This window comes from Balaenoptera musculus, chromosome 16 (assembly GCF_009873245.2).
Source record: "Balaenoptera musculus isolate JJ_BM4_2016_0621 chromosome 16, mBalMus1.pri.v3, whole genome shotgun sequence".
In the NCBI taxonomy this organism is placed as follows: domain Eukaryota; kingdom Metazoa; phylum Chordata; class Mammalia; order Artiodactyla; family Balaenopteridae; genus Balaenoptera; species Balaenoptera musculus.
Genome location: NC_045800.1, coordinates 62,179,071 through 62,456,855, shown reverse-complemented (window position 1 = coordinate 62,456,855; position 277,785 = coordinate 62,179,071). Strand labels below are relative to the sequence as shown.

At 45.8% G+C, this 277,785-nt stretch overlaps 5 protein-coding genes and 1 non-coding gene across 18 annotated transcripts; 2 read left to right on the top strand and 4 right to left on the bottom strand.

Annotated features, from left to right (window-relative positions):
* Positions 1-40,442: 40,442 nt before the first annotated feature.
* On the bottom strand, positions 40,443-66,200 carry SPOCK2 (SPARC (osteonectin), cwcv and kazal like domains proteoglycan 2). The gene is made up of 12 exons (XM_036828850.1): positions 65,932-66,200; positions 65,292-65,787; positions 52,956-52,964; positions 52,533-52,578; positions 52,160-52,274; positions 50,542-50,656; positions 48,795-48,909; positions 48,256-48,375; positions 47,540-47,758; positions 45,988-46,050; positions 44,364-44,501; positions 40,443-44,268 (listed from the first exon to the last, which is right to left on the bottom strand). Exons 2-12 carry the CDS (start codon positions 65,478-65,480, stop codon positions 44,126-44,128), a joined length of 1,272 nt encoding a protein of 423 aa, XP_036684745.1. The 5' UTR covers positions 65,481-65,787; positions 65,932-66,200; the 3' UTR covers positions 40,443-44,125.
* A 7,043-nt stretch (positions 66,201-73,243) lies between these two features.
* Positions 73,244-255,183, bottom strand: ASCC1 (activating signal cointegrator 1 complex subunit 1). Of its 5 annotated transcripts, XM_036828958.1 has the most exons (19): positions 255,093-255,183; positions 253,303-253,488; positions 241,517-241,686; positions 238,442-238,631; positions 237,496-237,760; positions 216,386-216,508; positions 195,767-195,870; positions 193,794-193,968; positions 187,198-187,363; positions 173,039-173,173; positions 171,768-171,867; positions 167,785-167,882; positions 162,982-163,160; positions 129,785-129,921; positions 123,160-123,279; positions 111,750-111,874; positions 100,205-100,290; positions 75,105-75,264; positions 73,964-74,023 (listed from the first exon to the last, which is right to left on the bottom strand). In XM_036828958.1, the coding sequence occupies exons 9-18, from the start codon at positions 187,325-187,327 to the stop codon at positions 75,148-75,150; spliced, it is 1,227 nt and encodes a 408-aa protein (XP_036684853.1). In that variant the 5' UTR covers positions 187,328-187,363; positions 193,794-193,968; positions 195,767-195,870; positions 216,386-216,508; positions 237,496-237,760; positions 238,442-238,631; positions 241,517-241,686; positions 253,303-253,488; positions 255,093-255,183; the 3' UTR covers positions 73,964-74,023; positions 75,105-75,147. The 5 variants fall into 5 exon arrangements, with proteins under 5 accessions (XP_036684856.1, XP_036684855.1, XP_036684853.1 ...); XM_036828957.1 differs by lacking the exons at positions 187,198-187,363; positions 193,794-193,968; positions 195,767-195,870; ... (4 more) ...; positions 253,303-253,488; positions 255,093-255,183 and adding exons at positions 174,495-174,743; positions 175,359-175,450 and having other exon boundaries at positions 173,039-173,183; XM_036828961.1 differs by lacking the exons at positions 187,198-187,363; positions 193,794-193,968; positions 195,767-195,870; ... (4 more) ...; positions 253,303-253,488; positions 255,093-255,183 and adding an exon at positions 174,812-174,914 and having other exon boundaries at positions 73,244-74,023.
* TRNAR-UCU lies at positions 120,762-120,833 on the bottom strand. The gene has a single exon. It is a non-coding gene; the product is annotated as a tRNA-Arg (tRNA).
* On the top strand, positions 174,624-185,033 carry ANAPC16 (anaphase promoting complex subunit 16). Of its 3 annotated transcripts, XM_036828973.1 has the most exons (5): positions 174,624-174,743; positions 177,882-178,050; positions 183,097-183,171; positions 183,900-184,055; positions 184,453-185,033. In XM_036828973.1, the coding sequence occupies exons 2-4, from the start codon at positions 177,909-177,911 to the stop codon at positions 184,013-184,015; spliced, it is 333 nt and encodes a 110-aa protein (XP_036684868.1). In that variant the 5' UTR covers positions 174,624-174,743; positions 177,882-177,908; the 3' UTR covers positions 184,016-184,055; positions 184,453-185,033. The 3 variants fall into 3 exon arrangements, with proteins under 3 accessions (XP_036684868.1, XP_036684866.1, XP_036684869.1); XM_036828971.1 differs by having other exon boundaries at positions 183,900-185,033; XM_036828974.1 differs by having other exon boundaries at positions 174,660-174,743; positions 177,887-178,050; positions 183,900-185,033.
* DDIT4 (DNA damage inducible transcript 4) lies at positions 210,164-212,333 on the top strand. The gene is made up of 3 exons (XM_036828970.1): positions 210,164-210,317; positions 210,442-210,697; positions 210,971-212,333. The coding sequence occupies exons 2-3, from the start codon at positions 210,502-210,504 to the stop codon at positions 211,462-211,464; spliced, it is 690 nt and encodes a 229-aa protein (XP_036684865.1). The 5' UTR covers positions 210,164-210,317; positions 210,442-210,501; the 3' UTR covers positions 211,465-212,333.
* Positions 255,184-255,291: 108 nt separating the features above from the next.
* DNAJB12 (DnaJ heat shock protein family (Hsp40) member B12) lies at positions 255,292-274,799 on the bottom strand. Of its 7 annotated transcripts, none has more exons than XM_036828964.1 (10): positions 274,585-274,799; positions 266,763-266,943; positions 265,403-265,548; positions 263,209-263,394; positions 263,013-263,092; positions 260,650-260,759; positions 259,004-259,176; positions 258,329-258,426; positions 257,107-257,152; positions 255,292-256,076 (listed from the first exon to the last, which is right to left on the bottom strand). In XM_036828964.1, exons 1-9 carry the CDS (start codon positions 274,715-274,717, stop codon positions 257,123-257,125), a joined length of 1,137 nt encoding a protein of 378 aa, XP_036684859.1. In that variant the 5' UTR covers positions 274,718-274,799; the 3' UTR covers positions 255,292-256,076; positions 257,107-257,122. The 7 variants fall into 7 exon arrangements, with proteins under 7 accessions (XP_036684859.1, XP_036684860.1, XP_036684863.1 ...); XM_036828965.1 differs by having other exon boundaries at positions 255,292-256,039; XM_036828968.1 differs by lacking the exon at positions 257,107-257,152 and having other exon boundaries at positions 258,276-258,426.
* Between the last annotated feature and the right edge of the window lie 2,986 nt (positions 274,800-277,785).

Sequence of the window (277,785 nt, the reverse complement as noted above, 5' to 3'; positions counted from 1 at the left end):
TAAATTTCCACGCTTTTGTTTCCTAACAGCCACCTGGAGGGAACGGGCATTTCCTCAGGGAAAAGGGCGAGGGTTCCTTTTGGAACACAGGAAGACAAAGCTGGTGGAGCTTTGTGGGTTTGGGGACAGACGGGAAGTAGGAACAGCAGCAGCCATGAGGAGGCAGAGAAGAGCTGAGCACTGGGGACAACGGCCCCTGGAGTAAGGGGGTGACAGAGTGAAGCACGATGTGAGGAAATGAGACCTCTTCCCCAAAACTCAAACCTGTATCTCTGTCATTCCACCCAGGCCAGGCCTTGGAAGCTCAAACCATTTCCCTCCCAAACCCTAAAATAGAGGAGTCAGCACGATGACATCCCGACCTGGGTGGAACCTCGGCCACCCCGTCCCCAGCCAGGTGCCATTGCTGTGTCCAATCTGCTGGGGACTGGATATATTTAGTTTAATTTCTAGGCTGTGTTTCCTACCACAAATGGCCACCTGGAGAACCAAATTGCCCTAATCATAGAGCAGAGACTAGCGACCTCCCCACCCATCTGCCCCCTCAGCCACCAGCCTAGGCTGAGCCTCTTTCCACTCCCAGACCTCTTAGGGTTCCTGCATCTTCCTGCACTACACCCCAACTTATCCACCCTGGAAAGGAGCCGAACACCCCATGGGGTCTCGGAGGGGCAGTCAGCTGGCTCCATCCCTGCAGGCAGTTTGATCACCAGCAGAGAGAGGCCTTGGACTTGTGCCACTTGCTCACGGAGCCCTGCCAGGCCCCGCACTGCCAGGTCCTAGAGCCTGTAGCAGTGCCCCAAGTGTTTTTGGAGGAACTGTTGTCACCTAACCTCTCTTAAGAAGTCATAGTGCACATTAGCGCATTAAAGGCTCTTAGAAGCCCTGCTTTCCTCTGTCTGACCCAGCTTACCAGGATTCACTCATAACAAGTCTTATGGGTGGAATTCTTTTACCATGAAAATTTTTTTTTCTTTTTTTTGCCGAACAAGATTTTCAAGACTTTGGCATTCTATAGAACAATGTGTACCTACCAGATACCTGCAAGTGCAAGACTAAAAGCCATGGTAAGTAGACAATAAGGTGGTAGGTGAAGTGGCTGGGGAGAAAAAGCCCAGGGTTTCAGGGCCCCATCCCACTTTCACATCATTCTCACTGAGCTGCAGGCCAGGAGCAAGAGTCAGCCTGTGGGGGGAGTAGCAGCCTCAGGGTCACTCTGGGTCAGAGTTCACAGCTCCAAGGCATCCATGCTGCTGTCATAAAACCTCCCAGTCGCTTGAAACCCTTCGTGTCCTCAAATCAACCCACACCTGCAGGGCCTCTGTGGCATTACCCAAAAGATGTGTTGACCCCCACAGAGAGTGGAGACCCTGGAGAACCAGGCCAGGCATAAACACCACAGGACACTATTGATCTGAGAAACTAGAGCTTGGGGTCATTCTTAAAGGAGCCATTTCTGAAACAGCCGGACAAAGGTTACCAACAGTAAACAGGTTCCCTGGAGATGTAATCCCCTAGTAGCTAGTAAACCCCTTGCTAAATGCTGCTGTGCAGTTTATTAGAAGAGCAAGCAAGTAGTAAAGACTCAGCAGGAGAGGCTTGCTCAAGAAAATCAGAATAAGAGAAAGAAAGAAGGAAAGAAGGAAGCAAGGGAGGCGGGTACAGAGAGTGACAGCTAGGAGGGGACATTCTCATGAGATGCAGGGGAAGAATAAAGCCAAGTTGCTGGAAAGAGCACCCATGAGAATAGCCAAAGCCATGACGCCCAAGCATTTAAGGGATGTCAGGGTCAGGCCAGGCCCGGGTACACACATAGCCCTGCACAGCACTGGCCATGGACCAAATCTACCCTGTGGATGTGTGGTCCATGAATGGTCTGCTTCTGTTTTTAACAACTGGCCACCACTTTAAAATTAAGGGATTTTTATATAAAAACCAGATTTCTGCTTCCTCTTGAAAACTGGGTCACTTGGCTTGAATTACACCACAAGCTGATGCTGAGACAAAGGTTTGAGAGCAAATGGTTTACGTGGGAGCTGCAGACAGCCTGGCAGGGGAGGAGGGGAGGAGACAGCCAGCCAAGGGTGCAGGGTTGAGCCAGCTGCCACCTTGGACAACTGGAGCTGAGCGCCTCCAGGAAGCGCATAAAGCTTGAACCTTGGAATGATCTGAGTCGAGGGGTGAGGTGAGGGAGCCGAGAGCATTCTTACATCAAAGACCTGTCAGTCCCCACCTCCTAGAGCAATGGAAATAAAAACAAAAATAAACAAATGGGACCTAATGAAACTGAAAAGCTTTTGCACAGCAAAGGAAACCATAAACAAGACGAAAAGACAACCCTCAGAATGGGAGAAAATATTTGCAAACGAATCCACGGACAAAGGATTAATCTCCAAAATATATAAACAGCTCATGCAGCTCAATATTAAAGAAACAAACAACCCAATCCAAAAATGGGCAGAAGACCTAAATAGACATTTCTCCAAAGAAGACGTACAGATGGCCAAGAGGCACATGAAAAGCTGCTCAATATCACTAATTAATAGAGAAATGCAAATCAAAACTACAATGAGGTATCACCTCACACTGGTTAGAATGGGCATCATCAGAAAATCTACAAACAACAAATGCTGGAGAGGATGTGGAGGGAAGGGAATCCTCTTGCACTGTTGGTGGGAATGTAAATTGATACAGCCACTGTGGAGAACAGTGTGGAAGTTCCTTAAAAAACTAAAAATAGAATTACCATATGACCCAGCAATCCCACTATGGGGCATATACCCAGAAAAAAAACATAATTCGAAAAGACACATGCACCCCAATGTTCACTGCAGCACTACTTACGATAGCCAGGTCATGGAAGCAACCTAAATGCCCATCGACAGACAAATGGATAAAGAAGATGTGGTACATATATACAATGGAATATTACTCTGCCATAAAAAGGAACAAAATTGGGTCATTTGTAGAGACGTGGCTGGACCTAGAGACTGTCATACAGAGTGAAGTAAGTCAGAAAGAGAAAAACAAATATTGTATATTAACACATATATGTGGAATCTAGAAAAATGATACAGATGAACCGGTTTGCCAGCAGAAATAGAGACACAGATGTAGAGAACAAATGTATGGACACCAAGGGGGAAAGCGGGGGGCGGGGTGGTGGTGGTGGGATGAATTGGGAGATTGGGATTGACATATATACACTTATATGTATAAAATAGATAACTAATAAGAAACTGCTGTATAAAAAGTAAATAAATAAAATTAAATTTTAAAAAGTTGTTCATATTTATACTTAAAAAAAGAATTAAACATTATATTGGTACAAAATCTCAGAGTTGTTAAATTATCAGGATCTAGAAAATGCCAGGTATATATTAAAATTTACCTATGCCAGTAAAAAAAAAAAAAAAAAAAAAAAAAAAGACCTGTCAGTCTTTGGCTGAAGGTTGTTCCTGGGAAGTATTAATTCCCCAGTACTTGCCCTGCTGGCAGAACAACATTCAGAATTCTGGAAAAAGCTGTCAGGCCCAGAGAGGAAGGAAGATACAAGTGGTTGAAAGTCTCCAGAGCACAGTGCAAGTTTCCAATGAAAGGTGTGAGGGAGAGGAGGGGCCTGACAGCACCTGCTCCCTGGGGTGGTAGGTCACCTGGGGCTCTCATCCCAGCAGGAACAGCGGGCCTCAGCTGGGAGAAGGGCGGGGCCCAGTCTCCCTCTGGTCTCTCCAATACTAGGCAGCACTGATCACGGCATCTGCATTGATGTTTTACTTTCAATTCCAACAGAGACATCCTCTCTGTCAATCCAAAGTGAGAAAGCAACAGGTTCAGAGGGCCACAGCTGTGACTCCATTCATTAGGACAGCACCCCAGGCCCTGGAGTGTTTGAGTTTTCAAACCACAGCTTAAAGTCCTGGTGGAATGCTGGGGTCTGGGCTGGCTTTCCCGACAATGCTCACCAGGGGACCCTTAATGCTCCGAACTCAGGAATAACATGGTTAGTGTGGAAACCATGGGCTCTGCCTAGGTCTGCCTGGTCAGAACACCATGGAACTCAACCTTCCCTTCACCATCTCTTACCACACCCACCTGGATTTCTCCTGCCCACCCCTACCCCAAAACAGCTGCTGCCCACCTGTGCGAGAGGACAGAATAAGCAGTGAGGAGGAGCACAGGTGCTTTTCCCACCTGGAGGGTGGACAGAGCCAGCCGGCATCCAGTCCATACCAGAGCTACCCTCCCTTGAAAGTTTTCAACTTCTTTCTGCTCTGAGGCACATAGTAGACGATGCTCACCTGTGGGGCCCAACACATCCCTTGGGTGTGCTGTTGTGAAGATCAGCATGGCAATCTCCAGTGCCTGAGTTCAAATGCCACCCCGTTCTTGCCCACCTAGGAAAGTTCAACAGGGTGACCAAGGAGAGTGTGTAAAAAGGCCTGGAGGATGAAGAGAATTGAAGAGTTTGGGGACCGAGAAACAGTTTGCTCTGGCTGAGGTGATGATGAGACAGGAGGCTGGAGAGGAAAGCTAGGACCTGAGCGTGCAGGAGCCTCTAAGCCATGATAAGAAGAGATTGGACTTGATCCCAAGAGCTATAGGGAACCATTGAAAGGTAGAATGAAGCAGCGTGGCCTGGCCTGATCAATTATGTCCCATTTTACAGATGAGAAAAGAGAGGCACAGAGAGCTGACATGACCGGTAGTGTCAGGATATGAATCCACATCCCTCCTGCTTGAAGACCCTTCTGTCCCATCTTTTGCCTCAAGTCTCCCACTTTGATCTGTTGAGACCCCAAAGGCCACGAAAAGGCTGTGGAGGACCAGAACGAAAGGCTTTCCTTTGAGATCATACAGAACAAGTCTGAACCCTCCCCTATGTGCCAGCTTTTCAAAGTCAGCCTGAGTCTGCTCTTCTCTGGCAAGGTGTCCTAGCTGTGTGACCTTGGGCCAGTGAATTGCCGTCTCTGAGCCTTGGGTTGCTCATGTATAAAATGGGGATAATATCAATGTGAAGGACAGGGATGCATGTAGTGTGTCTGGTTCATGGTAAGCCCTAAATAAACAGTGGCTGCTGTTACTTGAAGATGGAGGCCCTTCACCCTATTCACCCTCTTCTGGATGCCTCTCAGTTAATCAACGAATCAACAAGTATTTTGAAGGCTATAGGGAAGCTTAAATAGAGCATACAGTGGAACCTGGGGCCAAATAGAATAGGTCCCTCAGCATCTGCCCCAGGCAGTCAAGCTGTCCCCTGCAGGACAAATCCTGAAAACCAGTGCTGAGATTCCAGGGACAGACCTTGAGATGGCCCACAGAGCAAAGGGCAACTCCCAGAGTCTGGGTGAGTGAGTAGGACTAATCTCTTTCCTTTTGGAAGCTTTCATTAATTCCACTTCTGTGTTTCAGCAGTCTCTTTCCTCTGACTTGATTTCTTTAAGCAGTTTCCTTTCCAGGAAAAAAAAAATGCCCTCTGCCTTCTGTCTGTATGAGTGGAGAGACTGACTCTTGAGAACCAAGAAGATCTGGGTTTAAATCAATTCAGTCAAAACATTGTCCAATGGGCAGCACTTCTCCCCCCTTCCCTGGCCCTGGAGGGGTCTGGCTGGCCCAGATGGAGGTGTGTTCACACTTGGTCTGGAGCCTACCGCTTCCTGAAGCAGGCAGGTCTCACCTGGCTGGGAGCAGAGCAACAGCTGAGAAGACATGTGTCAAGACATCACCTTGGAGGGACTTCCCTGGTGGCACAGTGGAGAAGACTCTGTGCTCCCAGTGCAGGGGGCCCGGGTTCGATCCCTGGTCGGGGAGGGGAATTGGATCCCACTTGCGTGCAGCGACTAGGAGTTCACGTGCCACAACTAAAGAGCCCGTGTGCCACAGCTGGGGAGCTGGCAAGCTGCAACTAAGAAGCCCACGTGCTGCAACTAAGGAGCGGTGAGCCACAACAAAGGAGCCCGAGAGCAGTGGCTGCAGGGCCCGCCTGCTGCAGCTGAGACCCAGCACAACCAAATAAATAAATACATTTTTTTTTTTTTTTTTAAAAAGACTTCCCTTGGAAGTAGGAATCCAAGGACCCCATTACAGGGATATGCTCCCGACAGCTTACTTCTAGATGTCGTGCCCTTCAAGTTCTCTTTCACGGGTGGTTAAGCCTCAGTGAAAGGCTTCACATTGTCTCCCACTATGCCTGACACAGCACAAGTGGTGGTTGAATAAATGAATGAATGAATGAATGGTAAGGAAGTTTAAAAGGCACTTGGAATAAACAATTTTTTTTCAATTGTAGTAAAATACACATGATATAAAATTTACTGTTAGTGACATTTAGGACATCCATAATAAGCAACAATCACCACTATCTAGTTCTAGAACATTTTCATCATGCTAAAAGGAAACCCTCATATGCCCTGCAACCACAAATCTGCTTTCTGTCTCTATGGATGTGTCTGTTCTGGACATTTCATATAAATGGAATCATACAATATGTGACCTCTTGTGTCTGGCTTCTTTCACTTAGCATAATGTTTTCAGAATTCATCCATGCTGTAGGATGTATTCGAATTTCATTGCTTTTTAAGACTGAATAATAGTCCATTGTATGGATATACCACATTTTGCTTATCAATTCATTAGTTGATGGACACTTGGGTTGTTTCCATCTTTTGGCAGCACTTTCATTTAATGAACATTTCTTGAGCTCCTACTATGACCCTGGCACCATCCTGGGGACTTGCTCATTATCTATTATTGAACCCTCAGTACTGCTCTCAACTGGGTGGAAATTATTTCTCCATTTCAAATATAAAGGAACTGAGGCTCGACAAGGTTTAAGGAACTCGCTGAGATAGAAAGTAGCAGAAACAGTTCAGCCCATCAAACACTGGCTGGCAGAGCCACTAAGCTCGTGCACCACAACTACTGAGCCTGCGCTCTATAGAGTCCACGAGCCACAACTATTGAGCCCACGCACCGCAACTACTGAAGCCTGTATGCTCTAGGGCCCGCGTGCTGCAACTACTGAGCCCACGTGCTGCAACTACTGAAGCCTGCACACCTAGAGCCAGTGCTCAGCAACAAGAAAAGCCACTGCAATGAGAAGTCCGTGCACTGCAACGAAGAGTAGCCCCGCTGGCCAAAAGCCCTGTGCAGCAACAAAGACCCAAGGCAGCCAAAAACAAACAAACAAACAAACAAAAAAACCCGCCAGGTGTGTGCCGCAGCATGCAGCCCCCCTGCCAGGCTGCAGGGCACAGAAGTGAAGAGTACAGCCCCTGTCTGCGCAATAAAAGACATCCCATGTCAGACTTGCCAGGCAGACTCAGTATCACTTACTTCTATACTTTCCATTTCATTGGAAAATCAGCAACAATTCCAGTATGGCTTAATTTGTAATCATCTGTACCAATAATTTCCCACTCAGGGAAAAATAAAACCCACCATCAGACCCCGTGTCTGTGTCAATCCCTCCCTGTATATGACTGATGGGACTGTCCAATTTGAAGTGGTTTGGGCCTCACTGGTTCAAGTGTAAGTCACCAGCTCCTTTCTGCCCTTTACAATGAGACAGCGCTCAGTCCATTTCTGTAGCAACAGCTCCCTGAGCTTTATCAGTCTCCTCAAGAGGCCCAGGACCTCCACTCACTCAAAATACGTCTCTCAAAACCCTCCAGATACTCACAATTGATCAATAATCATAATGATGATGATTTATTGAGCATGTACTATGTGCTAGGTACATGCCCAGTACCTTCCATGCATTATCTCCTTGGATGATCCTCCCAACCCTGTGAAATGGGTGATTGATTTGATAATTTTACTGATTATCCCCCATTTTATTGATGAGGAAACTAAGCCTTGGAGAGGTAGACCCTGGGTGGACCAGGTCGCAAACCCAGGTCTTTCTGCTCCAGAACTTGACCTCAGAACAGCTGTGCCACACCACTGTGGGGACATCTGAGTGCTCAGAGCCTGTGATACCCTCATCCCTCTCCTTGGTGACAGGATAAATAAAAGGCAGGTAACTGTCAGCCCAGTTGTCAATCCTGCAGATGTTGTCTGCCTCTGTGAACAGTGCTCATGGGATCCCGGCCAAGAAAGAGGCAGCGGGACCAGAGACTCTCTTTAGAACTTGGCTTTCAATGCCAGCAGGGCAGAGCTAAGGCAGGGAAACATCACACGTGGAGCTGCCCTCCAGATACAAGGCCACAGTAAACATAGGCATAAAACTCAAATTCAGCAGACAGCCAAGAAATGCAAACCAAAACAAAAATGACCTCTTAAATTGGCAACAAATTTTTTTTGGCCTCACCGTGCAGCATGCGGGATCTTAGTTCCCCGAGCAGGGATCGAACCTGTGCCCCCTGCAGTGGAAGCGCAAAGTCCTAACCACTGGACTGCCAGGGAATTCCCAGCAACAGTTTTTTAAAATAGTAAAACCCAGTGCTGGTGAAGGCATAGATAAACATCCATTCATCTGCTGGGAGGAAAGTTTGATAATATGCATCAAACACCTTAACATTTTTCATAACCTTTCATCCAGCAAATCTAGTACAGAAATTTATTCTAAGGAATTAACTGTGGCTGAATGCTAAGATTTAATGCTTTAAAACATTAAATGTTGTTTATAATAGTGAAAAACCAAAAAAAAAAAAACCCTTAAGTGTTGAATAATAAGGAATTGGTCAAACAAATTATGGTTACACATATGATGGGAAACTCTGCAGCTATTAAAATAATCATGCAGAAGACCTTTTATGACAGTTAAAGATGTTCAGGATATATTAGATAATAAAAGAGGGCTATAAAACTCCATTTATATAAAATATTCTTTATAATGTGAATATATTTGCACAGAGAAATGATTGGAAAGACATTAACCAAGCTCTTGACGGTAAATTACTTATCTAAATTTTAAACAACTTTTTAAACCAACATGTATTCCTTGCATTCATCACATAGTGTTTAAGAGTCTAACCTCTGGAGTCAGGCTGCCTGAGTTCAAATCTCAACTCCATCCCTGATTCATGGAGACTTCTCTTGAAACCTTTCAGTTTTCAAGTACAAATGGGGGTAATAACAACGCCAAAGCGCCTGCTCAGGGGGTGTTGGGAGGCTCTAAATGAGAAGAAACGTGTGATGTTCCCAGTACAATGCCTCACGGTAATTTATCATCACCATTGCTATGATTACTATGACTAATTATGGTTATGATTACTAATACAACTTGTGCAATTAGAAGGGAGAAAAGCCTGAGCATTTGCCTCAGAAAGCCATGCCTGCCCAGCTGCCCCCCCACAGGGCTGGCGCTCGCTGTCGACTTCCTGCAAGGCTTTCAGCTCACACTTGCCAGGACTCCCGTGTTCCGTCCGCCTCACCCCTGTCCACAAAGAGGAAGAAACAGCCTAGCAAACACTGGTCTGCTGGCCCCAGAGTGAGACGTGGAAGTTTACAAAAATGTATAAGCAAATGTTTGGTTTGGGAGGAGAGAAGGAGCACAGGCTGCACCGAGAAAGGAGACTTTTCAGGAGGCCCTGGAGGAGACTGCCCTTTACCACTGGGCCTCCTTCTTTCCCCTGTTTGTTTCTTCACTTCATCCTGACCGGCTCATTTTCTCTGAGGCACCTGGCCCCAATATGGGGCTGATTTGAATAAACCCAAGACATCTCCCTTTGCCCAGGAAACTTGGAAGAAGCCAAGGAGAAACCCCACAGTGTTGCCAGCAGAAGCCCTGAGAGGCAGAGACAGACAGGAAAGAGGAGGGTGGTTAAAAACTAAGTGAAGACCAGGGTGCGCCTGGGGCACAAGGTGTGTACACGAGGCTGATGTGTCCAGAGATCGAGAGGGATGAGCCAGAGAGAGATGGGCCCCTCGAGCCAACAGCACCTTCCGGCAAGTGTCCACCTGCCCTTGGTTTCCCTCCTCTCCTGTGGCCCCTTACTAGGCAGGAGCTGGCTCACAGGGGTCACAGATTTCGCCAGATGTGGGAGAACCAGATCGAGGGACATGTTGTGGTTGCTCCCCTACACAGACACACACAGACACACACACACACGCGCCCACACCTCCTTCCAGGCTGGGAAAGCAGAGGGTATGGAGTTCCAGCCAGACCCCATCCTCCAGTTGCTTTAACCCAGACACATACTTCATTCCGTTCTGCTTGAAAATACCAGTACACCCGTAAAAATTCTAAATTCTAGTGACCCCAAGATGAAGCAGAGTAACTGTTGCTGGGTGAAGCATCAGGAACGGCCGACAAGAACATTAGATTGAATATGAAAGAAAGAAGTGAATGAAGAAAAAAAAAAAAAAAGCTGTGATTCCTAGAAATTCCCACTCCACCCACTTCCCACAACTATTCTGTTACTCCAAAATGAGAAATTAATTCCTCCAGGATTAGGGTTGTGAAGAATGTGCCAAAACCCAAGAAAAAGGCTTTATGTTTGCAGGGTGTGAACTGGGCTTAGCTGGAACTCACCAAGATGCAGCTAAGGGAGTCTGGGCTCCACTTCTTTACATTTCAGTAGAGTCTCAAAATACAGTTTGTCAAGGATGCCCTGAGCAGGTTTGGGGCCGGCCTCCTCTGTTACTGGTGTTGGTAATAGAGCAGAGTGGGCAGCAGTATTAATTGTGAAGATAATTTTTGTCTTGTTCTCGCTTATGTACGTAGAAGATGTTCAAAGAATGGGAAGGTCACTGTCCCCTTTTCCCTTATAGGGAGTAGAGCCCAGCTGCTCTCAACCTGAACTCTGAACCTCAGCAGGGAGAAGATAAGCCACCATTGAAGAGGCCGTGAAACTCAACCCTCACCCATCCACTTATTTTAAAAACACAGAACTTCCTGAACTAACCCAGTAGTTTTCAACTCTGGATATGCATTAAAACCACCAGCTGGTGCTCAGACTTTCCTGTGCATCAGCATCTCCTGGAGGACTTGTTACAACACAGATTTCTGGGCCTCACCGCAGAGTCTCTGATTCAGTTGGTCAGGGATGGCACCTGAGAACTTGCCTTTTAACCAGTGCCCTGGTGCTGCCGGTGCTGCCAGTCTCCGGTCCACACTTTGAGAGCCACTGCTTCTCCCTGTCCTCCGAGACTGACTCAGTTGGTTTGGAGTGGGGTCTGGACATCCGCTATCTAAAGGGGCTGAAACCGAGCCAGGACCCTGTAGGGCTCCTGGGCACAAAAGCCTTTCTGTGTCCCCCCATTTCTTGATTACAGGACATAGGCTTCATTCAGCCTCCATGACCTTCCCTGAGTTCCAACAGGCAGGTGCAAACAGTCGCTAATTAAGGAAGGGAGGCGGATTTGGAGACAAGGGAGGAAAAGTCAAGAAAAAATAGTGCAGCCTTGGGGCAGGGTCCTGGTTCCTCCTCAAGGGACATACATAACAATATCTTTGAGCTGTTTTGCAGAAACTGAAACCCCCATCAAGTGGGAGAAGTTAACTGTATGCTGCCCAAGAGCACGGAGACCCCGAACTGTTGGAACCAGAAGGTTGATGATGCTTCCCACTTACCTCACCATCAACCAATCAGAAGAATGTCCACGAGCTGATCACGCCCTCCTCTTTGAACCATTGCTATAAAACTCCTCACTACCCCCTCCAGGTTGGGACACACAGTTTTGAGAGCATTAGTCCTCTGTGGCCCCCTTTGCCTGGCAAAGCAATAAAGCTATTCTTTTCTACTTCACCCCAAATTCTGTCTCTGAGATTTAATTTAGTGTCAAGGTACAGAGGCTGGATACGGCATCAGGGCCCAGGGGATCCTGGGAGAACCACTGCTGACCCCACAAGGGCCAATTAAGGTGAGATCAACTACAAGAGCACATTGTAAAAATCAGTACAAATAGCCAGTTAACAGTTAAGTACTTACTAGAATCCAGCTGTTCTCAATCATGGCCTTATCTAACTTCTATTCCTTTTTTACATCAAAGACAAATCTTGACATCTCTCTCTGACTTGCATGTCTGCAACTTCGCAGAGGCCATTTCTGCACGTCCCTGCTCTGCTTCTGGTTCTGGCTGAGCTTTGGGGCATCAGCACTTTGTCACAGCTCTCAGTTTTCAGGTTTGTTGGTGTCTTAACATTCTCCCTCTTACCTTTGTTCAAGAGAAACGTTCCCTCTCCTTGCACATGGCACAGAGAGCCCCTATGGCATGGCTTCCTTATGACCCAGCTCAAGGAAAGTTGACTTACCTTGATCCATGGAAAAGCCAAGGTCCACTGAGCTCAAGGCCTTGACCGTCTCTGGGAAGGGCAGTCTGCCTAGCAGCACACAGCTGATGAGCTGATCCTTGGTCTGCATGGGCATAAATCCCCCTCCCAGGCCTGGCAGCAAGGGAGGGTTGGGCCTCCAGCCCCCGCTGTGGGAAGATTTACAAAACAAAGAGCAGATGCTTTGAGTAATCACTTCATCATAGAATGAGGCCCAATGCACTTACATCAGGAAGGGAAGGGTCAGTGGATGCTGGCCAAGTCCTGCTCAGAGGAGCCTCAGAGAGACAGGCAGGTAAGCACATTGACCAGGCAGCCATATGAGGAGCAGAGAGAGGAGAATGAACACACTTCACTTCCCCTGGGCCATGCACTTACAAGTAGTACCTTATTTAATCCCTGCAACAACTCCACAGTAGATGCTGTCATTGCTTCTCTTTTGAAGATGAGGAAACAGAGGCTCAGTGAGGTCACATATCCTGCCCCCAGTCACACAGGTGGTATGATAGCTAACATTTATTGAGTCCTTACTATATGCCAGGCACTGCTTCAGTTGCTTTACACATATTGACCCATTTAATCCTCACAACAATCCTAGAGGTAGTGTATTAGTCTGCATAGGCTAGGTTTTGCTGTGGTAACAAACAGCCCCCAAGGTCTCAGGGCCTAACATAACAAAGGTTTATTTCTTATCTACACGAAGTCGGCTGTGGGTCCATGAACCTCTCCGGGGCATCTTTCATTCATGCAGTGACCCAGCAAGTCAGGTAGCTTTGATCTTGTCACTCAGCCTACTGAACAGGAGGCCTTGGTGCTGAGGCAGAGGAAAAGACAACTCTAGGGTCTTGGGCTGGCTCTTCTGTTCTTTTCCCCAGAAGTGACTCATGTCACTTCAGCCCACAGACCATTGGCCAGTGCTAATCACGTGGCACCTACCCAATTGCAATGTGGGTGGGGAATATAGGGGAACAAATAGAATGTTTGGTGACTATCACTATCTCTGCCACAGTAGGTACTATTATTTTTTTTACCTTTGTTTTTTTTGGCCACGCCCCACAGCATGTGGGATCTTAGTTCCCCAAGCAGGGATTGAACCCATGCTCCCTGCATGGGAAGCGTGGAGTCTTAACCACTGGACCAAACCACTAGGGAAGTCTCTTTATCATTTTTTTAATTGAATGAAATTGAATGAAAGATTCTTTAAATTCTGTAGTGCTTTACAATTTTCAAAAGTTTCATGCACATGATTTCATATAATCCCATAATAACGCTTTTATTTTCCCTTACCCCTCCCAGTAGGTAATATTATTATCCTCACTTTACAAACAAGAAAACTGAGACCGAGAGGTGAGGTGAAATGCTGTATTAGTTTGCTAGGGCTGCCATAGCAAAGCACCACAGACTGGGTGGCTTAAACAACAGAAATTTATTGTCTCAGAGTTCTGGAGGCTAGAAGTCTGAGATCAAGGTGTCAGCAGGGTTGATTCCTTCTGTGGGGCGTGAGGGAGAATCTGTTCCATGCCTCTATCCTAGTTCCTGGTAGTTTGCTGGCATCTTTGGTGTTTCTTGGCTTGTAGAAGCATCACCCTAATCTCTGCCTTCATCTTCACCTGGTGTTCTCCTTGTGTAGGTCTGCCTCCAAGTTTTCTCTGTATAAGGACATCAGTCATATTGGATTAGGGGCCCAACCTACTCCAATATGAACTGATTTTGACTCATTTCATCTGCAACAATCCTATTTCCAAATAAGGTCACATTCCGAGGCACTGAGAGTTAGGAGTTCAACATATGAATTTTGGAGGACACAATTCAACCCATAATTCTTGCTCAAGGTCACACAGAGCCAATAAGGTGAATAACTTGTACCCCAGTCTGTCTGACTAATTTTAACTCTCCATCCAAGGTGATAATTACTTCCTCTGAAATGGGAGGTCTATAAAACATTTGGAGCCATGTTGATGATGAGAATTAATCATGTTATTCTTGTCAGTCTCCGAAAGCAGGGATCATACCTTATAAAACCACTCTTACACTTGCCCTTAAGAAACATGAAACCCATTTAAACAAGGATTCTTTTAAATAAAATCTTCAAAGAGGATGTTGGAAACCTCCAAGAAATTAAAATCTCTCTCCCTACCTACTGTCTCCACTCAAATGGGATGCAGTGTTCTCCTTAGAACACACAGCTGTGGGGCTCTCTTCTCTCATGGTCCCACCCATAGGCCTGGTCTAGAAGGAAGACATCTCTGCCTTTTCCATCTTAACCAACCAGAATGGTGACCTGGTCCCAACGTCCACCTGGGAGGTGTGATAGTTGACCTACTGCCCCTTTTAGGGTCTGATATTAAACAAGCTGGACATAGGAAAGGGTGTGTGTGCTTGTATGCTGATTCACATACCTTCCTACCCTCTACCCCAGGTTCCTACCCCTTACTCCTCCCAGCCCCACTGGACCCAGATCCCATCTTTATTTTCTTAAGTCTTCATCTCTGCCCATTGCCTCCCCCAAGGAGTCTCCTGTTGGATTGGTGTAGAATTTTGCTTAGCCCAGATAGGAAGAAAACAACCCAAAGGTTTTAGAGTCTGGGTGTCAATGGTCATGCATGTCATTTCATAACACCTTCCACCTGCGACAGCACAGCACACCTGGTGGAGACGCCCAGTGCGCAAGGCCACGCCCAGCAATGGGCTGAGCATCTCATCCAAACTCGCAGAGGCCCTGAGATACCTCTGTGGAAGATGAAGGAGGCTGGCACTAGTTAGAGTGGTCAGGACAGATTTTAATCAGTGATAACCACTGCAGTAGGGAGAAGAGTCCAGTGTGAACTATACTCAACTGGGACTTGCGCAGAGGTGACTGGGCATTTTCAAGGGAGAATGAGAGAATGCGGGGGGTGGTGAGCAGGGGCTCAGGAGAGTCAGGGAAGTGAAGAATTACAAACAAACAGGAAGGAGGTGTTGGTCCACGTGAAATCCCTCGGGGTTGGCTTACTGGCCTTATGGAGGTTAGGCTCCGCCCCTCCCGCGGAGTGTGGGAGGTGGGCCCCCTCTTCAGGTGACGGCTGGAACGGTCAGTTCTTTTGGCAGCCTCGAGTTTTCCCACTCAGGCACTTTAAGAGGGGCCAGCATCATCCTAGGGATGTGGCCCTGGGCTGTTAGAAACTATGTTAGCGTCTGTTCAGGTCTTTATAGGCTAAAGTGGAGGCCTAGTCCAGAAGGAAGCTCCAAGGAGCCTGGCTGGGGTTGGGTCAAGGAGAGAATCCCTGTCACTTCCACCATTCTCTGCGCTTCTTCTACGAAAGCGGTTCAGCATTCCACTCAAGGCCACATACCTGGTGAATGGTGAAGCTATACCTGTCCTCCCGAGTTCCTCGCCACGTCTCTCTGGCTTCTGGCTTACCGTGTCTCTCCCTGGCTCTGTCCACTCACATCACCCCCACCCCACCCCCACTCACTGCTCAGGGCTCCGCCAGGAGGATAACGTGTCTGTGAGGGTCAGGCTGCCAGGAAGGAGGCGAGTGAGTGGCCTGAGCAAGTTATCCACCCTCAGGCTGGGGTCCTCACCCTTCCAATGGAGGATTATAGTGCATCCTCAAAGGGGGATGGGCTAGAGAAATGGAAACAAAAACAAAAATAAACAAATGGGACCTAATGAAACTTAAAAGCTTTTGCACAGCAAAGGAAACCATAAACAAGACAAAAAGACAACCCTCAGAATGGGAGAAAATATTTGCAAATGAAGCAACTGACAAAGGATTCATCTCCAAAATTTACAAGCAGCACACGCAGCTCAATATCAAAAAAACAAACAACCCAATCCAAAAATGGGCAGAAGACCTAAATAGACATTTCTCCAAAGAAGATATACAGGTTGCCAACAAACACATGAAAGGATGCTCAACATCACTAATCATTAGAGAAATGCAAATCAAAACTACAATGAGATATCATCTCACACCAGTCAGAATGGCCATCATCAAAAAATCTAGAAACAATAAATGCTGGAGAGGGTGTGGAGGAAAGGGAACCGTCTTGCACTGTTGGTGGGAATGTAAATTGATACAGCCACTATGGAGAACAGTATGGAGGTTCCTTAAAAAACTAAAAATAGAACTACCATATGACTCAGCAATCCCACTACTGGGCATATACCCTGAGAAAACCATAATTCAAAAAGAGTCATGTACCAAAATGTTTATTGCAGCTCTATTTACAATAGCCAGGACATGGAAGCAACCTAAGTGTCCATCCACGGATGAATGGATAAAGAAGATGTGGCACATATATACAATGGAGTATTACTCAGCCATAAAAAGAAACGAAATTGAGTTATTTGTAGTGAGGTAGATGGACCTAGAGTCTGTCATACAGAGTGAAGTAAGTCAGAAAGAGAAAAACAAATACAGTATGCTAACACATATATATGGAATCTAAAAAAAAAAAAAATGGTCATGAAGAACCTAGGGGCAAGATGGGAAAAAAGATGCAGACCTACTAGAGAATGGACTTGAGGACACGGGGAGGGGGAAGGGTAAGCTGAGACAAAGTGAGAGAGTGGCATGGACTTATATACACTACCAAACGTAAAATAGATAGCTAGTGGGAAGCAGCCACATAGCACAGGGAGATCAGCTCGGTGCTCTGTGACCACCTAGAGGGGTGGGATAGGGAGGGTGGGAGGGAGGGAGACGCAAGAGGGAAGAGATATGGGGACATATGTGTATGTATAATTGATTCACTTTGTTATAAAGCAGAAACTAACACACCATTGTAAAGCAATTACACTCCAATAAAGATCTTTTAAAAAAATAATAATAATAATAAATAAATTTTTTTTAAAAGGGGGTTGGGGAGGCCAGAGACCCCGTTCAGAAGCTAATGATAACAGTGGACAGTTATTCAACACTTATGAATACTTATGAAGGCCAGGCACTTCACCTGATTTTTTTTACCAAAAGGCCAGTAAAAATGCTTAGAGTCCTCTGCCACCAAGATGTGTGGGCCACTTAGATTGAGTCAAGTCAGTCATCTTGGCCAGAGGATGAAGGGGGCAGACAGGAAGACTCCTTCTCAGCTCTCAGACCCTGCTGGTCTCCTTGGGTCTCTGCCCCATGAAGAGAGGTCAGTGTGAAGCTGTGGGCTTGGGGTCCAGTGTCTGGGCGACCTGTGGTTAAGAAGGTAGCTCTGGGGACTTTCCTGGTGGCACAGTGGTTAAGAATCCGCCTGCCAATGCAGGGGACACAGATTCGAGCCCTGGTCTGGGAAGATCCCACGTGCCATGGGGCAACTAAGCCCATGCACCACGACTACTGAGCCTGCGCTCCAGAGCCCACGAGCCGCAACTACTGAGCCCGTGCACCTAGAGCCCCTGCTCTGCAACAAGAGAAGCCACCACGATGAGAAGTCTGCTCACCGCAACGAAGAGTACGCCCCGCTCGCCGCAACTAGAGAAAGCCCGCGCTCAGCAACGAAGACCCAATGCAGCCAAAAATAAATAAGTAAATAAATAAATTTATCTAAAAAAAAAAAAAAAGAAGAAGAAGAAGAAGGTAGCTCTGACGTCCCCTTAGCTGGACTCTAGTCCAGGCTCACCGTTCATTAGCTGGGCACCCTGGCCTTGTTAGTCTCATTTTCCTCATCTGTAATAACTCTTAGAGTTAAATGAATGTTGTGAGGTTTAATGAGATAAGACAAAGAGCTTAGGAGAGAACTTGGCATGTAGAAAGCCTCAAAAATGTTAGCTGACACTTATGGCAGGGATGAACTTCAAAATCACATCTCCTCTGGGAGATGGGGAGGGTGGACAGTGGTGACTAAATGCCACCCCCAACCCGGTCCTGTAGAGCCCCAGGCCAGGGCCTCAGGGCAGGTGCACCTCCAAGCCCCAGGGAGCCCAGTGTGGAACCTCCTTCCGGGCCGCCCTGCCAGCCTCCTCCAGCCCCTGGACACCCTGCCCTGCTCTGAGGCAGGAGGCCGCTCACACACACGCCTGCCCAGGGCAGCCTCCACCGTGTGACTCGGCTCAGAGGGAGGCTGGGGGTGTGGGTGGGGGGCAAGGCTGGGAACCTTGAAGACAAAGAAAGAGCCCTTTGCTGTGGTTACTGAAAAGAAAAGAAATTCTCCTGTTCAAACCCAGCCCCTGCAGACAGCCCCAGCCTCGGACTCTGGGCCCGTCCAGGTCCCTCCTGGGCTCTTGGGACCCCTGTCCTGAGGGACGAGCCTCCCCTGAGCTCCTCGTCTCCCCTCAGGGCACCTCCCATCCCAGCACTGGTTCCCTAGTTGTTAGCTGCAGAATCCTGCCTCCCACGGTGATATCTCACATGCGCCTGATTAAAAACAAGATAAACCCCAAACTAAAAGCACAGCTGTTATGCTTGAAGCCCTGTCTTCCGACCCAGTTTTTAATAATAATAATAATAATAGCTATCATTGTGCTTTGCTGGGAGGACATTCGACTAAACTCAATGCTCACAATAACCTCAGGGGTAGGTATTATTGTTATCCCCATTAAACATATGGGAAAACTGAGTCACGGAGTTAAGCCACTTGCTCAAGGTGATATAGCTCAGAGCGAGGACTGTATAAAGGCCCCCAGCAGCCCCCTCCTGACTGCGGAGGCTCTCTCTGCCTTCTCCATCCTCAGGGACACATGTGGCCATCCTAGTGCCCATCCCTCGCCGAGGAGTCTCTGCTCTCAGGGGTGGGCACAGAGAACCCTATGGCCTAAGCACCCGCCTCTGGCCACCTTCCCGTGTTTACCCTGAGGCTGCCATCCCGACAAAACTTCCTTGTCCTGTCCCAGGAGGTGGCAGGTTTTTAAGGACATGGGTTTAGTACTGGGCTCTTTATCATCAGGACTGGGTTTCCTCTCTCGGAGGTGGAGAAGTTGCAGTCACGAAATGTGTGGAGAGTGATGTTAAGCTCGCCACCTCTACCTCTGCTCCCTGCCTGGGAAACACGGTTCTACCTGACAGTGTGCCATGTACATACACAGCACACTCACACACACACATACCTGCAAACACACGCACACACACGTGCGCACGTACATAGCCTTCCAGGAAGCAGGGGAAAGCAACAGGCTCTTTCTTGAGTCTTTGAATGGCCTCATGGGATTCCTGCACATCTGAAGTCATTTACAAATTGTGGTGTGTGTGTACACTTGTGCGTATGAAATGCAGGCTTATGCAAGACATAATTTGCAGGTCCCAGTGCAGAATGAAAATGTGGGACCCATTGTTCAAAAAGTATTAGGAATTTCATGATGGCAACAGCAAAACATTAAACCAAGCACAGGCCCCTTCTGAGCACAGGCTGCGTGTGACCATACAGGCTGCACACCCAGGAAGGGGGACCCACTCACAAGAGTGGGTTGTATGTTTATACTGCAGGCACTTTTCTAATTAGAAGCCTCAGGGCTTTCGTTAGAATCTCAAAGGGGTCCATGACCCTCTAAAGGTTAAGAACCATTTGGTAGCAGAAGGCTGGTGTTAGAGTCGTGGGTTTGGGTCCCAGGCACCTGGTTTACTAGCTGTGGGACCTGGACCACGTTCCTTAACTTCTCTGAGCTATTTTCTCATCTGTAAAATAAGAGTTATAATAAAGCCTGCCTCACAGGGTTAGTGTGACAATAGTAAAACTGAGCAGGACCCTGTGGGGCTCCTGGGCAAGGAAGCCTTCGGTGTTCCCCATTCCTTGTTTGTAGGGAGCAGATTCCAGCCTCCACGACCTTCCCTGAGTTCCAAAGGGCAGATTCTTGAACAGTTGCTAATCAGGGAAGGCAGGGGATGCAAAAACAGGGGAGGGGCGGCCAAAAAACAATAGCACAGCCTTGGGGCAGGGCCCTGGTTCCCCCTCAAGGGATACACACAACAGTTATCTTCTGAGCTCTTTACAGAACTAAAACCCCCAACAATTGGAAGGTGAATTAGCGTTCTTTATTCCAGGAAAGACCAGGTTAAAGGAACCAGAGAAGCTCATCAAAAGATTACCTGAGACCAGGTTAGAAGAGGGCAAGCCCTGCATACCCCCAATCCTTATCAGCAACCCCACCCTTGAACAATTGCTATAAAACTCCTCACCAATTCCTCCCGGGTTGGCACACATAGTCTTTGAGGGGCACAAGCCCACTGTGTCCCCCTTTGCCTGGCAAAACAATAAAGCTATTCTTTTCTGTTTCACCCAAAACTCTGTCTCCGAGATTCGAGATTCTATTCAGCACCGATGCACAGAGGCCGAGCTTTCAGCATCAATAGAGGCCATGAGATAAAGAGCTTAGCACAGAGCCTGTCACATTAGCTCCCAGGAAGTAGTCGTTAATGAACTGAGTTCACTCTGTTTTGCTTGTTACATTTGACGTTACATCCTTTTGCCAGCTTGATCTCAGCAACCTGTGCCTTCCATGGATGTCCTCAGCAGGCCCAGCACAGATCCTGGCAGGGGCTCTTGGGGACACGAGCTGGTGTTTCTGAAGACTGGCTTGGTGTCTTGGCTGGTCTCTCCCTCAGACCTTGCCCTGCTGGCTGACCTGACTGATTTGGTCTGCGATGCCTAGGCCACAAGGATATGTGACAGGTAGCAGCAACCTAAGGGGCCCTAGGGCTGGTGGATGATTTCTAGGTTGAGCTTGAGAGGACTGGGCCCCTCAAGAGGACCTCATAGCTTTTAAGTCCAGTGTCACACTTGACAGAGCCTCTCTCCAAACTGGGGCACCCAGGAGAGGGTTCTTAGGAAACCTGGGGCCCAGGGGCCCTTGGCGGCCCGTATTTCCCCTCTGGTACCCACATGGTGGCCCCTCGGGGGCCTCTGTGCTGCTTCAGCAATTATCTCCACTGGGCCTGCCAGCATCGCAGGGAGAAGAGCCACTGTGGCCCAGTCACCCCTTCCTTCCTTTCCCCCAGCCTGGTGCCACAGCCCACACCCCACCCCGACCCGTTTCAGGGTGGAGACTCCTAGCGGAGAGGAAAAGGGAGAATCAGGGCTGAGACCACCACACCACCCCCAGCGTGATCAGAGGGAAGTCTGCAGCCCCTCAGGGTCTCCATGGCCATATTTGTAACATGCAGGGGGAGCACCTTCATGTCTGCCCTGGCGAAGCCCTCACCCATACACCCAGGAAGGTGTTTCAATATGTACAATGTGTATCTTTGTACTGATGAAGAGTGGAAGCAACCAAATGGCCATCCAGAGGGGAGTGGTAAATAAATGGCAGTTGAGAACGAAAACGTTGCCTGCCATATCAGTAAACAAAGGATGTTGCAGTCATCAAGCCATTACAATACAGCCGCCCTGAGAGACCTCAGGATGGAGACAAAGGGGCTGCCCACTGCCAAGCCCATCTAGCAGTCAGCTGCTGCAGCCACCCCCAACGGTGCACCTGAGGAAACTCAGGAGGAGAAAACACAGGCTACCGGCCCCAGATAGCTGAGGTGCATATCAAAGGAATGATTTCAGTGAGCCCACGATCTTGCATCTTCCTATACATAGAAAAGTACTAAACTCCTTAACTTGAGATATCTGGTTTTCTTTTATTAACAGTAATCTTTTGATGTTCCGACTACCTGGTCTTTTGCTGCGAAAACTCCTGGCTCCCCGCCTTGCCTCTTCGGAACAGTTTTCTCACAGTTATCTGAGATGCTGGCTCATGGGCTTGAAGTCCTCAGAAAATCCGCCAAATAAAACATAACTCTCTGCTTTTAGGTTGTGTGTTTTTTTTTTTTTTCAGTCGACACAGTCATATTAGCAACGTTATCCAGCAGTTCTTAAAAGCTAAGTGGGATGACGCAGAAAGGTGTCCAGGATGTATTTTTAAGAGAAAAATGAAAATTGCAAGATAATATATACAGTGTAAATCATTTCTATAAATATAAACTATACATTCTCTAAACATATCTCTGCACAGGGAAAGGTCTGGAAAGATGTATTTCAAGTTGATCATAGAGGCTGCCTCTGAGAGGGGAGGCGCTGAAGGGGTGGTCAAAAAGGACCTAAAGTCCACCCTTCTGGAGCCCTTGCCACAGGTCCTGCAAGCGTGTCCCAGACCCTGCCGGGATGGAATTCCTAACCCCAGGGCCAAGGCCATGCTTCACTGCTGGCATCTTGGGTGGAAATTCTGATTGGCTCATGAATAACCAGCCTCCCATCCACTGATAGCAAAATTGTTCCAAACATCACGTATTAACTCCCCACCAAGGGCCAGGCATCCCACCCTCCCACAACAGGGTGGGTATTAGAGTCAGGCAGGGACTGCCAAGAAGGGTGGCAGGTCTGAGATTTTTCCTCTGCTTGTAAGCCAGCAGTCAGCCTGACAGTGCCATGACTGCTGGCAGAAGACTTCTGGGACAGAGACAACGGACTTATTAGGTAAAACAGGTGACACAAACTCCATGTTTGACTTGGTTCCCTTTGCTCCCTTGTCTCACGGGCCAAGTGGGAGACAGGCGTGAGGAAACACTGTGCCCATAGGGGGTTTGTGTCACGGCTGAGGAATCCTGAGATTAGGAAACCCCCAATCTTATAAAGCGGCTTCTAGCAAACCTGTCCAATCTTTGCCTTGGAGGGAGACATTGTTTTTATTCTCCTGGAAAGCAAACAAATCTGCCCTCTACCCAAGGGAGACACTATATCTGCCCTCTACCCAAGGGAGACACTATATCTGCCAAGGCTGTTTGCTAGACAAACACCCTTGAAAAGATAGTCCCGAGCAAAAGGTGTCACGGGACTCCAGAAATTCCAGAGGCCCTCTGGAGAACTGTCTCCAGAACTAACACCGGCAGCCTGAGATGAGGCACTGAGATGTTGAGTTCCTTCCCCAGGGTCACACAGCTAGGACACAGCAGAGCTGGGGTTACACCAGGTACTCTGACTCCAGCGCCCTTGCTTTTTCCTCCTTGCCTTCAAAATGGGCTGCTGGGCCAGCCTGGTAACCAAAGAAACACAGACAACACTGCTTCAGAGGGAAAATCCACTCTGAGTTCCCAACAACGACCTACAGAAGAACTGCAGGAACAGAGACTGTCTGTGGCTTGGGACCAAGCACTGCCCACACGTTCCTGACCTGACTCCCCCGGGGGGATGAGAAAAGAAAATTCCTCTCCAGCTGCCCCTGGGTGACGTTAGAGAAGGGCTGGAAATAAGGAATGAGCTTCTGGAGACCGGATAAATGCTCTTTTCTTTTGCAGAAGGAAAATAATCTCATGCCATTCCATATTGATTTAAACATGAAATTTATTTATGGAGTAGAAAGAGTTGGTGTTGGCTTTCAGCGCCCAACCAGGAAATGGTCTGGGCTTGTTTTTGTCTCCTCCAGCACCCTGTCCCCTGGTGACCTAATCTGATTTTTCAGACTTGAAGGCTGGATCCTGTTCCCTGGTTCTCAGGCCTCCCCTGACCCACCTTCTCGTCTCTGGAGCCATTCCTCGCTGCCTGGAGGAGGCGCAGAGAGAGGCCAAGTCTGTCGTCGAGGTTCCTCTATTGCTTACTGCCCTCATCTGTAAAATGGGGACACACGTCTGCCTCACATCTCCCTCATCAATAAAAAGCAATTAATAGTAATAATAAGAGTAATAATAATAGCTTCTAATTTGGTGAGTTGCTAATACATGCATCTGTGAGGTATTAGGATTCTTCTTTACAGATAGGGAGACTGGGATCAGGGATGCTGGCAAAATTGGCCACTGTCACATAGTCACCCTTAAAGAAATGTCTGCCTCCTGTCACTCTGCCCCTCCCAAATTCCTCCTTGCCACCGAGGAAGACACATCTCCAACATCTGCTCCTCTGAGCCCTGTCTGAAGTTGCACAAGGTTTGTATACTCAGAGGCTTGGGCAGGGCTGAGGCTGGGATCTTGTCCTACAGACAGCAAGTCCCCTTCCCCAGGAGCTGCTCTATATGAGGCGCTTTAACGTTGTTTAACCTCATGGCAGCCCTGAGAGAAAGAGCTTTATCTCCATTTGCAGGTGGGCAAACTGAGGTCCTGAGAGTATTACATGGCCAGACCTTATGGCTGGTGGGGAGCAGGGCAAAGGCCCCACTCTGTAGGCCTGGCTTCTTATCCCCACACCGCAAAGCCTCTGAACCAGCAGGTTGTGATATGGCCTCAGTTTCCCCTTCTGCAGCATAGGGACAAGACCCGGCTTCTCACCCTCTGAGATCCTGAGGGGTTTCTATGTTGCCTTCAGATGAACTCTGCGCTGTTAGTTTGGAAAGACACAGAGAGGATCCGTGACGTGCCGAAAGTCACCCAGGGAGCCGCAGCAGGGCCAGCCACGGTCAGAGTCCTCTGCCTCAAAGCCAATGCTCAGTCACCCACACCTCACGGGCCAGGCCTCTGCAGGGAGGTGACGGTGGTAGTGGGCCGAGGCCCTGTCTCAGGGAGGGAGCTGAGGGAACGGTCCCGGGTAAGTCCCAAACCAGCTCCCAGGGCAGACGGGAAATTACAGGGTAAGGGAAATTACAGGGTAAGGTGGCTGGTGGCGAGGCCGGGGTGGGGCTGGAGGATGGAAGAAGAGGGACGAGCAGTCCTGATGCCCACACTTTCCTCCCCGGGGGCGGCTGGCAGCTGTGGGGACAGACACCTGCAGCCAGGTATATCTGGGGGCACCCACCTCAGGAAAATTCCACCAGCTGAGGCTGGCAGGCATGGGGTGGGGATGACCCAGGGGATGCCCCTCACCCCCTTCCCGGCAGGGTGATGAGCTATTGTCCTGCAAACTAAAAAATTTCGCTTGCCACCCGGTTCCATAAGAATTAGGTCATTAGTCACTGCAGCTGCTGAGCTTCAACACACCTAGGCTTTCAGGACAGAGATGAGGATGAGGCACTCTGTGCTCTGGGAGAACTGAGAGAACAGGCCTTCAGACAGGTAGGCATTTTCAGGAGAAATTTTTTATGAACCCGGATTCTTGCAACTTCCCATACTGTACTTAGAAAAGCACTAAAAGCACTAACTCAGGCATCTGCCCCTCGTGACCAGCAGCAACTTCTACCGAGATATGTGCTTGGCTGCAAGTACCCCCTTCATCAAAATCACATCTATGCTGACCTCCCGCTCTACCTTTTCAGAGCAGGGCTCTGAAAGAGGCTGTCTCCTGGCCTACAGTCCTCAGAAAGTTCCCCAATAAAACTGAAACTCGCAGCTCTCACGTTGTGCATATTTAGTTCTGCCTGGGACTCTTCCTGCCCCTCACCCGTCAGGTCTCAGTTTAAACTCTCCTTCTGCCTCCCTGCCCTGCGTGAGTGGGGCAGCCCCCTCCTCACCCCCACCTGCTGGGTGTTGGTGCCCTGTGACTGTTGGTTCTCTGCTTTATTTCACATTCATCGTCCTGGACCACCACCTGTGAGCCCCTCAGAGTCTCGGCCTTGCCTGGTTCTGCTTCACCACTGCCGCCCAGTGCCCAGCTCGGGCTGACGTGCAGCATGTGCTTGGTCCCTATGAACAGGGCCCAGGATGCGCCTGCCCATTTAATCGCATAACAGGAGGGTGAGGGACTTGTCCTACGGTTCCAAGAAGCAGCAGAGAAGCAAAGCAGAGGACCTCTAAGGGGAATTGGGGCCCAGGATTTAAGACAGCCCATCTGGGGCTAGACACCTCTCCCCAGAGCCCTCAGAGCCGGGTGAACTGACCCCACCCCAGCAGTCCCCACCCTCGCTTAGTCACAGAGTGTGGAGGATGGTCCCTTGAGGGGAAAAAATTCGGGTGACAAATAGCTCTTTCCACCTGGCCCCATGGTGGGAAGGTGGCTCACCCTGTCACCACCCCCAGCCCAGTGTTGGGGGAACTCTCAGAATTCTGCATGGAAACTTGGGGGTTCCTGCAAGCACGGGGGGCTGCCATCTGGTGACCCAGAAGTATAGGCGGGGTTCTCAGGAGAGTTTGCCCTGTGTCCCCAAGAGTTTGGGATACTGGAAAGCAGAGAAGTGGGTTTGTGAAGGCAGGAGCCCAGGCCGCTGCCCGGGCAGGTGCTGAAGGATGTGTAGATGAGAGGCAGGGCCTGGTCCGACATGAAAATGCGTGGCCCTTGTTCAAAGCTTACTAAGCAAGACTAACATCAACAGTGGTAAGTCATGTTGACCACACACTTTGATATGACGTGACGAGAAGGGCACTTTACTGCTATGGGATCCCCCCACTCTCTGCAGGACCGCCTCCCCAGAGGCAACTATGGAGCAGGAATTGAGAAGAGGAAAGCCAGTGGCCAATACAAATTTGAAAAGACGCTCAGCCTCATGAGAGTTCAGGAAAATGCAAATTAAAGCCACTCTGAAATCCTATTTTTCACCTGCGAATAGTCAAGAATTTCAAACATCAAACAGCAACAGCCAGGGACACTGAGGGTGCCTGGGACAGGCAGCTGCGCTGTGAACACGCTGCATCACCCTTTCGGAAAATAATCTGACATTTTCTTCTGAAACACAAAATACACTCACTTTAGCCCAGCAGCCCCTCAAACTGACAAGTTTCCTAGAGGAACAGAAGGACCCACCAAAAGGATTTATAAAAAGGAGTGGTTTTCTGATATAGTTTGAAATATTGGGGGAAAAAAAACCCTAAGTATGTGAAGAGCCATTTCTCTACAAGAGAAATTATTGAATGAACATGGTAGATTCTTGCTGCTGCATATTATGCGTCTGTTGAAAAAAAAAAATAAAAGGATTAGGCACAGCTCCATTGTCTGAAGGGCTGTGCACATCCTGCTAAATTTAGAAAGCATGTTGCAGAGTTGGGACACCATGGAGACTGTAGGCGAGACGATCCAGCGTGTAAAACTGTCCCACACATTACAGGACGTTCAGCACCCCTCGTCCCTTCATGGTTGCACCAACTCTGCCCTCTCATTGTCAAAAAAAAGAACAGCAGAAACGCCTTAACATATTTCCAAATATTCCATGCTAAAAACCAGTGATGGTGAGGCCTGGGGTGGGGTTTTTGTTTTTGTTTTTAACGAACATTAGCAAGACCCTAGCTGTATAGAAGTTTCCTCATGCTTGGCTGTTGCAGGAATGGGGAAGGGGGAGGGAGAAGATCCCTATGCCTGGTTCCATTTTTGTATGGATTCACCAGGCAACACAGGTCACTCATGTAATTACCAAAGTTACCAAGGAGAAACACCTTTTAAAAGAAAAATAATGAAAGAGTAACAAGAGCAAAAGTAAAATGGAAGGAAGAGAGGGAGGGAGGCTGCTCTAGAGACCAAAGCCCGCCCCCACCCCCGCCCAGCACTACATACACTACACACAGTCCCTGCCCCTGCCAGTGCAGCATCATTGGGGTGTGGACGGGGAACATTGCCGTCATCCCAGTTCTACAAGGATCAAGCCATTAGCCACTGCAGCTACCGCACTGGCGGCACACCCTGAGGGGAATTCAGGATGGAGAAAACCAGGAAACATTCTGTGCTTTGGATACTGGCCCTAGATGGTTAAGATGCATATCTAGGCAACCAATTCAATGAACCCAGATTCTTGCATCGTGCATAGTAGAGAGCATAGTAGAGAGCTAAAATAATTAACTGGAGATGTCTGTTCTTTGTGAACTTTTGATGTTCGACCACGGTTTTTTCCTGGCTCCTCCCTTATCTCTTCAGAGCAGTTCCTCAGAGCTATCGGAGAGGCTGTCTCTCACGCTATAGTCCTCAGTAAGACCCCTGAATAAAACTGAATTTGTAACTTTCAGGTTGTGCATTTTTTCTCCAGTAGACAGGGGTGAGCCGGTGGCAGCACCTGCCGGCCACCTCCCTGGCCACATAGCACTGGCAACCTCCCTCCGGTCCGGCAGCCGTCCTCCGCTCGCCACAGAGGCCCCTTTCTCTGCTGGCTGTTTTCGCTGGGCCCTGCCCACCTCCATGGGCAGCCTCTGGCCACCGCTGGTGGCACCAGGACAGGCCCTTGCCCGCTGCTGAAGGCTTGCTTTATGGACATAAAGATTCCAGGGCACCCAGGCCCTCGGAAGGCAGCTGTTTCCACCTTCCTGCCACATTCCCGCCCCACTCCCCCAACCCCAGCTCCAGGAGGGAACACGCCGCTCCTGTTCTTCTTCATCCCACGACCTAAATCATTGCTCCCTGGGTAGGCAGCGAGGCCAGGTCCCCCACAGCCCACATCACAGGCGTTCTTGACAACCTGCTAGCTGGAAACCACGCCCAGCACCTCCCCTCCACTTGGCCCTCTCCCCTCCAGGAGGCCTGGGTGAGGCTGAGCCAGGAGCCCCTGACTGCACCCCAAGGCCACGGCAGGGGGCAGTTCCAACTCGTGTATTTCTCATTTTTAAAACACCGTATGTATTTAAACACGCCCTGTTTTGTTCCAAAAATATAAAACAGCCACAAGGATACACAAGATGCAACCAGCATAAACTAAGACCAGAAGATGCTCATAATAATCTTGCGACAGAGATTTTTGGTATAGTTTAAAACATGGCAACTTTAGAAGCCACTTAACGTCCAACCATAGGAGACTAGTTAAAGAAATTACAATATAGCCACACGATAGAATATTATGCAGTCATAAAAATTGAATTTATAGCTAGATAACCTAACTTATTTATAAATAGTTTATTTATTTATAGAACCTAATGCTAAATTTGTATGTCTATATGCCTCATGATCTTCTTGAAATGACTGTGGCTCCCAGGAAATTAAGAGCCACTATCCTATAGAGGGGCATGTAATGCCATGACTAGATATTTATGTTGTATATAAAATGTACGTGTTACAAAGTCCCCCGCTATCTAGCCTGAGGGTGCAGGACAACTTTGATGTGGGGCTGAGGGGTCTACCAGTACAAATGGTCTATCCATCTGGGGATAGACCCAAAGGGGAATGGCTTGCAGCCCCTCTACTGGCCCCATTCAGGAAAGGAGTCAACTCATTCCCTCACAGAGGGGTAGGGTGAGATGGGGTCAGAAACTCTCTCTGTTCACCTCTTAGGAGGACAGTCAGCGACACATCCCAAAGAGTCAGCCACTAATGGTGGACTTTCTGGCACAAGCAGCAGAATGTTTGCAGGTGACTGAAATCAGAACACACAGAAAGCTATTCACTCCACGCAAGGCTAGGAGGCTCTTACTACCTATCCCCAGGAGAAAATCCCCAGAACACATTTTAGATTGCTCTGTTTACCTATTGCTGAGCAACAAATCACCCTAAAACTTAGTGGCCCAAAGCAACAACAACCGTTTTATTATCTCTCATGGTTACTGTGGGCCAGGAAATCAAGGATGGGCTCAATTGGGTAGTTCTGGCTCAGGATCTCGTGAGGTTGTAGTCAGATGGAAGCTGGTGTTGGAACAGCATGGGACTGGGCTGGCTGGGGGATGACCAAGCATCTCTCTCTCTCTCCATGTAGTCTCAGGGCCTCTCCATGTGACTGCTTCACGTGTGATAGCTGGGCTTCCTAACAGCACGGTGGTTATCACACAGAGCCATCGCCAATATCCCAGGCGGGCAGGACAACCTGAGGCAGATGGAAGCCCTATGACCTTTGACCCCTGTATATTTGACCTCAACACCCTTAGTCTATCTATCTTTTATCTACACAAAACTCAGCCATTTCATGCCTCAGTTGACCCACAAACACTTTGAGCTATGACGGCACAGGGGTACTGTCAGCCAAGGAATGGACTTGGGCAGTGGCCATCTTTTTCTGAGTTTTAGACAATTATTTGAATATACTTTTGAGTTTTACCCATAATATTTGATTTTTAAAAAATAGGTAGAAAACAGAAAAGTGAACTTGTTGATGGAAATGATGAAAAAGATATGGGCTTCCACCCCAGGCCAGTTAAGGCTGAGATGGAGTCAAGAGGGGCTCCACTGGCCTGAGTTGGATGGTGATCAATCTTGAGCGAATTGGCCATGAGTTCTCTTGTGAAGAAAAAGAACAAAAGCAAAGGAACAAAATAGAAGAATGTATACTACTAAAGTATTTTGGATGAAATGACACAGTGTCTGGGATTTGCTTTGACATGCTCCAAGAAACAAACAAAAAGTACAAGGGGGGGCAAGATTGGTCATGAGTTGCTAATTGTTGAAGCATGGAGGTTCATTATTCCATTCCTTCCATTTTTGTGAATGTTTATCATTTCCGTAATAAAAAGTAAATATAAATTTATATTACATATTAAAAATACAACATTAAGCATCACATCTAAAAGCCAAACTGTGATTAGGTGTAATTAAATTCCTGAAAATGTCCTCTCCCAACTATTGTACACTAATGATTTTTGTTTTATTTTTGGCCACAGCATGCGGGATCTTAGTTCCCAGACTAAGGATTGAACCCGTGCCCTCTGCAGTAGAAGCACAGTCTTAACCCCTGGACCGCCAGGGAAGTCCTGATTTTTCACAAGGATTATCAGGGTCATATTTATATAGAAGTCAGTAACCATCTGTACTGACGTACTTAATTCCATTGCGCAAACAATGTAGAATTTTCCTTGCAAGAGAAGGGTATTACATATGTGCAACCACAACAAAAATAATCTCAATCCCTGAATTCAGAGCTCTTGAAGCAATGAGGGAGTGTTAATTAACAGAGATAGCAGGTGTTGGCAGCGGGAGCAGAAATATTCTGTATGGTTTGAATTTCCTTTTGCTGTGTGTATGTGTCAATTTTTCAAGCTTAATTGATTTATTTAGAATAAGAAAAAGCTGTTGAATAGGTACTATTGGCTGTTCCTTTCTTTTTCATATGGTATTATCTTTACTACTTTTGAACTCGGTTTGTCTGCCAGGGGAGTAGTTATCACTAGCAAACAAGAGATAACAGGCATCGGGCTTCCCTGGTGGTGCAGTGGTTTAGAGTCCGCCTGCCAATGCAGGGGACATGGGTTCGAGCCCTGGTCTGGGAAGACCTCACATGCCGCGGAGCAACTAAGCCCGTGCGCCACAACTACTGAAGCCCGTGTGCCACAACTACTGAAGCCCGTGTGCCACAACTACTGAAGCCCGCGCACCTAAAGCCCGTGTTCTGCAACAAGAGAAGCCACCACAATGAGAAGCCTGTGCACCACAACAAAGAGTAGCCCCCACTCTCAGCAACTAGAGGAAAACCCGCGTGCAGCAGCGAAGACCCAACGCAGCCAAAAATTAAATAAATGGATAAAATAAATTTTTAAAAAAAGAGATAACAGGCATCAAAGATAAAGAGAGAATGATGCAAAAGTTTTAAATGGAATAAACTCTGGTCATCAGCTTAATCCCACTTCTCTACTTTGCCCCCACTCACCACCTCTGACTTGAAAAAAACCAGTGGTTCCATTTCAGCCCTAGGACGTCTCCCCGGCCTGCCCAATGCCATGACCAGCTCGCCATCTGGTGGCTTCTGGCAGAAGTGCATAGGCCGTGCTCTTTTCTGAGCTCACAAGCAAAATTGTAGTTTCTACTGGGGGTCATAAACTGATGCTCCACAGGGCAAACCTGACATACAGATGTACTGTCTATAAATGTACAGATGTATGGATCGCAATGCTTTTACATGTTTTTAATATGTTGCCAACATTTAAAAATCCAGATGTGGGACTTCCCTGGTGGTCCAGTGGTAAAGAATCCACCTTACAATGCAGGGGACGCAGGTTAGATCCCTGGTCAGGGAACTAAGATCCCACGTGCCACAGGGCAACTAAGCCCGTGCGCCACAACTACTGAGCTCGGACGCCTCAACTAGAGAGGCTGTGTGCTGCAAACTACAGAGCCCACATGCCCTGGAGCCTGCGCCTCACAACTAGAGAGAGAAAACCCGCACGCCACAGCTAGAGAGAAGCCCAAAGGCCACAATGAAACATCCCGCATGCCTCAGCGAAGATCCCGCGTGCTGCAACTAAGACGTGATGCAGCCAAAAATACATAAATAATAAATCTTAAAAAAAAAAAAAACCCAGATGTTTTACATACAAAGTCTGATCTCTGGCTTCTTTTGAAAACCGGATCTGAGGATGCCTGGGGCTGAGGCCTGTGCTCTCCAGTTATCTGTCTGGCCTCTACTGTGGCCACTTTGGTTTCTGTTAGTTTGTCCTACACAGAATCCCTGTAGTGTGTTGAACAGTGTCTTCCAAATATACATGTCCACCTGGAACCTCAGAATGTGATCTTATTTGAAAAATAGGGTCTTTGTGGATCCAGTGAGTTAAGGATCTTGAGATCATCCTAAATCCAATGACTGATGTCTTTATAAGAAGAGGAGAGGGGGAATTCCCTGGTAGTCCAGTGGTTAGGACTCCGCACTTTCACTGCTGAGGATGCAGGTTCAATCCCTGGTCTGGGAACTAAGATCCCACAAGCCACACGGCGCCACCAAAACGAACAACAAAAAAACAGGAGAGGACACAGAGACCATCATGTGAAAACAGAGACATTGGAATGATGTATCTACAAGCCCAGGAGCGCCAAGGATCGCTGGCAAACACCAGAAGCTAGGAGAGAGGCATGGAACGGATTCTCCCTCACAGCCCCCAGAAGTAACAACCCCACTGACGCATTAAGTTTGGAGTTTTGGCCTCCAGAACTGTGGGAGAATAAATTTCTGTCGCTTAAAACTACCGTTGGTGGTAATTTGTTACAGCAGCCCTGGGAGCCTGCTGACAGTTCCCAAGAGGTCCTCACCTATTTATAACATCTCCCAAACAGGCCTCTGCTCTAAAGCCTGCGGGAACGGGGAACTTACTACCTCCCACCTGTGTGATGGACTAATTGTTGGAAAGTCTTTCTGCTAAACCAATACATAATACAAACAACATAAAATCAGGTTAGAGTCTGTAAAGAGTGAGGCCTAAGAAGAAAGAAATCCCTGCTGGTTATGGGCTCAGGGGTTTCATGGAGGAGGCAGCACTTGAACTGGGCCTTAAAGGATGGATATGATCGAAACAAGCAGAAACAGGTGTGGTGGCGGCCATGTTCCAGATGACAGAGCAGTGGATGGCCCAGAGGTAGGAAAGAGTGGGCCATGTACAGATCCATAGATTCATTCATTCATTCATTCATTCCCTTCTAGGAATATTTATTCTCTGAGCAGTGAGTAGTGAGCTTAGTTGGAAGGGAGGTGTGTGGCTGGGTGGCGTCAGTAGGTTGGAATTAATAGTGAAGCGTCTAAATCTTTAAAAGTCCTGGTCTACCAAGAGAGCTAAGTAAAATATGTGACATTTATCCACACCCCTGGGTTATTTTCTTCAGGCGAAACTACTCTACTCGCCGCTTGTATAGAGGACTGCTGGTTTGTATCTTTCCAGGAAGTTTCCCTGTGTCCCTTCCCCTGGTCACAGCCCATGTTCTGGCCAAAAGGGTGGTTACGTGATCCAGGCTGGCCACCCACAGCACCCCACCCACCTGGCAGCAGCGATGGGTCCAGTCGGAGTCTTTCCCTGCCACTGATGTGCAGACTCTGGGAGCAAGCAGCTCTCTCTCTCTGCTGGAGCAGCAAGTTCTATGCCCTGCGGAGAACGCCCATCAGGAGTCAGACAGAATGAGGCCAACAGGTGAAAAGAAACAGTAAAGTGTTGATGAAAGATGGGCAGCACCGGGGAGAGCCCTGGGGGCACTCACCTCACAGTCGCTCTCCTGGAGGCCCTGGTTCCTAGACTTTTTCCTTCACTTCCAAGAGCTGCCCCAGTATCCTCCCGCTTCATGAGTGCCGGTAAATTCCTTCTCTGCCTAGGCCGGTATGAGTTGAGTTTCTGTTGCTTGCACTGAAGGGTTCTGGCCGATATGGTCCTGTTTCCACACTCTCCCACCCCCACTGGCCAAGCAGCCAACGAGAGCAAAGGAGGGTGGTTCCCATCCAGGCCAGCAGCGCCCCCTCCAGTCGAGAGAGGTCACCCCATGCACTTTCTGGTGAGCATGTGAGCACTTGGTGCTGTTAGGGTGACATTGAAAAAGCACAGGGTTGTGACTCCAAGTAAAATCCAAGTAAAATGCAAATAACATAATGAATGAAAGCCTCTCTGTCTGTGATGTCTCTACCCCAAAAGACACCAATTTCCATCCTTAGAGAGTCATTCCTTTGGGCTAGGGCTCCTTTTGAAATATAAGCTGGGAGAGTAGTTCAGGAGGCAGTAAGTAGGCCAATTTGCCAAAAAATTTATACACCTGAATGCACCAAATTCACTAAATTTAAAAAATTATAAAAACTTGTTTATTTTAACTAAATATAAAAACTGGTTTCTTTTAACTAAATCTAATTTTCAGCACTTCATATAAAACGTTGACATTTTGGTTTCCCACATAAAATTACCGGGACACTTTAGCTTGGCAGCAATTTGCAGAAAGTTTCTACAGGAAAGGGTAAAATTGTTTATGCACCTGAAGAGAAGTGAATCTCTAATGATGATAAACAGCACCAGGAGTGACAATATTTTAAAGGTGGATGTCAGGCTGAACTGGGACAAGATAATTCATCTAGTCACTCATTTATTTAACATATACATCCTGGTTACCTGTCCTGTGCCAGGCTCAGGACTCAAGGATACACATGTGACAAGACATGACCCATGCCCTCAAGGAACTCCAGCAGGGGAAAACCCAGGGAATCAAGGAGATGCAGCCCAGTGGTCTTAGGACAGAATATAGGCCTACACAAGGCCAATGAGGAACAGAAGCAGCTTGGTCCTCTCTGCCTGAGGAGGTGAGAAGGAGACATGATATTTGAGTTGGGTTTTGAAGGATGTGTAGGAGTTCACCAGGAGGAGGAGAATGGAGAAAATTTTCAGGCAGGAAGTACAGACTAAACTAAGGTTCTGAGGCACAGGAGGTGGAGAGGAAGATGAAGATGAGGAGGAACAAAAGGAGTGTGGTATCCAAATCACCAGGCTTCTACAAAGCCAGTCAAAAGGAATTTGACTTTCACTCTGTGGGTAATAGGGAGCCACTGAAGGTATTATGTAGAGGAAGCAAATCACCCTGTCTCCATGGCAGTTGTGACCAAGATGGACCAACAGTGCTAGAAAGGAGGGGGCTATAAGACCAAGGTAGAGGCTGCTGCAGTTGCCCAAGCAATAGACGAACAGGGCTAAGTTAGAATTTATTCATTCAACAGATATTTATTGATCACCACCTGTCTAGAGACAGGCGCTAGCTCTGGTGATCACTGCTGGGGATTCAGCAGTGGGTAGAAGCTGGGCGATAGAAGGGGAGGCAGAGGAAGAGCATTCCAGCTGGAGGAAACAGAATGTGGGGGCCCTAACGTGGGAAAGATTTGGGTTCTTTTCAGGCAGGGAAGGAAGAACAGTGTGGCTAGAGCCTCATGACTGGGAGGCTGGGAGAGGCTAAAACTGAGGCTGCAGTGGAGCTGGGGCCAGGGCGTTGCTCATCCACATTTATCTCTGCCCTTCAAGGTCCAGTGTAAATGCCACCTCCACCAGGAAGCCTCCCCTGATCACTGATTCATCTCTCCCTCTCTCAGCTCCCTGCTACTTTTACCAGGATGACCACTGGAGTGGTTTCTGGCCTAGAGTGGATATTCCATAAATGTTTTATGAATAAATGACTGAAAGAGGGAAAAAAGAGTGGTATGAGGCAGATAGTGAGAGGTGGTGGGTGGTCACAGAAAAGCGGGAAAGCTGGTGGCCTGGGGGGAGAAGTGTCAGCCTGGGTGATAGTCCGGATGGTGTTTTTCGGACTTCAGGTCATGACAATTTAGTGAGCACAACAGTAAGCATGTTTTAAAAAACTAAACAGAGTTAAAATATTAGAATGCAGAGTGTGTGGGAAGGGTTGGTATTGCTTCATGAAGCCTTGCTCTGGTTACACACACACATCCCAGCGTAAAATCTACCTCTTTCTGTGGTCAGGGCAAAAGAGTTCGAGACCATCAGAATTCAGATATAGATTTGGCTCTTGTATCAGAGACTAAAAATAACAATGATTTAGACAAAATAAACACCTACGTTTTTCTCCACTGGCTGGAACAGTGACTCCGGGGTGAGTGGGGCCCAGGCTCCTTCCCCTGGTTACTTCACCTCAAGATGGAGCTGCTGTATCTGTGTTCCTGGAAGTGGGAAGGGACAGAAGGAGTTGGGGGGGCGGGGGGCATGGCTGCTTCTCCTGAAGGCCACCACCAGGAAGTGGCATCTGTCACTTCTACTCTCATCCAACTTTCCAGCAGGGAGTCATCTGACCATGTGGAGCTGCAAGGGAGGCTGGGAGGTGTGGCCTTTGGGCAGCCAGATGCCCAACTAGAAATTGGGGGCTCTGTTGCTATACAAGGGGAGAGTGGACGTAGGGTCATCCTGCAGCCTCTGACCCTGCCTGTGTTTGAGGAACAGCTAGGGATCCCATGGGCTTTGGGATCTGTTGCCTGGGCATAGGCCCTGCAGGCTACATGCCAGGCCCTCCTCCCCTGGGGGCCGGGGAGGCCTCCTCCCATCCTACTCCACACCCCGTGTCATCTCTCTGGATACCAGTGGCCCCCAGAGCCCCCCACGCTCTTTGGATTCTGTGAGGAGTGAAGAAGATGGCCCACGTGGCTGTTCCCACGGCACCGGGCCTGGTGCAGAGGAAGCCCTCTGTGAAGGAAGCCGTCTGCATCCACGTTTCCTTCCACCTCACTTAGCATGTTTCTGCTCTCCTCCTAACTTAGCCCGGCTAACTGTCACAGCCCCCAGGAGCCCCCGATACCCAACAGTCTACGGATGCCCTTCATCACTCACTCAGCCTTGTGCCCTTTGCCTCCTGTGCCTCAGCCTCAGCATCTATAAAGGGGGACTAGTGAGAGGACTTGGCACAGACAGTTGTGTGACGGTGTCCTCATCCATAAGATGATGAGGGCTGTTGTAAGGCTTAGGTGAAATCATGCACGAGAAGGCTCTGGACGGGCTGGGCCTGAGATCACCGTCTGCCCCGGCCACGGGCTGGGGAACTGTGTCAGCCACGGGACCTCCTCGGCCTCCTCACTGTCAGGTGGCAGTGTGCACAGGCTGAAGGGGACAGTGCTTGCCTTTCCCTTCCTGTTCCCCCAACTGTAGGAAACACCCTGCTCCAAAGGGTGGCCCCAGCCTTACCCACCTCCAAATGTCACGAACAGAAGAACTCAGTCCTTTGAGCCTTCAGAAAGATGGCTGCCATGGCTCACAGCCCTTCTCCAGCGTTCTTTTTAAAGCATAGTTAATTTTGCTTTGCAAATGTGTGAGCCCTTGGGGTTAATTAGAGGAAGTGTGGAATGTGAGAGGGAGAGCAAGAAAATTTTGAGCCTGTCAGGATTCCTGCCTTTTCACGCTGGCACAGAATCACAAAACTGGGCAGTCTAGCCCAACCCCTTCATCTCACAGCTGGGGAAACTAAGGCTCGTGGAGAGGTGCTGACCCAAGTTTGGAGCCAGGACCAGGTGAATCCCAGGTGTCCTCACTTCTTCCGTGCTCTTCCCCGGCACTCAAGCTCCCATCCATGTTCGCCCATGACTTGTTTCCGAAGACGCGGGATCTCTGCGTTATTTACTGTCTCACTGTGGGAATCACAGAGCAGTGGCAGCGGAACGTGGAGGCTGACACTGGAGTCGGCCAGGCTGTGGTGACATCGCGGCCACAGGAGTGAACCAATGTCATTCCCCTGGAGGCTTAGTTGTTTCCTGTATAAATGGGGGTGGGTGGGTAACAATACTAGTCTCTTGGGTTTGTTGGGAAGATTAAACAACATACTGTAAAAAGCACGTAGGACGCTGATGGGAATATAGAAACATTTGTGTTTTCCTCCTTTCCCTCACCTTTGTTGCTCAAAACTAATTTAAAAATAATTTTTTTTAAGTTAGTGGGGTTTTTGTTGCTGTTGTTTTGTGTTTGTTGTCTTATTTGTTCTTGGGCAAACCCACCCCCTCTCCGAACCCCCCCCCCCACAAAAGGTGTGAGACCAGCCAAAGGCACGGGGCCCACACGGCAGGCGTGGGGAGGCTGGTTCTGTATGGGTTTACGTGTGTTTTTGTTTGTAGATTTGTTCTCAGGTCCTGGCTGTTCACCTAAGAGCAGTCAATATACAGTCCTTGTCTCCAGGAGGCTAAATCCTGAGGAAAAACGAGGCACCAGAACAAGGTGGCTCCCACAGTACAGGGAAAGGGTGGGAGGACCAAGGCTGAGGGATCCCATCCAGGAGGAGCAGTGGCAGCGGGCATCCCAGGCAGCTCACTTACTGCCGTCAGCACTTGGGCCTGTCCTGGGCGATGCTCTTTGTCGATGGCCCTGGAAACCCAGGTGCCCAGGATATGGTGACAATGGGTGAATTGTTCCAGAAGCCTGGGCCCTGACTGGCCTCTAACTCCCCATGGCCAGAACAAATGCTGATCGTGAAGTGCAAACGCCAGTATTTCCCTGCACGCTGAGGATACTCACGCGGACGCTTCCCAAGGGGTGGGTGCAGGCGCCCTCAGCAGGCTGCGGGCTCCTCGGTGATCCAGTACCCAGGCCTGGCTTGGTGACTGATAAGATGTTAGATGAAACAATAAAATGGGAGCCCTCCTGTCGGGACCTCCTGGCTCCTGCCCTTGAACTGGCCTGCAGGCCTCACACTGTCCCCACCCAGAGATGAGGGCCCAGTCCTGGCTCCTCACAAGCTTATTCCTGCCCTGGCCTCTTGCACATCCTGCCCTCACCTAAGGGACACACCCTGCTTCTATCTGCTTAACCTGGGTGCACACATCTGGCTGCACATCAGCAGCACCTAGTGATGGCCCCAACCCAGAACAATGAAATCAGAATCTCTGCGGGTGGGGACTGGGGGCCTGGACTCCCCCAGATGATTCTGATGTGTGGCCAGGGTTGAGCCACTAGATGATTCTTACCCATGTAGGGGGCCTAGCTGACGTCCCATTCCTCCAGGAAGCCTTCCTGACTTACCCCTGTGCAGGTGATCATCCTCCTCTGAGGACCTGTGGGCCATGCAAGGAGCAGTCACTGGGCACTGATGGCAGCCTGCTTTGTGTGGGATGGTAATTAGGAAACAGAATTCAGGCTTTGCCCCACACTAGCTGCATATCCTTGGTCAAGTTACCAAACCTGAGACTCAGTTTCCTCATCTGCAAAATGGGCATTAATAATAGTGCCTACCTCATGGGCTGGCATAAGATGCTTCCACTGACCAATCCAACCTCAAGGACCCCACACCTCCCCCATGGCTCCTCTATTTCCAAAACCACAGGTTCCCACAAGCCCAGAGAGTGCACCAGTTTCTAGGGATCTCGATCTGCAGCTCCAACCTACTTTCTCCTGCATCCTGCGTGCTGGGAGAAGCTCCTGGGCGAGTCACATCCATCCTCACACTTCCTTCCAGGAAGACTCCTGAGCCTCCAAGTCTGACCTTGCAGGTGACAGTGAGAAACATCAAAAGGCAGAAAACCAGCCCGCACAGCCTCCCACCACCCAGGAGGTAGCTACCCTTCCTTAGTATCCATTCTAGCCAGACAGGCAGAGTCTGCCCTGGCTCTGGGCTGGCATGGGAGGCATAACTAGACATTTATGCAGGGTTTTCAATGTTGAGAAAGCACTTCTACGTGATCCTTGTGAGATGACTTCTTCTCCTCATCTGCAGATGACTTGACCAAGGTCACGGTTAGCAAATTCTAGGGCTAGAGTTGAGAGTATCAAGAAATTGGAAACAATAGAAATATCCAAAAATAGGGAAACGGTTAAATTCATTAGAGTACATCCATATTGTGGAATACTCTGCAACTATTAAAGTTATGTCGGGGTGGGGGAGAGGGATAAATTAGGAGTTTGGGATTAAAATATATACAATACTATATATAAAATAGATAAGTAACAAGGACCTACTGTATAGCACAGGCAACAATACTCAATATCTTGTAATAACCTATAATGGAAGAGAATCTATATATATAACTGAATCACTTTGCTGTACACCTGAAACTAACACAACATTGTAAATCAACTATATTTCAATAAATTTTTTTTAAGTCATGTCTTCAAATAATTTTAATGACATAGAGAAAGGTTCATAATAGGCTGAATAAAAAAAGCAGGACACAGAGTTTGATCTCTGTTTTGTGATACAGATGTATTTATTGGCCTATCTACAAATATACATTGCATATACATTTGCAATAATACCAAAAATGTTTCTAAGTTGCTTCTGGTCCTCCCCTCAGTAAATCAGGCCCCTCCTCGCAGCCCCACCCTCTCCGAGGTCTAACATATGAAGGTGAATAAGGGAAGCGTGCTGACCACAAGCCTGAACCCTGGGACCTTGTTTTGTGAAAAATGACACCAAGGGGGAGAATAATCAGAGTAGTGCCAGTAGGTGGTGTTTATAAAGTTTTTATTTTCCGTTTTCTTAAAAATAACATTTGATTTCCTTTATGCATGTGTGGAGTGTACTTGTTTCCTTAGGCTGAGTTAATAGGCAGATAAAGACAACACGAGGCGGGGTCCCCAAGTGGAGGCGGGGGGCAGGGGTGAATGTGAGGGGAGGCGGGGCACAGGGGAGAGGAAGAGGGTGGGGTGACCCACGGGACGCTTGAGTGCCCATCAATGCACAGACACAGTCTAACACTTTGTTTTTCGATTTTTTTTTTAAGACATCTAAAATTACTGAGAGATACGATTTCAGCACTTAAATATACAGACGGAAATCCAAGCACTTGAACACAATTCTTAACTCTAAGCTCAGTTATTGCACATAACACAGTTTAAGTAGGCTTCAGGCTATAAAGCAATTTGCTCTGCTTGGGACTTCCTCGGATGTCTCCAGTCTCCTTTGGCACCCCCGCTGTCTCTTCCCTTTGACCCCTGCCAGCCCACAGCCTCACGATGATGCCGGGGGTCGGTTGATTAGCCATTCATTCTCCCCAGGGGCTGCGGGGGAGGCTTTGGTGAAATGGAGGGTTCCCATGTTGATCCCAATGGACCCCCACCCACGCAGGTGAAGCTGAAAGCAGATGGAGCTCATGAGAGGTGAGTGGGTGGCCTGCCCACTAAAACCAGGCAGGCTGGCGTGAGGACAGAAGTGTGACCACTGGCCACATGTGGTCACAGCCCCAGGGGGACAACGGGGGGGCAGTCACACCCCCTCACACTCTCATCAGCTTCACCTCCCTCCTCCTCCTTCCTGAGCTCCCACACCTCCTTCCCCATCGCCCTGAACCCTCTCTGAGTGGTCTCTCAAGGCACATTTGTTCGCTCCAACTCCAACCTGCCCCATCTTAGACATGCCCGTCTCTCCCAGCACCAGTGGGTAAGGAGGCCAGGGGTGGCCAAGGGCAGCTCCAGGGCCAGGCAAGAAACTTCTCTGAAAATTTGGTTGAGCTCTTTCCAATACAGCCCGAATCCCGCTGCCTGCCTAAGCCAGGGGAGTGGGGACAGGACAGAGAGAGGACACCGAGAAGAGGGACAAGGGAGGGGCCAGGTGGCAGACAGCTTGGTCAAGGGCACACATCCAAGGAGCTGAGGAAGGACCGCCCTGCAACCTTGCTCACAAGGAAACCTGCACCTTGTCTGACAAGAAGTGACTTGGAGGTCTTCAGCCCACTGGGCACAAGCTGCTTGGGCTAACTTTGCAGGGGGCGGGTGTCTCGGTCCCAGAGAGTGGGGTGAAAAGCAGTGTAGGGGTTTCAGAGACAGGGCAATGCTGGACCTCTGAGTCCCACCAGGGTCTAGTTCAGCGCCTTTTGCTTTCTCTCTACAACATATTTACAAGGTCATAAAAACGTGCACAACCAGAAGACCCAGAGAGGGCATGCGCCCTCAGGAGGGGAGGGCAACAGTAAGAGGAGAGGGGCACCCCTCCCTCTCTGCCCCCTCCCCACCCCAGAACGCCCCAGCATCCTCAACAGCCACGCCCAGGAGACGGTTCCAGAAGTCTGAGCCAGGGCAGAGGGGAGAGACAGACAGACTCCAGTCCTGGCGAGAGCAAGAAGTTTCAAGTAGCTCTGAGAGGAGCTGTGCTCAGACGGCAGAGGGCTGACGTGAACCGGAGTTTCCCTGAACTGAGCGGGGACCAGAGGAAGGACTGCGCGGACAGGAAGGGGAGAGGGCGAGACAGGCGAGGGGGACCGGGAACAGCGCGACACCTTAACACTCAGAACTGTGCTGTGGAATGAGAAGCGGTTCACGGCGCTAACTGGAGTTTCGTTATTTCCCCCTAGGGAGGGCTTGTAAGATGTGGATTCCGGGGTGGAAGGAAAGAATCCGGGCAGCCAGGCTGGGAGGCTTGCCCAGGGAACCTTACCACGTGGACCCCACACCCTGCCACCACCCAGCACACAGGGCGCTCCTCCTCATATGCCAGGCCCCCAGGGGTGGTCCCTAGGCTCGCGCGCACGTGCACAAACACACACACACACACACACACACACACTGCACTCACCACACACCAAAGGGCATCAGAGGCCCAAATCCAGGCAAGAAATTCTTCACCAAAGGTGTTAAAAAATTTGCTTCAATAGGGAGAGAACGGGATAGAGTAAGGAAAAAAAAAAAAACATGGGGCACTTTCTCATCCATGCTGGCTCCCACACGGTAAGGAGATTTGGGGGAACAGTGAGGCATGGCCTCAGATTCTGGTTGCCCTGGACCTGTCCCCTCTGACTTTTTACAACCCTGAACACCTCAGAGCTTGAAAGGCCCTCCACTAGAGCAGCCCTAGGGGACCCTCAGAGGGGATGGAGGGCAAGCCCGGGGGCTGAGAGGAGTGGGGCTGGAAATGGCCCAGGGGTGCCTCTCTCTTGAGAAGGAGAGATGGGGAAACATCCTGGTCTCTGAGGGCAGAAGTTTGCAGCTTTCCACTGCTCCTCCTTCACAGGGTCTCAGGGACAATGCTTTCTGTTGGTCTGGATGGGAGGGGAGCATTTATTAAGGGGTCAGGGAGGACGTGGGTGCATACACACACCCCTGGGCAAGACCCAGGCTCTTCACCTGCGGCCTGATCCTCAGGTTCCTGGAGTGGGGGACCCCAGCAATGGAGACAGGGGAAGGTGTGGTCCTCCCTCAGGGCTAGGGGGAGCTCACCTGCATAACCACCACCCACTGCCCCTACAGAACAGCCCAGACCAGGCCCCCACCTGAGAGCCACAGAAAGGGGCCTGAGCTGTCCCAGGGCCTGGCATTCAGGGGTGCCCCGTCTCCACTCCTAAGAGCTCTACCTGGATCTGCAAAGGCATACTCTCCCTGTCAAGCTGGCCCCTTCTCTTCCTCACATGGTCCACCCCTCCCCTCCCCAGCAGCTTGCCAAGGCCTTTTCCTCCCTCACCTCTCAGCTTCTGCCCCCAGCTCTTTCTCTGCTACCTCTGGTCACACTGGCTTGGGTTAGGAGGAGAGTCCAGCAAAGGGAAAGCGCTCACTGAGGCGGGTGTCCCAGCCCCTCTCATCTGAGTCTGGTGGATGCGTCACAGCCAGACTGGCCAGCAGACAGCTCCCTGCCCTCCCTCCCCTCTGCCCCCAGGGATGGTCCCTAGGCCTCATCCCACAGGCCAGGGCTTGACTCCAGAAGGGAAAGAGAGAAGGGCAGGGGCAGGAGGAGGGAGGACTGATTGAGGTGAGGGTAGCAAATCAGGACAAGGAATCCCAGGGTGTCAGGGTGGGCCTGGATGGGGCTGGGGGACTGGCAAGGGGGTATCTCATTTAATCAGTTTTGACCTTGCAGTGTGTGTATGTGTGTATTTTAAAACTAAAATGGGAAGAAAACAACTACAAGGAGGCCGAAGGGGCCTTTGGGTGACTCACTCTGCCAGTAGCAGTGTGGACCAAGGACACGTTGTTCAGTGCATGCCACACACACACACACACACACACATTCACACATCCCGGCCATACATGCCACACACGTGCCATGCACACTCACACTTCTGGTCCTCCCCGTTGGAGCCAGGGTAGCTTCAGACTGTATTTTCTGGATCTGTTCGCAATCTGCCTGCTCCTGTCCAGGTCTCTGCTGGCCTGTCTCCCCGGCCGTCAGCACCCTGGCCTGCCCCAGCTCCCCGCGGGCCATCTACCAGATGTAGCCGCCATCATCCGCCTCGCCCGCCTCGCCCTCCTCCTCCGCCTCCTCGCCTGCTTCCTCTGTCTCCTTCTCCTCCTCGTCCTCCCAGCCGACACCGCTCCCAAAGTCCCCTGAGAAGCCCACGATGTCGTCTGTGAGGGGAACAAGCCAAGGGGCACGTTAGCATCCTGCTAGCAGGAAACCTTGCCACACCGAGCTGGGCCTCCGGCTGCCGTCCGGCCCTTACCGCAGTCAGGGCTCCCGTGCATGCGGGTGCCAGTCAGCTCCAGGCCCAGCTGGTCCACACACCAGCAGTCGCCGCCGCTCTGGTCGCACTGCATCTTCCGGTAGTAGCCATCCTCGTCACAGCTCGGGATGAAGACTCCTGAGTGGGGCACGCCCCGCAGGGTCAGAGCAGGGGCCTCGGGGTGAGGACTCTTCCCAGATGAGGCCCTGGGACCTTGGGCTCACAGGGGCCCAGACCCCACCAGATCCCCGCCAGCCCAGGTACTGACCACCCAACAAGCTCAGACGTCCAGGGTTGGATGCCAGCATTTATTCCAGCTTGACTGGCCAGGAACAAGAAAACCTGCCTTTCTAAACCACCTGCTCAGCCCCTGCAATGGCTCCCATCTGCCTTCACAGTTCCCAAGTCCTGCAGGATGGCCAGTCTGACCTCGTTGTGCCAGACGCCCTCGATCCTACAGCTGCCCCTCTGCCTGGCTGTCTCCTGCTGGCAACGCCAGCCTCTCCTCCCAGCCCTCTGATTCTGACCTGCCCTCAGGCTGCTCCTCTGTTCACTAAACAGACACCGGCTGACATCCCCACTCCGGGGACCCGGTGATAGACTCTGCCCACTTAGTAGGGGTGAGATACATAGAAATGTTGACACCAGGCACCCCAGGACATGTGCCCTAAGGCCCAGCACACATGCTCGGGGAATGCAGACCAGAGAGGATTGCTTCCAGGAGGAAGATCCTGGCTTCCTGGCAGAAGTGGTACTAGTGCCTGCCCCCAAAGGCCACTGGGTTCTCAGTCAATACGGCTTTGCAGGGAGGTTCCAGTGTTTGGTTTCATATGAGTTGGTCTCACTGCCCAGTTAAAGGCCAAGCTGCACCAGGAGCTATAAGGCCCCATGGGATCTGCCCCTCGGACCTCTGTCCCCTCAACCACCACGCTCAGCCACACGGGTCCTTTCTGTGTCCCAAGAACGTTTTCCTGCCCTCAGCTCTGCTCCTGGCTACCTCGTTCTCATCCCTCAGGTCTCCTCTTGAACACCAGCTCCCCAGAGAGGCCATCGCTGACCCCAGGCCGACTTCTGTCCACTGAGCTCTCCCTCAGCACCATACATACAGGAGCCACAACCGGTCGCTCTGTCTTTCTGGTGTGTCACCTTGTGGGTTGTGTTTCCCCAAGTAGCCTGTGTGCTTTATGAGGCCAGGGACCACTACTGTCTTGCCCATCAGTTCTGACCTAGGCTGGGTTTGCTGTTGTCTCTCCAGGGCTGGCACTCAAATGTTTGCTGAGAACACGAGCATCTGCTATGGCGGGGTCTCCCTCGAGCTTTGCACACACCCTGGCTGAAGTAAATTGAACAGAGGGTTCTAGGAACCTTCTGTATCCCTACCTCCAGCCCCGGCAGGAATGGACACAAAATTAGTGCTTAAAACACACTTACTGAGGGGCTGGTTGGGAGACCTTTCCCCACCTCGAGGATAAAGACAGGAGGGGGTTTCCCTCTCCTGTCTTCCTAAGCCAGGGCCTCCTCTGAACTCAGCGTCTTCCATGATACCCAGGGGCTAGAGCCTCTGGGCCTCAGAGGGACCCCGGGGCACCCGACTCCTCCTCTGAGCCCAGCCCAGCCCCCTCACCTGGCTTCTTCTTGGCAGCCTCCTGGATCTGGATACGCTCCAGCTCTGCCAGGCAGGGGGGCTCTGCAGGGAGAGAATCAGCCTCTGATGGGGGCTGTCCCACGGTGCTGATGGGACTCACTGAGCCCCCTCAAGGCTTAGAAACCCAGTCAGAGGGCTCTGCAAGATGAAAATACCCAGGCTCTGACACAGGGCTGCCCCACAGTGGGATGCACTGATCCATCTAAGGACTCCAAAACTGGCACAGGGGCTCTGCCAGGTAAGAACACCCAGGCTCCAACTGGGAGAGGCTGTTCCATGGCTGTGGGATGCGCTGAGGCCCCCCCAAGAAGCCCAGGGCTCTCTGAGGGTATTGGCGACTCATGGGGTGAGTAAACAGGATTCAGAAGAGGAGGTGAATGCACAGATTCCCCAGGGTGAGAGGGCCCGGGGGCAACATAAGACTGGAGGGAACATTAGATGGAAGGCTGAAAATAACTGGCAGCCAAATCTAACTTGTCTGTGACCTTGAGAAGTCCCCTAGCCCTTCCCAGCGGGGGCGTGGCTGGCTGTAAAATGAGATCAGCTCCCAGCCTCCTGCCCAAGAAGGCTACTGCACAGAATGGACAGCACGAGCTCCAAAGGCCTGGGAAGTAAAAGTGCTGGAGCTGTGCAGAGAGCACAGGAAGGCTGGGCAGTTACGGGCAGTAAAACTGGTCAAAATACCCCACACTGGCAGAGGGATTTGTGATTTACATGGTGCTCTGCACCCAGATTTTCTCACTTCATCTTCACAACAGTCTCTGAGGTATTGTTATCTCCCCATTCGGACGAAGAAACTGAACTCGGAAAGATTCAGTTGCCTGCCCAGTGTCCCAAACCAGCTTATGGCGGAACCCTAGAGGAAGCCCCAGCCTCGGGCCACAGCTGCTGTATACTCCCATCACACGACCACAGTGGGGACCAGGCCAAACACCAGAGGCAGAGCACGGGCTACCCCACCTCTGGCTGGTCAGCTGACCCCTCGGAACCTCAGTTTAACCATCGATGATGGTTATCACTTGGCCTAGACGATCTCTAAGCACATGTCCCGCTCTGGCTCAGGAGATATAAAGCTGACAAATGACGTTATATCTCTAAGGCTAATGATCACACGTATAATCACATATTTGGGGCAAGTACTGTGAGATGGGCCTAAAGGTGGAATCACTGAGAAGCCAACTTAGCTTCAGCTTCTGGAACCCTCAGCCCCTTTCAAGCCCTCCAAGAGGCCCTAGAAATTTTACATTTGTAGTTTTTAATACTCTTCCTTAAAGCAGGCCTCCGAAAGTGCATAAGCTTCAGGACCCACAAAATCCACCTTGGAGGCTGCCAAGGAAGGGAGTTCAAGTGCTGGCTTCCCTGGGCTCCAAGAGATGAGGTGCTGAGAGAGTGCAGGAAGTGGGGGAGCAGGAAAAGTTCTGGGCATGGGGAGGTAGCCAAGAGCGAGCCACCCCGACTCCCAAAGACAGCCTGGAGCAAGGCACAGAGCCCGCACAGCAGGGCCGGGGGCCCGGGGAGGGGCCACACTCACTCTCCCTCCAGAAGCAGAAGCACCACTCGGCGGTAGAAACACGGCCATCCTTGTAGGTGTCGCAGGAGTTGAAGAAGGGGCGGATGCAGACCTCGTACTTGTCCAGGTTGACGGCAGCCAGCTCTGTCTGGTCCAGGAAGAGGTCGGCACTGGTGTCCAGCTTGGAGAACATCCAGCCGATGGAGTCCTTGCAGCTGGCCCCCAGGCTCTTGTCCAGCCCTGGGGAGAAGGCCATGGTTCAGACCTGCTCAAGGTAAATTGCTCCATCCATCTGTCCATCCATCCCTCCACCTCTCTGTCAGCCCCAGCCCTCTGTTCAGGGTCAGGACAGCTCAGGATCCAACCATGGCGTTGAGAAATTCAAGAATGGCTGAAGGCCCATCCCTCTGCCTCTGCATAGGACTGCACCCAAACCAGTCAAAACCCTGTTTTGAAAGCCCTTCAGGAAAAATAATTCCTTACCTTCCCTTGGCTACCCATTTCAGGGTTTAGCTTCCTCCCACCCATTTTAAGAAGTTCTTCCTGTTAGCCATCCCAAATCCCTCCTGTCTGATCAAGCCTCCCTCCCCTTGTTCTGAGGTTTAGGTTCTTTTAGGGGTTCAGGGTCTGGCAGGAGGGAGCAGAAGTGGGTGTTCCCCAGTGCAGCCAGGTGGCCCAGCGTGTCCCCGTCTCCCCATCTCCCACCTCCTCCCCTGCAGAGCCACCAGTTCCTGTACCCCTGGCCGGGCGGGCCCCACTGCCGGCTGAGCCGTTCTGCTTGGAGTTCTCATGAAGGAGCTGGAACCAGTCCCGCAGCCGATCGCCCAAGTCAGCCAGGTCCTGGCCCGTGCAGGTCTCTGCAGTCGGCAGAACAGGGAGAAGGGGGTGGAGGGTGAAGGTGGGGTGAAGCAGCAAGCATGGTCTCAGCTGGGGGTGCTGCCCTACAGGCCTGGCGGCTGGGCAGTGGGATGCCAGAGGGAAGGGGAGTTAGAAATCAGAGGCTCTCTCTCCTCCTCTCCCACCTTCCTCCTCCGCCTCACTCCCTAGCACTAAAAACACACAGCGCAGTCTCCCTGTGATGAGGCCGGAGCCCTCCTGCTCCGTGTAAAGCAGACCTCCAGACCCACAGGTCCCTCAGGCCTGTCCCTGTCTTTGCTACTTCTCCCTGCCCACTGCAAACCTCTCTTGCCATCCCAGGGCCCTGAAGGAGGCGCCCCGGGGCCCTGGCAGTGAGCCGCCCCCAGCCCTAGCCTGGCTGTGGCCCAGCACTCATTACCTGGTCTGCCGTCTGTGGAGGAGGTGGCGGCCTGCTCTGTGGGGCAGGGGCAGGGACCCTCGCATCTCACCGCCAGCTGCTTGCTGCTCAGGCATGCCTGCTGCTCCAGCTTACACTGCACGGAGAGAAAGGTCGGGCTGGGTGACGGGCGCACTGCTAGGGGCACCCTCCAGCCAACCACGGCAGCCACATCGGCCTTCCCCCTTGGAGATGGGAGGGACAGACCCACGGACAGCCTGGAGCGGCCCTCCTAATCCCCCTGGAGGCCGCAGGTGTACAGTGGTCAGGGGCAGCAGGCCCAGGAAGGGGGGAATCAAAGGCTCCCAGGAGCCCCACTCCGCACCAGCCTGCCTCTCTGCACATTTGTCCTTCCCAGGAAACCCCCATCCCCTCACCCCCACTCACCCACCCCTCCTTGCCCTCTTGGCCTCTCCTCTTCCTCCCTACAGTCCCTTCGCCCCTAGGTAACCGGCTGTGGGCCCCTCCCTCATGGCCTTCCCACAGTCACCTCCATGGGCTCTCTTGATAACAAACAGCTACTGGTTATTGAACACCTGCTAATTCCCTGGCCTTTACAGTTTCGAGAGGGGTTCATCCATTCCTCGCCCTTCAAGTGTTTTCCCCTGGTCGTGTCTGGTTTCTCCCCATGGGATGACCGCTCATGAGAAGCGGGTCCTCGTAGCATTTTACAACGTGATCTCACCTGGCCCCCGACAGCGCTGTGAGGGAGGAATTGTGTTTCTCGTGCTCAGCAGAGAACACGGAAGCTCAGAGAAGCCCAGTGACTCAGCCAAGGCCACGGGGCTGGGCTGGAAGCCAGACCTCCCGATGACCTCCACCTCCCCACAGGGCAGCGCTGGGAGCCTCAGACCACAGCCTCCTGCCCAAACCCCGCTTTGCCCTCAGGTGGTGTGACTCAGCGCTCTCCTTCTCTCTCTACCAGCTCCGCCTACGTCCTCTGTACCCCTCCTCCATGCAGCTTCTGCCCCTTTGCTTATTCTCTCTCTCTGCCTTATTCTCCCCGGGTGACCTCATCCCCTCCCCAACTTCAATCATCACCCACAACGGGTGACTCTTAAGTCCGCATCTCACCCCAAAAGGGTTCCTAAGCCCCAGAACCCAACTCCAGCTAACAGTCCATGCCCTCCAAACATCAAGCAACTCCTCACAGCTAGCAGAAGCATTCACAGTTAGCACCCGCATTTCTACAGTACTTTAAAGTTTATAAAATGCTTTCACAAGTCCTGTCTCATTTAACCCTCACAAAAATCCCAACAAGCTGGAATTCATTCACCCAACCACCGTTCCCTCCCACACTGTCATCTCACGGAGGTTACTTCCTCCTGCCCCAGAATGCCTGGTGCTTGCTGGTGAACCATCCTGTCCACGTGGATATCCACCCATGGGAAGATTTCAACCCCCAGCACCTGGATGACGGAGCTCCTTCCTTCCATTGCCCTCCATAGTTTCATGAGGCCCTTCCCTCACTTACTCTGACTTGCAGTTACCGGCCTCCTCCAGGCCCCAGCCCCCACCTGCACCTGCCCAGGTCAGGGGCAGGGTCTGGCTCAGACTCCTGGGCTTGGTGCCCCTGCTGTGGTCGGCCACGCTGAATGTGCTGACAAGTGCATCCGGCCCCACAGCAGCACTGGGAGCCCCACAGAAGGCCCAGCTGAGCTGTCCTCTCTGCTCCCTGAGGACTCCAGTGCACCCCACCCCCACCCCACCTGGGGCCAGGGCTCCTCACCACTGAGCTGTAAGTGTGGCCATCAGAGCCGCAGACGGAGGCGAGGTGGGCCATGTGACAGGGCTTACACGTGGTGTCTTTGTTTCCATGGAGTTTCAGGGCAGGCTGCTTGATCCTACAGGAGGAGCGGAATGGGAGGGCACAGGGATGGAAGCAAAAATGAGAGACGGACAGGGCAAGGGAGGGTTCAGGAGACTGGTTCCAAAAAGAAGTTGCTCTTGGTGATCTATAGTAGATGCAGCTGCCTCCCTGCCCCTGCCCACCCTCCCATCACCCCCAGCCAGACCCTCTTCTAGCTCATAAAGGTGGAACCAACAGGGCAGGGTATAGACCCCCAGCTTCCCCTTTCCAGCAGGGCCCTCAGGTTGCAACTCCAGGTCCAAGTGCAAGATGTAAAAGGGACTCACACTTGTGTAAGGGGTAAGACCAAATCAAAGGTTGCAAACTGATGGCCCATGGGTCACATCTGGCCTGTAGGATCATTTTGTTTGACCACCAAGGGTTTTTGTTTTTAATTGGGTTATTCATGAACATTTGCAAAATGGAAGAGTTCACATAAAAAAACCTGGATTTCTGGCCTAGTTAAAATGGAAGATATGGGAGTCCTGGTCTTGCATTTCCACAAGGCCTGGGCTCACCAGAGTGGTCTGTCACCAAGCTCTCTTCATGCATTTACATTACCTGCCAGGTCCCTACAGGCATCTAAGATTGCAACTCCAAGTTTCTGGTCTCTGATTCTATGATTAAGGAGAAAGGGGAGGGAAATGGAGCCTTCTCCAGGGGGTCTTGGAGTCAGGCAGGGTCTTCTCCTTGGGCTGGAGCTAAGGCCTCAAATGCCCCTCACTCCTTCCCTCCTCTGCAAGCCTCAGAAGCTACAACCTTAAATATTTCATGAAGTTGTTCCATGTCAGCGCTGGAAGGAACCTCAAACTATCTGGGCCAACCCATTTGTCTTACGGATATGGACACGGAGGCCCAGAGAGGAAATGTGCTTTTCCCTGGGTCCCACAGTTTGGTGTCTGATCTCATACAGTGCGGTGGTTTTGAAATATGTCCAGAGATTCTTGGACACTCCTCCCTTCAAAACATGGAACCTAATTCCCCTCCCCTAGAGTGTGGCAGTACTTAAGACTCGCTCCTAACAAATAGAGGTGGCAGAAGTAACAATGTGTGACTTCTAAGACTAGGTCATAAATGTGGCTTCCTCCTTGCTCTCTCTCCCTTGAATGACTTGCCTTACAGGAAGCCAGCTGCCATGCTGTGAGGACACTCAAGCATCCCTATGGAGAGGTCCCCTTGACTAGGGCCAACAGCCAAGTGAGTGAGCTTGGAAGTGGATCCTCCAGCCTGAGTGCTGCCTTCAGATGATGCAGCCTCAGCCAGCATCTTGACTGTAACCTCCTGACAGTCCCTAAGCCAGAACCATCCAATAGAACCACATCTGATTCCTGACCCTCAGAAACTGTGTGAGATAACACACATTTGTTGTTTTAAGCCACTAAGCTTTGGAGTAGTTTGTCCCAAAGCAAAAGATAACTGATCCTCTCCTATGTATTAGTTAACCCCTTGCTCTTTAAGCAAACCCCCTCCAGGCCTCCCACCTCCCCAAGGCCCTCACCTGTGCTCCAGCTTCTTGCGGCTGATGCACATTGCCCGCTGGTAGCCCTGGGCAATGCACACTTTGTGACGGCTGCACTTCACCTTCTGGCAGGGGTCCTTGGTGGTATCCAGGGCTGCAGGTACACAGAGTTAGGACACAGGTCACCTGGGACTCACTGTTAGAGAGCCCAGGAGCCCCCAGCCCCACTTCTGAGCTGGGAAGCCCCTCTCTCTATCAGCCCTTGATAACCAGAGCTCCTCGGCTTGGAAGTTCCATCCCCATTTGGTCTGGCTCCCCAAGGAGCGTCCAAAGCCATGATCAGGACTTGCCCTCTGGTCTCAAGTCCTCACGGGTGTCAGTCACCTTCCCCAACGTGGGAGGGGCATGTTACCTTCATCTCCTTGCTGATTGTCCTCCCAGCTCTTGATGTAGTCGTCCTAGGGAAGGACAGAGGGGGTGAGGGAGAAGGGAAGGGCTAAGATTTACATCCTAGAGCCGAAGTTCAACTTCAGGGCCAACAGAGGAGAAGGCTGGGCCACTGCTTCCGCATGCCAACTGCCACCATCCTCGTGGTTTCCCAGATGACCCCTGTCCACCCAGGCCCTGACAGCTGCCTCCCCCAGACCTCTATCCCCCTAAACCCATGTCCAGAATCTCTTCCGGCCTCTCCCCTAAGTTCCTTATTCCACACCCCCCATCCCACACTGGATGACGCAGGGGAGGAGAAATTGGGGTAAGTGTGCAAGGGAGAAGAGAAGAGAGTGGGGTGTGTAGCTGCAGATACATATGCAGTGGAGCCCCAGGCAGTACTCACCTCCACCTCCTGGGGATCGGGAAGCAGCAGCAGGCCACGGGAACCGGAGCAGGAGGAGAGAGGGAGAGATGAGGATTTTAGGGTGAGGCCTACCCTCAGACCATGTGGTCAGGGCTCCCCAGGCCTCATCACGTGACTGTGGATGCTGGGCAATGGTCTTTGATTGCTACCGTCCTCTGACCTCTATGGCCTCTAACTGGAGGATAGTACTTCTATGTCTTTACAAAAGAGAGCTTAAGGCCTGGGTCCACTCAAGGCTGGCCTTAGGAGCAGTAGAGGTGAGGCCCATGGCTTTAAGGGTGAGGCCCCATCCCTCTACTTCAGGCCCTGAAGCTGGTCCCAAAGGAACCAGCCCTGACATCAGGACAGATGTCTGAGGGGCCCATACTGCCTGGGAAGTGATTCTCATGCCTATGCCCTGGCTGTTCCAGAAACACCCTCGCTCCTTCTACCAGGGTCCCTCCCTCCCTAGGCAGTCCCCTCCCCTGACACCTGTTTTTCAGTCAAGGTCTGACTTGCATGCAGAACTCAGATGGTGCACTGAGAGAAAGGGGGACCATGGCCCCTCCCAACAGCTTCCTCAGTTACCATCATCCAGCTGCAAATCCTCAGACTCAGAAGATCCTGAAAAGGCCCTCTGAGGTCATCTGTCCCAGCCCCTTCTATGTGCAGGGGAGGCCGGGAAGTCCAGAGACAAGAAATGACCTGACCCAGGTCCCACCATCTCAGAACCCAGGTCACCCAACGCCCAGCACAGACCTCTCTTCTGGATACCGCACACTGTCGGGCACCCAGGGCACACGGGAGCTCTCTCCTCACCCTCCTCCGGCCACAAGTCTCTCCCCTGGGCCTGTGGACCCCACAGTGGCCAGAGGCAGAGCAGCTCCCACCCAGCCTAGCTCACTGGCATAAAACCCCAGCTCCTTCTGGTTTCCCCACTTTCCCCTGTGGGGCGGAGGCAGCAGCTGAAAACCAGTAAATAGCTCCCAAGGTGCTCCCGGTAGCAGCTCTGCCAGGCAGGCAGGAGAGGGCTTCTCAGGACTGGAGGCTGGCAGTGCCAAGGAGCCAGCTGCCGGCCTCCTCTGCATGGGGTTCCGGGTGCTGGAGGACAGGGGGCAGGAGAAGCCACGTGCAGCTGCCTCCTCGTCCTGAGTCCCACCCAAGGATCAAAACTATGCAAGGATGAGGGCAGAGGCCACACTCTGGGGTAGGGGTGGGAAGGGACCAGACTCCTGTCAGGCCTGGGGAAGAGGGTATGGGGGTCCTGCACCAGAGGGCACCCACAGGGCCTTGAAAGCCCAAGGGCTCTGAGGCCTCTGATGTGTCCCCTGGAAGTTGACAAGCATCAGGAACAGGCAGGGGCAAGAGCCCTTATCAACACAGCCTCCTGGGCAAAGGCCAGAAAGGGGCCATGCCGATCAAGCGGTTGGCATCAGACCCAGGTAGAGCACGCTGGGGTCAGGTGCAAACCTGAGTGTGTGCTTCTGCACACGCACACGTGTGTGCATTCATTTGGGTCTTCACACGTGCACACTCATGGGCATGTGTCCCAAAGCACCTGTGTGTGCAGGCATGCATGTCCTCGTCTGTGAGCATCTGTACCCATGCACACACCTGAAGCAACAGTGTGTGCTGGGTGTTTGTAGGAGAGGACACTTCAAGACAGTTCACCCAATGCCAGTTGATTTTTATCTAGAAACTAAATAACAAACCACATATGTGTCCAAGCAGCCAAGTGTCCTGCAGTCCTTGGACCCAGGAGCAGCAGGAGGAAAGCCACAGGAGGGGCTTCTGGAGAACCTGGCCTGGGCGGCCCCCTGGACACTGACAGACCAGCCCAGGCTCCTGGCTCAGGCACCCAGCCAATTCCACAGGACGTGGCTGGAACCCTCTTGAGCCCCTGGGCAAGCTTCTAAGAAGACCGCCAGGCAGCCGACTGGGAACTGCGGCATAATTTCCCTTTATGCCAGGGCCAAAGGAAGCTAGCCCAGACCCAGCCCTTCTTCTCCAGGAACTCATCAGGGTGGAGGGGTCCCTCCCCTGGTGTCCACTCACCACAGATGGGAAATGAGGCTGAGCATGGCCAAGTAGTTGAGGCCAGGGTTACAAGTTGGGGCAAAAGTAGGGACTGGCCTTCATGGAGTTGGGGTCTTCCCATCTGCTCCATCATCCTCTGGAAGGGGAGTGGGCATGAGGTTGTGTGCACACCAACAAGGTCTGTGTGCCCCAGAGCCGACCCACACCTGAACTGGAGCAGGGAGGGGTGTTAGCCGAGGGCCGCGATGCCTGCTCATTCCCTCCCTCACTCTGGACCTAACCTGATGCCTTAACCTCCAACCAGGCTGTGAGCAGAAGCCTTTGGGGACTCAGAACAAAGAAGGTTCTCAAAGGTCAATACCAAGAATTTCTGATTAGAAATCCAGGGGGGAGTGGGCTGGGGGAAGAGAGAGTTCTAAGAAAGGGCTCTTTCACCATCCAGCTGCTTTGTGAGAGCCCTGGTGGGGAGCCATCTCCACCTACCCCAACCCAAGTGAGGCTAAGACTTCCCCTGATTCAGGATACAGGGATTGAGCCCCTTTTGTATACAAGGGTTGCCCTGGGTTCTAGCTAAGCTCCTTGTCTCCGCTGTGGTGGATGAGGTTGGGGGAGGCCTAAGTGGCTCTGGATCCCAGGACCCTCACTTCCAGGAGAATGGGAGCACCCAGCCAAAGAGGGGGATGAGGAGGAGAGAGGGCCCTGGACTCACACAGCAGCCCACGCTCCCTTACCAGCGTACCTTGGGTAAGCACCTTGGCCTGTAGGAGCTCAGCACCTATCGCCTGGACCACTCAGAGATTAAAGGAGATGGTATCTGAAGGGTGCCTGGTGTCCACAAAATACTCAACAAATAAAAGCTGTTATAGCAGAAGAGACCAGAGACTTCAGGTGGAAAAAATGGTGGAGGGACAGGAAATGGTCAGGGAGAGGCCACATGAGGGGCCCCTGCTAATAGAGAAGAGAGCAGCCACCACTGGGAGAGCAAGAGAGCAGTGGGGTGTGAGGAGAGTTGCCCCCAAGGGGTCTCAGTGAGAGAAGCAAGTCCTGTCCACTCCACCTCCTGCTCTCTCTCCAGCCTGCCTTCCCCTCACCATGCCCACTGGTCCCACCCTAGCAACCCCGGCCTCACTTACTGCAGCATCTCCTCTGGGCTCTCCCTGACCCCGCCCACCTTCCACACCACTGCAGCCACAGGAATCTGTCTAGAAGATAAGTCTGATCATGTTTCTCCCGCCTTAAAACCCTTCGCTAAATATACAGCTTGCTCTCATTTTGAAAAAAAATGTTTAAAGATGATTAGGTAAAAAGGATTCATATCAAAATGTTAACAGTGGTTTCCTCTGGGGGAGAGGAATAGAGAATTTGGGCATCTTTCTGCCCTTTTCCAAGTTTCTAAAATTTCTACAATGAACATGTATTACTTTTGTAATGAAGGGGGAAAAAAACCACAATAAATATTATATTTAAAAACCCTCCCAGGGTTCCCTGTCACCTACAGAAGAAAGTCCATCTTCTCTGAGTCTCTTCCTGTCCCCATGTCCTTCCAGTGGATGTTTCACTCTGGCCAGGCCTCGGCACAGCCTTCTTCCCCCTCTGGAATGTATGTTTGCATCCAGCCCCTGAACTTCTATTTATCTTTCAAAACCTGGCTTTCACACTTCATCTTCCCTAACCTCGCCCCGTATCTAGTTTTCCTTCAGGTGGACTGCACCTAGTAGAAGTTTATTACTGCTCTGGTTACACCAAGCAACGCCACTGCTTCTGCCCTATTTAGGTGGCCAGTTCCTTGAGGGCAGAGACCATGTAAAGTTCACCTTCCTATGCCCAGCACCTAGCAATAGTAAAAATACCCTAATAATAGCTAACGTCTTCTGAGCAATTACTGTGTGACAGGCATTGCGCTACGCGCTTTGCACTCATTGGCTCATTTTACTCTTCATGAGAATTTAAGAGAAAATCACTATTATCATCCTATTTCTCAGGTGATAAAATTGAGGTTTGGAGAGGTTAAGTGACTTATACAGGATCACACATCAAGAGCACAGCAGGAGAGTATTGGTACCCCCAGAACTGGGATTCCAGAATCTGTGCCCCTATAACCAGGACTCTGTATTGCTCCATAAATTTTCACAGATAAAGAAAGTCCCAGGCCAGGACTGGACCCAGGAGGCCCAATCCCAGCCCATGGGTGGTTTCTCCCACCACACCAGCTCTGCTCCAACCCCTAGGCAGGGAGTCTTGTAGCAGAGTAGAGAGACTGGCAGTGGTGGGGGAAGACACCTGGGGGCCCCCCTTCTCCAGGCATTTCCAGAACCCTCTTCACACGCCCCTGGTTTGGCTGGTTTGGAGCTAACCCATCTCCTGCTTTGATCTCAGCAGCTCAGCCCGGTTGCCATGGAGACAGGGCCCACTGTGCCAAGCTGGGGGAGAAACGGCAGTGAGTGCGCAAGCCTAGTCGGGCTTCGGGGGCACATGCTGGGTGTTTCCAAGCGCTGTTTACTTCCTGTCATTTTAATTAGCACCCAAATCACCCGCTCACTTCACAGCTTGAATTAACCCAATCTCCCCCAGCCTCTCCATCTGGTGGGGAGGATGGGACACAGCAGTGAATCAAGCAAAAGAAGAGCAGCGCCCCAGGGCTAAAAACCACCTGGGCAAATCTCCACGTGCCTCTTTGCAGCACAGTGTGATGGAGAGACAGACACCCCCCCACCCTTGCCCTGGCGTGGAATCAGGGCACTGGGTACTGGCCTGGCCTGGCCTGGCCTCTGACTGCCAACAAGACTGTGGCCTAGAGAGCCTTGCCCTCGCTGGAGCCCCTTCCCTCGCCTATAAAGTAAGGGTGACTCCCTTGCCTTCCTCCCTGAGCTGCGGAGGGACCCAGTGCGATAACGGTTGTGAGAGCACTCTGTAAACTGTGAAGCTCTATACTTGCAAAACTCACGAAACAGGAGCACTGAAGCTGGGTTCTTCGGCACATACGGTGGGAGTCTGGGGGACAAGGTGGACAAGAGGCATTTCTGGGTCTCACAGTCACAAGGAGCCTCAAACGCAGACTTCTGACGTTTCCAATTGAGGCGCTACAGCCAGAGGCACACCGACAGGACCGAAAGATGTGCATCATGAGACTTTAAAGAAACCACAACTTCTGTAACCCTATTATGGCATTTCTTCATTTTTTAATAGATCGAGAACCTCTAAAAATGGAAGTGGGCCAGGCCTCTCTCAACCTCTGAAAGGCCCCGTAGCCGGCATTATTTTGGCCTCATTCCTCAGGCGAGGGAACCTCTGATGGAACCCAGTCCACTGAGAAGGCCCAGGAGTGGGGAAGTTGTAGTTGGGGGCCCCTCCTACCTCACCCTGCAAAGAGCCGGGGAGCACAGAGGGAGGGACCCAGAAAGGAACAAGCAGGGGTGAAGTGGGGCCCGCCTGGCTCCTTCTCAGCTGAGGCCTGACACCCCTGTCACAGGCCCAGGCAGAAGGCATCTTGAGGAGGCGGCACCCTCCACATGGAGGAGGCTGGGAGGGGGGCAGTCATTAAATATTTGCCCCTCTCTCAGAGGGAGCAGCAGAGGCTGTTGTGCCTGGACAAACAGACGGAGTCAGGCATCTGGCAGACTCCCCGCCTCCCACCTCCTCTCTGCTCGGAGGAATTTCCTTGGAGGACAAAAATGTGCTTATCACTGCCCGCATGCCAGGAGCTCCACCTGGCCTCAGGTATGCCCGCGCTGATCCCCCATCCCCACATTCCGCGGGGCCTGAGCTTTCCACTGCTCTAGGGGCATCTCGGACCCAGTCCTTGGGTTTCTGGTTCAGGCAGTGGCCCCAGGGGTCCATAGAGGGCAGAGAACAAGAGAGAGGTATAGGGGAGTGTGGGCCTGGAGTTCTGTTCTGAGCTGCCTCAGGACCTCTGTTTCCTTTCTGGAACATGAGTGGGGGGCAGGATTTAAATCCCAGGGATCTCTGAGGAGGGCCAGACACTGGAGCTGAGAAAACACAGACATGGGGTTGTGAAAGAGCACATGGGCTTGGGTGTGCTCGGTTCCTTTATCTGTAAAACGTGGAGGCTCAGCGCTCAGTGCTTAATGCTGCTGAGGCCCCACAGTTCTGCTCCCCCACTCTCCTAAACTGAGAACTTTGAGAAGAGGGGAAAAGGAGCCTGAACAAGTTCAGACTCTTCCACGTCCTCTAACCTGTGCAAGGGAGCAAGGGATCAGGGAAGGAGCCAGCAGCTTGCGTCCAAGCAGGAGTAAGACACTGGCCCGGCCTGGCTTGTCCTTCCTGCTGTGTGCAGCCTTGACCTCTTCTCAGATGTCAGGGAAGAGAGCCACAGGGGCAGGATGCCCTGCCTCAGGGAACCTGGTCTCCACCTGAGGAAGCCCTGTGCTCACTCACCCACAGGTCTGATGGGTGGGTCACCTGCTCGGTGGGCCCACTGAGGTGGGGGGAAATTTTGAGCCCCCTCCTTCCCAGGAGAAAGGGGAAGGCTGGCTGCAGCCAGGTCCAGGCCCACAGACACAGGGGAGAACAGGGAGGCCTGCGGGATAATGTTCCTTCACGGCAGCATTTACTCCCTTATCCTACAAATGAGTCATTGGAGTCAGGGTGCCGAGGTTCTAGTTGTGACTATCTCAACCCTTCAGGGTCCAGAAAGAGGAAGAGATCACCCCCAATAGTCAGCATGGCTCAGCCCAGAGCCCCAGCTCTCCCTTTGCCCTCTACCACCTGAATCCACAGTGCTGCTCCCTGGGGAAAAGAGGGAGGGGCCGAGGACAGGTTAGTTGAGACCCTTCCTGGCTCTCCTATTCCACGGTGCATATACTCATACTGAGCACCTACTGTGTGCACAAAAACCCCATGCAATGCCCTGAGGACGGGGTGGTAAGGTCACAAAGCAGTCTATCCCCAGACCCCACCCTCAGGGACCTGCCTTGGGAGGAGTGTGATAAACACCAGCAGGAGGACTCTTCAGATACAAGCCCACAGCGTAAGTGATGATGCAAAGCAGCACCAACATGTGCCAAATGTGTTTATGACCAATAAGTGCTGCAGCAACCCCAAGGAAGGGGCTACACGTACAACTGAACACTGGCTGAGCCCTCAGGGGGTCAGAGGCTGCGACATTTCAGGAATCACATCACCCTACAGCTTGCAGCTGGGCCTGGGTCTGCCCGCCAAGGTTAGACACATTTTTCCTGTCTATAGCCCTAAGAAGACCCACATTACACTTACAAGGGAACCTACACAGTGGCGGTATGGCCATCCTCAGCCTGGTGTTTGCCCCAGGATGCCATTAGGCCTCATTTCTCAGGTTTCTTGGTCTCTGGTTAATACATACTCAACCCTGACCTGGCCACAGATACCTCCTCAGGAGCAAAAAGAAAATCCTTTTCCTAAACCCAAAGTCCTGCTGCTCAGCTTGTGGCAAGGGGGTGGTGGGGGGTTAGGGGGGGTGGGGGATGTGTGCAGGTGGAGGGCCGTGGATGCGCTCTAGCGCCATCTTCCGGAGTCACAGAATGACAAGGGCTGCCCATTAAACCAAGGGGAAAATCAAGGGCCAGAAACTGGAAGTGGTTCCCCCAGGGAGGAAGACAAGCTAAGTACCCTCCCAGGGCCCTTGGGGCTCAGGGTAGGATAGAGCTCTTCCACTCCTCCAGACAGCCCTCTGACCTTCTGGAGAATGGAGGGGGTGGTGTTGGCTGGCCATCCTCTGCAGACTGCCTGGAAGTTGAGAGGAGACTGAGATGGCCTCTCTAGGCAAAGAATGCTCTTCTCTCCCTCTCTTCCCAAGGCCTGGAGCCCCGCTGGGTGTTCAAGAGTCTCTCACTGCACTACACTGCTCTGGGCGACGCCAGCCCCTCCAGTGTGGGACAGGATTTGAAACCAAAGTGGAGGTGGAGGAGGAGGAGGCCAGGGCAGGACCCAGCCTCCCATCCCCAAATCCCAATGATGGAATCCATCCTGACCCAGTTTGGGGTTCTTCTCACACACCCACACTTATCCACGAACACCTGTGCAGCTCATTCCCACACTTGCACTGGTTCAGTAGTATGGGATGGGGAGAGGGGAGGGGTGGTAACAAGGGAGCCCCTTTGTGGCTGAAACTTGCTACTGGCCTACTTGGTGTTCATAAAAACATGAGAATCCTAAGTAGCCAGCAGGCGATGTTTCCCTGGGCCAGACCCCAGGTTCATGGTGAACACAGGCCTAGACGAGGTGCTCAGATCTGCAGTGAATGAGTGAATTAGTAAACATACATCGGTGTCATTCTCATGAGGCATGGTGTGGGCTAGCCCCAGAAACACTGATCCATCTGCTGGTTTTTCTATGGGGTTGGAGTTTCTTTCTATATTGCCTGAAATGGATGCCCCCCCAGCCCTCTGACAAGATGTCTTCATGTTTACGTGTCCGTTTCAGTCTCCTAGACTGAAACCGAAGTTCAGAGAGGTTATGTGACGTACCTGGCATAATGTCGCCAGGCAGTGGCAGAGTCAGAACCTGAACCCAGGCCTCATGCCTCTCCTGGGTAGAGAGCTGCTCTGGAGGGTCGCTAGGCCAGGCTGGTGGCAGGCTGCCAAAGACACTGAGAGCCTTGGCCCCCCCCTTCCTAGGAGGTGCTCCTCCTGCCCAGGCATCCTTGAGCCCATAGGGCACAAGCCAGGGTAGACTCTTCTTTTCCATCTCCACTAAGGGTTAGGCTTAGAGTTCTCTAAAAAGCAAAGTTGAGTTAGAGGACCTGGGTTCAAATCCCAGCTCTGCTGCTTACTAGCTATTTGACCGTGGATAAGTTACTCAGCTTCTCTGTGCCTCTGTGTCCTATGTAGGGTGGACTATAAGGTAACGGTAACTATCTCACAGGTTGTTGGAGGGCACAAGAGGCCACAGGGATGAAGCGCTGACTGCAGGGACTGGCAGATGTAAGCACTCCCTGCAACCAGTGATTCAAAACGTGCTAACTGCGTGCCTCCCGGGTGCCCAGCACTGTGCTGGACACTCATAAATATCATTAAAATGTAATGGAAGTGGAGTACAAAGCAGAGAAGAGCCAAGAAGAAAAAGAACGGTCAGTGCTGTCCAGCCAGCTCTTGGAAGCTGCCAGGAAGAATGCAGGAAGAATGCTGCGTAATGGGCCTGTCTCCTCTCAAGTGTCCATCTCTATCTTCCAGGCTCTGGATGCTCTGTTCCAAAGACTGCGGTAAAATCCACCCACTTCTGCAGGGAGTGAATTCGGAGATAGTAGCACTAGGGAGTAGGGCTCCGAAAAGCCCAGGCCTGCACAGAGCAGGGCACAGCTAGATCCCCATCTCCTCTGACTTGAAATTCCCTCCTCCCGGCAGCAGGGCAGAGATCTATCCTGACACATGTGAGAGCCCCGCGCCCACTGGAGGGGAGGATTACTCTGCCAGTAAATCCTTCACTACACCCGACCCCCCTAATAATCCTAGCGCTCAGAGGAAGAATGCTAAGCTGAACTCCCCACTAACCAGCTCAGACCAATTCCACACTGGAGCAACGGCCCACGCTTTCCTTCTCTTCTTCGTTCTCCTGACCACTTAGACATGATTCCCTCAATCTCCCCCCTCAATTCAGTCCAACCATTAAATGGAGACATTTCCCTCACCCATACTATCGACTCCTTGATCCTATTCCCCAAGAATATTCCACTCCCCCTGCTTGCTTGCCTCCCTTCCACTGAGGCAGAGTGGGGGCCCTGCACCATTTTGTGACTGATTATCAACAAGGTTCTGACTCCATCTGGCAATGCCTCAGAGGTTCAAAAGAAACTCCTACCTCTCTTTTGAGAAGCGAAGGAGCATATTTTCAAGAAAGCTTGCCTGATGAAATGTACATAAAGCTGATGTTACTGTGTCCAACTAGAGGGCCTTCAGTCCTTAGGGTGGGAAGTGGGGCCTCTGCTAACAGGGGAGGAATGAGAACTGTATGCAGTCCTGGCAGAGCCCCTGTGCACGGTCTGTGCACTGCACAACTCCAGGGGGCACCATTCACACTATGGCACCCCTAGAGTTATGCAATGCAGTGGCTCTGAGCTAGCAGCCTCCTGCATTTCTGCAGAAGCTGCCAAAGGATCCCTATAGCCAGGTCCTCCTGCCCAGCCTTCCTTGTCTTCCTTCTCTCCCTGACCCCGTTCTCCTATAGCCAGGGCTACCTTAAATGGGGTTTTAGAGGAAATCTACCCTATAAATGCCTGAGGCCACGCAAACCAACACATGCTTTGAAGTTTTCCATGAATCCTATGGGGGCAGGTCCTGCAGAATTTCATTCTGGTGGCTTTCTTCTGATGAGCATGGGAGGAAGGGGGAAGTGATTGGCATCAGTACAGGGAGACAGGTGGGCAGCCCTGTGCCAGGGGGTCATGCAGTCAGTCATCTATCCTCACCCACAGAGTTGGCTATTGGAAGTCAGTGGAGGAAGGGAGGTGGGTAGGAACCTTTTATTTTTAAACCTGTACTGTTCTGATTAAGCATTTCTTTTCCCTCTGACCTTCACTAGGCCCATTTTGGAAGATCAAACTGCCAACGAGTCAGAAGGAGGCCTGGACAAGTGACACATGGATTCAGGATGGGCCAGCCTGCTGCCACCCTCTCGCTGCTGTGGCCGGGCTGCTTCCCAGGCAGCGGCAGGAGACTGCAGCTAATCTGTGCTGGGCCTGCAGGGGACGTGGAAAAGGTCTTGCTGGAGCTCCAGGCTCCTGTCACCGGACCAGCCGTGGAGTGGGGCAAACCGCCCACTCGGGCCCAGGCCACTCAGCCCTGAGGACCAGGCAGCATGCGAGTCCTAATGAATTTGGGACCTACCCGTTTGACTTTGGAGATAAACAGTCACTTGTTTCAGGGTAACAAAAAGATGCATATTTCTGCCAGTTTCCATCATTTGGCTGGATATCATATGAAGCATGTGTGTTTAAAACACATTGCTAAGGAACTTCTGGATGCACACAATTTAAGATGAGAAAGGTCACGGAGTGGCCTGTGTTATACTAGGTGGGTCTGATGAGAGAATCTGGGGAATGAGGAGCAAGAATTGGGGTCGCAGGAGAGATTTTCTGGGGACAGGGTGTTGGAAAGCACCAGATCGCGGGGTAGGTACCATCGTTCCTCTCCTCCGGAGCATCCGGGCCCATCCTGCGCCTCACACCCCCGCCCCGACCCTTCTCTGGGTCCCAGCCACGCCCTCTGCCCTCCCCTCCTCACTCCTACTTCCCCTTCTGCGAACACGGCAGCCTTCAGTTTCCCCTCTGATCTACAGGTGCCCGTAAACAAAGTGCTGCAGCGACGCCCGCTCCTCCGCAGCCGCCTCCCCACCCCCTACCCCGCAAAGTCCGGCACAAGGTTAAGCCTGGGTTCCATCGGGCGTCCCCGAAGGGCTCCCATACCCAGCTACTGGGCTCTCCCCTCTGCTTTTCAAGTCCACTGGGCTAGGGAGTCTTCCCTCCAGGTTGGAGCTCCCCAACTTCTGGGCCGCGCTCCCCCATGAAAGATTGGTCCTGGAAAACCAGACTCCATATGTGCTCGCGTCCCTCAGCATGGGGACCCCAGACCTGGCTCTGGGGGCCACCCAGAGGTGGCCTCCGGTATTTTCACTGCCTTCACCAGCCCCCCCCCCATCACGGACACGCCTTTCACCATCTCGCCTTAGGAGGACTGCTAAGAGCGCCCCCCGACCCCAACTCAAAGCGCCAACCAAGGGCCCTGTCCCCTTCTGTCTCTCCCTTCCCCAAAGCCCAAGATGAGAATAGAAGGCAAGCGCAAGACGATGCTACCGTCCCCGCCGGCCCCACCCAGACCAGCCCCTTCTGCAGTGGCCCGTATGTGGAACCTGCAGCATCCACCCAGCTGGGGGACACCTGGGGATGGCTCACCAAAAAAAAGAGAGGAGCAGGTCGGAGGCCCAGGCAAAGCCAGGGTCCCCGCCCCTCCCTCCCTACTCCCCTCCGCCCCCTTCCCCCCGCCCCACTGCAACCCGCACCCCTCTCCGCTCCCAGCCTGAAGGGGAGACCTCGTCGCTTACGCACGCCCCCAGAGCAACTCCTCGCGCTGGGCGGGTGTGGGACTGGGGGTCCCAAACCCGCCAGCTCCCGGACTGGGGAGTACATGAGGAGGGGTCTCAGGAGCCCGGTGGGTGCTCGTTGTTTACTCTTGGTGCAATTAACTGGCTGGGCTGCGGGAGCCTGTGGCTGCGATGTGCAGCCGCCACTCCCGGCCCCAGGGTCTCTGCTCCAAAGCTCCCTCCCCAAACCCCCATCCCCAGCCCGCGGCCCTCTCGGCCCCGCAGACTCACGTCTCGGAAGCGGTTCCAGTGCTTGATCTTGCCGCTGTACTGCGAGATGGACGACAGCCATTGCTCGTCCTCCATGAAATTGCCGGGGGTCTCGCCCTCCTGGAGCCTTCTGGCGTCGCCTTCGGCCAGGGCAGCTACTGTGACGAGCAGCAGCGGCAGCGCCAGCCGCCCGCAGCCCGGAGCGCGCATCGCGGTCTGAATTCGACCTGGGGTGGGGGAGTGGGGGTCTTGACTTCTGCGGTATTTTAATGTCCTTCTTCCCACCCCGCAGTTGGGGGAGCAAACGCCGTCGTCTTCCTCAGCCCTCCTCCTGCGGTCTGACTCCGGTGACAGACGGATAGTGGGTCGCAGCTGAAATGTGACCTGGTTAGGAGATGCACTTGTCTGAAAAAAGCCCAGCGCCGGACGTGGAGAGGAAGAGAGAATCAGAGAGGCTGCGCCAGCAGGGGCCGTGTCTGTAACTGTAGCATCAGCATCACGTTTGACATCATCATACCTGGTTTAAAAAAAAAAAAAAAAAAAAAAAAAAGGAGGGGGTAGATTTCAAAGGGAAGCGCTAGATCAGAGCGCCAAACGCCAGCCAGCCGCCGCCGCCGCAGAGCCCAGCCCAGCCCAGCCCAGCACTTAGGGAGTTGCAAACCTTGGAATCCAGATCTGGAAATGTCCCTGCTGTCTCTCCAAGGCTGGAGAGCAAGAAGGGTGCCGGGTCTCCTCAGGGAAGATGGGAGTGAGGAAAAGACGAAACTCTCTGGTTACATAGCCAGGCTCAGGTGTCTAAAAGGGAATTTGTCCACAGACACTCTTTCTCTCCCCTTGCCTCCCACCCAGAGGGGCCTGCGCCATAGCCCTGACAGCTGGCTTCCTGCGAGTTATGGCTCTACAGTAATGGGTGGCTTCGTTAAGACAAAAGCCATATAACAACTGGCTGCCTGAGAACTATTGCTGCCCAGCCCCACATGCTCTTTTCAAGGCAAGGCCTGAGCACTGAATAGCTGGTAAAACAGAGGCAGATGTCCTCCTCCCTAAGCAACTGTTTAAGGGCTGTCACCCTTTTTGTTAGCTCTTCTTAGGGCAACCCTAAAAGGCAAATGTCTGGCCATTTCATCTGCCTTGAGGTAAATTTGAAAAAGGCACATTTGCTATGGTTTTGACTTCAGTTGATTTTAATAAGCCACTGGGGAAAGGGGTGTGGGGAGGCTGGGTTTGTTTGAGGTGTTTAAGTTTTTGTTAAAATTGTGATCCTTATCATTGCCTTTAGAAATGTGTTGACATACACATTTCTGGGCACAGTCCCAGGATCAGAGCAGAAATGGGGTGAGGTTTACATCACAAATAAGTTGAAGAGGAAACAGATAATCTGACAGGACAAAACATATTAAACTTTTGGGACCCAAGCCCTAGATTGTGTTTTTATTTAAAAAAACAAACAAACAAAAAACTTGGCTGCTGTGATGTTAAAAAAAATTAAAAATCAAAGGCAATGAATAACATGATCTTAATCAGTAGGAAAGAAACACAGGTTGAAAGGTTCATAGTCACCCTGAGTCTGGCTTGCCTGGGAATTCTGAATGCATCAATGGCTTGGGTTGGGGTCCCTTGGGAAAACAGAAAACAACAGCTCCCTTTCCATGTTTTCTTTTTCTTTGCAGTCAGATTTAGAGGCGGTGCTGCAATGAGGCCCTGGCCATTGATGTCTTCATCTCACAGTAAATAAAGCTGGCTTGCCTTGCCCAGTTGTACACAGCCACAGTGTATAATGGAAGAGCAATCTATTGTCATATAGACTGGGGATGGAATCCCTCTTACTAGCTGGGTTCTTGGGCAAAATACCTAATCTATCTTCTATCTATAAATTAATGATGATACCACCCATCTCAGAAGATTGCTGTGAAACCCATGCAAAATTACATACTAAGTGCCTGGGCATAGTGAACATTTTTGTAATGTTAGGTCTTCTTCCCTCAGGTTGGGAAGAGGTGGCTATGATGTCCCATAGTTCTGAATACGTACTAACATTTGCCAACTTTTTCCATTTCAATCCTCGTCTTTTAGCAAACCTAATTACATGTCTCCAAGACACTGAGGAGGTAGATCCTAGATGTCATAGCTCTCCCATTCTAATACTATCTTATGAAGTCCCTGGTCTTCTGAAATGACTACAGTTGCCCAATAAAGAGTTTGGAAAGGCACTAACAAGATGCCCATCTATAAGACAATAGCTCTTTCCAGACCCCTGAAGGTCAAAATGTTTCCCATACTCCTCCAATGGGACCCGCCTTCTGTAGCACCTTCAAGCTGGGTCAATATTAGCCCTGGGCTTAAAGCAAATCAATAACAGTCCAGGACTGTTAGTTAATCCAATAGCAAAGCTATTTAGGAGGGAAAATCCAAATTTCCAGATGAGGGAGAAAAGAGCTGTAGAAAATGGACAATAACTACTGTTTATAAAGAAGAAAAGGTTTTCCTAAATTTTGAGGGACTTACTGGCAGGTCAGCCTTTTCAAATGAAAGGGGCCCCAAAGCTCCTGGGTGTATCTGATAAATGGTACATGTTTCATGCTTTTCTTCTGTTTGTATTTAATATTTAGCAATACAAAATGGAGGAAGGAACCTCAGTTTCCAAATAAGAAACTTAAATTTAACCACATCTTAAAACCATTTAATCTCATTTCTAGATGACCTCACAGACATAAAAAGACAAACACACAAAGATGTTCAATCCAGAATTATTTATAATAGCCAAACCTGGAAACCAAATCAAGGTCCATTAGTTAGGGATCAACTAGTTAAATTATAATACATACAACAGGCTATGGTACAGACATTAAAAATAATGTAGATCTGTATCTACTGACAACTAATGTGATCCACTACATATTACTGGGTAAGAAAAGCTCATTATAGAAAACCATGTATCACTTGATCCCATTTGGTAGGAAGTGACAGTATAGTGCAGCAGTTCTCAAACTTTCTGGTCTCAGGAGTCCTGTACACTGAAAGATTACTGAGGATCCCAAAGAACTTTTGTATTTGTTTATGTGAGATATATAGACATTGATATACTGTACTTGAAAATAAAACTAAGCCTGCCTCTCAATTTTTCTGTGAACCTAAAACTGCTCTAAAAAATCTTTTTAAAAAAACTTAATTAAAGGAAGATACATGCTTAAATGGAAATTTCTCTCCCAAATAATGAAGGGAGGCTTGTTGCAGAAGATGATCCTGAGGTCAGGATTTGATAGATCATTGATAACACGCAAATATCCCTTTAGCCAATAAATTTTAGAATTTGTCTTGGGAGAAAAAGGTTTTACAAGAACTGTCAACAGTTTGTAAAAAGTACAGTGATTTCAATCTTTGCCTCAAAAGAGTTTGCAAACAAGCAGTGAAATGGTCAAGAGAGTGAAATGATGAACCACCTACAAACTTGAAAACAACTTTGTTGGAATCAGTAAATCTGAATTGAAACCCAGGGTTTCTTTAATATCTTGGTAGACTCTAATATCTATTGTAATTCTCATTCTCAAGGGTTTGCAAGTTTGCCTACTTTTTTTTTTTTGCTTTGTTAGCATCAAGTGATTAGGTCTTTGGAAGAGGAGGCCTTCCTGCTTGATCAGAAGCCCAGGGCTCAGTTGGCCAGCAGACCCCAGCCAGCTAGCTAGCTATGGTAAAATGTCTTGCCTACACAAGAAAATCCATCTTTCTGAGCCTGCGTTACTGACAAGTAAGAATAGTCTATTTTTAAACTAAAGCTGCATTTTACGCAGACAACTTACTAACTTGGGCACAATTAATTAAATATACAGTTAATTTTTATAACTATTCTGGCTCTAACATTTGTTTCAGCAATGTCCTGTGAAATTGATGAGAGCTTCAAGGAATTTTGTTTTTATTTGGACATGGGGAAGAACTGACAGTGGTGTGGAATTTATTGGGAGTGTAAATGTGGTTATCTAAATAAGGGATTATTGTTGTAAAGTCTATCAATAAAAATTTAGTGATTAAAAAAAACTTAATTAAAAAAAAGTGTATTTAAAAATAACAATACCTAACCCATATTAACAAAATAACATATTTTATGAAAAAAAATTATATTCCCCACCCCTCCACACATCAAATTAATAAGAGTAGTAGTATTGTTACTGTTTTACACTTTGGCAAATCTCTTTAATGTCTGGCTCAGAAGAAAGGTAGATTACCTTCTGCATTATAGCAAGTGTGTTAGTTTGTTAGGGCTGCCATAACAAAATACCACAGACTGGGTGGCTTAAACAACAGCATTTATTTTCTCAATAAATTCTGGAGGCTAGAAGTCCAAGATTAAAGTGTTGGCAGACTTGGGAATTCCCTGGTGGTTCAGTGGTTAAGACTCCCTGCTTTCACTGCCGAGGGCCTGGGTTCAATCCCTGGTTGGGGAACTAAGATCCCACAAGCAGCAAAGCAAGGCCAAAAAAAAAGAAAACAAAGGTGTTGGTAGACTTGGTTTCTCCTGTCTCCTCCTGGCTTGCAGATGGCTGCCTTCTTGCTGTCATACATGGTCTTTCCTCTGTGCATGCACATATCTGATGTTTTTCTTTCTTTCTTTTTTGGTTGTCAAATGATCCTTTATTGAAATATTTTCCTTTGCTGTCCTTAACTAGCTGGGCATTCCACTGCACCACTGTTGATGTCATCCACGATGTCGTGAGGGTGGCAGCCATCAACACTGCAGTCCACAGACTGGGCAGTCCCTGGGACCTCTTTAATGGTTCCAGATAGTTCTTGAGCTAAAAATAAGTGCCACATCTGTTGGGCAATGTTGACAATCTCATCAAAAATTGTATGTCCACTGTGCTTAATGTTCTGCTTCTTTCTGTCTCTTGGCCATTCCTTGAAGGCTTTGATGATCAGGGCAGAGGCAGAAGGAACTTCCTCAGTCTGGCCCTGTCTGTTCTGAATTGGTCAGTTTCACTGTCATTCTCGGACCCTTCCAATCACCAGTTACTAGGCAATATCATCAACCAATCTTTTTTGGAGACAGACCCAGGGAGCTGATCTCAGTAGTCAGGGGTCCAATGTTTCTTTGTGTGTCCAAATTTCCTCTACTTATAAGGACATCAGTCAGACTGGCTTAGGGCCCACCCTAACAGCCTCAGCCTTATTTTAACTTAATCACCTCTTTAAAGGCCTTATCTCCAAACAGTCACGTTCTCAGGTACTAGGGGGTGAGGGCTTCAACACATGAATTCTCAGGGACACAATTCAGCCCATAATAGTAGCTATAATGGGAAGTAGCTAGTAAAGCACAGCAGAAGTACTGAGAGCAAACTGAGTTTACCTCTAAAAACATGATTCTATAACCTAAACCTACCAACTTACAAAATTCTAGAAAACACAAAAATATACAAACATATATTCTATTAACCATCAGTGTGATGATGTACCATATCACATAGCCTCTGGAAAACTCCACTGTACACTCAGGAGAGAATCAGAGTGAAAAAGGCTAAATTATGCCTTAAATTTTTTATGAAAATAGTAGGACCTTCCCACCTCTCCAAGGATCTCAGGGACTCTGAGGGGTACAAAGACCACATTTTAAGACCACAGATACAAGCTTTATGACCTCAGGCAAATTCTTACCTTGTTAAACTTCAGTTTCTAAAATGAGGTTAATGATAAAACCAACTAAGTGGGCTTGTAAAGATTTAATGATAAATACACATTATTCACAATAAATGACAAATGTGGCATTCTGCTAATATTAGCTGTTATCATTTGTGAAAAATTAGTTAGCAAATGATACATGTGCTTAAATGCATAGGAAGTAGTAACCTCTGGATGAGGAAAATTTATTTTTTAAACAAATATTTAAATTGAAGCATAACACTGGAAAAAGCATAAGACAAAGTAGATAGCTTGATGATTTTTCACACAGTAATCTTAATTTACCTTTGTTTAAGAGATTATTTTATTAATAACAACAAAAAAGTTACTGATAAACAACCACAACAGCAGTCCCTTTTCTCACCTATAGCATCCTTGGGTTTTGCTATCCGTCTCCCTGTAAGCATCAAGACAGAATCTGAGAGGTGTTCCTTAACTCAATACCCCTCTGGTACCATCAGGTTCTCTTTGGCACCAGGAAAAGCACACAGTGCAAGAGCAAACCTGAACCAAGCTTTGTGTCATTATGAAGCTGGATTCTCATCAGTGTCCAATTTAGTAAACTCTGAAGTTCACTTAAAAAATAACCCATTATAGGACTTCCCTGGTGGTCCAGTGGTTAAGAATCCGCCAATGCAGGGGACACGGGTTTCAAACCCTGGTCCGGAAGATCCCCACATGACATGGGGCAACTAAGCACGTGCACCACAACTACTGAGCCTGCGCTCTAGAGCCCACGAGCTGCAACTACTGAGCCCATGCCCCACAACTACTGAAGCCTGCACACTGCAACTACTGAGCCAACGCACTGCAACTACTGAAGCCCACACGCTCTGGGGCGCGTGTGCCACAACCACTGAGTCGCGTGCTGCAACTACTGAAGCCCGCGTGCCTAGAGCCCATGCTCCGCAACAAGAGAAGCCACCGCAATGAGAAGCCCGTGCACCGCAACAAAGAGTAGCTCCCGCTCGCCGCAACTAGAGAAAAGCCTACGTGCAGCAATGAAGACCCGCACAGCCAAAAATAAGTAAATAACCATTATAAGAAACATTTATCATGTTTCTACCAAGGGTATGGAGTTCATTTGGGGGTAACTCATTGTGCCCCTTCAAAAAAACACCAATATTATTCTCCATAACAAAGTTCCTTATATAATAACACAGATCTTGTGTAATAATCATGGTGAGAGATTTTTTTCCCCTTCTCCTCTTAGAGGAGTTGAAGGTGAATTCAGTGCCTCAAAAGCCAACTGGAGGGATGTTAGGTGCAATTTAACTCTATTTCAGTGCAGAATGAACTGCAAAGTGGTAATACTAAGGGAGACAGGATTATAAGCACAGAAGTAAATCCTCCATCCTTGACCCCATTACAGTTTGGTGAAAGGGGACCTGGAATCTTGAAAAATTCTTTTAGCTCCATCAAAAATTATTTGCTAACACTGTTGCTCTTTTCGAAAAGTTCTACATCAAAACTACCTGCTACTCCCCCTTCTACAACAGTAATTTAAAGTGTACTTTCTTTAGAGCTACATTGTCTCAAAAATTTGTCTATTGGCTTCTAAAAGAAAACTTAAAACATAAAATTTTTTTTTCTAATTCTACCAATACCTACAAACTTACAAAACAAACAAAAATACATAAGCACACACTCTATTAACCATCAGAGTGATGATGTCACCATACCACATAGCTGCTGGAAAACTCCACTTTACAAGCATGAGAGAATGAGAGTGAAAAAGACAAATAACTTGTGAAAAATTACTTAACAGTATGATAAGTCCTTAAACGCATAGTTACCTCTAAATACTAAATAACAGAATTTCTAATTCTGTTAAGAATTTAGCATTTGATATATAAAGTTACATTCTCCAAAGATAAAAATTTTTTTCCTAAAAACATAAGTCATACCTCTGATACTCAAAAGAAGACATCTTTACTTCCTGGTCAAGGTTGCCCAACGGCAGCTGTCAGAAAGAAATCAGTAAGACAGAAGCAGGACCAAGAAGAGATGCGGGCACTGAATTTCAGTCGACTCTGCTATTCAGTACTACCTCTGGGAGCACTCATTCCCATATGCCACTTAACAATCAGAGGTGAGTGAGGTAAAAGCTCAACTTAAATAAAAAAATGAATATTACCAGTAGAAAGCTTTCTGGGGAAAAAGCAACCCTGCAGGCACCAATACGTAATTCCTGGATGAAAAATATGCTATGCTACTGAATAAGTGATGGCAGCAATGTATCCCAACACACACTGACTAAGGGGGCCAAACTGAAACTATATAATAATACTAAAAGAAAAACACAGTTACTTTAGAAATTCATTTATTCACAAACGATCTGTGCAGTCACATTGATAACAAATCTCTGAGTGTTATATACAGCCCTTACCATGTCGTGGCCTTATTAACACACGGGATTCAGAATCATACTTCTCAAATAGAAAGTAAGAATCAAGATTAAGACTAAGGAATGAAGGAAAGAGAGAGGCCATGGAGGGAGAAAGGCTGTGAGGGGGTAGAGATGAGAGGAAACAGTGAGGCTGGAGCTCCCCAGCAGAGAGTGTGGCAGGACTCATGGGTGGGGCAAACCTGTGCTGGGAGCTCCCTCCCTTTGCTGGTCTGCAGCAAGGAAGGAATGAGTGCCTCCTGTGGCTGACACTCTCCCAGGGAACTCTGCATAGTCCTGCTGATATCACCATTGTTTTGATTGCTGCTGCCCTGAGAAGTAAACAGAAAAGAGGTACAATACTGCAGCTCCATCAGTGGCATGGGAAGGCGAGGGTTAGGGTAGGGTGAAGGAACAGGAATCTAAGAAATATAAAAGGTACCAACTTCAGAAGAAAAAGGACAGATCAAAGTAAAAGGTAAAAACTTTACCAGTTATTTTGCTAAAGTTTAAATTCTAAGTAGTTAAGGAATTGAAAGCAGGGTCTCAGATATTTGTACACCCATGTTCATAGGGCATTATTCACAATAGCCAAGAGGTGGAAGGAACCCAAGTGTCCATCGACGGAAGACTGGATGAACAAAATGTGGTTCAGTCGTCCCTCCACATCCATGGGTTCCACATCCGTGGAGTCAACCAACTGCAGACCAAAAATATTCAGAAAAAAAATTACAGAAAGTTACAGAAAGGAAAACTTGAATTTATTGTGTGCCAGCAAATATTTACATGGCATTTACATTGTATTTGGTATTATAAATAACTTAGAGATGATTTAAAGTATACAGGAGGGTATGCATAGGTTATATGCAAATATTATGCCATTTTATATAAGGGACTTGAGAATCCACAGATACCAAGGGAGGTACTGAAACCAAGGGAAACCGAGGGATGAGTGTATATACATCGATGGAATATTACTCAGCCTTAAAAAGGAAGGAAGTCCTGACACATGCTACAAAATGAATGAACCTTGAGGACATTATGCTAAGTAGAATAAGCCAGTCACAAAAGACAAATACTGTATGATTCCACTTATATGAGGTATCTCAAGTATTCAAATCCATAGAAAGAGAAAGTGGAATGGTGGTTGCCAGGGGCCTGGGGGGTGGGGGGGAAGAAGAGTTGCTTAAATGGGTACAGAGTTTCAGATTTGCAAGATGAAGAAGTTCTAGAGATATTTCACAACAATATGAATATACCTAACACTACCAAACTGTATATTTGAAAATGGCTTAAGATGGTAAATATTAGGTTATGTGTTTTTTACCACAATAAAAAACAAATTCCAGGTATTGATTAAAAGAGTACAAGGGGAAGGAAAAAATACAAACCTTCTAGAATCTGTAGATATTATCTAGGTGGAGAGATTAATAAGATCACACATCTGTAATTCTCTTTTAAAGTATTAATATAAGAGTTTAATGGTTGAGGCAAAATCAGTAGGTATATAAGAAATAATGCAAATCTGAGCTCCACTGGGCTTCAGAGGTACATTTTCAGAGAAGAGCTTTGGAAAGAGAGGTAGACCCTGTGAAAGATGAACAAGCTAAGGGTTACAGGCGTATGTTCTCCCTGTGCTCACAACCATCTCGCTGACAGTGGGATGACTGTGGACCACCATTAGACACCATGGTATCCTTGGGAAACCACCCAGGAAAGTTATCACCCAAATTTCCACATCCCTCCTTGGCAATTAAAATGATGATACTTTCCCTCAGCACCTTTGTGAGGATGTTTAATTTCCAGTGTTTCCCAAGATCCACCTCAGGAGAAGTCAATTTGTCCACAGGAGGCATAGTTTCCAAAGCTGTCTACTGTGAACCTCTGAGAGATGTGAATTGAACTGAGCTTTAGGGTACCAAAGCAGAAGTTCTCAAATAGCTGAAAAGGAAGAATAAAAACTCAGAGTGAATATCCAAAGAAAATCATAGATGAAAACATTGAACATCAGATTCTCTTGTAAAAACACCACAACAATCCCGACAAACCTCCTGTGCTTTCTTTTCAGTATTTATTCTGAAAAATGATCCTGGAGAGGAGGGATAGGAGCGGGAGTGAGAAAAGAACAACAGCTCTTCGTTGATTAATTGAAAAGCCTCCTCGGACAAAATGCACTAGAGAAAGAGCTCTGAGAAGTCAACTCCAAAATGTATCTATTGAGCAGATATGACCAGGAACTCGTAACAAACATCCTAGGGCCATACCTTGATCCATAGGGCCTAACAAAGCTGCTTCTATGACTTTCAGTTACTGACCATGCAGGATGTTAGTTTTGTTACAGCCAGGATAAAATTTGATATAATATATTCCCCCACCTCGTCAACAACATTTATTAGAAACACTGACTAAAATAAACAGAAGATAAGGTTCCTGCCCTACAAATAATTCTGATAACCCAGCGAGGAGTACAGAACACTTTCGCACACAAAACAGCCAGAGGAACACTTCTATTGAATGATATAACAAGTACAAATGATAATATTTATCAAAAACCTTTCATTAGACTTTGGATTCAAGCCAGCATCCTAAAGTAAATGCTCTTTACTAAAATTCTTTATTTAAAAAGCTTTCAACTTTGTCAGAGGGAGGGATGAGCCACACTCTGAGAAAGACCTGCTCTTGTAATTAGTACAGTTACAAGGCAGAATGCAAAATGACATCAGAATTCATTCGAGGAAAATTAAGCCACACTGCTTAGATAAGGAGTGTCAAAGAGTAAAGGTCTGACCTTCTTCTGTTAGGATGCAAGAGTTGCTCTTTCTTAAAATGTCAGCACGATCCTGAGAAAGCCTTTCAGTACGTGAACCAACAATGCTTGAGTAGAACCTAAAGCTGAGACCTTTGCACATTAGCAAGTGACTGTCTTGTCTCTTCACTTATTTTTATAGTATCTCTATAGCCATGGACTTCAGCCACTGTCACCTTTCCTCTTCCTGCAATTAATGGCCTAGCAAAATGCCCGGGGTTCATTTAAAGTCTAACTTTATAAAGCCCAGTAAATACTGATTCTTCAACATGACATCAACTTGACCCCAAAGATCTATTTAGAGGTTGTGTGCTTCATTGTCTTGTCTTTCAGAAAGGTGATCAGCTCTTGCCTGCATTGATTTACACAATTAACTTCTCTTCCTGGCTTCAGCAGCCTGTTCAAACCATATCCACCCTTTTGTGCAAAGAAATACAGCCCGAAATGTTTATCGGCTAATCCCTTTGCTGAACGTTAATTTGAAGTGAAAGCCACGCCAACAAGACTGACAGATTTACAGCTTTACAAACTGAAGCCTTCTAGGTACAAAGAAGACATAACCAAAGGGGCAATAAAAGACAAGGCAAAACAAAACTAAAAGGGAACTCATAATACTTTCAACAAGTTCGTTTTTAGGGATTAGCAGTCCATGGTTCTTCTCTTTGTACCTATGCTTCCAAGTGATGGAGACACCACAGCTAGGAGCTGGAAAGTACTTACCTCTGATTTCACTTTGCCTTTTAAATACTTATAACCTCCAGACGGCATGATTTGCCAGGGAGATTTCTCATGCTTTAAGTTTGAAGCAAAGAGTAAATACGGTGATAATGAAGTTAGCTGGGATGTGATTTCAATGCAGTAATCACACAAATTAAGAGAAGACTGAACACAAATTCTCATGCTCCTCTAAGGCAAGAGCAGCAGGTGGAAAGACTGAAGTCAGTCTAAACTTACGACAGGCACGTGGGAGCTCGGTGGCTGTGGACAGACGACACCACCCATGGTACAAGATCATAATGGGTAAAGACTCAATAAGACGAACAAGTCGAAGTACCTTCCTTGTAAACTGTAAAGCACTACTGAAAAGTAAATATTTCCTATGATGTTTACAACATCTCTCCGCTCTTCTTAACCTGTCCTTATTCTACCTTCACAGGCTGCCATCTTCTTCCACACCTTTTGATAACATCATAATCAAATGGATTTCTTATCCAAAGTCCCTAGTGCAAGGCCAAGCTTCATTTTAGCCTTTCTTGTCCCCATGTTCTTGTTCTCTCTCTATGTTTATGACGATTTAGTAACAATTTTTCATAGTTATTTTATTGTTTAGTCATTGTTTTATCTTTAGTCTTAAGCTTCTCTTTTAGTTCTGCCAATTATTTCTGGTGACTCGTTAAAATATAAGCTCTACAGAAGAAAGATCTTTTATGTTCTTCAAAGCTGAATCCCACTATATGCTGTGACTGTATCTATGCATATGATCAATAAGCATCTGTTGGATAAAATGACAACAAAATCGAATGTTGGAGATGTCTGTGTACTTCACGTAGGAAAAGAGAAAACTATAACATGGCCTTGTTTAGATGGATATAAAAATCTCATTTATAGATCACCACCTAGGAATCCTTGAACAAGACTTACCCAATGGTATTACCTCTAATGCAACCTCAACTGTAACTACTTGTGAAGAAAGAATTTATAGTTATTAGTAATGGAAATTTCACATATTCCTTTAAATTTCCATGTGTTTCTTATTTGTCAAAGCCTAGTCTTAGCTCAAATTTCTGATCTAGAATGTCACAGAGCACCTGATATTGTGCATTTTCATGTAAAGAGGCATATGATGTGGTGTTGTCCCCCAGGCAACTGCCATCTGGTTAGGGAGATGGGGTATGTGTCAGAAGAGATGCATGTTGATGACATGGGTGTGTTCACCTTGTGAAAAGTTACTGTATTATGTATTCAATTAAAGTTTACCTAAAACAGTATAGGTGGCAAAGGTTAAGTGTGGGAGGAGAGGTATAGGCAATTAATAAATGCAGCGGGAGGTAAGAAAACAATGGATGTAGAGGGCTGGGGCATCTAGAAAAGCCATCTGGAAGAGTCAGAAACTGAGCTGGGCCTTGTAGCAAGTCTAAGACTTAGTGAAGAGGAGGAGGGAGGGCAGAATGAAGGCAGAAATGGGTATGGACGGTCAAGTAGACCAGGTTAGATGTAATGGAGGGTTCCTAAAAAGAAGCAGTGAGAAGACTAAGGCTAGAGACATAAGGAAGGAAAATCAGATTAAGGGGGGCCCTGAGGGTCAGGTTCAGAAGTTAGACTTCATTCTAGACGGTGGGGAACCTGAAGGCTTCTGAGTAAGCTGGTGGCCCAAGATGAACACCAAAGGAAATTAATCTGGGTGTGGCATATTGATTGTGCTGACTGGAGAAAGGAACAAGAGAAGAAAGAAAAGGAGACCAGGGTAGCAGTTAAACTGTGAGATACTGAGTGCCAACTGACTAAAAATAGTAGTAGTGGGCCTGGAAAGACTGGAGCAGATGTGAAATACTATGAAGGAAACACAGAACAGACTGTGATTTGCTGGATGAGAGGAAGGAGATACAAAAAGAAGATGAGAAAAGTCATGGATGACAGGGTAAAGGGATATGTGAGGGTACCACTGATAGCGACAGAACATTTGAGTGGGAGCTATTTTATGGGGAAAAACAAAAAAAATTCAGATCTGTTTACACACTCATTCTGTGTCTTTAGCTGTGTGTCTCAAGCCCTTCTCCAACCAAGGGTTTGCCTGGTATGCTCTGAGAATATATATTAAAGACATGAAATCGTAGCACAGTTAAGTGGAAGCACATCACCATAAAAACTTTACAACTGTCTATTTTTTTAATTGAGTAGTAGTTCTCTATGTATTAGGGAAATGAACTCTTTGTGTGATGAACTGCAAATATATTTTCCCTCAATTTGTCATTTGTCTTTTCACTTTACTTATGGTGATTTTTACCATGTCAATTTAAATTTTTATAAACTCAAATATATCATAACAGATTTTTAAAACAAAGTTACCTAATGCCAATATTGTTATATATTAAAAAATCAAGGTGAACAACAAATATATACGTTGACAACAACACTAATGAAGTAAATATCATAAGAGCTAAAGTTTACTGAGCAAGCATGCATGCCAGGCATTATACTTCGGGCTCTGTGTGATGATCTGACTGCCTCCTCACAACCCCAAGAAGCAGATACTATTATTAACCCCCATTTTAGGGTTGAACCTGAAATTTAAAAGGCTAAAGTAACTTGCCCAAGAATACACAGCAAGTAAACAGTGGAAAATTGAAATTCATAAAGCTGGAAAAGAAAAAAAAAAAAGGAAATTAAGATTCAAACCCAGAACTTATATACAAAACAGAAACAGACCCACAGACATAGAAAACAAATTTATGGTTACCAAAGGGGAAAGGAGGGGGGAGGGATAAATTAGGAGTTTGGAATTAACATATATACACTATTATACACAAAATAGATAGCCAACAAGGACCTACTGTATAGCACAGGGAACTACACTCGATATTGTGTGATAACCTACATGAGAAAAGAATCTGAAAAAAAAAAGATATATATGTATGTGTAACTGAATCACTTTGCTGTACACCGGAAACTAACACAAGACTGTACATCAACTATACTTCAATTAAAAACAGAAAAAAAGATTCAAACCCAGGTAGCCTAACTCTAAGTCTGAACTCTTTAACCTCTGTACTCTACAGCCTCTCCTTGTGGGTGACGCCCCTTAAAACCTGGCCCTGTTAAACCACAGAGATCAAGCTTGACTCACAAAACTCCCAAAGACTGAAATGAACATATTTTTTCCTTGTTATTCCTACTTTCATTGCCACCTCTTATCCTGGACCTCATTTAAGAATCAGATGGCTCTAGTTCAGCTAGAAGAATTTTAATTGAATTCTGGATGAAAATAAGCACAAATCAACTAAATGGCTCCATTTAATTAGGTACCTGAATGGAGAAGAGGAAAAAGCTTAAACTACAAGTTTAAAAAAAGAAAAAAGAAACGTGGTTGCTCTTTATAGGCTAAAGTAGTTCAAGAAGAGCAAAGTGGTCTATTGTTTAGAAAATAAAAGACCTAACAGGAAATATTTAAATTAAAAAAGAATCAGGGTAAAGTATTTAAATCATATTGAGTTTTTTCCCCTCACTGTTGTTTTATAACAATTCCTTGGGGATTTTGAAACCTAAACCTTTTTCTTTCTGAAAACATTTCTCTCTGACGCACACACAGAGCCCTGTTGTGTTGGAAGCCAGCATTTTTTAAAGCCTGTCGTAAAGGAACAAAACAATGAACAGCTGCACAAAACTACAAATATTTGATAAGGAAATAAACATAGAATTTAAGACTGCCAATATTTGTGATATCACTTGTAAGTAATAAGTACTGATTTGGACAATTTAAGAAAATTTAAAACCCAAGTAAGTGTAAGTATGACATCTGAAAACTGTTAAGCATACAGCTGCTATCCTTTATTGACTACTCACAGTTATCTTCAGAAAATTAAACAAAGTTTTCCTATTACCAAGTAAAGAGACAAATGTGGACCACCAAGATGAAAGGTTTTTGGTCAAAACCAAAGCTTCCCTGACAGAATCTCAAGACAAAGATCTAACCATCCTGCTGTCCCTTGCTCACATGATCTGTGAAGCCTACCATTTTTAGTTTGTACATGTTTGTTTCTTAGGGAGAACACAGAAGAAATTACTGATTTCTGGTAGTGTAGTGGTATACACTGAAAGAAAACAAATAGCAAGATTTAAGGGCTAACTGTGGTCATCTTCCCTTGCATTCATTTCAGACCTTCTACTCCTTCCTCTCAGGCTCTATGACACAACCAACAAAGACCAGAAATAATTCCACATGTGACTAGGCTGCAAAGATGAGCCTCAAAATCTCAGCGAGAGGTGGGGAGGAGAGTAAAGAGGAACCTCCTAATATCTGTGACCTCAAGTTACAAAACTGAATGAATGGCCAATCCTCAACAGCATAATGACAGACATGTTGGGGATCCCTGTCCATTGGGCTTCCCAAATGAGGCTTGCTCTCTTTCTTCAATCTTAGACAAAGTAGCGGTCACTCTCTTCAAAGATCTCTCCTTTAAGAAAATCTATTTCTTGTGCTGGGTGGCCTCAGTGAACTATTTGCTATCTGATTTGACTTCAAAAAGAGGAAATTCAGTTTTGAAGTCTAAAATGGAGATTCAAAATATGTAAGTCCTGGCAAAAGAAATAAAAGCAAAAATGAACGAATGGGATCTAATTAAATTTAAGAGCTTCTGCACAGCAAAGGAAACCAGTGACAAAATGAAAAGACAACCTAATGAATGGGAGAAAATATTTGCAAATGATATGGCTGACAAGGGGTTAACAGCCAAAATATACAAACAGCTCATACAATTCAATAACAAAAAAACAACCCAATTAAAAAATGGGCAGAAGACCTGAATAGATATTTTTCCAAAGACATACAGATGGCTAAAAGGCACATGAAAAGATGTTCAACAACGTTAATTATCAGGCAAATGCAAATCAAAACAACAATGAGATAACACCTCACACTTGTCAGAATGGCTATCATCAAAAAGTCTACAAATAACAAATGTTGGTGAGGATGTGGAGAAAAGGGAACCCCCCTACAAGGGACGCCCCCTACAAGGGAACCCCCCTGGTAAACTGGTACAGCCACTATGGAAAACAGTATGGAGGTTCCCTATAAAACTAAAATAGAGTTACCATATGATCCAGCCATTCCACTCCTGGGTATATATCCCCCCAAAATTTAAAAACACTAATTCAGAAAGATACACATACCTTAATGTTCATAGCAGCACTATTACATCATAGCCAAGATATGGAAGCAAACTCAGTATCCATCAGCAGATGAATGAATAAAGAAGATGTGGTATATACATATATTTGTGTGTGTGTGTGTGTGTGTGGTATATACAGGAGTATTACTGTGCCATAAAAAAAGAATGAAATTCTGTCATTTGCAACAATGTGGATGGACCTAGAGAGTATTATGCTTAGTTAAATAAGTCAGACAGAAAAAGACAAATACTACATGTTATTACTTATATGTAAAATCTAAAAAATAAGAAATGAATGTATATAGCAAAACAGAAACAGACTCACAGATATAGAAAACTAGTGGACACCAGTGAGGAGAGGGAAGGGGGGAGGGGCAAGATAGGGGTATGAGATTAAGAGACACAAAATACTATGTATGAAATAGATAAGCAACAAGGATATACTGTACAACATAGGGAATTACAGCCATTACTTTGAAATAACTTTTTTTTTTTTTTTTTGGCCGTACCATGTGGCATGCGGGATCTTAGTTCCCCCACCAGGGATCAAACCCACATCCCCTGCAGTGTAAGCACCGAGTCTCAACCACTGGACCACCAGGGAAGTCCTAAAATAACTTTAAATGGAGCATAATCTATAAAAATACTGAATCACTGCTGTACACCTGAAACTAATATATTATAAATCAACTATAGTTTTTTTTTAAATTTATTTATTTTTGGCTGCGCTGGGTCTTTATTGCCGTGCGCAGGCTTTCTCTAGTTGCAGTGAGCAGGGGCTACTCTTCATTGCGGTGCACGGGCTTCTCATTGCGGTGGCTTCTCTTCTTGCAGAGCACGGGCTCTAGGCGCGTGGGCTTCAGTAGTTGTGGCTCACGGGCTATAGAGCGCAGGCTCAGTAGCTGTGGCGCACGCGCTTAGTTGCTCTGTAGCATGTTGGATCTTCCCGGACCATAGAGCGCAGGCTCAGTAGCTGTGGCGCATGCGCTTAGTTGCTCCGTAGCATGTTGGATCTTCCCGGACCAGGGATCGAACCCATGTACCCTGCATCGGTAGGCAGATTCTTAACCACTGCACCACCAGGGAAGTCCTTATACAATTTTTTAAAAATGTTAAGTCCTATGAAATTTATAGTCATTCCTGGTATGTGCAAGTTAAACTAACCCTTAGTACATAATCTGGTACAAATGAAAATAAGTACTGGTGTTCAATTAATGCAAGGATTTAGAAGGATGCAACGGGTCCTGTTTCTCCCCCAAGAAGGGATGATTTCTATTGTTTTCATGTATGGCAATTAGACTTCTGAAACCTAAAGTAAACAGGAATGGCAAACGCATGCTACTCTGAAGTTTTCCCAGTGTTTTTCTTCTATAATCTGTTTTACCAACTTCTATTTCTCACAATTACCTCCTGTTTACAGATAAAAGTATCAGTAATAACACTATTTTGTACTTAATAATAATGCTCCCCCACCTACCTCCCTACCAGGGATGGTATGCGGATGAATAGAAGACAGTCTGACAAGCACTTTGAGCTCTTTGGAAGGCACTCCCACAGGAAGCCTTGCTGAGGCTAAATAACACCTTTCATCTAAGGATCTAAAAAGTATCTCACAAAGCCCAGCTCATTAACCCTTCAAAAAATCACTGTGACATAAACCAGAGCTCAGCATTATTATCCCCATTTAAAAGATAAGAAACAGAGACAGGCTAGGACCACTAACACTGTGATATAAATTTAAGAGTTCCTGGGACCAGGCCTAGAACACAGGCCAGTAGAAGGCCATGTCCACATGGCAGTGTGCATTTGTCTCACAATCTGTAACAAATCTGTACCAAAGAATGCCAAGTGGGGAAGAAGTCCCATCCTTGGGCTATGCATATGCAATCAGACAGCAAAGGAAGCGTCCACTTGGTTTTGTGGCCAAGAAAGACAAGTAATGTGAAAAAACTATAATCACAGTCCTTGGAAGATTCTAATTGAAAAACAACAGAACAAATAATGGTATATTTCAGAAGCATTCTTCACGAAATTGTACCTCCAGGTACAAGAATGATAAGACTTTAGGTAGTAAACAGAAAGATATGGACAACAGACTAAAAATATAATAGATTTGAAAACTATCACAGCTCTTCATATGTCATATTGCCAATGTCACTTAGAATTAGGATCACAAGTAAGTTTTTTCTTTTCCCACAGGTAAGTTTTGTTTGTTAAAATTCCCCAAACCTAAAAAAATGATTCTGAGTTTCTGCCAAGGCACCAGGCAATTCAAATTCTCAAGCCTTGCCGTACCTTGCATTTTTCTTCTGGCTACGTGCAAGATTACTCTTGAAGAGAGTAAATACGAGAGATGTGAAGAGATAAGAAGGAAAATGGTGATCCAACACATCAGGCCAAAAACACCTTCCATCTACTTGAAAAATATTCATACAGGCTGCACTCACATTGATTCTTTCTAAATCATCACAAAAGAACACAATGGAGCCTATTCACACTAAGGTAAGCCATGTCCCTCTACACATACACAAACATACCCAACTTCACCTGGAAACCAAAGGTAGAAACTTCTTTTCTATTGAAGAGAGAGATCAAAACAGTTCTTAGGGCAAACTAGACTTCAATGCTTTCTTATCAATAACCACATAGCTACTCTCTCCCTCAATTTCTCCATCTTTAAACAGGGACAATACCTTACAAGGATATTCTGCAGTTACAGGAAGATAAATTATCAGATGGAATTTTGAGCTCTATTATTGTCACTCACCAACTATAACGTCCAATGCATCATTACAGGACAAAAAGCAGCTTCCTTAAAAGAAAAAAAGAAAAGGTCTAGAAGGAACTCTGATAGCTTACAGTCTCTGCAGTCATCAACTGGTTTCACGGGGCTATAATATTTTTAAAGAATGGAATAGAAACATCTACTTCAGAATAAAAGACAATGTGATTGTTAGGTGGTTACTATCCTACAGTCATCTCCAAATACAGCCCTAACTCCGCCTGAGACACCACATCTAATCTGAAACCTCAAACTGCAGTGATCAGTGGTGAGAGCCAATAATGATAGCTAATAATAGCCAATAAAAATAGGACATAATGTGCTTCCAAAAGGCCAGAGGCACCTCAGATCGATCGAGGGAGCAAGTCAAGGCCAGTCTGTGGGAGGAGTAATTCTTATCATCAATTACCTCTAAAAGGAAAGCAGCAAGAAGAATGTAACCAGTGGATCAGCTACGATTTTTCAACCTATCAGCACATCACTCCTGCTTTGGGCATCTCCATTAAAACAGTACCAAAAAGCTTGCATGTCACCAGAGCCCAAGTCTCATCTCCACTGACAGCAGTGACATAGGAACGTTATCAAGCTGCTCACACAGAATGGGAACGTGAACTTCCCTCTTTGATTCTGCTCTCCCAAACCACCTGCCTCTCTCAGCTGCAGAGAGCACGAGGAATGTTATAGGCCTGACCTGAAGAGGCGCCAGGCAGAAGCCAAACAGCCAGGGAATGAAGGCTTTAAAACCTCCTTCAAATAATTACGCAGGGTTGCACTTTTGGATGTTTGGCCTGAGCCTCACTGCTGACGTGAGGATTATCAAGTTTAAGACTCTGCTGGTAAGGCCAAATGACCTATTAGAGAGTGAATTAAAACTGCTATATACAAACAGGATGCCAGGCAGTTCTGCTGAGCACCTCAATACTCAAAATGCCAAAGGACTTTCCCTCCCTGCAGAGTCTTTTCAGTTTTAAAAAGAAGCAATAAAAAAATGTGGGTGGAGGTAGGAGGCAGGAGAGAAGAGGCTGTGCTGACACGGCTGAAGAACCCAGACCTCATCTCAGCACACAGCAGCACGCTCTGCTGGTTTCCACAGCAGCAGGTAGAATTAGCATCAGAGATGGGCCGCTGGGAGTTGAGTTTGCTGCAAAATTTCTTCCAGAGAAAGCCCTGCCTTCAGGCATGGATATTACTGCTTCACCAGGGAAAAACTGCCCCAGGTGGCTGCTGGCTAGCAGGGTCTCTTCAATGCCCTAAGCCTGTGACCACCAGCCCTAAGGGCAGATGCCCTTTCAGAACTAATCTAGGTAACGTTTCTGCAGATAAATTCTTTGCCTTAGAAGGAGGCTGCATAATGCTCATTCAAATCTGTTACCACTCTTACTTTCAGTTTGGTCATCTTCCCTCAGGGATTACTCATAATTGTCCCTCAAACAATAGCAACAGGAGGTAAGTGTTTGATCTTTGTATTATATATGAGAAAGGAAGTGCACGTCAGCAGAAAGCAGCAGAGATGATTTCTGCTCAGCCTGGGGGTCTCTAGGCAAATGGCTTTAGGGAGGCGGGGCACCAAGAGGCTGACTAGTGTGGCAAGTGACAAATTCAGAAAAAGAACAGTGAGAAAAGAGGAAAGGTCATCAGGTACAGCCACCTCCACTCCAACTTTTCCAACAGGAGAACAGCAACAAGAAAAGTTAAAGAGCAAATCAGATGTCCCTCGGCAACATCAGGCACCAGCAAGAGCACATATACGTATAAATAAGAGCTGTCCAAAAAATAGCTGTTTGAAATGCTTCCTTGGAAGGTGAGAGAGAGGTTGCCACATGTTATCTTAGATTTTCAACTAAGTCATCTTATTAGACAACAAGACGTGAAATATTTATTTTGTCCTCTGTCAGGACCATAGGAAACCTGCCTTCAGTAGCACCACTGGAACATTATCTATTATGACACACACTTACTTGTCTGTAATCCAGTCCAGATGGCCTCCTCCCCCTCTGCAAAGGTGTGGGCTAAAGGTCAGACAAAAGGCCTTGGAAGAGGGGTAGGGTTATCATCCCCACACACACCTCAGGAGCTGCAAGACCTCTCCAATTTAACAAACTGGTATCAATGTTTTAACCTACAACTGAGAGCGCAAACTTTGAACTGGAATTCTGGTTGACTTACATCTTGTTTTTCTACTTTTATTTTGTAATAATAATGTTCATCTACGAGCATTAGTTCTAAAACTGTTTCACCATTGAGATATGGGAAAGAAGACATGATTTCTTAAGAAATCGTCACAGCTTCATCGTGAACTTCACTCTCACTTCCCTTCTCTTTCCACAATGTCCTCTAACATTTGGAATAACACTTAGACATTGCTGGCACCAAGCCACCTAATCTAATATGGTTTCATTTGGTCTGGTCTCTAAACAATAGGCTGTCTCAAGGAAGACAGTGCCCTGTCACCATCTCTAGGTGCAGATTTATATTTGGTTACTGGTGTGTTTACACTGTAGCTAAAAAACCACAATGGAATGTATACATACAATGGAATATTATTCAGTCTCAAAAAGAAACTAAATCCTGATACATGCTACAATGTGTATGAAACTTGGAAACATTATGTAACTGAAATAAGCCAGAATCAAGGTAAATACTGTATAATTCCACTTACATGTGGTACCTATAGAGCCAAATTCATAGAGACAGAAAGTAGAATTATGGTTGCCAAGGGCGGAGGGGAGGGGAGAATGAAGAGTTATTGTTTAATGGGTACACAGTTTCAATTTGGGATGGTGAAAAAGTTCTGGAGATGGATGGTGGTGATGGTTATACAACAATGTGAACCTGCTTATTAATGACACTGAATTATACACTTGAAGTGGTTAAAATGGTAAATCTTATGTTACGTATATTTTACCACAACTTAAAAAAATAAAATAGACCCAAGTGAACCATAACCCAACTCCCTTCACTTGTGAACTACACCCAAAATGATATACTAGACCCCTACAAATGAATATATAAAAGAAATAAATATTCCCCACAATAACAACAGGCACCTTGTCAAAAGAGTTCATAGGAATGGGATCAGAGGGACCAAACAATCGAATATTTATCCCCATCCCCCCCCAATGCACCAAGCACGTAGCTTAGTGTTTTATCTTTAGCAGGTATTCAATAAAATATTTTTCATCCTGATAAAAACCAGAAAAGATTTTAAGAAAAGTAATTTTAATCTCATAATTCTTTTTCATTCTTATTGTCTTTGCCTATTTCTTGTCTTTGTGCAGGTTAGACTTTCCAAACCCATCATTCCCTGCCTGAGCCAAGACAAGGCATGAAGTATCCCAGTACCACTGCAAAGATGAATAACCAATAAACATAAATTCAAAAGAAGAGTGAAGGGAGAAAAAAAAACCATCTTGTATGAACAGACAGCAGCAGACCAGGGAGGGTGCATCTTTCTAGAACAGATGTTGGCTCTGTCAAAAATCAGCCAACTGCTCATTTTCCAGTTTCATTTTAACAATGGTTGTGCCTCACTGACAGTCATATCTTTAGCTGCTCTCATCAGTGTTTTAAGATTTCACTTTCCAGGCAAAGTGACACATAAAACAAATTCAGAGGATAAGTTTTGGTGAAATACTGCTTGGATGTGAATCTTCCCCCTGCCCCCAACCCAATAATCTAAAACAAGATAGTACCAAGCCAAACTGAAGCATTTCAAACTGTACTTTTCCTTATATATCTGATGCTCTAAGAAACTGCTCAATCACCTGTCAGAAGTCTTTCAGACTTTTAACATATAATACATTATTTCTATTACTAGCAAAATATGAAAAGCCCCTAATGACTTCCTGCATCTCCCATTTGCTCAAGTTTTGTTTTGTAATCATCAAGAATGGAGGCAGACTGCGAAAGTGGAAAAGGGGGAAAAGGTAGTGGACTGCCTTCTGTTTTCATAGAAAACCTTATAATACTTGTTATTTCTTTAAACCATGCATATGTATAACTTTTGTTTTTAAAAGAATATAAGTTTCCTGATGGCAGGGACCATGAGAGTCTTGTTCTATTAAAATCCCCAGTGCTCCACCTGGAGTAGCTGTTGAAAAAGTATTTGTTATTCAAGTAACTGAAGTCACGGTTCTTGAAGCTCTAAATGGCTCCTCGTAAGGCACAGCATTAAGATCACAATGCTTGTGATGCCTCCAGGGACTGCAGGCAGGGTCTGGCCCCTGCAAAACTCCTCTCCCTGACTCTTCCTCTAGTGCCTCTTTCAGGTGCTCACATGCACATTGTTCCTTCCTGCCTCAGGAAATTTGCACATGCTGTTCCTTCTACCTAAAAAAGCTCTTCACCACCATCACCTAGTTCTCTCCCATAAATTGGTTAGACTTCAGCTCAAATGTCACTTCCTCCAGGAGATCCTCCCTGTTTCCTGTCCCCCTCTCTTCACCAGCCTGATGGGGCAATGGTAGGCCTATCCCAGCATCCCCAAGGACCTTGTAGGTTATGTTAAGGTATTTACTCTTCTATCTAGAAGAGAATAGGGAGCCACCAAAGTGTTGCCAGCCAGGAAAGATAAGATCCAATATGCTGGTAGGTCTGGGGTTCAGAGAATTATGAACAGCAGCAAGCAGCTTACCTGGGACACAGACGACCCTTGCTCAACAAACAGTGGTCTCATCCTACCTCCCCAGGGTACCTCCAGTAATTCCCTATGGTAGTGTTTTCCAGAATGGGGCATGACTATCACTGGGGGCTCTAGGGATAATTTTAGTGGCATATAACTAAATATTTTTCAAAGAGTAACATATTTATTTCAATGGGGATTCAAAAATAAAACTTGCATTCTAAACCCATGGGAAAAAAAAAAAAAAAAGAATGGAGGCAGAGCCATATTTTATCACTAACAGAGCAAAGCAAGAGTGGCCGTATTTTGGCAAGATGTCTTGTCACAGGTTCCTTTCTAAATGCCACATTTTTCTGCTACTCATGCTAATTTTATTTATTTATTTATTTTAAAATTTATTTATTTTTATTTATCTTTGGCTGCATTGGGTCTTCGCTGCTGCGCGCTGGCTTTCTCTAGTTGCGGCAAGCGGGGGCTACTCTTCGTTGCGGTGCACGGGCTTCTCATTGCTGCGGCTTCTCTTGTAGCAGAGCACGGGCTCCAGGCACGTGGGCTCAGTAGTTGTGGCTCGCAGGCTCTAGAGCACAGGCTCAGTAGTTGTGGCGCACGGACTTAGCTCCTCCACGGCATGTGGGATCTTCCAGGACCAGGGCTTGAACCCGTGTCCCCTGCATTGGCAGGCGTATTCTTAACCACTGTGCCACCAGGGAAGCCCTATTCATGCTAATTTTAAAATTAACACAGGTTTACTTACAAGTTCACTGGTCTTTAGTTTTCATTCAATACTTTTTATTAATACCTTCTGTAATAAGGCATAAATGAAAATGCAAAAGAAATCACTGTTCATGTTTAATTAGTGCACACCACAGAGAAACACAAAATTATTTTTGGATGTATTTTGAAATAAAAGGAATTTAAATGTAAATTCAAGCTCATTATTATTCCTATCAGCTGAACCTTGCTGATGTGAAGTAATAAAGTTGCAATCAAATTTAACTGAAAAATGAACTTCACTTATTAATGGAGGATTGTGAGTATGAGTTACAGGTATATTTGACTTGGGGCTCTCTTTTCTTGAATTTAGTAAACTAATTTTTAAAAAGAAACATTTGCTAGAAAAGAGTTAAGTAAATGAAAATTCAATAGGACTGACTGCCGTTAACTAAATATTTATGACATAAATAATATATCTTGAAGGTCTATTAAATACAAGCATCATATCTAATCATAAAGCAGAAAGGGCACTGGGTGAAATAAAAAAAAATTGAACTAAACAGTAACCTTTAAGACAGTGGTCAGCAAACTTTTTCCATAAAGGGTCAGGTGGTCATACATTGTTCATCACAACTACTTAACTTTGGCACTGTGGCGCAAAAGCAATCAGTGCATAAACAAATGAGGACAGCTGTGTTCCAATAAAATTTTATTTAGAGACCCTGATATTTGAATTTCATATAATTTTTACATGTTATAAATTATTCTTCTTTTACTTTTTTTCAACCATTAAAAAAATATAAACACCATTCATAGTTTGAGGTCCATACAACAAAACAGGGGATAGGCCAAATTTGGTCCTTAGACCACAGCTTGCAGGACCCTGCTCTGAGAGTTACAATTTCAAGTAAGGGGCAAAAAATATCCCCTTTGTCAAACAAAATCTTTTTCTTTTCTTCTGCCAAAGGAAGATTCTATAGAAATTTATAGATTTCTGATTTCTACGGAAAACAGTTTTAGCCAATCCAGAAAAAGCTTCCCAAATGCTTGCCAGGCACAAGAGACATTGCTAAGCGCTGAGAGGCACGTGAATGGTGTCTGCACAAAGTAAGGAGAGGAGGGAAGGCATTAAGAGGTGGAAGCATGCCATAGACTGGGATGGTCCTTACCATTATGGAGGAGGTAACACCTGTATTGGACTTTGAAGAATGAGTAGGATTTGGATAGAACAAGATTGCAGTAAAAGAAAAACAGAAAGATAAGGACAAAACTTTAGGAAGTAGTCATACAAGGCAGTGAATTAAAAAAAAAAAAAAAAAAGAAGAACCAGAAAAAGGAAAAAAACCAGGAGAGCCAACTGCCACCGAAGCCAAGAGAAGACAACATTTGAAAGAGAAAAGGGCTTACAACTCTCAATGTGGTTACTGGGAAAAAATTAAAGTAGGTTAAGGCTCTGGACAAAAGGGGGCTACTGGTGCCTTTTTACATTGCGGTTTCAGTGTAATGACAGAGCTGACAGATAGGTTTCATGGAATTAAATGGAAGTTTGAAAAGGATGTTGGTGGGAAGAATGGCTTTAAAGAGAAATGGACTCTATTTTCTTAAATAAAACAAAACAAAAAACATTCTAGTGAAAGATGCAGCTACCTTATTAGTAGCTTGCTCAATATGAAACATCCTAATCAGGAAGTTGTTCCTTACATTAAATTCTTATACCCCTTGAAATCAAATGGGCCAAATTTTGTAATAAGATCAGGAATTAACAGAAGTTACATCTATCCTAAATGCTGGAACAGAACATAGGCAAGACTTCAACAAACTTTTCTGGAAGATGGTTATTAAAAAAAAAAAACCCCACAACCATAACAAATGGTTAGTGTCCTATTCCCCTCCCAAGAGCATGTCTGTCTTTCCATCTTCTTTTTTTTTTTTTTTTTTTTTTTATAATTTTTTACATTGATGTAGTTTCAGTCTTTCAGAAAAGTTACAAAAATAGTAAAGAGAATTCCTGGATACCTTTTATCCTTCTTTCTTTTTTCTTCATAACCTACTTTAAGAAAAGCATTCTTTCACTGATTTCCTGGTTTTTGTTCTTTGTAATGTGGATACTGCCAACAAACTCTGGACATTCATTTTAAAAAGTGCTGGGGCCTAAGTAGTTTAGTTAATGTTGTCCATGATTCAGTCACAAGTTGTAGGAAAGAAAAGTGCAATATAGGCTCACTCAACAAAACTGTTTGGAATTCATTTGGCTTCTTTAATCTGTTGGTTGATGTCTTTCATCAGCTCTGGCCCATTCTCTCTCTCCTCTCCTTCTGGGACTCCAATTAAATGTATATTAGATCTTCTCACTCTATCCTATATGTCTCTTTTTCTCTCATCTGTAATTTTTACCTTTCCCCTCCGCCCATGCAACATGTTGGATAATTTCTTCTGACAATTTCCACTTCACTACTTCCCTCTGCAGCTCTATCTAATTTGCTAATTTGCTGCTAAATCCATCCACTGAGCTTTTAAGTTCAGTTATTGCCTTTTTACAGTTCTAGCATTTCTACTTGGTTCTTTTCAAAACTGCTACATCACTTTTTCTTTGCAATAGTTCCCAATTACCTGATAAAAAAGTTGTTTTTAGCCTAAGTCTGATAATTCTAGTATTTCATGTCTTTATGAGTTCTGGATGTCTGTTTGCTTATGGTGAGTGGTTTCCTCATATGCCTAGTTATTTTTGTGTATTGGCTGTTTGGGGGGCAAAAGTTCCTTAGAAGAATATTTTTAGGCAGAGGGTAATAGAACTTTTTCCAGAAAGGATTTTTCTTTACTATTGCCAAGTACCTGGGAACACTACCAGTCCAGAGGCTCTTTCATCCAAGTTCAAGACTCCAAGGTCTGTTTTCTGCTTTCAGAACCCTAACAGTTAATTTTTGCACTGCCTGAGGATCCTCTTTGTCAGACTTTTCCCTATTTTCTATCTCTCCACTTTGCCAGAGATTTCCTTAGCTTTATCTTCCAATCCTTAATTAATATATACATATGTGAGTATATATGTTATTTCTATGAACTCTCTTCTTACAGAAGCCTTTTCCACAACATCTTGCTTTTATTTTCCAAGTAAATTCTCCAGAAAGTTGTACATTTGCTCCTCTAACAAGCTGCCTATTTTACATGATTGTCAAGAATGATGTGATTGCTTCCAATGCTGTGGATAAAAGCTCTTACAAAATATTAGTATGCCCAAGTGAAGTTAATAAATGTCAACAGTGTATAAGCATAAATAGCTTAAAGAGAAAGTGACACTTGCTTAGTGATTTTACTTAAATTAAAATTTCGGGAATTCCCTGGCAGTCCAGTGGTTGGGACTTGGCACTTTCACTGCCGGGGCCCAGGTTCGATCCCCTGATCAGGGAACTAAGATCCTGCAAGCCGTGCAGTGCGGCCAAAAAAAAAAAAAATTTCAAGTCATAGAAATATCAGGTAGTAAAAATGACACCATAGCTACGGTGGTAATGAGACATAGCAACTTTTTTCTACATTCAATTTGCTGTTATTCATACTGATATAATAGTGCAATGGAACATTTAGTGATAGATTTTCAAGGAAAGGCTTTCTGCGAAAGGTGAGTTTTGAAAAAAAAAAATTCTAAAGAAGAGCCATGTGACTAAGAAGTAATTTTCAAGAACAGTATGTAATGTGGCTTAATACTGAATTGGATAATAAAAAACACAATATTTTCTTCCTTAGAAATAACATACTTTCTAAATGCTAGTCTTCCTCTGTAGTCGTTAATATCTTTTTAAACAAAATTACTACCAAGTTCTCAATCTAATCTCTCTTCCCTTGAAAAAATAAAAATGAATTCATCTTTTCAATATTCTTCTAATACTCTGAAACAAGTAATCATTGAAAACAAGCCTCTTCACTAAGAGTATTTAAGAACTTAATTGTGCCTTTGTTACCTTAGGACAAATAGACCACAGAGTTGGCCAGGGAAGGACATGTGAGGCACATTCTGCTTTTTGACCTTGGTAGTAGTTACAGTGTTCACTTTATGATTATTTGCTTAAAAGTACATATACGTTTTATGAACTTTTACCAAAGAGAATAAATAGTATGTATTTTTAAACAGCTTCCTTTATAGAAACTTCTCTAAGTAAAGAAAACTAAATAAAGCTCTCATTTAAATGCATTCATTCTAACTGTCCTTTTAAAGAACTTTAAGAGGCAGCGATGGAGCAAAAGCAAAAATGAATGAAATACTTGAGTTACTCTCATTTACATCTTTCAAGAAAAGTCTCAATGTACCTAGCTAGATTTAAAACATATTTTCAGACAAAGTACTATTAAATATTAATATAGTCAAATACTGCCAATTCCCTCTTTCTCTAAATTTAAGTATTCTTATATATAAAAAGAAAAAAAAATTCATCTCTTTTTTTACTTGGTTTATATGTTCCAGGATTTTTTTTTTTTAAGCATCTTTATTGGAGTATAATTGCTTTACAATGTTGTGTTAATTTCTACTGTATAACAAAGTGAATCAGCTATACATATACATATATCCCCATATTCCCTCCCTCTTGCGTCTCCCTCCCACCCTCCTTATCCCACCCCTCTAGGTGGTCACAAAGCACAGAGCTGATCTCCTGGTGCTATGCAACTGCTTTCCACTAGCTATCTATTTTACATTTGGTAGTGTATATATGTCCATGCCACTCTCTCACTTCGTCCCAGCTTACCCTTCCCCCTCCCCGTGTCCTCAAGTCCATTCTCTATGTCTGCGTCTTTATTCCTGTCCTGCCCCTAGGTTCTTCAGAACCTTTTTTTTTTTTAGATTCCATATATATGTGTTAGCATATGGTATTTGTTTTTCTCTTTCTGACTTACTTCAATCTGTATGACAGACTCTAGCTCCATCCACCTCACTACAAATAACTCAATTTCATTTCTTTTTTATGGCTGAGTAATATTCCATTGTATATATGTGCCACATCTTCTTTACCCATTCATCTGTTGATGGACACTTAGGTTGCTTCCATGTCCTGGCTATTGTAAATAGAGCCACAATGAACACTGTAGTACATGACTCTTATTGAATTATGGTTTTCTCAGGGTATATGCCCAGTAATGGGATTGCTGGGTCGTATGGTAGTTCTATTTTTAGTTTTTTAAGGAAATTCCATACTGTTCTCCATAGTGGCTGTATCAATTTACATTCCCACCAACAGTGCAAGAGGGTTCTCTTTTCTCCACACCCTCTCCAGCATTTATTGTTTGTAGATTTTTTGATGATGGCCATTCTGACTGGTATGAGGTGATACCTCATCGTAGTTTTGATTTGCATTTCTCTAATGATTAGTGATGTTGAGCATCCTTTCATGTGTTTGTTGGCAATCTGTATATCTTCTTTGGAGAAATGTCTATTTAGGTCTTCTGCCCATCTTTGGATTGGATTGTTTTTTTGATATTGAGCTGCATGAGCTGCTTATAAATTTTGGAGATTAATCCTTTGTCAGTTACTTCATTTGCAAATATTTTCTCCCATTCTGAGGGTTGTCTTTTTGTCTTATTTATGGTTTCCTTTGCTGTACAAAAGTTTTTAAGTTTCATTATGTCCCATTTGTTTATTTTTGTTTTTATTTCCATTTCTCTAGGAATTGGGTCAAAAAGGATCTTGCTGTGATTTATGTCAGAGGGTTCTTCCTATGTTTTCCTCTAAGAGTTTTATAGTGTCTGGCTTTACATTTAGGTCTTTAATCCATTTTGAGTTTATTTTTGTGTATGGTGTTAGGAAGTGTTCTAATTTCATTCTTTTACATGAAGCTGTCCAGTCTTCCCAGCATCACTTCGTTCCAGGATTTTTAAGTATCTAAAGAAATGGTACTTTCACAATGCCCTTTGATTTTGGACCTATAGTACTGTCTATTCCTTCCCAAATATATTATTGTACCTTTATTTGTAACAAATCATCTCTGGTGAGTACAACCTAGGGCTCTAATGTCTCCTCTTCACTTTGCAGTTAGAAGCTATGCTTTTAAACAGTTACTACTGTACCCCTATTCAATCTGCTGAGAGCACAGTCTTGGAATACTGATTCGATTGCATAAGGCCATTTCATAAGTCCCCCAAACAGACTGCCATTAAGACCACTTCTCTCTCCAGAAACTGGCAGTTAATGACCATTCTACTTTTAGCTAGCGAGGGAGCAGTTATTTCCTGCATTACGTCTTTAGATCAGCATGATTTCTCCATTTACAAGTTTATCACTGCATTATAGACAAACTACATCTTTGCTCCTATCTCTTAGATGAGAAATGGAAACCCTCTGACAGGACACTATCCTATTAATTTGGCCTAGGTCTTCTTCACTTGTATATCCTCCTTTCAGAGCTATCTGTCAGTCTTCCATAAAAAAATGCTATTACTAAATATATTCCTTTTCTGGTTTGAAAAACACATGGAATGATTCTTTAGTTGTCAGTTCTTCTTTCAAAGTCTTTCTTAGGGTAAGAAAATTCTTATTTTAACTAGGAATAACCAGACACTAGTCTGTAACAGCTGCAACAACTCTCAAAAGAGCTATACAAAAGAAAAATGTGGCTTCTACCTCCAAGAGTTGGAGTTTTTTTTTTTCTTATTAAGGCATCCAAAACACATAATACTACACCAAGCCAAAAGGACCAATTCTCTTCATGGAGTAGAATAGCAATTGGCTGTTACTCATTAAATTCTTACAGCAATGAGCAATGACTTGCATTCTCGTTTTGTTTCTCTTTGAATAGCAGATGAAGTTGATTTTTTTCCAAGGCTGCTTCCCATCACCAGCATTCCTGATCCTTGACCTATGTAGCTGTTAATATGCTGTACACATATGCTTGGGATCCTTAACAACCAATGCAGTTAGCCTTTCTGTTTATTCCAAGTCAGTTCCTATCTTGTTAATGAAAGTGATTTTTTTCCCTTTCTAAACATAATAATTATATCTGGTACAAAAACTATGTATAATCCATCAGTTTTTTAAATCTTTTTTTTTTTTTTGCAAGAGATTTAGGGTCCATGGGTTCTAATCTTCTAGTTGAGAAAGACTTGTCTTGTAATTCCAAAAAGTGGGCTGCTATAGCTACTTCATAAATACAGTTATTACCGCTTGTGTGTTTGGGGGCTAGTTGTTGGATGCCACATTTTATCTTTATTCTCAAAGAAAAGTTAATTCCTTTGATTAAATGTAAGTGAAAGATTATATTTTCTGGAACTAATGATTAAAAAGTAATATACTGGGGGGACTTCCCTGGTGGCACAGTGGTTAAGAATCCGCCTGCCAATGCAGGGGACACGGGTTTGAGCCCTGGTCCGGGAAGATCCCACATGCTGCGGAGCAACTAAGCCCATGCGCCACGACTACTGAGGCTGTGCTCTAGAGCCCACGTGTCACAACTACTGAAGCCCGCACACCTAGAGCCTGTGCTCTACAACAAGAGAAGCCACAGCAATGAGAAGCCCGTGCACCACAATGAAACCCAATGCAGCCAAAAATAAATAAATAAGTTTATATAAAAAAAAGTAATATATTGGAAATTCTATTAAAAGATACTTTGTTACAACTACCTGTGTTCAAAGGTACTTCCCCTCCACCTCATAATTTGCCCCCATCATTTTATACTGTAATTACCTATTAACCGGCTGTATCTCTCAAAGACTGGAAGCTCCTGGAAGGTAAGGACTGTATCATAATGACTTTTATCTACAGGGCACATAGTCTGACAGATGGTATACAGTCAGTAAGTATTTCTGTTGGTGTTCGTATTATAGTCAACTCAAAAGTCTAATTCTTAATTAGCCAGTTTTAGACTAACTGGCACACCCATTGCCCCCAACATTTATGTCTAGTCAGATATTTTCACAATTCAGATAGGCCCAGTTTCAAATATCTACTGATCTCTACCTAAACACTGAGCATCTTTATGGAAGACAGGAGGAACACTGCTAACTTGTGAGCTTTGAATCTTTTTGTTCTAATTCAGACTCTGCTACTATCTAGCGTTAACCTTTAGCAAAACACTTTAACCATATTGGATCTCACACCCTTAGAGAGTAAAATGAGGAACTGGATTAAATAGTTTCCAAGTACCTAGCTGGGCCCAGCTCTAAAACTCCGATTAGGCATTAACAGTAAAGGTACAACTACTATAGCAAGTTTTTGTCAACACTAGAGGGAGCTACAGCTGTGTCATCACTGGGGTGGGTTAGGAAGATTTCCAAGCCCAGCATCTTTAAATGGAAAACTGACTTTCCAGAATGAGAGAAATTAAATATTAAATGAGAGGTCCATACTGTTCATACGGCAACTTCTCAGGCTCCCTGCTGTTACCTCCCTCTTATAGATGTCAAAGCACCTCACACTCCACTTGCATCAACATACCTTTTGGGCTTTAATTCTAATTTCAAAGGAACCAAGTTGGCTTGAGTCATTCCAACAGATTTCTTTCCCCATTCGTCTAGTTTTTTTCTTAATCAAATTAACAATAACAAAAAAGCAAAGTAATTAATGCTATTATTTAAAAAGCCCCAGGAAATGAGCTAGAGGAGGAGAAAGATTCATACAATGAAGCTGTAGCCTGGGAAAATAAGTAAACTGCAACTGAATTCATTAGCAGCTTGCCACTCAAACAGAAGCTACAATAGCTACTTTGAAGACAAGAAACTTACTCAAAGAGAGAAAAGGTATCAAGTAAAAGAAGGAATCAACAATGCGCTGCAAAGCCCCTTCCCCACAAGGCAGGAATGCCTGCCTAAGTGAATGCTGTCATTGCCCTGTTGGGCTCTGCAGTGAGAAGCTTGCAGCTGCTGAAGAGTGAAGTCATTAATTATACGCAATGAGGTCAGATTAGGCATTTGGCAAGAAAACTGTCAAGTGATAAGATAAGGGAATGGAGGAAGGAAGGAAAAAGAAAAAACATTTTTAAAGCTAGAGCTTATTCTGAAGTTATTATATACATACTCTCCCTCCCAGCTCCAAAAAACACCCATGGCCTTGAAAATGTATGACCTACATCATTATAGAACAAGTAAAATGAAGAATCAAAAACCTCTCTTGGGCTTCCCTGGTGGCGCAGTGGTTGAGAATCTGCCTGCCAATGCAGGGGACACGGGTTTGAGCCCTAGTCTGGGAAGATCCCACATGCCGCGGAGCAACTGGGCCTGTGAGCCACAGCTACTGAGCCTGCGCGTCTGCAGCCTGTGCTCTGCAACGAAGAGAGGCCGCGATAGTGAGAGGCCCGCGCACTGCAATGAAGAGTGGCCCCCGCTTGCCACAACTAGAGAAAGCCCTCGCACAGAAACGAAGACCCAACACAGCCAAAAAATAAATAAATAAATGTAGTCATTTAAAAAAAAAAAAATCTAGAAAAAAATTAAAAAACCTCTCCTTTGGTATCAACTTACGTTTCTCTTTGCGCAGAGGCACAATGGTATGTTAACCTGATAGAGAGGGTATAAACTGTGGATGCTACAGAATGTGGTCTGTGGGAGAAAGATAAATGCAATCCTAAAGAACCCTTTTTATTTAAATTTCATAGGTTAATTTAACGCTCAGAAGCAAATACTCAACAGTCAGAAATGGACCACCAAGTCTTTAGCACATGGGCTGTTCCTGAGTAAAAACAGATTATACAGGAACTTTGGAGAGCGACTTTGTGGGTGAAGAGAAAAATCTACTAGAACAAGACAAACTATTCTTTTTCACTTAAAAAAATGCACACTCAGCCCTCCAGAGGTAAAATACAGAGCAAGACTCACAAGGTTAAAATCAACTTATTCCTATGGATCCAAATAGTCACTATACTTGTTTCTTAAATCATCAGTTTCAAGTACTCTAAGAGATACCAACAGCCTTTTAACAAGTCAAAAAAGATTTCTCTTTTAGGACAATGAAAAAAAATTTTAACAGTCCTTTCAATCAATAATCCTCATGGGAAATATGAGAAAAATATACTTTACTGTTAAAAGGAGAACCACTTATTGTCCTCCCTTATTTTAGGACACATGCTAAAGGTTTCCAATTCACTCTGCTTCATACTGACCTTCAAAATGTTTCGGCCGTCAAATGATTCTCTTTCCTTGAAGATATATTTGCCATCCGTTGTGTAGAGGTTGTACCTGCCTTCAGCTGTAAATATTCCAAAGACAATGTTAGAAGAGAAGCTTGGGTTATGCATCTGTTTTCTCTTGGACTTCTACAGGGACAACTAGCAAGATCTTCATGTACTACCTGGAAAGTGACATAATATGGAGGGAAATACATCAGGCTATGAGTCAAGAGACCCAGCATCTAGTCTCAGCTCTGTCATCAACTGATATATATTTATTCATTGAACACTGTCCAAGTACTCACTGTACATAAACTACATAACTAACCATATTCTTAGGCAGTTTATGTCTCCTCTATGGACCTCAGTTCCTCATTTACAAAGTTAGAGGTTAAGACTAGGTGATTTCCAAAGGTTCCTTGTAGTCTAAAACCCCAAGATTTTGTATAAGCTACATGTATTTTTAAATACATAAAAATATACAGTTCACACATTAACTAGTCAAAAATGCCGGCAACTATGCTTTGGATTGATTTAAGGACTCACCCCGAATGAGAAAAACCTCTTCAGTTACAATCAAAGGTATCCTGACATTCTACACAGAAATCTGCAAATCTATGACCTTAGCCTCATCAAAGCTGTGTTCTAACTCCTTGCATTAATTTAGCTTGCTTATCCGAAAAGATGTCCTTCAAAAGCAGCAGAAAAAGGATATCAAAGGAAAGGGATAACTGGCAAGAAAAAGCAAAACAATGTATTCTATAGCCTTTTCAAGAGAAAAACACAAGACAGAGAAGAATCCAGGGTATATAAAATTCAAAGCATCTTCAAGAATTATTTAACTATCAGAATATTTTCTGAAATATTAACCCTTTCCTGCCCATCAACAGACACTCAAAAATATTTGTATTTCTACTTTTGAGTATATTCTTTTATTGTATATAAGTATGGAGATTACCACGTCAGAATTGATAAAACACATCCAAAGTGCTAACTCCATGAACATAATATATTTTAGGTAGCCCACTGGAATTACACCTGGGTAACTACAGGACTATTTTTCTAATAAGAACTATTCTCTTAATCCAAGATCCCAATCCCATGCAAATTTCACAACTTAAAAATAGGTTCCTTGTTAAAAGGAGATGTGAAACTTTAAAGTAAATTCATACTAAGTAAATGTCAATAAAAAAGCAGTAATGAAATCTGAAGATTAAAATGTTTAATGACAGGTGCAAAATCTATAAGTAGCACTAGCCATAAGGGGAATGTAAATCAAAGTCACAATGAGATACCACTTCACACCCAAAATGATGGCAATAATAAAAAAGACAGATAATAACAAGTGCAGATAAAGATGTAGAGAAATTGAGACCCTCATATACTGTTGTCCCTCCTTATTCATGGTTTCGCTTTCCATGGTTTCAGTTACCCATGGTCAACCGAGGTCCGAAAATATTAAATGGAAAATTCCAGAAATAAACAATTCCTAAGTTTTGAATTGTGCACCATTCTGAGTAGCGTGATCTGTCCCACCCAGAAAGTGTCATCCCTTTGTCCAGCGTATCCCACCCTCTGTTATCAGATTGACTGTCAATGTATTGCAGTGCTTGTATTCAAGTCACCCTTATTTTACTTAATATTGGCCCCAAAGGGCAAGAATAGTGATGCGAGCAATTCGGATATGCCAAAGAAAAGCCATAAAGCGCTTCCTTTAAGTGAAATGGTGAAAGTTCTTGACTTAATAAGGAAAGAAAAAAATCATATGCTGAGGTTTGCTAATATCTACATTAAGAATCTTCTATCTGTGAAATTAGGAAGAAGGAAAAAGAGATTCGTACTAGTTTTGCTGTCACACCTCAGAAACTGCAAAAGTTACGGTCACAGTGCATGGTAAGTGCTTAGTGAAAATGGAAAAGGCACTAAATTTGTACAATAAAAAATTCTGAGAGAGACAGACAGCACTCACATACTTTTTATTACAGTATATCGTTTAATTCTTCTATTTTATTATTAGTTGTTAATCTCTTACTGCACCTAATTTGTAAATTAAACTATATCATAGCTATGTATGCATAGGAAAAATACAGAATGTGGTATGTAGTTTCAGGCATCCACTGGGGATCTTGGAACGTATCTCCCGCGGATAAGGGGGAACTACTGTACTGCTTGTGGGAATGTAAAATGGTGCAGCCACTTTGGAAAACAGTCTGGCAGTTCCTCAAAAAATTAAACATAGTGATATCATAATGCAGCAATTTCACACTTAAGTATATACCTAATAGAAATGAAAACATATGCCCACACAAAAACACATACATAAATGTTCACAGCAGCATTATTCATAATAGCCAAAAAGTGGAAACAACAGAAATGTCCATCAACTGATGAATGGATAAATAAAATGTGTATGTCCATACAATGGATTATTATTTGGTAATAAAAAGGAATCACATTTGATACATGCTATAACATGGATGAACCTTATAAACATTATGCTAAGTGAAAGAAGTCAGTCACAGAAGATCACACATTGCATGATTCTATTTATATGAAATATGCAAAAAAGGCAAATTCATTGGACAGAAAGTAGACTGGTGGTGCCTAGGACTGAAGAGTAAGGGGAAAATGGGGAGTCACTGCCAATAACTATGGAGTTACTTTTTGGGGTGATGAAAATGTTCTAAAATTTATTGTGGTAATGGTTACATTACTCACTATACTAAACATTATTGAATTATATACTTTAAATAGGTGAATTATACAGCATATGAATTATATCTCACTAAAGCCGTTATATTTAAAATATATGTCAATAGGAAAGGATAACTAGACTGTGAACACAGAACATTTTCTTACATGAAGCTCTGGTGCCAACTGAATATACATCTGGATCCACACAATTTAAAGATACAGATTCCTATATAATTCACCTCTTTTATGTTAAGATGTTAGTTAATAATGGGCTATGGTATAGTTGTAAGAGCTCTGAACTAAGTTTTAAGGACTAGGACAGATGCAGAATGTATTATTGATAGTATTAGATGTCTAATAAAATACTGCACTGTCCAAAAACAGTAGCCACTAGCCACATGTGATTATTTAAATTTCTTTTTTTTTTTTTTGGCCATGCCATGCGGCATACAGTATCTTAGTTCCCTGACAGGGATCGAACCTGTGCCCCCAGCATTGGGAGCTCGAAGTCTTAACCACTGGACCTCCAGGGAAGTCCCTATTTAAATTTAAATTAATTAAAATTAAAAGTTCACTTTCTCAGTCTCACTAGCCAGCCATCTTCAAGTACTCAATAACCACATGTGGATAGTGGCTACCATACTGGATTTCACAGATATGGAATATTTCTATCATCACAGAAAGTCCTATTGGATGGTGCTAGATACAATGTAACTTCTGAACCAATGAATTAGAGCAGCGATCCCCAACCTCTTTGGCACCAGGGACTGGTTTCATGGAAGACAATTTTTCCACAGACCAGGGTTGGGGGAATGGTTCAGGCAGTAATGAGACCAATGGGGAGCGGTAGATGAAGCTTCCCCTGCTTGCCCGCCACTCACCTCCTGCTGTGTGCCCTGGGGGTTGGGGACCCCTGAATTAGAGTGTACCTTATTTTTTTTTCCATTAATTAATTAATTAATTTACTTGGCTGTGCCGGGTCTTAGTTGCAGCACACGGGATCTTAGTTGCGGCATGCATGAAGGATCTAGTTCCCTGACCAGGGATCGAACCCGGGCCCCTTGCATTGGGAGCACAGAGTCTTAACCGCTGGACCACCAGGGAAGTTCCTAGAGCGTACTTTAGAGTTCTGAACCTCTGTCTTTATGTGATGATGTTAAAATGTACACCACCTCAGGGGATCTAACTGTTTTCCAAGATTAAAACTAACTGTCCAGACTGAGCTCTGACCGCCACAGCAACAGTCAGCTCTACCCACCACCAGAGCCTCCCATCAAGCCTCTTAGATAGCCTCAACCACCAGAGGGCAGACAACAGAAGCAAGAAAAACTATAATCCTGCAGCCTGTGGACCAAAAACCACACTTACAGAAAGATAGAGAAGATGAAAAGGCAGAGGGCTATGTACCAGATGAAGGAACAAGAAAAAACCCCAGAAAAACAACTAAATGAAGTGGAGATAGGCAACCTTCCAGAAAAAGAATTCAGAATAATGATAGTGAAGATGATCCAGGAGCCTCGGAATAAGAATGGAGGCAAAGATTGAGAAGATGCAAGAAATGATTAACAAAGACCTAGAAGAATTAAAGAACAAACAAACAGAGATGACCAATACAATAACTGAAATGAAAAACTACACTAGAAGGAATCAATTGCAGAATAACTGAGGCAGAAGAACGGATAAGTGACCTGGAAGACAGAATGGTGGAATTCACTGCTGTGGAACAGACTAAAGAAAAAAGAATGAAAAGAAATGAAGACAGCCTAAGAGACCTCTGGGACAACATTAAACGCAACAACATTCGCATTATAGGGGTCCCAGAAGGAGAAGAGAGAGAGAGAGAAGAGGACCAGAGAAACATTTGAAGAGATTATAGTCGAAAACTTCCCTAACATGGGAAAGGAAATAGCCACCCAAGTCCAGGAAGCGCAGGAGAGTCCCATACAGAATAAACCAAGGAGAAACACGCCGAGACACATAGTAATCAAAGTGGCAAAAATTTAAAGACAAAGAAAAATTATTGAAAGCAGCAAGGGAAAAATGACAAATAACATACAAGGGAACTCCCATAAGGTTAACAGCTGATTTCTCAGCAGAAACTCTGCAAGCCAGAAGGGAGTGGCATGAATGATATACTTAAAGTGATGAAAGGGAAGAACCTACAACCAAGATTACTCTACCCGGCCAAAGATCTCATTTAGATTTGATGGAGAAATCAAAAGCTTTGCAGACAAGCAAAAGTTAGAGAATTCAGCACCACCAAACCAGCTCTACAACAAATGCTAAGAACTTCTCTAAGTGGGAAAACACAAGAGAAGAAAGGACCTACAAAAACAAACCAAAACAATTAAGAAAATGGTCATTGGAACACACAATATCGATAATTACCTTAACGTGAATGGATTAATGCCCCAACCAAAGACACATAGACTGGCTGAATGGATACAAAAACAAGACCCATATATATGCTGTCTACAAGAGACCCACTTTAGACCTAGGGACACATACAGACTGAAAGTGAGGGGATGGAAAAAGATCTTCCATGCAAATGGAAATCAAATACAGGCTGGAGTAGCTATACTCATATCAGATACATAGACTTTAAAATAAAGAATGTTACAAGAGACAAGGAAGGACAACTACATAATGATCCAGGGATCAATCCAAGAAGAAGATATAACAATTATAAATATATATGCACCCAACATAGGAGCACCCTCAATACATAAGGCAACTGCTAACAGCTATAAAGAGGAAATCGGACGTAACACAATAATAGTGGGGGACTTTAACACCTCACTTAACACCAATGGACAGATCATCCAAAATGAAAATAATAAGTAAACAGAAAGCTTTAAATGACACAATAGACCAGATAGATTTAATTGATATATATAGGACATTCCATCCAAAAACAGCAGATTACACGTTCTTCTCAAGTGCGCACGGAAACATTCTCCAGGATAGATCACATCTTGGGTCACAAATCAAGCCTCAGTAAATTTAAGAAATTGAATCATATCAAGCATCTTTTCTGACCACACGCTATGAGATTAGAAATGAATTACAGGGAAAAAAAACGTAAAAAGGACAAACACATGGAGGCTAACACAATACGCTATACTAAATAACCAAGAGATCACTGAAGAAATCAAAGAGGAAATCAAAAAATACCTAGAGACAATGACAATGAAAAAACGACGACCCAAACCTATGGGATGCAGCAAAAGCGGTTCTAAGAGGGAAGTTTTATAGCTATACAAGCCTACCTCAAGAAACAAGAAAAATCTCAAGTAACAATCTAACCTTACACCTAAAGAAACTAGAGAAAGAAGAACAAACAAAACCCAAAGTTAGCAGAAGGAAGAAATCATCAAGATCAGAGCAGAAATAAATGAAATAGAAACAAAGAAAACAATAGCAAAGATCAATAAAACTAAAGTTGTTCTTTGAGAAGATAAACAAAATTGATAAGCCATTAGCCAGACTCATCAGAAAAAGAGGGAGAGGACTCAAATCAATAAAATCAGAAATAAAAAGGAGAAGTTACAACAGACACCGCAGAAATACAAAGCATCCTAAGAGAATACTACAAGCAACTTTATGCCAATAAAATGGACAACCTGGAAGAAATGGACAAATTCTTAGAAAGGTATAACCTTCCCAGACTGAATCAGGAAGAAACAGAAAATATGAACAGACCAATCACAAAGTAATGAAATTGAAACTGTGATTAAAAATCTTCCAACAACAAAAGTCCAGGACCAGATGGCTTCACAGGTGAATTCTATCAAACATTAGAGAGACCTAACACCCATCCTTCTCAAACTCTTCCAAAAATTGCAGAGGAAGGAACACTCCCAAACTCATTCTATGAGGCCACCATCACCCTGATACCAAAACCAGACAAAGACACTACAAAAAAAGAAAATTAAAAGACCAATATCACTGATGACTATAGATGCAAAAATCCTCACAAAATACTAGCAAACAGAATCCAGCAACACATTAAAAGGATCATACACCACGATCAAGTGGGATTTATCCCAGGGATCAAGGATTCTTCAATATACGCAAATCAATCAATGTGATACACCATATTAACAAATTGAAGAATAAAAACCATATGATCATCTCAATAGATGCAGAAAAAGCTTTTGACAAAATTCAACACCCATTTCTGATAAAAACTCTCCAGAAAGTGGGCATAGAGGGAACCTACCTCAACATAATAAAGGCCATATATGACAAACCCATAGCAAACATCATTCTCAATGGTGAAAAACTGAAAGCATTTCCTCTAAGATCAGGAACGAGACAAGGATGTCCACTCTCACACTATTATTCAACATAGTTCTGGAAGTCCTAGCCACGGCAATCAGAGAAGAAAAAGAAATAAAAGGAATACAAATTGGAAAAGAAGAAGTAAAACTGTCACTGTTTGCGGATGACATGATACTATACATAGAGAATCCTAAAACTGCCAACAGAAAACTGCTAGAGCTAATTAATGAATATGGTAAAGTTGCAGGATACAAAATTAATGCACAGAAATCTCTTGCATTCCTATACACTAATGATGAAAAATCTGAAAGAGAAATTATGGAAACACTCCCATTTACCATTGCAACAAAAAGAATAAAATACCTAGGAATAAACCTACCTAGGGAGACAAAAGACCTGTATGCAGAAAACTATAAGACACTGATGAAGAAATTAAGATGATACCAACAGATGGAGAGATATACCATGTTCCTGGATTGGAAGAATCAACATTGTGAAAATGAGTATACTACCCAAAGCAATCTACAGATTCAATGCAATCCCTATCAAATTACCAATGGCATTTTTAAGGAGCTAGAACAAATCATCTTAAAATTTGTATGGAGACACAAAAGACCCCGAATAGCCAAAGCAGTCTTGAGGCAAAAAAAATGGAGGCTGGAGGAATCAGACTCCCTGACTTCAGACTATACTACAAAGCTACAGTAATCAAGACAATATGGTACTGGCACAAAAACAGAAACATAGATCAATGGAACAAGATAGAAAGCCCAGAGATTAACCCACGCACCTATGGTCAACTAATCTATGACAAAGGAGGCAAAGATATACAATGGAGAAAAGACAGTCTCTTCAATAAGTGGTGCTGGGAAAACTGGACAGCTACATGTAAAAGAATGAAATTAGAATACTCCCTAACACCATACACAAAAATAAACTCAAAATGGATTAGAGACCTAAATATAAGACTGGACACTATAAAACTCTTAGAGGAAAACATAGGAAGAACACTCTTTGACATAAATCACAGCAAGATCTTTTTTGATCCACCTCCTAGAGTAATGGAAATAAAAACAAAAATAAACAAGTGGGACCTAATGAAACTTCAAGCTTTTGCACAGCAAAGGAAACCATAAACAAGACGAAAAGACAACCCTCAGAATGGGAGAAAATATTTGCAAATGAATCAACGGACAAAGGATTAATCTCCAAAATATATAAACAGCTCATTCAGCTCAATATCAAAGAAACAAACACCCCAATCCAAAATGGGCAGAAGACCTAAATAGACATTTCTCCAAAGAAGACATACAGACAGCCACGAAGCACATGAAAAGATGCTCAACATCACTAATTATTAGAGAAATGCAAATCAAAACTACAATGAGGTATCACCTCACTCCTGTTAGAATGGGGCATCATCAGAAAATCTACAAACAACAAATGCTGGAGAGGGTGTGGAGAAAAGGGAAACCTCTTGCACTGTTTGGTGGGAATGTAAATTGATACAGCCACTATGGAGAACAATATGGAGGGTTCCTTAAAAAACTAAAAATAGAATTACCATATGACCCAGCAATCCCACTACTGGGCATATACCCAGAGAAAACCGTAATTCAAAAAGACACATGCACCCGAATGTTCATTGCAGCACTATTTACAATAGCCAGGGTCATGGAAGCAACCTAAATGCCCATCAACAGACGAATGGATAAAGAAGTTGTGGTACATATATACAATGGAATATTACTCAGCCATAAAAAGGAACGAAATTGAGTCATTTGTTGAGACATGGATGGATCTAGAGACTGTCATACAGAGTGAAGTAAGTCAGAAAGAGAAAAACAAATATCGTATATTAATGCATGTATGCGGAACCTAGAAAAATGGTACAGATGAGCCAGTTTGCAGGGCAGAAGTTGAGACACAGATGTAGAGAATGGACATATGGACACCAAGGGGGGAAAACTTGCGGTGAGGTGGGGATGGTGGTGTGCTGAATTGGGCGATTGGGATTGACATGTATACACTGATGTGTATAAACTGATGCCTAATAAGAACCTGCAGTATAAAAAAACAAACAAAACAACTAATACTAAACTTTCATTGGGTTATTTGTATGGAAATATGTTAATATAAATGTTTCAGACATTACATGAAATTCTAAAAATCTTATATTTGTATTTGTAATGGAAATATGTATGGAAATATGTTAATATAAATGTTTCAGACATTACATGAATTTCTAAAAATCTTATATTTGTATTTGTATGGAAATATGTATGGAAATATGTTAATATAAATGTGTCAGACATTACATGAAATTTCTAAAAATCTTATATGTTCTGGTATAATGTTATAAGTAATAATCCTAGTTATTACTTTAAAATGTATATCTCAGAAATAACTAATTTTCTTGTCAACTGCATTATTATAAAAAAAAAAACAAAAAAAAACTAACTGTCCAGGGCTCCCCTGGTGGCAGTGGTTAAGAATCCGCCTGCCAACGCAGGGGACACGGGTTCGAGTCCTGGTCCGGGAAGACCCCACATGCCGTGGAGCAACTAAGCCCGTGTGCCACAACTACTGAGCCCGCGTGGCACGACTACTGAAGCCCGTGTGCCTAGAGCCTGAGCTCCGCAACAAGAGAAGCCACAGCAACAAGGAGCCCGTGCACCGCAACGAAGAGTAGCCCCCGCTCGGCACAACTAGAGAAAGCCTGCATGCAGCAAAGAAGACCCAATGCAGCCAAAAATAAATAAACTAGAAAAACTGTCCAGAACAAAATAAATACCACAAACTCCTTTAAATGTTCCCATTAGATAACTTACATTATAATTTATATCAAATATTCCAGAAAAAAAATTTTTTCTGGAATTCCAAATGTTCTTCTGCAATACCACTATCCAAATGAAAGAAATATATTCCATCAGAACAAGAATAAGTATAGCGCTTCGGATTCTATTAACTACCCAGAGTCCATAGGCTTTGACTGAAGTCATTTGAACGTTTTTTGATCTCAGTGCTCTGAAAGGTAAAACACTGATTTATTTAGAAAAGCCTTAAAGAAAATACAATGTAGCATCATAGAACAGTTAACACTAGAACCAAAAATTGGATTAGCTACATATCTCTTAGTCCAACAATGGCGCTAACCAAACCAAACAACTTACAGTTGAGATCTCTGGTATGTATCTGAAGAAATTAAAAGATGTACTTTGGGGCTTCCCTGGTGGCGCAGTGGTTGAGAGTCTGCCTGCCGGTGCAGGGGACACAGGTTCGGGCCCTGGTCTGGGAGGATCCCACATGCCGCGAAGCAACTGGGCCCGTGAGCCACAACTGCTGAGCCTGCGCGTCTGGAGCCTGTGCTCCGCAACAAGAGAGGCCGCGACAGTGAGAGGCCCACGCACCGCGATGTAGAGTGGCCCCCGCTCATCGCAACTAGAGAAAGCCCTCGCACAGAAATGAAGACCCAACACAGCCAAAAATAAATAAAATAAATCAATAAATTTATAATAAATAAATAAATAAATAAATAAAATAAAATAAAATAAAAGATGCACTTTGGTAAAAAGGGACACAAAAACTGTCCTAAACTATAAATCTATAAATAGTTCATGGGTTCTGATGGAGTCCTGATGGAGTCCTCTTCCAACGTAGACTTTCTAAAACCAAGGTCAGGGTCCTAACAAATGTAATAAAACCTGAATATGGAGTTTTGGTGCTGGTATATTTTAAACAACAGGGCTTTGAAGAAGAAGCTGCACATAACTTGAATTTGTAGCTCCTGATCAGATAGATGCTGATATGTGTGCTAGACAGCTTTCACTTGGTGGGTGAGGATGGGAAGAAAAATAATCCTTATTAAAATGTAGATTATTATGCCAAATAAAGGGTTAAAACAGGCATTTTTATATGAAGGTTTAGATTCATGAGGGAAAAAAACATTACTATAACACAAGGTTTTTCTACCTTCGTGCTACTGACATTTGGGGCTGAATAATTCTTTGTTATGAGGGGTTGTCCTGTGAATTGTAGAGGGTTAAGCAGCACCCCTGACCTCTACCCATTAGATGCCAGTAGCAACTCACTCCCAGCCCCCTAATTGTGACAACCAAAAATGTCTCCAGACAATCCAAATGTCCTCTGGGGGCAAAACTGCCTCTAGTTGAGAATCACTGCTCTAACATTTACCTTTACTAGTTAATCTTCTTTCTTGTTTTATAAAAAAAAAAAAAAAAAAAAGCTGCCATGTATTTCATGGGACATACCTACACTAAAACAATTATTCATTTTTCACCTGAAATTTACTTGGGCATCCTGTATTTTTATTTGCTATATCCGGCAACCCTACGTGCGACAGAAATAAAAGATTTGGAATGTTACAGTCCCATGCTAGATATGTCCCTGCCCCCTTCCACTGCGCTCATCAAAACAAGCTAATGGATCTAAAACAGAAGATGTAGCAGAGATTCTTTGATAGCCCATTCTCTTCAAACCCCAGGGACATCATTAGGCCTTGTTGATCACAAACTGTGCTGTGGTTCTATGAAGCACTTACCATTGGGGTCTTTCCTGAATAGAGTATTCATGACTGTAGCATGGAGTTTCACACTATTCCACTCTTTCACTATTAGTCCAGATGCCTGAAAACGTTCCAGTACTCGATCAACCAATTCCTGCAGCCTGGAGAAATTGAAGAAAGAAGTACAGAAATCTTAGTAAACTCCTGAACCCTGATTACTAATTCACATTTATGAAGCATCTACTCTCAGCAATCACCGTACAAGGCCCTCAAAACAAGAGGAAGTAAATAAGGCTGCAGTCCCCACCATCATGAAGCACACAGCTTTGTGTGGACAAGACACCTGGAAACAACTGCACATCATGATGAGTGTAAGGCAGTGACTATACTTGGAGGGGCCAGGTTTTCACAGGAGGTTTAAGCATGGCCTTGAAGGAAGATGGAAGTTTATGATCTTGGAAATCTTGCACAAGAAGCCAGACTCAGCAGAGAGCTGTCTAAAAGAAAGTGCTTTATTGGTTCATCCAGTCACAGAACCAAAAGCTACTGTGGTTGATGTGTTTCTGCCAGGATCAAATGAGGTCTGGCATGACTCTAAGACATTTGCTCATTGGGAAGGAGCATGCACTGTGAAAATCCCAGCAGCCCTGGCCACTACATCAGTGTTCAATGAGGTAGAAGTGCAGTACCAATGAAGACAACTATAGGAAAATCCACGGGCCACATAACTGATGCCTCCAAATGGCCTCCAGCTGGCTCTAAGCACTAAGGGTTCTACAGTGGGTGAGTACTATCCTGATGATGGCTGTTCATTCCAATACCTCCACCAGAAACAATTCTTGCACAGGAAGTTTTCACTCTGTTCAGGTGTTTTGATCAACAGCTTAAAGAACGCTCTTTAACATTTCTTGTAAGGCTGGTCTAGTGGCAATGAACTCCTTCAGTTTTTGTTTGTCTGAAAAACTCTTTATCTCCCCTTCAATTCTGAAGAACTTTGCCAGTTGCGCCACTGAGAGGGGGTCATTATCCCATCGAGGATGTGGTGGAGCAGATCTTGGCCCTAGGCCTCAGGAAGCAGCCATCTTCCGTGACCACTCACTCATCTGATGGTGAAGTTCAGCCTGTGGCTTTTACATAGTGTGACCAAACGTCCAACCTGAGCCTGAAGTTCTCACTGAACATGGGTGCTGATGTGGAGGTCTGCAGCAAATGACAGAGCAGTGCACCTGGTGAGTGCAGGGAGCAGCCTGTTCCTTTCAACCTTGCCCTTGGCTTTTTCTGAGATTTGTGCTGCATGCTAATTGACTTCCCCAGCTCAAAATCTTTCATTCCTCGCCAGTGTACTAATGAACAATAGATTTCACATTTTTTAGATTTTACATTTTAGATGTACATACTAGTAATACTCTTTGTGCCACATACCACTTCTTTTCCCAGATGCAAGTGGCCCTGAGATATCTGTAGAGTTGGTGAATCTTCCACTGCTTCTTGGGCCATGGCTTGTGGTAAAACACTGTAGCCCAGTGAGCAGCTTCTCCTTGAGCAGGGCTGGATGGGTCTGTTTTATGTGAGATGTGCGCCAAGCCCACCTTGCATGGCCCATTTGTGGGAGTTTTCCTGAGGCCACAGGGCAGTCTCTCTGGTTGCAGCAGCTGAGTTGCTCAATGCCTGTCTCCACACAGATAGAGCAGCCTCTGGTACCCCTACCCCCCAGTTATCTTTCACCCATTTAGACATGGGCAAAACAACCCTTTTCCGCTTGCACTCATACGCTGCAGCAAGAGGGAGTTATCTTCCCCTAGAGATTGAGTGAGAAGCACAAAGGATTCTTTTCCCTTTCATGTTTTTCAGGCTCCAAAGTTCCAAATTAATCTTGTTATAATTCTAACTTCTCTATCTTAATTGTTTTTATTTTGTCTACTAACCAAAGAATATTTAAACATGAGTAAGCTATAATTCTTTTATTTTTTTATTTTTTGGCCACATGGCATGCGGGATCTTCGTTCCCTGACCAGGAATCGATCCCGTGCCCCCTGTAGTGGAAGCATGGAGTCTTAACCACTGGACCGCCAGGGAAGTACCAAGTAAGCTATAATTAATAATAATAAAATAAATACCCATACCCTCACCATTGACCTCCAGAAATAGAACACAGGGCTGGGACTATAATGGTCAGACCATGGGAAGCCACGGAAATCTTTTAAAAGGGAATGATGTGGTCAGCTACCCATTTGTGAAGCTGACTCTGTGGCACAGAGGGAGATGCTTTAGAAGGGGAAGAGACGAGCGGTACCGAGGTCACCTAGGTGGTACTGACAGTACTAATAGTAGAAATAATAACAAACACGATGTGTCACGCACTATTCTAAGCACCTTATATCTGTTAAATCATTTAATCCTCACAATAAATTATTATCCCTACCTTACCAATGAGGAAACTGAGGCACAGAGAAGTTATAAAACTTGACTAAAGTCACACAACTAATAAGTGATAGATCCAAAATGAGAACCCATGCAGTCTGGTTTCAGAGGACAAATTTTAAGGACCATGCTATAAAGTAGAAAGGGATGAAGATCTAAACTATGACAGGGGCAGTGAGAATCGAGACAAGGGAATGGATTCAAAAGAGCTTGTGAGAGAGAAGTTGGGGCCCTCAGATACGACAGTGTTATAGCAGAGGAAGCAGCTGAGAGCTACTCCCACGAGTTCACCTTAAATGAGCAGATGGGTCACTGACCAAGGTGGGGAGTGGTGGAGAGGGTTAATAGTGTGTATACTTTTTCATGTGTGGCACCGGATTTCAAATGGGACATGTCCAGGAGAGAGATGGAAACAACAAGCCTGAAGCTCAAGAGAAAAATCTGGGCAAAAGACACAGATCTGGGAGTTATCAGTGCAAAAAAGTAGTTAAAAGCATGGGATAGATGCAGTCACAGGGTGAGGGGGAATCAGAGCAAGTAAGAAGAGAGCTAAGGACAGAGCCTTTATGGGACACTCCTATGTAAGGGGCAGAGAAGGAACCAGTAGGGACAATCGATAAGGATGAGGAACAAGAAAAGGAAAACTTCAGGAAGGCTGAAAAGAGAATTACAAGGGGTGCAAAAAGAGGAATAATCAGTATAGTACAATGCTATAAAAAGTAAAATACGAAAAGGAGCAAAAAATGCTTACTTATTTCTTACAATGAGAACATTATTAGGGACCTTTGCCAGAGCAGTTTCGCTGGCACACTGGCGATGGAAGCCTCATTGCAGAGGACCAAGGGAGAGGCCAGACAGACGGGGAGGGGATACATGCACATAAACTCAAGAAACTTGCAAGGAAGGGAAGAAACTAATTGCCTCGGTAATTAGATACAGAATTGAGGGCAGGTTGTTTGTGTTTATTTTCAATGAGGAGAAAGAGTTGAAAACGCTTACTGACAACAAGAAACTATCCAACAGAGAAGGAAGATGAAACCTTAGGAAACAGAGGGGATCAACAGAACAAGATCTCAAAGGAGACAGGAAGGGCTGGTGTGGGAATGGGAATCATACAAAGGATGAGCAGAACACGTCCCCGCTCTTGAGCAGCTTACATTCTGGTGGAAGGAGACAGATAGTAAACAAATATACATATACGACATCAGGTGGTGCTAAGCACCATGAAGAAAACAAAATGGAAGAGAGGGAGGAGAAAGGGATTGAGGGTAAGTGTACTATTTTAGACATGGTGATCAGGTAAGGCTTCCCCGATAAAGTGACACTTGAGCAGAGACCTAAGGGAACAGCATTCCAGAGAAAGGGAACAGCAAATACAGTCATCTGAAGCAGCATACTTGTGGCATGGCGGAGGAACAGTAAGAAGCCAGTGTATGGAATGAAACTGTGGGGAGAGGTGATGAGGTGGGAGAGGAGGGAGCACCAGGTCACAGGGGCTTACATAAGGCTCTTAGGCCCCTGTAATAACTCTGTCTTCTACTGAGTGAGGTGGCGAGCTTCTGGAGGGTTTTCAGCAGAACAATGACATGATCCAACTGACATTTTAAAAGGAAACCTCTGGCTGCCCTGTGGATGACACACAGTGGTGGAGGCAAGAATGGAAGCAGGAAGGCAGCTGAGAGGCTGTGGCAACACCCCAGCTGGTGGGCGTAGCAGCAGTGGGGGTGGTGAGGAGGGCGGTGGCTTTTATAATATACTGCAGTCAAGAGTTGAAGGTGATTCTAGGGCTTCCCTGGTGGCGCAGTGGTTGAGAGTCTGCCTGCCAATGCAGGGGACACGGGTTCGAGCCCTGGTCTGGGAGGATCCCACATGCCGCGGAGCAACTGGGCCCGTGAGCCACAACTACTGAGCCTGCGCGTCTGGAGCCTGTGCTCCGCAACAAGAGAGGCCGCGATAGTGAGAGGCCCGCGCACTGCGATGAGGAGTGGCCCCCGCTCGCCGCAACTGGAGAGAGCCCTCGCACAGAAACGAGGACCCAACACAGCCAAAAATAAAAATAATAAATAAATAATAAATAAATAATTTAAAAAAAAAAAAAAAAAAAAAAAAAAGTTGAAGGTGATTCTAAAAGAAATTTTGTCCTGAACAACTGAAAGAGTGACTATCAGAGATTACACCGCACTCCAGGGTCATGAGAAATTCTGTGGAGAGGGAAGGGCAGCGATGAAGTGGAGGCAGGCTGAAGCCAGACTGTGAAGGCTCCTGTGTGCCAGGCAGGGCTGTAGTCTTATTTGGTAGACCTAGGAAAGCAAGACGGGGTTGTAAGAAGCAAGATATGCAGGGGAAAACTAAAGGCCTGAAAGCCAGTTAAGAGAGATGCTGTGCTTCCCTGCATAGTTATCTTAATTTTTTTCTGATTACAAAAATAATACATGTTTGTTATAGAAAAAATGGAAAATGCAGAAAACAACAAAAAGGAAAACAACCTTACCATCCACAGATAAGCACTTAATTTTCGGTTAAATAATTTTTAAGTCTTTTGCTACAGATAGATAAACACCAATTTTAAAAAGACAGAACATTTTTCTATAACCTGCTTATTTCACTTAATATACCCTGAATATTTTCCCATGATATAAAATATTTTTCTCAAGTATTTAAACCAGCAATGAGAAGGGCTAACCAATAAGACATTAGTAAGGATGGAGAAAGAGGACTGATTCAAGAAAACGATTTTGTTCCTACATTCCTAAGGGGAAAATAAAATACATTCACAATGCACGTAACTCTGATTTTGCAGTTTAACTTACTTAATTGTGCATGTGGATCTCCAAGCCAAGACCTACATTATTGGGTCTAAAGTTTCTGATTAACTAACACCATCTCATAAAGTTTAAAATATTTTAAAATATTACAACATAACTTAGGTCTAAACATAACCAAGCACTGCAAAATGCACCTCAATTTCAAATCACAACAGAATGATGCCTCACTGTTCCCTCTCTCCTGTTAAAGAAAAAGAAGTGCGGACTTCCCTGGTGGAGCAGTGGTTAAGAATCCGCCTGCCAATGCAGGGGACACGGGTTCGAGCCCTGGTCCGGGAAGATCCCACATGCTGCGGAGCAACTAAGCCCGTGAGCCACAACTACTGAGCCTGCGCTCTAGAGCCCATGAGCCACAACTACTGAAGCCCATGAACCTAGAGCCCATGCTCCGCAACAAGAGAAGCCATGGCAATGAGAAGCCCGCACACCACAACAAAGAGTGGCCCCTGCTCGCCGCAACTAGAGAAAGCCCGCGCACAGCAATGAAGACCCAACGCAATAAATAAATAAATTAATTAATTAATTAATTAAAAATAAAAGTAAGAAAAATAAGTGGACAGGGAGCTCAGCTGTAGAGAAACAGGGAGCATGTAATACTAGAAGAAGGAAATTAAATTGACTAAATGAAAGAGTCCAGTTTCCAGCTTTGTCTTTCTGGCAAATTAAGATTACTGCCTCAGAACTTTGAAGAGATTAAAGTCCTTTAAAATGTTCTAGTCTAACCTGCTCACTTTACACAAGAGGAAACGAAGCACAGACAGGTTGAGTTGCTCAGTCAGGGCAGAGGGACGGGAATCTAAGTCTCCTGGCAGCCAGCTCTGCTCTGCTATCAATTTATTGTGCACTTCCACGAAGCCAGCTCTTTATGTTATTCACTGCCTTACCCTGGCACCCAAGTTAATACCTAATTGACATATCATCAGTGCTCAATGAATAGCTGTTGCAGGTATGTATGCATGAATTCATAAATGACAAATCTTTGGAGTTCTATTAAGACAACTTAAGGGTGCTTATAAACAATCACTAAATTTCAGGCTGCTGTCATGGATACTACATTTGACAATATGTCAGTACATTTCTAACATTATAGTCTTTCAATTCTTACTTCACTGATCCTTTCCTGGTTGACTAAGAATGAGTCACAAAGCTTCTCTATACCTTTGCATCCTCATAAGTGAATTAAAAATAATATAGGGTTGCTATGAGAAAAATAATAAATTACTCTTACGCAGCTTTATCATTTAGATAGTGCTTTGTGTTTGAAAACAGAAGCCAATTATCAGTGCCTTGAATCTGAGCTCTTAGTTTAAAGGCCTATAAGTGCTACAAAGCTCAAGCATTCCAGAGCCATCTTTATGGATGTGGAGTTGTACTGCAGAATGATCACTGACTCCCTAGAAAGTGCAAATTCCAGGCTTTCGTTTGGGCTTTTTTTCCCCCAATTTAATTCAGCTCTATCCAATTAACATTTCTTGAGTTCTTACTGTATACAGGCACCACGGTAGTCACTAAAAGAATTAAAAACTAAGCAAACATAGCTCTTGTCATTAAGGAGCTTACAATCTATTAAAATAACTATAAAGAGGACTTTGGTAATGACACAAGCAATACAAGGTGCTTTGGTAATTTAAATGTGGAAGACGTCACAGCTGGGTTGAGACTAGAATAGGTTACCAGGAGGATGGGCTCAGGACAGGAAGCTAACTGTACTCAATTCATCTTTGTAAATCAGCTGAAAAAATAAATGACTTAAGTAAACAAACATTCACTGAACATCGACTATGAGTCATGAATTATAAAAGCTACTGGATATATAATGCTGAATGAGACACTCCCTGCCCCCAAGAATCTTAAAGTCTACTTGAGAAAAAAGAAGGAAAGATAGCAAGAAGGGAATGACAGCATTTGGACAAAAAGAGATGAGGAGTAACATGAAAGAAATTTTAGTCACAAGAAACAACATTAACAAAGACACAAAGGATCATCAACAAGCAGTGAAGCTGGCTAGGGCTTGGGGCAAGTCCAAGATAAGTGGAAGATCAAGTTAAAATATTAAGTTGGTTTCATCCTGGAAGATACTGACTGCTAGACTGAGGAATATGAACTAATTCAAAGGATGATGTGAAATGATGGGAGATTTTTAAGCAAGGGGAAGTCCTACTGTATATAAGCTATGGCTTAGAAAGGCTGATGTAGATCATAGGATCTATAGACACTGACATAAAAGTAATGTCTAGGTTATGTTTTATGAAAAGAACAAGCTATAGAACAACATGAATAATGTGATCCAGTTTGTGTAAAACAGTATGCATGGACAGCGACTCTCCGCAGTGTCTGCTCTGCTTACAACCTATTGGGGAGGAACACAGGGGGAGTCCGAGCAGGGGAAAGGGAGCCATTTAAGTTTCACTTTACCCATCTGGAAGGCTTTAATTTTATGAGAGAAAACAATATAAAAAGAAGAAGCTCAGCTATGAAAGGAAGATGGCAAACTGGAAGATGCTACAGGGATGCTGAGCTGCACGTTGTAGAATCTAACTACATCTCTCTCATCTTCCTTTCACCCAACTTCTCAAAAGAGTGGTCTGTCTCCAATTATTCTTAATCTCCTTTTTTTGCCCCACTATGAGCATAGGCTTTACAGTCAAACACAGCTAGGTCAAACCATAATTCTACCACTTACATGCACGTACTGATTACTACTGACCTTGGTATGACAAAGTATACCAAGTGTCCCTGAACAACTGTAACACTTGCCTGCTTTATGAACATTGTTTATATTTTTAAAAAATCTTACAGATAAGCTAAAAGAAAAAAATTACTTATTATCCAAAAATAACCACTGATAAGATGCTTATATATTCAGACTAACTGGTTTATTTCTCTCTTACTCTCTCTTCCCACTTTTGAGGGGAAAAAAGTAATGTATATTTACAAATTGTTCTGTAATCTGTTTTTATCACATAATACTCTATAGTGAATAAGACAAACCCCCTGCCTCCAAGAATCTTAGAGTCTATTTGAGAAAAAGAAGGATAACAAGAAGGAAAGACAGCATCCGGACACAAAAAGTTTTTATTTCACTTTTGTTCTTTAAAGATTTTTTTTTTTTCTGGGTAAACAATTCCAGCTTGACAGTTATTTTCTCTAGAAAACAGTCCGCTGTCTTTGGCTTCTGTTGTTGATATTGACAAGGTCCACTGTCCGGATAACTGTCAATCCTTTGTAGGTGACTTCTTTTATATTCTTTGTCTTCAGTGTTCTGCACTTCCATCCTGATTTATCCTGATACGGATTTCTCTTTATTTATTCTGCTTGTATTTATTCTTTTTTCTCTTGTCTTTGCTACTGCCTCAGTCCAAGCCCCTCTAATCTCTTCACATGGACATCTCATGTGACCCTACCTCTCCTTCATTAGGTCTCATCCATACGTGGAATTTGCTAGGCTTTTTCCTGCCACATGGCTTTTGCTCTGCATTTTCTTTTGCCTAGAATTTCCCACCACCCCTTTGCCTGAAAAATCCCACTCCTCCAGACCTCAATTCAGTTATCAATTCCTCAAAGAGGCTTTCCTTACCCTGCCCTCCCACAGTCTAAACTGCCATATTTTCTGTCTTTAAAAGAGCACCATTTTCCCCCTGCTTCACCTTTATCACACTTTGCAATGATATATATACGTGTTGTTAACATCTGTTTTCTCCATTAGTCTGTAAATTACATGGGGGTAATAACTGTGTCTGGCTTTACTGACCATTCTTGCTTTTTTTCCTTTGGCCATGCAGAGAGGTATGTGGGATCTTAGTTCCCCAACCAGGGATCGAACCTGAGCCCCTGCAGTAGAAGCGCAGAGTCTTAACCACTGGACCACCAGGGAAGTCCCTTTACTGACCATTCTATATTCACAGCTAGCACAGTGTCTGGCACACAGTGGGCATTTAATAAAGTTTTGTTGAATAAACAAATGACCAATGAAAATCAACATTCCTTTTACATGGCATATAACACTGCCTCTAGATCTGTACTTAGTATTTATTCCCTCTTCCTAACATGCTACTCCCTCAGCCTGCAAACTCCTTATTCAGTAAAGAAACCTCCTTTCTGAAGCCCTCCTTTACAAAATTTGCCCACACATGGGCAGAGTTTTGCTGCTCATTTATGTACCACTAGAATCTCAATCACAGCCCTCAACCTAGTGTATTCTAGTTACCAACATCTGCCTCCTCCATAAGATAGAAGCCCTAGGGTCTACTGCATCTCACATCCTGGGCATCTGAAAAGTGCCTGAGGGAAAAGGGCACTGGAAATGCCCTGCAGGGTGGAATAATTGATGGTGTCAGGTCTTTGAGGAGATAAGAAGGAATGGGGTCCCAGAATAAGTAAAGGGATTAGCCTCATCAGAGAAAACTTATGCAATTCTTCAGAAAGAGAGTGAAATTGAGTGGGGTGGGTGTGATGAAAACAGGTGGACTGTGAGGGAAAAAGGAAGGAAGCTGACTTGGCTTCATGTTCTCAGTATAATGTGAGGAAGCTATTCTTCTAAAGGGGCAAGGGTGGAGGCCTGTGACAGTAAGAAACAGAACAGAATAGCCACTGTGTTCAATGCTTAAGTCTTAGCAACAGCTGACTACTAAGTAATTTGAATGCAAATTCCCTACACAGTCAGGTTTTACAAAATCCAAGGATCTATCAGTAAGTGTAGCTACACTGTCCCAGCTCTGTTTCCAGAGGAAAAATTTGATCTAAGTGGTTCCATTCTTTTAAAGGTCAGGCACTTCACGGTCAAGCATTTTAAGGGAATCTTTCATCTAAAATATATGAAATCATACAAAGAAAGTTGACTGTGTTTTTATTATAACATGGCCTCTCCTCCATGCCTCTGCATTGAGCAGTGTCTCTTCACATAAAGAAACACAAATGACTGAATGTGCCTTAAAAATAGGGCCATGTCTTACTCATTTCTGTATCAATTTACATGGTCTTTCAAAATACCTTGCACAAAGGAGGCGTTCAAATAGTTTTAATATTGAATTAAATAAGAGGTGTACAAGTCCCTTAGACACTGCGATTTGGGGAGGGGACTTACAAAAACTTGTTTTTTTGTTGTCTGTTTTTTTAGGCTGCACCAAATGGCTTGCAGGATCTTAGTTCCTCGACCAGGGATTGAACATGGGCCCATGGCAGTGAAAGCGTGGAGTCCTAACCACTGGACCACCAGGGAATTCCCAGTAATGATATTAAGACACTTTTTTTCTCCAGTTTTATTGAGATGTAATTGACATACATCACACACACAAAAACTGATTCTATACCATTTCTTTCCTCCCTTACACTCAAAATTCACTTCCATTGGAATTGAGATAGAAGATAACTGAGATCATCAATTCAAATTGAGATAAGAGAAACCTTCCAAGAGATCCTCTAGGAAAGCAAATCAATTTGGGGGCCTGCCTAGAGACACAGATTTTTCCCTAGAGGGTTTTTTTGTTCAGTGTGAGTCCTTTTCTACCCTGCCCTAAAGAAAAAGACCACACAAAAACAAACTTCCAGTTCAAGTTGGGCTCCTCTGCTCACCAAAGGCCTTGCACAGACTAATAAATGGTACTAATATTGTAAAGGGCTCTGGATGCCTAGGCTAGCCTCAGAAATAGCCTGCGTTGCAGACTGAGAATTCCCAGTAGGGATCGAGGTGTGGTAATAAAAAAAATTAAAAATAGCAAACATTTTTAATGTATGTTCTGATGATGTTAGTATGTGCCAAGCACTGATCTAAGCATTTTATGTATATTAATTTAACCCTAATAATCCTATGACGTTTGTATAGTTATCATCCCTATTTTGCCTTGGTATTCACTAGATCTGCATTATGTCACTTTTGAAACTACCATCCTAATATGCCATCCTTCCTGCCTCCTATTATCCTGGAAAACATGAAGGAAGCACTGAGTTCCATAAAAACTAGATCGCTACTATCAATATCTACCATCCAAGTAATTCAATAATTATCAAACTAAAAGTCTGATACTTTTTCCTACAACAAATTCCTCTTGCAAGATATTAACTTACTATTTCAGAAAAAGAAAGAATTTACACACTCCTTACAATAATAAGACCTCAAAGAAAAGGAATCAAAACTACCTGAACTCCCAGGGATTCTTCTAGGCACCTCTCAATTAAAACAAAGAAGTATTCCAGAAGCATACCTGTTGGAGCCATCTTTCATACGGACTTTGGCGTAAAGAACATCCACCATGCCAGGATCATCATTCATGTATTCTATCCCTGCCACCTCTACTTCCAGGGGTTTGCCCCCGGAAATGTCACTGCAAAGGAAAAAACATTAGATTTTTTATAACTGTTTAAGTTAAGAGGGCTATTACATTTTGAAATATGGTTAATATACATAGTCAAATATTACAAAAATGAAGTTGTTGTGGTTTTAACTAACATGATTTAACCGTCCCTTCTAATTTCAAAACTGATACATGTTTAATGAACACAAACTAGAACCACAAGTATTTCCAAAGTCACACTATATCTATCCCAATACCAGTTTATTAGCATGTCTAAGAAATGTCTCAGAAAAGGCCTAGTGATGACAGTTCTGATCGACGAAGACATTTACTGTGTTGCCCATCTCTCCGGTTTTACCTTATTATTTCTACAAATTGCAGACAGTACTTCACTCATATAACAACAGTGAAGGTGTAAACTGGTATCACATCTTTAAGAGCAATATGGCAATATTTATAAAAAGCCTTCAAGAATAGAAAAACTTTGCCCAAGCAATTCTATTTCTAGGAGCCAAACCCAAGGAAATAATTATAAATTCAGGTACATATCCAACCACAGCCAATAAAGGAAAGTTCTTTCAGAAGAATTCCAACTGATAAATGTAGAGGTAATGACGGAATTAGAATATCACCATTTTGCAACTCCTGATGAAATATTTAATCAATTCCATTATTCGTGCAAAAGATGGGGATAAAAAATTTAATATATATACATATTTATATGCTTGTACATACATAAAATCTCTGAAAGGATATAGTACAAAGAAACTGCTAAAATCTGTTGCCTTTAGAGAGGAGATCAGGGTGCTTAGTGGGATAACAGTAGGAAGGAAACTCTTCACTGCATATCCTTTGTACTTTAAAATTTTTGAACCATGTAAAGTATTATTCGTTAAAAAGTTAAAATAAAAAATATATGCAAAAGAAGCCAAACACAGAAAGTGTATATACTGCACATATATGCAAAAGAAGCCAAACGCAAAAGTATATATACTGAATGATTCTATTTATATGACATTAGAGAACAAGCACATTTAATCTGTGGTAACAGAAATCAGAACAGCAGTTACTTTTAGGAGAAGTGAATTTACTGGAAAAGAGCATGAAGGAACTTCCTAGGGTGATGGCAATGTTCTACATTTTGATTTGGGTGAAGTTACATGGGTGTACACATTTATTAAAATTCATCAACTACACTTAACATCTGTGCATTTTACTGTAAGTAAATTATACCTCAAAGAAAAAAAATACATATATGCAAACAAAAAAGCGTGGGAGTACATGCCCCAAAGTGTTAATAGTAATTATCTTCAGGTAATATTACAAGTTACATCTTGTTTATCTGCAATTTTTTTTTTTTTTGGACGCACTGCTCGCCTTGCGGGATCTTAGTTCCCCAACAAGGGACCGAAACCGTGCCCTTGGCAGTGAAAGCATGGAGTCCTAATGATTGGACAGCCAGGGAATTCCTGTTTATCTGCAAATTTTGGCTTTTCTAAAGCTAACATGTATTTCTTTTATGTTAAGTAAGACCCACCATCCTGCTTTCTTCCCAGGCCCCTTAAACAGACTTATGCTTCAACTAGTAAAGGCCTTGCTGTGCCAACCTGAAACCCAGCTAAAAATCAGCTCACCAAACAGCCTTCTCCAAGCCCCATAAGGCCAGGGACCCTATCCATCTTTTCTACTCCTATATCCCCAGCACCTGGGACAGTGCCTTATATAAAATGGGTACTCCATAAATCTCTGATAAACATTGATTGGATGTACCACTATAAAGGGAGAAGATGTCCTGAACAATTTTGAGAACGTGGACACACGCCTATATTGTCATTGAATAAAATGTGGTACTGGCTCAAAGACAAGAGACTGTTAGGATTAATCAAAAAATAATTCCAAATAAGGCAAAACAAAAAAGTTTTCTTGATATTTAATTGAGGCCCAGGGAGATCCTTTTATAGCCTAGGAATCCTAATGGTAAAGATTCCCTTAAAACACCAAGGCCATTATTATTGCACAAGACCAGAATTTTTTAAGAAACTAAATAACTCAACTATTTTAGACAGGTACTTGAATGAGAAAAATTATGACCTCGATCATAAGTATCCCTATAACCACCTCCAATAAGTGGGATATTCCAAAACACAAATCAAGCTCTGAATTATTATCTGATTGAAGTCTTTAGCTTCAATCAACAATACAAACTTCCCTGGTGGTGCAGTGGTTAAGAATCCGCCTGCCAATGCAGGCGACACAGGTTCGAGCCCTGGTCCGGGAAGATCCCACATGCCGCGGACCAACTAAGCCCATGTGCCACAACTACTCAGCCCATGTGCCACAACTACTGAAGCCCGTGCGCCTAGAGCCTGTGCTCTGCAACAAGAGAGGCCACCGCAATGAGAAGCCTGCGCACTGCAACCAAAAACACCCCCGCTTGCCGTAACTAAAGAAAGCCCGCGCACAGCAACGAAGACCCAATGCAGAAATAAATAAATAAATAGATAGATAGATAGCCAGCCAATACAGTGTATCTCCATTTCTAGTTATAGCCAAAGAATTCAATATGAAAGACTGCCATTAAATCCTATCAAAGGGCAGTCAACAAAACTTTTGGGAAAAAAAAAATTAATACTAAATGTACATTCCTCTATGATTTTTCAGCTCTAACCTTGCATAGTTAGATCACCAGAAAACACCATACCACTGGTTTAGTTTCCCACTAAAATGTTTTTACTGGGTTATATTTAATGTTACACCCTCAATTTCCAGGGGTCAATACAAGAAAGAGCAACGTGAACAATGTTTTTATATCTTCTGCCAAACTCCTGTTGAAGACATGGCTCAAAAATTATGTTCCTTTTTATCAGATAAGAACTATAATAATTGGTGTTTTCCTTTCTGGAATTTAGTTCCTGTGTGTGTGTGTGTGTGTGTGTGTGTGTGTGTGTGTGTCTGTGTGTGTGTGTGTGTGTGTGTGTCTGTGTGTGTGTGTGTGTCTGTGTGTGTGTCTGTGTGTTTTGGGCCACACTGCCCAGCTTGCAGGATCTTAGTTCCCCCACCAGGGATCAAACCTAGAGCCCCGGCAGTGAAAACGCCGAGTCCTAACCACTGGACTGTCAGGAATTTCCATAGTTCAAGTATACTGATGCTTGAAAACACCACTAAATGTTAAACTTCTAGTACAATTATTATCTCACCTCGGTTTTTAGACAGAATTTTCTTCCCATTCCATCTTCATGGTTTCTAATCTGTCTGACTTTAACATTTCTTTTGTATATATGTCCTCACTCTAAACTACCTCAAACCACTGGAATTAGATGCAGCACCAAAAACAAAACAATGAAACAGATTCAAAGTCTGCCTTACAAGTAGAAACAAACTCTTCCAACCTATCCCTAGGATTCATCAAGAGGGAGAATTAAAGAGCAGGAGAGAATCCAATGGTTTGCCTGATAAATGCTCTTTGTCTTGGTGACCAAACTATGCCACCTGGGATACCACTGAGCACACTCTTCAATGGAGAGACATCTGAGGCAATAATTAGGGACATTTGTCCATGGGTATTTTTCCTCTTCTTCTCTCCTCATTCTTGTTCCTTTTTAACTTCTTATTTGGTTTTACTGCAGGCCTACTGGGAACACTTAGGTATGAGTAGAGTGTTACGGGAGCTAAAGAAGAGCTGCACCTTTGTCAGACTATATACTCAGAGACATGGCACTGTTTGTGTTCGACATATCACAAAGAAGAGTCACAAGGGACACATTTAGTGCTTCAGCACGTACTGAACATCATGAATAATTCATTTGAAATCTACACAGCTACATGAGCCTTTAGCCTAAGAAACGAAATCAAAGTTCTATTTCTGGTCAGGTGACATCCCTTAAACTCAAATACCACCCCCAAATTTAAAACGAATATTCAACCACCCATTTCTTTAAAATATCTGTGTATCACCACAATTTTAATTAAACACCAATATAGCCACATTTAATACCTCAATTTAAAAAGCCATTAAATTAAGCTACAGCATGTTATATAGTAGACTATTCATTTCCAATGTTTTCCACCTTTATATTTTAATTTGCAATCTTTACATCATAAAAGGTTCAGGTTAGAAATGCAATTATTTATTGACATTTTTTTCTAAGCATACCAAGTACAAAGACTGAGATGGAAGATGAAGAATAAGGAAGACAAAGAGGTTAGGTGATACATTTTACACCAGGGCTTTATTATAAGTATCCTTCTTTTTTTTTTTTTAGGAGGCTTTTCTTCCTTTTAGGAAAACAAGGTGCTTCTGGACAATACAAACAACCAATTCTGATTCTCACCCCCCTAGCCAATCAGGTAGATTAATTTTGCACTATATACTTTTAAAACAAGTGTGTATAACAGAGGGAAGGTGAGAGAAGAAGGCTGGAGAGGCCTGCTTTACTTGCTGGTTTCAAACCTTTCCAGCTTTTTGAAAAGAGCAACTTTAAAAAATTTTTGCCTGCATTGCAGATTTTTGGCAGGGTAACGTGTCCTATTTCAAAAGCTTTGCTGAATTTGAAAAACTACAATTACTGTTTTCATCCTGTCATGTCAAAAATTCTTAGGAACTATTAAGGCTGCTCTTCATTCCCTATGCACACCAACTCTGACACGCTTAAAGGGTTCAGATTTGGCATTTAGTCACAAAAGACACCAAGAGACATAAAAGGGAGGAACTCAACTAAATCCTCACATAGCTCAGGATAAGTCTTCAGTGATTAAAATCCTGTGACCTGATTTTCATAAGGTAAAAAACCAAATACTTCTCTAAACAATTATTTTATCCGCCTTTAATTTTTTTGTTAGCAGGATTATCCTAATGGCAGCCAAAAAATGCAGCTGCTTTCAGTTTTGTTTAGCAAAAAGTAATCTGGGAAGTTAAAGTACCAGAAGTGATTTTTAAACAAGGTAAAATTGCTCTGCTTTGTAAGGTAAAGCATAAAATTTTATTTTATGCAAGGAAAACTGTAAATATCTAATTACAAACACCAAATTATTTTGAATTTTAGGTAAGATAGAAAACAGTTGCCCATCACTATGCAAAGAACAAGACAAAGAAGTATTCTTTGCTGTTTGAAATTCAGAAAGATTAGGCAGCTGCAAACACGATCAGCTTACGATTTTGCTCAAGAAAAATATTTTGTCTTCAAAACAATTAATGGAAAAAAAAGAACTGGCCCACAAATAAGTCTTTGTATTATAGTTTCATATACAACATAGCTCGAGAAAAAATTTAAATCCTTTTACCTTGTTTTACCCAATGAACCAGGTAACCCACTTCTACAAGGCCATGTCAGAATAGCATAGGACCTGTATTTTACAATTGAATAAAAATAAAACTATTCAAGTGAGTTAATTTTCAAGTTCCTCTTGTTTTGCTTCAATCTGAAGTAAAAGGAGCAAAGGAAGGGGGGCCCAGAAGAGATGATCCTTTGAAACAGAGCTGTTAGGTCAGATGTATATGCAAATTAAAATCTTACAGTAAAAAGAATAACAACTCTGCCGTCAGAACAGCAATGTTTTCCCTGAGCCAAAACCGACTGCTTGGACAGTTTTTGGTATCCTTACTGACTCAAACAAAATTACCTTTATTAAAAAAAAGAAAATTAAAGACTGCATTTCTGAAATACAATGAAGACTCTCCTAGGGAATCATGTTATAATGTCTGAGTTACTATGGTAAGCACAATAACGGCCCTCCAAAGATGCCCATGTTCTACTCTTCGGAATTTTTAAATATACTACCTTACATGGCAAAGAGGGTTTTGCAGATGTGATTAAGGCTAAAGAGTTTAAGGTGGGGAGATTACTCTGGATTATCTGGGTGGGCTCAATTAAATCACACACATCCTTAAAAGCAGAGAACCTGTCCCTGCTGTGGCCAGAGAGAGAGATGTAACAGACTGAGGGTCAAACAGATGCAACATTGCTAGTTTTGAAGATGGAGGAAGGAGGCTACTAGCCAAGTACTGTGGGTGGCCTCTAAATCAGGACTTTAAAGACAAGGAAATAGATTCTTCCCTAGAGCCTCCAGAAAGGAACACATCCCTGCCAGTAACTTGATTTTAGCCCAGTGAAACCGCTATCAGATTTCTGCCCCACAGAACTGTAAGATTATAAATTTGTGTTGTTTTAAGCCACCAAGGTTGTAGTAATGTGTTACAGCAGCACAGAAAACTAATATGGTAGCCTACACTCTTCTATAGATAATGAAGAGAATTTCCTTTTTGAGAAAAGAATGGGATGTCCTTGTTAAAGAACAAAATTTGCCAACTGAACTGGTAAAATTTAAGGTAGAGCCTTTCCACACAAATCTGTAAATATATGCTTTAAATCCATTTTAAACCTTTTAGACAATAATCCAATGTTAAGTGTTACAAATGGGTGAGTCAACAAATTTTGTTCCCATGTCACCCAGCTCCCTAGTCCAAAAACAAGTCTGTGATACCAGAAAGAAGCCAGTACAGGGTGACCACCCTTCCCCACTCCTGTGGATTACTCACTCAATGAATTCCTCTTTACACTGCTGTAGCATCTCACATGTCTGCTGGATCTCTTGCTCACTCAAAAGCACCAACATCCCAATAGTTAGGTGAAGCTTTTTAGGATTCTGGAAAATGCTGCTATCAACCCCGTGATCCTATTATCAAAGGGAGAAAAACAAGAAACTCAGCCCATACAAAAGTACATGGTAGGAACAGAATTGAGTGCAGAGAAATAAACCCACACATCCATGACCAACTGATTTTCAACCAGGCTGCCAGGACAATTTAATGGGGAAAGAAGAGTCTCTTCAACAAATGATTTTGGGACAACTGAATATCTACATGCAAGAGAATGATTTGAACCCATACCGTATACTATATACAAAACCTATGTCAAAATGGATCAATGATATAAGAGCTAAAACCATAAAATCATAAAACTCTTAGAAGAAAAAGAGAGGAAAATCTCCATGACCTTGGATTTGGCAATGGATTCTTAGATATGACACCAATAGTATGGCAACAAAAGAAAAATCAGATAAATTAGACTTCAAACTTTAAAACTTTTGTGTATCAAAGGACTACCAAGAAAGTGAAAAAGACACTATCACAACACTGTTAATCAACTATACTCCAATATAAAGTAAAAAGTTAAAAAAAAAAATCAAGTGAAAAAGACAACCTACAGAATGGGAAAAATATTTGCAAACCATATATCTGACAAGGGTCATATAGTATCTATAATATATAAAGAACACTTACAAAGCTCAACAACTAAAAGACAACTCAATTTAAAAAAAGAAAAAGGGATTTCTCTGGTGGCACAGTGGTTAAGAATCTGCCTGCCAATGCAGGGGACACGGGTTCGAGCCCTGGTCTGGGAAGATCCCACATGCTGCGGAGCAACTAAGCCCATGCACCACAACTACTGAGCCTGTGCTCTAGAGCCCGCGAGCCACAACTACTGAGCCCACATGCCGCAACTACTGAAGCCTACACGCCTAGAGCCCGAGCTCCGAAACAAGAGAAGCTACCACAATGAGAAGCCCACACACCACAACAAAGAGAAGCCCCCGCTCGCCACAACTAGAGAAAGCTTGCACACAGCAACGTAGACCCATCAACGAAGACCCAACGCAGCCAAAAATAAATTAATTAATTTTTTTAAAAAAAGAAAAAGAAAAAGGACTTGAGTAGATATTTCTCCAAAGAAGAAATACAAATGGCCAACAAGCACATGAAGATGTTCAATTTCTTCAGTCATTAAGAGAAATGCAAATCAAAGCCACAATGAGGTACCATTGCACACCGATCAGGCTGCCTATAATCAAAAAAGTGGAAAACAAGTGCTGGCAAGTATGTGCTTCATGGGTATGGGATTCCCCTTTGGGGTGATGAAAACATCTGGAATGATACAGAGTTGGTAGTTACACAACACTGCTAATGCACAAAAGGCCACTGAATCATTCATTTTAAAATGGTTAATTTTATGTTAGGCGAATTTCACTTCAATAAAGAAATATTTTTTTAAAAAATGAACTGGTAGCCTGACAAAATGTTATGCCCAGGAAAACAGAATGCTACCTAATTATAGGTTCTAAGAATAGCTTTAGTTCCTCATCAGCTTTATTAGTTCCAGAGCAACTGGACCTCTTATGGGCTTCCCCAAAGATAATATACTCTTTATAAAAAACAGTTTCTATCTTAGCAGACACTGCAGTATTTTCAGGTAAAATATTTTGTGTTCAGAACTGTCCCAGGCTTCCCTGGTGGCGCAGTGGTTGAGAATCCGCCTGCCAATGCAGGGGACACGGGTTCGAGCTCTGGTCCGGGAAGATCCCACATGCCGCGGAGCAACTAAGCCCATGCGCCACAACTACTTAGCCTGCCCTCTAGAGCCCGCGCGCCTAGAACCTGTACTCCGCAATGAGAAGCCACCACAATGAGAAGCCAGAGCACCTCAACAAAGAGTAGCCCCCTCTCGCCACAACTAGAGAAAGCCCGCGTGCAGCAATGCAGAAAGAGAGAGAGAGAGAAAGAAAGAAAGAAAAAGAAAGACAGAAAAAAAGAAAAAGAAAGAAAGAAAGAAACTAACTTATTAAAAAAAGAATAAACTGTCCCAAGCAAAGATGAGTAAAAAATGAATTTGGAGAGATATCCAGACACTGGAGTTGCCACATCAAATATGGTCATCCTTTTCTAGCATAATCATTCCTTGCACTTTAAAACTTCTGTCTCCCCCACTTTTAAACTGACAAGAAATTCACTTAGTACACAATTAACCATTTTAGAGTGTACAAAATTTAATGGTATTTAGTGTATTCACAATGTTGTACAACCACCATCTCTCTTTAGTTTGAAAACTTTTTCAGCACCCCATAAAAACACTTCATCCTTATTAAATAATCACTCTCTATTTCCCATTGCTCATCCCCTGGTAACCTCTAGTTTGCTTTCTGTCTCTTCAGATTTGCCTATAATGGATATGGCAAATAAAACGAATCATACCATATATGACCTTTGTGTCTGGCTTCTTTCACTTAGCATGTTTTCAAACTTCATTCAAGTTGCAGCATATATCAGTACTTCATCCTTTTTCATGGCTCAATAATATTCCACTGTATGCATATAACACAGTTTGTTTATCCATTTATCCCTTGATGGTCATTTGGATTGATTCCATCTTTTGGCTATTATTAATAATGCAGCTTTAAAAAACATTTGTGTAGGGCTTCCCTGGTGGCGCAGTGGTTGAGAATCTGCCTGCCAATGCAGGGGACACGGGTTTGAGCCCTGGTCTGGGAAGATCCCACATGCTGCGGAGCAACTGGGCCCGTGAGCCACAACTACTGAGCCTGCGTGTCTGGAGCCTGTGCTCCGCAACAAGAGAGGCCGCGATAGTGAGAGGCCTGCGCACTGCGATGAAGAGTGTCCCCCGCTCGCCGCAACTAAAGAAAGCCCTCGCACAGAAAAGAAGACCCAACACAGCCATAAATAAATAAATAAATAAATAAATAAATAGATTAAAAAACAAAAAACATTTGTGTACAAGTTTCCATGTTGACATATGTTTTCAACTCTTTTGGATATATACTAAGGAGTGGAATTGCTGGGTCCTATGATGACTCTATGTTTAACTTACTGAGGAACCACCAAACTGTTTTCCACAGGAACTGAACCATTTTACATTCCAAGGAGCAATGTACGAGGGTTCCTATTTCTCTACTCTTTCACCAACACTTAATATTTTCCTTTTTAAATTTTACTATAGTCATCCTAGTAGGTGTAAAGTGTTATCACATTGTGGTTTTGTTTGCTTCTCACTATTGACCAATGATGCTGAACATCTTTTCATGTCCCTGTTGGACATTTGTACCTCCCCTTTGGAGAAATGTCTATAAATCCTTTGCCCATTTTCTGTCTTTTTATTGTTGAGTTATAAGGATTCTTTATATATTCTGATAGTAGTCCCATATCAGATCATGAATCCCTTTTGAAGATAATTAGGTCTCAAATTTCATTAAACTCATTTTGCAAATGAAGACAAGAAAAAAAAAAGTTGTGAATCTTATCCTCTAACAGGAGCAAAGCAGGAATTCTTCTATCTCTGAATTGCAAGTTCTTATCCCATAATCTGATCCCTGGACTAATAAACCACCCCAAAGGCAGAAAAATGTATTTATCAAATGCAGATAGCTTATATCCTGCTCATGGTTTGCCTAAGACTGCCTGATTTTTGCCTTGGCAAGAGGAATTAATAGATTATTCATTTTCTGAGTGTTAATGGAGCTTGAGCTATTTTTACAGCTGATGAAGAGTTTTATAATTCTACACATCAACCCAAACTTCCTCATTTAATGAAAGTGATTTTAAGGAACAATCAACTTTAAGTGTGTCAAGGAAGGCTAAGTGCAATGCTTATCACCCCAGCTGCTGTAACCCATGGCAGAATCTGTCACTTTAGAAAGGCATGCAAAGCCCCCCAAATGATTCCAATATGCACAACCCCATCCCAAACTACAGTTGAGAATTGCTCCCCTAATAATACAAGCTAATATTTCTTGAGCCTTACTCTGCCCCAGGCATTTCTTATGAACTTTTTATACACAAACACCCTATGAGCAAAGTATTGGGTTGGCCAAAAAGTTTTTCCATAAGATCTTACGGAAAAAACCAAATGAACTTTTTGGCCAACCCAATAGTATTATCCCCATTTTACAGACGAGGAAACTGAGGCACAGAGAAATAAAGCCACTTTCCCAAAGTAACACTGTTAGGAAGGGATGAAGTTAAAATTCAAACCCAGGTAGTCAGGTCCCAAAGCCTACACTTTTGATCAATATTACTCTGCCTCTCTAGTAATAGTTTGCCCAAAGGACTATGGAACAATGAGGCCATAACCCAGAGGCAAGGCATTATACATTTCAACAAAACTCACACAATAGTCTGATCACCAGACTAGTCCTGAAAATAAGGCAAATCTCATAATTCCATGAAAAGTAGTTTTAATCCTTGTCTTTTCTGAGATACGAGCATCAAAAGCATAAGCATAAGCCATGAAGAAGAAAAAAAGGATTAACTGAACTTGATCAAAGTTAAAAACTTGTGCTTCAAAAGATACATTAGGGGGCTTCCCTGGTGGAGCAGTGGTTGGGAATTCACCTGCCGGTGCAGGGGACACGGGTTCAAGTCCTGGTCCGGGAAGATCCCACATGCCGCGAGCAACTGGGCTGGTGCTCCACAACTACTGAGCCTGCGCTCTAGAGCCCGGGTGCCAAAATTACTGAGCCAGCAGGCCACAATTACTGAGCCCGCTCGCCCAGAGGCTGCGCTCTGCAACAAGAGAAGCCACCACAATGAGACGCACGTGCACCACAAGGAAGACGCAACAAAGCCAAAAATAAATAAATAAAAGAAATAAATTTATAAAAAAAAAAAAAAGATACATTAGGAAAGTGAGAAGACAAGCCACAGAGAAAAAATTATTTGGGAGAAAAATATTTGCAAATCATATATCTGATAAATTTAAATATTTTTAAATTTTTAAAAATTCAATAATAAAATGATACACAATCCAATTTAAAAATAAGCAGAGTATCTGAATAGACATCTCACCAAAGAAGATATACTAATGGCTAATAAACATATGAAAAGATGCTGAACATCATTAGTCTTTTAGGAAATGCAAATCAACACCAAAATGAGGCATCACTTCACACTCACTAGAATGACTATAATCAAAAAGACAGACAGTAACAAGCACTGGTGAGGATATGGAGAAACTGAACTGCTGAATACATTGCTGGGAGGAATGTAAAATGGTACAGCCCCTTTGGAAAACAGTTTGGCAGTTCCTCAAAAAGTTAAACATGAATTTTCAGTACAACCCAGACGTTTCATTCCTAGGACTCTACTCAAGAGAAATGAAGATGTAGGTCCACATAAAAACTTGTAAGTGAATGTCACAGCAGTATTATTTATAAGAACCAAAAAGTGGAAGTAATCCAAATGTCTATCAACTGGTGAAGGGATAAACAAAATTTAGTACAGTCATACAACGAAATACTACTGGGCAACATACACATGTAATAATATGAATAAACTACAAAAACAATAACTAAGTAAAAGAAGCCAGATGCAAAAACTACATATTATATGATTCCATTTATGTGAAATATTCAGAAGAGGCAGATCTGTACAGACTGAGACAGATGGTTGCCTGGGGTTAGGGCTGGGTCTGCAAATAGGCATAAGGGACATTTCTGGAGTGACAGAAATGTTCTAGAAATACATTTAGATTATGGTTATGATTGCACAACTCCATAAATTTACTAAAAATGATTGAATTGTACACTTGAAATGGGTGGGTTTTTTGGTATGTAAACTGTACCTCAATAAAGCTGTTAAATATAAAAATGTGTATGCCTTTTCTTTTTAAGAGCATCTTAGCAATCCTGAAACAAGTTTTCACCTATAACTCAACCTGTTGAGAGCTATCCTCATGGAATAGTTTACTTGACCTCTGATCAACTCTTATTTGACCTTTCATATTTGATGACTTCCCAAAGGTCTTTCAACATATAATGTTAAAAACACCATGTAGATACAGAAATCTTTGTGGATGGCAAAGCTGTCATCTCAAACCACTGAGGCAAATATGATTTTTGTTAATAAATGATACTGGGGCAACTGGACAGCCATTTGGAAAAAGAATAAAATTATAATCATTTCATTACACCACACACAAGAATAAACTCCAAATTAAAGACTGAAACGTAAAAAAACAAACTATACAAGAAAACAACATGGGTAAATTCCTCTTTAACCTGAATGTAGAAAAAGGCTGTCAAACTAAGACTAGAAATCCAGATGCAATAAGACCACTAAATTTGATTACTTAAAAAGAGAAAACTTTTACATGGCAAAAAATATAAGCAAAGTTAAAAGACAAACAATACACTAGAAGAAAATATTTGCAACATATATCACAGATAAAGGGTTAATATCTCTAATATATAAAGAACTTTTAAAAATCAAAGGAAAATGACTAAAAATGCTACTGAGCAATAGACAAAAGACATAAAGAGACACTTCACAAAAATAAAAATGACTCAAACATGGGAAAATGCACACGGTTATTATGTAAAAAAATTCCAACTCTCAGGAAATATATATTGAGGTGTTAGGGGTAAAGGGTCATGACATATGCAATGCACTTTAAAGTAGTTCAGAAAGAATGAAAAAAGAGAAAGAGAGAATGATAAAACAAAGTAAAATATTAACAACAAGTGAATCTGAGTAGAGTACTATCCTTAGTCCTATAACTTTTCTGTGAGTTTAAAATTATTAGTATCCTACTGTTACTATAACAAATTACCACAAACTTAGTGGTTTAAACCAACATAAATTTATTATCTTACTATCTAGAAAAAAGAAGCTCTAGAACTTTTCTTCCCTTACCTTTTTCTTTGGGAGCCTACCACTTCAGTCAACTTGAGTTCCCTGGCCACAAAAATAGTAAATACTGGGAAACAAAACAGAGAGAACACAAAAAAAGAGCAAGGAAAGGAACCCACGGGATACCTAAAGGTAACATAAACTGAAGTCTTTGGGGGAATTCTGAGTCATAAGAGTTCAAACAGGCTTTAACTGTATTGTAGATTATACAATGCATATGAAACCCTATTGGACAGTCTTTTAATAAATGGAGAAACACCCTAAATTTTACCCTGCCTAGGAATGCCATCTACCAAGAAAAGCTTTTCTCTTACTGAACTATCTAAATTTAATGTGGAACCAAACAATCTTCAAGGCAATGGCATAGATCTCTAGAGCCACTATTTTTCTTTGCTTGGAATATATCATATTTCTACCCACAAGCTTCTTCACTGAAATGAATACAGGCCAACAACAAATTCTTTTCTCCAGGGGTTTAATTACACTGGGCCCTGCTCCAAGTTCACCATTACTCGGAGCCTGAACTATTTTACTTCGTTAGGTTGGCCACCCAGGCTGGCGCCTGAAAATTCTAACGGTGGTGACCTTCCACCCAGCAAGCAGAAGCAAAGGGTGAAGTAACAGGAATTCCCTAGGGTGGTTCTATCTAGACTGGGGGGTTCGGTTCTTTATGGCTAAGTCACATCTATGAGTCTCAGTTTCTTTATTTGTTAAATAAGACCTCATCTAAGGAAAAAAATGCATGCAAAAGCTACCTCCACAGAAAGCTTATGTGCAGGCCTAAGCCCCAGTTCAGAGTTCAAAGTCGAGTTCTAACTCAGCAGTCCCAGGTGCAAGACCTTAACCCTCTCATTCAAACTGCAGCTCCATGATTTATCAGCAGTCACCACATGATCACAGCGCCTTCACTGATATCACTTTTAATCCAGCTCTCGGGGTCCACGGGGGCAGAACTGCTGGCAGTGCTATCAGAATGAACAATTAACAAGGAATAGTGAAATCTAAAAATGTCATGCTTGGGGAAAAGGCCAGTAGAGAGAAGTATGGATTAGCCCACTTTTTTTTCCTTAAAGCCCCAGTAAGAACTCAAACCATTCTGTCCACACAGTTGGGATATAATATAGGTACATCTGCCAGAGCTATCAGCTGGCAGAAGTGAAGTCTCTCTTCAGACTCAGATCCCAAAGGTCATGCTCCATTACATGAGAGTTAAGAAAAAAATGCCTATGAATCTGATCCAAATGTGTAGCACCCAGAACATATATAATTTACAGCACTCAGCCTTGACAGTAGGTGCTGAGAGCCAGAAACGAAAAAAATAATCCTCAAATTATATTCACATATATCATCTTCCAGGAATTCCAGGCATAACAAAGGTTTGGGATTTAGCTCCAAAAGGTTTCTAACCTGGAATACAGAGTTTAGGGTTCTAATTCCAACTCTGCTATAAACCAGCTATGATCAGGCAAACCATCTCACTTCTTTAGACCTCGGTTTCCTTCTCTGTAAGATGAGGGAGATGGCCCAGTTTACCTCTAACTCAAAGGTCCTATAGATTTTTTACATGCTTTCACAAAACCTGTAAATAAGTACAAAACAGGTATTTGTGAGGGGTCTACCAATTCACTTCCTGATATTCTATGCAAAGAAAAAGAGGAAATAAGTACGGAAGCCTTCCCCTATGCTCATTATATTTTCTTTCTTTTTTATGGCCAAATCCCAGACAATCACTCCTGGGTGGGTGATATATACCTCATTCACATAGGAAAGTTATTCATATAAGACTGGTGAAAAGAGCATTTGGCTTTGCAACCAGATAGGCCTGGTTTCAAATTCTATTTCTGCTACCTATCCATAGTATTACTTGAGGTGAGTTACTCACTGCTCTGAAACTCAATTTCATCATCTCTAAAACAGACATTTCCTTCTCAGGGAGGGTTGTTCTGAAGCCTCTGGCACATAGTAGTATGGAATAAATACAGGCTTTCCCCCTTCTTGCTTTTTATATGACTAGGCCACACTCTAAACAAATGCCATCTTTACTCTTCCTTTTAGAGCACCCTCAAGAGCTAATTAGGCTCTGCTGAGTCATTTCTATTCTTTAAGACTGTTCACAAATGCTGACTTGATTTGAGAGTCTCTGTATGTTATTAATCAAATAACTGTTATGCTGAATAAGCTTCAGAAAACAGGGTTTTGACTCTTCTATCTTATAAATTCTATCCAGACATAATTACAGGAAAGTGGAGAGGTTCTTAAAAACAAAGGACAAATATTCAAGGATCAGCTTTTACAGTGACCAGAAAAAATGAATGTTCTCACGCATGGTCTAAATATCCTTACCCACCTGAAAAGGAGCAAAAAGCATCTCCCCTTAACTAAAGGATGCATCTCCCCTTAACTAAAGGATACATCTCTCTTATGTTGATAAGCACAATGAATAGTTAAATATACTTTTCTAAAAACTTAACTATTCCTCCATAAGTTACTTGTAAGCACTAGCTGGCAATCCATCTACCAACCTACATTTATTCCCAAAGACAGACAATGATCACTTAAACATTAGTGATGAGTTAATGGTACACCTCCTATTCAAGTCAGACCCTCAGCTCCTTCTTGATGCTACACTTACCCTCATCTCCTATACGGTAATCCGTGCTATTATTACAACAAGAGCAAACACAGCACTAACTATGCACCATGCTCTGCTCTAAACACCTTAAATTTATTAACTCATTTACTCTTCATATCAACACTAAAGGTAGGTACCATTATTATCCCCACTTTAGAGAGACCTCTAAAATACCTCTGGAACATATCCCCTCCTGAATATGCCACAGGCCTTCGTCTTTTTTTTTTTTAATTTATTTTATTTTTATTTATTTTTGGCTGCATTGGGTCTTTGTTGCCGTGCGCGGGCTTTCTCTAGTTGTGGCGAGCGGGGGCTACTCTTTGTTGCAGTGCACGGGCTTCTCACTGAGGTGGCTTCTCTTGTTGCGGAGCATGGGCTCTAGGAGCGCAGGCTTCAGTAGTTGCAGCATGTGGTCTCAGTAGTTGTGGCTCACGGGCTCTAGAAGCGCAGGCTCAGTAGTTGTGGTGCACGGGCTTAGTTGCTCCGCGGCATGTGGGATCTTCCCAGACCAGAGATCGAACCCACGTCCCCTGCACTGCCAGGCGGATTCTTAACCACTGCACCACCAGGGAAGCCCTTAGTCTTTTTTTTAATAGACGGTATCAATAGTCTCTAACTGGTAGCTGCCTCTCGTACCCCACTCCTTAACTCTCAATCCATCCTCCACACTGCCTTCAGAGGCATTTTTCTACAATGCTAAGTTAATCACATTAGTCCCTACTTAAAATCTTTGCCGGTTCCTGACTATAAGATACATTCAAAATCCTTAATCCACACATGACCTTTCACAACCTGGATACAATTCACCTTTCCACTCTTGACTCCTACCTCTTCCCTACCCTACTCACTTTCCAGGTTGCAGACTTAACAAACTCCTAACTCTTCCCTGAACACAGCAGACTAGAACACCTCCATACCTTGCAAGTGCCAGTTCCTCTGCCCAGAATACTCATCCCCCTTTGCCAGAACTCTTGTTCTTCTTTCAAGACTCAATTCAAGTGTCACCTCCCTTAATAAGCCTTTTCCAACCACTGGAGAATCTCTCCTCTGTGCACCCACTGCACTCCTTCTAATAGCACTTAACTCACAGTACTGTAACTATTTCTATAAGAACACTATTTCCCCCCAGTAGAGTATGGGATCCATAGGGTAAGAGTCCATTGTTAGCACAAAATATATAGCCTGGACAATGGTAGACATTTAAAAAACAGTGAATGAATGAATAAAAGATAAACACTTATTCACAACAATCATCTCCATCCAAATGGTACACTATAAGAATCTTGTAACATCTCCTTTTCTTACTTTCTCACCTAACATTAGAACTCAGGAGTTCACAACTTTTATTACAACCAAAAACAACTACAGGCACACCTTGTTTAATTGTGCTTCACTTTACTGTGCTTCGCAGATATTATGTTTTTTACAAATTGAAGTTTTGTGGCAACTCTGAGTGGAGCAAGTCTATTGCCGCCATTTTTCCAACAGCATTATTTTTAATTAAGGTATATACATTTTTTAGACACAATACTACTGCACACTTAATAGACTATAGTAAGGTGTAAACATAACTTTCATATGCACTGGGAAACCAAAAAATTCATATGTCTCACTTTATTGCAGTATTCACTTTATTGCAGTGGTCTGGAACCAAATGCGCAATATCTCCAAGGTATGCCTGTATCCGTCTTCATTCTAAATTAGTTCACAAGATAATTACAAATCCTACAACTCCCCTTACACATGAAAAATCCTAAATTATCCACTAAAGCTTTTATATATAAATTTTCTTCTTCAGTGAATACTACTAAATGGAAGAAAATAACCCTAACTTGGGGAGAGGGGATGGACCCCAAATCCATTAGCCATTTCTGACCAGTGTCAGCCTTCACACCACAGTATGAGCAGAATGATGTAGTTTTTGTTCTATAACCTGTTCAGGTTCTCCAGGCAGCCTGAGAAATCCCCTGTTGCTTCAGACAGATCTACAAGCCTTCAGAATGCTCCACCAAACACAGCTTTGAATTACTATTTTTCATTACTGATGTGCTTTTCTACTGGACCCTTCTGTGAGATAAAATGGAATTATATTAGCATTACTAGCTATAGATAGATTGAGAGATATACAGGGTTTTAACATACTTCTTGAACTTGCAGACAGTGAGACATCTTTGAATCTTAATGCAAGAGAGGAAAGAGTGAAAAAATAAGGTGCAGTTCATCTGCAGATCACATAGATGAAAAACACCTTGCTGGTGTCTGTGAGCAGCTAAATCCTACATTGAATACTCAGTCTTAGAGAGGTGAAGCACAAGGATGATGATGATGATGTCTGTAGTCAAACATTTCTTATATAATTGATCAGCATAAAGAAAAGTGATTTCAGGAAATGTTATTCTAAAAGGTAAATCCAGGGTTTCCTTAGAGAGTCAAGGATGAGGTCAAGGACAAGCATGCTACCAAATAAAGGGAGAAAAGGGGCCCACTATTTTAAAGGAAGAAAAGAGTTCAAGGGTGAGGGAAGGATAGGATGAGAGCCGGGAGTAGAAAAGTCAGCTGTATCAAAAATGTGACCCTCACAACAATGTTTTAAAATGAACATTAATAGCTACGGTAGGCAGAATTCTAAGAATGACCCTCAAACACCCTTAACCTCATATAATCCCCTCTCCTTTGACTGTGGGTGGAACCTGTGAATGTGATATCACGGCTGCGATTATACTAAGTTATATGGTACAGCTGACCTTAATACAGGCAGATTATCCCAGTAGCCTGACCTATACACATGAGCTCTTTAAAAAGCAGAGTTTTGGGGCTTCCCTGGTGGCGCAGTGGTTGAGAATCTGCCTGCCAATGCAGGGGACACGGGTTCGAGCCCTGGTCTGGGAAGATCCCACATGCCGCGGAGCAACTAGGCCCGTGAGCCACAACTACTGAGCCTGCGCGTCTGGAGCTTGTGCTCCGCAACAAGAGAGGCCGCGACAGTGAGAGGCCCGCGCACCGCAATGAAGACTGGCCCCCACTTGCCGCAACTAAAGAAAGCCCTCGCACAGAAACGAAGACTCAACACAGCCAAAAATAAATAAATAAATAAATAAATAAAAATTAAAAAAAAAAAAAAAGCAGAGTTTTCTCTGGCTGGTGGCGAGGTCAGAGACTCAAAGCACAAGCAGGATTTGACAGAAGTGAGAAGGGCCACATGTCAAGGAAACAGGGACTTCAGACCTACAGCCACAAGGAACTGAATTCTGCCAACAATGTGAATGAACTTGGAAGTGGATTCTCCTCCAGGGCTTCCAGATAAGAGACCGGTCTGGCCAATACCTTGATTTTGGCCTTGTGAGACCGTAAGCAGAGAACCCCCTCGAGTCCACCAGGTCTTCTAATCTACAGAACTACTACAATACTGTGAGATGATAAATGCGTGTTGTTTTAAGCTGCTAAGATTGTGGTAATTTATTACACAGCAATAGAAAACTAATAGAGTAGGGTACAAATGTAATCTAATAAATTCCTTTCCCAATATAACTTTTCACCTCAGAGATCCCAAAAGGACTTCTTTTATTTGACATAAGCTGCAAAGGAGGATAAATTTACCTTCTCAAAGAAAGAAAAATGAATAATATTAATGAATTTTTAAAAGATAAAGAATCTCACCTTCTTCAGTCCTAATACAGGAGTGAAGATGGATATCCCTAATGAACGAAAGTCCTTCTTAAATAATATCAGATCCACGTGATATCTTTTTTTAACTATTAGGGAACAGAATATGATTTGGAGTTGAAAAACCCAAGCACAACTGGAAAGGCTCTGCTGCTCTTTTTTGAATACTCAAATACTGTACAAATTACTATCCAATTCTACTCAAGGCTAGTCCCAAGGAAAATACCTGCTGAAAGATTGGTACAAGTGGTTAACAGACAAGCAACCATCAAAAGATCTTCAATTCAAACAGTTTTTTTTGGTAGGGTTGTTTTTTGGGGGTTTTTTTTGGCCATGCCATGCAGCATGTGGGATCCTAGTTCCTCGACCAGGCATTGAACCTGTGCCCCCTGCACTGGCAGCGCCAAGTCTTAACCACTGGACCACCAGGGAAGTCCCTAAACAGTCTGTTTTTTTTTTTCTCTTCAAATAATTTCCCACAGTGACTCCCAGGACTAATTTCAGTATTTGTTCTATTGGACTATATAAATTACAGCTATTACTAGGTCCTACACAACTTTGTATCATCTATCTGACTTAGCATGGTGGCACCCACTAGCTGTGGTACCCTGTGGTACCTTGGGAAAATTATCCTCTCTAAACTTCACTTTCTTAATCAGTAAAATGGAAAATCAGTATCTACCTCATAGGGATGGACTGAAGATTAAACAAAATAAGCATAGGAGGCACTCAGAACACTGTCTAGCACAACGCAAGAGCTATTTTTTATCAGATCAAGGTCAATTAAGTAAATAAAAATAATGGTAAACTCAGCCTTGTTTACAATATTACAAATTATTATAAGAAAACATGTATGAATAGCAGCATTATTCATAAAAGCCCAAAAGTAGAAACAACCCAAACATTCATCAAGTGATGAATGCATAAACAAAATGTGGTAGAGCCATATGATGGAATATTACTTGGCCATAAAAAGAAAATTAAGTAGCGTTACATGATAAAACATGGATAAACCTTAAAAACATTGTAAGTGAAAGACGCCCAGAGACAAAAGGCCACATATTGTGTGATTCCACTTATATGGAATATTCAGAATAGGCAAATCCAGAGAGACAGAAAGTAGATTAGTGGTTGTTACGGGCTGGGAAAAGGGGGCAATGGGAAGTGATAGCTTAATGAGTATGAGCTATCTTTTACGGGGTGATGGAAATATTCTAGAATTAGATGGTGGCAATGGTTGCATAAATGTAGTGAATATACTAAAAACCACCGAACTGTGCACCTATGTTATATGAATTATATCCTAATTTTAAAATGTATGAGAATGTCTCCTTTTGCCCATGAAGAATTAACTCCTACAGGACTTGCCTCCTGCCATCAATAACTAGAAAACTAGATAAAATACATAAAACAAATGTTTTCAGACACTGGATAACAGATGGTGCTAGACAGACTGAGCCCCATCTTGGCTTTCTGAATGGAGACAATTTCCACACAGGGGTACAGAGTGGGGAACCCAAACAGAGCCCAATGATCCCAATGAACTGAGGGGACAATTCAATTCAATTCTGGAATTTGGGAATGCAAAGGCAAATAAAATCTGTAGGACCAAGCACTGAAGAGGAGGAAGCCAAAAAAAAAAAAAAAACATAAAAAGACTCCAGAAATCTGCATAAAACTCTCTTTGAGACTTCAGCTGAAGGACAATCTGCACATGCACAGGGTGAAATTCACAAGACCAGATGAAAAACAACCACTGGGGAGCTGTATGCCTAACAATACCCAAAGCTCAAACAGCATGGTAACATCCAAGTTTCCACCAGCCAGAGTGGAGACACCACTCTTGAATACACAGAACACTGAATAGAGATTCCAGGAGGGACACACCTTAGGAGTGAAGCTAAACTAGCCCTAGAGAAAGGAATACTCCAGATCTGCCCTTAAAAGGCTTAAACACAAGCTTTGGAATGATTATGCTGATCCACAAGTAGCTATCTTCCAGAACCAAGTTTCAGAATCTCTAAAGAGAAAAAATAAAATTTGCTCTCAACAGAGTAAATTCACAATGTTCAACACCCAATAAAAAATTAACAGATACACAAGAAGCAGAAAAATGTGACCCATAAGCAGGTAAAAAATCCATCAATAGAGGGCAGACAGCAGAAGCAAGAAGAACTACAATCCTGCAGCCTGTGAAACAAAAACCACATACACAGAAAGACAGACAAGATGAAAAGGCAGAGGGCTATGTACCAGATGAAGGAACAAGATAAAACCCCAGAAAAACAACTAAATGAAGTGGAGATACGCAAGCTTCCAGAAAAAGAATTCAGAATAATGATAGTGAAGATGATCCAGGACCTCGGAAAAAGAATGGAGGCAAAGATCGAGAAGATGCAAGAAATGTTTAACAAAGACCTAGAAGAATTAAAGAACAAACAAACAGAGATGAACAATACAATAACTGAAATGAAAACTACACTAGAAGGAATCAATAGCAGAATAACTGAGGCAGAAGAATGGATAAGTGACTTGGAAGACAGAATGGTGGAATTCAGTGCTGCAGAACAGAATAAAGAAAAAAGAATGAAAAGAAATGAAGACAGCCTAAGAGACCTCTGGGACAACATTAAACCCAACAACATTTGCATTATAAGAGTCCCAGAAGGAGAAGAGAAAGGGAAAGGACCAAAGAAAATATTTGAAGAGATTATAGTCAAAAACTTCCCTAACACGGGAAAAGAAATAGCCACCCAACTCCAGGAAGTGCAGCGAGTCCCATGCAGGATAAACCCAAGAAGAAACATGCCGAGACACATGGTAATCAAATTGGCAAAAATTAAAGACAAAGAAAAATTATTGAAAGCAGCAAGGGAAAAACGAAAAATAACATACAAGGGAATTCCCATAAGGTTAACAGCTGATTTCTCAGCAGAAACTCCACAAGCCAGAAGGGAGTGGCATGATATACTTAAAGTGATGAAAGGGAAAAACCTACAACCAAGATTACTCTACCTGGCAAGGATCTCATTCATATTCAATGGAGAAATCAAAAGCTTTACAGACAAGCAAAAGCTAAGAGAATTCAGCACCACCAAACCAGCTCTACAACAAAAGCTAAAGGAACTTCTCTAAGTGGGAAACACAAGAGAAGAAAAGGACCTACAAAAACAAACCCAAAACAATTAAGAAAATGGTCATAGGAACATACATATCGATAATTACCTTAAACGTAAAAGGATTAAATGCCCCAACCAAAAGACACAGGCTTGCTGAATGGATATAAAAACAAGATCCATATATATGTTGTCTACAAGAGACCCACTTCAGACCTAGGGACACATACAGACTGAAAGTGAGGGGATGGAAAAAGATATTCCATGCAAATGGAAATCAAAAGAAATCTGGAGTAGCAATACTCATATCAGATAAAATAGACTTTAAAATAAAGAATGTTACAAGAGACAAGGAAGGACACTACATAATGATCAAGGGATCAATCCAAGAAGAAGATATAACAATTATAAATATATATGCACCCAACATAGGAGCAACTCAATACATAAGGCAACTGCTAACAGCTCTAAAAGAGGAAATCAACAGTAACACAATAATAGTGGGGGAATTTAACACCTCACTTATACCAATGGACAGATCATCCAAAATGAAAATAAATAAGGAAACAGAAGCTTTAAATGACACAATAGACCAGATAGATTTAATTGATATTCATAGGACATTCCATCCAAAAACAGCAGATTACACTTTCTTCTCAAGTGCGCACAGAACATTCTCAGGATAGATCACATCTTGGGTCACAAATCAAGCCTCAGTAAATTTAAGAAAATTGAAATCATATCAATCATCTTTTCTGACCACAATGCTATGAGATTAGAAATGAATTACAGGGAAAAAAATGTAAAAAACACAAACACATGGAGGCTAAACAATATGTTACTAAATAACCAAGAGATCACTGAAGAAATCAAATAGGAAATCAAAAAATACCTAGAGACAAATGACAATGAAAACACAATGATCAGGGGCTTCCCTGGTGGCGCAGTGGTTGAGAATCTGCCTGCCAATGCAGGGGACAAGGGTTCGAGCCCTGGTCTGGGAAGATCCCACATGCCGCGGAGCAACTAGGCCTGTGAGCCACAACTACTGAGCCTGCGCGTCTGGAGCTTGTGCTCCGCAACAAGAGAGGCCGCGATAGTGAGAGGCCTGCGCACCTCGATGAAGAGTGGCCCCCGCTTGCCACAACTAGAGAAAGCCCTTGCACAGAAACGAAGACCCAACACAGCCAAAAATAAATGAATAAATAAAGGAATTCCTTAAAAAAAAACAAAAACAAAAACACAATGATCCAAAACCTATGGGATGCAGCAAAAGCAGTTCTAAGAGGGAAGTTTATAGCTATACAAGCCTACCTCAAGAAACAAGAAAAATCTCAAATAAACAATCTAACCTTACACCTAAAGGAACTAGAGAAAGAAGAACAAACAAAACCCAAAGTTAGCAGAAGGAAAGAAATCATCAAGATCAGAGCAGAAATAAATGAAATAGAAACAAAGAAAACAATAGCAAAGATCAATAAAACTAAAAGCTGGTTCTTTGAGAAGATAAACAAAATTGATAAACCATTAGCCAGACTCATCAAGAAAAAGAGGGAGAGGACTCAAATCAATAAAATTAGAAATGAAAAAGGAGAAGTTACAACAGACACTGAAGAAATACAAAGCATCCTAAGAGACTACTACAAGCAACTCTATGCCAATAAAATGGACAACCTGGAAGAAATGGACAAATGCTTAGAAAGGTATAACCTTATAAGACTGAACCAGGAAGAAATAGAAAGTATGAACAGACCAATCACAAGTAATGAAATTGAAACTGTGATTAAAAATCTTGCAACAAACAAAAGTCCAGGACCAGATGGCTTCACAGGTGAATTCTATCAAACATTTAGAGAAGACCTAACACCCATCCTTCTCAAACTCTTCCAAAAAATTGCAGAGGAAGGAATACTCCAAAACTCATTCTATGAGGCCACCATTACCCTGATACCAAAACCAGACAAAGATACTACAAAAAAAGAAAATTACAGACCAATATCACTGATGAATATCGATGCAAAAATCCTCAACAAAATACTAGCAAACAGAATCCAACAACACATTAAAAGGATCATACACCATGATTAAGTGGGATTTATCCCAGAGATGCAGGGATTCTTCAATATACGCAAATCAATCAATGTGATACACCATATTAACAAATTGAAGAGAAAAACCATATGATCATCTCAATAGATGCAGAAAAAGCTTTTGACAAAATTCAACACCGATTTATAATAAAAACTCTCCAGAAAGTGGGCACAGAGGGAAACTACCTCAACATAATAAAGGCCATATACGACAAACCCACAACAAACATCATTCTCAATGGTGAAAAACTGAAAGCATTTCCTCTAAGATCAGGAACGAGACAAGGATGTCCACTCTCACCACTATTACTCAACATAATTTTGGAAGTCCTAGCCACAGCAATCAGAGAAGAAAAAGAAATAAAAGGAATACAAATTGGAAAAGAAGAAGTAAAACTGTCACTGTTTGCAGATGACATGAGATACATAGAGAATCCTAAAAATGCCACCATACATATCTCTATGCAGATACACAGAGAATCCTAAAAATGCCACCAGAAAACTACTAGAGCTAATCAATGAATCTGGTAAAGTTGCAGGATACAAAATTAATGCACAGAAATCTCTTGCATTCTTATACACTAATGATGAAAACTCTGAAAGAGAAATTAAGGAAACACTCCCATTTACCACTGCAACAAAAAGAATAAAATACCTAGGAATAAACCTACCTAGGGAGACAAAAGACCTGTAGGCAGAAAACTATAAGACACTGATGAAAGAAATTAAAGATGATACCAACAGATGGAGAGATATACCATGTTCTTGGATTGGAAGAATAAGTATTGTGAAAATGACTATACTACCCAAGGCAGTCTACAGATTCAATGCAATCCCTAACAAATTACCAATGGCATTTTTTACGGAACTAGAACAAAAAATCTTAAAATTTGTATGGAGACACAAAAGACCCCAAATAGCCAAAGCAGTCTTGAGGGAGCTGGAGGAATCAGACTCCCTGACTTCAGACTATACTACAAAGCTACAGTAATCAAGACAATATGGTTCTGGCACAAAAACAGAAACACAGGTCAATGTAACAAGATAGAAAGCCCAGAGATAAACCCACGCACCTCTGGTCAACTAATCTATGACAAAGGAGGCAAGAATATACAATGGAGAAAAGACAGTCTCTTCAATAAGTGGTGCTGGGAAAACTGGACAGCTACATGTAAAAGAATGAAATTAGAACACTCCCTAACACCATACAAAATATTAAACTCAAAATGGATTAGAGACCTAAATGTAAGACCAGACACTATAAAACTCTTAGAGGAAAACATAGGAAGAACACTCTTTGACATAAATCCCAGCAAGATCTTTTTTGATCCACCTCCTAGAGTAATGGAAAATAAAAACAAAATAAACAAATGGGACCTAATGAAACTGAAAAGCTTCTGCACAGCAAAGGAAACCATAAACAAGATGAAAAGACAACCCTCAGAATGGTAGAAAATATTTGCAAACGAATCAACGGACAAAGGATTAATCTCCAAAATACATAAACAGCTCATGCAGCTCAATATTAAAGAAACAAACAACCCAATCCAAAAATGGGCAGAAGACCTAAATAGACATTTCTCCCATGAAGACATACAGATGGCCAAGAAGCACATGAAAAGCTGCTCAACATCACTAATTATTAGAGAAATGCAAATCAAAACTACAATAAGGTATCACCTCACACCAGTCAGAATGGCCATCATCAAAATATCTACAAACAATAAATGCTGGAGAGGGTGTGGAAAAAAGGGAACCCTCTTGCACTGTTGGTGGGAATGTAAACTGATACAGCCACTATGGAGAACAGTATGGAAGTTCCTTAAAAAACTAAAAATAGAATTACCATATGATCCAGCAATCCCACTACTGGGCATATACCCAGAGAAAACCATAATTCAAAAAGACACATGTACCCCAATGTTCACTGCAGCACTATCTACAATAGCCAGGTCATGGAAGCAACCTAAATGTCCATCGACAGACGAATGGATAAAGAAGATGTGGTACATATATACAATGGAATATTACTTAGCCATAAAAAGGAACAAAATTGAGTCATTTGTTGAGACGTGGATGGATCTAGAGACTGTCATACAGAGTAAAGTAAGTCAGAAAGAGAAAAACAAATATCATACATAAACGCATGTATGTGAAACCTAGAAAAATGGTACAGATGAACCGGTCTGCAGGGCAAGAGTTGAGACACAGATGTAGAGAACAAATGTATGGACACCAAGCGGGGAAAGCCGCGGGGGGGTGGGGATGGTGGTGTGCTGAATTGGGCGATTGGGATTGACATGTGTACACTAATGTGTATAAAATTGATGACTAATAAGAACCTGCTGTATAAAAAAATTAAATTAAATTAAAAAAAAAACTAATACTAAACTTTCTTTGGGTTATTTGTATGGAAATATGTTAACATAAATGTTTCAGACATTACATGGAAAAAAAATCTATCAATAGATATACATCTAGAATGCTATAATATTATGCTAATGTATTAGCAGATAATGACTTTAAATAGCTATTATTTATAAGCTTAACTATTTTAAGGAAAATGTGAAGATACTGAAGAGGGAAAAGGACAATATCAAAAAGAAACAAATGGAGCTTCAAGAGATTAAAAAAATAAGTGCAAAAATGAAAATTCCATTTGATGGAATTAACAACAGATTAGACACTTCAGAAAAAAACAGTGACTTGGAATACGCAGCTACAAAAACTATCCAAACTGAAGCAGAGAGAGGAAAAAAAAAGTCTGGAAAGCAAATGAACAGAGCTTCAGTAATCTGTACACCAACATCAGTTGGTCTAATACAGGTGAAATTAGAGTTACAGAGACGAGGATAAGGGAAGAGAAAAGATATTTGAGAAAATAATGCCTTAAAATTATCCACCCTTGGAGCAACATTAGCAAGATGGCACACTAAGAAGATCCAGGCCCTCATTCCCTGACAGAAACACCAAATAAACAATAACATACAGACCAAAGCAGCTTTGGGAAAACTCCAGAAACCAGTTAAAAACCAGCAACAACCAAGCAAATGCCTAACCAAAGGAAAGCTGCACTCAAAATGGTAGGAAATTTCATGTTTTCTATCTATCCTTGGCCCTACACCCCTTCCCTAGGACATTACAACAGGTCAGAAGGAAGCCACACAACTTCTGCTCCTCCATCAGGGCAGAAGGAAGAGTGAAAGTGGTTTGCAATGCTCTGGCTTGTAGGAGGCTGCCTGCGGAACTGGTTTCTGTCTTGCCTAACTTGGAGTGCAGTTTGGAACAGTGGCATAATCTAGTTATCAGGTTGGAGGCCACTATAAGAAATGTTAATTGCCTGCAGAGGGAGAGAAGGAACTACAGGAGACAGAAGATCTTCAGGCGCCTGGGGACAAGAGATTACAGGCAGAGGAATACAACAGAACAACTAAAGCTCTAAGATGAAGCACTGGGGTGAGACCTGAGAGAAATCAAGACATTTAAAAGCAGCCGTGTGTGTGTGTGTGTGTGTGTGTGTGTGTACACACACACGCATAGGAGAACTGGAACAAAAGCACAAATACAGGCCAAGGAAGATGCATCCCCAGAAAAGGTTTGAGAGGACCCTGAGATAAATCTGAGACAATTTAAGCATCAAAATAATTAAGCACAACAGTAAATTATAAGCCCTTTAGAAAAAAATATAATTTATGAAATCACACCAATAACAAATAAATTTAAAAGTAAGGGGAGGGGCTTCCCTGGTGGCACAGTGGTTAAGAATCCACCTGCCAATGCAGAGGACATAGGTTAGAGCCCTAGTCCGGGAAGATCCCACATGCCGCGGAGCAACTAAGCCCGTGTGCCGTGACTACTGAGCCTGCGCTCTAGAGCCCGTGCTCTGCAACAAGAGAAGCCACTTCAGTGAGAAGAAGCCTGTGAACCGCAAGGAAGAGTAGCCCCTGCTCGCTGCAACTAGAGAAAGACCGTGCGCAGCAACAAAGACCCAACGCAGCCAAAAATAAAATAAATAAAATAAATTTATAAAAAATAAAAATAGATTTTTTTAATTAAAAAATAAAAGTAAGGGGAGAAGGAAGGTCCCCTGCTTACAACAGAATGTAGAAAGCTGAATACTAAATGTAGAGCAAGGGCTAGAAACATTTTGCAACCATCATGGTAAAGATCAGGTAAGGAGCTTCCCTGGTGGCACAGTGGTTGAGAATCCGCCTGCCAATGCAGGAGACACAGGTTCGAGCCCTGGTCCAGGAAGATTCCACATGCCACAGAGCAGCTAAGCCTGTGTGCCACAACTACTGAGCCTGTGCTCTAGAGCCCGCGAGGCACCACTACTGAGCCTGCGTGCCACAACTACTGAAGCCCATGAGCCTAGAGCCCATGTTCCACAACAAGAGAAGTCACCACAATGAGAAGCCCGCGCACCACAACGAAGAGTAGCCCCCGTTCACCGCAACTAGAGAAAAGCCCATGTGCAGCAACGAAGACCCAATGCAGCCAAAAATAAATAAATAAATTAATTAATTAATTAATTTTTAAAAAATCAGGTAAGAATCACCAGTGGATGCTAAGCCTGGGGAAAATGCTGATGAGAAGCAGGATACAGTCGGCCCTCTGTATCCACAGGTTCTGCATCTGCAGATTTAACCAATCCCGATCGAATTTTTTTTTTTAATTCCAGAGGTTCCAAAAAGCAAAACTTGAATCTGCCACACGCTGGCAACTATTTTCATAGCATTTACACTGTACTAGATACTATAAGTAAGCTAGAGATGATTTAAAGTATACAAGAGGATGTGCATAGGTTATATGCAAATACCATGCCATTGTATATATGACTTGACCATCTGAGGATTTTGGTGTCCACAGGGGATCCTGGAACCATCACCTACAGATACCAAGACACAACTATATTTGCATGATCTTAGAGTATCTCCCTGCAGACTGCTTATTAGTTGCAAGGAAGATATAAAATACAGTTATTACACTTAGGAGCAATTTGGGCAATATCTTGACTAGATGTAACATCACTTACGAAAAACAGATGAATGCTGTTATGTCCCCAGGTGTGATATCCTCAGAAGGACACAACATCACCTATGCAGTACTCTAACTGAGAAAACATAATATCAACTTAGACGTGAGGAAACATAAGACAAATGCAAAAAAGAATGCTCTGTTGTTTAAAAAAGGTTGGAAGGGATGCATTCTTCAAATATGTCAATAACATAAAAGTCAGAATGGGTATGAAATATTCCACATAAAAGCGGTTAAAGGAACATAAAAATTAAATGCAATTCCTGACCTTACCCTGGAACTTGTACTGGAAATATTATAAAGGACATTATTAGATCATACAGCACTACTGCATATGAGTATTCCTCATATTATTTTTTAACACTTTTTATAAATTTGAAAACATTTCCAATAAAAAAGGTAGCCAAACATATTACACACAGAAGAACAAAGAATTACAATAGATTTCTTATCAGAAACTGTACAAGCCAGAAGACAACAGAATAATGTCTTTATGGTGTTGAAAGAAAAAACTATCAACTTAGAATCCTATAACCAGTAAAAATTATCTTTCAAAAAAGAAGATGAATTAAAGATTTTTTTCAGACAAAAGCTGAGAGAAAGTGTATCCAGCATCAGCAAACTTGAACTGTAAGAAATCTTACAGAAAGCTGTTTATATATAGAAGCAAGATTAATGACAATTAAACAAAGGACAGGAGGGAGGAAATAGATGATACATTGTGAGGTTCTTAAATTATATGTAAAGTGGTGTAATATTATTTGAAGGTGATGGATTAAATACATATTGTAAACCTAAGAGCATTTACTTAAAAAATAAAACAAACAGGTGTAGCTAAGAAGCCAATAGTGTCAAGAAAATGAAATTTCAAAAAACCTTAAATCTAAAAAATGGTAGGAAAAAACAAAGGAAAGATAGGACAAAAAAAATCACAAAATGGTAGATTTAACCCCACCTATATCTATAGTTACATTAAAAGTAAACAATCTAGTCATTCCAGTTAAAAGGAAGAGATGACAGACCAGATTTTTAAAAATTCAACTATATGCTGTCTTTAAGAAACGTATTTAGAATACAAAGATACAAATATGCTAAAAGAATAAAAATATATATACAATGAAAAATACTAATCGAAAGAAAGCTGGAATGGCTACATTAATATCTAAAAAAGTAGACCTCAGAACAAGAAATATTGTCAGGGATAAAGAGGGATATTTCATAATTATAAAGGAACTGATTTGCCAAGAAGATATGAAAAAAAATGACCGAATTGAAAGGAGGAATAGATGAACTGAAAGCAGGAATAGATGAATCCACAATTACAGTGTGAGATTTCAACAGTCCTCTCTCAGTAATTAACAGAACAAGTAGACAGAAAATCAATATGGATATAGATGACAATGATCAGTAACACTCAGACAGCACATATAACATTTATAGATCAACCAAAAAACATCAGAATGTACATCCTTTTAAATGTACACAGAACATTTACCAAGATAGATAATATTCTGTAACAGAAAACAGGTACAAATTCATTTAAAAGAATTGGAATCATACAGAATATGTTATCTGACCAAGAGAATTAAGTTAGAAATCAGTAATAGAAAGATATCTGTAACAGTGACAAAAAAAATCCCCAAAAGTAGAAAGCTAACAACAAACTTCTAAATAACATGGGTGAAATAAGAAATCACAAGACTTAAAACCACATGTGAATCGACAATTATCTCAAAAATGTTTACTTAAAATACTTAAAACACTAAAATACTAAGAAAGGTCTCAAATCAATGATTTAAGTTTCTACATTAAGAAGCCAAAAAACGAAGAGCAAATTAAACCCAAAGCTAAGCATAAGAAATGCAACAATAAAGACAAAAGCAGAAATCAATGAAACAGAAAATGGACAAACAATAGAGAAAAATCAATGGAACCAAAAGCTTTTTTTTTTTTTTTTTTTTTGAAGACCAATACAATTGATAAACCTCTAGCCAGACAGATCAGGAATAAAAGAGAGTAGACACAAATTACCAATATCATCAATGAAAGAGGGAATATCACTTCAGGGCTTACAGACATGAAAAGGATAATAAAATATTATGAACACCTTTATTCTAATAAAATTCAAAAACTTTAGATGAAATGGACAAATTCAAAGATACAAACTACAAACACACACTCAAGAAGTAAATAACCTGGATAGTTCTAACGACTAAATAAATTTAATTTAAAAACTTCTCAGAAAACTAAAGATCTAGATGGCTTCACTGGTGAATTCCATTAAACATTTAAGGAAAAATGATACCTACACAAACTTACACAAACTCAGAAAATAAGAAGGGAACCCTTCCCAACTCACTTTACTCATTTGGTTTTGAATCATATGGTCAGTATTACCCTGATATCAAAACCAGATGAAGACTAAGAAAATGATATAAATGAACTTATTTACAAAACAGAAATAGACTCAGACATAGAAAACATACATGTTTACCAGAGGGGATAGCAAGGGGTGGGGTGGGGAGTGTGTGTGATAAATTAGCAGTTTGGGATTCACATATACACACTACTCTGTATGAAATAAACAACAAGGACCTACTGTATAGTACAGGGAACTATATTCAATGTCTTGTAATAACCAATAATGGAAAAGAATCTGAAAAAGCATACACACATAACTGTACACCTTGAATCACTCTGCTGTACACCTAAAGCTAACACACACACACAAGAAAAAAAAAGATGAAGACATCACAAGAAAACTAAAACCAATACTTCTCATGAACATAGATATAAAACTCCTTAATAATTAAGTTGTAGTAAATCAAATCCAGCAATATATAAAAATGATAATACATTAAGACCAAGTGAGGGACTTCCCTGGTGGTCCAGTGGTTGAGAATCCGCCTTCCAATGCAGGGGACATGGGTTTGATCCCTCATCAGGGAACTAAGGCCCTCATGTTGCAACTACTGAGCCCTCGCACCAACTAGAAAGAAGTCTGAGTGCCACAACTAGAGAAGCCTGCGCACCACAACTAGAGAGAAGCCTGCGCACCGCAACAAAAGATCCCACATGCCGCAACTAAGACCTGAAGCAGCCAAAAATAAATAAATAAATAAATATTTAAAAAAAAAAAAGACCAAGTGAGGTTATCTAAGGAGCAAGGTTAGTTTTAACATTACAAAATCAATTATGTAATAAAGCATATTTACACTATGAAGGAAAACTATATAAATCTCATAAATATTAAAAAAAGATTAACAAAGTTTAATATCCAGTTGCAATGTTTTTCAATTCTCAGCAAACTAGGAACAGAATGGAATTTCCTCAACCAGATAAATGGCATCTGTAAAAAACCTACAGCTTACATTAAACTTAATGATAAAAGATTGAATACTTTCCGCCTATGATGATCAAGAACAAGGAAAGAATGTCCCCTCTCACCACTTCTATTCAACACTATATTGGAGGTCCTAGCCATACTAAGTGAAGTAAGTCAGAAAGAGAAAGACAAATATCATATGATATCACTTACATATGGAATCTAAAATGTGATACAAATGAACTTATTTATAAAACAAACTCACAGACACAGAAAACAAATTTATGATTACCAAAGGGAAAAGGTGATTGGGGAGAAATAAATTAGGAGTTTGGGATTAGCATATACAAACTACTATATACAAAATAAATTAAAAAAAAGGTCCTACTGTATAGCACAGGGAACTATATTCAATATCCTGTAATAAACCATAATGGAAAAGAATATGAAAAAGAATATGTATATGTATGTATAAATGAATCACTTTGCTGTACACCAGAAACTAACAAAACATTGTAAATCAACTATACTTCAATTAAAAAAAATAAAAAAGACACCACCAAATGTTGGCAAGAATGTGGAACAACCTAAACTCTCATATATCATTTGTGGTAGGAAGAGGCACCACCACTCTGGGAATAGTTCTAAGTTTTCTATAAAATTAAACATATATCTGCACTTGATCCAACAATTATACTCCTAAGTACTTGCCCAAGAGGAACAAAAACATGTACTTAACACAAAGATTTTTGTACAAATGATTAAAACAGCTTCATTTATAAGAGCCAAAGACTAGAAACCACCCAAATAGCTGAATGGATAAACAAATTTTGGTACATTCATGCAAAGGAATATACTTAGCAATAAAAAGAAATGAACTACTGTAACACACACCAACATGAATAACGCTCAAAAATGTTATGCTGAACAAAAAAAAAAAGCCACACAAAACACTGTATACTGGGGACTTCCCTGGTGGTCCAGTGGTTAAGACTCTGTGCTTCCAATGCAGGGCACATGAGTTCGATCCCTGGTCGGGGAACTAAGATCCTACATGCTGCACAGTGTGACCAAAGAATTAAAAAAAAAAAAAAAGACTATATACTGCATAATTCCATACATATGAAATTCTAACAAAGGGAAATCCAATAGTAACAGACAGCAGATAAGTGGTTGCCTGGAATCACTAGTAGGAGATGAGATGGCAGGAAGCAGAAGTGGCTGCAAAGAAGTAGTGTAAGGGAACTTTTTGGGGTGATGGAAATGTTCTACATCTTGTTTTTGATGGTTGTTGCACTGCTGTATATGTCTGTCAAAATTCATCAAAGCATACTCTTAAAATGGGTGCATTATATTGTTTGTAAGTTGTAACTCAAAAAGGCAGATTTTTAAAATGAAATGGCAAAAATTATCAAAACTTTTTAAGTTTACATTCCCTTAACCCATGTATTCCAGTTCTAAGAACTTATCCCAAAATGTACCCCAAAGAAACCATCAGCCAAGATCACAAAGATGCATTTACAAAAATGTTCTTTATAGCATTATTTAATAGAAATAATTTCTTTCAATGGTCCATCAATAGGGTATTAATTAGTTAGGGTACATTCATAGACTAGGATACTTCATAGCAACTGGAAGCAGCAATTAGATTTACTTACATTGACCTGAAACATGTTGTTAAATCGAAAAACTAGGGAGGTTCCTAGTGGCTTAGTGGTTAGGATTCCAGGCTCTCACTGCTGGGGCCCGGGCTCAATCCCGGTCAGGGAACTGAGATCCCACAAGCTGCGTGGCGTGGCCAAAAAAAATCAAAAAGGTAGTTACAAAACAGTGTGTGTAACTTAATTTTAATAAATGTATATAATACATACATATGTAAATTCAAAAATGTATGAGCCAACTTTATACCAAGAGGTGTCATCTTTTTCTTATAAGTAAGAGAATGTTGAGACCACTCCTATTTTAGAGATGAAGAAACTCTCATCAGAGATGTCAAATGAGTGTCAGAGAAATCAAAACAAGACTGAGGGCCACACAGTCTTTCAGGAAACAACTGCTATCTCAATGAACAGGCATACATTCTTCAAAGTTACTACAAAGGAACTCTCCTAAGTTCGAAAAATAAAAGCAGAGTACCAGGGACTTCCCTGGTGGCGCAGTGGTTGAGAATCCGCCTGCCAATGCAGGGGATATGGGTTCGAGCCCTCGCCCAGGGAAGACCCCACATGCCCTGGAGCAACTAAGCCCATGCGCCACAGCTACTAAGCCTGCGCGCTACAGCCTGCTAACCACAACTACTGAGCCTGCGTGCCACAACTACTGAAGCCCACGTGCCTAGACCCCATGCTCTGCAACAAGGGAAGCACCGCAATGAGAAACCCATGCACTGCAACGAAGAGTAGCCCCCGCTCGCCGCAACTAGAGAAAGCCCGCGTACAGCAACAAAGACCCAATGCAGCCAAAAATAAATAATAAATAAATAAATAAATTCATATTTAAAAAAAAAAAAAGCAGAGTACCAGTGGAAAATGCCTACATGGTTTTACAGTCATCTGTCGTTCTAACATCAGAATGAAATTCAGTAAAAACTTTCTTCCATATAATAAGTAGATAATGGTCCCTTATTAACTCTTTTATGCTGTGCTTACTTCCCTGCTGTTGGCAGGACTTGATTTAAAAGCAGGAAGAAGACAATGTCAGTATGGAGTCTCCCTGAAAGCAGGAAGGAAGTACTTTGGACTGATTAAGGCCAGCATGACATTCATAGTGGCCAACCTCATTCCAGCTGAGTTAAAGTAATCATTCCAATATTTGTTCCCTGTCAGCCCCTATCAGGATCCAAAAGAAAAGTGAGAAACTGTTCACACAAATACACACACACAGAGAAAGAAAAAGGCTAATTTATTACAATCTGCTTGTTGAATATCAGGTATTTGTAATACTCCAAAAAATAAATAATCACTGAGCTTCAATAAGTGTTATTTACAAGGCAAAACAACTCCAGAACTTACCAACACCACCCCCACAAAATTTACCAGACCATACTGAAACTTCTGCTTTTTTTTTAACATCTTTATTGGAGTATAATTGCTTTACATTGTTGTGTTAGTTGCTACTGTATAACAAAGCGAATCAGCTGTATGTATACATATATCATCATGTCCCCTCCCTCTGGCGTCTCCCTCCCACCCTCCCTAGCGCACCCCTCTAGGTGGTCACAGAGCACCCCCTGTCCTATGCGGCTGCTTCCCACTAGCTATCTATTTTACATTTGGTAGTGTATATAAGTCCATGTCACTCTCTCACTTCGTCCCAGCTTACCTTTCCCCCTCCCCATGTCCTCAAGTCCATTCTCTACATCTGCATCTTTATAACTTCAGCGTTATTGATCTTCTCCTACCCCACCCTTCACTGCCACTGAGAATGAAATCATCTTGCTATGAAATGTTAAGAGGAAAAAAGATACTGATGGTTTACTAATGACAATTAGTAATATTCTGATGGTTTACTAATCATATATATGTATGCATACACATATATATATAGTATTTGAGTACTGAACTTATAAATGTACCTTTGTTCAAGCACATAAATGCCACAGAAGTCACCTAAAAATAGATTATACAATTCCATACTGTCTACTCACATTTGCCCAGTCTGAATCTTCTCACCATCATAGCCTACTTCTTAAATAATTAAGTTGATCAACTGTCACCCCCTGTCCCATAAAAGTACTTGGATTCTAATACTTCTATATCTGCATACCTGTATCTCACTATATTCTAACACCTAAGACCCAGCTTGAGCAATATGGACAGGACAGACAAGAGAAGGGAAAAAAAGAGAAGGAAGAAAGGATCTTGTAAAAATTTTCACCAAAAACATTTTCACTGACCTTGCCCACAGCTATCAAATATAGCGCTCACCTACTCTGAATACTCCAAGTAATACTAACAATTTTAACCTAACCAGTCATAAAAATATCAGGAGTAGCAGTCACCATTTATTAAATGCTTATTCTGTATCAAGCACCATGCTGAGTACTATATGTTATCTCATTTAATCCTTCCTGCAACTCTCCAAAGCAGGCTGTAAAAATTTGGAGAGGTTCACTTGCTCAAGTCTACACAGATTGAGGAACCCAGAATCAGATGTAGGTCCATCTGTCTCAAGAACCAAAAAAAAAAAAAAAATACTAACCACAGTTCTATTTTATTCCACATGCTTTTATTCCTCTCTTTATTACAAGATTAAGAAAACACAGCATGGGGCTTCCCTGGTGGCGCAGTGGTTTAAAATCCGCCTGCCAATACAGGGAACACAGGTTTGAGCCCTGGCCCGGGAATATCCCACATGGATTTTTTTTTTTTTTTAAATAACTTTTTGGGACTCTTCTGGTGGCACAGTAGTTAAGACTCTGCCTGCCAATGCACGGGACATGGGTTCGATCCCTGGTCCGGGAGGATCCCACATGCCGCGAAGCAACTAAGCCCGTGTGCCACAACTACTGAGCCTGTGCTCTAGAGCCCACGAGCCACAACTACTGAAGCCCGGGAGCCTAGAGCCCGTGCTCCACAAGAAGCCTGCGCACCGCAACGAAGAGCAGCTCCCGCTCGCAGCAACTAGAGAAGGCCTGTGCGCAGCAACGAAGACCCAATGCAGCCAAAAATAAAAATAAATAAAATAAGTAAATTTTAAATAAATAAATAAATAAAAAGAAAACACAGCACGGACATCCATATGCAAAAAAATGAACCCCAACCTAAACTTTACAACTTATACAAACTTAACTAGGTCACAGATCTAAACATAAAAAAGCAAAACCATAAAAATTCTAAGGGCAAACCTTTGTGACTTGGGGTTAGGCAAAAAGTTCTTAGACATGACATCAAAAGTTCAATCCATAAAAGAAAAATTAATAAATTGGACTTCATCAAAATTTAAAACTTTTGCTCTGTAAAAGTCACTGATAAGAGAATGAAGAGATAAGCTACAGCCTGGGAAAAATATCTGGAAATCACATACCCTTGAAAGGACTTGTATGCAGAATATATATAAAAGAACTCTCAAAACTCAACAGTAAGGAAACAATTTTAAGTTGTGTGAAAGATAAGAATACCTCACCAAAGCAGATATAAGAATGGCAAAAAAGCACATTAAAAAGATGTTCAACATCATTAGCCATTAGAGAAATGCAAATTAAAACCACAATAAGAGGGACTTCCCTCGTGGCACAGTGGTTAAGAATCTGCCTGCCAATGCAAGGGACATAGGATTGATCCCTGGTCTGGGAAGATCCCACATGCCACGGAGCAACTAAGCCTGTGCACCACAACTACCGAGCCTGCGCTCTAGAGCCTGCGAGCCTCAACTACTGAGCCCAAGTGCTGCAACTACTGAAGCCCGCACGCCTAGAGCCTGTGCTCTGCAACAAGAGAAGCCACCACAATGAGAAGCCTGCACACTGCAACGAAGAGTAGTCCCCGCTCGCCGCAACTAGAGAAAGTCCGCACACAGCAACAAAGACCCAACGCAGCCAAAAAAAAAAAAAAAAAAACCACAATAACATATCACTACACACTTATTAGAATGGCTAAAATGAAAATGCCAACACCACCAAATGCTGGCAAGGATACAGAACAATTGGAATTCTCTTATGCTGTTGATGGGAATGCATAGTACAGGCACTCAGAAATAGTTTGGTAGTTTCTTATGAAGTTAAACATATACCTACCATATATCCCAGCAATCCCACTCCTGGATATTTACTTTAAAGAAATGAAAACTACGTTCACATAAAAACCTGTACACAGATGTTTATAGTAGTTCTATTCATAACTGCCAAAAACTGGAAACAAATTAATGAAAGGGGACAAACTAGTGAAACATACCACAACTCGGATGAATCTGAAAGCCAAAACCAATCTCAAAAGGTTACATACTGTATGATTCCACTTATATTACATTCTCAGGAAGACAACACTATAGCAACCAAGAAGAGATCAGTGATTGCCAAAGTATGGGGTGAGGAAGAGGTGACTGTAAGAGACAACATGAGGAAGTTTTTTGGGGGAGTAGAGCTGTTCTGTATCCTGATTGTGGTAGGTGGCTACAGAAATCTATACACCCACAAAGTGCAGAATAGTGTGGATATTAGGATGATCCTTTTGTGTCTTTAGCATCCTTTAAAGGATATTTCTGTAACATAAAAACTTACGTGCTGATATGTCTATATATTTTTTGCAGTTCAGAATTAAAAGAAACCATTAGAAATGGTTCCCTTTTTCAGTGGGAGAAGGGACTTGTATCTTTCTACTGTTTGAATTATGAGTCATTTTTGTACTCTTCTTTATATTTTTTCTTTAACTTTTTGTTTTGTTCTGTTTGCTGCTTACCATGGAGCACTTCTCCAGTACTTCCTCCTGGAACTTCAGAAATCGCTCCTGAACCTCAGCTTCATTGAGGAAAAAGGCTAGAAAGTGAGTGAAGGGCTGCTTTCTTCTAAAAGTGAGCAAAAGAACATCAATCCGAGTTCGGGCTGAAATTACACCACTTCGATGCTGGCCAGTGATTACTGTAAGCAAAAACAAAAAAGAAAAGATTAAAATCTCAAGGTCCATCAAATGGTTGTAAAATAGGTGACCTCTTGAAACTGTCATCTCTGGGGAATAAAATTGTCATGAATGTGTATATAATTCTGAACAGGGGACAGTACCAAGGGTAAGAAAGCTGTTAATGAATTCAGTCTAAGCAGAATGAGGTTTAAAAACAGAATAACCTTAAGACCATCTGATGAAGTAGAAAAATGAGTTCAAAAGCTACAAGCAATCCCTCATACCTTGCTGGTATGAATGTAAAATGGTACAGCTGCTATGGAAAAGTTTGGCAGTTCTTTGAAAAGGTACACAGAAAAATACCATGTGACCCAGGAATTCACTCCTAGATAGAAACTCAAAGGAAGTAAAAACAGGTGTTCAAAGAAAAAACCTGTACAGGGACTTCCCTGGTGGCACAGCAGTTAAGAATCCGTCTGCCAGTGCAGGGGACACGGGTTCGAGCCCTGGTTTGGGAAGATCCCACATGCCACAGAGCAACTAAGCCTGTGTGCCACAACTACTAAGTCTGTGCTCTAGAGCCCTTGAACCACAACTACTGAGCCTGCGTGCCGCAACTACCGAAGCCCGTGCACTTAGAGACCATGCTCTGCAACAAGAGAAGCCACCGCAATGAGAAGCCCGCACACCTCAATGAAGAGTAGCCTCCGCTCGCTGTAACTAGAGAAAGCCCATGCACAGCAACGAAGACCCAATGCAGCCAAAAATAAATAAATAAATAAATAAATTTTTAAAACCTGTACAAATGTTCATAGTAGCTCTATTCACAAGAGCCAAAAGGTGGAAAAACACAAACGTCCATTAGCCAATAACTGAATAAATAAAATGTGGTATTTCCATACACTGAAATACTACTCAGCCAAAAGAAAGGAGTGAAGTATTGATACATGCAAAAACATGGATCAATCCTGAAAATATTATGCTAAGTTCAAGATGCCAGACACAAAGGCCACGTATTGTATGTTTCCACATATAGGAAATACCTAACAGGCAAATTCAGAGAGTCAGAAAGCAGATTAGTGGTAGCCAAGAGCTGGGGAGTAGTGAGGAATGGTGAGTGATTGCTTAATGGGCATGGGGTTTCCTTTTTGGGTGATAAAATGTTCCGGAACTAGACAGTGGTGAAGGTTGCACAACACTGTAAATATACTAAATGCCACTGAATTCAACACTTTAAAGTGGTCTAAATGGTAAATTTTATGTTGTGTATATTCTACCATTTAAAAAAAGAACAATATATCACACAGAAATTCAAATAACAATAAAAAATTAAGAACAAAAAGAGTGGAGCTGTCATGTAAATTTTATCTCAATTTTTAAAAATACTGTGGCAGAATTTTTAGTGATTCACTATAGTAGAAGAGCAGAAGAGAGTCTACTACAGTATATACAATCCTACCCTAACTGTATGAAAATATAAGGTTAAAGTAAAAGTTTTATCTATATCTGTATTGAGGTATGAATATCAAATTTCCACGCCTTGGTGTAATTTGGTCTTCTTTGGTCTGGGCTGTCTTTATATATATGTAAACGAAAATAGGGGGAAAAGCCACAAAGCCTTAACACCACTGTCTGCAAAGAAAAACAATCATTTAGGGATTACACAACCTCTGTTTAAGCAGAGATTAATCTTCTAGGTTCCAGAACTGGCAGTGCTTGGTCCAAAACAGAAACTAAGGAAAGGTGCAGAAGATAGGAACAATGAACAAAATTGGCATTTTAACAGACTATTTATTAAAGAGGAAAGGACAGACTTCTGAATATAAAATATTGAAGTATTAACTCTAATAGTAGCAAAATGTGCTATGTACTTTCAAGACCACAAAGCTTGTTCCTTCCAAGCAACTGTAGAAGTTAGGACAAACAAATGGAATTATTTCTTTAATACTTCCCATTAAAGCACTTGAAATTTTCTAAAGAACAACCTATCTATTTCTTAATAAGAATGAAATTATCATACCCATTTTGTTGTAGAGAAACAAGATGGAAATTTCTAAGAAAAGAAGTAAATTATGAATGAATTAATTAACAGAAAGCCTAAAAACTGTTTGCCTAAGTAAAAAATTGACATAAGTAATAACCAAAAAATGTAAGAAGCTGAGATAGGATATTTTCTAATGACATTATTTATATTTTCAAATAGGATACTTTGAGAATCCAAAAGACTCAGATGCCCAGTGAAGGGAAGTATCCTAGCAGGCATTCAAATAATGTGCTATAGAAATACTGACAAAGGAGGATTTAATGGTAAACTGGGACAAAATTAAAGGAAAGTAGAAATTATAATTATTTCTGCAAGAGACAGAAAATATGGTGAGAAAATAAAAGGAAAAGGGATGGAGGGGATGGAAGCTTAAAATTCATGTTTATGTTTTATTTCTGTAAAAATTTAGTACAATATGCTAAATCTATTATTTTCCATTAAGAAGGTAGTTCAGTAGAGAATAAGACCAATAAGACATTTTCAGTTTTTTAACATAGAAAACTGAAAAGGGCACTTCAAAGGTGCTCAGGCTGATTTCCAGAAAAAGATTCAAAGTTGAGCAAACAATTACTAAAGAGCAAATATGATGTGGTTAGAAATATTCTAAAACATTAGAATATTATATCTGAGAAGACCAGAATTCACATGGCATGGGTCTAAAGACTACAATAAGGGATACAGAGGAAGAAAACAATTAAAGGCATTGATGTGAAACTTTAAAAAAACCAATTGCCTAACTACAATGACAATAACATTTTAAAAGCATCTTCTTACATCTCATTGCCTGAGACTTCAAAACAGACTAGACCAGATCCTTATCTAGAGGAAAAATTAAAACCTACTAGATCATTTGCTTCTCTAGTTTCTCTAATTTAGGAGAGGAAAAAGAAAATAACTAATTACAGCATATACCACACCAATGCACCTGCAGTCTTGATTTCACATAACAACCCTATTTACTGTAAGCAATAAACTTGACTTTTCTATATACTTTACTTCCCTACAAGACCAATAAGCCAGTTTATTGTCTTGCTTTTCAGTTAAATTAGTTCCACTAAACTCTACTTTTAATGATTAGACACACTTATTTTTCACACTTAAATATTTGTGGTTTCTAAGTCAAAATGGAATCTTAACAATCTGTCTAACCTTTTCTGGATAAGTTTTGGAATGCCTCCAGTATCTTAAAATGGCTAACATCTCTACATTTACAGCATGTAATAATTTTTACAAAAATAAAAATTATTATCCATCTGTTGCTATATGCATAGAAAAAATGGGGAACAGATTCAACTATTAACAGCAATTATGGCTGAGGTTCGTAACACAAGAGACTTCCCTTTATACTTTATATATAATTTCTACAAGTTTTTGTTTTTGAAACCATGTATTAATTTTTAAATCAGGAAATAAGCTTTAATGCAATTAATAAAATTACTTCAATATTTGTAACCCGAACTTTAACACTTAAGGAAAGACCCAAGTTTTTTTAACTGTAATTCTAAATATTTATTTCAGTGAGAGTCCTTCAAAAATGTCATTAAAGTCCTAAAGCTAAAGTTTGCTGAAGTTACCAAGGGGTTGGTAACTTCAGGGGGTTGGAAAATTCTAGCACTTCACTGTCCAAAACAGGAGCCCACACGCAGCTAGTTAAATTAAAAGTTAAATGAATTAGAATGAAGTAGTATTTAAAATTCAGTGCCTCAGTCACACTAGCCACATTTCAAGTAATCACGGTCCCATGTGGCTAGTGGCTCCTGCACTGGACAGTGCAGATACACAACATTTTCACAACCACAGAAAGCTCTCCTGGACAGCGCTGCCCTAAAGTCAACTGCTACTTATCTGCCACAGTGATTATTCTTACACAGCACAAAATGAAAAGAGTACTTATTATTTTTTTCTCCTAAAACTTAATACAACCTATGAGTGTTTATGGAAAATGGATTATTGGAGGCTGCTGCACTTATTCGACATTGAAGAAGTCCTACTGCTTTAGGATGAGTTTTTTAAAATTCTGTCCCTCCAGTGCCTCTCACTCAAAGCCATTTTACAACACAAGCCTATGCCCTTGGTTCACACTGTTGCTTTAGTACAGACACTTTCTGACGTGATTTCTATTGCTAAACTATTTTTCCTCACCTGACCAGTTATTTGAATCAGGTTGTTGTTTTAATTATTACTCTTACATTTCCTTCCTAGTCTACAAAGCAAGATAAAAACAAGAGAACAATATGGAAAGGGCTGAACTTTATTTCAAATTTGCTGATCTCACTGGTTTTCTCTAATTCTAACTTGAAATAATTCACAACTTCATTTCAAGCTACTGAAGCATGAAAGAAATCTCCTCGTCCACAACAAAATCTGGAAGCTTTATTCCATCAGTGCGTGGTGAAGTATAAAATTAAGGCCCAGGTACTCAATCAAGATAAGGTTGTATGACTACATCTTTCTTCATTTGGGAGACTGACACTGATATAAAAAGGCCAACAGCTACAGAACCACATAAAGAATATAGTCACCAAACACCTCAGTTGGGTCACATTATTCCATACACACACACAAATGATTCCAAATATAACATATATATTGGGTCTCACCAATTTCTCCTTCTTGTCCAGGCTTAGGAATGCTTATGGAAGTTTTGGTCTCCACTTCTAGTTTCTTCCTAGTGTCGCCTCTCTTTCCAACTATATGCCTATAATATAAAGGAAATTAATAAACATAAATCAAAATGTACAAGAATAAAGAACTCCATCATGTTTAAATCATATGTGGCCAGAGACACTCCCTCATAGAAAAGTGCTTCAGTAAAAACTCAGTATCTGTAGGGGAAATTACAAGTCATACAGCTTTATAGAACATACTGCATTACACTCATTGGCAAAATGATATCCTACAGCCAATTCAACCACATAGAAAGAATAACTATGCTCAATGCCTGCTTGCTTCTCAAAACTATATTCAGGGACTTCCCTGGTGGCGCAGTGGTTAAGAACCCGTCTGCCAATGCAGGGGACACGGGTTCGAGCCCTGGTCTGGGAAGATCCCACATGCCGCGGAGCAATTAAGCCCGTGTGCCACAACTACTGAGCCTGAGCTCTATAGCCCGCGAGCCACAACTACTGAAGCCCACGTGCCTAGAGCCCATGCTCCGCAACAAGAGAAGCCACCGCAATGAAAAGTAGCCCCCGCTCGCCACAACTAGAAAGCCCGCGCACATCAACAAAGACCTAACGCAGCCAAAAATAAATAAATAAATAAATAAAACAAAAAAAAAAACTATATTCAAAATCTGGGTCTGCACTTCAGTGAAAGGAAAGCTGGCACAGTCTCACAGGGCACTTGAATGGGTCTACAGTTTGAAGGGGGAAAATCTTGTTCTCTTAGAGAGCAAATTAACTACATTATGAGTTCATCCTAAGGGAATTGTCCTTGATTAATTAAATAAAGGTAAAGAGCTTAACAAAGAGCAGGGTTCACCAGTCAGGACAGATTCAAGCACACAGAGTAAAGAGGTAACCCTCAGGTTGAATTCAAACACATAGGCACGTTTTGCTTGGGAGATTTCACCTAAAAATTGGGAAATTTTACCTAAAAATATAGATTTCTAACTTCTTTTGAAAAATTGGGAGATCTGACTACTCATGGCAAAAATAGGCTGGAACATGAGCTCGTTCCTAAAAATGGAACATGAGCTCATCACAAATCCTGTCCCTCCCTACTGTCTTTCACTGACTGCACCTCAATCATCTGCTGGCTCATTTGCATTACTTGCCTAGGCCTCCTAGCATAAATAATTCTGACAATCCAAGGTTATCTTCTGAAACCCATAGTAATTAGATGTGTTAAGCAAATGAGACTACCGGATCCCAGGAGAAAAGTTTCAGAGTCTATAAAGCACTAAGAGACCATCACAGGACCATAAAGTTAAGAGATAAAACTTCCTCATCAACAGTATTTCAGCTTCTATGATTTCAATTACAGTATCCAACAGCACGGGTGACTATGTCTAAAACTCTGCATTTGTTTTTTACAAGGGATAACCAAGCCCGGTTATTTCCATTGAGATCTACTGTAGTAAGCCAGTTTTTTATAAAACAAGATGTTTAAAAGAGGACGAGAACTCCACAATTTCCATGTGGTTTTTCTCTGTGTTGGGCTAGGGATTGTGCAGCACCAACTCCGTCAGGCCTTTGTCTTTCCAGGCCTTATCAACAAGGGGAGCTTTCAACCAGGCCCCTGTTTGTTAGCACATGGCTAGTGGACAAACTTACCATAAAGGAGTTGGCTCAAAGTGTTATTAATAGTCCAGGCACCTTAGGGAAGTGGTTGAGGTTAAAGACGCTTTAGAATCAAACCTTGGGCAAGTCATTTAACCACTCTAAGCCTATTTCCTCACTTATAAAAATGGAGTGAATAATACCTAAGTAACATAAGGTTGTTTTAAGGATTAAATGTGATCATATATAAAAGGGCTTCCTAGTGACTGACACATAGCTCAGTACAGCCCATGCCATCCTCATTAAGCCCATGATGGCATCCTTCCAGTTAAGAGTACCAGACCCAAAAGAGGTTTACATGGAAAGTCTAAAACACTCACTACAATAAAACAGATATGCAATGAAAGGGTGACTCCTTTATTGAATATGTAAGTGGAAATTCTTGCCAGATCAAGTGGTTCTCAATCTTGGCTACACACTGGAATCACCTGGGAGGCTACAAAAACTAATGATGCCTGGGTTCAGCTCCCAGAGATTCGGACTCAACTGGTCGGGGGTGCACCTAGGCATCAGGAATTTTTAAAGCTCCCCAGGAGCTTCAAATGTGCACCTGAAGTTGAGAACCACAGTATTAGATCCAGTCCGTGGACACGTGTATCACCATTAGGCTTTGATTATAAATTAGTTTGGTCAAGTAATCTCTTCCTTGATCCAAATAACCTTACATAAATGATTCATAAGAAAGAAATCTCCTTGTATGGACAATTATTTCTCAATAAGACAGGAAGGGAGGGAGGAGAGGAAGGAGTCTTCCTAGTAAATATTGTCTATTAATTAGGATTTAGCAGAACCATACCTAATCTAAATTGCAAGTCATCTGGAACAAAATGAGAGTACTTAGAATATATCAGAATTCAAAAGGTCATCAAGTTAGAATCAGATATTTAAGGAATCTTTACACAGCTTAGCAGTAGCAAATATATACATTAAGGAAGACATGTTGCATTGATTTTATCAGGAACCTGAGCCACAACTTTCTAAAATCATGTTTCTTAGAAGAAAATGTCATTGGAACCTGAGAGGAAAGTGAGCTGTCAGGATTAACATTTGGTTTCACATTCAGCCACATTCCATAAGAATTTCATCCTTAATAGGTGTTTCAGGAGATTCTCAAGGTTGACAAAAATGAAACTACTTGCCTCTTGGAGCTTAAAGGTATATGATTCCATATTTGTAGGTCTCCTCTCACAGAGGATCAAGGACAGACTTTATTCATCTGGTACAACACAGAAAAAAAATCTATGACTTCCCAGACCAGCCTATCTCCAGAGGCACAAGCCCAAAAGAAGCCAGTCAGCCACATAAGCTAACCGCATTAGTGGTTAATAAGAGACAGAATGTGGTCCATCACGCAAGCAAGCAAGCACAGACTGAAGTGATGGCAAAGCTTCCCAAGCAATTTACATATAACGATAACTCTGGAAAAAGCACATCAGTATTTGACAAGCATTGGAGAATAACAGGACACATTCCTACCTTCAAGAAGCTTCCCATCTAGTGGGAAAAATATCAAATAGCACACAAATAAATACAAACATAAGACTGAGAAATGCTACAAAGGAAAAGTAGATGGTGTTATGAAAACATATAGTAGGGTAATCAATGTGGTGGTGGGGATGTCGGTGTCAAAGCAAGCTTCCCTAAGGAAGGAGAATAAAACTAGCTAAGGAACAGGAGAGATTAAAAGGCAAAGGGAACAGCATATGCCAAGGCTCAAAGGCAGGAAGGAACACAGCACATGTGAAGAACTGAAGAAAACCAGTTAAGCTTAAGTGCAAAGCCAGGGAAACAGTGGTGTGAAATGAGACTGAAAAATCAAGGCTAGCTAACTCATGTTCAAGATTTTGGCCACTGGTCTAATGGAAGAGAATTCCGTCTTCAGAGGAAGGATGTTAATGGATTTCAAGCAAAGGTAGTAAAATAATCAGGTTTGCCTTTTAAAAAGATCATTCCACCCTCAATGTGAAGAACTGACTGGAAGAGAGAGCAAGAATCAATGTGGAGAGACCAGTAAGTAGGCTACTTGAAGTAATTCACAGATGAGGCAGCAGGGTGGCTGTAAAGAAAGAGATAAGTGGATTCAAAAGATATTTAAGAAGCAAAATCAACAGGACTTGGTGACACATGTGAAATGATGAAACTGATCTACAATCAGTCGTTAGAAATTCTAGGACATTAAACACTAAACCATTTTATCACTAGTAATCAAGCATTGCAGTAAGTGTAGAAAAGAGAAGAATCCACTTCCTGCTATGTTTCCTAGAAATGCCTTCCCATGAAGCTGCCGGGGGCTCACTCACTTGTAGAGCAGGCTGGGGGCCTTCACAGTACACCGGAAACCTTGCGGGGTCTGCACCACCTCATAGGCTTCACAGGACTCTTCTGCACACTCCACGAGACCTGTACAGAAATGGTAACATCTCGCTCAGAGCTGCTGCTCTATGGACAACAGTCTGCTTTCTCCCCAGCTGTCCAACCACTCTCGAGGTTTAAAAAAAGCAATACACACACACAAAAAACAGCCATACACTTTACACTACAGAACACTGCTTTGACATTCCTTCTGACCTGCTCTTAGAAGAAAAATAAAGAAATAAAACAACCCATGACTATTTTAAATCTTCCAATCTGGAACTGTAGAAAAGGAAGTATTTACATATCACTATTTAACTGTTTCTCCCAGAAAGCTAAGACACATAAAAAATTTTTTGTACTGTTTTTTCTTTTGGAGATGTGTTTCATGTAACATAAAATTCATTCTCTTAAAATGTACAACTCAGTGGGTTTTAGTATTAAAACACAAAATCACTTCAGTGAATGAGGTAGGAGTGATACTGGAGAACTTACTCCATACAGCCAAGACAAAGAGAAAGGAGGAGGGTGAAATAAAGGAGCTCAAGGCCCCAAGGCAAAAGGGAAACAGTGGGGAGGACCAAGGGGAAGACTATTCCCCAAGGCTCAGGGCCTAATGGAAAAACTTACAAACCAAAAGGAAAAGGAAGCAGAGAACCTGAAAGGCCCTATTTGTGCGTTAAACCCAAGTCCAAGTTAATCAGCCTGAAAATACTGCCCATCTCAACGGTTTAGTTTACTTCTTAAAAATCATCCCTATTTTAAATAGTAATAATGTTGGTTGTGTATTTGAAACTGCCTGTATATGACTGCAAAGAAGAAAAGAAAAATTACAACACAACAATAATAATAACAACAGCTAACACTGGGCACATGTTCATTTATTTCAATAATTTATAGAAATTACTTCATAGCTTTACAGATAAAAGAACTTCATTTTGCCACAGGTTATTAATGGTTAATATTAATAGTTAACTAAAATTACCCCATATTACACTTAAGCCTTTGCACAAAGATGAGACACAACCTGATGTATGAACTGAGAGCACCTCATCAAACTCACTCATCTGTCCCCTCGGACATCAACACAAAGGGAGCTATGAGAGGCCAAACATCTCAAATTTCAGGGCTCACACAGAAATACACTGAAACAAAGAATTGCTTCTACAATACGGAGAACATTTTACTTCTAATCTGACCAAAGATCAACCAGGATTACCTTGATAACAGTCATCATCTTCATCTTCATGTTGATAAGTCTGCTCTTGGATGGGATTCTTCCTGTAAACCCGTCCACCAATTCTTATAAGCTGTGGACGCAGAACTTCCATGATACTTTCTCCAAACAACAGTCCTGTGAAATACCGAAAAATAAACGATCACCTTACCTTTTGTTTTAATCATAAATAAAACCCCACCTCTATTATGTGGATCTTTATGTAGGCCTAAAAGGGCATAATTGGGCATCAGTTCACAGTACATCCTAAGCAAAAGCAGCATTGTTTCCACTAGATTTCCCCTATCTAGAAGCTATCTTAAATCAATTGCTGCATTTTCCACTACACTACTCCACTCCTGGCACACTCTAGACAGTAATTTGTAAGCTATTCAGCATTCCCCCCAAAAATGATTAAAAGATACTGAGCCCATCCATGACTTTGAAAGAGAGAATAGAGATCTCTTCATTACTCTAACCTAAAGGGAGTAAAATGCAACCTTCTGTGCTTATCTAAACATTTGCAAAGTGTCTTACCCTCACTATCCAGCACGACCTTTAAGAGAATTAGGGATATTTAATACACATCCTCAAGGGGAGGACAAAAAAAACCCTAAATTCTTTTAGAGGTGCTAGAAATATATACCCAACAATTAGATCCAGTTGCCTATCAAAACAAAGTTAAAATATGACTTAACCAACACGGTTCTCCAAACCAACACATTGCCGAGGGGAGGAATCCGATTTCCGTAGGTCACTGCTCAAAAACTGTACATCACTCACAGAGAAGCCAAGTTTCCAGTCACCATTTAATGAATCAGTAATTTACGAAGCAAAGGTTCCTTACGGCTTAGCTGTGGTTATGTTTAACCGGTGTTCCTACCACGTATGTTAGATGGTCTTGAAGCCCAAAATAAGTTAAAAGAGTGCCCCCCCCAAAAAAAACAATCCTTACTAAATACACTAATGCTCAATCCAACCTCAGCAAGTAAGTCACTTTAATTGGTAATTTAATTGGTAATTTGCTTACAGAACCAAGAGGAGATTTCGTGTTGTGAGAAATAACAATATAAAAGGTAAACAGACTTGAATGTCGGAAGAGGGGGCATAATTAGCAATAGTTTAATGACAATATACCCTAGTGCCCAATTTCCCAGGACCTCTCACACACACACAAAAACTCTCCACAAACACAGACTTTAATGTTAAGGTCGGGCCTCAGACTGAGCTCTAGGGGGGAGATAGGGTTGTCTCAGAGACAGGAAACCCTTCATCTGCCTTTCCTATACGGCCCTGGGCTACGAGACTGCTCATTAGGAATGATGGGAAAATAACCAATTTCACCCTGCTTCGCGGTGGTTTGGAGAGAGAGAGACAGAGAGGAAAGCAGAAGGCCTGCAATGTCGTGGGGGAAGATGAAACCCTGAATCATAAAAACGAGCAAAAATAAAACGAGTACGTCAAAGCAAGCGAAGAGAAAGTGGCTCCGCTGCGGTAGGAAAACCTCCGTAGGCACAGCAGGCGAAGGACGCGGAAGGCCTCTTCGAGAACGCGTTCCCAGCGCCTCTCCGCCCCGACCACGCCCACCATTGCACGGGCACGCGCACGCCGCGGCCTCGAGCACGCCGCCGCCCTCGTCGCAGTAAACGCGGCCGCTCCGGCTGGCCTTGGGGGCGGGGCTGTAGAGGAACGTGCCAAAGCCGCGGAGGTAAGTGGTCGAGGGCTCAGGGACCCTCGGGAGCTTGGTGGAAAGGGAGTTGATCCCTAGGATCCTACCTGCAGGGACTAGTAAAATGGAGAAAGTAGGTGGAGAAACAGGAGCCTGCCGCAGAGGGCGTGTAAGAGGAAATTTCCTCAGGCCGCACCAGACTAGTGCGCATGCGGACGGAGGGGTGGCGCCGGCGCAGTGGGGCGGCGCCGATGTCGACCGCTGGGGACCGGGGTGGGGGGTGGGGGTGAGGCTTGGAGTTAGCTTGGGAACCGTTGGCATTCTGCCCCCTCCGCTCTTCTACCCCTTTCTTTCCACCCGACCTGTTTTTAGCTGCAGCATCTTTTTGAATGGTAATCCAGCTCTTTGGAATGATTTCTTAATGATGGAGTTTAATGATTTGCTTGTAATAATTTGCCATCGTACCAGGGTACTTCCTTCAACGTCTTTTTGATACGGAGACTTTTTCAGAAGGAAGGATTCTTTTTAAGAACATAAGCTTGTATCTGCTAGGAAGGAAAGTAGTTTATGAATACGAGGTCATCCCTATCATACATGAAGTAAATGTGTTGATCATCTTATCACTGTGAACACAACCATGCTGTGTCTCCCCAAATAGCATTGCTCTACTATAAGGATCTCTACTGCCAATAGTTCCGACTTCCTTGATAGGGTCAAATACTTCATCATCAGTATTTAAACATTCAACAAAATTTTACTGAGCACCTACCTTAGGCTTGGCAGCCTAATGAGAGAAACAGTTGTGTGAATAGATCTGCAGAATAAAGAAGAAAAAGAAAACGGTAATGGACCAACCCTCATGACACCAAGCTTCTCTATCCCCTGCATAACCTTTGCTGAGCTGCTAGCTCTGTGTTCTGTTATTTGTTCATCATTCATTCAGGAAACATTGTGATCCAGGTTCTGTGCTAGGCTTTGAGGGTAGAAAGACAACTCTTTCCCCTTTTCCTAAGAAAGGGGTTCTTCCTAAGATCTTGAACCTTAAAATGAAAGTGTCGAGTGCATTTTCCCTCCTCCTGAGCAGGCCCTTTCTCCTCTAGGAGTCATTTGACATTGACACTCTATGTCAAATGGGAAGAATTAGGACATTTCCCATGAGTAAGTGTGTTGAAACATAAGTATGAAAAACTGGGATCTGCAGAGGAAAAAAAAAGATTCAGGACTAAATATCCATCAGTGATTTTGGGTAGCTAATATTAAGTATTTACTCTGCCTATAACTGTTCCAAATGCTTTAGTTATATTAACCTTCCTGACACCTCTGGTGTAGGTACTATCATTATCCCCATTTTAGAGATGAGGCAACTGAGAAGCAGAGAGGTTAGGTGATTTGTCCAAAGTCATACAGCAAGTTAAGTAAAAAAACCAGGACATGAACCTAGGCCAAGAGGCTTCAGAGTCTGAGCTCTTAACCACTATGCTGTTTTACCTCTCACATAGCACATGACATGCCAATGAAGCGATTGCTTAAAAAATGGCACGGCAAATAAGCTAAAGTCCCTACACCTCCGTTTTGTTTTGTCATCTGTAAAATGGGGGAATCGGATTAGATGACCTTTAAGGAATCTTGTGATTCCTGTGAAATGTTTAACTCATTTAGCAAACATTTATTTAAATCAGCAGCTACTTAGTATAGGCCAAGCATAATGTTTGGTTCTGGTGATCAGAATGCCTGCCTTCATAGAGAAGTTACAAACTAGTGTTTATTGTTGGTTTCACTTTAACTCCTGTTACCACCTGCTGGTAGCATGCAAAATTTAACCTAAATCTTTAAAGCTAGAAATTACTTAGGTGTATCTTTCCACCTCAGCAGAAAACTGCTTATTTATGTTAAAGTTAGTGCTAATTCTGCACTCCACTTTTCAACCCTGGCTGTTTTGTTTATTTTTTTTTTTTATATCTTCTAATTCCTGTACCTTTTTTTAAATAAATTTATTTATTTTATTTTTGGCAGCGCTGGGTCTTCGTTGCTGCACGCGGGCTTTCTCTAGTTGCGTCGAGCGGGCTTCTCATCACGGTGGCTTCTCTTGTTGCGGAGCATGGACTCTAGGCACGCGGGCTTCAGTAGTTGTGGCACCCGGGCTCAGTAGTTGTGGCTCAAGGGCTCTAGAGCGCAGGCTCAGTAGTTGTGGTGCATGGGCTTACTTACTCCGTGGCATGTGGTATCTTCCTGGACCAGGGCTCAAACCCATGTCCCCTGCATTGGCAGGTGGATTCTGAACCACTGTGCCACCAGGGAAGCCCTGTTTTTTGTATTGAATGATAGTAGTTCTGAGTTTGCAGGAAGACTACAGTATTCTTTTTAGAAAACATAAACTTTTTAGAATCTTTTGTAAATGTGTAGTATAAGCTTCTATTTTGAACTTTTTTAAGGAGTCGTGTATTCGGTACAGATTTTTCTCATTTACATTTGGACTTTTTGATTTTTTGATGTGACATAATATTAAACACTCACCATTCCTCTAATTCCTAATAGGCCTTGAATTCTAAGATCATTCCTGTACTATTAATATTTTGTTCCAGTTTTGGGACGCCACCAAGTGATCAATTTGGGTATTACATTTGAATGAAAAAGTTGTGGGGTTTTTTTGTTTTTTGGTTTTTTTTAATGAAAGGGCCAATATGTATTTCCTAACCAATTCTCCTTCCTTGGGAACAGAACACACTGTTATTCTGGAATTTTATTTGGAAAATTTTATAAGTGAATTTCTTGGTGTGGCTGGGTCAGGATGTGTCCAAGACAAACTACCCTATGAGGCATGGCTGTTTTATCCTCATATAATTCATTTCCTCAGTTAAATTGCTACCTTGGCACTGCCGTATCACCACTTCATAAGCTATAAATCACCCACAGTCAATCCCAAGTGACATAAACAGTTTGCTAATGGTAGGAAGTAGTGTTTCGAGTAGAAAAACTAAGAATAAATATATTTTCACTTAAAATCCTGAGTGACATTTTGGCCTGAGGCATCAATAAAAGATCGTGGAGTACAGAGGGCAGAAAAAATTGGAGCTAATTCTTGACTAAACTGTATGCTGGCTTTCATGGCAGCTAGAATGAAATGTTGTCAATCTCACTTCCATAAACTTGCCAATTGCTGTTTTTCTTTCTCTGTAGTGCAGTGAGAATTCTACTAGAGAGGAAATGGCTGCCTCTTCATCATCCTCCTCAGCCGGTGGGGTCAGTGGAAGTTCTGTCACTGGATCTGGTTTCAGTGTCTCAGACCTTGCCCCACCACGGAAAGCCCTTTTCACCTACCCCAAAGGAGCTGGAGAGATGTTAGAAGGTGATCTCATGATGCTTTTTGCTGAATAATTGGATTCAGACCTGCTATGAATATTAATTGTAAAGAAGCTATTAAGTGGATTAGAGACAAGTTTGCCCTGATTTCAGCTCCATATTTCATTTCTTGTCCCCATTTCAAAATAATATCTTTAAAACATAAATCTTTCTCTAGAATCAGAATTTTGGAGCTGAAAAAGACTTTGGAAATCAAGGAGGTCATCTAGAGTTATTTAGACCCAGCAAAGATAAAGTAATTTGACCATGTGAAAGGACAAAGTCAGCACTGGAACCAGGAATTCTGTTGAGCTCCTGCTCCAGTTTGCTTTATCTTGGCACCAGTCTGCTTCCCTATGGTTGGTAGGTTTGATATATTTTTTTCTAATATAATTCATCGACAGATAGATTAAGAGATTCTGAGAGGAAATAAAAACCAATTTACTACTCTTGTATGTGAAGATGACTCTCCTGGCCCACTGCAGGACAGTGCTGTGTGGTTTTTCTAGCACTGGAGCTGGATTTGCATCAAATCATCCCCCATCTTATTCAGCACACATTTGCAAACTGGCTGGCCAAGATCGGGGCACAGGCTGTAAGCATGAAACAGCATTGGTACCAGAATTAAATAGAATTTATCAAGATTCATGTCTTTTAAGGATCTGGACCAATAAATTCTTAATAGGGGAGCAGAAAAATCACCGGAAGAGCTTATTTAAAGTGTACCTTTCTGGCTCACCTTAGAGATTCCAAGTTAGTGTAGGTTACAGCACAGGAATCTCCATTTTGACCAACATCCAGGGGATTCTCATGAAAAATGGTCCGCTTAACTGTTAAAACTATTCATCATACTTTGAAAAAAAATTAGCAAAGAACCTATCAGGATTCAAATCTACTTGATTCTAGCACATCTGTGCTTAATTATATATTGATCTTTTTTGCTTTAAATATTGCAAATCTCACTAGTATATTTAAAAATCTGGAAATGTCTGAGAAAGGTACAAACTGTAGTTAAGAGTTGGCTTTTGGGGGTAATCTTTATTCATTTATATCAGGTATAATAAAAAGCAGAGGTTTGGATTAAGCCAGGACAAACAGAAGAATCATTTGTGACAGGAAAACATGGGAAGGCTGGAACCATAAGGCTTTTTAGAATTGGTTCAAGTCATGATTAGTAGACAGTCAGTCAGTGATACATCTGAGGTGTGTGTACTTCTGTCTTTGCCCTTTTGTTTTCTTCAGTTGTGTTAGCTGAATACTCAAGCTAGCATCACTGAGTCTGGAGGTAGCGAATATTTGGTGCCTTGTTTACCATATTTGGCGCTAAAAATAAATTATGACTTCAGTTATATGCAGCAGAGACCTGGTATTAAGGAAGCTTCCCACAAAACAAACCAGAAGTTGGAGGAACTTAAATTGCTTAATGAGCTTTGTAGCAGGAGAAGAGGAATCATCATTTAACAATGGACCCTAAGATTGAAGTCATTTAAATTCTAGCTACAGGAGGAATTTAATACAGGAGGTACCTCCTTGGTCTCAAAGCTATCAGCATTCTTTGTCAGTGTACACCAGATTACTTGGAAACACTAAAGAAGAAAGGCTTCTAAAATTACTCTAAATGTTGATATTCTAACAAGTTATAGTTCTATCCACTTCTATTCCATCCCATTGTGCTTCATGGGGGACTGTGTTGCCTTTCTATTGTAGAATGAATTTAAATTAAGTTTAAATTCACAGTGCACAGTTTTGATTCTCTTCCTTGGGTTTAAAGTTTCACCTACATTTTAAAGCTGCTTACATTTAAGGACAGACTATGAAAACTTAGAGATGGTAGTCCTTGAACTGTCCTGGTCAAATGAAGAATGTTAAATTGAAAAGAGTACCCTTAAATGTGAGTTAATAAGGATGCTAGTTTGGAAGCATCATCTACCATGTTTATAGGTGATACTATTATGCAAGTAATCTAACACACGTGAACCTGACCATTTTTCTTAACGGTAGTTCAATCGAATACAGGCAAAGCTTGTTTTGTTGGGCTTCGCAGAAAGTGTTTTTTTTTTTTTAACAAATTGAAGGTTTGTGGCAACCTTGCCTTGAACAAGTCTGTTGGCGCCATTTTTTCAACAGCACTTACTTCGTGTCTCTGTGTCACATTTTGGTAATTCTCACAATATTTCGAACCCCCCATCAGCAGAAAGATTACAATTCACTGAGGGCTCAATGATGGTTAGCATTTTTTAGCAATAAAGTATTTTTTAATTAAGGTACGTACATTGTTTTTTTAGACATAATGCTGTTGCACACTTAATAGACTACAGTAACATAACTTTTCTATGCAATGGGAAACCAAAAAATTAGTGTGACTTGCTTTATTGCAGTTGTCTGGAACTGAGCCCACAATATCTCTGAGATATGCCTGTATGAAAATAGAGAAGGAATAGTTGCCTCTTCAGAGTAAGGAACAAAAGCAATTAGGAATCAAGGTTGAATGCTGTCTATAATCTTAACAGGTTAATCTGATCTTGCGTCCTCCTAAATCTAGGATAATAAACCCAAATAACCTGTACTTAACCTTGTGAATTAACTTTTTTGTGTACCTGCTGTCTGATAACTGACATCTCACATAAGCAGTATACTGTACAGGACTTTTCAGCATTCCCCTGCCCTTGGCTAGGATTGTCCTCACCCAGTTATTAGTAAGCAAATTAGAGACTGCCTTCCAGCCCAAAAGGGGCTGAATTTTAGTGACATTGTAGGCCACTGAAGCATAAATTATCTGCCATTGCCTGTTTTCCTGCTGTGAGGTAATATTCTTTTAAATGAATTTGTTAGCATCCTATTTATTGGAGTTGGCAATGGTGTTAGATTTGGACAATTTACTGAACTTTTCACCATTTATAACCTTTACTTGTCCCTTAAGAGGAAAGCTGATGTATTGCTACTTGGTGTGTTACAAAGGGTTTGATTACAATTTCTAAATGGAAGACAGATTGCCCCAGGCTGACTCCTCTGGAGAAATTCCAGGCTTTAGATTGGTACAGATATCACATCTAATAGGATGTGGCTAAGAAGCAGTAGACTTTGTGGTTAATACAGAGCTGCAAATCAGCAAAAGTGTGTTCCATAGACATATAGAGTGGAAAAGTGATATGCAGGTGCCTTTTTGAAAGATTAGCTTACATCCTTTTGCTTTGAAGTTCATTACCAAGGGAAATATGCAAATGTTATAATTTAAGCATTTATCCTAATAACACCTGTGATTAAATGTAAGTGGGAGGTAGCACTTGCAAGAGCTTCCAAACAAATCTTGGCCTGGTCCTAACAGCCAGAATCCCCGCTGCCTTGTGTGAGATCCTAAAGTTCAGGATCAAACCACCTGAGAAGTGAGCTCTAATTCTCTATGCTTTGCTCTTCCTAAAATAAAACAAATTATAATTTGATCCTTTAAGCAAGGGTATGAATGCTGGCATATTTACACAAAAGAGGCATAATAAATTGCATCATTAGTGTCAAATGTTCACACAGTCCCTCTTCCTATAGTGGGATTCATAGTTATTTTCTGGCCATTGCCCTTATCTAAAAAACTCAGTAATATCATTAGCTTACCTAGATCTTTAAACTGGACAGCCAGTATAATATTTAGTTAATTGAAAATAAAAAGTTTTTTGCTCAATTTAGATGATATGCTCACAAATGACTTACATTCAGCCAGAGGAATAGGGGTGGGATGAGGGAATAGGATCATATCCCGTGTAGCACAGTATTTAGAAAAGAGATTGGATTTAAATAATAACACTCTCCCTGAAGTCTACATCACTATATGAAAGAAATTATATTTTGAAATATTATACAATATGTATATATCAATGCATAATATATTTTCATACATATGTATGGAAATAATTATATATATTATTTTTGCATCAGTTTTGAAGATAATATTAGAAGCCCTCTTGGTTGTATATTCAAGCTATTTGGATACAGTATCTATAGTTTTTCTTATTTTTTTACCATGAGCTTCTGAAATAAGGTCTGCCGTGCGTGAAACTCAGCATGAAGCCAGGATGTGTTAGTCCTATCTCCTTGTCACTTAATACCTGGCTGACGCACCAACCCATGATTGATGAGTGAGTGCGTGACACCCAGTAGTGCTGGCATGAACTACCGCCTAAAAGACAGCTGTGTCCCCTCCCTCCATTTGTTTTAGGATTTTTGCAATAAGATCCCTTCACCGAATGGTTTCGGCTACCGCTTTAAAAGTCACATTTTCCTACATGAGTTCTTTGTCTTTGGGGGTATGTTTTGCTGTATCAGCCCTTGCCTGACAAGGAAAAACATGAACTAGCTTATGTTTCACAATCATCTTTCAAGTACTGGGGTGACTGAGTTAGCTACCTTCTTGTAGCCAGTTCTTGGCACCAGTACAATGCTAGGTTCTGAAGTTGCACCATACCCTTATGGCCATGCAAATTGCAGTGTTTTGATTCAGTTGGAAAATCAAGGTTACAGTTGGCGTTTACAGAATGAAGCTTCCCAGCAGTGTTTTGTGATGGCCATAGTGATGTAATTTGAAATATAAAATATCAACAATAGCTATTTTTCCTCAGCTTTACTTTTTAGAATGAAACTGCTTAAGAGTTTTGGTGTACCTTTGTATTTTGAAAGCACGGGAGCCACATGGCCAAAATATGTAAGCTGTCAGTGTTTGCTTGACATACACAATAGGAAAACATTAAGAAATTGTCAGGTTAGGATGGGGGAAATGTTGACCAGGACATCAAACTGGGGTTTCTTGTTTTTGTTTTTTTAACACTATTTTTAAACTCTTTAACAAGCGGAGGGACTATTTTAATATTCTAGGTATAGAAGAAGTAGCTTTTATAACACAACAGTGTTAATTCTAAGTGAAACAGAAGTCCTCTTTGTAAACACTAAAAACTAGACCCCGAATGTAAAAGCAGGGAAAAGAATGGACATGTTTACTAGGTTTATCAGGCACCATTAGATTAAAATGGATTAGAGCAGATTAAAACTTTTCCTCTTCTCTTTGTAGATGGCTCTGAGAGATTCCTCTGTGAATCCGTTTTCAGCTATCAAGTGGCGTCTACGCTTAAACAGGTGAAACATGGTAAGCACATGAGTGTTGTGTACTTAACTGTGAGAATAAATTTATTGGGGGGTGGGAGAGGGGGACTTAGAAAGGTCAAAGTGCTCTGTAACAAAAACTCAGCAAGGCTATTTAAGTGGACTTTCCAAATTACCTGCAGACAAGAACATTGTATGGTCTTAATCCAGACATAATGTCCACATTGAGGCTTAAAGTTGAAGTCAAAGGGGTTAGTTTTCTAGGGGAGTTAATGCTTCCTACTCCGCTTGTATTGCTTTTTCCTCTCCTTTCTGAAACCTTCTTTTACTGTTGTCCTCCATTGGTTACCATCATTATCTGCACCTTTGGGTATTTATGTAATACCTCTTGGTCTAACTGGACTCTTAAGATCCTGGTAGCACCTTTTCTGTTCCATCATCCCTCACCAGGTCTTCATTTATGCATCAGGGAACTCTCTTCTCCCCACCAAACCAGACCATTTCTCCATAGAGAGCATAATGTCGGGGGGGAAAGCTGCAATTGCCTGTAACCCTAGGTTTTTAGTATACAAATCACAAATTTAGTACACAAATGGAATGGAGGATAAGTACTACTTTTTCTTTTTTTTTTTAAGATAAGTCTTCTAACCAACACAGGGTAAGACCCCATTACTAGAATCTTGAGGGGGAAATCCTTCTAGAAATTATTTTTAAATCAGTAATCATGTTGGTGGTTGGTATATTATATATTATCTCCTTGATTCTTTACAGATCAGCAAGTTGCTCGGATGGAAAAACTAGCTGGTCTGGTAGAAGAGCTGGAGGCAGATGAGTGGCGATATAAACCCATCGAGCAGCTGCTGGGGTTCACACCCTCTTCAGGTTGACCTTGCCTGGACAGTCACCTCTGGGGCACAGCAAGTGCAGGTCCAGTGAGGAACTTTTCTTACAGCTTACATAGCCATCCAGAGATTCACAGCTCCATCACTGAATTGTTCATTCACATCCATACTTGGTTTCTCTGTATCTATCCACAAGCAACAAATACTTAAATGTGTGATCTTACAAGGACATTTTTTGTTTATTTGTTTAAAAAACTACTGAGAATCAGATTTAGGCAATTGGCATCACAGAACCAGGAGGTTTGGGTTTACGAGAGATTTATAAAACTTCACAAGCCAGGACACATGCCACAATTGGCCAACAGAATGGCATCCCTCCTGTCAATTTATGCAGTTCCTAGAATCCTCACCAGTCAAGTCCGAGGTCGGGATCTGGAGTTATAAAATACAGCATTTCTGACCTAAAACTGTTCTTTTTGCAGATGAATGTGATTTCAACTCAGGACCTGTCCAAATTAGGAATTTTTAATGTTTGGGATTTTTTTTCTATTTTTAGACATCTAATTCTATAGATTCTATCTTTTTCTAACCTCCTCTAGGCATGCCAAATGCTGGCAAAAAGAATTGCTTTTTGAATGTTGAAGTTCTGGTAAAAATAAAGCAGTGAGCAAAATCCTTTTAAACACAGAAATCCTGAGTTCATCTTGTTGGTGGGCTCAGGCAATTCTGTAGCAAATAAATCCTTTGACAGAGCTCCAAATTGGTTTCTTTATCCTTTCAAAGCCTCAGGGATTTGGGATAGGGGAAAGAGGTCAAATTACTTTTTATAAGAAGGGAATCTAAAAACCATTTCTCCTAAGCAAATGGTAGATTTGCTTTCTCTCAGGGATATTTGTCTTTTTAGAAGTATATGAATTTATCATCAATATCTGAGTAGGTTTTTTACCATGAAAAGGAAAAACCTGGAAAGCTAAGAGGTGTCTTTTGTTTTCCCTCATGGGACCCCAGGGTCCACACTGCACAGTTAGGAGAATCATTTATTAAATTGTATGTAAATTTTGCCTCAGACAGCATTTGCCTTTCTCCTCATTAATAACTTGTACCTGACCTGCTTAGAGTTGGTTAATTATGAATAAATAAGATCCCAGTAGCAAATGGCCTTAATCTCAGGAGTTCAGAATGTTTTAACACATAGTATATAACAGGCAGGTGGTGACCTCATTGAGTCGAAAAGGAATCTGAGCACAGGGAAGTTAAAGACCTGCTCATGGCCACGTAGCCCAGACAGAAGAAAATCTTGGAACTTGGAATAGATTGCAGTTGATTGACAATTCAGCCCACTAACCTTGTCTCTGAAGCACATCAGAACACAAAAATTACCAGTCCTCAAACTCACCTACTTCCATATTAATACTTCTTAACCTAAACTAGTTCCATATTTGAAAGCCATTGAGTTTCCTAACATTGTCCTTTTTGGCATCAACCATCTTTATGATTACCAAAGGAAAAATTTAAAATACCTAGTCTGCAATAAACCTTTAAATCATATTTTCAGTGACAGTTCACAAGCAATCACAAACTTTCTCTCATTTGATTTATGTAACTGTACAGCACAGACGCTGTATTACCTCATCGTTACAAATACCAAAGTATTTGAACTTACAGAATTTTTTTCTCGGGCTTCCCTGGTGGCGTAGTGGTCAAGTATCCGCCTGCCAATGCAGGGGACACGGGTTCAAGCCCTGGTCCGGGAAGATCCCACATGCTGCGGAGCAACTAAGCCCGTACGCCACAACTACTGAGCCTGCGCTCTAGAGCCCGCGAGCCACGACTACTGAGCCCACGCGCCACATCTACTGAAGCCCGTGCACTCTAGAGCCCGTGCTCTGCAACAAGAGAAGCCACCGCAGTGAGAAGCCCACGCACCGCAACGAAGAGTAGCCCCTGCTCGCGGCAACTAGAGAAAGCCCGTGCACAGCAACGAAGACCCAACACAGCCAAAACTAATAAATAAATAAACAAAAATAATAAATAAAATAAATTTATATTGTTTAGGGATTTTATAGCTTCATAGCTTTCCTTAATTTCTCCCAGATATACGATTACATTAGCATAGTTCATTTAAAAAAAAAATTTTTTTCTCTTTAAGTTGGACGTTTCCTTTTATGACCTTAGAAATTGAAGAGATCCTAGAGTTGAGCAGAAGTACTTTCTGAAGCACCTTTCCCAGTGATGATTCAGCTTCTACTTGAGTGCTGCCAGGAACGAGACCCTCACTATTTGAGGATGGCCCCTCCCTCTCTGCACGTTTCTGTTGGTCATTATGTCTCATCCACAACTCCTATTACCATGTTTTGGGCTTGAAAATGGACCTGTTGTTGCTCATCTTTCATCCCCTCTGCACTCATTATGTGCCAGCCACTCACAGGCATTAATCATAATCCTTTCAGTAATGCTGTAAGATGTGTAACACCCCCTAATACAGAAGAGGAACTTGAAGCACAAAGCAGGCATTACTACATGCCAAGGCTGCATAGCTAAGTAAATGGCCGAGTCTGGATTTGAACTCAAAGTCTGCCAGACTCCAAAGCTAAGATTATTTTAGTTGTATCATGGGCATCCCATTGAGCCCAACCCAGGGCCTTGTACAAAGGAAAATCCTAAAACCTTCTTTTTTCTTTTTAATGATAAAATGAATTAACTACCTGGAGGAAATAAGCCTTGTCACTACCCTCCCTTCTTCCTCCCAGTGCTTGGTGATAAAGAGTCTTAAGTACAATGAAGGCCTCTTCCTTTAAGAACTGATAGGAATTAGGGGCTTCCCTGGTGGCGCAGAATCCACCTGCCAATGCAGGGGACACGGGTTCAAGCCCTGGTCCGGGAAGATCCCACATGCTGCAGAGCAACTAAGCCCATGTGCCACAACTACTGAGCCTGCGCTCTACAGCCCACGAGCCACAACTACTGAAGCCCATGCACCTAGAGCCCGTGCCCTGCAACAAGAGAAGCCACCGCAATGAGAAGCCTGCACACCGCAACAAAGAGTAGCTCCCGCTCGCCACAACTAGAGAAAGCCCGCACGGAGCAACGAAGACAAAACGCAGCCAAAAATAAAAATAAATTTATAAAACAAAAAAACTGATAGGAATTAGCTATATGTTAGTATCTACATAACCTTTTAAGATTCAGTATGATGAAATGTAGTTAGATGCTTAAGGGGTACCTACCTAAGTGAGCAAGGAGGAAGGCAAGAGGGCAGATGGCAGCTAACAACCAGGACTTCACAGACAGCCATCCTAAGAAAGCGGACGGTAACGGTGCCTCAGTGCACAAAACACTTTGCAGCTTCCAAAGCATTTTCACATATGTCGTGTCTTCAGTCGCTCATCAACGCTGTGAGATAAATGAGGCAGGTAGTTTACAGTTGAAGAAACCAGTACAGAGAAGGTAAGGTTCCAAGATAATTATCCAAATTATAGTTAATAATATAGGCCTTTCAAATCTTTGTCTCTGTGCCTTCTAGTTCATCATATACTAGAAAATCTGAAGGCAGAACTTGCTGTTAATAAAGAATTGTTCATGTTGGTTTGATACGTAATTCCATATTAGTGTTTTGTCTCATGGTAATGAGACATAAATAGTAAACTTAAATAAAGTTGGTTTGGGGACTTCCCTGGTGGTCCAGTGGTTAAGACTCCACGCTCCCAACGCGGGGGGCCCGGGTTCGATCCCTGGTCAGGGAACTAGATCCTGCATGCTGCAACTAAAGATCCCGCGTGCCGCAACTAAGACCCAGCACAGCCAAATAAATAAATTAATATTTTTTTAAAAATAAATAAAGCTGGTTTTACTTTTATGTCATCAAAAATCTTACTTTCTGACTTTATCCAGGATCAGCATTAAAGTCCTGAGTTTTCACTGATAAGCTTTAATGTGTTAGTTATTAGTGCCATCGCATGGCTGATACTGACCTGGAATGACAGTGGTCTGGAACTCTAAATCACATTCCTGACCCTAGGACCCCTCTGCTCTGTCCATTTGCTTGCAGCCTGTGGCTTCCCTTCCCCCAAATGGTTGGGAGGCCTTGAATCTCTTGTTCCCGATCAGAACACCAGACACTGAAGTGGTAGAAACTTTGGACCTTAAGGCCAAACCAAAGGTAGAAGAAAGGAGATAGGACCAGGAGATGCCTATCATCCACAACAAAGAGGAGGAACCTGCCCAAGGATGTGGTTCCCTTTCAGGCAAACCCAAGAGATACTACACTTGGAGGAGAAGGCCATTCTGCCTCTCCCTCTCCTTTTGCCAAAGCACCTAACTTTGCCTAAAATATCTTGCCTGGCCTCCTTGTAATTGCCCAAAGTTCCAACCAAGACAGATCCTTTCCACAAAAGAGATAAAAGGCTTAACTAACAGATACATGGGAAAGTTTTGGGTTGCAGGCAGAGTACAGATGATACCAGATCTTCTCCTGTTTCCCAGAGCTGAGTTTGGGATGGAGATGGCACCAAGGGTGAAGAAGAATGGGAGAAGGAGGCGGGAGCAGGATGCTTTGCCACTAGCCTGCCTTGTTAATTTGCATCTGGTCAGAGAGGGAGTCTGAGAATTTTAGAGCTGAATAGAAGAGACCTTAGAGATCATCTAGTTCATCCCCCCTGGTTGACAAATAGGACGTTGGGACCTTGTCTGTGTCATTCATTGCTGTATATTCAGTACCTAGAACACTACCTGGCACATAGTAGGTGTGCTACAGGTATTTACTGAGTGAATGAATGTATGAATCTGTTGCATGTTTACCCTGTTTTAGAAGCTGTGCTAGCTATTTACAGGGCAGCATCCATAGTGGAGAAAAGCCTAACGTAATTGAGATAGGTGGTGGGCAGAGCCAAGACAATAAGCCAGAGCTCAGCCCAGGGTTCTCTGTAATGCTGCACTGACAGGTGGAAGCTATGGAACAAATGGAAACTGTGTCCAAAACAGCCATGGGAGGAGCCTGGGCAAATAATGCTGGTGGCCCACTGCCCTTCTCATAGGCTTCTGCACATGGGCCCGATGGTAGTTCCACATGTCAGCATCCATGAGCTGGTCTCCACCTCTCCAGGTACTTTAGTCTCTGCAGCCTGTCAAGTCTCCCTAGAGGAACTGTTTATCCAGAATCCGCTTACTTCATTTTTATAATATTAGCTCTTTAGGGAAGGTAATGAAACAATATAGTTTATTACCAGCAACAACAGAGAGGATGTTTATTTCCAAATGTCTTTTACTCATTTAACAGACATTTATTGAGCACTTACTATGTGTTTAGCGTCTGCTAAATGCTGAGAATATGCTGTCAAACAAAACACAGTCATCAGCCTCAAGTTTATAAATATATTAAGAAAGACAAAAGAGTAATTTGCAGTGTAAAAAACTGTCGGAGAACAGAAAGCATGAAATGCTATAAAATCAGAGACAGCTAATCCAGCTGAGCAGGGGTCAGAGAAGACTTCCTAGGAGGATGGTGTTTAGGCTGAGACCTGAAGAACAAGTGGGTGGGGTGGGAAGGAAGGACTTTCTAGATGGAAGGAACAAAATATGCAAAGGCTCAAGAGTGAGGAAGGACATCGTGCTTCTTTGGGGCTGCAGGTGCTTTGTTATGGCTGATTCATAGAGTATAAGGACAAGATGATAGATTTTATCTGCGAGTCACTCAAGAAGTAGCATGTATAGGACTTGGTGACTGGTCAAACTCAGAGAACTCAGGGAGGACACCCGGGTTTCTTGTGTCAGTAGCCAACGGACTGGATTCTATTCACGAAGACAGGAGTACAGGGAGAGGAGCAGGGTCAAGGAGATGTCAGTAGGCAGGTGACTCAATGGTCTACATACAGTTCAGGAGAGTGAGCTGGACTAGAGTTAGATCTGGGACTCACCCACCTAGAGACATGCAACCAAAGGTGGGCATGGATGGTATTGCCCAGGGAGACAGCCCACGGAGTGAGAAGAGAATTGGAACCCTGGCATCTAAGGCAGCGGTCCCCAACCTTTTTGGCACCAAGGACCGGTTTCGTGGAAGACAATTTTTCCACGGATGTCGGGGGTGGATGGTTCAGGCGGTAATGCGAGTGATGGGGAGCAGCAGATGAAGCTTCGCTCGCCCGCCACTCATCTCCTGTTGTCCTAACAGGCCACGGACCGGTACAGTGGCCCAGGGGTTGGGGACCCCTGATCTAAGGGACAGGAAGAGGAGGGGGAGGAGCCCAGGAAAGCAACTGGCAGGAAGTCACCAGAGACAGCCAGAAAATGAGGAATGTGGTATCAGGGAAACCAGGAGAAAGGATGCTTTAAGAAGGAGGCTGCTGGACTTCCCTGGTGGCGCAGTGGTTAAGAATCTGCCTGCCAGTGCAGGGGACACGGGTTCGGGCCCTGGTCCAGGAGGATCCCACATGCTATGGAGCAGCTGGGCCCATGAGCCACAACTACTGAGCCTGCGCTCTGGAGCCCGCGAGCCACAACTACTGAAGTCCACGCACCTAAACCCCGTGCTCCACAACAGGAGAGGCCACTGCAACGAGCGGCCTATGCACCGCAGCGAGGAGTGGCCCCCACTCGCTGCAACTGGAGAAGGCCCGCGTGCAGCAAAGAGGACCTGATGCAACCATAAATAAATAAATAAATTTATTAAAAGAAAAAAAAAAGGAGCCTGCTGCAAATACCAGTATCTGGTATAGCCAAGCAATTAACTGACGGGTGGAGAAGGCCTTCGGATTTTACCAAGGAACTTGTTGGTGACCTTGTCTCAAGAGCAGCCACCTTAGTGGTACAGTGGGGGCAGAGCCAGACTGCTGTGGCTGGGAGAGTGAGTGGAAGGCGAAAATATGGGGCCAAATCTAGGCAACATCTTTAAGAAGTTCAGTGGGAAGCAGAGGCAAAAATGGGGGACAAAGAGGGTGATGGTTAAAGGAGGACACATAGTCAAGACGTTTGTTCTGGGGAGGGGTCAAAGAGAAGGAGGGTATAATTGAGGGTGTAAGGTCCCTGAGGAAGTGGAAGGGATGGGATCCAGGGCCCAGGTGGAGTGATTACCCTTAGAGGGAAGGAGGGCAAAAGGATAGTGCTGATGCGGGTAAATGTGTAGGTGAGGTGGCAGGAAGTTAAGGGAGTTCCCATCAGATGGCTTCTATGTTCTCTGTGATGGAGGTGGCAAATTGGTGTATGGCCTGTGGCAGGGGGAGGGGGAAGCAGGAACAGTGGGCTTGGGAATGGTCCCTGTGAAGAATGGGAGGGAGCTGACCAGGGTCAGAGGATTGCCAAGCACATTCAGGGGCCATTTCCAGTCTGAGTCCCTGAATTTGCAATGGCACCAATCGCTGGGGAAGTATACCAGCAGCTCCTAGCAGCCTGGCAGTAGGAATGGAAAAAATGAATAGTTGGTGGTTACAGTTTTACCCAGTAAGGGCAAGGGGGTAAGCAAATTGTTGGTCTAGGGCTAGCAAAGGAAGGAAGTGAAAACAAGAAGAGGTTACCAGAGAGAAATTAGAAGGGTCAGACATTTCTTGAGGGCCTACTATGTCTCTGGTAATACGTAGGCAATAGAAATACAAAGATGGAGCAATAGTTCCCAAACCTAGCTGTGCCTCAGAACCAAGCTTAATAAAAATACTCCCTGGCCTCATTCCTGGGGTCCAATAGGTCTATGACTGGGGGTCTCGTGTGACTCTCCTGCAGCCAGGTTTGGAAACCACTTGGACCAATGAAAAAGCAGACAAGTAAACAGACATATGGAATCTATACAGTGCCATAACTCCATGACTCTGGTCTATATGGGGTGCTGTGGAAGCCAAGAAGTCTTGGAGGTGGGAAAGAAAGGGAAATAACAAGGAAACTTTCCTAAAGAAGGTGAGCCTGGGCCTGAGCATGACTGCTCAATTGGGGTTAGAGGGGAATAAGCCAGAGAACCATTCCAAGTACAGGGAATAGCACGTGCATAGGCAGGGCCGCATTCATGGAACTCCAAGTCATTTGGTGTGGCTGGAGCTGAGCATGTAAACAGGGGAAGGGTGCAACCTCTCAGGAGAAGGAAGCAAGAACCAGATTGTTTTGAGCCTCATTCACCGTGCTCTACTTTCCATCAAAAGAGCATTTCTCTGACACGGACAGGGTACACCTAAGAAAAAGGCCAACACTCCTGACTTTTACAATAAGTAACTTAGGAAGCAGGCTCCTCAAGACCTGGAAGGGTTAGACCCTTAGGCTGGTATAACGCATCAGGGGTGATCTTTACAGGCCACTAGGCAGTACTGTTCACAGTATTTTTGCTCTGGCTGGAAAGTAAGTATTTACAGATTTGTATTTATTTACTTATTTTTAGGGAAAGGCAGATGTTCTAAGCTCAGAATTATTGAAGGAGCCTCCCTTCTGGGCTCTGAGCCAAACCAGGATAAGAGGCAGCTTGAAGGGATCAAATATAAAGTAGATGGACATTGCGGAGAGATGTTTTTCCCCCCAAATGGTTTCTCCTCCTTCCTTCCCTGGCCCTGAAGGCCTGAAGTAAAATCCCACACCCTCTCTCCCCCTCCTTGTTCTCAGAAATCTCCAGGCATATATTTGAAGATAAACCACACAAGCATGGGCATTTCATCTGTTTAGCAAACCCAAAGGTCATGTTTGAGGGCTGTTGAAGTCAGACTCTACCCACGTAACTTTCTGCAGAGTCTCCAAAATATAGTAAATCTGGAATCATCTGTGAAGTCAGGGCAACTTAGCTCTCCAACATAGTGCCTAGAGGACAACCTAGGACTTTCTATCCTGGACCAGTGTCACTGCCCAGAGAAGACTCAAGGCTCATTCTGTGATCCCGCTTCAATGCTCAAGGCTAGAGTGCTTTTTGAAAGCACTCCTGATCATGACAAGGAAAATCAGACTCTCCCAGCCAGCCTGAGATTGCAGCTGGAGGACCAGGTGCTATGGCCTCCAGAGACCTATGGACTTAGGAGCCAGGAAGAAAGCAGGACATCGAGCCAGGAAGAAAGCAGGACATCATCCCCATGCCATCTCTCAGTACAGTGGAGTATTCATTCCGAGAGCTAGAAAAGAAGCAGAAGGGGGGATGGAGGACCAAGGAGGAGGGCAGCGCCTTGCTGTCTGGGAGCATAAGCTCTGGCTGCGCCTGTAGTTAAGCCTTATCCACTATGCTGCAGCCAAGGGGCATCCTTATTAGGCAAATAGGAAAGCAGGGCCTTAGCTTCAGAGTTCTGCAGCTCTTCATGACCCCGGGGATCACTGAGTCCAAGGACAGAGAAACCATCTCCCATTCTGAGCCTCTGCAGTCTCTTTTGAGTCCTGCTGGCTCTGTGGCCAAAATGAACTTTCCATGAAAAAGAGTTAGGCTCCTGGAAGGTGCCAATTTAATACTCTTCAATTTAAAAGCTGCCAAGGGGGATGGGAAAGGCTTCAGTAATGAAGGCATGAGTGACCATGAGGGCCTGGGCTCAGCACCCACACCTCTCATTTTGGCACAGAGGCTCTCAGGGTAGGTACAAGTCATACCCAGGCACTGGGGACTCATCATGGTTAATATATAGTGAGGAGTAACTATATGTGGGGCATTGTGCCAAGCACTTCACACACATGATGTCATTTACTCACTGGGAGAGGGCGACAGAAAGGCCATGTGGGGCAGAAGAAGCCACCAAGGAATGGCAGGAAAGAATCCCATAGACTAAGAGCTGAAGGGCCTTAGCAACTGTATCCATTTGAGCTAGGGCTGCCATAAGAGCCTACTAGGGCGGCCATAACAAAGTACACAGACTGAGCAGCTTAAACAGAAACTTAATAGTCTCACAGTTCTGAGGTCTAGAAGTCCAAGATCAAGATGTCACCGTGGTTGGTTCCTGCTGGAGGCTGTGCAGGAAGGGATCTGTTCCAGGCCTCTCTCCTTGGCTTGTAGATGACCATCTTCTCCCAATGTCTCTTTACATCATCATCACTCTATGCATGTGTCCGTGTCCAAATTTCCCCTTTTTATAAAGATACCAGTCATATTAGATTAGGGTTCACCCTACTGAACCTCACTTTAACTCAACTACCTCTATTGAGTTCTATCCCCAAATAAGATCACATTCTAAGGTACTGAAGTTAAGATTTCAACATGTAAATTTTGAGGAGGGACACAATTCCACCTGTAACAGCAATGATGTCTAACCAAATCCTCTACTTTTATAAATGAGGGTATTGAAGCCTTGAGTAGGAAAGTGACTTGCACAGGGTCACACAGCAAATTGGAAAAACTGAGACTAGAACCCAGGTCTTTGGGGGCTGCAAGTTCTGTGCAGATTTCCCAGTGTGCAGTAGCAGCACTGCCAGCTTTGGGAAGCTCCTTCTCCAAGAAAGGAACCCCTGAGCTTGGATAAGTATGGGAAGCACCCAGTCGAATCTCTTTATAGGCATGGGGTGAGGACACACTAAAACTCTCTTACAAACCAATATTTGGGGAAAGACTCTGAAATGCCAGAGTGGAAGGAGCCCTATTAATGGAGCTTAATATAAGCACTGGGGTTTATTTTCAATGGCCAGGCCCCTCATTAAGGAGGCAGATATGTGGTGTGTTATAAAAGAAGAGCTTTGCTCCTTCCTTGTAGCCCCCAGTAGCGCAGGGAGCCAGAGTACGGCTGGGTGCTGCTGGCTGCTCACAGACTCTCCCCGACTGTTCACTCTCTCTGGGCTTGTGTCTGCCTCCGGGCTGGCATCTGGCCTCCATACCTGGCCATTCTGCAATCAGCTGTGAGAACTCACTAAGAAAACTCTTTTGCAGGTCTCATGCAACGTGCAGGAGCAACATGGGTTTAAGAGCCTTGCTCTCGCAGATTCAAAAACAAGGAGGCAAAAATTGAGATTGAATATAGTATGGAAGTGTGGGTGACACCAAACCGCAGATGAGTTGATAGGCTGCGGGGAAGGAAGTGAAAAGTTCACCTTGTCCTTCCCTGTAACAGAGGGCTGTTGGTTTTGCAGAGGTTTGCTTTTTAAAAATTTTTTCATTCAATAAAAATAGCTTGGTGGGACAACATATTATAGCATTCGTGGAAATAAAAACTAGGAACCACATCATAGGATGTTCTGCTCCAAACTTGGCCCTGGTTCCCCAGGCAGCTCCTAGTTCCTTTTGATTTATGCAGCAGCCGTGGAGGCCCTCACCCCGTCCCAGGTGGGGCCTGGACTTCAGGGAGGAAGGGTGGAGGTGGTTCAGAGGCATCAGCTGTTTCCCTGCATGTGAGCCAAGACCCTCGCCTCGGCTAGAAACTCAGCTTTGTCCCCTGTGTCTGCCTTCCGCACTGTGAAAAGTTTCCATCACAAAGGGCTGATTCAGGAAACCAAGGTTAGAGGCAAACGGTCTTATTTGAAAATGGTGAAGGCCAGCCAGGCTTTGGGCTTCCTGCATTGATTGCTCTCCTGGGGCCTGGGACCAGCCCACCAGGGCGGGGCGGGCAGCTCTGCAGGTTACAGGATGTGAAAGTGGGGACTGAGGTTAGGAAAAAGAATAAAAGGCTAGGACCAGAACACACCCAGCAGAAGGCCATGTGCAGTTCTCCTCTTCAGGGTTTCCTGTGGGTACACTGAGAACATTGTGTTCTGGCTGTGAACTTACCCGGCTGAGCCGGCTCCAGGCTCGGCCCCTGGGTCCTAGTGCTGCCTTTCACTAGCCTCAGCCTTAGTTCACCTGCACCGCGTAAAGCCCACTGAAGGACCCCAGGAGGCCACTTCCATTGTGCCCTCCCTACAGTGTGAGCCTCCAGTGACCAGACTGTGGGCACTTACCTTCCCATTCATCCTGAGGCATCTTCGACTTGCTTGGCACTGTCACGTAATAGCATCTCATGTTCCTCATGACAAAACCTCCTTCAGGTGACAAAACTGAGGCTCTGGGAAATTGGGAGGAACAACCAAGGTCAGTAATTCGAGGTTTTTGGACCCAGATCTCCTGACACTTTAGCGATAACTATTTAAAGACCAGCACTTCAAACCCTTGAAATGAATGTAAGCCTTTACCTTCGAAGTTTCTCTCCAGATGAATTTGACAGTAAGGTGATTTCTTAACGAATTCTCCAAAACAGCTAAAAGCTCTGGCATGTGGTGTAGGGCTGACCAGAGGAAACTGGAGAGCCCAGTGCCCTGTCTGCCCTGTGCCTCAGCTCCCTGGACCTGCCACCAGAAGCCTATGTGCAGCCCCACACTACGCCCGGATTGTTCTGGGCCTGGGTAGGGTCCTGAAACTCAGAGGCAGACGCTGGGCCCCAGCCCAAGTAGCCAAGAATCAATGGGCCAGGAGAGAGGGAAAGGGACTCAGGAAGGGGGTTGAACTCTCTGGTTAGAAGAGATTTTTGCAGTTTTTAAACTGGCTTCTGCATCATCAATTCCTCTACTAGATGGTGAGCCTCTTTTTTTTTTTTTTTTTAATAAGTATTTTAATTTATTTATTTATTTATTTTATTTTTTTGGCTGTGTTGGGTCTTCGTTTCTGTGCAAGGGCTTTCTCTAGTTGTGGCAAGCGGGGGCCACTCTTCATCGCGGTGCGCGGGCCTCTCACTGTCGCGGCCCCTCCCGTTGCGGAGCACAGGCTCCAGACGCGCAGGCTCAGTAATTGTGGCTAACGGGCCCAGCTGCTCCGCGGCATGTGGGATCCTCCCAGACCAGGGCTCGAACCCGTGTCCCCTGCATTGGCAGGCAGATTCTCAACCACTGCGCCACCAGGGAAGCCCCGTGAGCCTCTTTTTCCAAGTCATCTTTGCATCCTGTGGGTATGCTGGTCCTTGATAAACGGTTGTTGAACGACCTGAGTGGAAGTCACTCACCGGAAGGCCTTGCCTGTAGCCATGGATCACAGTCTTTCCCAACTGCACATTGAGCACCTACTGTGTACTAAGTAAGCAATGATTGATAAAGGGCACACAATTGCTAAAAACAAATGTACAAACAAAGGAAAGGCAGCCATGGTGTCTACCCCTCCTAGAGATCACAGTCTAGTGCAAAGAAAGGCATTCAATAAGCAAGAACAATCCCAAGGATCCAGGGTTATCCTAGGTGGAGTCCAGAGTGCTGTGGGTGAGCACCGAGCAGGGAGACCTAAGAACATTGGGGGCCCAGGAAAGTCCTCGAGGGAGAGCTCTTCAAACTGAGACCCAAAGGGAAGTTAGGAATTAGCCAGACAGAGGAGCCTGGGAAAGGGAACTTCAAGCAAAGGTAACAGTGCTTGTGAAGACCTGGAATTTAGAGATCAGGTGGCTCACTGATAGAACTGAGAAAAGTCTTCTATGTCTTCCGAACCCCACCAGTGGGAAATCTAGTTCTCACTCCAGGGGAGAACCCAGGCATTATTATTGTCCCTAAAAAAGGAATCCTACTACTTCTCTGTGGGCTTCCCCTAGGCCCTAGACTCCAAACCAGAGGAATCCTAAAAGCTGACTGGGATATATCTTGAGGCAGGAAGGCCATGGGTGTGGCCAGAAGGGGCAGGTACTAGTCCAGGCATTGGGACCCTGGACTGAGATACTGGGCAAGTCATTTCCGACCTCCCTCTGGACCTCAATTTCAGGCTTTATGTATTCTCAGTAGTTAGCCTGACATTTAGACCTTCCTGAACTAATGAATGACTGCAGTTTCCATCTGGGAAAAGACTTCTTCCAATGCTAAGATTCTGGGTTTGAGACCCACAGTCAGTCATTCCCAGGATTCTTTTGGCAACAGAAGTGCCATGAAAGGGAGGAGGACAGTGCCCAGCACACCCACAGCAAATGTTTGTTGAATGAATGACTGCTCTCCCTGAAGTCACTCTAAAAGCTCTGATGGATCCTTGCTTCTCTCAACAGCTGCTTTGATCTCCATTCACTCCTAACCCTGTGCAGTCATTATCACCCACCTACTTCATAGGCAGACATCAGATTTAGTTGTGAAAATAAACCCTAGGTCTTGCCTTTAGGGCTCCATCCTAGGGGAAGAAGATGGAAGATGACTGCAGGAAGCTGAGAGGCAGTGTAAGGAAGAAAGAGAAAAGCCTAAGATGGTCAGAGTCTGAAAATCAGTGCACATTCTCACGTAACACTCCCTGGCTTAGAAACCCCAAACCTGCCAAGGGCTCTGCCCCCTCCGGTGAACAGCTAGAACTCACCAGGACTTGCTGGAAGAGCTCTGGAAATGGACAAGCGCTCCCTGAGCCACCACATTCCCTACTTGCCCTGAATCAGGCGCTATGGTAAGGGCAAGCGTTCCCAGCCGGGCACACCCTGAAATGCATTTTCCCTCTTCTGTGGGTTTCCAGGCTAGCCCGCAGAAGCCTGATTCATCCACAACCGCAGTGAAACATAGAATTAATTCCGGCTATACCCTGGGTGAGCTAGGCCATTATGGCAACCAAACCACTACTTACAGCATTATTTTGTTGGGAAAATGTGTTCTGAGCTCCAAGCAACCAAATTATAAGTGGGACACAGGCACACCCAGGTTCAAATCCCAGTTTTAACACTTCCTAACCATGTGGTCATGGGCAAGGCACCATCCTCCCCAGCCTCAGTTTCCTGCTTTGTAAAAGAATACCTCCTTGAGGAGGTTGGAGTGCTGACTGAATAGACCCCCATGAAAATGCCCCATGGCCCAGGGCAGACGTCTCCCTCCTGCCTTTCACAGGCACTTTAGGAGGGAGACCTGGAGATAAGACTCCAAACACAGCCCCTCTGAGGAGGGTTTACCCAGCTTGCATGGTGGCAGCATTACCACTGGACTCAGGCTCAGAGCAAGTGTTTCTGAGATAAATGAGCTGCTGTCTTAGAAATCACAGAACATTCCTCATCTTTGACCTTCTCCAGGCTTGTATTGGCTTCTCTGAGCCAAGAAACTTCTCCTGCCCCAACTCAGCTCCCTCTCTCCCAATCTCTCCATGAACAGCATTGTTCTGGTTTCCTTTGCTCCTGATCCTAGTCAGGGGCTTCGCCTCCAGAAGGGGCCAGAAGCCCGGGCCTTTCACCCAAGCCTGGACGTGAGACCACAGGAACAAGCAGGAGGAGGGCAGAGACCCAGGGGGCACCACCGGCACCACCGTGCCCTGTGAAAGGCAGACTGCTCCTGCCGCCTTTGGCTTTGGCCCCTCCTTGCTCTGTTTGTTTCCAAGCTGCAGCCAGAACGGTCTGTACCCGAAGGATGGTGAAACAGCCAAGGAATCCGTAGGGTCCTAAAGGTCGACCTCCTTCCTTTCCTTGCCCTTGTTCCCAAAAGTTAAGGTTTCCTGGTCTTGGGCTCCTTGTCCCCTACCCAGGGTCACAGGAACTGTGGAGGTCAGTCATCTTGAATGAGCCTCCCCTACACTGCCCTGTGCTTCCCACGTTCCATTTCCACAGCCATCCTCACTTCTCCCCATTTGGAACCACAGAGCCTTCCCAGACCCTTCCCCCATCTGTCCAGGAGCTGCAGTACTTCTCACTGGGTCTCCACTGCTGCAGCCCCACCCCACCTCTTTAGCCAACCCCCAACCCCATCCGCAATCCTGCAATAGCCAAAAAACAAAAACCTCTTGTGAAAGTAATATGAGCTCACGGTAAAAATCCAATTTCCAGGGCTTCCCTGGTGGTGCAGTGGTTGAGAATCCGCCTGCCAATGCAGGGGACATGGGTTCGAGCCCTGGTCCGGGAAGATCCCACATGCCGCGGAGCAACTAAGCCCGTGTGCCACAACTACTGAGCCTGTGCTCTGAAGCCCGCGAGCCACAACTACTGAAGCCCGCATGCCTAGAGCCCGTGCTCCACGAGCCCGTGCACCACAACGAAGAGTAGCCGCCGCTCGCCACACAGTTAGAGAAAGCCCATGCACAGCAACAAAGACCCAACACAGCCAAATAAATAAATAAATAAAATTAATTTTTTTTAAAAATCCAATTTCCAGTGTTTCTACAAAGCAAAATAAAGGTAACCTTACTTTTTAACCTGAAAAAAAAAAACGTATAAAGTGAAAAACTAAAAGCCTCTCCCACCCCTCCATCCCTCAGAGATAACCTCTGGGGGCAGTTTTTCCAGTACCCTTCTAGATGTTTTCTCTGCACATGTAAGTGTGTGTTTGCAGGGGAGTGTCCTCTGTTTTTCTTTCAAAATGAGATTAGAGGTTACAAATTGTTCTGCAACTTGTTCTTTTTGCCTAACAACGTATCGGGCATTTTTCCAAAACTGACATCACTCTTTTTAACACCCACATAATACTCCATGATTTGGATGTACTATAGTTTAACTGTTATCCTGCCACAGACACTCAAGGTGGTTTTTTTTTTTTCAGTTTTTTTCCATCACTATCTAACTGGTTCCTGGCCTCAGGTCTCAAACCTCTGATCTGCCTTCCACACCACTGCTTGATTGCAACACCAAGTCTGACTATCATTCCCAGCTCAGCTGTCTTCCTTGCGTTAGGGTTATTCACACGGTGTCTTATCGCCCCTCCTAGGTCTTAAGCTCAGGACAGGGTGTTTGCCTTGGAGGTCCTGACAAGGAGCACTAGGCCTGTCAACTCCGCAGTTTTTGAGCCAATCTCAGTGCTACCCTGGGGAAGTAGAAGGAGGTTCTCAGGCCACATGGACACTCATTTTCTTTTTCATATATATGTGTTGGGAACTCTGGGGACCTGGCTTTGTGCAGGTCACTGGAGCTCTGGGATGAAACAGATACAGACCTTGGCAAGCTTACAGTTTAGTGGGAAAGACAGGCATTATACATCCACACAGATAAACACATGGATAATTACATATGGGATGAGTGCTTTGAAAGGAAACAACAGAGGAGAAGGGATGGGGCCACCAAGAGAGAGGGCCAGTGAAGCCAGCAGACGATGGGATCTGGTTCCCATTCCAGGCCACTTCCCCTTTAACCTTCTCATCTGACAAGAAGGGAAATACCCCTTTCAGTTTTAACTTTCTGTGACAATAATACACGCTATCAGAGTTCAGGGGAAGTAGAGTTCCCCACTGCCTGATAGGGGTCAAGGGAGACTTCTCACTGACATCACATTGACCTTGAGTCACAGGCGAGCTCTACTTCCATTTGATTCTGGGCCAAATACTTGTTAAGCATATACCATATGTATCTAACATATAGAGGTTAGGGGTGTGTGTGTGTTGGGGGTAGTTGTGGGTGTTTAAAGATTTATACTAGGTGACCTCTGAAGGAGTTTACAAACTGATGGAGCATCAGACCCAGGATAGGATAATTTCAATATACATCAAGTGAGAAGAGAGCGACTCATCCACAGCTCTGGGAACTGAGCGCTGGCTTCAAAGGCAAGCAGTTCTGGACTGGACTCCCTGGCCCTGCACTCTCTGGCCAGGGAACATGGAGCTTCCCAAGTGTGCTCAAAAGGGGCTCCTGGAGGGCCCTGAGCTGAGACAAGCTTGGAGTGTGAGTCAGAAGGAGCTAGAAGGGCATCTGGGAAAAGTAATCTGTGTGAAGATGGGAGCAAGCTGGAAGGGAAGACACTTGAGACCACAGAGGAAAAGCATCCCACAGGGCACAGGGCACCTGGACAAAGTCAATTATACCAGCCTGGAAAGAAAAATCCAAGCCAAAAAGAGCATTTTAAGGAGGGCAAGCAGCCCCCATTCTCCTTCCCAGGGGCCAAGGATTTCATGCCCTAGAGAGGGCACCAGATGGGAGGAGACAGAAATCTGCTGTCACCTCTGCCAGTCTCACTTCCACGTCTATGTGTCTGTTTCTCTTTAGAGTGATTAAAAATACTGTAAACTATATGCTTACACTTTGTTGATGTTCTCTTTATGATCCACTGTACATGGCTGTATATATTTTGCACATCTACATACATATTACTGTGCAAAGTTGTATACACAAAGCCAGGCATACTGTACTTTATGGAAAATTTAAGAGCGTTTCAGAGGTAATTAGAACCATCTGTGATTTTCCCCTCCTGGCTTTGGGAGGGAGGTGCAGCTAGAGATAGTCAAGGGCCAGCCCTGGGGGTTTGTGAGGCCAAGGTAAGGAGCCAGACTTGCTCTAAAGGCAGTGGGGAGCTATTCAAAGGTTTGAGAGGGAGGCCTTAGTGAAGCTGAACAAAAGTAAAATAGAAAGTTCCAGGCTCTCCCTGTTTCTACTTAAGATAACAGAGTTACTTCCACAATCAAAGCAGGAAATCCCAAACCAGTTCTGTCCACAATTCATCTCTGCCTCAGTTTCCCCATCTGTGAAGCGAAGCCTCACCTGCCATAGTATGGGGCTGCAGGACCACAGGTCAACTTTGGCAAGCAATGAGGCCCATTTAGGCCGGCCTGGGCAAAACCCAGGGACATTGTTGCCAAATCCGAATATCATTCCTGGCCTCCAAGGCCAACAAGCTCTGGACGTGGTGCATCCAGGTTCAGATCCCGTTCCTTGGGAAAAGAACTTGGTGAAGCTTCTGAAGGCCTATTGATGTCCTTCTTCCCTGGGCCAGAGACTCTTAAAACTTCCTGGGAGAATGAGGCAACACGCCTCATTGTGCAGCCCTCAGCAAATGCAGCAGCTGCACCGAGTGCTAAAGAAAAGCTCCCATAATAACCATGTGTGATAATAAAAAGATAAAGAGGCAAATAGGTATGTAGGTCAGCTCAAAAATAGCCACCCATCCATTTGGCCTGGGTAACCATTTGTGCCAAGTAGGTCCAAAGGGTTTTCTTCCTTCCCCTCCCAAGCTAATCTTCCCTGCTTTTTCATAAGGCTGCCTTAAATAAAAGTCCCCGGAGGCTGCCCGGGCAGTTCGGACCTGCAGCCCTATAGGAGCAGGCACTGCTCCCGGCACTCCCTCCACCAAACAAATCCTGGGGTCAGAGGGCACAAGGGCTCTGCCTCTCTGACGTGGGTTCTTGGGCCTAAGTCAGGGTGTAGGGTGCTGACTCACAGACACTCCCCCGCCCACCCCCATAAGGTTCTGCGTGCACCCAGGACGCCTCCCCCACCCCAACAGAGACGGCTTTGTTAGCGGACCCGGCCCGAGGAGAGTTACTGCCTCAGGGTTGTGAGGGCCTCCTCAGCCTCTCCTCCCTCCCCTTCTCCCCGCTCTTCTGCCCTCCCCAGAAAGGCGCCGGCCGCTCGCCCTGCCCCCCCCACCCAGCAGCCCAACGACAATAGTGCTGAGCTCAGCATCTCCGCAGCCCGGCGGCCTTCCTCTAGGACGGTGGGAGGAGTCTCCTTCCTCCCAGGAGTGGGCGGGGTCAACGCTAGCCCCGCCCTTCTCCCCTGTCTCACTTTCCCTCCTTCCCCCCACCTCGTCCCCAAGACGCACGTTCTCCAAGTCACGTCCCCGCTCGTCCCAACACACACCAGGGGGTCCGTGGAGACAGACCCCCGCCCTCCCCAGTCAGCTGCTCAGCATCTGTCACCTCCCCTGCCCGGCTCCCCTGAAGGCGCACCTCGGCCGAGGGTGGGGGGCGGGAGGGGAGAGGAGAGGGAGCAGGGGGTCTTCCCTTCCCCCATCCCGGCTGGCCCCACTGCAGACCAGCCACAGCGGGGAAGTCAGTTCAGCTCTTGTGTGCTCCTCTTCCCAGAGCAGAATCCAGAAATCTAGATTTTTTTGTGTGTTTCTCTGCGTGTGATTTTTAAATACAAAAAGATTCAGCCGTAGCTTCTGGATTCCTACGCCAAAGTCTGTCCTTTGTGGGTTACAAACGGAACAGCTGGGGGCGGGGAGAGGCTCCTCTTTTGGCTCACCACGTCCCAGATGAGCCCTCCTGAGCTCTCAGGGAGGATACCTGGAGGGAGGATGTGACAGAATCAGTGTCACTTCTGGGCTTGCGGTTGTCTAGCTGAAGGGGACCCCATGGCGACAGTGAGCTTTGCCATTGAGTCAGCACTGCTGGGCCCTGCTGAATTCTGCAGGGGAAGGAAGAGCCTCATCAGTTAAAAACAAAGAGCCAAACCAGCAGAGAAAGTTTTTTGTCAATAGCTCCATATCGACTCCAGGTGTTCACTCCACCTGTTCTACACCACCACTCCCCAACGTGTACTGCCCCCCTTCCCAGCCATGCAGTTCCTCTGGCTCACAACTAAGTGACAGGGGCTTGGAATCAAGGAAATCAGCCTAGATCTAGAGTCACGGCTCCAGCCTGCTGACTGGCTATGTGACCTTAGGCAAGTCCCTGCACCTATCCGAACCTGTTTTCTTACCTGTAAAATGGCACTGATGAGGCCTGTCTCATCTACGCTACGCAAATGTAAGCCTGGATTCAGGCTGTCCCCACTGTAGCAGCTTCTGATGATCCTTGTCATCCCCCCACCCCCGCCTTGATGAACAAAGCTCATCCTGACCCTGCCTCCCCCCCTTTGATATATGGCAATTGGAAACCCTCAAAAAGCAAGAACGCTGAAAGGGCTGGAACTGGGACGTCTGTTTCTACCTTCTCTGGCCGGCCTCCTCCAGATGGTCCACCACCCTATGGGCTGCCCTCCACCCTGGGAGTTTTAGAAAAGGGGCTCCATAGAACTTAAATCTTTTTTTCTTTGTTATGATCTTTGTGGAGGTTGAATAGGCCTTTGAGATTCTCTAATTCTGGGTTTTCAAAACTGGGGTATGAAAATCCCAACAGTGTCTGAAGCCACAGGATAAACACAGTGTATCTTTTTGTTAAAAAGGGTTTTTTGGGGGCAGGGAAGATTAAGTAATTGAAGTATTAAGTCATTTTAAAGTTTGCTACTGAAATTAACACAAATTCCCACACATGGATAAAATATAAAATAGAATGCAAGATTGCATTATTTGTAATAAAAATAATAAAATAAAATAATAATTTGTAATGAAAATACTGGATTTCAAAGACACATTACGCTTCCTAGGTGCTGCTTCAGGCCACAGCTCGGAACCCTATTCATCTTTAGCAGCCAAATAGCCAAGTAGCCTGAACTCAGGTCAGCTGACTCCTGTCCCCTCACGGGGCCTGGGCTTGCCTCGGAAAGCCAGTTAGCCTAGGCTTTGGGTACTAACTGGAGAGGGGTGTTACCTCAGCCTCCCTCCACTTCACTGTTTTCTTCCCTCATAAGAGTTCAGAAGCTAGGATGGAAGAGGGATTCTGAGAAGCTGGCCAAAAGCTGACCCCGCAGATGGGATTCCTTCCTGAGAGGCAGTCCAGTGTGTTAGTGAGAAAAGAGAGACAGTGCCCTGGAATCTGGATCCCTAGGACAACTCTGGCTGCGGGGGAGATGAGGTGGGGGAGCAGTGGAGGTCTGGCAGGCCGTCGTGCCTTTCACCACTGCAGGGGTAACCTGAGCTCTGGCAGGATACTCAGGCTACCCTCCTAGCTCCACCTTTGTCATGGTGGTTTAACAAGCCAGCCCTTGGTGGCGTTCCTTTTGCCCTTTGCCCTGTCCCCAGAGGAAATGACTTCTTGTGAAACCTAGGAGCCCATTAGAACTGGCTGGCTGTGAGCTCACCATTACCACGTGTGGGCCTAGTCTCCACAGCTGTGTGCCATCTCACCCGCCCCGAACCCACCCCCAACCCACAGAGAGGCTGGGAAGCCAATCCAGCGTTCCTTCCAAGGCCTACCTTTCTTCCTGACAGGTCAGTCTGCAGACATCCCAACTAAAGATGAGCATCAGGACCGCCCAGAGAGCTTTGTACAAAAGGGACCCATCCAGACCTACCAAATCAGAATGGGGATTGGGGAGGTGGGTTTCAAGCTCCACAGAAGATTCTAATTATCAATCAGGCTAGAAAGCCACTAGTTGATGGTAGGGTTACAGGGCACTCACTCTGGACTTCAATTTGCTTTTCTGTAGAATGGCATTATATTCATTCCTTCGGGTGTAAGTAGATAATATAATTCAAAAGCTTCTTTGAAAGGCTGCACAATACAATGTATTGTTAGTATATCCATTTCAAAAAGTAGCTTCACTTGCAAAAAGATTCCCCACTGAATTTTTAATTCTCCCTCCAATAACACAGTCAAAATCCTGCTAAAGCCCTCAGCTGTCAACAGCTTTTCACAGCCTTCCTAGTAAACCAGGTGCACTTATAATCTTGCTATTTTGACCAAGTTGTTTGTTGTTTTTCAAGTAAAAAAGCCACAGGAGTCCTGGGAACACTTTTGCTGGCTTCATTGTCCCCACGTGCCACCACCACTCCACCCTCTCCCCACCACCCGGGTTCCTCCTGCCGCCTCCACTCCCCTCAATGACACGTTTCCAAAAGGCTGTGGAGGCACCCCAAGCAGAGCCGCGCAGGCACGCTGGCTGGCCTTCAGGGGTTCCCATCCTGAATTCTGGGGTTCCCAGAAACACACCCCCACCCCAAGATCTGGTTTAACTCCCCAAACCCGACTGGGGCAACTTGCCAGACTGAGGTCCTGGGAACCAGTGCACAGGACAGAAACCGCCAGAACAGGGAGGGGCAAGTGGCCTGGAGTGTGTGCTCACTGACTTGAAATTGCAGGCTGCTGTGGGTCCTACGGGAAGACAGCAGAGCCTGGGAAGAGGCAGAGCTTCTGCACAGGCATGGCTCTGGCCACAGAGACTGGGACATGGGGCCTGGTTACCAACTCCAGAGGCCTGAGTCACTGGGGACATGACACTAGCCCACTCCTGCTGGGAGTTCAGCCATCTCCCCATCAGGGTCATCTTGATGCAGATTCCATGTTGCACATTGTGTCTATGTTAGGAGTGCTTTCCCCAGAAGACACATGTAAATGCACAGACTCGAATGGTAATAGTGCCCTCTGGAGTTGTGCAAAGGGGCATCCCTACTCCCACCAACAAGGGAATATAAACTTCAGAAGTATTTTGAGGAGAGTGACTGCTTGGTGAGTTCAGGGTCTCCTTTGGGATGATAAAGATGTTTTGGAATAGATAGAGGTGGTGGTTGCACAACATTGTGGATGTACTAAATGCCACTGACTTGTTCACTTTAAAAAGTTTAATTTTACATGTGAATTTCATCTCAATAAAAAAATTTTTCAGTATTTTAAGGCACTTGAAGGGAAAGTACTAATTGCTTTAAAAGATTTCCCACAAGTCAGCTCTCTGCACAATGCACCTCTATCCCCAACTTCCTGGGGTTGCCGACTATACTCCAACTGGAAGAATTAGGTTGCCTTAGAAGCCCACTTCCTGACCTGAGCTGAGGAAGAAGGGAGATATTCAGATACATCCAACACTCTTGGCAGCACTTGTCAGAAAGGGGATAGAAAGGTAGCATGGAGTTCTTCTGAAGGCTCACCCCAAAGGCCACCCAGATCCTGAGAATCCAGATGTAGGTCTGCAGTTCTGGGAAAATCCACCTTCTTGCTTTATCCATTCATTCATTTATTCATCCAAGGAATATTCACTGAGACTCTACTATGTGCTAGCCACTGGAAGTTAAGAAGAGTAGAACTCCACCCTCAGGAAGCTCATAGTCCGGTGAGAAGACCAAAGTGGAAACAGTTATTAACAGAGATGTGCATGGGGTGTGAGGATGACCTGAGGAGGGGCACCTAAGGGATGGTGTATTGGGTTGGGCACTGGGGAAGGCTTCCTGGAGGAAGGGATGCCACAGCTGGGTCTCCAAGGCTGCTGGCGGGAACATGTCCAGGCAAGCCTGACCTGCAGCCAGCCTAAGCCTGACGGGGAGAGAAGCAAATGCAGGGTTCATAGGATCTTTGAAGGATTTGAAGAGGCCTGGCTCAGAGGCTAGGAGATGGAGCTGCCTCCTCCTTGCAAGTACCACTTTTGGGACCCCCCATCCCATCTTCAATGCAGAGACAGGTGTGTGAGATGGTAACCATGTCTTTCCAGCCCCAGCCATGTGGAAGGGATCCTGCCCTTCACCTCACAGGATGAACCATGACCCTCCACCCTAGCTCCTCGGAGGGGCTAACAGTTAGGAAACTCCCCTCCTATATCCAAAGGTTCTCCTGACAGACAATGGTACGGGGCTTTGCCCCCCTCCTTCATAGGGGTGAAGAGTTTCAGTGGGGAAGCCATTTAGCCCTCCACCCTCATCCCTCTGCAGCCAGGCCTCCTAGCAGGTGGTTGTTTACCCTATAGCCCACTCTCTCCTCTGGGAAAAACCTCCAGGGTTAAGATTGCCTGTCCTTTTTTGAAAATGATGAGACAACAACATTAATGGATTTCTTTTGAAAAGAAAATTACCCAGTGCCCATTAACATAGCCCTTCCCCATTATAAAAAGCTGTTTTATTAACAAAATGAGACAGTGAATGAAAAAAGCTGCTTAGCACACTGCTTCCGTGATGGCTACTTATTGAATGAATGAATGATTCCTAGTGAACTGACCTTTCCAAAATGGCACTGGATTCTTTTGCTTCTGAAACCTCTATTTTTCTTAGATTAGTGTTCCACATTTTTCTGAATTTTTTTTTCATGCGGGGTCAGCGGAGAGAGAGAGAAGAAAAACACCCTAAGTCTATATCCTGCTGTCTCAGATGTCCCCAGCCCAGTCAGCCTGGGAGGAGTGAATGGTCTTGATGGATTAATTCCCTGATCTTCAGTCCTGACAGAAAGACACACCCATACAGGTCACCCCAACTCTTTCCTTCCCACCTCAGTAAAGGGTGATTTCAAGAGGATGTCATCTACCCTCAGTCCTCCAAGCACTTCACCTAATTGCCAAGCCCTGGTGTCTTTAAGGTTCCCAGCAAGTGACTAGAGCTTGGAGGATAGGAAGAAAGGGCCAGTGTTCAGGCCTTGAAAGCCCCAGCAGCTAACAGACTATTCTATTCTGCAGCAGTCTTTAAGATATCTCCTAATCTGAGTCGTCTAATTTATTTTTTATCCATAAATTTGTCTCCAGAGATGGTTCTCCCATCTGGAAAAAGGGGATGGGGTGCAGGGCTTGATTCTGGTCGTTTACAGTTCTAAGTCTTGGTTTGCCCGGAAGGCCCACGGGTCAGCCTTTTTTTTTTTTTTTAATGGGAGGGGGTGTGGATGGCAGCGGCCCGGACTCTTCCGGCGGCAAGTGTCTTCGGTCACGCGCAAGTCTGCCCCGAGGCGACGCCCGCCAGTCTGATCTGGTTAGGCTCTGGCCCGCCCAGGGACGGGAGCGTCTGATGTAAGTTTGGTTCTCTCTTCCATCAGGATCCTGTGACCCAGATTGATATATCTTTAAATAAATAAAGGTCGAATCCGTCCGAACCCCTTCCCACCGTCAGCAATCTCTGTCAGTCTTCGAGCAACGCCGTCGGGTCACATTTTCTGTGGCCCCCTCCTGAATGACGAAACAGGGGATAGCGATTTCACTCCGGGGCTTTTCCGGAGATTTAGGTCTTCGGTCCTGATGCAACTCTCCGGCTCTTTTACACAAAGCGTTTTGGCGGTGAGGGGCGCTAGGACCCGGCGGACGCCCGGGGCCTCTCGGCCGCAGCGGGCGGGGGAGGCACAGCCGCACGTCTGTCCGTCCTTACGGCCGGCGGGTGGGTCAGTGTGTCCCTCTGATATGGGTCCCAGCTCCCAGCTCCAGAACCAAGTGCTAGGAACCGGGGCCCATCAATACTCTTTTAACCACGTTTCCCGAACCCCCTCCTTGGAGGCAGCTGGAGGCTGGGAGCGGAGCTCCCCCCACCAATTAATCCATCCCCTGCGGCTGTAGAGTAACAAGCGGGCGGGCAGGTGGGGCCGCCGGGAAGAGGGAGCACGGTGCCCGGAGCTGCCCAGTCTTTGGACCCCACCCCCATAACCCGACCCTTCGTAAGGCAGGGTTAGCGTGGGGTACGTGCACGAGGGCCGGTGGATTAACGTCTGCTCCCCGCGCCGCAGTCCCACTGGCATCCACTTGTGCGCCCAGTTGTGCCCAGGGCTCACAGGCTCTCAGATGTTGGGGGCAACCGTTTTCCCTGCTTGTTGCCCCCCTCAAGTTCCCCTGCTTCTTCCCCCGCGCGGCCGCGGCCTACCCCCTCCCCCAGCAATACGACCCTATAATAAACAAGTCTTTCCTAGATCCTCCCCTGCCGCGAGCGCCCTCGGGGACCTTGGCAGCTGCAGCCGCCGCGGATCCCTTTCCAGAAAGGGGGCGTGGCCGCGGCTCGCGGGTTTGGCCGGGTGCTTTCTGGGGCCCAAGGGGGGCGGGGCCAGGCGGCTGTCACCGGGCAGGAGAGAACGTTGCGAACGTGCGCCCAGAGTCCATTGGTCGAGGTGGGCCACACTCCCGGGTCTGGATTGGGCCGCGGCGCGGAAGGGGTGTGGCCTCTCCGCGCTAGTCCTTATAGGTCTCTCTGCTCTGGTGCTAGGGACCGCGGCAGGCCGAGGGGGAGGTGCGGGTTGGGAGAAGGGACAGGTACGGGCAGAGCTCGGGGGTTGGCACCAGTTCGCGCACTCATTCAAGCGGCAGTACGCACTTGTCCCAGCAGTTCTAGCTGACCGCAGTAGCTGGTGAGTGTCCCTTCTGTGTGTGCTGATCGCTCCGCGGAGAAGCCTCACCCGTGGGGGTCCTAGCGCTCTCAGCCTGGAGCAGCCCCCAGACTGACGCCGGGCCCGCGCCGCTCTTGTCTTACAGCGTCTTCTGCGCTCCAGCACCCTGAGCTCATCTGCAAACGTCCTGGCGTCCGTCCTCACCATGCCTAGCCTTTGGGATCGCTTCTCGTCGTCCTCTTCGTCCTCGTCCTTGTCCCGAACTCCCAACCCAGATCAGCCGCCACGCTCAGCCTGGGGGTCGGCGGCCCGAGAAGAGACACTCGGCCGCTGCGCGAGCTTGGAGAGCTCGGACTGCGAGTCCCTGGACAGCAGCAACAGTGGCTTCGGGCCGGAGGAAGGTAAGCCGTGTGCGGGAGCCGGACGCGAATAGAGGGGCGGGGGAGGTGAGAAAGCACCGCGCTGGAAGGAGTCAAAAGCCACCTTGGCTTCCTATCCCATCAGAATCCGGATTGTGGAAGGAGGCGGGCAGAGGAGGGGGACTGAAGTATAGGGTACGAGAGTGGGGCGGAAACTGAGGCACAGAGTGGGAAGGAGTGCTGGTTTCTTAGCGAAACAGCACCTCCCCGTTCGGAGCTGCTCTAACTCCCTCCCCTACGTGCTTTCCCTTGCAGATTCTTCATACCTGGATGGGGTGTCCCTGCCCGACTTCGAGCTGCTCAGCGATCCCGAGGATGAGCACCTGTGTGCCAGCCTGATGCAGCTGCTGCAGGAGAGCCTGGCCCAGGCACGGCTGGGCTCGCGGCGCCCCGCGCGCCTGCTGATGCCCGGCCAGCTGGTGAGCCAGGTGGGCAAAGAACTACTGCGCCTGGCCTACAGCGAGCCGTGCGGCCTGCGGGGGGCGCTGCTAGACGTCTGCGTAGAGCAGGGCAAGAGCTGCCACAGCGTGGGTCAACTGGCTCTCGACCCTAGCCTTGTGCCCACCTTCCAGCTGACCCTCGTGCTGCGCCTGGACTCACGCCTCTGGCCCAAGATCCAGGGGTTGTTTAGCTCTGCCAACTCTCCCTTCGTCCCTGGCTTCAGCCAGTCCCTGACGCTGAGCACGGGCTTCCGAGTAATCAAGAAGAAGCTGTACAGCTCAGAGCAGCTGCTCATTGAGGAGTGTTGAACTTGGGCCTGGGGGGGCGATACTGACCCCATGACAGAGACAGTTGAACTTTTGGGGTGGACATTGGCAGTCAGAAGCTGAGGGACTGATGTCTGTCATTAGAAAACTGACAACAGCCACCTGCGGGGAGGAAGGTCAAGGTGAGGGGAACACGGTGTTTCCCTAGGAAGCTCACTGAGGTGTGGACAGGTGGCTCCCACTTGGGCTCACACGCCGCCCCTCAGTCCTGTAGCATGAAACAAAGGCTTAGGGGCCAACCAGGCTTCTGGCTGGATGTGTATGTAGCATGTACCTTATTATTTTTGTTGTTACTGACAGTTAAGACAACAGTGGTGTGACAGAGCCATGAGAGCAGCTGGGCTGCACTGGCATCTGCAAGGGATGTGTGCTCACGGCAGCCGGCTCTGGTGGGAGGGGGGAGGTCATCGAGGTGGTTTGTGTATCTCATGGTCTGAAGGGACCAAATGTTTGTTCTTTGTTGTTTTTCTATCTTTTTTTTTTTTTTTGATTGGAGCTTCACTACTGACCTGTTCTAGGCAGCTATCTTACAGACGCATGAATGTAAGAGGAGGAGAAGGGGTGGGTGTTGGGATCACTTGGGGATCTTTGACACTTGAAGAAAAAATACACCTGGGAGCTGCGTGTGGCCCATCCCCGGATGTGTAGTGAAGGGTTGAACTGTGAGGGGGTGGGGCTGATTGGGGTGGGGGCTGGAACCCCTCCCCCAGAGGAGTACCATCTGGGTCTTCCATCTAGAACTGTTTACATGAAGATACTCGCTGTTCATGAATACACTTGATGTTCAAGTATTAAGACCTATGCAATATTTTTTACTTTTCTAATAAAAAAAAAAACATGTTTGTTAAAACGGTTGTCTCTCATCAGTGCCATGAAATAAAAGGGAGGGGGATGGGTGCTGGAAAAGGTGGGTTTCATCACACTCTGGTGCAGCTGTGTGTTTCTCTGTCCCTGTCTGGGGCTGCCTGCCAGCTTGGTAATGGAGGTATGTAGACTGAGTGCCATCTGTGTCAAGAACGCAGGCTCCCTTGGCTCTGCTGGCTGAGGCTACCAAGGGAAAGCACTGGAAAGCCTTGGAAGATAGGGAGTGAGTCTGACCTCTCAGAGCCACAGTCTCAGTAGAAAGAGCTCACCTGGCTGCCCTGGGTTAGAAGGGCCTGGTACAAAGGACTCCTGAGCCCAAGGTCCTTACAGGCACTTAAAGGACTGCAAGAGGCTTTTTTCCTCGTGAAAAAAGGCACAGTTCTATTTGTTCTGCAGTGAAAATTACACACTTTATCTCTGGATATGAAAAGGCTAGGGAGCAGGAGCACTAAGAAATGGAGTTTGAAAAAGACTTAACTGGGTTCAAGCCTCTGACTAGACAAGGAACCTAGGGCTCAGAGAGGGGCATGACCTGCCAGGCAGGAGCAAAATACACAACACATGTAGGAGGTGTGGTGAGGGCTTCAAGAGCCAGGGGACTACAGGCCTGTCTTCATGAATGTTCTCGGTGACCTGGACTCATTGCACTCTCTGGGCCCCAATTTCATTATCAGTGAAATTGGGATTGGGCCAGATGAAGGCCAAGGCCCTTCCCACTCCTCCCTCCCAGTGACTCTCGGCCAATCCTCCCACACCAGCCTCTGGAGAGTTGTTATCTCCCTTGTTTCTCTTCCTGGTCTCAGACAGGCCTTGTTTGCCCAACTGTAAAACAGTAGTTCTTCCACTTGATTGTATACTCAAATCTCTTGGGGCCTGAATTAAACACAGATCTCCCTGCCTTGGAGGAGGTTCTGACCACATGTGTCTGGGGCAGGGCCCCAGGAATCTGCATTTTCATCCAGGATCCTGACACAGGGTCTTGAACTTTGGGATGGTTTAGAAGACTCGCATCTCTTTGGTAGAATGGAATGACTTACTCCCCAAAATGAATGAACCGTTTAGAACTAGATTTGAAAATGGTAATAACAAGGAAGAGGGTGCCCAGAGTAGTTTTAAGAGCCCTTACTTCTTAGCACATCCTCCTAATAGCTACCCTGGGAGGGGTGGGTGGGGCAGGGGTTAGTGAAGTTTTACAGGTTAGTAAACAGAGGCCCAAGCCCTTGAATGACGGTCTTCTTCTGACCATGGCTGACCTTGCCTGCTCTCAGCCCCTCAGGGTGGAGCTGAGAGTGAAGCAGGCTCAGCACTTGGGTGGTATCTGGGGGCACTTTCCTGGGAATTGAGATCAGGGCCAATGCTCATGGCTGTGCTTCCCTGACCCTCAAAGAGGAAAACAAAAAGCCGTGTCTGGCTCCAGAACAGAGAGTCTCATTGGTGTTTGGAGGCAAGAGCTAGATGCAGAGGTAAGCATTAACCCTCTCCTAGACCGGGAAGCATCAAGCACCCTCAGCTCATTCTCTTAATAATTTGTCTTTAATTTTTGTCAATTTGATTACTATGTGTCTTGGTGTGTTTCCCCTTGGGTTTATCCTGCCTGGGACTCTCTGTGCTTCCTGGACTTGGGTGGCTATTTCCTTTCCCATGTTAGGGAAATTTTCGACTATAATCTCTTCAAATATTTTCTCAGGTCCTTTCTCTCTCTCTTCTCCTTCTGGGACCCCTATAATGCGAATGTTGGTGCATTTAATGTTGTCCCAGAGGTCTCTTAGGCTGTCTTCATTTCTTTTCATTCTTTTTTCTTTATTCTGTCCCATGGCAGTGATTTCCACCATTCTGTCTTCCAGGTCACTTATCTGTTCTTCTGCCTCAGTTATTCTGCTATTGATTCCTTCTAGTGTATTTTTCATTTCATTTATTGTACTGTTCATCTCTGTTTGTTCTTTAATTCTTCTAGGTCTTTGTTAAACATTTCTTGCATCTTCTCGATCCTCCATTCTTTTTCTGAGGTCCTGGATCATCTTCACTATCATTATTCTGAATTCTTTTTCTGGAAGGTTGCCTATCTCCACTTCATTTAGTTGTTTTTCTGGTGTTTTATCTTGTTCCTTCAACTGGGACATAGTCCTCTGCCTTTTCATTTTGTCTATCTTTCTGTGATTGTGGTTTTCGTTCCATGGGCTGCAGAACTGTAGTTCTTCTTGCTTCTGCTCCTAAGCTCCTTCTCTTAGATGGTCAGATTGAGGCTGGAGGAAAACTTGGGTTCCCAAGAAGTCTCAGCTAAGATGCCCTTTTCTGAGGGCAGACTGCCTTTCCTCATCCTCACAGGGCTTGAAAATCCCCCCAAATAGGACAGAAAGACCCCAGGTTAGGGCTCTTAGGTCTCCTAAGATGTGGCAGGGAGCTTTGTCCTAGGTATTGGGCTCTTGAAGAGAAGATGGAACAGGCTCCCTTGTTGCTAAGACTGAAAGCTAATAAAGCGTATGAGACTTCCACATAAAATCCAATTTTGGAAAATGCTTTCAGAAATTGTTCTATTTAGCCTATAAAATTTGTATTGATTCCCTCACTTTGTATAGGATTCCCTCCCTTAGTTCTATTTCCCACCCCAGCAGAATACTACTGGAGAACCTACCATAGCTCCCTATTATCAGATTCCACTGTATGCCTTTGAAGACCTTTGGTATCAGGCCCTATTCACCCTACCCAGGCTGACAGCCTCTACCACTCTCTACCACTCCCCTGGCCTGTCCCCTCCTCTACCCCCAGACTCTGCTCGTTCCAGTGCCCTCCACCAGGGATGTGATCCCTCTCTCTTGCCTGAAAACCCTGCCCTTCCTTTAAGGCCCAGAGCAAGTCCCAGCCCTTTTATGACTCCCCTCTGCCTCACCCAGCCTCATCCTTCACAATTGCAGTGTAGAAAATTCAGCAGTTGGGCTTCCCTGGTGGCGCAGTGGTTGAGAATCTGCCTGCCAATGCAGGGGACATGGGTTCGAGCCCTGGTCTGGGAAGATCCCACATGCCGCGGAGCAACTAAGCCCATGAGCCACAACTACTGAGCCTGCGCATCTGGAGCCTGTGCTCCACAACAAGAGAGGCCGTGACAGTGAAAGGCCCGCGCACCGCGATGAAGAGTGGCCCCCGCTTGCCGCAACTAGAGAAAGCCCTCGCACAGAAACGAAGACCCAACACAGCCAAAAATAAATAAATAAATAAATAAATAAATTTATAAAAAAAAGAAAAGAAAATTCAGCAGTTCTCCAATCTCATTGTATGCACTTGTTTTGTATCCCACTCCTGGGTTCCCTTCAAGCCTGTTTGTCAGACTGCTTGATCATCTCCCTCTCCCTGGGCTCAGACAACACAAGATTCCCCCACCAGCCTCAGACTCTAGGCTAAGGAGAGAGGAGGGCAGGGTAGAAACACTTCATTGTTTTACTCTGCCTGCCACCTAGTTTAGAGGAATACAGAGGTCCTAGAAGGGAAGTGGTGTCTTAATGCGTAAGACCACCAAGCAGTAGAGTTAGTGAAATCTGGATTCAAATCCTGGCTCAGACATTTCTTAGCCAATGACCTTGAGCAAGTCACCTTCAGTTTCTCTTCTGTAAAATGGGGATAATAGTGAGGAAATGATGTATTCAATATATAAAGGTATAACAGGAGTGTCACCACTGGCAGAGGAAGCCAGTGGCTGGGCAAGAGATGGGGGGCCTGGGCTGCGGTGGAGCAGGCACCCTGTGATAGGGACCACCTTTGACTGCCTCACCTCTGGTCCGCCTTTCCTCTAACGTTCAAAAGTCATCATCTTAACAACAGTCACGTCAACATGTAACCTTAATAAATTCTGGTAAAAAACATCACTGTGAGCTAATGTGCTCAGACTGCTTCACTTCTAAGTGGTATTTTCCTAAGCCCAGTGTATATTAAGCACCCTAGATAAGGTTCCTTTAATTCTACCTCATGTTTCAGACGAAAATTTGAAGGCTCAGAGTGGCTCAGTGAGCAGGGCTGCAGGGCTAAGACGGGAAGTGTGGTCTCCTACCTCCTGGGCCTTTCACTCAATCCACTGAGCTCTCCTGGTTCCTCAGTTAAGGTGTCCTGGTCAGCCTCATCCTGCTTTCACTGCTGGAGGTGGCCAGTGTTGCGGGCGCAGCCCAGTGGAAGGCTGAGGAAACATGAGGAACAGAAACCAGTCCTAAGTAATAGATTATTACAGGACTCGGTAATTATCCTGAAAAGGGGGCTCTTTATGAAGGAATCACAAATTAGAAAACAGCCCATTAAACCCAGACACGTCCACGCAGGGGCCCAGCTGGGGAGTCTCCATCTCAGTCCCAACAATGGGCAGCTGCATGGAAACATCTGTGGCCATGTGGTACTGATGGCTCTGAGGGCAGACACTGATAGACCGTCACTTGATTACTGCATTCATTCATTCAACCTATATATAATTAAATGGGTCCATGGATCTGCTAGAGAAAGCCAAAGTAAGTGGGAACCCATAAGAAGCTGATGTCAAAATCAAAATTCTCTCTCTTTCTCTTTCACACACACTCCCACATAATCACACACATACATTTACAAGCAAAACTGTGGGGCATAAGAAAAAAGAGAAAATGGGCACACACTCAATTTTCCCTATCCCTAACTTCCCAGGAAAAAAAAATCTAAAAATATAGAAGGATTTTTAAATTTTTATTTTATTTATTTTTGGCTGCATCGGGTCTTAGTTGCAGCACGCAGGATCTTCATTGAGGCATGTGGGATCTTTCGTTGTGGTGTGCGGGCTTCCCTCTAGCTGTGACGTGCAGGTTTTCTCTTCTCTAGTTGTGGCGCACAGGCTCCAGGGCGCCTGGGCTCTGTAGTTGTGGTGTGTGGGTTCCAGAGCGCATGGGCTCTGTAGTTTGCGGCTGGCGGGCTCTAGTTGAGGTGCACAAGCTCCGTAGTTGTGGCACGTGGGCTTAGTTGCCTGGCGGCATGTGGGATCTTAGTTCCTCAAACCTATGTCCTCTGCACTGGAAGGCAGATTCTTTACCACAGGACCACCAGGGAAGTCCCAATACAGAAGGATTAAAAGTATATAAGATAAAACTAATTAAACTGTATACTTAAAATGGTGAATTTTATTGAATGTAAATTATACCTTAATACCAGAATTTTTTTAAAGTATATATACACAAAAATTAAAGTGGATCACAGTCCTAAATGGAAGAACTAAACTATAAAAACTCTTAGAAGAAAATATAGGAGTAAATATTCATGATCTTGGATTAGACAATGATTTCTTAGATATGACACCAAAAATACAAGTTTAAAAGAAGATCAACAAGTTGGACTTCATAAAATTTTAAAACATTTGTGCTCCAAAGGACATAATCAAGAAAGTAAGAAGACAGCCCACAGACAGGGAGAAAGTATTTTGCAAATCATATATAAGATAAGTGATTTTCACCTAGCATATATAAAGAACTCCTGAAACTTAATTAAAAAATGAGCAAAAGATTTGAATAGACATTTCTTCGAAGAAGATATACAGGGACTTCCCTGGTGGCACAGTGGTTAAGAATCTGCCTGCCAATGCAGGGGACAGGGGTTCAATCCCTGGTCTGGGAAGATCCCACATGCCTCTGAGCAACTAAGCCTGTGAGCCACAACTACTGAGCCCACACACCACAACTATTGAAGCCCATGCACCCTAGAGCCCATGCTCCGCAACAAGAGAAGCCACCGCAATGAGAAGCCCATGCACCACAACGAAGAGTAGCCCCAGCTCACCACAACTAGAGAAAGCCCACTCGCAGTGACGAAGACCCAATGCAGCAAAAAAAAAAAAAAAACTTACGGGAAAAAAAATTTTTAAAGATATACAAATGCCCTATAAGCATTTATGAAAAGATGTTTAACATTACTGGTCCGTAGGGAAATGTAAATCAGCGCTACAGTGGGATACCATTTCATACTACCAGAGTGGCTATAATCAAAGAGGTGGATAAGAACAAGTATTGGCAAGGATGTGGAAAAACTGGCACCCTCATACATTGCTGGAGGGATTGTAAAATGGTAGAGCCATTTTGGAAAGTGGTTTGGTAGTTCCTCATAATGTTAAACATGCAGTTACCATATGACCCAGCAATTCCACTTCTCAGTATATACCCAAGAGAAATGAAAACATATGTCCACACAAAAACTTATATATGAATTTTCATAGCAGCATTATTCATAATATCGAAGTGGAAACAACCCAAATGTCCATCAACAGATGAATGGATAAACAAAACATGATATATCCATCTAACAGAATGTTATTTGTCAATAAAAAGAAATGAATAATCCATGCTACCACATTTGATGGGCCTCAAAAACGTTATGCTAAGTGAAAGAAACAAATCACAAAAGACCACATATTGTATGATTCCATGTATATGAAATGTTCAGAATAAGCAAATCATAGAAATAGAAAGATTAGTTGCTTAGGCCTGGGGGACTGGGGGGAGTTGGGGGTGAATGCTAATAGGTATAGAGTTTCTTTTTGGGGTGATGATAATATTCTAAATTAGTATATTCACAGAGTTGCAGAATTCTGTGAACATACTAAAAACTGTTAATATAATAACTGTTATATAATTAGTAATATAATAATTAATATAATTAAATTAATATAATTTAATAGGTGAAATTTATGGTATGTAAATTATATCAATAAAAATGTTTTTTAAGTACATGTTTTTCAAACCCATAGAATTGAACACCTAATAAAAGGGCACATTTTACTGTATGCAAATTATACCTCAATTAAAAAAACTTTAACACACATGAAAAAGTACAAAAAATGAGCTCTAGAAGTTTTAAAACATAAATTATAGCTCTGTAATTAGGGTCCCATTTAGTGTAAATACGGTAAATTTTTCACTAAGTAAAGGAAAGCAAAGAGAAGCCATGAGCATTTTGGTTCAAATTTTATTTATTGTCTGTCTCTGCCAACAGAATGTCAGCCTACATTTTTTGTGTGCCTAGAACAGTGCCTGGCTCATAGAGAATTCTCAATGCACATGTATGGAAGAAAAGAAGGATGGAAAGGACCATGACATCTCAAATCCAATCCACCATCTCCTGGAGAGGCCCATTGGAGCCACTTCCAAACACTTTTTTTTTAATTGTGGTAAAATACACATAACATAAAATTTACCATCTTAACCATTTTTAAGTGTACAGTTCAGTAGTGTTAAATATATTCACACTGCTGTGCAACCAAGCTCCAGAACTTTTTCATCTTGCAAAATGGAAATTTTATATCCATTAAATAACAATACCCCATCCCCCACCCCCCACCCCCACCCCACCCCCGCCACCCAGCCCCTGGCAATCACCATTCTACTTTGTGTCTCTATGAATTTGATGTCTCTAGATACAACACATAAGTGGAATCATACAGTATTTGTTTTACTGTGCCTGGCTTACTTCACTCAACACAAGGTCTTCAAGGTTCAATTATATTGTAGCAAATGTCAGAATTTCCTTCCTTTTTAAAGCTGAATAACATTCCACTGTATGGATATACCACATTTTGCTTATCCTTTCATCCATCAATGGACATTTGGGTTGCTTCCATCTTTTGGCTATCGTGAATGATGCTGCTATGAACACGGGTGTACAAATCTCTTTCAGACCCTGCTTTCACTTCTTTGGGGTATATACTCAGAAGTGGAATTGCTGGATCATATGATAATTCTAGTTCTAACTTTTTGAGGAACCACTATACTGTTTCCTATACCATCTGCACCATTTTAAATTCCCACCAACAGTGCACAACACTTCTAAGCACTTTTATGCCTCTCCACATCTCAGCCCAGGTCCAAATTACCCCAACAGTCAAGTCCACCGCACCCACGCCTACAGGTAGTAAGCTGTAAAGAACCAAATGAGGGCGATGAATCTGCAGTATCCTATACATTCTAGGAATTCGGAGACAGAGTGAGGACAGGTTCCCAGAGGAGGAAGGATGAGAGTTCAGCCCTGAGCATGTGAAGGCAGCTTTTCTCATTCTCTCACCTAGGCCTCCCCCCAACCCACATTCCCATTCCCTCGGAGGGGAGGGGAGGGGGTAATCTGAGGGCTGGCAACAGAATAGTAGAGCTGATTTGGGCTGGCACATCTCAGAGGACAGGAGAGCAGCTTGGGTTCCCAGGAGAGAAGGGCTGAGGACTGGAGAACCTGCCCCAGTGGCCCCTAACCAATTCTCAGCCTCCAAAAATTTTGACTTTTGCTATCACTGATTGAGCAAATATATTACAATCCTGTGACTTCAGTAACAATGTTAAGTGAATACATATTTTACTCACCAAAATTGCATCTACGGACATTTAAAAAGCAGCAGGACAAATATGAGCCAGATGTGCTGTGGACACAGTGTACAGACAACACCGGGCAATCCTCCTTGGAACCTGCCGGCCCCTGGTGATAACTTCAAACCCTCTTTTAAGTCCCCCCAGAAGTTGGCAGCTGGAAGAATGGGAACTGCACACTCCACCAAGGGGCTAGAGGAAGGGCAGACCTAGGGCTTATATTTATCTTTACATCTTTAACTCACTTCACATATCACCAGTCCTCTGAAGGAGGTACTGTTATTATTATTCCCATTTTACCGATGAGGAAACCGAGGAACATGGGGCAATGGAATGAGCTTGAACTGGAAAGGAGAGACCCGCAGTCTAGGGTGATTTTGCCATTGACCTTGTTCCTTTATCTTTGAACTGAGGGGGTGGGACTGGATGACATCAAGAGCGATTCTTTACAGCAGAGCTCAGCTGCCAGCTGCTGCCTCTCCCCAGCCCCACCCTGTCACTGCTCCCTGGGTTCAAGCCTGGGGTGGGTTGGGGGTGGGGGCAGGAGGAAGAACAGAGGCCGCCCTGCAGGGCACTGGGCAAATGCTTGACTGCTTTCTGGGGCAAGTCCAAGTCTGGAAGGAGAACGTTAAGAAGAAATTTCCACGGCCCTTTCCCCAGCCAGGGATTTTCCACTCTGCCCAGGCAGACATGCCTCTCCCAGGATCTGGCAATCCATAGGTGTTAATGAACGGCTCGGCTGAGTGCTAGGAAGAGTGTAAGACCTGATTCTGGTTCCAGCCCTGGGAAAAGGGGCAAGTTTGTGGGGAAGGCATGACTGCCCCAGAAAGATGAAGAGGCAGGGTGGGAACTGGGATGGTGTAAAACAAAGTGTTCAGTCTTAGAAGAATCCCAGAGAGAGACCAGTGGGGACAGGAACCACCAGGGGAAACTTCCTAGAAGAGGGGACCTGAGCTGGAGGGCCAGAGGAGGGAGGAGGTTTTCCGGGGCAGACAGGAGACAGCAGAGCAGATGAGATGGGGAATAACGTGGACCAGCTTTACAAAGGTTGCCATGAACACAGGGACAGTGCAGTGGCCAGGAGAGAGTTGGATGAGAGAAGCGGAAAGTTTGGTGAAGCAGATGGTGCAATACAGGAGACAGATTGCAGTCACAGGGGCTTCGCTGTGGCCTTTGCACTAGCTGTTCCCTCTGCCGGAAACACCCTTCCCTCACAGCGTCACGTGGTTGGCTCCATGTCGGTCACGCTCCACAGGGAAACCTTCCCTCGCCACTCCCGCTACAGCAGCCTCTAGCAACATCTCCGTGCTTCATTTTCTCCCCAGCACTCACTACCTGCACTTTCCCTGTTTCCTTCAGTGGCCACCTCCCTCCTGGAGGATGGGAGTTCCATGAGAGCAGAGGCTGCGATCTGGTTTGTTCTTCATCGACTCCTCAGAGCCAGGCACATAGCAGGCCCTCCATAAATACTGTTGAGTTTAATTGAACTGCAACTGGGTGCTATGATAAAAGGAAGCCTATAATAATATTGTCGTTTTCTTCCTGAGCACTACTATATGCCAGGCACTGTGCTAAGCGCTTTACAAACATTATCTCATTTATTCCTCTGAACAGTTCTATGAGGGAGGTACTACTATTAGCTCTGTCTTAAAGGTGAGGAAATTGAGGTCCAGAGAGACTGGTTACGTTGCTCAAGGACACGCAGAGCCAAAATTTGAACCCACACGTTTATCCTCTCGACTAGCACTATCTGATAGAAATATGAGCCACATTTAAGTAACTGAAAATTTTTCTAATAGCTACATTACAAAAATAATTAGGCAAAAGTAATTTTAATAATAGTTTAAATATTTAATAATATTTAAAATTTTAATCTGATATATTAAAATACTATCATTTCAACACATAATCAATATAAAAATATTAATGAGATATTTTTACATTTTATTTTACTAAGTCTTCAAGATCTGGTTGCTAGTTTACATGTAAAACACTTGCTAAATTTTTATCAGAAAACGATCTGGGGCTTCCCTGGTGGCGCAGTGGTTGAGAATCTGCCTGCCAAGGCAGGGAACACGGGTTCGAGCCCTGGTCTGGGAAGATCCCACATGCCGCGGAGCAACTAGGCCCGTGAGTCACAACTACTGAGCCTGCGCGTCTGGAGCCTGTGCTCCGCAACAAGAGAGGCCGTGACAGTGAGAGGCCCGCGCACCGCGATGAAGAGTGGCCCCTGCTCGCCGCAACTAGAGAAAGCCCTCGCACAGAAACGAAGACCCAACACAGACAAAAATAAATAAATAAATAAATAAATAAATAAAATTTAAAAAGAAAACAATCTGTACTTAGAGTTCATAAAATTTGCAGTTCACCACAACTACTGAGCCCGTGAGTCACAACTACTGAAACCCGTGCGCCTGGGGCCCGTGCTCTGCAATGAGAGAGGCCACCGCAATGAGAAGCCCGCGCACCGCAACGGAGAGTAGACCCCCCTCACCGCAACTAGAGAAAGCCCCCGCACAACAACGAAGACCCAACACAGCCAAAAATAAATAAATTAAAAAAAATGTTTTTTTTTTAAATTTGCAGCTGAAAAAGTAGATCCTCATGTTCAAGTTGTTCCAAACATACTTAAATGTTTTCTAAGCACTGCATGAAGTATCACTTTTTAAGCTTAAATGTAAACTGATTAAAATTAAATAACATGATAACTCAGTTCCTTGGCTGCACTAGTCACATTTCAAGTGCTCAACAGCCACCTGTGACTAGTGGCCACTGTGGGCTGTGCAGCCTCACCTGGTGTGAAGGTAGGTTGGGTGCGAGAGGCCCGGGGGGAGGGATTTGGAGCAGCGTGGGGAGCAGCTGTGGAAGGGAACGTGTGGGGAGCTGAGGTGGCAGACCTGGGCCCACCTAAAAATGAGGCGGGATGACCAGTCACGAATCCCGCCAAGTAGCACAGGTCTGGCCCACTCACAAGGGGATCCCCTCCTATGGGCGCTACGTAGGTCTGGGCTTCTGCCCACCAAGAAAGTGATGGCCCTAAGACCCCTGGGTGGAGCAAATAGTGGCTCCTCTCAGAGCTTCTATCCCTTCCAGCACCACTACGAAGGGGTCCTGGGGGGGTGTGAGCCTGGATCTGGGCAGGCTCAGGCTGGGGGTGGAATGATCTCCCTCTGCCCTCCTGGACCTCCCAGCTGGAGGGCGTGGTCAGGAGTGGGGCCCTGGCTAAACAACTCTGGAGTCAAATACACCTGAGTTCCAATCCCAGCTCAGCCAATTCTTTGCAGTGTGACCTCAGACAAGTCAAGTCCCCTCTCTGAGCTCTGGCTTCCACATCTAGAAAATGAAGACCAATAATGAAATGCTTGAGACTCTGATGATACCCACAGAGTGCCCAGCTCATAATAAGTGGTCAATTAACAACAGCTAGTCTTCCTAGATAATGTCCTTTTCCTGATAAAAGCAGGAAAGCAGACTGGACAATGTTCGCGATCACTGGAAAGGAGATGTCCAAAGTGAGCTGTAGACAGAGTGAGTTAATCTGGGTGTATGAGAGTTCCCTCCTCAGGGCTCCCGCACTTCCCCTCTGTGACACAGACCTGGTTAACCGTTGGGAGTGGGGAGGAGGATATGCCACTCCCACAGGCCCTGGGTGCTGAAGCATGACATAAGAATGGCCAAGAGCCACCTTCCAGAAATGGGGTGGGTGAGTCAAACTGAATCAGGAGCAGGTGAGGTCACCCTGGGTCCCTGGAGTTACTCAGAGTGACCCTGGTACATGCCTGGCAGGAGTGATGGGTGAACTGGCCTCCAGGAAAGCAGGTGGGGCTGGAAACCACCCAAGACAAGGAAACTGATGGATGGAAACTCCTGGCAGGCAGAGCATGGCCTGAGAGGCAGCAGGCAGAGGCCGAAAGTGGCCTTGGTCTGGGTATTTTTGAGGGTGAGGCAGCTCCAACTCCCTCTCCCAGTCAGCACCCCACTTGAACCAGGAATACTGGTCCCGGACCCCAGCCTTCCCCAGTTCAACTCCCCAGCCCCCAAACGTTTGCTCTGCTGGGTCCTCACAAGTGCGGGAGCTGAGACAGCCCTGAGCCGACCTCTGTCCTCTGCCCACCAAAGGTCTCTCTTGGCTCTTGTCACTTTGTCCTGCCAACATTTTCAACATTTCCTCCCTTGTCTGTCACCCCCTACTGGGACTGGTGCCCCTGGAGGTAGGACAAGTGTGTCTTGCTCACTGCTATATGTCCTGGGCACAGCTCAGACTCTGATACCCCACTGAGTGCTTAGGAGATACTTGCTGGGGCAATAGACTCAAGACCTTGGTGGGTTCTCATCGCATTTCTAACGCTCGTTATGTGGCTGTGGGTCAGCCTCTCCGAGCCTTGTCTCCACATCTGTAAAGTAGGAAACATAATCCCCACGAAGAGCCTGGGAGAACCAGGTCAGAAAGCGGGGAGGATGAAGCGTCCAGCCAGCTCTAGGGAGTTTCTGATGGGTCACACTTCAGACACAGCTGTGAGCAAGTCACCCTACAGAAGAGGAAACTGAGGCACAAGGAAGCCATGCTAAAAGCCTGCCCAGGGAGGACTGGTGAGCCCTCCCTGCCCCACCCATACCCCCACCCCTGGCCCCATTCTGTCCCTGCTTTGGGAGATGGCCTTTCCCCATCACCTTCCTGTATGGGATGGGGCCTGGCTCCTGGTGGTAGGGAGGGTGCTGGAGACAACACACAGGGCTGCCTCTGGTGCTGGGTGCTGGGGTCACAAAGCCCGGGCTGTGTGTGTGTGTGTGTTCATCACTCCAAAAATATTCACTGGATCCTCACTACACCCCAAGACGGAGGCAACTCAGCCTAATGGTGAGATGCTGGGACCCTTCCTAAGTTTCAGTCTCCTACCTGAAAAAGAGGGCTCTGAGCATGACACACGTCCAGTACTCAGCACAGGGCCCAGCTCATCATTAACACTTAAGATATAGCAAGGGTTTTTGTTTGTTTGTTTTTTAGACTGTCAGCCCTGTGACAGCACGAGGGACACTTGTTTTGGCCATCCTTAGCCACAGCCTTTACCTTTAGTAGGTGCCCAGGTAGATGAATGAATGAGTAGAAGGAAAGAGAGAACGAAGAGATGGAGGGAGGAGGAGGGGGAGAAGAGAGGAAGGAGCAGCTCCGTTCTGGGCTCTCCCAGTTTCCGTTCCCACTGCATCCTCCCTCGCCCACCCAGGAGCTGCCTCGAGGCTCCTATCACTGTGTGCTGCTGCGTGTGGTCCAGGGAGGAGAGCTGAGCTGAGATGGGAGTGCTGGGTCTAAATCCTGTTGCCAGTTGACTGAACTTAGCCTCCTCAGTGTTCTCCTCTGTAAAATGAGGATGATCGTACCAACTACCTCACTGAATTGTAGGAAGGTCCAAAAGATGTCTATGAATACACTGAATACATTTGTAAACTGAAGAGTGTTAGGGATTATTAACTTGGTGGAGTGATAGGCAGTGTGGGCTCTGGAACCAGACTTCCTACATTCAAATTCCTGCTCCACTGATTGCAAACCTTGGGCAAGATGCTTAACCTCTCTGGGCCTCAGTTTCCTTATCTGTAAAACAAGGAAAATTACAGTACTCACTTCAGAGTTGTGAGATTTAAATGAGATAATGTACGAGAAGCTCTTAGATCAGTGGAGAGCGCGTGGCAGGCGCTCAATAAATGGTGGCCATGATAACAAAGCCTGCTCTCAGGAAGGATTCTGTGAATTATTTCTCATTAATGTGTGAATGAGTAACAAGACTATGCCCCCTCTCGCAGAGGAATTTGAATCTTAACAGGAATTAAAGGAGTGAAATCCCATCTAATGATAGAATTTTTAAAAGTAAAGGAGGGGGCTTCCCTGGTGGCGCAGTGGTTAAGAATCCGCATGCCAATGCAGGGGACATGGGTTCGAGCCCTGGTCCAGGAAGATCCCACATGCTGCGGAGCAGCTAAGCCCGTGCGCCACAACTACTGAGCCTGGGCTCCAGAGCCCGTGAGCCACAACTCCTGAAGCTCGGGTGCCTAGAGCCCGTGCTCTGCAACAAGAGAAGCCACTGCAGTGAGAAGCCCACACACCGCCAACGAAGAGTAACCCCCGCTCACCGCAACTAGAGAAAGCCCGCGCGCAGCAACAAAGTCCCAACGCAGCCAAAAATAAATAAATACATTAAAAAAAAAAAAAGTAAAGGAGGAATATAGGGGGTAGACAAGGGCCTTCCTAGGGTCCCTCACAATCACAGTTGCTGCCTGCCGCACAAATCCTGCCAGGTCCCAGAGGAGGACCACACACAGGGGAAGGGAGAACACAGCCTCAGTCCCCAAGGAACCTCCCCTCTGCTTGGAGAAACAGGAAGCAACTAGACCCCAGGACAGTGCATAACTCCAGCTAAATATGGAGTGGCTTTGGCAGCATGGTGGGCAACAGCCCAGGCCCAGCTATCAGAAAGGCTCCAGGAACCCTCTAGGGAGCAACAGGAGCCAGGGCCAGAGGTGGGGATGGGCACCAGATGTGATGAGGACTGACCTGGGACTAGTGAGGAAGGGGTGGGGCGCCTCATCTTCCACATCTATGTTTTCTCTACTAGGACCTCAGTACCAGGCTGGCACCTGTAGTAGAAGGGCCATGCATTCTGGAGTCAGACTGCCAGGGCTCAATCCAGGCTCTACCTCTTTTCAACTGTGTGACATTTTGACCTCAGCGTGGAGGACACAGGTAGAGCTGGAAGCTGGCATCCATCTCCCATCTCTTCCGGTCCTTCTTTGGAGAAACATTCCTCCCGCCTTCCTTTTCAGCTCATTGGAACAGGTGAGGCTGCAGCCATGGGGCCTGTGACCAGACCCACCAATCAGCACTAAATCTTCCTGGGCAGGGCCTTTTATCTGTGTGGTCATGTGACCACCAACTGTCTAATTAGAGTAAATCCTGGGACCTGTGTCGCAATTACTAAGAAGAGACCCTTTTCTACTGACCTGGAATTTGGGATGTTATGAACCTGGAGCTGCAGAAGACCACTCACGGCAGAGTGCAAGGATTCAGTCTTTATGATGTTTTAGAGCCTCCTTCAGTTTCCCAGAGCCAGTAAATTCTCTTCTTTGGCATAAACCAGTTTGAGTCAGGCTTTCTGTCATTTGCATCAGAAAGAGTCTGAAATTTCCATGGTGAACTTTCTTAACCTCTTTATAAATTTCAGTTTCCTCATCTACAAAAAGGGGATGATGATAATAGCATTTTTCAGGAGAAAGGAAGGGTTGTTCTAGGATGATTAAAAGGATTGGTCAGGGTCCAACACTTCACATAGAGCCTGACATATGTTAGACATTCAAAAAACGTCAACTTTTAGGTGCTCTGTGTTTGTTAATGAATCTGGCCCCAGGAGGTGAACTGCAAGGGCGTCTGGGAAAAAGCCTCTTCCTGTAACTCTGAGGGGTCCCAGGAAACTCTGGGGGTGGTGGTGGTGTGGGGGGCACTCTGCAGGGAGTGACCTGCCTTGTCCATGCAGATCACAGGTGCCACCAAGAAAGACTCTAGTGGGTGTGATGATTAATTTTCCTAGTCCTCACGATCTAATCAAGCCCATTTTACAGGTGAAGGATGTGAGGCTCAGAGATTACGTCCAATCCAATGCTAAATCCAGCGCCCACTCTACTGGCTCAGTCCCTCCCTTGGAGCACATCAGTGTGGTCCCATGGTGGGGCGAGGTCTCAATCCCAACTAGGCTAAATTAAGTGGGTCCGCTGTTGTTAAATGAGGGCTTCCATTAGCAATTCTAGGTGGTTTTGAAAGGGCAAAAAGGAGTTATAAACACTCTCTCCCTTCCTCCCTGAGGGCGGCTCTATCTTTAACCCGCCGGCTCCTGCACAGGGAACTTTCTGGAGAAGGCTCGGTTTCCCCTTTCTGATCTCAAGCAGTGAAGGCACTGTCACCAGTTACAGGCGGTTTACCCCCCAGAGAGAGCCTGACGCAGTTTTGCTAGAGGAAACCACGCAAGCCTCAAGGCTTGGCACTACCCTTCCTTCCGGACAGACCAGGATGCCTGGGGGTGGGGGTGGGAACGGCACCTCCTACTTCCCTCCAGATAACCGCCAACCGGGCCAGATCATTCTCACGTCTGGGAATTGAGCTCACCTTGGGCTTTTCTCACGTAGCCTCCTTGAGCCTCAGTTTCCTCACCTGTAAAATGGCACCCACCTATTTCAGGGTCGTTTTGAGGGCATAACGGAGGGAAAAGTCCTAGGGTGTTCAGCACAAGGATCGGCACAAAGTCATGAGTGTTCGAACCCTCCCCCCAAACAGAGAGAGGGAGGCACCTGTGTGCTGGCGAGGACAGAGAGGATTCGAACCCGGGTCTTTTGTGACTCCAAGCCCAGACCTTTACCTCCAGTAACTTCTGCCTCTTTTACTAGTGAGATCCTCCCCACCCCCTTCCCTAATATTTTTCCTCCTCAGCCTCCCCGCCACTCCCCGCCTCCTCCTGGCAGCCCTTGGGGACCTCCCAGCCGCAGCCCCAAGGAGCCAGACCTCCCAGGCCTGAACTGCTGCTAAGAAAAACTGTTTCCTCCCCGGTCCATTTATCCAGCTCCACGTCTAGCCAGCCCTGCCAGAGGAAAAGGCCAGCGAGATGCTCCCCACCCCCAGCCCTGACCGACTCCTGGACACAGCTCCACTGTAGCCAGGATGTCCATGAGAAGTGGGATCATGTGCCCCTGGGTCTTCCTGCCGGATGGGAAGCGAAACCTGTCACCCCCTCTAATGCCCCAGTGGGGTCTCACCCAGTCTGCCCCGGGTTGGTGCCTTCTGATGGCGGAGGAGGGATCTCAACCTCAGTGGCCAATGAAAAGGCTCACGGGGGTGCTTTTAGTTGTCACGGCAACAGGGAACTGTATCTTTCTACCCCCATCCTGCGGAGCCCACTCTTCCAGGGACCAGCCAGGTCACAGTCTGCGGCCTCAGTTCTACCTTAGGATGGGGGGATGTCAAAGTAGAGGGACAGTTAGGGCCCAAACCCTTCACAAATGCTAACAGTGTAGATGAGCCCCACGTGAACAACACTGATAAGAGAAGGCTGCCTGGAGAAGGGGCACTATGCGTAGGCTTCTGTTAGAAGGGACAAGGAAACCCAACGTACTATACTGGAGTGGCCACAGCACTGCAGGGGCAGGGCACAGGGCTGGGCAAATTTAGGTAGAAATGAGTGGAGTAGGTGCTTAGCATGCAGTTTAAGGCTTCCAAGCCGAGACTCACCCAGGACAGGGTGGGGGACCAAGGTGAGCAGCCACAGCCGAACTGTGGGTCTCACAGACCTTCAGGCAGGAAGAGAGAACCAAGGGTCACCGAGGCCATTACCTTGCCTCCGGGCAGCTTGCACTCCGTCTTCAGTACAGTCACGTCCAGCCTTGGGCATTCATTAACCTCATACTCTACCCAGGAAAGAGGAAGGTGACCAGGTTCATTGTCCCCATTTTACGGATGAGAAAACTGATGCCTGCCTGGTAAAGTATCTCACCCTTGGGCCCTAGGGCCTGGCGTTGGGTCCAAGCAGGGCTCTCCAGACCTTTAATTTCCTGGCGTGGTAGCTTGTCCAAGGAAGCCCCATGCCACAGTTCTGATGCTGTCCACCCTTGCTCATGATACAGGGATGCTGGGGCCACCTGAACCGCATATTTAACAAGGCAGGTGAAACAGCACAGAGAACCCCGCCCCTGCCTCTGATAGCTCTGGGGGTGGGGGGTGCAGTAAGTGCCTCCTTGGTCATTCTGAGAGTGAATCCAGCATCACTCCACACTCCCTTTCTCAAGAAGCCCACAGTCTAGGATGTAAATTAGTGAAGCCACCATGGAAAATAGTATGGAGGTTCCTTAAAAAACTAAAAATAGGGGTTCCATGGTGGTGCAGTGGTTAAGAATCCTCCTGCCAATTCAGGGGACTGGGGTTCGAGCCCTGGTCTGGGAGGATCCCACATGCCGCAGAGCAGCAACTAAGCCCGTGCACCACAACTACTGAGCCTGTGCTCTAGAGCCCGTGAACCACAACTACTGAAGCCCACGAGCCACAACTACTGAAGCCCACGCGGCTAGAGTCCGTGCTCCACAACGAGAAGCCACCACAATGAGAAGACCGCACACTGCAACGAAGAGTAGCCCCACTAGTCACAACTAGAGAAAGCCCGCACGCAGCAACGAACCCAACGCAGCCAAAAATAAATAAATAAAATAAATAAATTTTTTAAAAACCCTAAAAATAGAGTTACCATATGATCTAGCAGTCCCACTCCTGGACATATATCTGGAGAAAACTCTAATTTGAAAAGACATGCACCCTAATGTTCACTGCAGCACTATTTACAATAGCCAAGACAAGGAAGCAACCTAAACGTCCATTGACAGATGAATGGTTAAAGATGTGGTATATAGACACAATGGAATACTGCTCAGCCATTAAAAAGAATGAAATAATGCCATTTGCAGCAACATGGATGGACCTAGAGATTATCATACTAAGTGAAGTAAATCAGAAAGAGAAAGACAAATATCATATGATAGCACTTATATGTGGAATCTAAAAAAATGATACAAGTGAACTTATTTACAAAACAAAAACAGACTCACAGACGTAGAACTAACAAACTTACAGTTACCAAAGGGGAAAGGGTGGGGAGGGATAAATTAGGAGTTTGGGATTAGCAGATACAAACTACTATATATAAAATAGATAAACAACAAGATCCTACTGTATAGCACAGGGAACTGTATTTAATATCCTATAATAAACCATAGTGGAAAAGAATATGTATATGTATGAATAACTGAATCACTTTGTTGTATACCAGAAACTAACACAACATTGTAAATCAACTATACTTCAATTAAAAAGAAAAAGAAGAAGAAGAAGCCCACAGTCTAACAGGGAGACAGATCTGCAAGGACCGCACAGTGTGAATAAATGCTGCAGGGACAACCTGGACAGAACACAGAGGCTCACAAGAGAAGGGGTGCCCAAGCCTGCTCAGCAAAGCCAGGGGAGACCTCACAGAGGAGGCAGCCTTTCAGAGGCCACAAGACATGTAGGCCTTTGCCAGGCAGATGAGCAAGGGAAGGGAGTCCCAGGCAGAAGGAACAACATCTTCAAAGACCTAGAGGCCTGGGCGAGCCTGATGCATGGGGAAACCGCAAGTCAGGAGGACTGCGGCAGGACCTAGGCTGTGGAGTGAATGCCCAGGACAGGACTGTGTGCCCTGCAGTTGGCTGTTTCAATACCCTTCTGAACCAGCAGGTACCCACATTTGCTTTTCTCCAAATGGTAGAGTCATAGACCCTCCAGAACCACTTCTGAAAATCCCACTTTGAGAAACGCTGGATTAGAAGCTAACCACTGTCAACTACGGCTATACGCCAACAACGTGGATGAAATTCATGGGTATCAGGTTGAGAGAAAGAGGCCAGGGACCAAAGAGTCATTCTATATGACCCACTTATATCAAGTTCAAAGAAGTCAGGATAGTGGTTACCTCTGGGGAGCGTGGAAGGTCTTAAGGAGGGTGTCCAGGGGACAGTAATAATATTGTGTTTCTTGATCTGAGTGTTGGTTTCACAGATGTGTTCTCTTTGTGAAAATTCATCCAGCTCTATACTTCAGCTTTGTATATTTTTCTGTATGTAGCTTCTACTTTAAAAAGAAAAAAGACTGCTTTCCATAAACATCAGTGCAAAGGTAGATACCAAAATTTTGTGCTCACATAATCGGCTGTAAGCCAGGCATCCAGATGATATAGAATATGTTTATATTGATTTTTTTTAGATTATTCCAAAATGAAAACACAAACATTTTATTGTCTCATAGAGAGCTCTCAAGCTCCAGAGAACCCATCCATATACAGACCCCCGGGGCTTGAAAAACCCCAGGTCAAGAGGAAGCATTACAATGCTCAGTCCTGGGCCTGGGAGATGGAAGATAAATGAGGGGCCTGGAGCCTCTTCCCTGGGGCAAAGGGAGGTGGTGTCCTCTTCCAATAGAATGTCTGGTGCTGGGAGGCTGAGGACCCCCAGGCAGAGGGGACTGTTTCCTCCAAAACCTCTGAGTCTTAGACCCAGCTCCATCACAGCTGAAATGGCTGTGAGAGGCGGGTCTTCCTGGCTTGGCTATGAGTTCCTGGAAGGCAGGGGCTTCTTTCACTCTGTGTCCCTGGTGCCCAGAGAGGGACCTGGCACACAGTGGGTCTCAGAGGAACCTTTTTGCCAGGGCCTCTTTGCCGAACCCCACATTGAGCGTGGAAGAGGGGGGTCCGTTTGGGAAGTTGTGGTTTCCCAGTCACTGGCTGAGTTCCACACCGCAGGCTCGCAAACCATGGATGGGCGATGTTGCAGGAGGGATTCAAGGGTGGGGTTTGAGTTGTCCAATTCCCCCTGGAGGGGAGAGCTGGAGGCAGAGGGGGCACTGAGCCTTGGGGACCATGAATATGGGCAGGAAATCCTAACCCTGCCTGCCCACCAGCCTTGCTGGAGTTGGTAACAGCCCAGCTCTGGGGGAGACAGACTGTTCCAGAACCCAGAAAGGGCTGCATCTGTGGGCAGGATGCTCAACATCTGCTCAACAGGTGTCTCCTCCTGTCCTCTGGGACATCCCTTCTCAGCCCTCCCCAGACTCTGCCACTCTTGCCCACTCTCAAGAACCAGCCTCCTTTCCCCACTTTGCTGTCTCCACTCAGCCAGCATTTCTCAAACCACCGTTATGATTTCTGCCCTAACCTTGTGCTACACAGAGTATTATTTACTTAATAGTTTTTCTTTAAAACAATGTTCAGTTGTTGTTGTTGTTATTGTTGTTGTTTTAACTTGCCCTTGTTCTAAGCAATAATATTTGTGAAATCCTGGATTTGATGTGCCAGTTTCATTTTTTTCTAACACACATTAAATTTTAATTTAAAATACTTGTTCTTGTATCACCTAAAATTACCCTGTGTACCACCACAGTGGAAATGATTTTGTACAATGGTTCAGCCAGGATGGGTGGTTATTATTATAAATAATAATTATAGCCTCACGTTAACAGCAAGTTGTATGCCTCTTCCATGCATTTGCATCTGCAGTCTCATTCAATCTCTCAGTTCCTGCACTATGGACGTCATTGGCCCCATTTTACAGGTGATGAAACTGAAGCTCAAAGAGTAGTAGTGACTTGCTTAGGGTCACACAGCCAGTTAGGATTTTGGTCCTGATTCAAGGGTCTAGTGACCTGGAGAAGGCAGGGAAGCAAGAGGCATTTTTCTGTCTCCAACCAGAACTACAAGAGCCACAGGATGGCAACTCATGGAGTAGAGAGTTTGGATTAGACATGATGAAGGACTTCCTGGCTAGAAATGTTTAGACATGAGAATGACTGACCAAGGAAGGGTCTGGAATGCCCAGCTTCCCAAGTCCTCAAAACAAGACAAAGGCTTGCCCAGCTGGGATCATGCCAGTGCTGCCTAGAGGCAGGAGGATGGACTGAATGACCTCTCCAGGCCTCATCCAGGCCCAGAGATTGGGTGCATGTTTCCCCAAAGCATCTATTAAACAAGGAAAGGCATGTGGAGGCTCCCACTTAAAGGAACTGGGAACACCTTGTCTTGGCCCTGCCTTGTGAGGGAGTGTCAGCAACAGCAGGTCAGGGTGGCAAGGCATTAGTTCGCCCCCTTCCCTTCCCACTGCTCTGGCAGCTCCCAGGACACATCTCCAAGGCTGGGAGTTGAAGGCCTGGCTGTTCTCAGAACCACTGGGGCTGCTTGGCCACCTGAGCCAGGGAACCTGCATTTCTTCAATCCTCTCTAGTGGATCCTTTTCAAAACTCCCTGATCTGAAAAGTTAGACACATACTAACTTAAGGTGTTGCCTCTCCAGGGGATGAATTGTATTTTTTTTTTTTGAAAGTCATAGTATTTATTTCTCAAAACAAAGAGGGTATTATCTTCCTTTCTTTAAAAAAATATTATTTATTTTATTTTTGGCTGCACTGGGTCTGTTGCTGCACACAGGCTTTTCTCTGGTTGTGGTGCACGGGCTTCTCATTGCGGTGGCTTCTCTTGTTGTGGAGCACGGCGCGTGTGCTTCAGTAGTTGTGGCACATGGGCTCAGTAGTTGTGGCTCACAGGCTCTAGAGCGCAGGCTCAGTAGTTGTGGCGCACGGGCTTAGTTGCTCCGTGGCATGTGGGCTCTTCCCGGACTAGGGCTCGAACCCGTGTCCCCTGCATTGGCAGGCGGATTCTTAACCACTGCGCCACCAGGGAAGCCCTATCTTCCTTTCTAATTAGACAAATAGGATATGCCCAGTTGTTTAAAAATATCAAATAATATAGAAAAGTATAAAAATGAATGTAAAATTACCCAATTTTTTTTTTAAATGCCATAGGTTCACTTTAAAAAAATATTTATTTATTTAGGCTGTGCCAGGTCTTAGTTGTGGCATGCGGGCTTCTTAGTTGCGGCATGCACGTGGGATCTAGTTCCCCGATCAGGGACCGAACCCAGGCCCCCTGCATCAGGAGTGCGGAGTCTTACCCACTGGACCACCAGAGAAGTCCCAAAATTACCCAAATTTCTATCATCTAGAAAATAGTGCTGTTGACAGTTTAGAGCACATCCTTCCAAAATTTTTTTTCATGGTACAATACACATAACATAAAATTTATCATTTTAACCATTTTTAAGTACACACGAATCATAGTTTTATAAGGTCTCCTGAATATCGGACTAATAATGCAACTTCAGAAACCTCCATGGGCCAGTGGGGAAGATGTCTGGGGGTAAGGGCCCTTCTGACATTGCTCAAGTGGAAACACAGATGCAGCCAGCCACTGTGTTTGGTAAGGTTGGTCCTGTTAAAAAATTAAAGCCAAGAATAACTCCATTTGGGTGTATGGAGGAAAGCAGGTCTGTCTCTTGACAGGGCTGCATGAGGAGAACTGAGGGGCATGGTTTTGCTGAACTTCTACAAGAGAACATTCTGAGACAAGGAGGGCGAATGTGTCTGTGATCATCCATCAGGAGCCTCAGTGTAAGCTGTTTCTCTCTGCCCTGGCCTCTGGGGTGATCAGGAGCTGGGAACTTTGGAGGACAAGAAGGGCCAGGACGTGGCAGCAAGTCGGGTACAGATAACCAACCCTGGGGAGTAACAGGCCCTTGGCAGGAAGGCGGCAGTCAGCAGACCAGGGAAGAGCGGCGTCAGCCTCCCCCACTCACATGGCCAGGCCAGAGCTTCCTTCCCCCAACCCTGCGGAGGGCAGGGGGCTGTGGCGGAGCCTCCAGTTCCCAAACAACGATTTCAGAGGGTGGTTGGGATGCTTTCAATCATGGAACCCCAGGCGTTGATTCAGCAGATACCATGTGTTGGCTTCAGAAGATCCCTGAACTTGAGGAGCTGAAACAACCTGGGCAGGGCTACCCCCTCACCCCTGTGTGTTAACTGCACCCCCTTCCAGATCAGGGGTGCTGGCTCTCTTTGTTGATCTCCCACCACATTTACTGTGAGCCCTCACTCAGCCTTTCACACCCTCATTCCTGTTTTTTCCCTCTGTGCACTCCACCTGAGCTGTAAGATTCCTGAGGGCAGCTACAGGGGCTTCAGGGGTCTTCATAGCCCCCTGTTTTTGCCCAGTTCAGTGCCCCGTACAGAGCAGATGTTTAGGCAACATCCACCTGGTGAGGCCTGTGTGAGAGGCCCTGGCAACAAGAGCAGTTGGGGTTCTGAAAGAGGCAGTTCTAAGGCCCTCCGGATGGTTTGCAAGGCATCCAGGAGGAGGTGAGGAATACCTAGGCTCTTGGAGGTAGCACACAGTTCAGCTAATGGAGACGGAGCAAGCAGAGGCGGCATTCTGACGGGAGGACCTGCCGGGGCAGTGATGGCGTCGGGGCCGAGCCCCGGGAAGTCTCTCATGCAGTGACTCCCAGCCTGAGATGCCCTTGCTTGCAGGCCTACACCTGTGTCTGCCAGGAGGCGAGGGTGAGATGCAGGGGCTCCGATTACAGTCATGACCCGGGATGGTCTCGGGGGTGCCCCTTTTCCAAGAAGCTGACTTTTGAGGAATTTGCCTAGCCACAGAAATCGTGATATGTTTGCACTGGCCTCAGCTGTTGATTAAACCTCCATCGGTGCAACTACCAACCCGGGAAGCACACTCTTTTCCTCACAGTGTGTCCCCCGCTCCTGTTTTTCATGTTTATGGGCATCAGGTGGTTTGCAGAGGGATCCACACCCAGCGCACCCAATGAGGTCAACCGACGAAACGACAGCCGCCACCCTGCGGACCCTCGTTCTGGGAGCTGCAGGCTTGGGTCACCATCACCCCGGGCACGCCCCCTCCCTCCCGCCTTTACCCACCCCCAGTGCTTCTCTTCTGTCCCTGCTCCAGCCTCGCGCCTGCCCAAACTGTTGTTTATCAACACAGACCAGAACATTCCGCTGCCAGCAGAAACACACATGGCGATGGCGCTGCCATCCCACACCCTGCTGTCAACACACTCCCACGCGCTGTTGGCTGCTGTCAAAGCTGTGCTCACACACACATTCTCACCCCCTCCTGCCAACACAGCTGTTCCCCGCTGCTTGGAATCAGGCCCTCTGTCTCGCACACGTGTTCTCTGTGGGTTTTTCTCATGTGTACTCATAGCAGAGGCTCACACTTGTGGACCAGGCCAGCACACACTCTGCCCTCTGACCTGGGCTGTCAATCTCATCACTTGCAGCTGTGTGACCTTGGACAATGGACTTAACCTCGCTGGACATCAGACACCTCATCTGTAGAATGGGGATTATAATTACCTTATAGGCCTTTTCCCATAGGCTCAGGGGGTTGGGCGAGAGCACAGGCAACCAGGAAGTGCTCAGTGAGTGGGAGCTCTGAGGGTGGTGATGATGAGGGCTGTGTATCCTCTCTGGAATCTGGCCATTGGTTTTCCTTTCCCACGTCCGGCTGCTGGCCTCACCTTATGTTCACACCTTCCTGGCCATGTGACCTTGAGTGAGGCACATCACCTGTCCACTTCTCATATCCTCGCTGGCGAAATGGGTTTCACAACTGCCTGGCCTGCCGTGAGGGGCACGGGGAACAGGTTACCATCGTGCTTTGGAAGCCCATCAATGTGGTCACAGCTGCAGGGTGTTGTGGAAGAAAGGGCTTTGAACGGGGCGACAGCCAAACTTGGGCTTTTTAGCCACTCTCCACCTCCTCTCATCTCCTCAGTCAACCCTCAAGCTGGAGTCAGTGTTTCCATTTGGGCTCTGCGGTGGGGCTGCAGTCCACCCAAGAGGCCGCCGCGGGGGCCTCGCTAAGCTGCCCACCTCCCCCCACCCGCTCCTTCCATCAGGCACAGCTGCTCTTCCCAGCAGGCCCAGTCTGCCACGCCGAGCCCTCCAGCTTACTCATCTTCTCCTGCTCTCTCGCTTGCCCCCGGAGGCTGAGGGCCCCCGGCCCTCTCCCTGTGTTCCCCTCCACCCTGTTGTCTTCTCCAGGACCCTTTCTGTCTTGTCTCTTCGACCTTGTCTTTCCTTCTCCTTGGCCAGCGAACCTGCTCTAGCCTTTTCTATTCTGGGAAACAGAGAGGTGTTTTTTTAGAGGGATATAGAAAACAAATGTGATTAGAGAACCGAGGCAGACCTGGGCTGAGAAGGTGGGTGTGCGTCACGCAGAAGCAGGCTCTGCAGCGGTGGAGCATCGAGTCAGGCCCTGTGGGTGAGCTGGGCTTCGCCCCACGCTGTAGCAACGTACCTTCCTGCCCCTTGATGGAAACAGGTGAAACTGCTGGAGGGCAGATCCTGGCCTGGTCCATGCTCAGAGGTTATGGCTTCTCCCTTTGACTCTGAGAGAGTCGCAAGCTCCGGCTGCCACTGGGAGGCCACTGGAGATCTGTTGGCTCAGGGGAACCATGGTAACGGGGCTGTCTCTATCCTTCGGGGCACTGGAAAGAGCACAAATGGAAACCCATATACCACATGTCTAGCTATCCAAAATGTACAAGTCAAGCTAAGAAGCTGTCAAATAAAATGTTTTATTTTCCTACCTCCATATATAAACTTTCAGAACGACCTCGAAAGTCAAGTTTGAATTTAGAATTCTTGGACTCTTCAGAGTCCCTCCCCAAGAACACGGGGACATGAGAGAGCTGGGTTGGTGTGTGACAGTGTGTGCAAAGTTGGCTGATTTGGCATAAACATAAACTATGTTTCAATCTGATCAGTACCTTATGCTTTTAATTTCCTCCTAGGCTAGTGCAGCCAAAAGAGCTAGAAGGCAGTATGCACAGTGGTTATGAGCTTCATTCAAATCCCAGGGCTGCCAAAATCGAGCACTTAATCTTTTTGAGGCTCAATTTCCCCATCTGTAAAATGGGACTAATGATACCTCCCTGATTAAGTTATTGTGATTACTAAGAGAGATAATCCTCGTAAAGCCCTTAGCATGGTCCTGGAACACAATAATTGCTCAATAAGCTGTGAGCTATTATTTCTATTATAATTTCTCCACATGGGCAATGATAGCATCAGAGCAGGAAGTCATCCGCCTGTCTCTTCACTGCACACATGATGAAACAGGTCACTCAGCTAAGCAGAAGCAGATATGGAACTTGGGCTTCCAACTTTCCCACAGTCTTGGGTTTTTCCCTAGCTAAAAATAAAAAATAAAAAAATGGCGGCCCAATAATGTGAATACCCTTAATTCACTGAACTGCACACTTTTAAAATGGTTAATACAGCAAATTTTATGGCATGTTCATTTTACCGCTGCGTTGGTTGGTTAGGGCTGCCATAACAGCCTACCACAAATTACCACAAACTGGGTGGCCAATTACAGAAATGTATTGTCTCACAGTGCTGGAGGCTAGAAGTCTAAAGGTATCAATAGCGTTGATTCCCTCTGAAGGCTGTGAAGAAGAATCTATTCCGTGCCTTACTCCTAGCTTCTGATGGTTTGCTGGCAATCTTTGGCTTTCCTTGGCTTGTAGAAGCAGCACTCCAATCTCTGCCTTTATCTTCACATGGTGTTCTTCCTGTGTATATGTGGCTCTCTCCGTGCGCCCAAATTTCCCCTTTTTATAAGGACACCAGTCAGACTGGATAGAGTCCACCCTATTGACCTCATCTCAACTAAAGACATCTGCAATTACCCTCTTCTTGAATAAGGTCACATTCTGAGGTACTAAGGGTTAAGACTTCAACACAGGAGTTTTGTGGGGGACACCGTTCAGCCCACGACAACCACAATGAGAAAGTGCGGCTACCTTGTACTCAATACCAGATTATAGGCAGGGGAAAAACACCTTTGGTGACATATCAGGGCTATGCTCATAGTAAGTCTTCAAGATGTGTTTCTTGAGGGACTTCCCTGGTGGCGTACTGAATAAGACTCTGCACTCCCAATGCAGGGAGCCCGGGGGTCCATCCCTGGTCAGGGAACTAGATCCCGCATGCATGCCGCAGCTAGGAGCCCGTGTGCCACAACTAACACCCAGCGCAACCAGATAGATAAATATATATTAAAAAAAAAAGATGTTTCTTGACTTGTGTTAAATCTGGTGCCAATAAGCTAAAAGGGCTGGACTCCCCCATTTTCCAAAATGAGTCCTTCTCTGGCCATGAACTAAAAGGATTTTTAACGACCAGTACTGTTTCCAGACAAGTACTTAATAAACTCTTTAAAAATAATTGGTTCTCTTTGGTTGGCTCAACTCTGCAATCCTGGACACCATCTTGTTTTTACTACTTCTATCCTCAGAGAAGAGGTGAAATTCAGCTAGAGCAGGCTGAATTCTGTATTGTCTTGTTTTGCATGTGAATAGCTTATTTTATTTAAATGTTTCCCTTTTTTTTAAGATTGACTGATTGATTGATTGATTGATTGCTATGTTGGGTCTTCGTTTCTGTGCTAAGGCTTTCTCTAGTTGTGGCAAGCGGGAGCCACTCTTCATCGCGGTGCATGGGCCTCTCACTATTGTGGCCTCTCTTGTTGCGGAGCACAGGCTCCAGATGCGCAGGCTCAGTAGTTGTGGCTCACGGGCCTAGTTGCTCTGCGGCATGTGGGATCTTCCCAGACCAGGGCTCGAACCCGTGTCCAGTGCATTAGCAGGCAGATTCTCAACCACTCCGCCACCAGGGAAGCCCCCTATTTCCCTTTTTTTATGGAGAAATTCTTCAAACAAATAGAAAAGTTGCAAGAATGGCACAATAAACACCTACATACCCTCCACCTAGATGCAATGATTGTTAACCCTTTTGCCACATTTGCTTTATCTGCATCAAGTTTTTTTGGTGAACCACTTGAAACGAAGTTGCTGGCATCATGATGTTTCAGCTCCAAATATTTCAGCATGAATTTCCTAGGAATAAGCTGTTCTATATAATCACACGGTGATTCTCACATCTGAGAAAACCAGTTGTTCCATAATATCATCTCATATCCAGTCGGTACTCTAATTTGACCAGGCTGATTTTTCAAAAATTCTGAATCTAATGAACTCCAAATCTGTGAGGCTTAGGGTCTTGACAGTATGACTTGTGTAATGGGAAATTTTGGAGCTGAAAATTAACTTAACATCTAGAATCCTTCAGGCCCCACACATTAATGTTTCTTTTTCTCGTTTTCTTTGGCTAGCAAGCTGGCTCTATGAAAGCTCAAATGCATGCTTGGGGTGGGGCACTCCTGGAATTCCTTCTATTCTAAGACAGTGGCCTTTTGAGGAGTACCTGCAGGAAGACCTGTTTGGTCTGGGGACCTGCTACACTTGCCTGGGACCTCCCTGGGGGGAGTCGCCAAAGGGAGCTGGGTGGGGAGGGTAGCACGACCGACCTTGACCGGGGTGGAGACTCCCAGACTGAGCACTGCCTCCTCCACTGCTGGCCGGGTGCCAGTCTGGCGTGGTTGCCAGTGCTGCCATTGTCACAGGCTCTTTCTGGGGAGTTCCAGATGGCGGCCCAGAGGGTCATCCTGGCCTCCCAAAAGGCTGCTGCAAAGCAACACTGAAAGAAGGAAAAGAGGAAAATTCTGCAGTGAACTTCCCTGAGTTTGGGGGGCACGGTCTTCTTTCTTTCCCTTCTCTGCAAATCCAGGGCTCAGGATTAAGCCTTCAGTTTTAAAAACTGCTTCATAACTAGGAACAGCATTAATCCATAGAACCGTGCAAATAAAAAGGGGGGCCAACAAGGATGGAGGGTGTGGGGGGAATATCTGGTTTGTGATTCAGAACTGCCTTCTCCTCCAGCCCCCAGGCTTGCTCCAGCTTGCCTGCAAGTTCCAGCCAATGTATTTCTGGATGGGATGGGAGCCAGGGGTCAGATAAAGTTCCAACATATTTTGCAGCAGGCCTGACACTTTGCCCAGTGCTCTGGGCCCGTGAAAGCTGCCAGGATGGTGTGTTGGGAAAGCTAGGCCAGATGGAGCTGGTTTAAATGGGTTTGAGGGAGCGGGCAGTTGACTAACCGGACAACTCAGCAACACCCAGCCCGGTAACACCACGAACCAACGTGGCTGCCTGGGCCACTGAAGGGCCTGCACGCAGTTCCCAGGAAGTCACTAGCAGCCACCACGCTAATCCCCACCCCCCGCCCGCTGCATCTCCAGGACCAAGATCTGTACTCCCATCTTGTTATCTTTGGTAAAACAAGTAAACGCTTAACATACCAAGCACCTGACACGCATTATCTAATTTAATCCTCACAACAGCTCAGTGAAGTAGGTACTGTTATTACCCCAGCCAGACAGATAATAGCAAACACATGTAGATAACAGCTACACCTACATGTATGAGGCCCACTTCTAAACACTTGCCATGTGTTACCTAGTTTACTAGGGAAACCGAGGCACAGAGGGGCAAAGCCAGTCGTCCAGGGTCACACGGCTGGCTGGTAGGTGCGGACCTGAAACCGCTGGAAACTAGGTGACTCCAGATGGAGGGTCCACCCCTCACCACCCCGTGATTTTCCAGGTGGGGAACCTTTTCTGAGACAGGCAGGGGAAGAGAGACTGGGTTGAGATGCGAAACAAAGTGAAGGCGAAGGTCTGCACTCTTTTCCGCTTCCTGACAAGCATAATGAGAGGCACCCGTGGGAACAGAAACTCAGACATCTGACCCTGAGCCCTTTGCCACTCTTCCTTCCTCTCCCCTGGCCCAGTTGGTCTGAACTGTGTTGTTCCAGGCCTCGTGGGAGCCACTGTGGGACAGACAGGGACAAGTGGGCAGGCCGCAGAAGGGCTTTTGCTCTCATCAAGCTGCATCTAACACTTCTCGACTCCGAGGCACCCGGCGGGCAGTGAGAAGCTGCCCTGTGCACCTCCCACAGCCGAGGCTGACTGTTCCAAATCTGGAACTGAGCCGGCTGGGCCCCCCCTGCATGAAGGCCAGGCTTCCTGTCACATTTTGGCTCTTCTGATAGCCCAAGGCCGCCTGCAGTGATGTCACCTGGCAGGTCGAGATGCGCTGCCTGGTGTCAGTCCTGCTATGGTCATTGTCCTCACCAGCTCTTCTTTCACCTGCACGCGTGGACAAACGCACGCACGCAGAGGAGCTGCTGTCCCCCGTCCCAGCTGCCCGCACACACTCATGGCCTCTGGACTGAACGCCGAGGAGGAAGCGTCAGGCCTTGCCTCGGAGCACCTGGCTGCGTGCTCCAAGGCAGCCCCTCCAACACAAAGGAAGGATAAGAGAGGACTCTCAGAGGAGATGATGTCTAAGCAAGGCTCTAGATACATAATAAACTGTGACAATGTCTATATCCTGCTCCTCAGTGGTACTTAGGTTGATGTATGCCGTCTTGACATTTTCTTATGTTTACAGACATATCTATGCCTTTATCTATATACATGCTCTGACTCCTGATATTTTTAATTAGAAAGGGACTGACTTCCTTTCTTCACTTCTCAAGGCATCAGGAACACTCTTCCATGTGGGTATATATTGATCTAATGGCTGCGTAGTATCCACCGTATGGCTGTACCATCATTTGCAACAGCAGTCCCCTACTGATGGACATTTAGGCTATTCTCAATGTTTTTGCTAATCAATCATCCATCCTTTCTTCCTTTCCATAAATATTTATTAACCTCTTACTATGTGCCAGGCACCTTGATCAGTGCTGGGTATATGGAGATGAAGAAAATGGACATGGTGGACTTCCCCGGTGGTGCAGTGGTTAAGAATCTGCCTGCCAATGCAGGGGACACGGGTTCGAGCCCTGGCCCGGGAAGATCCCACATGCCGCGGGGCAACTAAGCCCATGTGCCACAACTACTGAGCCTGTGCTCTAGAGCCCACAAGCCACAACTACTGAGCCCACGCGCCACATCTACTGAAGCCCCCGCGCTCTAGAGCCCGTGCTCTGCAACGAGAGAAGCCACCGCAGTGAAAAGCCCACGCACCGCAACAAAGAGTAGCCCCCCTCGCCGCAACTAGAGAAAGCCCGCACGCAGCAACGAAGACCCAAGGCAGCCAAAAGTAAATAAATTAATTAATAAATTTAAAAAAAAAAGAAAGAAAGAAAATGGACATGGTCTCTCCCTCACAGACCTTTCAGTCCAGTGGAGAGATAAACTTCTAATCCCAAGACGCGGTAAGAGTTAAGGAGGGAAGAAACAGGTAGCTCTAGAGGGAATAACAGGGCCCCTGCTTCACTGGGCACTTGAGAAAGACCTCTCTGGGGTGGGGACATTTCAACGGAGATCTATATGAGAAGGAGCCAATCATTCGAGGAGTGTAGGGAAGAGCAGTCTGGGCGGAGGGAACAACGTGAGCAAGGGCACAGCTGTATGTGTGTGTGGTATGTTTGGGGAAGTCTGAGATTCCTCCTAAGGCTACAGTGTAGGGGTGTAGTTGCAGTGAGGCTAGATAGGCTGGGTGAAATTCACGAGAGAAAGCCTTGAATACCAAGCCAACGAATTTGGACTTGATTCTCTAAGCAACAGAGCCACTCATGTCACTGAGTCTAGACACAGAATACTGAGGGCTCCTGCCTAGAAAGACCCAGGAGAATATTAATGTTCAAGAGGAAATCTCTGCTTCAAATGGAAGGTTCCTTTTCCTGCTTGCTAGGAGTTCAAAGCCTGTCCTGAGCTTTAGGGCCAGGCATGTTACCTTATTACTGAGTCCCCCTGAGAAATGTGGCCCAGAGAGATCAAGGCATTTGCCCAAGTGAAACAGCAAACCCATGCCAAAGGCAGAACCTAAGGCCCCAATTGCCGGCCTTCGGCTCCAGCCCTAAACCCCACCGTCTCTCACCTGGGCGTTCTTTCTGGCAGCCACTCAAAAGCAGGAGGAGGGTGAGAAAATGCACTTTAAAGAGAATTTGTGGAGCACCCACGAGTGTCAAGCACTGTGCCTGGCCTGGGAGGTACAGGCCAGTAAGGCCAGCCTGGAGGATACTCACAGCCCCCGAGACCTGCATGAGTTCCCCATCATCTTCACTCTAGAAATTCTCCCTGCGCCACCCCCTCCCGCCCCGAAAAGTTGTTATAAAATCATGCGTAACAAAGTGGCCAGGAGTTTCCGGCCTTGCTAAACTGGCTTACTCAATTTCCCTCATTTGTCCGCTCGGACCAGACGGAGCAAAGGGCAGCCATCAAAGGTGTCTGGGACGAGGCTCCGGCACCTGCCGGGTGAATGGGCCGCTGGGGACTCAGTCTGGCGGTGGTCTGGGCCGGGGGAGGGGGGGGGAACAAGGCCGGGGGCAGCCCGGTGCGCTGGGTGTGCAGTGTGCGCCACGTGCGGGAGGCCGCCAGCTGCAGCGGCCTGATGAGGCAATCGCCGGCAACGTGCGGCTGGGCCCGTGCGGGGCGGGGACTGGGGCGGAGGGGAGGGCGCTGGCGGGAGCCGCCAGCAGCACTTAACCCCCTCCCGGCTCCCTGCTCTCTCGGCCACCTGTGCTGGGCTCCAGGTGGGGTGCCGCGCTGGAAGCCCTCTACGCCGCCGCCGGCACTGGCTCGGCCCAGCGCCCTGAGCACACGCGTGGGCACGCGCGGGCGCACGGCCCGGGCAGGCTTGCTCGAATCCCCCCTGCCTCCCGGAAGCCCTGGCTCATTATCCCCGGGCTGTTGGTGTTCTCCTCCGCGCTGGTCCCTCCACCGCCGCACTGTGCTGACAGACACGCGAGTTCCTGGTGCGAACCCGCCCACACGCCTGGGCAGCTCCCCGTGGGCGCCGCACGCGCGGGGGCCCATCTGCCCCACTGGATTTGGAGAGCTATTCTAAGTCAGCCCCTAAATTTGTTGTCCTATGCTTGCTGGAACAAGCGCTGTGGCTTGGGGGAAGTTGCTTAACCTCTCTGAGCTTCAGATAAGTCATCTGTCGAATGGGGTTGATGATAGTACAACCTCACTGGATTGTAGTAGGAATTAAATAAGACAGTGTCTATAAAGTGTTAAGCCGCAGCGATCATTAGGACTCACCCAATAAATGATAACCATGATGATTTTTATAGAGGAGAAAATTGAGCTACACGCCCAGCTGAGCTCAGAGTGTCTGTAACGGGCAAGACTGGGCTTCTGGGTTTTGTTTTTGTTTTCTTTCCTATATCATGTTCATCTTTTCTGCCATATCACTCCTCCTCTCCTCGCCCAGGGCCTACAATATCTCTTGATATTTGTGCCTACTACACGGCATCAAAAACTCTTTTTCGAGTATGTGGCACCTCAGGCCCTGCCAGCTACACCTGTGGCCTCCCAGCCAGGACTGTTGCCAGCTCTGGCCCCTGACTCATTGCAGTAAGTCACTTCCTGCCTCAGTCTCTCCATCTGTACTGTCCGGATAAGAGGCCTCCTCTCTCCAGTCTCCTGGAACTAGCAGAGGATGACTCAGACAAGGGTGGGGAAAGCCCACAGACACAAAAAAAGGCTCTTACTGGAGCCAGGGGCCACCGACTGATGCAAGGTTTGGGTTTTACGTGCAGTCCAGCAAGCGGGAACAGGGATGGTTTGGGGAAGGTGTAAGGAGCCTGGGAGAGCAGAGGAATTCCTGCCCCTCCCCAACATCAGACAGCTGGGGTTCGGGGACAGAGCCTCAGCCTAGGAGTTCAAGGGGAGAGCACTAGGTCTAGACTCTGCCACCCCCAGCTCTGTGACCACCAAAGGTTCATGATCCCTTTGATCTGTCTGCCCTTTCTGTCAAGTGGGAGTCGTGGCATTTCCCTTGCTGGGCTACTGTAAGGAGTGAAAGTGGTAACCCCGAGAGAGGGCAGAGTACACCCTGTGTTTCTAGGTGAGGGCTCAGGGTGAGGGAGGTAAGACAGAAGAAGGCAGCCCCCAAAGGCTTGGCATAGTCTAGTCACCCCAGGCTAGTGTCCAAGGGCCCCCTCCCCCAAAAGTCAGAGATCAGTGTACCTTCAGCCAACTCTAGACGTAACAGACCCCCACTTACACCCCATGAGGCACAAGAAATGTGGACTCAGAGTGGGTCCAGGGAATTCCCTGGCGGTCCAGCGGTTAGGACTCTGCACTCTCACTGCCAAGGGCTTGGGTTCACTTCCTGGTCGGGAACTAAGATCCCACAAGCCACATGGCACAGCCAAAAAAAAAAAGAGTGGGTCCAAACCTGGTCTCTACCGTTTGCTACCTGTATGATGTGGATGGAACAAGTTACTTACTGTCTTTGGGCCTCCACTTTTCCACACATAAAATGGGGACAGTAATGCCTGCTGTATGAGGCTGTTGTGAGGATAAGAGATAATGAGGTAAATATGAAGCGTTCATAACAGTGGCCATTGCTATTGTTGTAAAATGCAGTTTTTTTAATTTCACTGCTCCTCACCTTAACCTATCACAGGTGGAATATTATCATCTTGGTCTTTGGGTTAGAAATGTGTACTGAAATCTGTAGTGTCTTTTTTTTAAGTTGATAGCCTCATGCCATGAGCTTTAATGGAAAGAGGTCTGTTTGCTGGGGGACTTTATAGACAATACTGTATTTGACATGTGACGGAGGCCTTATATGACACCCATTTTACAGATGAGAAAACCGAGGCAGGGAGAGGTCGAATAACTTGTCTGCTAGAAAATGGCAGCGCCAGGATTTAAACCTGACTCCAGATTGTCCCACCACACAGGGCCCTCCCTGCCTGTTGTGTTTCTGCTCTGTGTGTTGTCCTGCCCCTTCCTGAGTGGGCCTCTTAAGGTGTCCCCAAGGCCAGGGACAGTCATGATTATTGCTACCTTGTCTCCCAGGGTGTGGCTCAAGCACACAGTGGGTCCTCAGTCTATGCTGCTGACCAGAGAAGTTGAGTCCCGCTTAGCCGGGGGACGAGTCCTCTTAGGAGGGAAGTGACTCACACGGGCCAGCTGTGTCTGTGTGTCTCCGAGTGCGTCTCTGTTGTGGGTAGGGGTGGGGTGTGAACGTGGTCCTGTGGTGATGATGTGGAGGGAAACCCAGGCTGGTGATCCAGTTGCTGCTGTCTCTGCCAGCCCCAGCCAGGGCCAAGCCTGCCGAGTCACAGACCCCCCGGCCCTTCCCAGGCCCTGTCTGCTTGAGGCCTCTCTTCTCCTCAAGCTCCTACCCCACCCCGACACTCCTTGTGTCTCAGCCTTTCAGATGCTTCCTCCCCACCTCAGTGCCCTAGCTGAGCCTGGGAAGGGGTGGGGGCGGGGGTCTCAGGGCCATCCTCCTCCTCCGCCCAGTGCAGGCATCTGGCTGGGGCCATAGCTGGTTTCAGCTCCTCCTCCCCTGCCCCAGGAGAAGCTCTTTGGGTATGTCTAAGGCTGAGCCCTGCTATTTTTAGATGGCATCCCCTCCCTCCCCCTCCCAGCCTCATACCAGCTGGGGGAGGAAATGACTCACCTCAAGCCTAGACAGGTAGAGGCCGCCTCAGTGAGCCCCAGGCAGGCCCTGCCTGGCTCCAGCTCTAGGGCTGCCCCGCCCGGGGTCACCCCAGAGTGGCCTGCCCCCCAGCCTGAGGATAAAGCTGGGCTGGGATCAAGGCCCAGGATCCCACCAGGCTTTTCGTGGGCTCCCTCTGCTATTTCTCTCACAGGGCCTGGGGCAGGACACCTCCAATAGGTTGTGGACCCTCTGCTCACCTTAGCAGACTCTGGGCCTGTGCTAGGCCCCAGCCCAGTCTGAGTGGACTGACCATGGTCCCACTCATTAGCCTCAGTGGAGACCAGGGGTACAGAATGAAGAAAAACCCTGCTCAGTGGGGGACGGGGAAGGCACAAAGACCCTGGGTATGTGTGTGCTGAGTAGGGTGACCAGTTGTCCCAGCTTGCTCAGGTATGAGGAATTTCCTGGGACCTTCAGTGCCAAGCAGGAGAGTCCTGGGTAAGCCGAGACTGTTGGTTGCCCTGGCACTGAGTTATGGTCTGTATCTTGGGGAAAGGGCAGGTGTTGGGAACTTGTTTGGATGTCCTGGCCTAGTCCCACCCAGTCATGGCTGGAGGACCAAGTTCCTGGCCCGAGCCCTCTCTGCAGTCAGGGGATGGTGAACAGAAGTCCACCTCCGAGGGGAGGGACTGCGCCTGGGCTGTGCGAAAGGCCAGGAGCTCTGCACGGGCTGAGAGACCTGGGCAGCACCTTGGTCGGGGTGCCTCTCCTTGCTAAAGCCAACGAGGGGAAGGTTGGGCCAGTCAGCACAGGGCTGAGTGCAAGGGTGAGCAGAGCCGGTGTTGGGGGAGGAGGGGTGCTGGGGAAAGACACTGGGAAGAGCAGGAGGTAATGACGAGAGCACAGGGTTGGCACTGGGGAGGCTCGGGTTCCGGGCCCACTTGCCGCCGGGTGCCTCAGTCTACTGTAAAATGGGGGAGAGGGGCACCTGTCTGCCTGCCCCAGCTACTTGCAGTAAGGACTCTGAGAGAATGCCTGGGGCAGTGGGTGGCAGGCTGGAAAGCTGGGGCTGGGGTAGTTGGTTAGTTGGAGAGGACTTGCTGGGGCTGACAGCCCACAGAGCTCTCAGCTGGTCGGGGAAGTGGGCCTTTGCCCTCCTCTCCAGCCCAGATCAGCATCTGGTCAACACGGCTCCGGGCCCTGAGGCCTCACCTCAGGTGTCATATTAAAGGAGCTGTGGCTGAGGCCCAGACCTTGATGGGGGGACCCCGCTTTGCCATTGTCCTCCTCATCCTCGGGGTGTTGGCTCTTTTCCACAGACCAGGAGTGAGTGGCCTAGGCAGCAGCTCTGACACAACTGAGCTGGGCAGCCTGAGGCAAACCACTTCTCTTTTCTGGGCCTCAGTTTCCTCATTGGTGAAATTGTGGGGTTAGATGAGGTCTCTGGTTTTTCAATATGTATTTTTGTAGTAGAAACTCTTCTCCAATCAAAGTTCCAACTGCACTAAACGTTTGTTGTTTAGTGGGTGATTGAAACACTAAACAGCAGGGCAGGGCTGCTGGCCCCCTCTCACCTTCACCCTCACACCCCCGGGGGCCCAAGGGCTCAGGGGGACACAGTATGAGACCCTTCTTTGGGGTGCCTGCCGTTTCTAACACTCTTATTATTTGTGCCTCGATGGCAAAGGTGTCCTTGTTTCCCTCTCTAGGTAGCCCAGAATTAGACCCCAAGCCCAGCACTTGGCACCGCCTACTAAATTCTCAAACTCCTGGTTCGTGCTGACACTGAGGTCTGTCTCAGCCTTTGTTACAGAGTTCAGTGGGCCCACAGGCCCCTGGTCCTGTCTCAGGGAAGTTACAGGACCAAAACCTACGCCACAGCTAACCTTGTGGGGCACTTCTGGGCTTGTGAAGGACTTCCATGACCTCATCTCATGTGCCCCCCGACAGCCTGCAGGACGGGCCTGAGAATCCCATGGGACACGGATCTTGGGAGATCGTCTCAAGGTCCCCCTACCTGGGGTGCAGAGCTGGGCACCTAGCCAGGAAGCCAGGTCCTTTCCTGGAGCCACAGTCTGGGGCACCTGGCCAAGGCCCAGGCTTTCCTTAGCTTATCCCCGGGATGCTGGCACCTGCAGGCACCAATGACAGAAAGAGGAGGTAGGAATGTATGAGGAAGGCAGGAAAGAGGGAAAACTTTCTTCCTCATCCTGGGGGTCTGGGGCAGTCATTCTTCCCAGCCTACCGAACAGGGAGGGTTACCCCCACCCCACCCCATCACCTTCCCTGCTGAAGTCAGAGAGGGGCGGGGAGGGGAGGGAGGGCAGGAGGAGGAGGGGACGCCAGGACCGCAGAAGCTGGGACTGCACGAACGGGTACAGGAGGATGCCAGAGGCCAGGCAGCTGACCCGGGGTCACCCAAGGCCCCTGGGGAGGCCCCCGCCAACGCTGACATCAGCAGTGCCCTGGAGGGACGTGCAGTCCTCACGCTGTCTTCTCTGGCTCTCACGACAGCAGGCATGGGGAGGGGCCAGAGCGGAGTCAACAGTTCCTCGAATTGTGTTACCGCCCCGGCCTGCCAGCTCCTGAGCTAATAATACAAACAGATGTGGGTCACACAACTCCATCCCACGGCCTGAATCCCGCCCCGCTGCGTGAACCCCAGGCTCAAGTCCTGGGGCCCCGGGGTGAGGCCCTGTTTGTACAAAGCCCACCCCAGTCAGGCTAGCAGCCCATAGGTTCCACAGGTGACAGAGGCTGACATTAAGGACTCAATAGGTGAGGTCTGTGGAATGATGCTAATTGTAACAAAAATTTTTAAATGATACAAATGAAATATGATACAAATGTCCTTTACAGCCGAGGCTTGAAATCTGATCTCTGGACTCTGAGCCCAGTGCTTCAGTGCTGAGAAGGGACCAGAAGGAGACTGAGGCCCCTTGCAGTCCCAAGAGAAATGGCCCCAAGAACCACCACCCCCATGCTGTGTGAGCCTGGGGCTCACAGCCTGAACGCCATGGAAACAGTTGCTACCCGTGTGGCACTGTGGGAGGCTGTCTGACACACGGGGCCCAGGATGCCATCCTCAGCACCCGGGGCCCTGGGTTGGTGACCAGCAGGTAGCAAAGCCTGCCAGCGGTGACCCTGAGGCCTGTGGCCAGGGCAGCACTGGGGCAGCCCAGGGACAGAACTGGGTCTGTGTCCAGGCGTGGGTGGTGCCAACTGGCACCGGCCTGAGCACTGGAGAACACATCCTCTTCCACCCATTAGGGGTGGGGAACACTTTGGACAGCGGTCAGAGGTCCCCTCGAGGATGAGCACTGTTTATGATTCTCATACTAGCCCCTGGTACAGCCATCCCCCCCTCAGGGAGAGGAGAAGTGGTGGGCATTTTCAGCAGGACTCTGCTTCCCCCATGAGGTGGGGAAAAGGGAGAGGCCTCACTCAGTGCTTATCTCACAGGAGCCTGGTTCACATATGCTATCCACCCAGCTGGATGCTGGTCCTCACTGGAGCCCTGTGAAGTTTGGCAGAAGTGTCCCTGGTCCTGCATGTGGGTTTATGGCTACAAAGCTACCTACAGGGTGACGCTGGGCAGGGTATGCGAGGTGGAGAAAGCTGCGGAAGGACAGCCAAGAGTGGCCATCAGAAAGGTGTCTCAGTGCTGGGGGGTGCCCCTTTCTTCCTCAGCAGTGTTCATGGAGGCCCCACTGTGTGCAGGCCCCAGGGCTGCAGCACTGAACAAGTGGACAGGCCCCAGACAGGCCCTTGCCTCTTCAGGCTGTGAAGCCTTCTTCCAAGAACTGCACGAGCACCTTCAGTGAGAGGGCAGGGCAGGCCCAGGCTGCGGGAACACAGGCAGGCCATCCTCCTGGCCTCCACTTCCCTCATCTGTAAAGAGATCGTCAGCATCCTCCTGCACTGTTTGGGTGCCAGTCTCTTGGGCCCCTTCACTGTGTCCATCAGAAAAATGGCAACAATCCATCCAGTTAAGGTAGTGGGAGTGCTGACCAGAGTCCCTGAAGGCCCTAAGCCTGACCTCTTGGCTGTACGAGTACCAGCTCCACCGGAGAACTGTACCCCGTCCTCCCCAAGGAAAACTCCAGCCCGAGTCAGAGCTACAGAAGGCAGCCAGGCCCTCCCTGGGACTTCGTTTAGACTAAATTAATGAAGGGAAAGGGGAGAATGGGGTAAACAAGGTGTGGCAGTCAGACTCCCCACTCTTCTCCCAAGCAAAGCCCCAACTCCTGGGCTCTGGGAGGGCTGTCTGGCCCTGGGGGTCCTAGAGATGCCCCTCGCACCCCTTGTCCTGTCTGGGCCCTGGACCTTTATTTCCTGCCCAAACAGCTGTGGGGCTATTGGAAGTAACAGGAAGCCTGGGCTCTGTTCCTGGTGAAACATCCCTCCATGAGGGTCAGGGGGGACAGGGGTGACAGTGTGAATGCCACGGCCTAGGCCTCCAGCTTTGCCAACCTCTGTGCCTACTCCCCTGCTCGCCTCCCGCATGGCTGGCCTTACAGGGCTGTCTCCCTGAGGGCAGGGCCCAGCACCAAGAAAGGCTCAGACACGCTTGCTGAATGCTGAACAGAGTGGACAGGGGACAGCCAGGATTCGGGAGGCTCAGGGTCTCTTGTTCATTCATTCCCAGTGAAGTTCTTTCTCTGCCCAAGGCCACTGGGTGTGACTGGCGAGATGACAATCATAGATTGGGGACCTGGCATATGCATTGTTCCCTGAATGCAGTCCCTCCTGTACTTACCCAGCTTCAGGACTTTGCCCACACTGTCCCCTCTAGCCAGAGTACTCACCCCACCCGAGGCTCTGCCCAAACTCTCACCTCCTTCATAGATGCCAGTTTCTCTACCGAGAGTCCCCAGCCAGAGCCGCTCGCACCTCCACGCTCCCAGGTTTGTTGCCATCACAGTCCTCTGCCCACTGGGGTCTGCTGAACACCGGTTCACCTACCCGGCCGGTAGTTCCTCCAGGGCAGCCCGAATCTCAGCCGCCTTTGTGGTTTCGGTGTCTGGAGTGGGATTTGACACCCAGTTAGAGCTCAGTTAATCTTTGACTGAGAATGAATAACAACACTTAAATGGAGCTTCCTATGTACCGGACTGATTTTTTTAAACTGTGTATATGTGATAACTTTTACTCCTCAAAATAACCCAATGAGGTAGGTGGTTTTATTACCTGCATTTTGAAGATGAGGCCACTGAGACAGAGGGAGCTTAAGTGACACACCCAAGGCCACCCAGCCAGTACGTGGATCAGCCCAGGAGGCAGCTGGGCTGTGGGGTCCACACTGACACCCAACTGATCCACCACGCTGCCTCTGGGGTGTGACTCCAGCTCAGGGAAGCCGCCCTGCATAGCAGGGTGGACACCTTTGTCATTGCCGGGAGAGAGAGTGCATGGCTCATAAGGGCAGCCCGGCCCCGGCTCCAGCCCCTCAGATTAAGTCCATTTCCTTAGTGTGGTCTTTCCCCCCTTTCCCACCCTTCTGAACTCAGGACTCCTGCCACTCTACTTGGCACGAGTGGGTTTGATCCCCTCGAGGACAGCAAATGTTTTCAGAATGATTGCTCTGCCACATAGACCCCAAAGATATGCACAGCTTCATGGAGACCCTTGGGCATCACCTTCCCTACCTCGGGCCTCAGTTTCCTGCTCTGGGAAATGGGCAGACTTGCTCAAATCACATGGTGTGACCTTTGGTAAGGATTCTGAGCTGCTCCAGAGCCGACACTGTTGTCAACAGTCTATTTACCCGAATCTGTCTGTGACCCTGCCCAGGGAACTCGGGGCAGGGATGAGGTTACAGTCGGGCTGGGGTGTGTGTTCCTTGCCCCTTGGAGCAGTTCCCTTCTCGAGACCTGGGGGCGGCCTGGGACAAGGAGATAAGCTGGCTGATCCCAGGAGCCTGGATGGACTAGGCGCTTGTTTTGCCACCTGACAGTGGGTGGGGACGCTTGTCAAAGGCTCTTTTTTGCAGCAAACAGTCGACGGCGTCTGTCCCACCCCTTTTGGCTCATGGAGCCACACAGCCGAGGGCAGGGGGTTCGGGTGGGTTAATGGGGGCGGCTGGCAACGCCCCTGCCAACTGCAGCCAACAAGTGGCAGCTCGCAGACCGGGCTGGGCAGGCCGCGGTGACCCGGGTGGGGGCAGCCAATGAGCTCCCGGGCTGCAGTGGCACCACCGGGCAGCCTGCCTGTCTTTGGCTGGAGCGGCAGCAGGAGGGGCCTGGGGCCACCAGTCAGGGCTGCTGGGCCCTGTCTCTGGGAGGCCCGGGCAGATCTGCTGCTCCATTCACGTAAAGCCCTACTCGGGCTGCCACATTTCGAACTTCTCCAGCCCTCTGGGGGAGGAGGGTGGCTGGGAAGGCTGTGCAACCAGAGACAGAAAGAAACTCGGAGAACTTTTCCCTTGCTCTGGGCCAGGGTGGGCTGGAGCTCTGCCGGGCTGGGGAGAGGGAAATCTGCTGGGCTCACAGCAGGCCTGATGGAATCAGAGGGATGGAAGGGAGGGAGCAGGACCAAGGGGAGGTGGGGGCTGTGATCGTGGCCCGGGCTGCCCACCCTGGACTGGTGTCAGGGACCCCAGGGTCCTGGCCTAATTGAGCCTCTTACCCGTTGCAGGGATGGAGTCAGCCCTGGAACAACACTTGTGACTGAAGTGGCTGTCAGCTGGGGCGAGGGGGCATTCAGGCTTGCCACCAAAACTCCTTGTGGTATGGGCTGGACAGTGTCAGCAGCAACAGGTGCTTGTGCCCTGCTCCCCACGCAGCTCAACCCCCTTGCTCAACACACACCCACCAAGGCCAACCAATCACATAATAAACATATATTTATAGATATACAATTTCAGAATTCTATTTCAAGAAATACAGCTTCTCAGTGGATCCATTAGGATCTATGTTCTTATTGCACATGGCTCAGCCCGTCTAGGGACATCTACTGAAACCAGAGGGTTGGGGTGGTGGGAGCCGAGCACCAGGGCCACCACGGGCAGGGTGCTCTCACCCACATCCAGTTCTGAGCATCTCTTTGGGCGGGGGCGGGGGGGGGGGGAGGGCGCTTCATCACAGGGCAGGACCTTGTTTAAAAACCGTATTTGACATTTCTCCTTAACCAAGCTGCTCCCTTTCCCAGCAAGAATCCTATTTGTTGGGGGACTTTTATAAAAAGAGCCAAGAGAAGCTCTGGGAGGGTGGTGATCCCCTCCTGGCTGGCAGCTTGGGGTAGTAAGGCTTTGGAGGATGGCAGGCTCAATGACACACCCACCACCAGAGGAAAATTTGGGAAAAACGGTAATTCCAAAAGGCCCAGTATAAACTGTGGGAATAAATAAAACCTCCCTCTCTTCCCCTGGCAGCAACTGCTGTTTTGAGAAAAATCCTCATTTGAGGGTGACCATAAGAAAACCCTTCTGGTTCAGGTGCATCCTTTATCCAACGTGCAAGAGAAGGCCGGGTGGCATCATGTCCATGGAGGGTAGAGACAGAGGCGCCCACAGTCACGGACTTCCTTCGGGAGTCGGCTTCTGCCCCAGCGTCCTGGGCCCCACGTGGTTGACTCTGGGAGGAAAAGCCTTCTGGAGTCCTTGGTACATGACTTAGGAAAAACCAGTAGCAACAATGGGGCTGTGCCCTGGGGCACCTATAAGGCAAAACTCACATAGCGACTAAGGGGGAGGTGGTCAGGCAGAACCTGGTTACCCTCTCCAACACTGCTGCTCTCAGTGGCATGGGGGGCAGGGGCTCCTGGGCACCAGGACAAAGCGCCCACCTGAGCTGGCCAAACTTGCGGTGGGTGGTCTCATCCCCACAGGCCATCTGGGGCCTCTACCATGACTCAATACTGACCTGGCACCTGGCCCCAGGAGTCCTTTCTTCCCCCGCAGCCTGCTCCTCTCCAGTTTAACCATACCGCTGGCAACCTTCCAAGTTCTCTGCAGATTTATGCTATCATGATTACTGCTGCCATCAAAAACAGGCTGGGGTTGAGGGGAACGTTAAAAAGCTGTGGCCCAACTTTCCTCATGCTGTCAGCTATGGCTAATGTCTAGCCTTCGAAGGACCAGGCTGCCTTCCCCAAACAGGCCTTGTTTTCTAAAACAGGGAAGAAATCAACTCAACAACTTAACCAAATCCCTGCATAGTTTAAAAAGTAGACTATATCTCTATATATCTTTATATATGTTATTTACATATAAATAGATATATACATATACACGCATCTATAAACTATATTCTACAGAGAGTTCTCTTTCCTCCTCCTCTCTATCCTTGGCCAACACCTCTGATTACCTCCACTGAGGTGACTGGTGGTAGCTCCTGGGAGGGGGGAAGAAAGGCAGTTGGGTGCCCCCTCCCCCAGCCCTTCCTACAGACATTTGCTGCAAGTTTTACATTCTACTTTCGTTGTCATGGTTTCTGTATCCTAGGAGAGAGCCGATGTGGAGCCTGAGCCTCTGCCAGCCCTGGGAGGAAGGGAAGCAGCCCCATGGCAGGTTTTCCTGTCTGTCCTAACAGCTTTCTGCATTTACTGGGTGAGAGAGAGGGCAGTTGTGCAGCGTCCGGCCTCCAATTCCATTTTAATTTTTTTTCTTTTTTTGTCTTTCCTTAAATATACAGTTCGTCACCTTGGCTCAGTGCATGTCACCACAAATTCTCCAGGGATTTCATAGTCTGGGGAGGAGAGTGGTAACAGTTAGCTTGGCAGTTACGTGCCCCAGAGCCTCCAGCTCAGCCCACACTAACAAGCCAACTCCTCGGCCCTGTCCGGCGCTGCCCACCTCAGCCCCTGCCCCGTCGCCCTCCTGCAGTCTGTTTCTCTCTCCCAGAGGCACCAGCAAACGGCCTCAAAGCAGAGCCTGTAGCTGGATCCCTGCTGAGGGGACACAGGCAGAGGAGGGGGTGGGCAGCGGACCAACACAAAAAAGAACCATTAGCGGCTCTGCCCACACTCCTCTGGGCTTGGTCCAAGCTGTCCCCTCTGGCAAATGCTGGGAACAGAGCCTGCTATCCACACACAGGGGTAAAGGAGGCAGGGAGCCTGCTACCAGCACCTTTCTTCCCCCACTCCTTCTGTGCTAAGGGTTCTCTGTTCGTTCGACCCTGAACTCATGACCTTCTGTTCCCTTCCTCAGACCACAGGTGAGATGCCTGGGTGGGCCGGATGCCTGCGGCTTCCAGGTGCAGTGGTGTTGAGAGGGCCTCTGACCCCACCAGACAAGGACCAGTCTGGGGGCACGGGCCCCTCCTGCTCCCAGCCTGTCGGCTCCCTCCCCTGGGCGCTGTCTGGCTGCCCAACCATCTTGTTCCATTTCCTCCTGCCTGGAAGGACAGGGGAAGAGGAAGGGCTCTCGGCCCACCCGTTCCCACGTGGTTCATCCTGGTGTCAGCTGGGGAGTGTGTGGGGGCTTTCAGGGGCTCAGTAATACTCGGCAGCCTAAATCCCAGGGCACAGATAATAGTCTGCTGCACTTGGGAAAGGGCCATGGGGGACTGGATGGCTGAAGTAGACCAAGGAGGCATGAGTGGCCCTCAGCAGCAGCCTTGGGCACCCCACAGCTCCAGAGCCAGCGAGCAGGGTAGGGTGCTGTGGAGGGGCACTAAAGGGCACTAAAGACTTCAGTTTCCCAGCACACCCCAGAGCCGTCCCAACTCTGCAGGCTGGAGGCCAGGCTGGGGACAGGGAAACTGTGCCACGATCACAGGCTCCCTCCCTCCCTCCTCCCACCCTCCTCTGCCTCATGACCAAGACCAGAGCTGCCAGGAGTTGCAGGGCAGAGGAGGCCCTGGCTCATACTTGGACCTCGGTGGCAGGCTGGCCCAGGACTATCCATGCAGGGAGGCCTGCACCTCTGACAGTCGGTTACAGCTCGGGGTGCCCATCTTCTGTGCTTTGTGGTACATATCTGCGTCGCCAAAGTAGCGGGCCCGGTACAGCAAGCCTTCCTCTGCAAAGCAATGGGGCAGGGTTAGGGCAACCTCTAAGGCTGCTACAATGCCTGCTTGGCCTGTGTGGAGGGGAAAGGTAGTTACAGGCCAGGAGCTGGGGCAGGGCTGGCTTCCCTTAGGGTAGACCCTGGAGGAGGAAATATGGTCCCACATTGGGAGCAGAATAGAGGCCCCTTTCTATAGAGTATAGGCGAGGCCAGCCAAAGAGAGAACCTGTTATTCTGGTGAGACGGCCCCAGGGTCCCATGGATAGATCCAGATGCCCAGTCAGTGGGTGGGGAGGAGAAATGTTGTGATCTCTCTCTACATAGTTACCTGCGGCAGCCAAACAACAGGCTGATTGCAGTGATTTACGGGAAGCTGGAGGACATCTCCAGGTGGCTCCTGGCTCCCAGCCCCAGGGAAACACAGGGGTGGAGGCCGGTTCTTGGCTAGGACGTGGCTGGCGCAGGGCGGTGCCAGGTGCTGGGCCCACAGATCACTGGGGGAGCAGGGCTTTTTCCTTCCCTGCTCTCAAGCTTTGTGCCCCCAAACACACACACACACACACACACACACACACACATACACACTCACTTTGCTGCTTCTCCTTCCAACAGTTGTTTCGGAGATTGGCAATATAATCGTCTTCCACGTTCCGTTCAACCATTTTGAGGCTGGAGCCCGTGTACTCCTCAGAGAACGTGTCTGCCACGTAGTAAACGACGTTCAGGTGGTCGGTGACTCGCCTGTGGACGTGGCCCACCGACCTGGCCAGAAACAGACCAGGCACAAAGTGGGCTTGGGTCCCCAGGCCCAGGGCAGCTCTAGGGATGACCGGGGCTCCCAACAGGAGGTGTCACACAGGCCACAGGAGCAGCTGCTTCCTTCCCAAACTAGAGCAGGAACTCCACGCTATCCAAATGAGGGTGCGGAGAAAAGGCAGGGGGTCCCTCCGAATGAGTGGCACAGACTACGGCAAGGCCTTCCTCAGGCTCTCTGCTTACCACACTGCTGCCGGGGCTTCTGCGGAGAAGCCCCTCTCTGGGAGGGCCTGGTCAGGGAAGGAGGGAACCCGGAGCGAGCACAGGCTCCACCTCTACCGAGCTGTGTGACCTGAGCTCCCTGTGCCTCCATTCCCTCATTCATCCCCTAAGCCAATCGTTGCTAAGGGCCTGCCTGTGTATCCAGGAGTTCCCAGTATAGAGTGAAGAGTCTTAGGAACAAAATGACAGGAAGGATTCCAAGGAGTTGTATCCTTCCAGCTCTTGGATTCTATCTTCCAGCTCCAACTGCAGGCTCTGCAGGCTCAGGGAAGAGCCTCAACATGCAGACAGGAGTTAGTGCTCTGGTGAGGACAGCCCCTGTCTGCCCATTCTTGCCTCTCAGCTCTCGGGCTGCAGAGAAAAAGGCTGGCATCAGGCCACAGAGCGTCTGTGCCGGCTGGTGTGGGTCCAGTGGACCGACTCTGCTCCCTGCTGGCTGAGAGGGATCCTGCCAGGCTCCCAGGCAGAGCCGGGCCACTAGATGGGAGCAGAGGGCTTCCAGCAAAAGAAGCTGAGCACCCGATCCTGGGCCAGGTGCTAGAAATAAATGAGGGGAGCTGACGCTTTAAAAGGGCAAATAACTTGCCCAAGTTCACTATTGGTGGTTGAGACCATACAGTCATTCAACAAATGTTGTCAAGCATTTCTAATGAGCCTGGCATTCTACGTGTATTACTCATTTTTCATAAGCAGGTAGATGTTATTATTATTCCCATTTTATAAATGAGGAAACCAGGGCTCAGAGAAGTTATGTAACTACTCCAGGGTCACATAGCTGCTTAGTTAGTAGAGGAGCTGGGATTCAAAGCCACCCTTGCTCTGACTCTAGAGCCCCTGTTCTTCCCATGGCCCCAGGGCCCTCAACCAGAATGGAAGAGAAGAGGTTCTTATTTCAAGGCCAGCAGGTAAGATGGGGAGAGTGTCATGCAGCCTGTGAAATCATATGCAAACCAGGTGTATGTGCAGTGTTCTAGGGGAAAGATCTGCAGGTTTCATTGCATTTTCTTAGGGGACTATGATCCTTAAAAGATCAAGAACCTCAGCTTCACAGGGAAAGTCTGGATTCTAAGCAGCTTTCTGCATTTTGATCAAGAACCCGCTGGATGAGGACGGGAAGGAAGGACCCTGATGGGGGCTGAGACTCAAAGGCCCCCGTCTACCCAGCATCCCGGCCTCACCCCAGCTGCAGGTACTCACGGTCTCAGGCTGAGACTGTAGGGTGGACTGGAAACCATGAGCTGGCTGAGAGCTGACACGAGGATCAGGATGAGGATGGGCATCAGCTGGACAAACACCCCCAGCCCACCCTGCAGGGAAGAGCCAACGGTCACCCAAGCCGGACCCGGGCGGGGGGCGACGCTGGCGGCAAACGCCACCAGCTCCCCCAGCACAATGGAGTCCAGATGGCAGCCAGCTGCCACGCAGATAGGCCATGACGCCGCTCCCTCCCCTTCCCTCCCACGGGTCCCCAAAATACAGAAACTCCTCTACCTGCCAGTTTCCCCAGATAAAAACAAAGCAGCAACTGGGGTTACACGCTGGGGTAGGAGGTGGGTATACGTATTTACTTGTGAGAGAATACCAAAAAAAAAGTGAGCAAAAGCGTCTGCCTCCAGACACTTGGGAGGCAGGGCTGGAGAGAGACCTTCCCTATATACACCCTTCTGAATTCTGAACCCCATGACTATATTAACAATTTAAAAGCTGCTAGTTAAGAAATTATAAATAAAAAAATTTGTTCACTGTGTGATAATCTGTGATTTAAAAAACTCTTCTGTATGTTAAATACACACAAAATAAAAGTTTAAAACATGGATAAAAACAGAAGGCCACATTATCAGAGCAAAAGAGAACCCCTCTGCCTGGCGTAATTTTAAATATTCTGCAACTGTCCGCAGTATTTTAATCTTAGCTAACTGCTTTAATTTTAGTCAGCCAGCTGGTCTTATAATCTGTGGCATTCAAAATGTTTGATGCACTGTCTTGTTACAGCTTTTATATACTTTTTTTCTAATAAATTTTATTTATTTATTTATTTACTGGCTGCGTTGGGTCTTCGTTGCTGGGCACGGGCTTTTTCTAGTTGTGGCGAGCAGGGGCTACTCTTTGCTGTTATTTATTTATTTATTTATTCATTCATTCATTTATTTATTGGCTGCGTTGGGTCTTCGTTGCTGGGCATGGGCTTTTTCTAGTTGTGGCGAACAGGGGTTACTCTTTGTTGTGCTGCGTAGGCTTCTCATTGCGGTGGCTTCTCTTGTTGCAGAGCATGGGCTCTAGGCACGTGGGCTTCAGTAGGTGTGGCTCACGGGCTCTAGAGCACAGGCTCAGTAATTGTGGTGCACAGGCTTAGCTGCTCCATGGCATGTGGGATCTTCCTGGACCAGAGATCGAAGCCGTGTCCCCTGCACTGGCAGGCGGATTCTTAACCACTGCGCCACCAGGGAAGTCCCTGTATACATTTTTAAAGAGTGCTGAAAAGAAGCAAGAAGAGCCAGCCCTATGTTGTCATCCTTTACAGTTCTATCGTTAAGTTTAACTTTCCGTTGCTTGGAAAATGTCACTTTGGATTTACCAAATTGACCGGGACTTCCCCGGTGGTGCAGTGGTTAACAATCCGCCTGCCAATGCAGGGAACACGGGTTCACGCCCTGGTCCAGGAAGATCCCACATGCCGCGGAGCAGCTAAGCCCGTGCGCCACAACTACTGAGCCTGCGCTCTAGAGCCCGCGAGCCACAACTACTGAAGGCTGCGCACCTAGAGCCCGTGCTCCGCAACAAGAGAAGCCACCGCAATGAGAAGCCCGCGCACCGCAACTAAGAGTAGCCCCCGCTCGCCGCAACTAGAGAAAGCCCGCGCACAGCAACAAAGACCCAATGCAGCCAAAAATAAATAAAATTAAATCTTAAAAAAAGGAGGGCTTCCCTGGTGGCGCAGTGGTTGAGAGTCTGCCTGCCAATGCAGGGGACACGGGTTCGAGCCCTGGTCTGGGAAGATCCCACATGCCGCGGAGCAACTAAGCCCGTGAGCCACAACTACTGAGCCTGCGTGTCTGGAGCCTGTGCTCCACAACAAGAAAGGCCGCGATAGTGGGAGGCCCGCGCACCGCGATGAAGAGTGGCCCCCATTTGCCACAGCTGGAGAAAGCCCTCGCACAGAAACGAAGACCCAACACAGCCAAAAATAAATAAATAAATAAATAAGTAAATAAAGGAGTTCCTTTAAAAAAAAAAAAGGAAAAAAACCCAAAAGAACAAATGGACCTCACAAAGGCCATTCACACTGGAACCTGCCTGCAGGTAGAGAAATTTCTGCATTACATTCCCCAGCAGAGGCCATGAAACCCCTACTCTGGCTGTGGGTGCTGGGCAGTATGGCTCCCTCTGGTGTCCCTCAGCGGGATGGCACGGGGGGACCAAGATGGCTTCCCGGCTGAAGTTCTGGGGGCACTGCTGCCGCAGAATGTCAGCGAGGGGTATCACTCCCCAGCCCAGGCCCCATCCCCTCGGGTGGCACCGGGCACCCTCCCCGTCCCTTCCCCAGCGCTCTCCTCACTCACATCACCCTGGTTCTCCCTGCGGTCCTGCCTTTGATGGTATGTGTAGCGCATGCGGCCGTTGCTATAGACATGGACGTTACCTGGGGGGTCAGAGGGACTGAGTCAGGAGTGGGGCTGCTGGGAACGGGAGAGGCTGGCATCCAGTCTCCACCATCACACCAGGAGGCCTGGCTGTGGGGACAGCGGGGGCACTTACTAGACGGGAAGCCACCTCCAAAGAACATGTTGAAGAGGTCTTCAGGGGAGATGTCGGCTTCAAAGCCGCGGTGGAAGTCCCCGTGCCCATGGCCGTGCCGGGCTGCCTGGTTCTTGTCATCGCCGAACTGGTCATACTGCTTCCTTTTCTCTGGGTTGCTAAGTACTGCGTATGCTGTGCCAATGGCTAGAAGGAAGGTAGAACGGTCAGGCCCGAGGATGCTGGGGGTGCAGCTGGAGGCGCCAATGGCGGTCAAGCGCTCACTTCCTTCAGGTACTCAAGTGGTGCTCTAGGAAGCAGGAGTCCTAGGGGCCAGCGGGAAGTCTGGCTGTTGAGCAAGAGGGGGGCGGGTGGGGGACATGCAGGAGTACCTCTAAGTGAATGCGGGCAGCCTGGCTGGTGGAGGATTAATGCTAGGCTCCTTACTCTCCACCTCACGACGACGGTCCGATTTTTTTCTACGCGCCAGGCCCTTTATGGGCATATATCTTTCTTACTCCTAACAACCCATCGCCATTTTACCAATGAGAAAACTGGGCTCAGAGAGCTGAAGTGTCAGCTCACACACGTCTGATGCTGCAGAACCAGGAATCAAACCCAGGTGTGTCTTGCTTCAAGTCTGCTCTCTGACTTTATGAAAACCACCAAATGCCCCTACCTCATCGCTCTCTCTTGAGGTGTCCAGTGGGATGGGCATCCCTTTCTGGAGGGTATGTAATCTGAAGTCATAGCACGACCATGAGGGCTGAACAAACATGTGATGTGCTGTTGTAACCGGGAGAGCAGCAGGACAACTCCCAGGAGGGGCCACGTCCCCCGGCTCACCACTGCTGGCGGTGTGTGGCATGGCGAGCCCTGTCTTCCCTGGGGTCCAGGTCCAGCCGCTCTCCTTGGCGCAGCCCTGGGGCCTCCCCATTAGAGCTCCCCAGGTGGGAGGCCTGTGCCCCGAAGGCCCCAGCTCCGAGCCCTCCTTCGTCTCTTGCTCCTTCTCCAGCGGCCCACTCTCTCAAAGGAGTAGGTCAAAGCTGCATCTCTTCACAACCTGCAACCCCTGAGAATAAGGAGAATGCTCCTCCTGCTCCCATTGTGACAGGGCCCTGAGGCCAGGTGTGGTCTCTCAGTGCCTGTCGGGGCAGGGCTGCAGGCAGAGGTCAGGGCTGGAGAAACATGAACCACAGCTACCCTGCCTCCCCAGTCCCATTCTCCTTCTTCCCCTGGGGCTGGCGGACCAGCAGAGGGAAGACGCCTGCAGACTGCCTCACTGGGGACCAACCCCAGGCAGCCTGGAATGGAGCACCTGGGCAGTGCTGTGAGACGGCACACTGGGTCTTGGGGTCTGCTCTGCCGCCAGACTCCCCACTGGCTGTGGTCCCAGCCCCCGTACTGCACAGCACCCTGCTTGGGCCAGACAGGGCTAGTCACCATGCCATCCCCCAGAGGGAGTGAGCCTAAGATCCTGAAGGTTCCACTGAGGACAAGGTGGGTTGTGAAGAGAAGAGATGTCTGTGGAACTGCAGCGCCCAGCAACTCAGTGCTGGCACAGAACCGGCAAGTGTGCCTGATTTGTTCAGTGAAAATATAAATGATTAAAGGGCAGCTATCATTTCAGCCAGAACTGAAGCACCCACCCCAGAGAACCAACAGACCCTGAGGCCAGAGAGACTTTCACATCCCCCCAGGGCAGGCCCTAGGCTGCGTGTGGTGTGAGAGGGACAGGGGGTGTGTATAAAGAGGCCAGGGTGGGTTGGCCACGGCTGCTGGTGCTGAGGAGGCCACCAAACTCTGACTCAGGGCCACCCAGTTTCTCAGCACAGGGAAACTATTACCAAGATCCCAGGATGAGGGAAGTGAACATGGTGAGTCAGGAGGCCTGCTACTGCCCCTCAACCACCATGTGACCTTGGAGAAGCCACCGGTCCTCTTGCCTCAGCTCCCCTCCTGTAACCCCCGGGGAGTGAGGGGCAAGGAGAGAGAGGAGTGGCGCCATCTGTGCTCTGACAGACCATGTGGCTGGAGGTGGCTACTAGGACCTTCTTCCCAGGAAGCAGCTCCTGAGCTGGGAGGACTTGAGCCACTTCCCAAGGCCATTTCCTGGAAAAGCCCCTTTTCCCTCCCTCCCTCTTTCCCTCCCTCCCTCCCTCCCAAGGACAGGCGATCAAAACAGCCAAACACTAGAGAACCAGGGCCGGCTCACCTTTGAAAGCTTCAGTGGCGCCAGGCGCGCGGTTCTTGTCAGGGTGGAACTTGAGGGCCAGTCTGCGGTAGGCCTTCTTCAGGTCCTCATCTGAGGCCCCTCTGCTCACCCCCAGGATCTCGTAGTAATCTTTACATTGCTTGACCCTAGAGAAGGGAGAGGAGCTTGGTGGGGGACCTCTACGTGGGCCCAGGTGGGGAGGTGTGGCGGGCGAGGAAAGAGCAGTGTGGGTGCACAGCTCTGAGCAGGCTTGGGGACCAGCAGGACAGGCCCAGTAGAGACAGCAAGAATACATTCAGGATTCAAGAGGGGGCAGTCGCTGTTTCTGCCAGGCCAGGAACCATTTCCCTGAGCTAACAGCACCCTCACTGCAGGCAACCACAGAAGGACTGTCGGTGTCCGTCAATCAGGGGCCTCTGCCCAAGGGCAGGTGTGTTCCAGACTCTGCCAGCTCTACTCTCCTGGCTATCCGAGTCTGAGGGGGTAACAGAGAGGCCAGACACGGCAGGTGTCTGTTCACCCCATCACAGGGCCCTGAAGAGACGCTGTTTCTCTTCCACTGATTCTTATTCCTGGGGTCCCTGGAGAACCCCTGACTCTTGGCCCACAATCAGTTTCTATTGCTTATAACCCATGGGCTTGTCTGGTCAAAATCCTGTCTGGTCAGAAAGACGTAAATTTGGCAAATGCTTTTATGGCAAACTATAGTCACGCTGGGTCACACAGAGGCTGAACCCCAGGCCTGAAGCTTGCCAATGTCTTCACTAGCACCCAGGCCCATGTGGGAATGACTGCAGAGGGATTCCTGAGGCCGGCTGGTTAGGGAGGCCTCAGGAGAAACGGGAGCAGGAGTAGCTACTGCTGAGAAGCCTTGGCTGGACCGTCTCAGCCTGGTAGCGAGCTGCTCTGTGCAGGGTCGGCCCAAGCCTTGGAGGGATAACCGTCTCCCGTCTCCACTCTACCCCACACAGGCTCTGATCTGAAAGGGCCTTTGCTGGGGGCAGGAGTGTGGGTTTGGGGGAGTATCTGGAGGGGAGACCAGGCCTCATCTCTGACAACAGGGCTGTGTAAAGAGGCCCAGGACCTGCTGGCCAGTGGCAGAGGAAGCCCAGCAGCGTCAGCTTTTCCAGCCTCTGCCGTGGGCTGTCTTGGTGGGAGGAACAGTGGAGCCCTGAGGCCGGCACTCCAGAGCCTCGCGGGAAACAAGGAGAGGGCCTGGTGAGCTCGGCTTCTTGAACCTCCTGCAGCCTTAAGACCCTCCCAGGTGAGGTGGATGACAGGCTGCAGGAAGCCTTCTCTAGAGTTGAAAATGTCCCAACACACCAGGCTCTGGCCCCTGCCCACCCGCCCAGCCCTCTACCTTTTCACGGCCGCTACTTGTTCGGCAGTGTAGCCTTTGGTGCTCTCTCCTCCTCCGGCTTCACCGTTGGCTGAGGGGGCGCCGGCCCCACCTGCTTTCCTATGGGTCGCCTGGGTTGCCTCGGCGGGTTGCGGTTGGTCGCCGGCCGACTGTGGTTTCTGGTTGAGGGACTTGATCAGGGCTGTGCAAAAGCAAGGAAACTATTCAGGGCTCCTCCTCCAGCAAGGCCATGTGCAATGGCTGAGGGACTGCCTGGCCCTGGGAGATCCCGGGACCCCCACATCCCACCCAGTCTTTTTCCCAACGAAGCTCGCTCCTTCCCTGACTTGGGCCTGTGGAGGGCTAACGGGATAGTTGCCTGCTCTCTTAGGATCCACAGTTCTTAGGGTATAGATCATTTTTAAACTCAGCACAAAAATAAACCATTAACGCTTTAGGTTTTTAAAATCCCAAAGTGGACTTCCCTGGTGGTGCAGTGGTTAAGAATCCGCCTGCCAATGCAGGGGACACGGGTTCGATCCCTGGTCCGGGAAGATCCCACATGCTGCGGAGCAACTAAGCCCGTGAGCCACAACTACTGAGCCTGCACGCCACAACTACTGAGGCCCGCGCCTAGAGCCTGTGCTCTGCAACAAGAGAAGCCACCGCAAGGAGAAGCCTGCACATGGCAACGAAGAGTAGCCCCCACTCGCCGAAACTAGAGGAAGCCCGCGTGCAGCAATGAAGACCCAACACAGCCAAAAATAAATAAATAAATAAATAAATAAATAAAATCCCAAAGTAATGTGTTTAATAGCCACCCTCCGTTGAGTGAGAAGATGGGCAAAGTACTCTGTAATGGGGATTCCACTTAGCAGGACCATCTGAGTCAGCTGGGATTGGTCAGAAGGCTTCCTCTCCCTTAGCCATGGAGAGGAATGGGGGGGCACTGATTCTGCCCCAGAGGGCCAGGGGTGGTGTGAGACTCAGGACTAACATCGGCTGTGCTCACTGCTTGCTATTGTTTACCTTTTCCAAATGGCTGGCCACATCAAATGTCCTACTTCAATGTTCATAGTCTATACAGGGCCTTAGCTGTCACCCTCAGACAGGGTCACAGTTATTCAAACCCAAGTCCTTGGTGCCTGCCGACTCAATGAGGAAAGGCCCATATCTCTGGCAGGAGTCCCCTGTGACCATTTATTACAGGCACATAACCAGCTGTGAGCCCCCTAGTCATGCCTGGGGTACAGCGCCCTGGGAAACCAGGCATCTGGACCACTGCAGGGACCCAGGACACCTCTGTGCAGAGCAAGGATGGCAGCACAGCCTGGATGGTCATCAGCTTCCTTCAAATGTGCCAGGTGCTTGCGGGGCTCCAGGCACCGTGCTGGGTGTCAGACACTCTCTACTGCGATGCGTGTGGGTCTCACCCAAAGCCTGGAGCAGGGCTCGCTGAGAGCAGAGCACTGGGGCTCAAGTGGACCACTGTGTCCTGAGCCACCGCTGCCCGTGAATTGCAGTAAATTCACGGGTTCTCACTGAGTCAGCAGCTGGGAAATCCAAACACAGAAGCTGACAGGTGACCCCGCCCTGCATGATGGGGTGGAGAGGCTCCTGTAGCAAAGCCTGAGAAGGCGCTCAGAGAGGAGAGAGTGATGAGTGCTCACTATGAGTCAGCAGGCCTCGACACGGTGCTCTACATGTATTCGCCCATTTAACCTTGATAATGACTTTAGAGCTGGGTCTTATTACTGCCATCCCTGTTGTAAGGAAGGAGCTGCGTTTGATCACCTTGCCTGTGGCTATACGAGATGAGTAGCAGCACTTAAATTCCAGGATGTCCAGCTCCTGAAACCACGCTCTTGACTACGTTGCTATCCCAGACCACAGGAGCCTGGCAGGGGGAGCCCCTTCCAGCACAGCTGTTCCAAGAGAGAAGTTCATTCACAAAGACCCAGGTTTCAAATCTCAGGTCAGCCACTTCCTAACACTCTGACCCTGGCTGATCTGTGAAATTGCTCGGAATCTCGCTTTCCTCACAGTAGATAAGGATGAAATGAGATGTGTATAAGCACCTGGCACAAAGACTGACATAGAGTAAAAGTTCGAAATGAGGGGCTGCTAATACTGTGACCTGGGCTGATGAACTGGCTCGCCAGGGAGGTGAGGGGACCCAAGGTATGGGCGCTGGGGAGCTGCAAGTCTTAGGAAGGCAAAGTCTCAGCACCCAGCAGGCTTTGGACCCAGTTGTAACCGTGAGACATCAGGCCGTACCAGGCTCCAGGTCTATGCCAGGCACCAAGGAAATGGCAAAGGAAGAAACCAACAGGTAAAGCGACGCTGATCAAGATGGCACTGAGGCAGGAGCTGGTTTGCTGGTTTCCTAGGGCTTTTAAAGAAGCTGTTTATTTCGATTCTCTGGAAGCCCCAGTGGTCCAGGCTGATGCCCTAAGGACAACACGACCAGCCATTCAGTTGCTGTAGATGCACAGGAGCATCAGCCAGGAGATGGGATGGACTCTCTCCAGTACCTTTCAGGGAAGATTCTGGAAGCTTTTTAGGCAGTTACATGGAATCAGCCCTCTAATTTCCCTACACTGCAAAAAAGAGAGCCCAAAGGGGAATGGATGTGCTCTGGGTCACACAGAACGTTCCTGTTTGAGGTGGCAATTCAAGATTTCTGGTGTTGACAATTAAGTCTCTCTTGTGGCCTGGACATCCCCTCTGCTAGGCCCCGAATGTGGCCGCCTCATCCTGTCTCACTGTTACATCCCTCATGGCACAGTGGTTGATAAGCAAAGTAACAAAAGAGTAGGAGATAGAATAGTTTAATGTGGCGATGGAGTTAGACAGACATGATTGGGTTCAAATCCTGACTCTGCCCCTTCCCAGTAAACCTGGCAGACATTTAAAAAGAAGGGAATTGGTGGAAGAGACCAAAGCTGGGTGGGGACAGTAGCAGCTCAGGTAGATGTGAGAGCATTCTACGGCCAAAGCTACTAGGGGAGGCCCCTCCTCAAACCCAGACTGGAGAGTCAGACTGCCCAGCTTCAAACCTGGCCTGCCACTTGCTAGCAGAGTCACCTTGGACAAGTTAACTTAGCTTCTCCATGTAAAATTGTATCTTCCTCAAGAAACTTGAAAGAGTAAATCAGTAAATGAGTGAATGCTTACAAAGGACTGAGCACAATGCCCAGCAAACACTGTGTCATCTGTTACTGTAACTTCATCTCCAGGTGTCTCTATGTACCTGCAGTGCCCAAGCTAAGTGAGGAGAGGTACGCTGGATTAGGGAAGGAGCCTGGGAGTGGGGCTGGACAGTCTGGGGCCTTTGCTAATTAGCCATGTGGCCTTGTCAAGTTATCTAATTCCTCAGTGAAAACACAGTCCCTGCCCTCACAGAGTTGTTCAGGGGGTAAGTAAGATGCCATGAAATAAGGTAAATGGAAGGACTGATCACACAATGGGGGGTGCGCTCAGTCCTTCAATAGACAGCCCCACCCTGGACCTTGCCAGCCCTGGTACATCCCTCATTCCTGGACCCTGAATGCCAAACTCTCTCAGCTACCAATCCTCCCTTCTCCCGTGCGCTGGCCTTCCTGACTTAGCCTGGACCCCAGAGCCAGCCATTGCATAGAATCTTGAGCAGCCTTTGGCATGGACCTGGAGTCTGGGACAGCCTGACATCTCACGGTTACAACTAGGTCCAAGCCTGCTGAGTGCTGAGACTTTATCTTCCGAAGCCCTGAGTTCCCCAGCGCCCCACCTTGGGTTCCCTCACCTCCCTGGCCAGCCTGTTCCCGTGGCTGGCCAGTTCATCAGCCCAGATCACAATATTACCAGCTACTCATTCTGAACTGTGTCAGTCTCTGTGCCAGGTGCTTCCACAGAATCTGAGGCAGCCGAGCTGTCCTCCATAGCTAACCCTCACTTTGTACGCTGGGGAAACTGAGGCCTGCAGATGTTCTCATCAGCTCCCTGGAAAACACAGTGCCTTCCATCATTGTTGCTAAGCCTGCAGTGAAGCCAAGGGCTACCAGGCTGCAGAAGCTGGACAGAAACTCTCAGAAAGGGACAGACTGGCCCCCTGCCTGTGACTTCCCAGCTCAGGGCCCCGCTACATCTGTCAGCCCTCGGTATGCCCTCCCCATCCCACCTCCGCGGCAGAGTTTCAAGTCCCCTCACATCTTTCACTGTGAGGTCCCCTTGGCCCTTCGAGGTTCCTCTGAGCCTCCTCTCACCCCAGCCCTCCGTCTGTCCTTCCACTTCTCCAAGGCCAAGCTTCCACCCATGCTCTCGCGCCTTTCCCTTTCATTTCTCGACCTGCCCTTTTCCCACGCGGCCTCTGCAGCAACCGACAGTGCTGCTCACAGCCTCCCTGACACATGGCTCCATGGCTACCTGGCCACTGCCCTCTCCTGGGACTGCCTCTTCCTGCTGTTGCTCTAGCTCACTCTCCTGCTTCCTCTGTCTCTGCCTATTGCCTAAGGGCAGATGTGGTGATGGTTGTGCCTGCAGCAGCCTCTGCTACACGTTTCACACTTTCCCACAGTGACCTCAGCCAGGCACAACTCCAGTGGGTTCCAACCAACTGATGACAGCAGACTTTCAGCAGGAATCGGGAGCTCTCTCCTGAGCTCCAAGCTGACAGCTTCTTTGGAACATCCCACAGGCACCTTGCACTCTGCCCATCTCTTCCCACCCATGCTCTTCAGCCTTGGTTTCTTCCTGGTCACACAGGCTTGAATTCTGAGTCCCCATTTCTCCTCAGCATCCTTCTCTCACAGAAGGCTCGGTACCTTTCCTCCAGTGACTTTATCCTGATCCGTGCTGCCTTATCTCAGGCCCTCATAACTCCTAACCCACTCAAGGCAAGTGTCTCCCAACAGGTTTCTGCCTTGAGTCTCTCTTCCCACTCATTAACCCTTTATGCTGTTCTCTATTTTTTTAAAAAATAAATTTATTTATTTGTTTGTTTTTTATTTTTGGCTGTGTTGGGTCTTTGTTGCTGTGTGTGGGCTTTTCTAGTTGCGGTGAGCGGGGGCTACTCTTTGTTGCAGTACGCGGGCGTCTCATTGTCGTGGCTTCTCTTGTTGCGGAGCACGGGCTCTAGGCACACGGGCTTCAGTAGTTGTGGCACGCAGGCTCAGTAGTTGTGGCTCGCAGGCTCTAGAGCACAGGCTCAGTGGTCGTGGTGCACGGCTTAGTTGCTCTGCGGCATGTGGGATCCTCATGCTGTTCTCTTTTTAAGAACAGTACCCTTATCTTCCTCCTGCTATCAAAAACTTCAGTAGTTTTTTCCATTAACTACAGAATAAAGTGAAAATATCCTGGCATGGCAGGAAAGAATTCCCACCATCTGGCTCCATCCTATTTTCCAACCATAGTCCTCTGTACACTCAAATTACTACCTCCACAGCCTCCACATCTTGTTAAACTCAATTCCTTCCCCCACACCTCTTACAATTTCCAGCCTCCATGTCTTTTTCCCCCGTATGCCCTTCTCAAGTCTCCTACCTTCCTCCAAAGTGCAGTTCAAATGCGGCCTCCCATTCTACTCCCTGAAGCCTTCCCTCGCTGTGATCTACAATTATTTTTATGTCCCTGTCATGATACTGCTTATAGTTTATCCTCCACGCCGCACCCGCCCCCCATCTCCACCTCAGCAGACTGAACTCATGGAGGAAAGGGACTGGATTTTTCACATCCATCTTTAAGTTCTCAGCATCTAACACTGTGCTTAATTTTTGTTTAATCACAGCTCTTGTTTTATGGTTTGCAATATTATGTTTTCTGTAACTCTGTCTCCTTCACTAGATCGGAAGCTCCTTAAGGTGAACAATCATGTCTTACCAATCTTATTACCACTTAGCAACAAGCAGAGACTTTACAAATGAAACAAAAGAAAGAAGTCTTTGCATTAAATACGTATCCGGAATGAGTTCAAACTTTAAACATCAAGTGCAGACAACTACCTAATATTTTTTAACCAAGGTTTCCCCATCTCAAGCCCAAATTACCCCCACATCCTTGTCAGCTCAGTGCAGGGCTGCAGATGGCACAAGGTGAAGTTCACAGAGAATCACGAGCCATATACTCTTTTCAGAATAACATGAATATGACAAATATGCAGCAGGTCACTCTTCTGCCTGAGCAAATTCCAGTACTTGTGCCCCAGGAAGGACACCCATCCAAGCACCTGAACTGGACCAGGGGGCTTGCTGACAGAAGAGCTCCACAGGCCATGTTGTTACCATCCTTTCTTGGCTGCCTGTTTCTGAACCCTTGAAGTATCAGAGTCAGACAGAACGCTGAGAGCTGGAAGCCCCCCCCCCATATAGAGGGCTCCCCTTTTACAGAGTGTGATTTCACAGAAAAGTTCCTTGAGCAGGTTACCTCAGGAGTCCTGGAAAATACAGACTGAAACTCTCTCTAAGGCAAACAGGCCAAAGATCAACCCGCAGAATCAGGAGGGAGAAAAATTCAGGCATTCCAGGCTGCCTCTTCCACCACTATTACCCTTTCTCAATTTCATAACGCAGGCAAAAAGGGTTAGAAGGCTGACTGCTGCTGTTCAGTTTCATTTCATTCCTTTACTAAACATGTAGAGAGTCACAGAACTTTGCAATTTCTAGCTATGTAATCCTGGGTAATTCCCTGGCCTCTGAGGTTATTTCCTCATCTATAGAACAAAGATAATGATCTTTGCTCTGCCTCCCTGATAGGGCAGGCTCAAAAGAGAAAATGCACTGAAAGAGCTCTCTAAACTGAAAAGCCCTATGGGTATGATTGTTATTCACATTATCTGTGCCAACCCTCTAATTTTCCAGTTGAGGAAACCCAAGCTCAGAAAGATCACATGGTAGCAGTTAGGATGAGAACCCAGGTCTTCTGAGTACCTGCTATAGGCCACTTTACTAAGTGGTAACTGCAGGCGCAAAATCTGTATCTTTAATGGACAACCTCTTTCTCCCCTCCAGCGTGTATGAAGAAAAACTCCAAAGAAGACTTAGGTTAAAGAAAAAAAGGGTTCCTGGGTAGAGAGAGGTGATCAGTAGTATAGACAACCTCACTATTCCCTCTTTGGTTTGGAAACAGACCAGGGCCGCTTAGCAGCCTGTGGCTGTCCAGCCGTCCATATGGCCGGCCATTGATGGACTCCTGGGGGCGAGGGTGGGTGGGGGAGGATAAGGCCATCGCTCTGAATCTCGCAAGTGGGAGAAGAGTCTCCAGGAGGGAGTGAAGAGCCCGGTCTCAGGACAGACGCTCCAAGGTGGTGTGTGGAATGTGAAAAAGGCAGGCTCTAGTTTGGGGAGGGTGGTCCCCGGCCCTCGCCGGGAGACGTGCGAGGGAGTGAAGATATGGAGATGCCTTTTCAGGCCGTCCGAAGGTCGGAAGTCCTCTTTCCCTCTATAGAACTCATTCTCTCCTTCAGAGGAGTTATCTTTATTTTGCTGAACTATAATATTTTCAGGCCGGCAACTGCCCTTGGGCCACCGAAAGGCCCCTTGGGAAAAGTAGTTTCGATTTCTCTTCCACGTAAGTTCCTTTCGCCCCGTCTGCCAGCGCCTCTCATTCTTGGGAACTCCAAATCTCAGAGCGTTCTGCAAGCACCTGGAAATCTGAAGTCGCTGTCGCCCCTGTCATCAGGTGTCCAGCATCCCGGAGAGGCGTGGGAGCCAAAGACTACACCTCCCGGCGGCCACCGCGCGTCTCAGTGCGCAGGCGTAGCCGCGCCTCGCCACCCCTCCCCCTCCTCCAACTGCTCCCGTCGGTCCGTTCCCGTATTCCCCCCATCAGTTCTAATGTCCCCTCCGTGTCTCCGGCACCTCACACTCACCGCGAACTCGCGGCGTCGGGTACAGCCGCTGCGCCTTCTCCAGGAAGCGGAGCGCCCGGTCGGGCTGGTTGCTCTGGATGGCCTTGAGGGCGATGCTAATACAGCGCTCGGCTTCATCCTTGTTGGACTCCATGGCGGAACCAGAGCGCGGAACCAGGGAGGGGGAGGCCGGGAGAGCGAAGGGCTGCGCCAGCACCCGGCGCGTCGCGGGGCAGGCGGTCGCAGGGTGATGACATAAACCCTCCGCCCCTCCTTTTCCGAGATTTGAGCGAAGGCGGAGGCGCTACCGTATGTCTTCTAAGAGGGGGACGTCAAAGAGAGGCGTTAAGGGTGCAAGCCCACATTCCTGGAGTCCAAGGAGGCATATTCGGAGGTCTTAAAGTTTTGTATGCTTGCACGTTCTTGGTAGTAACTCTATGCGTTTGAGACGAATGTCTCTTATTTATTCATTCAACAGATATGTATTGAGTACCCACTATTTGCCCGGCTAGGTATGCAGTAGATGAACAAAACAAAGCCCCTGCCCTCACGGAGCTTACATTCTAGTGTGTGTAGTGGGGTGGGGAGACGTCCAATAAAGAAATATATTCAAATAGTGATAAATGCTATGAAGAGAAAAAGAAAAGATAAAGAAATAAAGGGACTGAGAGTGGATGGTGCTATTTTAAACAGCCTGATAGGAGAAATCTTCTCTCAGGAGCTGTCATTTTAATAGAAATCTGAATTCAGGAGAGAGAGAGAGAAAGCAGGTATTCCAGATGTGACTACCTGGAAGAAAGGTGGTCCAGGCAGAAGGAAGAGCAAATACAAGGGCTCTGAAAGGGAAATTTTCTTGGTGAGTTATTACAGATCAACAAGGAGCATGTAGGATTCCACCGTAGAGTGGAATCCAGTTCTGTCAGGCTTTTATGCCTACCGATCAATCCAGTGAAAGCAGTCTTACCAACGTTACCAGTGACCCACATTGGCAAATCCATCAGTCATTTCTCTCTTTTTTTTAAAAAAAAAACTTATTTTTGGCTGCGCTGGATCTTTAGTTGCAGCATGCGGGATCTAGTTCCCTGACCAGGGATCAAACCCTCTGCATTGGGAGTGAGGAGTCTTAACCACTGGACCACCAGGGAAGTCCCCATCAGTCATTTTTCAGTCCTTATATTATGTGGCCTTCCCAGCGAGATTTGGTAAGAGTCTTACTACAGGTGAGAGTTTGGGGGCTACTACTATAATCCGGGTGAGAATTAATAGTAATTTGGATAAAGGTGGAGGTGGTGAGAAGTAGTCAAATTCTGGATATATTTTGAAGACAAAATGATTTTGCTGATGGATTGGATGTGGGATGTGAGAGAAAGAAAGGAGTCAAGGATGATTCCAAGATTTTGCCCTGAGTAAGTGGAAGAACAGTTTCCATTTACCGAAACTGGGGGAAGATTGTGAGAGGAGCAGTTTGGTAGGAGGAATATTAAATGTCTGATTTAGGGTGTGTTAAGTTCGTGATGCCTTTGGAGTCAAGTGGAGACGTAGAGTAGGAATTTGTATATAAGTAGGGTGTAAGGAAGAGGATGGGCCTGGAAATATAATTTTGGAAATTATCACTATATATAAATGACATTTAAAGCTTCGAGGCTAGGTGGACAAAGAAATATAAATAGTATTTAAAGCCGTGGGACTAAATGCCCCAAGGAAGCGAGTGTAGGTAGGGAAGAGGAGAGGTCTGGTTACCGAGCCCTTTGCCAGTTTCATATTTAGAGGTCTGGAACAGGAGCATCCAGGAAGGCGGAATGAAGAAGCAGCTCGGCAAGGTAAGAAAATTACTTTCACTTAACAAATGTTTCCAGTGGGAGGGAGGGGCCAAACTCTGGTAAACCCTGTGGGAGGACAAGCACTTGTGAGGACTGAGAAATGACCAATGGATTTTACAAGGTGGAGGTCGGTGGTGACCTTGACAGGACTGCTCTCAGCGGATGATAAGCAGTGAAAGCCTGACAGGAAGAGAGTGAGGGTAAGGAAGAAATGGATGAAGACTGTGGGGAATGTGAGGAAGACTGTGGGGAAGTTTTGTTTTTGTTTTTTAAGATGGGATATAGCATTCTGTGATAGGAATTATTTAATTGGGTAAGAAATTTTGGTAAAAGGAAAGAGAGGAGACAATTATAGGAATAGACAGAGGAGGTGGCATACCGGGCATGGTGATGGCATGGCTTTAGATAGTGGCATGGACAACTCATTGATTTTCAGGAGTGTGGCTGGGTATACTGTGGGCCAGCTGTCAGATCTGGAAGTGGGAACACGAGGAAGTTCTTTTCAGATAGCTTTTATTTTCTCAGTGTAATAAGAAGCAAGGTCATGGCCTCCTTGGCTACAGGTTCACCCTTGGAAATTTCTTCACATCCAACCTTTCTTTCCATTCCCACTGTTCTCTTCCCAATGAAAACTCCAAGCTGGGCGGTGAAGAAATCAGCGTCTCCTTAATATGACAGCCCTACGCTTAGAGAAAGTTAAGGTCTCCACAAATTGATCGGTCCTTCATATGTGTTAAAGGATAAACACTGGGGCACCTTTCAAATAGCCTCTCTGAGGTTTGTTGACCGGGACTGCTAGGTAGTCCCCTCTCTTGCCAAGTATCTCTTCCATCTCCTGAGTGTCACAAGGCACCCTCCTTGTCAGGCTGACAACAGGCACGTCGCTTTGTGAGAAGGCTGCTCCTGTGTAAAAGGCCTGTAATTTGTTGTGTTAAGGAACTGGACTGTGATTGCTCAGCTACTGGCTGGTCAGCCCTCCTCTCCTTTCCCACAAGGCATATCAATTTTGAGTCCATAGTCAATAATTTGGCTTGGTCGGCAGGGTCTGGAGAGGCGGCAGAGTGTGTGCGTGCGTGGTAGGACCTCTTCCTGCCTCGTTTCACGGAACTGTTTCAATTCAGAAAGTCTGTGTTGTTTCAGAAGGGATTATAAATTCAGCCTGAATGCTGGTCTAACCAGCTTCCATGTTATCACTCCCTACCTTTCTTAAAGATCTCAAACCGGGTGTCTTGTTTTTTGTCCGGAGGCAATTTGACTTTCTGTGGTTCCTTCTCAGTCCAAAGGCCGGGAAGAGAGTCACATTCCTGCTCAGTTCATGTTAAACATTATGGCCCTTGGTCTATAGATGTTGTTTAAAAATGGAACTGGTATGCCAGGGGTGACCTGAAATTACAGTTTCTCC

Excerpts from the sequence above, each read along its gene's own strand:
- SPOCK2 (XM_036828850.1), bottom strand. The coding sequence starts at position 65,480 with ATGCGCGCTCCGGGCTGCGGGCGGCTGGCGCTGCCGCTGCTGCTCGTC. Across the intron at positions 50,657-52,159 it reads CGCAAGAAGCTGGAGCACAG|GATCAAGCAGCCTGCCCTGA; the intron begins GTGAGGGCCTTG and ends CTCCTCCTGTAG. Across the intron at positions 44,269-44,363 it reads GCACGGGAGCCCTGACTGCG|ACGACATCGTGGGCTTCTCA; the intron begins GTAAGGGCCGGA and ends TTCCCCTCACAG.
- ASCC1 (XM_036828957.1), bottom strand. The coding sequence starts at position 175,433 with ATGATGAAGTATTTGACCCTATCAAGGAAGTCGGAACTATTGGCAGTA. Across the intron at positions 173,184-174,494 it reads TTCTCTTCGCTTGCTTTGAC|TATTTCACAGGACTGTTGTT; the intron begins GTACTCGTTTTA and ends TTTATTTTTCGG. Across the intron at positions 171,868-173,038 it reads AGATGATGACTGTTATCAAG|GTCTCGTGGAGTGTGCAGAA; the intron begins GTAATCCTGGTT and ends ATTTCTGTACAG.
- ANAPC16 (XM_036828973.1), top strand. The coding sequence starts at position 177,909 with ATGGCTGCCTCTTCATCATCCTCCTCAGCCGGTGGGGTCAGTGGAAGT. Across the intron at positions 178,051-183,096 it reads AGCTGGAGAGATGTTAGAAG|ATGGCTCTGAGAGATTCCTC; the intron begins GTGATCTCATGA and ends TTCTCTTTGTAG. Across the intron at positions 183,172-183,899 it reads GCTTAAACAGGTGAAACATG|ATCAGCAAGTTGCTCGGATG; the intron begins GTAAGCACATGA and ends GATTCTTTACAG.
- DDIT4 (XM_036828970.1), top strand. The coding sequence starts at position 210,502 with ATGCCTAGCCTTTGGGATCGCTTCTCGTCGTCCTCTTCGTCCTCGTCC. Across the intron at positions 210,698-210,970 it reads TGGCTTCGGGCCGGAGGAAG|ATTCTTCATACCTGGATGGG; the intron begins GTAAGCCGTGTG and ends TTTCCCTTGCAG.
- DNAJB12 (XM_036828964.1), bottom strand. The coding sequence starts at position 274,717 with ATGGAGTCCAACAAGGATGAAGCCGAGCGCTGTATTAGCATCGCCCTC. Across the intron at positions 266,944-274,584 it reads CCCGACGCCGCGAGTTCGCG|CCCTGATCAAGTCCCTCAAC; the intron begins GTGAGTGTGAGG and ends GCTTTTGCACAG. Across the intron at positions 263,395-265,402 it reads CGCCACTGAAGCTTTCAAAG|CCATTGGCACAGCATACGCA; the intron begins GTGAGCCGGCCC and ends CCTTCCTTCTAG.